We start from the raw sequence: 220,509 nt of genomic DNA on the forward strand, positions 1-220,509 counted from the left end.
TATAGTTTAACTTACCTTTCTTGACTCTGTAAAACCAAAAAGATAATATTTAAGCAAACAATAACAGATGAGCTGATGTAAAAAGTTTACTCTTTTCTTTAAAACTAATTCCCTTAGCTAATTTTAAAAGCATTTTGCTCAATATGTTAACAAACTAAGAATCTCATAAAAACGTCATAAAACCGAAGTCCTCCCAAAACACTTCATTATCCGTGACAATCGACTATCAATCACTCGATGCCTGCAAAACAATAATCACATTATCATTCTCCCATAATAACAAATGTAGTCCCGAAATGCATAAAGAACCGCTTTCTGGCATTTTTTATCAAAATAAATAATTTTTGAGGTATATCGTCGCAGAATCGAACAATGTAAACTTATGAGCGAACGTATTATTTATTGAAAACAAGAAAAAAAGCGAATGCGAAACGGCTTGACATATTGTTAAGGGCTCTTATAAAATTATTTGCTATCACGCCATCCGACCTGTTCAAAGAACCAATCTTTCACATGAGTATGACTCGTGCAGCATTTAAAAAGTTATTTTAGTACTTTGATACAGCATTGGATTTATTTCAATTATTTCCGATGAATTCTGAACAGAATTTGTGCGGTGCGCATATGTAGGTAATATTTTTTTATAATATCTAACTTATTTGTATATTATGTGAAATGGCCAGGGATATGTAAGTGAATCAAAATGATTTTGAGTTACTTAAATTAGTTAATTTTACTAGTTGCTAACTAATTTAAGTAATAACTGCCAACAAGTTACAAGTAAAATAAAAAAATTCAGTTTAAAGGCAAAAATGGATTTTTAAAACAAATTAAGGAATGAATATGTTTGTGCCTCACACGTACGATCACAATTCTGTCTTAGGGCAATAATAATTGTAGTTACAGCCTTCTCCTGATAATAATTTAAAGCCTGTTTCACGCGCGCTATTAATAATGCTTTGAATGAATTTTTTGAATTCCCAAATGTCATCCAGCTTATTAACCGTCCTCATTTTTTGTTTTAGTTTTATTTGTTTTGGACTCAGCGTTTTGGTTTTGGCGCGGTCATTCCGACCTTTCGTTTTTTGTCTCGCATCATGCAATCTCAAAGATGAAATATTGTTTAGAGTTAATTAGTTATCCACTGATAAAGACTTTTCTATGAATCTTGTCAATTTAAACGACTGTTCTTTAATGTAAACTTTATTGCTTTGGTCCAAAAGCATGGTAAATTTATAGAGTTTTTAGACATTTAATCCAGAGAGTTATTATTATTATGTGATACTCAGATAATTATAATCACAAAATGAAAATAATAAGCTTAAGGGTTATTACCAGAAAATCTGCAACATTGTTATTATCTTAAATTTCTTGACAATTTAAAAATATAATATACTTAGCTACTTAAGTATAAAGTGGAGTGAAGCCCAAGGCAACAGCTTACTTTAAATTATACGACGAAAATACTGGAATTATAAAAGTTTCTAATCGTATTATACTAAATACCTACTATGTTAATTTTGCTATAATAACAATAAACAAAATAAAATAAATATATACGAGACAAATTACACTGATTGAGTTAGCCTCGAAGTAAGTTCGAGACTTGTGTTACGAGATACTAACTCAACGATACTATATTTTATAATAATACTTATATAGGTAAACATTTAAGACTCAGGCCAATCAGAAAAAGTTATTTTCTCATCATGCCCTGGCCGGGATTCGAACCCGGGACCTTCGATGTCACAAACAAGCGTACTACCATTGCGCCACAGAGGCCGTATAACAATCACCTTAATAACGTGGTTAACGCATTATACATATGTAATATCTTAGGCATTTACATAAAATAAGCGTCGGTAACTAATTAATATCTCATTGCCGTACGTAAGTGGTAATAAAATTAAGCGACTGCCGCGACGTATTAACCTATCTAGATTTCTAATTAAATATGCTGATTGAAACTATAATTTAAATGCCTGAGTATAAACGATTCATCACAACCTTTGTACGTCAAATATCATCTGCAAAAAGATGCTACTAAATGAATAAATTTAGATTCCATTGCCCGTGATCGATAGACTCGTAGATCGGATCTATAGATCATATCGACTTCGAAAATGGAATGCGTGAGTAAGACAAAATATAATTAATGATCGTCCTTCGAAATTCGAATCGGTCCCGTGCAGACACGTTGGCGTCGTCGCAATAAACAAAAGCGAAATGTTTTGTTTCGGTTTTAATTTTTTTTTTTACATGTAAAACGTTAGGATGCGTACGATTAATCATTCGTGGGTGTATTGTTGCATCTGTCGCGGTGTAGCTCTCGACTGCAATCCATTGTAGATGCTCTATTTGTGCTGCAAAAAAAATCCTATTCAACACCTGTGAATTCATATAACGGTTGTATAGAACTCAACTAAATATAAAATAGATTAGGACTATTTTATTCGAAAGTTAATAATTCCACACAAAGCGTGTTTGACAACAACAAAAAATATTTTGTGTCATTTTCATCACGTTTTTCGAAAGTTTTAAATGGAAACTAATTTGGGTAAGTATGTTTATAAACACTGACTTGTTTATTACCCACCTACATGACTTCCTAAAATTATAACTGTAAATTTTTGTTAACTTTTAAAATCTGAGTACGATCCATATTCTTCCAGTATTGAGATACCTAAGGCTAAAGATTTTCTACCTAATGCTTCTTTTTTCTTGAAAAATACAATTTAAAATGTATTTCTTACCATGGGAAGTAAGCAAAATGAATGAACAAGTGTCTTCCTGCATTAGTAATTTATGACATGTATTTTCCAATAAAACGACGTATCAAGATTGTTTACCTTTATTTTAGAAGATACCACAACATGTCCCTTTCTATAATGCCAATAAAAATTTAATAAGTACATACAAATAACACATTTACATTCCTTCCTTGTCACAGCCTACAGTCTCGAAAATAATAAAGGCTACGCTCAGCTAATGATAGAATTTGGAAAGAAAAATTAAAGTTTATTAGCCTTTCCCTTGATTGACTTGACAACAAAGGCGTGAGGCACGTGAGGCGAAACAACTATAGTATAGCATACGTTATGTTTTTTCTTCATTACCAGACCAGAATGGATGCTTGGCTATTCCTTTAATCGCCTTCCGTGTGAAAGAGATTCAGTGATCCTATTCTAAAGTACTGGGAACCACACGGCACAAAATAATGAAACGTTCAAATCTTACAATTAAATTAAGTATGTATGTTCTTGTTTTTGTACAGACTCGCCATTCAATGTCCAAAATTGCAAATGATCGTTTAACTTTTGACAAAATGATTCTTTATTGGCGATCATGTTAGGTGAGTAATGTCTGGAGTAGGGTTGCAACGATATATCGAATATCCGATATTATTATCGCAACTATCGACAACTACATCAAAATTTCAATAATCTCGATTTAGTAGAAACTATAAATATCATTTGGAGAAAATATTGTATATAAGCATATTAAATGGGTGACCCTCGCGCGAGCAGCTTTCTCGCTTATTACTATTGCAAAACAACCGTACTTGCGGTAGGTAGGTACATTAGGTACTTACCTAGTGCGAACTAAAAACAAATTTTCGCAAGGAGTCAAAACTAAAATTTAAATTTTGACTCCTTGCGCTTGCCAAGGGGTCTAAATTTAAATAATATTTTTTTAGTTTGTAGTTTAGGTATTTTACTTTAATTTCTTATAAGCATATAAATATCTGTAAGTATTTAAAATAGGGAATCTTAGCACCGATCGCTTACCTACTGATATTTTATCAATTCCATAAAATTATCGATATTACAACCACCGTGCATCCTTAGTCTGGAGTACCTGGCATCTTGGAGAACAATCAATCGATAGCTGACAAATGACTGATGGGTCGCCCTGTCTTGGCGCGCATCCGTCATCACAGGGCTGTCGTGAGAAACCTGAAAAATTATGATAAATGATGATTTTATTCCGATTCCGAATTGTAGTCATTTATGCGATGAAAATTCTATAAATCTGTTTGTGTGAAAAAGGCTTAGATTGCGATAATCATATCGTAATCTAAACCGCAAGCTTTTAAGAACCCTTTCTCGGTTGCCGCTTAGAACTGTATTTGTTGATTGTCCTCCTCTTTATAACCTGTCTTCTGACCATAGATTTTTTTGCTTCAAAAGTTAATTTGGTAGGTATACCTAAATTTTGATATGGGCATTAGACAAGAGAAAATAAGCATATTAAAAAAGAACTAGGTATATTAAAATAATATGATTTAACGTAACACTCCGTATTTTTTACTTAGGCACCGTACCTCTACGGATTTTTAAACTATAGCCGATTTATATAAAACTAAAAACAATTTCGAGCAACCCTATTATGAAGGCTTCGTCAAAAGCGCGTATTCGAGGCGCCGAGCTTTGTTGCTCGTGGGAATAAGTTACATTACATGGCAAAAAAAAAAAAATGTTAATAGATATTCGATAAAGTATTTTCACAAGACTGTTTGGCTCTTTAAAGTTAATTACATTAATTGGTTTTGGAGTTATTCATTAATTCAATGATATCAGGTTGCTAGACAATCTTTTATTTACGATTGGTTGGTACATGTCCGACAGGGAATAAAGCTTATGAATGATCAGCGAACGTGGATAAAAGGCACACCTACCTATTCCTAAAAAAAAACTTTCATACCAACGTGACATGACAATTTTAAATAAATATAAAAATCAAATGATGTTTTGAATCTATCAGAAATACCTAACTAAGACCCAATTTTGGGAAGTTAATGGTAAAGTAGGTTAATATTTTGTACCCATGTAAATCATCAATATTTTATTTAACAGACATAGTTAATAGTCGAAATATGTTGAACGCTTCTTGGAAAAACAATCCTCATTTTTCTATTCCGATCCATTAAACTATAACTCGGGTTAACATTATAAAAAAAGAAACACACAAACGTGCGACTGGTTTTTTTCATCTGACAACACCCGACGTTAGTTTTTATGCACCATTTTGAAAATTAAATTATAGGTTATAATTTTAATATGATAGCTGTATAATATATTTCCTTGGATATGGTTCAAAAAGATTTTTATCTGCTAGATTTTAAAATGTACTTATTTTGACTTCGTTAAACTAGTAATAAATAAAAAAAATTATGGCAAGTAGGTATGATGCGTGATGGTGATTTGATTAGGTATGCTTAAATGCATAAAAAATATTTATCCAAATCGTAATAAAAGAACTTTCTTTCGACGCTATTTTTATTAATTAGAATAGGTAATAAATCGTATTAAAAATATATTTCCCGTTTATTTTTTATTAAAATGTTTCTTAACCTACCAGGTTAATGTTTCTTTTTAATGTAAGTTACGGCAAAAGAGAAATGTAAAATTACAACACGTAATTTTTTTTGCCAAAATTAATGTTACGTTCAGGCAATCTTATTAAGTAAAAAAAATACATATCCATTTTTTGTAAACATAAAACCTTCGACACTGATCTACAGATAGTATTTCAGTGTGAAAGATGCCGCAAGTTGTACAAGCAATAAAGATGAAATCTCCAAGGAATCCGCACAGATTGCGAGCTAAACGGCCATTGCAATCAGAGCGGTCCTATTTTAACGACATTGTTTTTTGGGAGAAAAACGAAAAAAATACCGCCACGACAAAAGACGATCGCCGAAGATCCTTCGACCCTGATACGAGGACAATAAATAACACGTAGTTTTTTAGGCATCGGTGTATTAAAGTGCAAACGGCCCTATCGCTTCGGTCGTTTATCAATTTATGTGTAGGCAATAAAAAATATTTAGTTTTTTATATTATAAAAATAATGTTAATATAGTTTTTCTCTTAAAAGTAAACATTAATGTTTACTTTTTCCTAAAATACAAACTTTTGTTATGACGTAGGTATACCTACTAAACAAAAACACTAATACTACAAATAAAACTAACAATCAATAGACAGCACGAATCACGTAGGTTCTACCTACTCATATATTATTTCGCTTTCATCAGAATTATTATTATTGGAAAAAATGGATTATTTGAGTCTAGTATTGTTACATGCAAACGGTGTCCGGGAAAATTATCAATTTCGAGACCAATAAAAACCATTCATATACTGATGCCATGCCGTAATATGGCCATCTCAATAAATCCTAATTATAGATTCCTACTTAGTAATAAATTTAATATGAAAGTATAATAAAAATAATTATTGCTATGGTTAAGGGTTGAATGAGGGAGCGATTTCGCAGCTTTATTAAATCTTTCTCAGAATTTATTAAACGCCCTTTCTAAATTAAGTTTTACCCTCTGTGCTTCACTTTAGACTTTGTTCAACAAACTTCGTGTGCGTTTAAAGATTTTTTACTAACTATACCTACTTAAATGAACAGACTGACTGAAGAATTCTTGTGTATGCTGAAGACCGGGCTTCTTTTGTGCCTTGTGGTTCTTCTCCGTCTCTCCCCACGGATGTCGTAAAAGGCGACTAAACTTGACTTACGGGATCGTTATCAAAGGGTGAACCCCGCGGGATTCTCAAAAAAGGTGAGTGTGTAACCGGGATTAACGCCAGGAGGAAAAAGAAGCTGAAGTCCGGGTCAAGTTTAAATATTCGGTAAGATGATGAGAGAGGTACACCACCTGATGGAAAGCTGCACCTTTTATAGCTATGGCAAGCATGAAGGTATTCCAGCAGTATTATATCCAGAGTGGTTCTAAATTATGTGGCCTGTCTAGATAAACTGAAAGGATGCAACCTTGGATACAGCATATTGGGACGGTTTGGGTGCCGTGCCGGATCATGTTGTGGTTGCGGAATATGACAATGATGAGGAGTTGGCTTGGGAAGAATAAGAAGAATATCAATTAAAAAATGTTAGAAACAGAAAATATTGCGAATGGAAGATAATGAGTGGACTCGGTAAGATATTGACTCCAGGGGGTATAAAAGGATCTCTAAGTATAACAGAAATCAGACAAAGTCCTTATCGGGAGCCTTGTGCTCTGAGAACAAGAACCAAAGATTTTCATTTAAGATCTTCAGGTACCTACCTACCTGCTAATTTGTGACGTGATTTTACTAAATAAATATTCTTTTAATTTATTTGTCGATGGTCGATAATAAGTTATCAAAACTATGTTTACCATAAAGCAGGACATACCTAAGGTCAAAACCCAAAGATGATACACACTCAGAAGATATTTTCCTCCCAGGGCGGTAGGGCGGCGCGTGGTGGTTGCTAGGCGACGCGCCGCGGGAGGGCGTGGCAATCGATACCACCCTCACCCGGTCACCTCGTCCTCACGTCATAGCCCTTTTCCTTTCGATTGTGAGGCCGGAGATGTTGAGAAGAAAGAGTTTACAAAGACGAGTTTACATTAGCTGCTATACGGTGTTTTTCATTTCATGTAAGTACTTATCGTAATAAATAAATATGTGTAGTTATGAACCCATCAGAGATGCGTCTAGATGTTGAAAAGTAAGTGGTTACTAAGAAGAGTTTACATTAGCTGTCACAGGGGTTCATAATTTCACATATATACGCTTATCAAACACGTCTCTGCAAAGAAGTTAACATTACCTGATATACTTACTTAGCTGTTCAAGAAGATATGTGAGATAAGTGTGTGTAATTACACACTTATTCACATCTCTTACCGGTAAAGACACAATAGTCACAAGACTTGAAAGTCTCGTTTAGCTGGATTTTTAATAATTGAAGAGATAGGACAGGTGGCAATGGCAAGTCCATCATCTAAAAGAAGAATCCCATTTTATAAGCCTCTCCCTAATAAACTCGTACAATCAACGCGAGAAGGGAAGCAGCAAGTAAGTACACATAGCTTAATTTTACTTTATCATCAGAACATCATGAAAAGCGTGGTATTCACAGTATATCACCATTCAAAAGGGTTGTATACTTAGTGTCTTGAACTTTTCTGGACGTGAATCTTGAAGAGGTTGAATATATTTCAGCCGCTTTGTTGGATCCGACAAATGATAGGACTACATTCAAGCATTGAACGCCAGAATTACTTACGTAAAATCAAATTAATCCACAGGTTATTCATTAACTAGAAATAATGAAATCTTGAAAGCACATGCTTAAATAAGCAAAACAAACGACACAATTTACTTGAATCACAAACAGGATGTAAAGAGGAAACAAATAAAACTTAATGAGGTCCGAAGGGGCTCCACAAAACAGATCAATATTCCTAATTTGTGTCTTTAATGTTGCTGTCAGAAAGAAATTGCATTTCCTCATTTTTGCGGGGGGAGTGTGGGAGTGTGGCGGACAGATTCTATCGGCAGTGTACCTACTATTAGTGTACAAAGGTGGCTGTCGGGTGCACGAGGGAGGGTGAGAATTATGAGCTGTCACGGCCAGGTCTAGACGTGTATGTACACCTGAGACTGAGACTAATTTAGATGTTTCGCTGGGTCGGCGCCGTGATAGACTTTGATGAGAAACTCCTTGTGCTTTTGAATATCATTTTCGAAATTAAATTTTGTTGTTAATGTCATGCGATATGTTTGTGTTGTTATTTTTTTACATAATAGTGATTTTGAAAAAAAGATTTGAAACAGAATGCAACATTGATGATTTTTTGGTAAATTAAGTCAAGTTCCAGACGAACCCAGAATTAGGCGATACTACCGTGAAAACTTAGAAAGGCGAAGGCGAAACGCCGGCGCCACATATCTATTAATAGTATTCCAAAATTAAATTAATTAGATTAATATTAAAATGAGCAACATCAGCCGACTAACTACCATAAAGTAATGGTTTCCGTAAACAAATAAAAATTTTTCAGGCTGTTTATTTAAAGTTTGGATTAGAGCGTCTCATCCCGTCTACGTATAATTAATACAAATGGTTGTGAGAGGCATGCACTAGTCCGTCTCGAAGGGTCCGGTTCCGAGACTGCGATCTGTCCATCCAAATATATGAACCATAAAACCACGATTACGTTTTATAAACACTACATTTATAACTATTTTATGATTGTATTATTTATTTTACGTAATATATTATGTTGTGGTGGAGGATTTGATTTTTTCTAAACTGTGCTTTCAAATATTTAAAATTCTCTGGCACAGTACACTCCATTAATTTATTGGGCTGGACGCGGCTCATTTAATATGGAGAGGGCTTTTAAGACGTTTGGCGAAATATATTCCATATTTTCGAGAAGCGAATATTCTACAACCTGAAAGTGCGCTTTTTAAAGTGTTATTAAAAAGAAAGACCAAACATTGTGTTGTTCGAACTGTGAGGTTGGATAATTAAGCCATCTTATAGTTAAGTTTCCAAATAAAACTTTTTGAGCAAAACAGGGCAGAGAACCCCCCCCCCCCCCCCCCCCCCCCCTAGTAATACCTCTCGTATTTGCCGGTTTTCTTTAAATTAGTTTTGGCGACATTTTTTATTGCCCAACGCCTATGAGAAATTCTATAAGGATTACGATATATAGTTACTGAGAGTAAAAAGTTATAAGCTGACCGCCGACATTAGTATTATTTTGAAGAGATTATAAATGAGTATCCATATAATGTAGCCCGCTTAGTCCGAGTACGGAGCGTTCGCCAGCCGGGCGCGAGCGGGACTCGCCCGCACTAAATTTAAATATTTTAATCCTTAATTTAAATTTTTGACATTTTTATTTTATGTTGGTATTCGTGTAGTTTCATTTTTAATGTTATTTGTCATATTCAGGAGACGGTGTTGCCTTCGTCTGGCGCCTCGGAACCACATTTGGAGGCCCTTGCGCTGTATCGCGTTAAAATATTGTCAATGGGACATTCCATTATCACTATGAATGTATAAGGTCTTTGCTTAGGGTCTGATGGAATGTGTGAAAAAGAAATTCGACATTAAACATACATACATATATAGATATGGTCACATCTATATCCCTTGCGGGGTAGACTGGGCCAACAGACTTGAAAAGACTGAATGGCCACGTTCAGCTATTTGGCTTAATGATAGAATTGAGATTCAAATAGTGACAGGTTGCTAACCTAACGCCTAAAAAAGAATCCCATGTTTGCAAGCCTATCCCTTAGTCGCCTTTTACGACATCCATGGGAAAGAGACGGAGTGGTCCTATTCTTTTTGTATTGGTGCCGGGAACCACACGGCAAACCGACATTAAACCCTGCTTTGAAAAATATATCTACCTGATGATAATTAATATTAGGTTCGAATTATTACGTTATTTTAAATTTTGTCGCTAAGGTGGCCCTGTCAGCAAGCTTCTCTAATACGTACACATTTATTTGCTACCTTAAATTTATAAAGTAGGTATATTATTACTGTATGTATGATGATACTCGTATAATGATGTCTGTTTGATATTTATCTACTTCAAAAAGTTACTATTTGCTATTTTCATTGTATTAAAAGTATGAATAATTATGTTTGTAAAAGACAAAAAAAAAGTATTGTAATTGTAAAGAAAAAACTCAATGACCAATTTTGATGATGGCACAGCCACATACAAACTTTCAGGAGTTAGGTAAGTACCTAGGCTCTGGAAATTCCCACGGGAACGAAGCCTCGCGTAAAAGCTAGTGGCATACAAAATATGTACAGAAGATTTATTTTTGCCTCTCAACTGTGACATCATCGCCTGACGGAAGACAGTACGCAACTTTACTCGGCTGTCATCACTATAAGGTTTATATTAAGTACTTAAATAAGGCTACGTATAAGCAGCAAGTACTGCAAATAATTTCTTAATATACAAATATTAAAATAAATGTACAATATATGTGGTGTTTTAAGATAGGTAAGGCTTTACTTAGTACACTCCAACGAAATTGTTCCTATATAAAAGAAAACGTAAGTAAAGTACGTAAGTAGTATTATTTAACTTGTATAATTATATGTAGATCTCATTATGGCTTATTCAGCATACTCGTCGATGCCTCAAATCTCAGGGTCATCCAACTTCGATTCTTCTAAAGACACCACGTAATACGAGACAATTAAAATCGAAACATACGAATACAAAATATAATTAAATATGTAATGTATTAAACACTAATCTCACATAAATTATAAGCCGGTGTTTCATGGTGGGGACGATAAATGAGACGGGTGTATCATTATAAATGTATTGTCTATCATTAGTCATAGTCATACTAGGACGTCGAGGGCTGTCGAGTACATCTTTTTATTTCCTAGTTACATATTGAAATGTTTGTCTAGCGTAGTCTTTATGTACGAGTAGGTTGAGAAGTTTTATGTACTATTAATTCCAATTTAGTTAGGTATCTATTACATTATAAATTGTATGTACTCTTTGTTCTAACCTTTAAAGCCTACAATATCCCCAAAGATGAAATTAAATACTATCTATAATCATTGACATAAAAATGGATTCAATATATATCTTTACTTTTTAGATTATTCGAACAAGGTATAATTTTAGACATAATGTGGGCCGTTGATTTTGATTTCAACAAATGGATGGTAAAGTAAGTTTGTAACGCAACCATTTAATAACAACCTTGTTGACCTTAATTTTGATGACTAGACTATAAAGTCATGTGAGTCTAATAACCATTACTACTTAATTTGTTGTAAAAAACTAAAAACAATAATGAAGTAAGTTACGGATAATCCCTAGACCACCCGTTACAAAATTTCGTCACTTGCCGACATGACGAGGTGGCCGAGTGGTTAAGGCGTTGGACTGCTAATCCAATGTGCTCTGCACGCGTGGGTTCGAATCCCATCCTCGTCGATGCGTTTTTGCCTGGCCATTTCTTATATAAATTTCCTATTTTTCATTTTTAATAGTCAAAATAACTTTTTTTTTGGTTGGAAATGTTACTTAATAGCATTTAAAAAAAAAAAAAATTTGGTAAAATGGTAATAGGGTATTGTACAGGATAAGTGTAGATGTGTCTTAAAAATGAGAATATTTTTTAAAGAGGCTCATTTTCTGAGGTTATTCTACTGCAAAACAGCCACAGCCACACAGTATATATATATTTGAATTCTGGTTTATTCATGGTTTTTTTTATCACTATAATATAGTTTTAATGAGGTTTTTACAGAATGCCATAATGCCAAGCCCGCAAGGGGACGTGATTACATTATGTATGACCATTTTAAATGGTAGATAATGTATAATGTACCTAGATAATGTTTTTAGCATTTAGTTAAATGGTCTGTTTATTTAGTTCAGCTGTTGTACCTAGTTGTAGCTATAAGGCACAATAAAAAACAAAGGTTATGAAAAGTTATTTACCGTATTGTGCAATTGCTAATGAAATTGCGTAGGCACATTTACTCGTACAGCACTTATGAGTAACTAAGGCATTTTGTCGTTTACCGTGTCAACTGCTTCTTGATATACATACCTCATGTATATCAAGAAGCAGTTGACTCGGTAAACTGCAAATAATTAGATGTGGCGTGGCATCCCCGCGACACGTGGCGAAGTCGCGGTGCACGTGCCCGCAACGTTATGATTATAACGCAAATAATGCGTTATTTATGTGAATATCTCGTTATTGTCTCGTCGCAAGCCGGCACGCGTCGCATCATTTCGTCAACGACATGCACTTATGAACATTTGTGTCATAAAATAAAGAATCGAAGAAAAAAATTCTTCAGTATAAATGCAGTGCATCCTTCTTTTACGCATTTTTGTGAATCTTGTGAGTGTTTCTTTGGTTATACCTCTACAATTACCTAGGTATATTAGGTAGGTAATTTATTGTTACATTCCTTTCAGTGACAAGGTGAAAAATTTTGGCCTGATATTTGACAAAACTTTGTCTTGGACACATCATATTAATGACGGAGTAGGAGAGTTTTTGTTGCTTTCGGTTCACTCAGAAAGCTCCGTAATTTTCTGCCTTCTGACACTTAAATTGCGCTGTCACAATCCCTTCTTCTCCCTCTTCTTGATTACGCTGATGTTTGTTATCCGGATGTCACTGAAGAACAATTAAACAAATAAGAGCGTCTTCAAAATCTATTTATTCGATTCATATTTGGGCTTCGCAAATACGATCATGTTTCTTCTTTTCGATCGCAACTGAAGTGGCTCCCGATCGGACTTCGTCGCAACTTGCACATTGTGACTATGCTTTATATTATTTAACTCATGTTTTCCACTTAACTTAATGGAGCATTTCAGTGTTTACAGCGATGCTCAAGACACCACACGTGGATTGCGTAGCTCGGTTTCTCTCCGACTAAGATTGCCTGTTGGTATTCATTTCTCACGCCTTTACTGTGCAGGCTATCCGCCTGTGGAATGCTTTTCCGGTTTACATACGAAAAGACCAGACTATAGGCAGTTTCAAAGATCTGGTTAAGTCTCACTATCTTTTTTCACTTTCCTTATTTATATTATATCATTAACATATTTGTACATAGGATGTCATACTTACCTATGTATTTAATTTTTAGAGACATATTTTGTATGTTATTTATTTATGTAGGTATATTTCAATGTAGTATGTATTTTTATTGTGTTTTTATTAGGTTTAGGTATTTTATACGTACTGCGCCAACCGTCTCTCTATTTTAATTTTCTCCTACCCTAAGGTTGACTGGAAGAGATTACTTTAACGATAAGGTCTTTGTGCGTGCTTGCCATTACCTGTGTTTTTTCTTTTTTTTCCTTATGGTGCATGGTTGGTTTGTTGGATAGGAAAGTTACCTAGCATTTAGCGATAACATTTCTCTGGCGTCTGAACGAGTAATGTAATATGGTTTAATGAGCATTAATATGTAAACAAAATCTGGTTCTCAGGTTCAATGCATAATTAAAAAAAAAAATTATATCTGTATTTATTTACATGCTCTATATTCTTTTTCATTGAAACCAATCTGAAATCGCTAATAAATTGAAGGCGGGCTTTTCTGTCTACTTATTATTTTGTGCTCAAATCATAACTTTGTGCATGGTTGGAGTCTGTTTAATGGAGGTCGAAGTTTGTCTTCCGCCTGAGCTACTGAACTGAATTTATGTAAATAGGGTGGTTGAGATAGATTATTATCAACTATCAGTATTATTTTATTTAAAATATTTTGAATAGGTTACTGATCATATTTCATGATCAATAGTATGATAATCAAAGGCCAAATATTTTTAAATAGGTTTTAATATGTGAGTGTTATACACAACAACATCTGCAAAAAATTCTTCAGCATTAAAAACTATTAGGAGTTTTATGTCAATTTTCTTAAATTAAAATGAGTCTTATTGGATTTTTTTATATTACTTATCGAAGTGATAGGAGAGGATTTGCCCTAGGATCATTACATTCTACTTATATAAAAAACGTTAACCGTTCTTATCTATTATTTTCTCGCCACAACTTTATGTTCGAGTGGGTGGTGAGTGGATATCGAGAATTATATTGGAATGGGATCAACTCCAAAATAATTAACAGTTGGTTCTTAAACATATTATGTAAGTAGTTATCACAAATTATAAAATTTCGAACTACTATTCCTACATAAATCAGTATCCTTAGGTAGGTACTGTATCGTTCGTCCAAAAAATGTGAACAGCCATTACGAGCCCACAGCAAATCATCTGCTGACACATTCTTTGTTGCTCCAAGGAGAGAAATTGTCAATAAATTATGAAATACAGCGGTGATGTTAAGCAAAGCCCTTGTAAGCCCAGCGATTGGTATCGGAAGCGGGATGACGGCGAGGAGGGGTGACTTCCGGATCCGGCGAGGGCACTAACTCATCATCAGCCCGCTACGGGGTGCCACCCTCGCATGAACACAAAGAAAAATAAAGATTTGTGTGAATTATATCCTCTGTGTTGGCAAAGGGGGAAATGAACGTCAAATTTTGCAGTTTAATTTTTTTACTTAAATTTTTGGTATTTTTTTTTATCCCGGACTTATGCTTAGATGCTCAACCAATTGAAAAAAATAGTATTTTATTCAAAACAATATTTAGTCAACTTTTAGTAGGTACATACATAGAGTATAGAGATATACATAGTTCATACTTACATGAAATCATGACTTTATCCCAACATTCATAACTCCCTCCCCCAGGACGTAGAGTACCCTAACAAATACCTTATAAAATCCAATAAGAATTTAGTAACTGTTCATTAGTAAGTAGTAACTAAAGCTGACTATTTTTATTAATAATTCAGAAGCTGTATAATCAAATATTTCGACACAATGATACTCGAACACGTATGAGTAAGCTGTCTAAGACTTTTCTGAAATATAATTAAGCAGATACTTACTCGTAAGCCTGAACTAGAAACGTGTTAACGATACGCAGAAGGGAAAAGAGGTCGCATATAATTTGTCACCCCACTATTTGTCGAAAAGTTCAAATTAATTGAATTCTTTTGTTTTTCGTTTGTCACCACTGTTATCGTTCGCAATGCCCGAGCATGCCATATCAGTTCTTAATGGACCCCACCGAAAGTAACGGTGTAAATGCTAATTTTAATGCTAAAACTGTGTTTTGGTAGTTTCTATATCCTTTTCTTTTTACGAGGACAATTATCGTTAAAAAACGAGTATGAAGAGACTTATGAATGTGAATGAAGCAATAAAAGTATGCAGGGATCGTGGCTAGTGGAAAGATGTAGTCTCTGCCTACCCGGGATATAAGCGTGATTGTGAATGTAGTATCTACGTAGTAGGTAAGATTATCGTATCTAAAAAAACGTTAAGGTTAAATAATTATTTTCTATTAAATTAAAAAAGTATTTGAAGTCAGATGTTTTAAAACAGTAATTAAGTTTTTGTATCCCATTATAACGAAGGTTAATAAATAAAGATTTATATAATAAACACAAAATTATGTCGGTCCTGAAAAAACGCCCGCCCGCGCTGTTCGCCTTACAATAATCTATTGTATTTTGGGCAACATTCTTTTTTGCACCTGTCTTGAATACATTTGCAGAATCGCATGTACTGCAGTGGAACAGGAAAAATTATAAAGGCTTTTTATTTCTAAAAATAAGAGGGTAAGGCGGCAAAGTTTTCATATCTAGATTTTCTTTATCTATTACCTCCTTAAAATATAACTTCGATTGATTATATTAAAAAAGAAAATTTACCTGTAAAAAGCTTAATACAATACTTACATAGTTTTTAACATAATTTTATGTTTACGACATCCGTGGGAAACACATAGGTTGGTCCTATTATAAAGTGCCGGGAACCACACGTTACTGCTTGGTTTCGGATACATCAAGGATAGATACTTAGACAAAAGTTTTGTCACAAAACATATTTAGATTACATTGAAACAATCAATGACAAAAAAAGACATAAAATACGTGCAGAGCCGCATATGTGCAATGTCTCAAATCCATCATGAAGGTCATGCACGTAGAGTGCATGACCTTCATGATGGAATTGAGATTCTTAGTCCCCATATCGATCTTTTGCCAATATCTTTCAAGTACAGTCTTCGGTCAGTTACCATTTTATTATATGGTGGCCTCTGTGGCGCAGCGGTAGTACGCTTGCCTGTGACACCGGAGGTCCCGGGTTCGAATCCCGGCCAGGGCATGATGAGAAAAGAACCTTTTTCTGATTGGCCTGAGTCTTGGATGTTTATCTATATAAGTATTTATTATAAAATATAGTATCGTTGAGTTAGTATCTCGTAACACAAGTCTCGAACTTACTTCGAGGCTAACTCAATCTGTGTAATTTGTCCCGTATATATTTATTTATATTTATATGTATAGACATAAGTATTAACTACTAGATAAAGTCTGTAATGGTAGATGTAAGAAAGAAAATAAATACATAAATAAAGTAGATAGGTACCTATAGATTTCGATAGCCACGTAGCAAGAAAGTAACATGCAAGTTAACATCGCTTCGATAAAAGAGTGCCCGAATAATGAAATGTATAAGTTTGTTGCACGGGGTTTATGCACAAACAAAAAGGGGACACGGGTGCAGCGAGGGTTGCAGTGGGCGGGGCCAGGTGTCAGGAGCAGGCTGATCTTATCTCGCAGGGGTACAGAGTACAGAGTACGCCCGGCGACATTGCTAGCTGTTTACAATGTAAGCGTTTTGGATATTAATTAATTCTGGATATTCTAGCATATTATTTCATTAATATGAAATATATTTAAAAAAAAAATCCATTCCCGTAGTAAGTAATTTCCAAAGACACTTGGAAAGTAAGTTATTCCCATGTGACCTTTTGCAAGGTCTAAAATACTTATTTATTTAGGTACACGCTCTTTCTCATCTTCTCGAATTTCTTAATTTCACCTTTCGCCACTATGTCTTGGGGCCCGGGGTCTTCTTTCTGAAATAAGTATACCATACCTATATACCTTGCCAGAGCCAATAGTCTGTAAAATACTGTAAGTCCACGTTCAGTTTTATGGTTTAATGATTTGATTTAAATTCAGGTCGCTAGCCCATCGCCTAAAAGAAGAATATTAAGTTTATTAGGCTTTCCCTTGATTGACTTTTACAATTTGCACGGAGAGAGAAGTAGCTAGCTCATACTTTGTTTTCTCTTTGCTACCAGCATGGAAGCATCCATTACTATGAAAAACCACAGCGTAAACATTCTGAAATCAGTTTAAAAAGTTTGACATAAATAATAGTGTTGGGACATTTCCAACGTAAATAAATCTAGCCAAACCCACTACTACTGAACTCATCTAGATTCTAAATGTTTTATATTAAACTACAAAAATTTGTGATTGTTTGTGTGTTTAAACTAGGAATTTTTATATGACAATGGTTTTGTTATCGGCATCATTTTTTTGCTTAAGCAAAACTGATAATTATCAGGTAAAAATGATAGTTCGTTCGTTTGTCAGTAGAAAATACAATGAAGAAATCTTATACGTAGATCTCACATTGAACTTACATAGGTAAATAAAACATCTTGTTGGGTATGTAAGTAAGTACTTGCCCGTCGTAATCAATTAATCGTAGAGGATGTACGGTGCAGGCGCAGGCGCAGTCGGCCATGATCCTCATGTTGAGCATTAACTTGCGAGCCAATTACCTCCAATGTTCTGCCTCGCCCAACCTCGTACCTCAACCTCCAATATGTTAACATATTTTTAATTTCTCCTCTGGACAGTTAAAGAGGCAATCGCGAGTGCATGCGCAGGAGTGAGATTTATAATAAGAAAACGCTCCTACCGCGCGTACACCATAAGGATCTATAAATCTTTTAAGTACTGCAACGGCCAATCCCTGTTGAGAAACGATAAATCATCCCTGCGGACAGTAAAGTCGAATCGAATACGATCGCTGTCTCCCTCGCACTCGCCTCCTCTTATGTCTTTCAGATCATTTATCACTGGTGCCTCTCGCTTCTTCCCAATGATAAATTCAATTCTCCTTTGGAATATGATTGTTCCTCGTTTTGTTATTGTGCTGTTTTATTGTGGATACCCGTCACGGAGTAGGTTTTTTGATCGAAATCGATCGAAATGATCGCGTGAATTGGTTTTCATTTAAAAAATCTTAAATATCAGGCGATCAATCTTGTGTTCTTGCATTTGAAACCATTTTTATTAAAATTTAATTATTAATTAATTGGAATTTAACAAATGTAAGATGCTTTATGAAAAATAGGGCCTTAAAACAGTATTTAATATACTATTGAATAAAGTTTAATTTAGCCATGTTAACCCGGCTGGAGACTAGGATTGAGCATCAGGAATCACTTCCCCTTCTGACGTTGGTCTTAGCTTCTTTAAATTCACATATCTACGAGTATCACCATCTTCTCCATTATTAGTCAGCGTCGCATCTCCTTTTTTAGGACAGGCCCGGGATCCACCTATTACGAGGCCCTGAAATTTGTAATATGACCTCCTCAACCTTGCCCGGGAAAACTAATCTAGTTTAGATTATAGTAGCGAATCTAGTAGTCTGAATCTGCATATTTCCTTACGATTTTCCTCAGCATTCAAACTTATGTAAATCAGAAAATACTCACTTCTACGCTTCTAGCAGGATTAGAACCTGTGCAGACTTGGACTTGGACCGGAAATTAAAAAAAAAAATTGAATATCATAAATAGTTACCTTTTAACTACTCGACCACCTCTTCTATGAATCTACGTTAATATAAACGTATAGGTAAAGGTATATTTTTTATATAAAACAAGACCTCAATCAATATAAAACACAGGCAGAGTTTCAAATAATTATGTTTTTCATTTATTTCTTTGCTTATTTACAGGGCTGTAGAAAAGACAACAAATTCTTCTTAAAATAACTTACAATAAATCGTGCTCTCAGTCAATTTATGTATAGTAATATAGTATATAGTCTCAACTTTAATTTTCTATCTAAAATGTCGGTCCGTGAAAAAATAGGTATTAGTATGAACATCCAATACATATAGCATTTTTATAGTTATACGTTTCAAGATAGGTAGCACAGTTAAATAGCATTACATTAGCAATTTACAATAATATCAATCCCTTATCCTACTATCACTGGGCGTTTCATTTAATTTATTTATACATGAAGTAAACTATCTTAAAGTTACTTTACAGATTTTTACAACCTATAAATCGTACTTTTATAAGACTTGGGTGCTTTGGCCATGCTGATAATAATTAGAATTTTTATGTTAAATACAAGGCTTGTTGTTTATTGACATTAACAATGTAACCGACATTAGCGAATGAAATATACCTAAGTGTTCTTACCGTAATATAAAAGCAAACAAATTTGACGTAACATTATAGTTGTTAATTTAAAAAAAAAATATTACGGAAAGAATGCTTAAGTTCGAAGCTCGGAAATATAATAGTGACAATTTTAAACGTATAAAAACAGTAATACATCAACGTCAACAATACAGTTGACAAAAATCTTTGCAGCATTGAATATAGTTAACGTCACCAAAGATATCACAAAAGCATACGATGAACAATGATCTTCAGAATCTACGTTCTCTCAATACATTTTGTTTAATGATAAAATACAAGATGCTGTAAATAGTTCACCAGTGGTCATTGTTTATAAATGAATTGCCTTTTTTAAATGACTGTACTTATAAGTATGTAGCGTGAAAATCTTTTGTCTACATTTTCATTTTTAATATAAATAAATATCTGAATATGCAGTCGCTGTGCATAAATCGGACGGCTGAATAACATTAGGATTGTGGTCGGAATATTTAGATTTACCTATTAAGCGTAATGTACTTTTTCAAAAGCACTAAGCTTGGTGCGCTTTGGTGAGCTATTCATTCCACGTTCATAGCTAAAAAATGATGCAAATATTAATTCCACAAATTGTAAAATAATCTAAGTAATCTCATTTTCGTTTTCTATCCTAAGGTTCTGATCGTCGAATGAAGAGTTCCCTAAGCGCGGTGAGGTCAATAGGCGGCGGCCGCGCCTGAGTGGTGCATTAGATGGTGATGGTGGTACGACTCCTGCGTGGGGCACCACCAATCGGGCACGCCGTGCGGCATCGCCGGCGCCGGCTGCTGGAACTGCGTCCAGTGACCTCCGAAGCCGATTTTATTGTCCATAACACCGTTTCCACCGATATTCGTTATGTGAGGCTGATTATGATGAGGAGGCGCGGCCGGGGGGCGTTCGTAAGGTTTTTGCTCATGAGGGTTAAGATATTTGTCGTTGAGGCTTTCTAGTTTGTCTGTAATTGTGGGATGGTGGTGTAAGTGGTGCGGCGGGGCAGGTGCGGGGGGCGGCGGGAGGGGTGCGGCAGGACTGGCCGCGCCGGCAGTGACGCTGACACTGCCTGCTGAGGAAGAGTCGTCACCGTCGCTGTCGTAGCGTGGTGACGCGTCCCCAGCTGCGCCGTGCACCTTCATGTGTTTCCGGAGTGAGGATGGGTGCGTGTAAGACTTGTCGCAGCCGTGCACGCGACAATTGTACGGCTTGTCTGACGTGTGGACGTGGGAGTGCTTCTTCCTGTCTGAAGAGTTGGCAAACCGTCTGTCGCAGCCGGCGTACTCGCATTTGAATGGCTTTTCACCTGTGAAAGAAGTTATTTTAAGTTTAGTTAATTGATTTTTTTTTTTAATATATAGGATTATCGTCCATTAGATATCGTTTGGAGCTTCGACAATGTGGGCAAAACAGCTTTATGGGCTATTACAGTTGAGCGAAAAGTTGTGTGTCCTTTCCGGGTTTTTTACTACTTACCTAAACTTCATAGAAATAGAAATGCTCAAAGAAGAACATTTTAGCAATCGTTGTGGTTTAGCCGTGAAATGCATATAAAAAGAATATGTTGCGAATTTTTTGAAAGTGGTATTTAATAATGAAGCTTTATTTCATTTTCTTGTATTTAGATGAAATTAATAAATATCAGATATTGACACAGTTTAATTTACATATAATTCCGTTTAAAATATACTTATAAATATGTATAGTTCAGTTGAGCAAACGATAACATTCTTCCTTCGTTCGAAGAATAAAACGTTTTGTCTGTATGATACGCAAATGTCCAATCACGCCATAAATAACCAGATTTGCTCGTTGTCCATAGTTTACGAGCACAAATAAATATTCTCAACAATTGCACGGGATACTTAACACGGACATAAATCATATTTATAAGACGACTTTGTCACATTGCCGTAACAAAACCTTGGCCAAAAATAAAGAGATCACAGAATTAATATCACACGACGCGATTAAAAGTTTCTTTCTAATGAATACCTACTACATTACCAAGAGCAGTATTACCAAAAATATGTTTGTATTGAAGATATGAAAGTAGACATGGAGCTCTGTTATCGTGTAATTATTATCTTTATTCTGTCAAACTATTTTAGGAATCATATAGATAACTAATTTTAATTAATCATAGCTACAAGTCACGAACACAATTTTGTTTTCTATGAATACTTATACGTAAATAAATGTATCGCAGAACTTATGACTTAGTTTGCAAAGCTTTAATGGCTAGCAAAAAATAGAAAAAGGAGATACGAGATTTTACGTTAAGTAGGTACTTTAAAATACTATAGAGCATTTATAAACCCCTGCTAATGGGGAAGTTCCATATCTTTTCTCGTTTCATTTTGAGGTTAGTTCAAATAGCAAGGTATATTAGACTTAAAGTTGTAGATACTAAAGACATATTCAGACTTAAACAAAATTTTGACGCAATTTGATAAAAGGAAATTCGATAGGTCCTACTCGATTGGTGTCGCTTCTGTTATTTAAATCATAATCAGGCAGTCAGCAATAAGTTTTCAACTCAATTTCTAAATGGATTTTTTAGTCCAATATGCTTTGATTGAATTTATACAGTTCATTTATTTTTGCTCACATAGGAACTTAATTGTTGAGCGCATTTAGGATTTTAATATAAATCAAAACATTTATTGCTTCTGCAATGTATATGTAATGACAAGGTTATTATAATTAAAGTCAGGAATATAGGTATAAGGTATTTATGAATAGTAATAAAAATTTTTTGAATACAGTAAAAATTATGTTATTGCTTCGTTAAATTATATTGACAGTAATAGGTTAGCAAGTATTTTTTTCAAGCTTCGTATAAAGAAAAATATGCAATATTCGAAAAAGGGGTGAATGGTTAACGTAACTTTCGAAGTAAATTATAACCAATATTATATTTTATTATAAATTATTCTTCATCTATTATTATCCATGTTAGGTTTCACCCCAGTTTTTTGTCCATCCATATTTTTTTGTGATATCGACAGCTTTCGCGGCCGCGCATTGATAAATTCCTCACGAGTTCACCGAAACGTATGCGATGAGAATAACATTCAATAAAATACATTACAAGTAGGCAGGCTTGGCTAGTGTGACCGCGTACAATACCATTTTCTTTGTGATGTTTACAAATAAACCTCTTCGGTTGTAATCCTGGCCATTGTGTTTGAAACTCGAAGACCGTCAGAACGCACAGATGCTAATCTCAAGTGTCTGTTAACGCGACAATAATAGGGCTTTTTAGGCGTTCCCTTACCGCAATTTTTGTGTACTCAATGATCGACATTCGACGGCTTATTCTCAATGATACTTCCTTTTTTCCATTCTTCGCATATACAACAAATATTTGCACATTATGCTATCACACGGCTTACTGTCATTTTTTGTTCATTTTTGTATCGAATAAAGCCAACCGCGGCTTATCCTGTCTTCGTTCAGGTCAAAACAATAAAAACGTCTCGGACCTTAAACGCTAATGAACACACGAGATAAAAGACTCGAAAACATGTGTCGCCCGTCTAATTAGTAATCGACCGTCTCATCTCAGGAGACATCACAAAAAAGGGCCAACGACAAATTCTATTAGAACGTGTTGTGTTTTGATGGAGCACGCGACACAGATGAGATCAGCCGAACAAACAAACAAGATAATAAGATTTTCGACGTTATAAGATTATGCGTGAGTAATTTGTTACTGATACGAGTATTTGGTATCCAAGTTTTGCTTCCAAAGAGAGTAAGTATGGAAATTGAGTTCTAGGACAGACATTCTTGGTCACATCGGTTTTGTACTAATTTAATTGTGATCTTGAGTGTTTTTACAGCAAATCAAGATAAAATATATTTGCCTCATATGTCTCATACATATGTAGATATTCATAAAAGAATATAATTTTAGAAAAATTATAACTATAAGACAGAACTTCCTTGCGGGAAACACACAACACAAATTAAATAGTGTACAAATAATTAAATATGCCTATTCATAAAATCAGGCAAGCACGTAGTGCTGCCTGTGCTTATATAGTTTTTTGCCTTGTGTGTAATCCGTCCGAAGATTATTATTTTATTACAGTACAAAGACTTTATTTTCTTACGATTACGAGTGTATGTAAGTAGAGTTTTGCGTTGTAATGAAAATATTTTTTTATGATTTTAATCTCTTCAAGTCCAAAAAGGTTAATTAAGTAGGTATATGTATTTTATAAGCCGTGTGATCTTCTATAGTTAGAGGAAATGAACGGTTCCTGAAAGCAGGTTGGTGGCAAGTGTGACGTTAAAAGGCAAATATAATTGTAGAATACCTTTTGCGCGGGGCTTCGCTCCAGTGGGAATTTCCAGAAAAAAGCCTATGTGACTCCCGAATGACTATACTATCAAATTTCGTGCAGTTACTCCAGTAGGTATAGTTTTTGAGTTTATTCGTTACAAAAATACAAATCTTTTCTCTTTATTAATATAGTGTACGTGGATTTACGAGATGACAATTATTTTATCTCGGTTTATTATTTTATTGGGATTTCTAAAGATTTGACCTCGACCTATGAAGCCAATACCTGTGAATGCAATCAGGAACAAGGCTTCAGAGTCATCATTTGCATTAATTGTAAGAACAGAAAGTGTTTTGGTGAGAAAAGTTTGAAGAAGACAAAATGAAGAATTGGTGAAATGAAAAAAAAAAACAGCCTAAACGTGGAGATACTTTTGTAATGTTGGTTTTTGTGATTCTGGATGTGTGTTATTCTTCGCGTTCGCCTGCAGGGCAAGCCGGGTCAGATCTTATCTTAAACGGCTGTATCGCCTACAGGAGACAATTTTTTTATCAATGAAAAATATCATTCTCTTTAAGGTTTACACGCTGGAAATTGAGATAACAAAATGAGACCACATGTCTCATGTTTTGGAATATCACACCGAAATTGCGAATATATGAAACTAAAATATAAACAAGAGCAGTATTACGTAAGTTGTTTTCATTAAAAAAAATTGTGCAATCTAGTCATACATACATACATAAAATCACGCCTCTTTCCCGGAGGGGTAGGCAGACTACCTCTTTCCACTTGCCACGATGTCTGCATACTTCCTTCGCTTAATCCACATTCGGAATTTTCGGGTACTTTTGACCTGACCCTTTACCAGGACGTCCTTAATTTGATCAAGATACGTTCGTTTAGGTCTTCCCACTCTGACCAATCTAGTCATCAGTTACTAATATTTAAAAAAATCCTTATCGGGCCATATTTACTTACAAAATACGCAAAGGCGAATAGCAATATCCTACATCATTATAATTTAACTGTATAATATCATCCACATTCAATCAAATAGTAATAAAACTGGCAGCTATAGACAGTTGGCACATCGCCTAGCCAGAATTACTGCGCGATATTGGGTTACAAAACGCTACTTAAGTGCGCTCCGCTGAGAAAACAAGCTTTTTAGAAATAGCACGGAACACGAAACATTCGGCCTTTGCACCCAAATTGTGGTAAATGGCTTTAGGTTAGTTTATAGAACAAACAAACATCGGTCTACCACGGATCGAGTTGCGTCGGAGCCACCCAAATTGCTATTTATTGCGCTTTTATAAAAGTCCAGTCTCCAGAAAAACAAAATGAAGTTCTATTTTGTTAAATTCGACATGCTTACAGTTACGAAGCACTAGCGACCCGCCCCAGCTTCAAAGGGTAGCATTTATACATATCAATCTTCCTCTGGAATCAGTCTATCTAAAAAAAAACAAACCTGCATCAAAATCCGTGGTGTAGTTTTAAGGATATAAGCGTAGGTACTTACTTACATACATAAGGTATGAGACAGACGCGGGAAGCGACTTTGCTTTATACTATGTAGTGATTTACAAAAACCTATGGACTAATAATAGTAATGATCAACTCTGCTAGAAACCAAAAATTAAATTTGGAAGTATGATTAGTAGCTAAGTACATTCAGAAGCGTAACAAAATGACGACTACCGTCCTAGTTCTAAGTAAACCTTATATACAGACATAACAATCATGCCCCCATCCTTTAGTTGTCTGGGTAGTCTTTCGGGGTAGGTAGTGCTGTAAAGTAGACAAAGCCAACATTAAATTGTACGGTCAAATGATGTAATTGAGATTCAAATAGTGATAGCTTGATAGCCCATCGCCTAAAAGGAGAATCCTCAATTTATTAGCTTTTCCCTTAATTGACTTTTATAATCTTTTACTTTAAAAACCCACTAATCAGTGATAATTTATAACATCCTTCATAATAGCCGCTAGAAACTATTTAGGCTTTATGTGGGCGTTGGCGCACCTACTTCCGTGTCATCACTTTGAATTTTAATGCGTGATATTGAATATCAGCACACTTGTTGGTAGGCAGCCTAATTATAACATTCCACTTTAGCTCGACATTGGACATGTTTTTTTGCAGTTAGTTAAAATATAAATATTTTTTTGAGAATGTCCTCCTTATCCCTATTCTGATTTGTTATATAAATGTAAAAATACCTCTGTCTGTCTATTACGCTTGTACACCTTAAGCAATCAACCGATGAAATTTGGTCCAGAGTTAGAGTTCACCCTGAGAAAGAACATACGCTATATTTATTGCGAAAAAGAATGATGCGGACGAAGTCCAAGAAAAAAGGCTAGATTTAATATAAGCAGCCATTAAGCCCGCCTATGTCCATGGGGTATCTTATACAATTTGTATTTTTTTCATTCGGTATGTGTGCCGTGTGGTTCCTGGCACCAATAAAAAAAATAAAAGGACCACTCCATCTCTTTCTCATGGATATCGTAGAAGGCAACTAAAAGCTAGGTAAACTTGGGATTCTTCTTTCAAGCGATGGCTTGCAACCTGTCACTATTTAAATCTATTCTATCATTAAGCTTTTAATTTTATTTTATTATTTTTTCAAGACTGTTGGCTTTGTATAACCCGCAAGGGATTGAGGCGTGATTGTATGTAAAAATGTATGTTCATATGGTATTCCAGAGACTACAATTTTTTTTACTAATAAGTGATGGCTTTAACAGGCAAACACAGGCACAGCTATAACATGAATCATTCCCTGCAATTGTTATTGTTCTAATCGATTATTAAACGATACATAAAGTGTATATCGGAGTTAATTTAATCTTCAATGGACAGGCGGCTAATGAGAGGCCGATGACTGGTCGTTTCTTGACTCTATGGAGAGATACGGGCCTCATAGGCCCGGTGTTTTACTCACTAAATTTACGACCACACTCGATGACTAATACTAAAACCACATCAGTAAGGCCGATGGTAAACCTAAACGTGAACTGCTTATTAGTATCAATTTTTATCAAATTGTCATCAATTAAAATTCTGACCCGCAATTCCCTTCAATTTAATGTAGTTTGGAACTTTTGACCCAGGACCATTGACCGAAAATACAGACAATGCTTCTTTTATCCATACAGTGTCAGTTTAACAATATTCCGCAAACTAGAAATCCTAAGAGCCTCTTCAGAAATGTCACAATAACGGTTGATTGACGATACTTCCTCGAATATCGATTTACTCTCGCGCATTTAAAAGGAATTTCGTACGGCGTGTTTAATGATTTATGATGCCCCTTTATCCGAAACGTATTTCGAATTAGAAAGATATATTAATATCTTCATTTTTTCCACTTCTCAGAGAATACGGCCCTTGTCCGTGGAGCACAAAAAGAATATGCGGGGTCGGGCAGCGCATTCGGCGCCCAACGACCGTGTGACAAGGTGCTTTATGCAGACGATTATGACCAGACCGAATAATGTTCCGATACCCGATAAATATCTGCCAACTCATACAAAAGCATCCCAATAAAAATATAATAGTAAATGTAGCAACAACACAGGCCTCAAACTGCACAGTCATATCTTGCTGATAAATATAAATTAAATGAAAACGCGGAGCGTGAGAGGGACGGTTGTGCGGGACGAAAACAAATTAAACTGATATAACATTTAAATGCGCACGCGCATGTTGGCTGTGGCTGGTGGAAATCGAACATGTTACGAGGACCGCGACGAAGTCTTTTTGGTCTCGCTGCGTAGCCGCGCCTGATTCACAGCCGGTCTAACCCAGACGATTTGTGCGTGGGACCGGTCGCCTCCATTGCATTACATATTACTATAATTCACTCATTCATTGCATGTTTTATTTGTCATTTTTATACAATAAAAAGAAGGGATAATTATTTCATGAATGATTTATGACTGTTTTTAAATATTATAGCCTCATTTGTACGTTCTAACAATTTCATCTTGTCGTGTTCTCCTGCTGACAAATATCAGAGCAAGACATTGTTTCTTTATTATTAAAAGAATAAATCAGAAAGTCTAGACCTGGCAAAATTATTATATCCGCTTTTGGAGCAAAATTACATACACTTCCCGCCTGGAACTAGGTATTCTTAAATTGCGAACCTACTTACATTCATTTGCTATCGAGCTTTTGACATAATGAAATATAATTTGGCGCTTTCGACGAACAGTCTGAAAGTAACCTACACATTGCCAATTGTGGCACAAAGATAATTATGATAATGTACAAAGCCATTAGAGAAGTTTTTTGAAACCTTAGGCAACACCTAATTTAACTTAAATGACGACTTTTTGTAATTGTTTTCGGTACCAACAATAATCGCTTGGGGACATTATTTTTGTATCAATAAAGTTTCAGCTCTTCACAAGTACCCATATAAACTGCGAGACATGCAGACAAGACAGAAAGTACTGGCAGTAGATGTAAAGGGGAGATAAGCTATCATACATCTCTCCACACGACGCAGCACCTCGGCGGCGCCTATAGGACCTTTCGGTTTGGGAATGGCACGAAATAAATACTTATATTTATATACTAAGTAAACTCAAAGTGTACGTACAAGAGGGTATGTTGTGACAGCAATCTGGCGTGAGGGTGTGAAAAACATAATGACAATAATGAACAAACATAGGTTCTTAACATACTTAATTATAAATCGCACAGATTAACTGGGGATCAAAGTACAAAATATACTTAATAATTTTGAATTCATTATTATTTTGTTTTAATTTTTTAACAGAAATGTTTTATAATTATTGAATAATCACAAATCTAGACACAATTTTTAAATATAAAATATCTACTGACAAAACACAAAACAATGTCCTCATATTTTTGACGTGAACAATTTGTAGGCCAGACATTTGTATACCTGGCTTAGAAGTTGTTTATGATATTTTTCAGAAATCAAGCTTGTATTTTTAGTTATTTTTCGGCCTGGGCGATGATGCCGGTTAAGGCTGTCAAAACGCCTGACGTAAGGATTGACGAGCGTGGCACGTTAGGAGTCGTTTTGTACTTATTTTCGTCAGACAGGTGCTTTAATCTCATTGTTTATCTACAGAACACTATGGGAACGAATTTTACAAGATGGAGTCAAGGAAACAATTTTTACGACGGCATTTAGCCGTTACAAATTATTCGCTAGTGGAAGGAGAATGATGGGACGACATATAACATTAGTTAGGATTTTATACAGCAATATATGCACATCTATGGTACAATCGTTGATAACCAACTTACGCAACTACCTTTGAAATTTAAGATGGACAATTAAAACGTGTTAATTACGTTATTCCAAAATCTTTATTCCAATTATTAACTCTACAATAGGTATCTGAAACCAAAGCTTGATCCTATTTCCATAAAATGTACATACCTAGACACATTTATAAAATCATTCCTTTAGCCCTATCGGGGTAGACACAACCTAGTCTCGAAAATACTGAAAACACCCATGACAAATCTTGGCACTTTTTGGATAAATAATACAAACCGCATAGAAAACGGTAAAACAGCTAAGATGGCATAGAAAAATGAAGGAAATCAGTCAATGAGATACGACATATAACACCCCGCTTTCTGGGTAGGGGTTAATGAAGATATTCGATGAACCCGTACAAGTATTGTACAATATCGTTTTATTAATTGTCAGTGCTGCCAGCTCGTTCTCGGTATTGGGGTTCAAGCTTAGAGACGCCGTGATATACGGATATCTGATGAGCATTGTATGGATACGTTCCGTTTCATTTTCTGATTATTTTTAATTAATTAAGAATTTTAATTAGATCTACTTAGAAAAGTACCTACTACTTCTAATAGGTACTATAAAAGAATGACCACGTCTTGAGCCGGTTTAACTAAGTTATAAGGTTAGAATATGTATTACTCAAAAACTGTTTATTTTAGTATAATTTTTTTTATGCTTATAAAAAACTCAAATAAATCAATAATATTCAAATATATCACAATTTAAAAATACATCGTATTAAGTTAGACGGGCGCGTCCACTCGACTCCTACGCAGGATCGTGTTTCAGCCCCCGGGCACATTTTTGGGACAAACCAATATTTCTAACGAATATTAATAGCCGTTTTTGTTTTTATTTGATGTGTTTAATTTTTGTTGTTCCCTCCGCGATGAGCCCGCATTCTACGAGTGCCAAGGATTCCTTACTCGGCACGAGTTTGTCACACAAGAACTATTGCTCTGACTATTTAACTTAGATTGTATTGTAATTTTATAAAACGCACTAGCTGTTACTTGCAATTTAAAAAGTAAAAGTTTACTGATAATCTCAGTACATAAGCCTACCCCCTGTAATTATTACCCCTTAGAGGGATTGGGGATGGATGGGAGAGACGTTTTTGTTTACAAGTTTCTAAGTTGAACCAAGCCTAACATATCTGAGAAAACCGTATTCAAAACGGAGCAACAGCTTTGGTCTACTAAAAGCACTAAACACAACAAACATCTTAGTCATCAGTCTTAATGCCTTATGATAGAATTGAGATTAAAATGGAGACAGGTTAGCTAGCCCATCACCTAAAAGAAGAATCCCAAGCTTATAAGCCTACCTATACCTTAGTCGCTATTTACGACATGCCTGGGAAAAAAATGGAGTGGGCCTATTGTTTTTTTCTACCTGTGCCGGGAACCCCAAGACATCCAATAATTCAAAATGACATCCAATAATATAATGTCTATTAGGTACTTCAGAAAAATCCTTTTGATTTTGACCATTGATTCAACTATCAATAATGAAAATTTGGCGACTTTTTAACAGCTTTTAGTTTTTTACTTAAACAAAGAAAGAAGAAGGTTTATCGAAAAACTTTCGTACAAAAAGAAACTTGGTATTCTCAAAATAAACCTACAACAACCTGAAACAGCTAAAAGGACTTAAATTTGATAAAACGTGTCCGTAGGTCTAAGGAAACTTTTTCTTTTATTGTCATGTAAACATTCGATTGTTATCCCGCAGCCGATCGCGCATCGACTGTTTTCGGAGACTTTAACACTGAATTTTGATACAATGATTCACAATACCCTAATATAAAGAAGTCGTGTGTTAAACTTAAAGGCAGTTTGCGGTAGGTTTCTCATTTATACTCCGTAAGTAACTTTTAAGTAGGTTTCCTTCATAAAAATATTTTCTTAAAACGGCTCCTAATAATTTTTATGCGATAATTATGATAACATTGAGGTTAAATGCACTATAATTTCAAATAAATAATTTCTCAATACCAAGCATTATGACAGTGCCTGTAATAAGGCACTCTTAATTAATTATTAATTCGACTAAGTACTTAGTGGAATTACAGTTTGGAACGGAGCTATATTCAATTATCTTGGATTTATTCACTGTTTAATGGATACGGATCGAACTTATTAGAGGTGTAAGGCTTATAATGAGTGGTTGGTGAGCAAGGTTGGTGCCGCCGGCGATATCACACACAGCCATACATATTGATAGCGACAAGGTGTCGGCGAAAAAACTCATGAAACATGCAGTGACGGTCGCCAGAACCGCCCTACAAGACGAAAGAATTCGCACAGTTAGGAACCTCAAAGGGTAATATTTTTTATTTGATCATCGGAAATGGCTGATAGCTCATTTAATTTAATGAGAAATCTAGCCGTGTTACAAAAAGGTGTAAAGTTAAAATCACTCACGCCTATTAGTCCTTAATACGTTTGACTTATACGTTCATGCCCATAATATTGTTGTAATTCACTTCACGCAACTACAGTATATTAAGTAGGTCCTTAGGTGTGGCAATTCTTGCTCTAATGAAATAGTGTATTACGAGTACATAGAATTTAATTCATTAGTGATATCATTATCTTTGCGGAATATTGATTTTAACATATGTCTGAACACACCCTAATAAAATTATTGTTCTCTTTGTATGAAAGTATTATTCGATTGATTCTCCATAGATATCGGTAGAATACTTCGAATTCTATGATTTAAGATTGAACAATATGTTCAAAATTAATATTTGACACATTATTTGAAAACGGTGAAAAGGTTTTGAGCACGTAGACTTTTAACCAAACAATATAATTATCATTTATTTTTATATTAAAAAAAGAAACGGGCTATCTAATCACGAGATCCTATAAATAACACACCTTGCAGCAAACAAAACTATGGTGTCATTGTAAAATACTTGCGCAGATAGTAAAGTGTCAAAAGAAATGATGGTAATAAGATAGGCGAGGCTAAGCGTAGGTTGTCCGGGCATACTGCGGTTACCAAACTATTGTTACTTTGCAACCGGGCACAATTTATGTGGCCTTATGTTGCCCTGGAAGACTTGTACTGGACACATGACTTGTGATTTGCTCCTATAGATATCGTATGTTGAAAAACATAATAGGTGAATTTTACATTTTCAATACCTGTACATAACAGCTACTTAATCGTGCTAATAAGTTAAGATGCAATGGAATTGAACCTTGACAGTTACGCAACTTGTATACTATTTTGGCATCGGTCTAATATTTTTAGAAAATGATGACTACGCGAATACTAGAAACTTACAATACTTCATTCGCTAAAGTTGCCCCATTGCAACCTCCAAAGCTACGTTAAAACAACAGATTAGGTATAGAGACCCTAAATGATCCCTCAATATTATTTTTGTTCCATATTTTGATTTCATAATTAATTTATCCCGTAAGTTACAATTTACTCCTTGTGTGTGATATGATTTCAAGACTGTTGGCTCTGTCTACCCCGCAAGGAATATAGACGTGACCATATGTATGTATGTATGTATGTATGTAGGTATGTGAACACATTACGTTTCATTATGATTGTTATTTCAAACCGACTTCAAGACTGTAAAAGGCAGCGAAACCTTTTTTGTCTTTATTATAATATAAGAACATTGTAATGTACTTCATCTATTATAAATTACTTAATTGCTGTTTGTTTCTTAAATAAAATAAAATAAAATAACAAATAAAATAAAAAATAGATTCATCCATCATGTCAAAATAACAATATTTAAAATGCTCTAGTTATCAGATCAGAATTTTATTTGAGATCTAATCCAGTATAGGTATATTGTCTTTTAAGGGCTTCAAACACGGCAGCTAATGTGTCTTACATTCCGGGATCCAAATTATTTTAAAGTATCATACACACATCAGGTAATGTAATTTATCATTCCCAACTTCTTTACAATTATAGCGGCCGTGTGCGAAAATATCTTTATGATATCACTCCATCCTTATTACGACGATACTCATTCAAGTAGGTTAAATAAAAGAGAAAAAGAAATTGCTGATTATGAAGTGAGTATTGTAATTGAATACACTTTGAATTAATTAAAACATTACGATAGTGCTGAGCGTCAATCGGCAAGGCTCTCCTAAATAAGCACGCTGGGCGTGTCAGCCGGATATTGGTAATAGCTCGGGTGGATTCCCGATTACTTGCTCGATTAAACTATACAAGAAACGATTGATTGATTGTACGATGCTTATCTCGTATGAAACAATTTTAGATTTTGATTAATAATTCTTCTAATAAATGACCTCCACCAATATGGGATAGGATGGCAAATTGTAATAATGTAAAATAGCTACAAGTTATCATTGTGCATTCTAAATTTACATTGGATTGTTTCCAACATTTAACTGTACATTTATTTTAAAGTACCTTAATTTTAAAGTATCCTGATGTAATTTTAAAGTATCCTGATGTACATCAGGATACTTAAATACTCGTGCAAAAAACTAACAAGAAATGGAAGTACCTATTAAATTTAGCATGGCGCTGGCAGCGTCTTCCTCTGAATGCGATGTAAGGGATATAAATTATTCAATTTTTTATCGATACGACTTTACAATTAACTAATTGCTGATATCACATTAGCGATGCGAGATGCGTATCTGCGCATTGGCATGCGATGTAGAGTGCAAGACAAGGGATCGCTGCTCGCAGCCGCCGCGTGTGGACTGCCATCATGGCGGACAGTTTTTGCCCGCACTCTTGAACCCTGTTCGCACCATCTCACTGACATTTCGTAAATTCCGACAAGATAAAAACAATTGTCACGTTTGCCCGCAAAAGAATGTTCAGATCTTCGCGAGCGAAACCTCCTCGGAGCATATTTTTTCTAGGAACCTCGAGGTCGGTGGTGGCAATTTATTCGAGAAGCGCTCACTTTGTTATTCAAATTCAGTTCAACAAATTCAAGTATACGACATATGTGTCTGGCCATCGTCACCTCGATGATGTTTTGTCAATGTGGCGTAGAGGGGTGGTGAAAAAGAAGGCAAAAAATAAACCGCTTAGCGCTTTTGTCTCGGAATATCGTACAGTTGCGTGGTGTGCGTTTGTTTGGGGTAGCAAGTGATAGAAACTTGTATGGAAGTTCGTTTGGGTGAGTGAGGGTACAAGTATACTTATAGGATGTATGTAGAGGGTTGTAATGTTGCTACCGACGGGTGATGGGTCGGCCACGCCCTTCAAATTATCATTTGTTTTTACATGGATGTTTACCGTGGAATAACTGTCAATTGATGAACGAAGGCGGAAAGCGTTAATATTTGAAGATTTATGGTATTTAATTTTATTGGGCTATTTAGTAGGCCTGTAGGAATGTTGAATTTTAATTTAAGTTATTCTTGACATTTTTTTTAATGGATATAACCTTATTATCGGAGACTAAGGCACATTTTGGGTCGCTGCATCACTTTATTTGTTTTTTATTTAGTATAAAATAAAATACTTTTTTAAGTCAGATTTGATGCAGTAGATACTTAATTCCGAATAGGATCAAAATTTCAAAAAGGAGTGATGACAACACCGATTTTCTAACTAAATCCCCCTCACAAACACACACACAAACTCAGCATTGTGTTGTAGATAACGTTTTTTATACAATTTATTAATCCGGGCAGATGGCTGGCTCACATAAACACCTTTTTAAATGCACCCAGCTATTATAGGGTTACAACATTATCATATACGAATAAAATGGCCGAACAAACAATACATTCCTTATAATGGCTCGAATATTAAATGGCGTAATTAAAAAAATCTGGTTTATACCTAGGAATAAATTTTTGATAAATCATCTCATGAAAATAAACATAATTAAGGGTAGTAAATATTTGTTAAAACTATCTAAATATTTAGGTATTTAGTTAAAAAAAAGTTTTTATTTCGGTTTTCAGTCACAATGAGTAGAAAACGACCGTCTCCTCATGTATTTAGTTTAGAAAAGGATCTAAATAAATACAGCTATAAAAATAAGAAGAGAAATCTAAAGTTATTAATATTTATGTCCGACTTAGGTATCTGTTTTCGCGCTGGCTATAGTAAGTACCTATTTCGATCATATTGTTTAAAATTTTATGAACACGTCGCAGCAACTTTAGCAACTTCAGTATTAAACTTATTCAGACATATTCTTCACCCATCCAAATATTAGCATTGAGTGTGCATCGTGTTGAACGCACTGTACCAGACGTTGCACAATGCGGCCACAGAGAGGGTTCCGTATTGTTTGCAAAATATTATGAAAGCGTCATTTTATACGCCATATTAGCCTGCGTTTGATAGCCGGGGTCGGGGGACGTCTTCACGCGGTCATACACTATGGAGGATACAGAAAGTACGCCCGTTTCAAGGAAAACAGTTTTGAATTTTACCGCGGCCAATAACATGAATGATTCTTTTCTGAGTTAGGATTAGTTTGACGACTGTGATGCCTAACCCAGGAAAAGGAGCAGCTTGGTCTTATTTTCACAGAAGTAAGGATGAATCGGGATTATACTTATATTATGATAAAAAACGCGTAAGAAAATAAAACAAGAAAAATGAAAGCTTATTCTATGTTATTGCATAGTTTATTCTGCTCTATAATTTTATCTCTGTATGAAATCGATTGGTATGTTTATGCTGCATCATAAAAACACAGCATGTTTAGATATAATTTATATAACATTTTAAAGGTTCTTACTAAATGTACTGTTATAGACCAAAATATATATTTTTTCTTTATATTTCATGTCACTCCATATAAAATCTGTCCCCTGGCGTATCCAGCTAGACTGGGTCAAGATTTGCTAATCTGAGTGCGGTAGAGATGGTTTGTTCAATTACAATTTTTTTTCACAATAAGTAACATACATATAATTTACCAAAAAACTGGTTGTAAAAATGCATAATGACAAAAAATATTATTAGTAAATGTTCCCAACATGTGCCGCAGTTATATGGGTACTATAAAACTTGAGATTTAACTATTTCTGTACTGCCGTTGTTGTGTGGCCGGGTCGTGATCACATCGTCATTACTATTGTAGTTCACCCTGGCGGAACCACCCTATCACTGAAGTGTACGTTAACATTTTATACACATTCGATTGGTTGATTTAAAAGACTAGTAAGTTTCGATTCGTATTTTTTGTGCGCGAACTTCATAGATAGAGTAATGTGTAACAATGTGTCATTATTATTAAAAATTAGAAAGGTCTGACTGGTCAATTCTTTTAAAATTGTAAGTTAACATTGTTTGAACTTTTAATGACAAAAAAATTAGGAGCTAGTAAAATACCGACTATAAGTACCTTAATAAAGTTTAAGCTATTTCATTATTCAAATTTTTTATATGATTTAAATGGTTAACTTAATATGATATACCTGTGTTTCAAATTGTAAAGTGTGATAATTGTAATAGGTGTAGGTAAACCGTTTTTGTCACAATAAATAAATAAATAAATAATCTGCTTGAAATTTTATTCCTAAATATACTCGTATTATCTTGTATTAACTTTAGGCAAAATTACCTACTTATACTTAAAGTTTTTTTGTTTCAGTTAAATAAAGTACAATATGGGTTATGCGATTAACAAACTATATTACGTTTCTATCAGTACACAAATCATTAAAAAAGCTCGATGTTCAGCTGGATGGATTATTGATAGAAAATTGAGATTCAGTGTTATTTTACGGTTTATATTAATTTTATTACCCTTTGTAAGTTATATTTATTTTAAAACTTAAAATACTTATATTAAAAAAGGGGCATAATTTTGTTTTTATAATGGTTTTTACGATCAAGGTAAGTGATACCTACCGCTACCGATGACCCTGGTTGTACTGGGACTACTGGGTATCATTTTTCATTCTCCAATAAAAATATCAATTTCACCGGTAGAAGAGCAAGGTAGAGCTACTGAATATGGCGATTCAGTAGCTCCAATTCTTATTTTAAGTTCGCAAAACAGCTAAAAAGACAAAATTCGAAAAGTAAAGACAAAACGGTAGAAATTTTTCAAACAATTTTAACAAAATGTAATGCGCGACTTTAATAGATCCATTTTTTATATAAAAGTTATTCCTTGTAAATAAACCACACTGAAAAGTTTTGTGAATAATGTATTTTGATTTTATTATGACAATTATTATTGATTGGTAACTCAGTATGTGATACGTAATTATAATGAATGGAACTTACTAGATATGTATGTAGTAACTTGTAAGCAAGTTATGTTAATGATGTATGTTAGCACCATATTGAAGTCAATCGACGGCAAGCTTCTTCCATTTTGATTGTTCAGTTGCGCTCATGTTGTAAAATGGGTGACAGCGGGTATGATAGGAATTGTATGAATTTGTTAGGCATCCTAAGCCGTGCTTATTGTTTTAAAACGGACATTTTATCATGAAAACAGATGGTTACTTATTTTTGCAATTAAAAACATAACTAAAACCCAATGCACAAATAGATAAAAAGCTGTCATCACTATTTCTGCGTTCTTTAATTTGCCAACAGCACCGATGTGTGTGGCGTGAATTTTGTTCATTCTACTGTTATAATATACGAAGCTAGTCTCGAAGGATAGTCTCTACTGTGTAAATGAGATGATGTCCAATTTATATTCTTCTAAGTTAATTTATAGGATACCATAAAACAATTCTTCAAACTGCCCACAAAAAGCTGCACTCTATTCAGACGTGATTCAAACGACCATATGAGATAATGGCGACCGGGAGCCATGACAAAAGTCTAACGCAATACTAAACAGTGATGGTCGTTAAAAAAAGTGTAAAACCATCTGTCCATACAAATTCCTGGACTCTGCCCAAAAATCGATATTTAAAATTAAGTACCAATACTTTACCCCGTAACAATGGTGTAGCGTGTGAGTGAGACGAGCGAAGGAACCAAGGCGACGGAACTGGACGTTTTAATTTATGATATTTTTTTTCCGTCCCATATTACACAGTTCAGATGAATCTTTGGACTTTTGTAATGGATTGAAAAATAGAGATTTGACTGAATGGGTTTTTATCTTTACTGAGAAACGGACTTCACAAGTCGACGGAAGGCATTTTAGTTGCCGTTAGCCGTTGTTTGTGCTCAGATCGCATTACAAGGATATTTTATCAGGACAGTTGGACAACAGTTTGTTGTATCATTGTGTCTTGTCAGTGATTGTCGAGGCGTGCTCGTGATGTGTGCGGTTGCGACGGGGGGCGGCTCATTATGCATTAATGAGAATGGAAATGTTTGGCCACATCAACACTCGTCCGCTTCAATGACCGCGACAACTCTATGCCGCCGGACGCTGAATTGCCGATATCATCTGAATGGTTTAAGATGTTCTCCTTGAATATAAAACGTAAGGATTTAATCCCGCTTCCGTTATTTTTAATATTTGGAAACTTTTCTCATATTTGTTTATATTGGAAGATGGATTGTATGCTTAACTTCCTATTTACTTACCACTTTTGCATAATAATAAGAATTTGAGGAAGGACATGGTCATATTATATCGCGAAAGAAGAGTTGAAGAGTGCTGAAGTAAATGTTTAACCACACACCGACGAAGGCAGAGATAAATGATAAAATTAAGAAAAGATATGTAATATTTTATTTCTCACCTGTATGTGTTCTTTTGTGAATTTTGAGGTTTTCAGATCTCGCGAACACTTTGCCACAGCCAGGGAAGGGGCAGGGGAAGGGTTTCTCTCCGGTATGCACGCGAATATGGTTCACTAGTTTGTATTTCGCCTTGAACGGCCGCCCGTTCCGCGAGCAACCCTGCCAGAAGCAGGCGTGCGTCGTGCACTCCGGGCCACCGACGTGTTCCACAGTCAGATGCGTCACAATTTCATGCATACTTGAAAACAGTTTGTTACACATTTTGCGCGGTGGCGGTTGCTCGGGATCGAGCCATTGACAGCGCATGTCTCGTCGAGGAGGAGCGCGCACATAGCGTAGAAACGCGTGAGGGGCATGCGCATGAGCGTGAGGAACCAGCGGTGGCGCACTGCCCTGATAATGCACGTCACCGCGCCAATCCCAGCTCTGCTCCAGAGATTGTTGGGGGAATAACTCTCCGCAGCCGCCGTATTCGCGGAGATAGCCCGGCTGGTAGGAGTGGAGGGGATAGGGCTGATAGTGTGGCGGATGATGTGGTGGTGGAGGATGCGGCGCGGCGGCGCGGTGCTGGGCGCCGACACCGCAGCCCGGCTGGGGCGACATCTTCAGGCCGTAGGAGGCCAGATGTGCGTGGTTGGTTTCGAGGAAAGCATTCATGGCAGGGGTGGCCGCCGCCGGCGCATAGCCCCATTCGCCCGCCACCATCCACGCAGCGGGATATCCCCGCTGTCTCCTCTGCTTCCAGCCGACTCCAACGGTCAACTTTTAGGTGATGTCTTCACGGAGTTGTTTCTGCAGTTGATGCATACACCATCACCTTTCAGCAGGAGAGGAACCTGTTAAAAATAAATATTCATTTAAAATTTTGATATAACTTAAAGTCAACTTAAGCGCTGTCTACAGTGCATAAAACACGACCGAAGCAAAAGCAATCACAACGGCCAGATTCAAAACCATTTTTCAAAATAATCACACACATTCGTGCACCCATAACCACCGACGAATATTTTATTTACAAAAAAAATGTGAAGCAGGTACTTTTGGACATTAAATTAAACTGTGGGTAAATTTATAGGACATTTTTATACGCCTGAGACAAAAATTTCGATTGTAGTCGTGTATATTTAATTTTAGTTTATTTGTTAGGCTGGCTCCAATCTCTTTTATGGCCAGGTTTAGCATCGATAGTTTATTAAAATAGTTTTATGAATGATAAAACGTGCAGCAGCGTGGCTAACTCGAGCCGGGACCACTTTATGGGCGTGCATCCCTTTAAAATTAATAGATACTCCACTGGCAAAACATGTATTTTTTTTGTATTCCTTTTTATTGCAATACAGAATATAATTATGTTCACTCTGTATGAGCTGGCTTCTTTGCATGGTATACTTTATAGAAGTTTTTTAAAGTACCTAAGTAGATATTTAAGGGATATCTTCTTAATTGTAGTTTTGAGCCTGCTTTGACTGTTGTAAGTAGGTAGGTACTTATTTTTCATTTACAGAAATATGATAAATAATGCCCATTATTGCACAAAGAACAAAAAAAGTAGAGTTAAAAGAAACGTTTCTTAGCTAAAACACTAAAGCTAAATATCAAATACTTGATTTTTATGGAAAGAGAATACCAGAAAAAATACCAACTATGCAGTATATTTCTGCAAAGTAGTTAGTATCCGCCCACAGCTGAGCTTTAATGCTGTAAAATTTTATCCAAGTCCGCTCTTTAGATTTTTTCGTGAAGGATAGATAAAATACATACATACTCAAACACTGTCAAATACAGGTATAATACTCGTATAAGTAGATGCGATGTGCATTGCTTAGTACGTATAAATTGCAATTGCAAGCATTGCAATTCTGGTTTTTGTACACCGTCAGGTTCAAGACGCGTTGTTACATAATGAGTTTTTGAAAATTTGTTTTTTTTTTATTACTTAACAAGCAATATTATACTTTATCAATGAAAGGTAAACATTAGTCAGTAGCTGAATTTAATTGTTTACTATATAAATTAACTTCGTGCGTGATATCATAATATTATTAAGGGCGAAATTAATTACTATATATTGAAATAAAAATAAACGGTATGAACAATAGCAGATCAACTATTTCATTTAATAAACCTGGTTATTTTAGTAACTAAATGGTAATTTGTAAGTATCTAAAATTAAGTAGGTCATTTCATATAACGTAACGTTTACTTATGTTTATCGTTTATCTATGTAGAACAGTTATTTACTTAGGTTAATAACTGTTCTACATAAAAAGGAGTGTTAATATGAACTTATTTAAATAATAGAAAAAAAATCCCTTTCCATTGAAAATACTAAGTTTCTTCTATAGTGACGAGCATCACATACTTAAAGACAAATAGACAATGCAAAGTGTAAGTTCTTAATGTAAATTCATTTCAGTTAATTAATCGTTAATCAGCATATCCCGTCAAAACGATGTATGCACGTCACTAGCTTTTTTAGACTACGTTAATAATATATAAATAAATATTTAATCCCTACATTGTCAATAGCTAATATATGTTATATTGAAAAGCTTCCTACTTTATAAAGTTACAATACCTACTTAGTTATGAACATTCGTCAGAATGACGTTAAACATATCATACATACATAAAACATACATACACATTGTCACGCCTATATCCCTTGCGGGCTAGAATCAGCCAACAGTCTTGCAAAGATTGAAAGGCCACGTTCAGCGTTATATATGGTATATTGATGGAATCAAGAATGATCCATTTCAATTATTATTACACCTTATAGGTTCAATCAACACAGTTATTAAAATCTTCCTAAAAGTGTACTTTATCATTTAGTATTATACTAAGTTATACGTATTGTAATATCTAACTGGATACTCTAATTAAGAGTAACATGGGAAAATTAAAGTCTTCTGACAATAGGCAGAAATTAATTATGAAGGCAAGATTTATGACACTGCAATGTCATAAATTCATAATGCGTATGATATATGAAGACACTGTGATATAGTAGCTTAGTCATAATTACATGATAGAGAGAATCCAAAGTAGGTATCTTATAATATGACTGATTTATAACAATGTAAATACCTGTGTAAGTACCTATAAAAGAAGTATATAATTTAAATCTATAAACATATTAATAGTTACCCAACGATACCGAGGAGATTTGAGTTTTATACTTATCCAAGTAATACAACTCTATGGTGATAAGTATAATATTTTACAACAGTACTTACTATTTTTTAACCTACCTAATAATGCTACCTGAATAAAATGTTTGAATATTGAAATCGAAATGATTGCTTAATAAAATGGTCTTAATGATGGTTGACTGATTACTTAAGTACCTATAAGGTCTTAGTGAAAAGCAAACTATGTTTGATAAAAATCGATAGGACCTGTATGAAAAGATATATGTATAATAATAGGTTAGACATAAGTAATGTAAAAAAGGAACAACTCGAGTTAAACAGTCTTCAACAAGTCACTCCCATCAGCTGTCAATCAGATACATTTTGCGAGTTAATCGCATTAGCTGAAAATAATGTTGTTTACCCATTGTTTGGGCCAATCCAGCCTCCATGCCCGTTCTACCTCTACCTGGCTGCATTAAACAATGTCCCCGGGAGATTTCCATCTAATCTCTACATTATCTATGCGACTCCCCGTCGCGTGGTCGCTTCATCACAAAACTAACGGGTTGACATCTACAGACACGCAGCGATAGGATTAAAAATCAAACAGTTACACTACTCACATTTAAACAATTTTTAACTTTATGTAGTGAGAGTTATAACTGTTAACTAATTTACTAAATGAAAAAGTAACTTGGCCAATATTTTGCAGCTGCCATTCAATTTCCACAGTTTTAAGGAATTAGTCATAATCTTTTTAGTTAACTATTGAGTGTGCAATGTTTAAAGAAGAAAGCTTCTTAGAGCAGAAACACCGTTAACTTTTATAGTATTTTCAATTAATCCAGTTACAAAGAAAGTTTTAAGTAACAGTTTTTTTTGTTCAGTCTGACGGGGGGTGAGGTCGGTCATTTGGTCAGCGAGAAAACCGTTTTAAACTTATTGTAATCTGCTGACATTCATACATATTACGTGTACTTACATCCCTTACGGGGTAGACAGAGCCAACTGTCTTGAAAAGACCGAAAATTTATTGACATTCAAATCGGCTTATTAGTTAAAAATATAGAGCTATTTATTCATAATGTTATATTAAGTATTAATTATTATGATCCTTATACTAGGTACTTAAATATTTGTTTTAAAAATACGGCTTTTCAAATACTGCGGCCCGCCACGGTTTTGCCCTTGGAGCACCTACATAGCATCGGCAAATAATGTACTTTTTTAACGGTAAAAGAATTTTCTCATGATCAGTTCAGTATTTAGAATTAGTCCTTTCAAAGAAACAAACAATTATGGTTACTTATATTTTAACAAGGTAACGTGAAGGTAAGACGAAGTAGTTTAGTAAGTACCTTACTTAATATCACAATAAACTAGGTGATGAATTTGTGTTATATATATAATATATTATTATATATGCCTAAGTTTGTATACTTATGATATTTTTTTTAAATGTGAGTATTACCTGTAACAGGTATTTACAATTACTATGGAAGAGTTGGCTGAATGAAATTAAAAATATATACATTCACATTCAGTTGAAGTTATTAAAATTTTATGCAATAAACATTTATTAGGTAGGTATACTGGATATTTCATTACTTGGCAAAATCATGCAAGTAGAATCCCGTAAGTACATATGTTAAGATTCAATAGTGACAGGTCATTACAATTACAATATCTAATAATTGTAAACTATTGATGGTAAGCTAAATCTTAAAGTGAAATGAAACTGTTGTCTAGGAGTATGAATTGAAGAGGCTCTATAGCCAATATTATTAACAAAACTATGAATGTGACAATAGTTATGTAAGTACCTACTTAGTGAGTAAATATTTTATACCACTGTAGGAAATGTAGCCAAAGCGCCTATCTCGTGAGCAACCAAATAGCTATGCAGACAACAAAAAAATCCGTTAAAATAATGGGTCTATAATATAAAAAAAAATTGAGGACCGATCTTAAAATACCAACAGAAACTCTTCTACCAACTTTAATTTTGTTTTGTATAATCGGACTACAACTAGTTGGTAAAGCCTTTAACCCTGAGCCCCTAATAGGCTAAATATTAATAGGCGTTATTGTAGTTATCCTATATACCTCAAGTGTGTGCCATGAAACCCAAGCGGACGAAGTCGCGAGCTTCAGCTATTCTCCTTAATAATGTTTGCTTCCGTCGGATCCGGCCGGCGGTGTAAGTCTTTTTATTAGTATGGTATGACACTAAACAAAATGTAGGCTTATCCATTATTAAAATAAATGTTTTATTATAGTGTGTTGATTAATCAATTTATAACCAATTTAAATTAGAAAGAATTTCCCACATAGGGAAATTACCTACATATTTTTTTTATTTCCAAATTCAAAATTTTCACTAGAAATATGTAGAATTTTAAAAATAAAAATATAATTTAAAACAAATAAATATAAACTCAACTCAGAATTAATTATCATTTTTTAAAGATGAAATTGTTATAATTGTTATCTTAGATTGCTTTTTATTATGTTGACATGCAAGACGTTAGGTAGCTTAATACCTACTAGGAAAAATTTTTACGAGTACTTATTGGTAAGTACAGCATTACCTAAGTAATATTATTCGATTTATACGATTTTAGACAACAGAAAAAAATATTTATAGGTAGGTATTTCGTGTGTTATTAAATGCTACTTTCACCTTGAGGTTATGTACTTTTTTAAATAATAATATAGAATTAATTTAGACGCAATCTTATCGCCAATCTAAAATAATATGGGAACCTAATTTTTCCTTATAATTTGACAGGATTTGGTAGTTAGCTTCTAATGCTTTTATTAAAATTCTTATTAATAAGCGACATTCTAATAATTTGATTAACCGTCCAATAGGAATAACATTCTCACGATTTTATCTTTAAATTGGGATGTGTGTAGAACAATGTTAGTAGGTAGTCGTAGACCTATTGTTGATGCTTACAGGTATAAATTAAATCAATTCCTGTCATTTTAAAAATGCATCTTATAAGAATTTTCAAAAAGTACTTAAAAAAATGTATTTATTTTGTTTTGCTTTCATCAATTTTGTAGCAAGATACCCTATCTTGCTACAAAATTGATTGACGCCACGCGTAGCGTCGCGTCGTAGAGAACTACGCATATAGTTTTGTGAATTTGACAAAGTGACAATGTTTGCCCTTTTTGTTATAAGTAGGTACTTAACTAAACAAACTAAAATAACAACGTTTATCTTACTTGCCAGTAAATGTTAATCCAGTCTTTAGTTACGAGACGAAAAAATCACTAGGTACTAGTTTTGTAACACAAAAAAAAAATCAAGCACTTCACTCAACGTAAAAAATATCAAAAATAAACTTCAGTATCCTCATACAACTAGTGCAATTGCTATCACAGAGATTGGCGCGTCGTTATAACAATCTCGGATCGTTTTCACAGCCTAATTCAGCGTTACGCGGCGACATGCGTTTTTTGGGCGAATTGTCACGCAACAATTTTTTCTCGGAGCGATGAAAAGCTTCGCGACGTGTGTCCGCTGACTCCGCGGAGGCTCTCAGCATGACTGCGGGCTCCCGCGTCGCCGCCCCTCGGTTCCACCGACATACTGCTCCTTACAAAATATTCCGCGGCCGAAGGCGCGAACGCAGCCCTGCACCCAAAGAGAAGGGCGGGCCGCCGGCTACTTTTTCATCCAATGATGCCGGTCTCGACGCGAAAGCTACACCATGCTTCTGTCTCGCTCTTACTTATTGCTAACTTAACTGAAAATGGGAAATAGCGACATTATTTGCTAAGTAAGAGTGTAAAGAAGAAAATTTCTTCGCGTTGTATCATAATATATTTGCCTTATCAGATTTACGCTGAAAGCTTGCCGTTAGCTTTAGAGGGCGCCATCTTCGGCGTATCCTTTCAGACGTATAGGGTGTTATGTAAGTGCGAATAGGATGCAGTAAGTTCGGGAAATGTTCCAGCTAATGTATTTTCCTGTGGGAAGGAAAACACATGTCGTCGCTTTTAATTTAATACGCGTCACGCTGCGATTTCTTGTAGCGCTTACGCGAGCTTATTTTTGCTGAAATGTTTCGGGGACCACAATTATTTTGTTAGTTAGGAAAGCTTTTATTGTATACCATAAATCATATCGGGATGTTCATTAGCCTTGCCATGATATACCTACGAGAATGTCAAAGTTTTGGCTGATTTTCTTACAAGAGTACCTAAGTATTATTTTTCTAACTTTAGTTAGTTTTATAGCTAAGTTGTTAGTAAATCAATGTATTTTGAATAAATTTTTTAAGTAGGGTAAGTCCGGGGTAGATGGCCATAGGGGAGAGATGGCCTATGGAAATATTTCAGGGACTCGTTGACTAGATATCACTGTTAATCGTTTAGTTCGCCGCGCGTCGTCCGTGAGAGCAACGGTACGGCAAAAGATTTGGCGAAAAAAAAAGAAAAAGTAAGTAAATCCTTTGTTTTTTCTTTCGACTACTGTGAATATTATTTTGATGTCAATTGTTTTATACAACTGTGGTGTCAGTTTCTGAAAATAATGGTGATATTTGTATTTGTTGCAAAGTATACAAACAATGCTAAGTTATCACCTCAAAATTATTTGTTTCGTGTCATGAATTGTTTTAGTTTTAGTTGTGGCCATCTTGCACGGAAAAGAAGGAGAGATGGCCAATTGTAATCGGTGTATGATAGCCATATGGCCATCGTATACCGACTGCAATTAGCACTATTGCCATGGTACAGAAATGATGTTTATCAACTGGAGTGTAACCTCTCAACCCAGAAGCGGTGCCAGAGCATTTATTCAAGAATCTAGTGACTCAACGAATACTTCCGCTACACAAGAGCTTTCCCAATGTGCATCTGCTGTGGACAATGAAAAGGAACCTGCACCAGGGTGTTCTCATGAATCAAGAAGTGAAACATACCATAGCCGCAGGGCTAATAAGTTCTAAAAGATCAAAAATCTCCATAAGAACTGCCAAGACGTCTAATCTTTCACATCCGAGCACTCCGAAAGAGGTTTCATCCAGTAAAGATCCAGATTACACCATTACCACACCATTACCACATATTCCACAAATATTGATTGAAGTGCGTAAACAAGCAAAGCAAGTTGGAACACTATTGACATCGGAAGAACACATCAAAACTAGAAAAAATGCTGCAGAAAAAAGTCAAAAAAAGGAAAAGGAAGAGACAAGAAAAGTTACTGTTCAATGTGTAAAAAGAAAAGCCATTCGAATATTATCTGATAATAGTGACGATATTCCATTAAAAATGTTGTCAGATAAGAATAAAAACAGAAAGTTAGACAAAAAAGGCAACTGCCGTGGATGTGGTGAGAACTACTACGAAACACTTCTCGTCGAAGACTGGCTTCAATGTACGGTGTACCAGTTTTGGGTTCACGAACACTGTACTGCATTCGAAACCGCCACAACTGAAGTGCTCCAGATGTAACGAAGAGAAAAGAACTTAAAAGTAAAAATGAGACCAAAAAGTAATTATAAGCCTAGAGTTAAGTTATGGCCATCATACCTCTAATGCCTTGGCCATCACACCCGGACACCTCGGGAGAGATGGCCACTTGTGATTTTAAAAAAACTTTAATTAGTAAGGTGTTCTCATTAGAAGTTGTTACTTTTATGTTTGTAATATCAAAGTTGATTGTTTAAAGTTTAATAAAAAATAAATATAATTCTAAAAATATAAGTATTTGATTTCTAGTAGAGCTAAGAAAAAACTATGGCCAACTACCCCGGACTTACCCTATTCGTCAATAAATAGGTATTCTGATTCATAAAAAGTTAAAGAAATAGTTTTATTCTAATCACATCATCTACACAGCTTCATTTTTTATTATTCTTTTTACTTTTACACAGATTTGTTGATACTCGTGACCAGAGGGCTGATCTTTAGGTATCTCGCTCAAAAGATAAGCATTGCCATTTCAATGTGGCCTCCAGTCTTCTGGTCACTTAACCTCAAGACTTCGATCTGCCGGGACTTGCATTTTTGTAAATAAGTGTTAGTTTTATATTTAGGTGTATTCGTAGATTTATCTTTCAGTTTTCGAATTACTTTTATTAAGATTTATTTTTATTTTATTAAGGTGGTTTGAATATTTTAATATTTATTCTTAAGTTATTGGAATAATAGGAAAATTAAACTAACTTTTTATACCTACACACATAATTAATATAATCTGGTATTGATTTCTTAAGGGGTAGAGAGAGCCAACCGTTTTTTTAACGAATATTTTTATAAATATTTTTGGACTTTCTATTCATAAAGGAAGTCTACTGATGTTATGATAGATTTAAATAAGTATACTGATCTACACTTAAAATATTTCATAATCTTAAATTTATTAAGTATCTATTAAAATATGGTTCAATGTGGGGCAAGTTTATCTTAACAAACATACTAGTAGTACCTACATAATAAACATATAGATAGATACTCAAAAAGTTTAGTTTTTGTAATATAAGTCAGGAAGAAGATAATATAAATTGACGTTCATATTTTTAAGATAGAAGATTATGTTGCATTTTATGTTTTTGTTCATTAGGAAAAAACGCCTCAATAAGTATTACTTAAAAGAGCGTATTAACTATCGCGTTGCATTATACTATTTATAAATAAGTCGCTCGGTGACCACGGATCATTGTGACATAGTTCGAAACATCCGACATTAAATAAAGGTAGGTTAGTACTTAACTACGCATTATTCTGCAATCATCATGCATCTCAATTCCATCAGCTTAATGAGTCTCTTAAATATACTCACTGTAAAAGAAATGTATGTTCATGTTTACTGACTGTTTTAAATGCATCACTCTCATTCATTTTACAATACACACTTTTTCGTCTAATATCCCATTGCTAATTAACATTCTAAACGTAGCGTGGCCAAGTGAACCTAACATAATGGAAATAATTAATTTGACATTCCGCTCCAGTACAGTAATTATTTTATAAAAGTCGGACTCGCGCACGCAGGGTTCCGTATCATCATCCGTCATCGTAACTTAAATATTATCTATACATATACCTAATAAAACAGTAAAAATATTTTGTCTGTACATTTAGTATTTTTGACTGAAATGGATAGAGGGACACTTAAAATGAATAATAGAAAGCAAAAATATATTTTTTAAATTTCTTGTCTGTATGTATGATCACGATTATCTCCGAAAGTACTGAAACAATTTTGTTTTACCTATAATATGAAGAAATTCTGAATGCCATACAATTGGGTTAGTTCTTGGGTTTTTATAACAATGCCATCTCGTGTAACCCGGTAGAACTACAACGTGGTCAATACATACCACGTTGCATGTCCGCACTCCTAATTGGTTCAGATAATTTAAGCATCTACCTGTAACCGTTATTAATATTTAGGAAAAAATACAAACAAAAATATGTTGTATGGGAATTTTATATTAAAATTTTAGTAAACACTAGCTGTTGCCCGCGACTTCGTCCGCGTAAATTTCGAGTTGAATCTTAATCATACAGTCAGATACAGACAGACAAATAAAAAATGTATAATGATAAATGAATTTTAAATTTCATAACTTGGCAAACTCATGCCTTGAATTCATTCAAATGTCGATAACTTTTTTTTAGTGAACCGATTTTGATGAAACAAACATTAAATGTTTTTCTGAGTTAAAACAAAGCAACTGGTGAAAGTTTTAAGTAAATCGGTTCAGTACTTTCGGACCTAATCGTGATCATACATACAGACAGACAGACAGACAAGAAATTAAAAAAATATATTTTTGCTTTCTATTATTCATTCTAAGTGTCCCTCTATCCATTTCAGTCAAAAATACTGTACAGTCAAAAATAGTGTAAAAAATAATGTACAGTCAAAATATTTTTACTGTTTTATTATATTTATAGATTTGTTGTTATAGTGGCAACGGGAATATTGATTTCAATTTTTTTACCATTCTAGTTATCACAGATGGACAGACGGACAGCAAAGGTTTAGTTATTTAGGTTTCATTTTAACCTTTTAGGAAGGGAACCCTAAAAACCAACGAAATTATGTTTGTTATGAATCACTGACCTCTTTAGACGCTGGACTTGGAAATGACGGTATAAAAATGACCTCTAATTGATTTTCGCCATTTTGCGCTGATTGCGCTTTTAATGGCGTTAGTGTACTAGGAACTACCTACTTGTGGAATACTTTTTATCCCGCTTCCTCCTCTCAAACCGAATTTTAGATCATATACTCACTAAATTGATAAATCACTATACAAATAGAAAAAGCACAAAATTATGTATCCATTATCACAATCACAGTGGCCGTTTGCACAAGCAGTAGGTACTTACATTCACTTGTCTGACAAAGCTTCGAAATGGGACCAATATTAGGTGTAATTTTGGTTTGTACAGAATATTTAGTCCAGGGCACTTGTATTATTCACGTCGGTGGTTATAATGTGCAGTGGCACGCCCCCGCTTGCCGCGCTGTGATTGGCTGGCGCGTAGACTTTGTGAGGTTAGGGCGGAGGCAGGCCGCTCAGGCGCAGGTTTAATTCTTTATCACAATATATTCATCCACCACACGAAAGCTTCTGATTAATTTAATATAGTTACGTTCACAAAATGAAACTCTCACGCACTAGAGTAATGTATTGTATATTATAAGGCTACTGACTGCATAAAATCTCTCTGAACCGGGAAAAGATCCCCAATGGAAGATATAGAATAATATAATGAAATATTAGTGTCTACTTGAAGTTAACAACTTTTGGCTAAAAATATTTTAAAATGAAAGAATTAATAAAAATGATTTTGCCTTATTTTTAGCGGTGGGAGATGTAGGCATTTGTCAGTTTGTTAAATTAAATAGATTAAATATACCTACCTACAAGAAAGACATAATCCTCCCTTTTTCGCAGTTGGATAAAATAACAGCAATAACAACGGTACCCAGTGGGAGGTCACAAAGGACTAGGTACAATAGCGCCCTCACCTTCGTTGTTGCGGGTTTCATAGGTATTTTATAATAAATAACGTTATTATTTATTTGGTTGTTTGGGAGTGATGCATAGAAGAATTATAGAAAGACTCCAGCTTCAATGAGAGTGCGTATTTCCATAATGGCTCATGGTTTTACCAAGAGCAGATATCCCATATAAAAAATGAACGATGGACTAATATATCTCTTATGTATGTAAAAAAAAATTAAATTAATTCTTACGCCAATTCAACAGTAACTACCATTTTCACATTAAATATACGTATTGTTTACCTTTAAATATCTTTCTTTTGTGATCTTGTTTTTGTTGTTGTGAGAGACCACTTCACATCACGTAAAAACCATGATTTTGCGCGCTCTACTAATGTCTCAGTAATAGTGACTCGAAGGAGTGTTGCCAGCTACAAATTACCATGGACAATGGCTCTACGGGAAGCCGCTCTTATTAAACCTACCCACCAGATGGCGAGTTGTGCACCCCATTACTTAAAAACAATATAAAAAATCTTTATCATTGTAATAAATAATTGATCTATTTTTAGGACACTATAAAAAATACACGACTTATAGCCAAAAACAAAACGCATGTCGTAAGTAATTGGTAATATGATGAAATAACCACCTAACAAGTAAGTATATGGTAAATAGACCTCTGCGCTACAACTTCGCAAAAAATAGTACCTAATGGGAGCGCTTTAGTCGAAACTGTTAATAGGGGGAAGCAGTTGTAACTACGATCTTAACTACACACAAATCTATGTATCTATGCAGATTTTCTCACGATGTTTTCACCCACAGTAAATGAGATTTATAAATTCTCCATTTTTTAGGAAAAGTTAGAATTTGCATAGTTTTGCGTCCATGATAGGCAAGTAGAATAGAAATGGATAGGCAAAATGTAAGTGGAAATTATAACCAGTACGAGTATAACCGTTTTGTTAATAGGTACGAGTAGATAAGTATTGAGTGTTAGGATAAAAGTCAATAATACGAATTTAATTAGATAAAAAATAATGGACAAAACATACTTGGTGTGTGCCAGCTGTTTTTTTCCGCGCAGATCGTTATTGTCAATCAAGAGAAAAGCCCATAAGCTTTGGATCCTTTTTTAAAGTAATGGGCTAGCTACCTGTCACTATCTCTGACAATTCTATTATTATAAGTCATTCAGCTACACGTGGCCCTCATTGCTTGTGATTATTATCTAAGTAAGTACTAACCTATGTCTACCCTGCAAGCGATAAAACCGATATTTATACTTTTATAGGAATACCTATCCTAAGTAGGAACTTATGTGTATTCAGTCTCTGTGCTTAATTCAATCACCAAATCAATCGCCAAAATATAAAAAAAATTATCGCCACCTGAGCCCTTTGCTCTAACTGTAACCAAATTAATTCTAAAGTTCAAAGCTTATTAGGTATCTCGCCGACTCAGCATTGATAGAACTTTTTTCTGGCTGCCTAGAAATTAGATTCGGCCCGTGAGCGTGAGGATATCATTGTATGAATCGAATTGTACAAATTTCTGCGTATAAAAAATTATATTGAATGAGTTTTTGACCTGTGTTTTTGATATTAACTGTTCGTTCTTAACTTAAATTGAAATTTTTGTATTGAATTTTTAATAAATGTAATATTATTTGACTGGGCAAATAGTGATTTGATTAAAAGTAAAGTTCGCGTTTATCACTGCCATGCAACAATTAAATTAATGACAGAGTTAGGTAAATTAAATTCCGTTATAAATTCACTAGACAAAAAGGGCATTAAGTACGTAGACGACAAATTCTTAGAGTCAAAGAGACCCAGCGGCTTTTGGGCTGTGCCTTGATAGGTAGGATGTCAGTCAGTCATTCACTATCTTCTTTTATGTATTTAGATTATTAAAGCGCGCTTTCATCATTATAATTATTTTGGTGTAATCATTGAGTTCCAATCTAATAAGTATAACTATTTTTATGCATACCTGTACATTTTACTTCTTTGTAGATTCTTTCCTCCTTTTTAAGAAAACAACACGTTAAATATTTCAATCTTAGACAATGTGCAATTTACGGAAGATATATTTTTCCTAATTTCTTACACTGACACTTATAAAGTAGCCACTACTAATCATATTACAGGATGAGTGCCCACTGGTGACTTCCAAAGTTTTGCCTACACATATATACCTACTAACTAACAGCACACTACCTACCTATGTGTAGGTATATATAATAGTTATCGTAAATCGTTTTTAAGATAATATCTAACAAAAATAAAACTATATATGCTGAAGTAAGTAGGTATACTTACAAAATATTTAGTAATGAGATATATAATGATGATGTATTGTATATTTTTCTCAGTGTAATTGAGTTGTTGAAATTCAGACGGCAGTCTTCAGCAATTGAAGCAGTTAAATAGCCGTGAAGTATTTAGAAAAATTCACATACAATTATTCAATAACAACCTCCCTCATTAGTGCTAATGAGGAAATGGGAAGTTACTAGGAATAATTAAGAAAATTTATGTTAATTTACTTAGGTAAGTAGTTTTTACCTACGGAAAAAAGTAAAGTAAGTAGGTATGTACTTTAAGTAAATAACTTCTACAAATTATTGTAGGGTTTGTGATATGACTTTCACATACGATTTTTATTTTATATTTATACACATTAGGTATTTGATTAGTAAATCTTTAAATAATATACCTACATCAGAAATAATCATACATCTTTAATTTAAAGTAAATTATACTTAGAACAAGAACCGAATACCTATAAATGCCTTCGATTCGTGTACTTACTTCCTTAGTAAAATATCAGTTTAAATGCTAAGACCATTGAGTTATACGGTAGGTTTCATTTTATTAACTTTATATATATCATCATCCTATTTATTAGTCTTATTTATATTACCACAATTTACTGAATGTCTTCAAGACTTCAAAGAAAACAGTTGTTTGTTACCTGCTCCGATTACTAATATGCTCATGCGCATGGCTGCCTCCCGCGGCGCCGCCCGCGTACCGAGGAAGCGAACCGTACATATGCGTTCTCAATATCCAATAATAATTTAATAGGTATGCCACTCTCTGTTCTTCGGCCAAATTGAGCAATTTATACTCGTCTCGATTTTTGGACCTCTACTCCCAGGGCTCTTGCGAATCCGGAATGGTTTTCGTTGATTCTCTAAGTGTAAACTAATAATACTTTTATTTTTAACAAATAAAAGTCGTCTAAAATTTATTCTATCAGAAAGATACCTTTAGGAGTAAGTCTCTTTATTTCTGCAAATTTTTACGGGAGCGAGGTCCCGACAAAAGTCAAAAGTAACTTAGAATATACAATAATCATATAGATTTCGGAGTACGACCCTGGATTACGCATGGCGAAGGCTTGCGTGATCTTTAATAAATGCTGATTGTATGGGCTTTGTAATTAACGTTATTAAACCAGCCGTGTTATTAGCTGATCGATTTTATTCGATTGCAAATCTAAAAATTATGCAGTAGTGAGACAGAAATAAATGTGAATGAATACGTTTTTTTTTTGAGGTGTCATAGCTTTTTGCAATGTAGATATATATTTTTTTATATCTTACTACAATATAAAAACTTCTTTAAAAATAGCCGTACGTCTACTGTTTAGGTTGCAAATTTTCGTAACTTTCGTAGTTTTTCAATGGAAAAGTTTACTTAAAATATTTAATGTGTAATGTAGGTAGTAGTAGTATAATGCACCCCATAAGGGTACGGTATTAAAATATAGGTCAAAATAAATGGTAATATAGCTCCATATAAATCTAAACTGGGTCCAGGATACTTCAGTTTAATTACCATTATTTATTATCTGCATAACTCGATGTTTAATTGACGCTGACTCGTTCATTTTCCCCGAGATCGTAGTCTATTATTTAGATATTTTAATCAAGGCGATCAATTGTACTATACGGTATAAAGGAAGGTAATTAATAATAACAGATTGAGAACGCGTTGCCACATGCCGCAGCAAAAACCGATTGGAAATGGCCCGATTCGAAACGGACTCGATATAAAACGATGACGATTGTGCGTCCCAGCCCTTTTTGCTGCGAGACCAACTGATGCCAAAGGAATATCATGTGGTCAGAAGGTAACGTTGCTTCAACCTGCTGGATTAATCTTAGTTTGACTTTTCATTCCGTCGTCAGTACAATTTGATGTGGGAATATCCATTAAAAACTCTTTTTTTCTCATACATCAATCACTTAGTTAAAAGCTTACTTACTACCTGAAAATAAAACTTTACTTTGATTTGAAAATATTTTTTTTATTTAATAGGTGTAATAAAATATAACATACGTTACATCTTTCAGAATTTTACGTGAAAATTAGGTGGGTAACTAACATAGGTAATTTGAGAGAGCGGTTATTGTGAGAAAACGTAACCATTAAGAAAATGAAATGATAATTGATGTTAATAATTGATAAAATATATTTTTTACTTAGTTGTTACGAAATGTAAACCTTTATAAATGTTGTAAAATGTTACCCTTTTAGAGTAAGAACTTTACCTTCAGAAACGGCGCGTATTGATGAAGATAACATTCTGATCGTCACAATTTACACTTGTGCTGTGCTGTATTTAGATGATTTGCGGTATCCGAGACGACAACAGACAAAAGACCGTAAGATACAACTCATCGAATCTAAAAATAAAATTGGAATTAAGCGGTGGTCTAACCCGCGTATTGTAATATGGTGACTGTCTCGCCATTAATAAATTGTAATCAAATCGGCACGGGACCCTTCAATGAAGTTCTTTCAATGATTCCATAATTTCGGGTTATTAAAGCAGACAGACGTAAATGATGTAAATATTATTTAAAAATACAATTCAATGAAAATGGACTTATAATTAGATAATTCTAAAATTCTACTTCATCGAATAAAAAGTAAGAATGCGATCGAATATCCTTAAATATCAATACACCCAAGAAAGGATCTCGTGTTGTGTCAGTTTATTCTGACTGGACGATCCAACATTCTAGTAAATGCAATACGAAACAGAACTACCTATAGGTAGGCAGCTAATTAAGAACGAATAATGTGAAATACGGAAACAATAACGAGCTAAAATGTAAAATTTCCTTATAGTCCATTGTAAATCTTGTAAAATTTGTAATATTGAAGTGAACAGTAACAAGTCAGCCAAGTCAAAGCACTGAGCAGGCAAGTACGGGTCGACGGAACCGGCACAGTGCTTAGTAATTCAACTAGCGATTGAACCACGGCCAATCGCGCGGTCGGCTCGCCGACCACAAAAACCGATCAAAGGCACCGCTCCGCCATCGCCACGATCGAACGCGACAAATTACTTTATTTTCAAAATAGACCAATCGGTTGAAAAACGAATGCCAAAGAGTGCGGCCTCACGAGAAAGCCGAGCACATCTAATTGAACGTTTTGGAGTAGGTACCCGTTAACTGAATAGCTGGGAAAACGCTTTTGGAAGTATTGAATAAGGAAATCATTAACATTTTATACATATTGTCACGTGGTTTTCACTGTTATAAGCTAGACAGAGCCACACTTTGTGAAAGTTAAGTTTAGTTTCATTTTGTAAGCTTGAAGATAGTGGACTTTTCGAAATACGTTTCCTGAAACGTATTTCGTGAGCCCTGGCTGACTAACTATCACCAAAGAGTGTTTGGGGGACCAGGATTAAATCTGTTAAGGTTGCACATCTTTGCAAAGTTGGGAAGATCAACTCTAAGTTTTTCTCCTTACTCCATACTATCTACATATATATGTATCTAAAGGATGTGTTTACACAAAAAACAAACGGGGTAAGACTTCAAATTAGTTCTAGGTTTTATCGTAAAAGACAGAGAAAAAAACACAGTTTCACAATTATTATATTATATAGTACTAGTAACAGATATTAAACGTGCACGTAACGTAAATTTGTTTTATCTCTGACGTTTTGAATCATGTTACAATGATCCGTGGACACCGTGGTCGCTAGGTAGGCAGTGGCTGATAAAATAGAGGTACGTTACATGCGCGTTTAATACCTGTATTATTTATAAATAGTATAATGCAACACAAGAGTTTAAAATCAGGTATTACGATCTATCGTGATCTCAGGCGGATCCCGGATTCCTCTCTTCGGAACACACCCTAAAAGATGACGATCATATCCTATGGCAAATGAAATTAATGCCATTTCTATTATTTATTTTTCTGTCAACAGTAATCAAGACAGGCAATCAAATAAACCGAAATTGATACGAATATTGCAAACGAAGTAATTGTTGCAAGGGCGGCATCGTTATCAAGATTGCGCCAATCAGCGCTATTCACCAATTTAAATAATAGCAATTGATTGTACTACATGTTTTTATCATAATATCTCCCTACAAAAGCTCGTCTAATGTCATTATAGATTTGTGATAAAATTATCCATGATTTACCTCTTATTTGTGAATTGGTCCCTCGTATATTTTTACTGAAAAACAGAAAATATACTTTTTATTTTAAGAATGAAATGACATTTTATGTCCAAGAATTTTTATGTGAAAGCGTATTTGTTTGTCCGTCTTATGAACAGTTTCGAGTACTGAGAAGGACAAAGGGTACTTTACACGCAGGTGGAGGCGCGGGCGTTCTCAAGTTACTGATTGTTTTATTTATTATTAACTAGAGGCCGCCCGCGACTTCGTCCGCATGGAAACCCTATCAATCCCGCGGGAACTCCGGGTTTTAAAGTCTATATGTTATTCTGGGTCTTCAGCTACCAACATAATTCAAAGAGTAGGTATGTAAAGAAAGTAGTTTGTGAGAAGGCTTATTATAGGACTGATGATTACCTTAATGATAAAAACATCTGGCTTGAGCTTGGCACAGGAACCTCGTAATTAATTGTAGTTTGATTTGAACTTAAATCAAAATTTAGTCCACTCTGTACATACCTAAATCTTTTTAAAATTGGCAATCCATAAAATATATATATATATATAGATATATATTTTGTATATTTTTCAATAATAAATCTCATAAATATATAAATCTGAACAATGTATTCTCTCGTCCACATTCTATTCTAAGTTTAATTAATATTGTGAAGTTGACGTTGTTGTAGAAAATGCTGCAGTGCAGTTTGTTACCGCTTCTTCTGCACTGACGCCTTGGAAGCGGCAGTAAGCTTAGTTTTTAAGTAATTTATTTGACGTCAACCAATGTTGTTAAACCATACGTTTTGACAATTATTAAGCGATATATAGTATCCTATAGTACTTACTTAATTAATAAAAATGTTGAATTTGAATTTGAAGTTACCAAATTTTATCGTAATCGGTTCAGTAGGTTTTGCGTGAAAGAGTAACAAACATCCATACTGCCATACTCACAAACTTTCACATTTATAATATTAGTCGGATTTTTTAACTTTGTCACTCTGATGTTTACTCGTATAGGTAGTCTTCTTCATGTTTATTTGCCTTTCCCTTGATTGACTATAACAATCTGCACGGGAAGAGAAGCAGCTGGCACACACAGCTCCACTGATGAATATGCTCCTGTTCACTTAGTCGCCTTTACATTCTCAATTTAATATGTAATCTAAACCATCTCCCGGCCGATCTAATAAAGTAAAACAGCCCACAAATGATCCTGTTATAATTTGGTTAACCAATTTATGAAGAAAAATGTGTTCTTGATAACCATGGAGTGCTAACATGGTGGCAGCTACCACGCCCTCCGCCGCCCCTTCGCCCACGGCACTTCGAACATGATACACGTTGTTTAGTACACGCAACCGCATATCAAGTAACCCAGCTCGGAACTCTATGACGCGGTAACAGGGGCGAATCTGCAGTAAATTGAGATTGGTTGATGTGCTGTTGACTGCACCACGTTTCTGCATGTTATTAATACAAATATACATTAATTGACTCGTCTCGAGATCGTTTTGTGAATGTTATGAGCTATAGATATCATCGGTTGTTATGTTGATAGAAATTTCTTTGTATAAAAATATATTTTATTTTTTACTATAGAATAGAACCACTACATATGTTTCCCATGGATGTCGACAAAGGCAACTAAGGCATAGGCTTATAAACTTGGGATTCCTCTTGTAGTAGGCATTTCCATCCAATTCTATAGTAAAGCCATATAGCTGACCGGGGTAAGGAATGTTGGCTCTGTAGACCCCGCAAATGATGTGGATGTGACTATTGTATGTATGTAGTTCTCTTTACACACTGAATGTTATCAATTTCGTTTTCTTATTGGGAAAAATGTTCATTGAACTAGGTAATAATAATAAATCAATGATTTCTATCGCGTAACTATAATAATTTTAATAGGTGGCTAGTCTATCGGTCATCTAAGCTTTGTAGATATGTGGATAAACTTCGTTAGATTTTCAATATGATTCGGTCATACATTTTGAGAAATTCTTCAGCTTCATAAGTAGATATGTACTAGCTATAAGTAAGTATTGCCTCGCTCAACCCATTGTATCCCGCGCTAAAACAACTTATATTGGTTAGCAGAAGGACACATAGTACAAAATCACTGATTATATAAGGCAATAGAAAAATTACAGTGTTCACCTAACGAATAAAAATGCCTTACCTTGGCTTTTACAGAGTCACGTCTTGGAATGCCTAATGGTGTGCACATAGGTATCTATTTAATAAATATCCATATTGAGATACATACATACATATATTTAGTCACGTATATCCGTTGCGGAGTAGACAGAGTCAATAGCCTTAAAAACGTTCAAAAACGCCACGTTCAGTTGTATGGCTAAAGGATGGATTTCAAGATTCAAATAGTGACAAGTTGCTAGCCTTTGCTAGAATACAAAGTTTATTATTCTTTCCCTTAGTCGTCTTTTGCGACATCAATGGAAAAGATATGGAGTAGTCCTATCCTAAAGTGCCGGGATCCTCACGGCACATATTGAGATAAGTAACATGTAAAAATCATTAATAGAGTACTTACCTAACCGCATTCCTAATGTAAAAAATCTCAAGACAAATGAGTTTTACAACGCAAGAAATGAAATCAGTTAAACATTTTTTTTAACAAATGCTTAATTCGATTACCTTTACAAAAGAGGGAGTTCTATTGTTGTTTTATTAGAATTGTATATGAAATCTATTGGGGCTAAATGATCTGTGCACATCTTAGTGTTGTTGTAGAAAGGCACTTATAGGTCGGGCGCGTTTTTCCCGCGTTATGGGCGCCCCCGCGGAGCCCTGCGGGGCTCCGGCCGCCCCCACTTAACGCAATTTATTGTGGGCCCTTTAATAAATAAATAAATAACCGAGGAAAATTCGATGAAATACAACCAGCACTCGTGCGCCGTTCACGAACGATAAAGAGCAAGTTTTGAGAAATTGCTTTAATTTCGGAAAAGATCGCGTGTTATTATTGGATTTATGTTTACCTATTTCTTTATTGATTAGATTAGATATTGAAATAGATGTTGTGGTATTTGCACGTAGGTAATTATTATATCGAACGTTCGTGAAAATAGGTACTTTTCATAGGTACTTGAAATAAGGGCTCTTATCTACCTACGCTGTGGGAAACATCATGAGGAAATTTAATTTTTTTTGGATATGCAACCATGATCCAATATGGGGGTCTCAACCGAAGTTTCCCTGAAACGCTTGTGGAGGTCAGACGGAAGTCACTTCATCTATAAATCTGACACCTATTCCTGGATCGTGATTACAGGCAGACACTGTACTTCATTCCAGAGAAGACCACAAGTCGAGACTACACCAGGTGAATGATGAGTATAAATACCCATTATTACCCATGTATGCAACTTTAATGCAATACTATAATTTAAGCTTGTCCTATCTATCATTCATATCCCAGAAAAACTAATCTAGTAGGTAAGTGAAGTCGTCAAGTAACAATTGTAGTTTAATTAAACAAACTACTTACCTATAATGAAAAAGTGAATAGTGATCAAAAGTCCCTGAGACTAAATAAAAAGCTGATTTTCCACCCGACCATCCACATAGCGCACTAATTAGTAAACATACCATTCTTATTATGCCTTTTGAACACGAGACGCATGTATTTGACCAATTAGTACTATGTCTGTATATAATACTTAATTAAATCCAGCTATATATGCATATGAAAACAATTTTTCCATTGGGAAAAAGAAACACTTTTATAGCAATTATTACTACGGAGCAAATAAGCAAGTAAAAAAATTATTGATTAATTTTTAATTTATGTATAAGATGGAATTTATCACAAATATCATACAACAGTACTATATCAAGCTTCATTCAACCAAAATGTTTTGTCAGCAATTGCAATTACAATTACAATACATCCAAAGTGAATTCTGAATACCACCTCTATTTTTGCTTTCCGTATACCATTTGTTCAATAGGTATATTCCCAATTTCAACCTTACGAAATCACTGCACTACAGATTAAAATGTAAGTTAGTTCCACGTTTTGCGGATCTTCTTATAAATGAGACCGTTAGACCCGAACAGGGTACAAAAAGTACAAACTCATTAGTTGGTAGCTCGGGAATTAATGAAGGTGAACAATAATTTAGGGTTTAATTAAAAGTGCAGCCCCCCGCGGCGGCGCCTCCGAGTCCCCGTTTTATTATTTCTACATAATTTGTGAAAGCGGTAATTTAATAAAACTCGCCTCCGCTAGATTTATATGATGCACCAAACAAGGATATATGCTTTATTAGCTAAGCTTGTAGACGATGTAGTTTTGAATATAACAATTATTTTTAGTGAGGACTACAAATTTCATCTAGAATACAAAGTTGTAAGTACATACATAATATATGATCACATCTATATCTCTTGCGGGGTAGAGTGAGTCAACAGTCTCCAAAAGACTTTATAATGGAATTAAGATTCAAATAATGACAGCCCATCGGCTACAAAAAGAATCCAAAATTTATTTGCCTTTCCCTTAGTAGTCTTTCAGGACATCAAAAATTAAAAAGAAACAAGCTAGGACGAGGGTCAAACTGAAAGTTTTTAGAAAATCAAAAACTGAGCATTCTACTATAATATTAGTTTTATTATATCTTTTCAAAATAGTATCCCTTTACGTCAATACATCGCTGCATCCGATGGAACCATTGGGAGAAGCACCTTGCCCACTCTTCCTTAGGTGTCTCTTCGACGGCCCTTTCAAACGCAGCGACTGCTTCCTCAGCGTTCAAAAAGCGTTTACCGCTATATACCTGTGGCGACATCTCTACGCCACTCGTCACAACATCAAATCAAACAACGAATGTCAATCATCGCGAAGAAATTGACGCGCTCAACCAATAGCAGCGAAGAACCCAAATCGCGATTTCAGAGATTTCACGGATTGGAGCTATATATACAACCTCCGACACAACATCGTTGGAGCCGCGGTTCCCCAGGCATAACACCTAGCCTGGCGGAAGATCTTCCCTTTGGTGGCGGTCGAGCCGAATCATTGCTCCCGCTACATTGGTGACCCCGACGTGATTGGAAGCAACCTCCTTCATCATCAACTCCAATCCTCAGCATCACTCCTCACTCTGCAAGCAGTCTCACAGCAAGCCAGCAACTGGGTATCGCAGCAGGTCCATCGCAGCCGACTCACCGAGCTTCCTGGTCCTGTCTCCACCCGCACTCACTCTCATCGACTTCAGCGACCGACGCATCTACCGCAGTCCACGCCTGGATATCTTCGACGGCCGCTCTTCTCTCCAGCGTGGCAGCTCTGCACGACTCCTACGGGCGCCAACAAGTCGACTTCGCTCTCTACTGTCTCGACTCACCGCAGACTACGAGCAACGCAACGGCTCACTCCTGACTCACTAGGACTTCGAGCAACTTCCGACTCACTGGAAGACAACTGGCACTTGCAAGCTACTGAAGCACAGATTGCACAGCAAGATCAAGACTTCAGACCTCCGGTCTTGGGGGGGAGTACTGTGGCGACATCTCTACGCCACTCGTCACAACATCAAATCAAACAACGAATGTCAATCATCGCGAAGAAATTGACGCGCTCAACCAATAGCAGCGAAGAACCCAAATCGCGATTTCAGAGATTTCACGGATTGGAGCTATATATACAACCTCCGACACAACATCGTTGGAGCCGCGGTTCCCCAGGCATAACACCTAGCCTGGCGGAAGATCTTCCCTTTGGTGGCGGTCGAGCCGAATCATCGCTCCCGCTACATACCTATTTCCTTTTTATATACCTATATCTAAGCTCAAGCTAAAATAATTCAGACTTGTGCCCATTTTTTCCAGAATCCATCTACCATTCAAATTGCGCGACATTCAATTGATCACAATATGCCAAAAATATGGCATTAAAATAAACACTTGTGTTCGCTAACGTCTTTTCTCACAGGTATCGTGTTAAACAATGCTCTTTAGAAGCTGCGACCCTCTCTCTAAAATAATGGAGCTCCCCAAATGACTGTTATTACGGCACAATACCGCTGATGATCAAGGACCCTTACTAGGTGATTACATTCATTCTTAGAAAATTTATCAAATCTGACACGAATTTGGTATATTTTCTAAGTTACGTTTTTTGTGTTTATTTCTTTGGCTTATGATTTTAATTGATGATAAGTATTACTTGTTTTAGTTTGACATCTGCGATAGCTTGTCACAACATATTGGTTGAATATTCTTGGTTAAAAATATTTTTTCACGATAATGATAATTAGTCACTAATACCATATCTAATAGTGATAATTTCTAGAAACTAGTTTTTATAATTTTCATATGTTTATTTAAAAAAATTTAAAAGTATACATATTTATTATCGTCATTCTCAGGATCGCAGTCAAAGGGATCCTCTCCTTATGGAAGTAACCGGGACTAATGAAGGATAAAGAAAAAGGTAGTTTATTAAAAAAAAAAATATTAGTTTAAAATAAGTATATATTAAACTCATTATATTAAAAATTCTTACCGCCATAAATTCAGAAAACCGTTTCCATTTCCATTATTGTGATGGCAACCACGTCTCGGACAGGATGTCAAAACGTCTGAAATGTTCAGAGCAAAAAGTGGCGCGAGCGCAGTTAAATAAAGCAATGCAATGCGCACCACCCCTGGCGCAGCACAAAGCCGGAATCCTACACCGAACGGAAGTGCGGACCCCCTCGACGATACCATTTTCTTACACTCTCCGACTTTTCAATAAAACACTAAAGAGGGCTAATGCTGCATTTTTGAAATCGGCGCGAGACATTGAAGTCAAGTCGCGACGCCATTGTTCAAGAGTATAATTATCGATGGTTTTATTGTTGCGCACGATTGCAAAGAATATGTTGTTCTGTTCCCCTGACTTTTGACTCGGAGCGTATTGCGCAAACTCAATGGAGGACGGTTAAAAATTCTCACGAGGCGACGCGTCAATGCGACTGCGAAATTACGATTGTGACGATAAAAGAAATTAATAAGGACAAAAGTTAAGTACTTACCACTAGACTACTGGCTTAAGGTAGCCAAGAATAATATTGCAAGCTTGACTGAAGGCGGCATATAGCAGTTTTCAACATCTAGGAATAGACAAAATCGCCACAGTTGATAACTTGTTCTTAACTTATTTATTAGAACTATTCAATGACTTTGTACTTCTATACTACGAGCAGAAATAAATTTAAGAAAATATTCAAATTAAGTCAACATTGCATTTTGACCAGTAAGTAAGATCACTAATCTAAATAATTTCAATAGTTGACTCACTGCTACGTAATGATCAATTTGGTACCTAATAAAATTGAACCATCCAAATAACATATACATGGAAGCAAAGCTTTAAGTGCAGTGACAAGAAATAATCAAGCAGCGATACTTGGGAGTCAAGAGGGCAATTCCATATGTTCATTTGTTCTGTATCCCCTAACTTTTGTCGCGTCACGTGCTACAAGGAATCCAATACCTCCCTCCGATTATGAACTTCATCACAGCACTTAAATTCTCAATGATCCTCGATTACACTACATACTTCAGTTTGGCTTGTGCTATTTTTTATTGCTAAATGATTTATGATAGACGAGTTATGAAGGTGATATTGGAACATACATATATAAGCTTCGTACTCAAACATTTTGGTTATATTTTTATTTTTTGATAAGTATAGTAGGAATTTATAAAAACTCAAGGCTAAAGTATTAAAAATTAAAAAAAATGTTCCATTTGTTTCTCATTGATAAAAATGTAAAAAAAATAATTAGACTTCAATAAGCTAACAAACAATTTATTTAAATATAAGTACCTAACTAGGCACATAAGTGCGCATTATTTATATTGTAGAACTTGTTTAAACTTCTGGGTAATATCTTTTTTTGTGCATGCATGTTTTCGTGGTCGAACTTCGACTTTACCAGTAAACGAATCATTGATCGTATTCTGATTGTAGTTAAATCATAACGTGGCGGCTGCAAAAAAATACCACCAACCATGTTAGCTGAATGAATTTATAAGTCTTTTTTCAACAAGTATAATTTGTTTGATTTGTAAAGAGTGAATGGTTTGTACGTCTGTATTAGTCTGGGCTTGTAGCTCGCGACCCATTGTCTGGGGCTCGCGGGTGTCCTCGGTTCCCTGCTATTTTCTCCGCAGGGTTCTGCTAAAGACCCGCCATGTTCGTTCTGGAGTCACCGAATGTGTCGTTAAAACTGTCAGCCCTCAATGGACTCTTGCCCTTTGACGTTCAATGCTGTTGTTAAATAATATATCATTCATCGCTAGTCAACGTCGAACCATCGTGAATCAGATGTAAATTTTATTATTACAATTACAGGGTGTTTTACTTACCAACAGCTGGAGGCAGGTCGGTCTTTGTGTCGTTAAAATAAGAAAGATCGATTTACCTCATCAATGCCATTAAATAAAAGAAATGTAATTATTGAAAATCTAGTGTTTTTACACACTAGATTTTCAATAATTACATACATACATAAAATCACGCCTCTTTCCCGGAGGGGTAGGCAGAGACTGCATTATTAATAGATAATTACATTTCATTTCAAGACAATAAAGAATTTATTATTTATTATTATTATTATTTATTTATCATAATAGCAGAAAAAATCGTTAATTGTACATTTTTCTACTACTACATAGTCCACGAAATAAGCTTAAAACGTATCACCGAAGTTTTTTATTTCTTTTCGATGTAAAAGTAAGCTAGCTTTGAAGATAACATTGAATAACTCGTCTAAAATCCAATAGATTCTCACAGTTTCTTTGATTGTGTCTCGGTACATTGAACTTTGTTCTTTGGCGGAAAATTCTCTGAGTGAGCACGGACAATGACAATCACCTGGTGTTTTCGTCCTGTCCACGACTAATTGGTGCGGACGTGGCGCGGCGGGGATCGATTTCCAAGAAATTAGGGTACGCTAGGTAAGTTTCCACTGAATGTTACATGCTATAAACGTTAGATGTCTCCATCCAAGAGATACCTTGCTCTGAATTTGGAACGTTATCAGTGATTAGGTTAAGAGCACCCTCAATCGACCGACCACCTTTCATAAGAGTGGTGAATGTGGATGCAGCGAAAGAAGTCTGTCTGTCTGAATACCCATTTGGGAGAAAAGCGTGATTGACCTTTGTATAGGTAAGATGTGGAATTATGGGATGTTTACTTTGCTATATATTGGGATGTTTACTTTGCTATTTCACTTTCTAATCAAATTTTATGTAAACTGTGCTAAACTTTATGCAGACTCGTAGAGGTCTTACTTATACAGGGATAATCTCACCGTATAATTCATTGATCAATAAATAATTCTTGATGGAAGTATAATATACGGAACCTCAAATACAGCAAAACTTCTTTACTTAGGCATATTTTTAAATGGAGCGTGGTGTCTTTCATCACGTCTGCATCGAAACGTTGCAAAGATCCCGAAAACTTTTTTTAATTACAATTTTACAAATTTTAGTGAATTTTTATTTTATATTTATTACAGTAACGCAACTTATAAACGTTAGAAGACGCGATATCAATGAGATCTACACTAAAAAACTTAATAACTATTATAAACCGAAAAATGCCGATCAATATTCACTAATAAACCCAAACCTGCTTTTTAATATTTCTTAGACAATCACTTACATCAGCAGATGTAAGTTTCCAACAATTTTTGAGAAACTACTTTTCTGGTTTGAATAAACACGTTTATTAATTCCATACATTACAGGTTTGTCATTTATATACAGAATTTAAATATTAAATTACGTTTGTCTCATACTGGGTTAGGGTTGTAAATAACTTTAGTTTTTTCGTCCATACGAAATGTGGCCGACAAAAGCCCGGGACGATTTGTCAGCGGGAAGCCTCCCGTCCCGGACCATTGCATAAATAAATACCTACTACAAACATAAAAGCATACATTTGAATACGAAACGAATGTGTTATATCCAAAATTAATTTATTTCCGAACGACGAACGTTGACACTTATAAAATTGTTTCTCGAAAACAGGTGAATGTAAAAATTTATTGATTTTATTACATTTTCTTTAGATGACGATGGAGCATTTTTATAGAATAAAATTATATATTAAAAAGAGAACTGATATTGATGGTAAGTTATATGAATATGAAAATAGGAATTATTTATAATATTTGTCCAGCAAATTACAAGATTTTTTCTTATTCTCTTATAGAAGCAGAAAAACCGTACGAACTTACATGGCTGTGTCTAATAGATTTACTAATAGCTGCTTAGTGACACTTGCTAATATGAACCGTATTAACCTACCATTAGTATTCCTTTACTTAATTAATTATAATTTATTACATTAGAAGTATCAAGTGTGTAGGTATGGTCCGTCCATCTGGTGATAAAAATTTGCACATTTATCCGTAGATGGCACAAGGACGGTAGTTTCTAGTTTTTTTTTTATCTTGAAGCATATTGATTTATCCTAAAAAAAAATTATAACCTTTTAATAGGCATAAAAATAAAGACAAACATACAAAAATATTTGAAAATGAATTGCCATGCGAAACATATTGCAGGAATTAATTAAATTTATGAAACGTCACACACAATCACAAATCACAGATAATTTCATTTATTCGGCGATGATCCTGAATTATTAGGCTGGTTTACATCCATATGAAATCAGATTAATTCATCTTGTATAGTTCCGATATTCTAGGTTAAATTTTAGTTTCACTAAAACTATAAAACTTATCCAAGGATTTGTTGCTAATCAATTAACTAGTGAATTGACAGTGAAAAAGACATCAACGCATTGAATTTAAATATAATTTAACCAATAAATTTTACATTTAACAAAACCTATTTTTATCTGAAGCAATATTAAATGAAAGATCAGATTATTTTCTCGGACGACGAATATAACAGTAGGTACTTAATAAAAAGGTATAAATTTATAGAGCAGACTAGGATCTATTAAGGCGCGACAAATTGTACGATTAATCTTATAGCTTATTGTCTTAACTATCGCTTTATTGTCGACAGCAACATAAATAAAACGTAATGGCTACTTGAAAACTACCATGTTTTCTAGAAAAATACACGATACCTACTGGTATTATTAATTGAATTGCCCGGAAACGGAAAATTCCGTTAAATTTACGTAACGTTAAATATTCTTACCTATATACCTATATCTGAATTTCGGAAAAGCAATCTGGGGAAGGAACATGCAAATTTCAACTCTAGACATAGCAGTCTGGTCTGTGCGTTATTCATATGTCAGTCAATCAATTCGTCAGTGTCTCCTTTTATCTATTTTAGAAGAGTTTCGCGTGGCAGAATTTTGATCCATCGTTTGAGTTAATACTCCTCTTGACTAATATAATTCAGTTCACATCTAAAATATGTTTATCCAATCTTCGGATGATAGTTTGCGAGGGGCGATAATTGCTTCAATAAATAGTAGTTCCTCGCAATTTATTACAGCCTGGCCATATTTTACCGTCGGGAGGTCTTTATGTAAGAGCATGCTTTTACATAGATAGGTATTATAACTGCAATAAACGTTTTATGTGAGAATGAAGTGCTTACACTGCTGAAGTAAATTAAATCGCCACGATTGCTACCTTTTATATCGTAAGTATATCTCTATAAGTATAGGTGAATTCCGTGTGGTTCTTGGGCATTTTAGAATAGTACCACTCTATCTTTTTCCCAGGGGTGTGCGACTAAGAGCTAGGCTTATAAGCTTGGGATTCTACTTGTAGGCGATGGGCAAGCAACCTGTCACTATTGATTTGCATCTCCTTTCAGTCTTATAAAGACTGTCTCTGTTGGCTCTGTAAGGGATATACCTAGAAGTAATTATATGTATGCATGTAAGTATGTATTACTTTCTGGAGGACGAGAGCTGCGCGAGTCTTTTAGTGTACAATACATACATACATATGGTCACGTCTATATCCCTTGCGGGGTAGACAGACCCAACAGTCTTGAAAAGACTGAATGGCCACGTTCAGCTATTTGGCTTAATGATAGAATTGAGATTCAAATAGTGACAGGTTGCTAGCCTATCGCCTAAAAAAGAATCCCAAGTTTGTAAGCCTATCCCTTAGTCTTGTTAATTGTTCAATATTTTCCGATAATAACTAAGTACAAATTACTAAGCATAGATTTAGCTTTTCATGGGATAAATTAAGCCGATTAAGTTAGCTTCAAAATAAGTAAGTGTCTCTATACGAAAATCAAGACCAATGATAATTTTATATTTCAAAGAAAAGATCATTGTTAGGTATGCGTCTTCTTTTCCTAGAAAAATTTGATATAAAACTTTATACATAAAAATTCTTGTAGCTAATTAAATTATTGTTGAAGTGAATTACTGAGCACATAACATATATACTTAAGTATGTAGCCCTGTATATATATAGCGATGGGCGGAGGGGCGTGGCGCGGCGCCCCTCCCAAGTATTGCGAGCGAGACTGGTTACACATTAAATTATGGTTTTGTATGTTGCCATAGTAAAGTTTAATGTAGGTATCTAAAGAGTAAAATGGCTGTTACAACAATTTTGTTATATCTTGGTATCTATATTAAAAGTTAACTAACTTGAAATTACATAATGCTACTAAGTTGTCAATAAATACCTAATGCATTACAACGAAAGAGGCTTAATCAGAAACGGAAAGTTAATATGTTTTGCTATAAGATTACCTGTAGGATAGGGAAGTAGGTACTAAGTAAAATCAATAGATATAAGTATTATTTCTAATGTACTACGCAAAAATATAATTAACTCACACTTAATATGTAACTTAATAAATAGATTGATAGGAATTAAAAAACTTAAGTACCTAAACCTACAAACTTACTTACTGTATTGCACTCACACATAAGTACCTATAAACTTTAACTGCACCTTTTAAAGTCTTACCTACCTTACATTCAAAACCACCTTACAATAAAAATTATGTGGGATCAAATTAAACGATTGACACTATAATGTGAGTCTAATCGCACATCTCAACTGTAATGATCTTTGTGGTCGGCTCCCCCATTCATCTGGAGTGGCGGCGCGTGCTGCCCCGGGCGCAGGGCGCTAGTGACGTCCCACCACGGCGCAAGAACCATGTAAATAATCACGCCTTTATCCCTTGCGTGGTTGACGGAGCCAACAGTCTTGTAAAAAATTAAAATCCACGTTCAACTGTACGGCTCAATGGTGAAATCGAGATTCAAATAGTGACAGGTAAGTACCTAAGTATCTAGCAAATTGTTTACAAGAATCCCATGTTTTAGAGCCTTAGTTTACTTTACTACATCCATGGAAAAGATATAGTGATCCTATTCCAAAGTGCAGGGAACCACGAGGCAAAAAAAACATCAATGGTAACATACCTAGTTACTTACATTAAATCTAAAACTAAGATTACCTACCTATGCATGGTGTTGCCAGTTGCTGCTATGCTGTAAACAACCAGCTCTGAGGTCTTCAATTGGTGTCCTTGTGAACGTCCTTCTTATTTGCCGCAATGCTCTTGGCAGAGCGGTCGTGGCCACAAACTTTCCTCACAATCTCTCTTTGTCAGGCTGTCTGTATCTACATATCTAAACTATCACATTAATGGTATTATAAGTAAACTGTTGACACAGCATTTTAATCTAATGTCAACTGTAATGATCCTTGTGGCCGCTGCCCCCATCAGCTGAAGTGACGGCGCGTGGCGTGTGCTACCCTGGGTGCGGGCGCTAGTGAGGCCCACCGCGGCGCGGGGACCGCATTGACCCTGCAAACTGCACTCCCAACAGTGGCGCGACGAATTATTATTTTCCGATATCGAACTCGATGAGTTGTCTAGTTTCATTCATTCACTAGAATAACTCTGAATTTAATTTCGTTAAAAATTAATGGTTTTTCAATTTATTGCGCCAGTTTCGCATAGGTTACTTGACATATTTCTAAAATAGTGCTCCTGGTTTATTCAAATAGGCTACAGTATAAGTCCGTCTCGTGCATTGGCATTAAAATGTTATAAAATTATAGCCAGAAAAAAATTATTAGATAAGTACTTATATTCTTATTGAAATAAAAATCTTTTTGAAAAAAGGTTTTTATTTTATCAAAACCAGAAGTTATTTTTGAAATGTAAGTACATATTATACTATTTTTTTATATTCTATTTCGTGAATGCAAAATAAACATGGTAAATTTATAACCATCTCAAATTACTACAGGTGCCACTTTTTACAAAAATTATGACACAAATAGCAATTAACGCTTATTACATAAACCACTATAAATCATTGAGAACTTCCTTACAGCGTGGAACAAAAACGAACCCTAGAAAGTTTACTGTGTCCATAAATCAGCCGAAAAAAAAGAAATCCAAAACAAACAACCAGATTTTAGAGCCCAGTGAAATAAAAAACTGAAGACAATGTCTGTGAAATATTCATTGCATTGCTGGAATTTTACAATGTGTCAGTTTAACATTCGTCACGCATAAATAGAATGTAACGTCGAATGTAAGATGTGAGTATTTACAATACTAACCTAACGTGAACAATGTCTGCGCCCAACAATTTGTTTAAAAAACATCACTTTATCAGGAATAATGGACGAAATCGCAAGGCCACCGTGACTGGACAACTAGGGCAGCGTCTTCATCAATAAATCACTTTTAAATGGCAAACAGACAACAAAGACGCTTCCATAAAAACAGACATATACTAACCAAAGACTGGCTGAAATCTTTATTTGTATAATAGCTTGATACCATCATCATTTTGACATATTTCCCCTGATGCGCGATTCCCCGGGGAAAGCCCGGGGTTCTTTTAAATTTTTATAGTTACTAGGTATATTCCTTCTAACAGTGGTGAAGGCGTGGCAGATTTAGGTAGTGGTGATTTCTGTTATCCGATAAGAGCGAATACAGACCAAATTGAATCTTTACCTACACATTCTGGGTTTTTAATATCTTAGTGGTAGACGACAATTGTAGACATACGAGCACCTTGGACCTTTATGTCAATTAGGTACAACGTGTATCTTTATATAGATATTTATATAATATTTAATATACCTAAGTGATTTATTCATAATTTTATTCAGATTAAAAGATTTCTGTAGGTGCCACACACAGAAACATTACGATGAACCAGGATTAGGTAGGCCTGAGAATGGATTGATTATTTATTTTTTTGATCTGTGAGCGGAGTGAAGCAGACAGTTCATTATACGCGGACAGACGATTGATGCTATCTCAATCATTTGGACCACGATCTGTAGATAATTATGACGATTTTCTTTTTTGTCTAATAAATTTTAGTTGAATCAACTAACCTTAACTGAATAGCGGACTTATATTTTTTCTTGAGAAAGAAAATAATTGCAATGAAAGTTTTCAACAAAAGTAGTTAGTAAACAGTACTTATATGGTTGTAAGTACTGATTTTGTCTTGGTACGATTTTTTGGCGACATTACATCACAAATCAGTACAACCAATCACGCGACTCTATCAGTTAAAAATAGCGAATAGTCTAAATTGCGCAAACAAAGATTTCATGGATTGGAGCATATATACAACCTCCGACACAACATCGTCGGAGCCGCGGTTCCCCAGGCATAACACCTGGCCTGGCGGAAGATTTTGGTGGCGGTGAAGCTGTAAACATCGCTCCCGCTACAAAATCATTAACAGGTAATTAGTACACACAGACTTACAAATTTTATCTCAATAATGTAAGTACTTAACTATCGATGCATGTCTAGTTTTTTTTTTTTGTTTGCGTAGGTACTTACCACCTAATAGTAGATACCTTCCTGAAGAGAGATGGTCTATTATTCTTTGTAACAAATAAACTGACTGTTGGCTCTGTCTACCCCGCAAGGGACATAGACGTAATGATATGTATGTATGTAAATAAACTTCATAACTTCAACCAATTCTGATTAATCATCTGGTTTTCATTTTTAAATCGGAATATTATATTTAGATTTCTTTGGATTGAAAGATAGATTAAATATATTTTTGATATTCACTAATTATAGGTAATTAGTGTAAGAAAAAATATATTTAGGGAATAAATTTTACCTATAATTATACATATATTATAAATTTATTCCCTACCGGCAATATCCCTTACAATGTTAACATTATAACCGCATTGACCGATCCCGCATGAAACATAATAAGTTAACGATCTGCTCATCTACTCTATCAACGAGCAATTAATAAAAATTACCTCGTACATAAAAGTATTAACTTCCAACGGCGCGCGCCGATCGGATCAACTTCCTCGGTGATAATAAATTAATTGTTTTATTATGTCACAAACGAGTCGCGATAAAAAACCGACAAATTATTTCGGAATTGAGACATCCCGCTATCTCTTTTATTAGACACGGGAACTTAACAAATATTAGCCGTCATAAGATAAAACCTATCCAGAAATCAAAATGGCTGCGTAGCCGTTCTTTCTTGATCACAGCGTGAGCTTTATGCTAATGAGATCCAAAAACAAACATTGTTACAAGTCAAATGTGTAACATACAATAAAAATAAATTAAATAATAAAGGGAATCGTTAAAATGGAAGAAATGTCCGTAATTTATCCACGAGTCACCTTTTAGGCATTCCGCGGATGCCAGCGCGGCGGGGCCCCGGCCGCTCTAGACGCGATCTCCAAATAAAAAGGCGCCACAAAAAGACGCATTCAATAAGCCGTTGGCCATTACTGGCCGTAATCGATGAGATAAATTAATAATAATGAAATCTGAAAGACATGAGATGAACATAGGCGCCCATTGGTATTTGACAAGAGCAAGCGAGCGACGAGCGCACTAGGGACCGAGATGAACATTGAAGAATCGAGATAGTAATCATGTTCTTTATCATTAGGTACATGTCTGTATGATCTGTTTTATCTATCTATTAAAACCTCATCTACGAGGTGTTAGCACTGTCTGCTAAGTCACAGTTATAAATAATCTTAGTTCATTTATTCAGATTGATTTATATGGGAGTTATATTTTGATTTACGATGAAAATCTGTTAATCTGATAAACTGGCTAATTAGCCTTCGTTACGCAAATACTGAACGTGAAATTGAAACAAATTGGTTTCATAGAGACTCAAAAATATATGGGCCACGTTTTTCTGAAAACCCTAAGGGAACGGGAATTTCTGTTTAACGCAGGCAGACAGTTATGCAATAAATAGTTTCGAGTTTGAGTCAGAGCTGCTGGCAAAAGTATCTAAGAATAAATGCAAGTAGATAATTTGATGATAACAACACTTTTCGTAGATTACTTATATTTGTGATAATGATATACTTCAGTCCACTGGGGTGCTCCCAAATTATGGCATCAGCTTATTTATTTTCAAAAGTCATCATCACTTGAAAAACTAAGAGATAGGTACATAGATGGAACAGAAGACGCAGACACAAGTGAGCTGTATCTGTCGTAAAGGTTATAAGTCCAATAGATAAAGTAAAAAATTGCAACTTCATATACCACGCAGTGAACCGATTTGGACTAGAAGTCCATTTCTTTAGGTACTGAAAAAAACGTTAACAATATTGATAAATATTTTTTTGAACAATCATCGAAAATGGATTCAATTTTGCAGCAGGAGCGATGATTCGACTCGAAGATCTTCCGCCAGGCTAGGTGTCATGCCTGGGGAATTGCGGCTCCGAAGATGCTGTATCGAAGGTTGTATATTTGCTCCATTCCGAGAAATCTTTACTTGCGCGATGTAGCATATGCGCTGTGATTGGTTGAGCACATCGTGTGATTGGCTGATGTGACTTATGACGAAGAGTAAGCGCCACAATATACCTATAACATTTAAAGTTAGTATAGTATCATCACTACATAGCATAAAGCAAAGTCGCTTCCCGCGTCTCTATGTATGTATGCTTATATCTTTAAAACTACACAACGGATTTCGATGCGGTTTTTATAAGATTTCTAATATGAAGTCGCAAATAAACACATTTTTGCGCTTACATTGCAAATGCTAGCTGAACTCTACAGATTCTTCTCTCTGAATAAATTTTTATCCTTTACTTCTTACGAGAAAGAACTTGTTTACGAAGCGATTTTAAAAATAACCTTAAATAATTTTGTGTTTAATATGGAATAATACAGCATGTAATTTTAATGAATATTTTTGAAGATATGGCAGATTTACAAAGTAGACATGGCGGTTGCTGCGGCACCGACTGGACGGCGGCGTGGCGCCCCACGCGCCACGGGCGGGGCGTCCCTATAAATCTGTGTCAATTGTAAAATTAAAATAAATAAGTAAAAATGTAAAAAATAAATGCTGTTAACGAGTATACAAAGACAATCTGTAATATATTTTATTTGTATCAGGTTTGCACCCGTGCGAAGCCGGGGCGAGTCGTTAGTGGTATATAATCATAACAAGACTAGCGAAAGAAACAAATTGTTTTTTACGGTGAAAGAAACGTTATTTCGATTTTTACCGTTTTATTGGTTTGTTACATTGAAATATATCAGAATAAAACCTTGGGGAAAAAACAGTTTTTTGAGATTTTCGTCGTTTTTTTCGAAAAATAAAAAAACACGGTTGGAAAAAAACAAGTTTAGTTACAAATTAAGAAAAAAAAATTAAAACAATGATGCATATTGTAAGGAAATCAATACTTTTCCTATCGTATTTTTCCGATTCTTTCATATTTTCCCGTTTTATTAATAAAAAACATGAAATAATTCATTCTTATTTTTCTTGAAACTTTCGTAAAAAACTTGTATAAATACGAGAGAATTTGAAAAAAACAGGCAAATTTCCCGCTTTTTTCAACCCTAAATAAGACGTAGTTTTTAGGGTTCCTTATCTAAAAGGCAAAAACGAGCTCTCTATCTCCTGTCTGCCTCTACTATCTGTCTGTCCGTATCTGTCACCTGGTTGTATAATATAAAAAGTGACAGCTAGAAAGCTTTTTTTTAATTATGTATCTCCGTTGCCGCTATAACAAAAACGTGTTTGTTTTTTTTTTGTTTTGCTCAAACGGTAACAGGTAGACGCTTAACATTTTCACAGATAATTTACAATATTATACTATCTTTCAGTACATTAATTTTCAGTAGGTATTTTTAGTATACTATCTTTCAAATAAATAATTAAATAACTATAAAATAATTATTAAAAGGCTCATGAAACAAACGTCCTTCTCTATTGACAGCGCCATCTAATTACCTTTTCTATGTATGGCCTTGTATTTCTACCGATTTGCGCTAGATGACGATTGTTATAAAAACCCAAGAAATTGCATTTCATATTTTAAGCATTTTTTTTGGTTCATTCCAATTAACTGGTAGAAATGTGTATATATAAAATAAATATTTAGGTAAGTAACAAACATGATGATGGTACGGAACGCTGAGTCGACTCGCACTTGGCCGGCTTTTTGTTTAGATTTTGCTGTGTGAATCGCAAAATTTTTTGGTTTTAGTACATACCTACATCACTACATAGTATAAAACAAAGTCGCTATTTTTTTTGTTTGTTTGTATGCTTAAATCTTTAAAATTACGCAACGGATTTTGATGCGGTTTTTTGTAACAGGTAGAGTGATTCAAGAGGAAGGTTTTTATGTACAATAACATTTATAATTTTGCACCCGTGCGAAGCCGGGGCGGGTCGTTAGTACATAATAAAAGATAGATTGTAATAGTGACAGGTTGCTAGCCCATCGTTTATAAGCCTTTTCATGATTATTTTAGGACTAGCCATTCGGTAGATATTAGGTACTGAAATAAAGGTAAACAATATCGATAGGTACCTACGTATTTTTTGTTGAAATACATTTTTTTTTATTATTAGCCGTAAGAAAAAGATTGAATTGAGATTCAAATAATGACAGGTTTCTAGCCCATCACTAGGGAATCAGAAGTTTATTAGGCTTTGCCTCGATTATTACAATCTGCAAGGTAAAAGAAAAGCAACTGACACAGACTTTTGTTCGCCACTAGACAAACATGGAGGAAAATATTTACTTTTGCTCACTTTTGATATTAACTTGAAGCCAGCTACGAATAAAGAACAATGGTTAAGGGTAAGGCCGTAAATTTTGCCACTATTTGAAAAAAAAATATGTCCCACATTTTGACTGCATATATAAAAGACTAATGCTAGTAATTTGTTACTAAGGTACTCATAATATATTTTGTAGCTCTTATCTCTACATAATTTAATTTCAAAAGTTCAAACACTTCAATACTTTAACTTCTAGAGTGTGTTCAACTTGGCCAGTCCTCCAAATTTTGCAAAAATCGCGTTGTCTTTTTTATCATCCAAATACTAGAGAACTACAAAACTCGTAGTATATTTATTGAATGTCAAGTTTACAAGAACTTAACCTACAGAACGCAAAACTAAGCAGCCAATTAATAATATGAGATTATTTAAAATAAGTAGATTTAATTTTTTTATCGCAATTTAAATGTTTGTCCCCGTATTTTTGCTTATATGTTACAATTTTGTATGTTACCACAATTTCACCTCTAATTAAGGTAAAACATTTTGGTAATATTTTGTATCGATACTGGCAACACTTAAGTGTCCATGGACAAAAAGAAAAAAAAAAACCATTTTGTTTACTGTGGTGGGTTTGACAAAAAGTGAGTGCAGGTGTGTGTCGTCATTCGGGATTTATTCGATTTCAAAGGTAAAGAATTGGTTTATTACTCCTATTTTCATGTGAAAGTATTATTTAGTGAATAAGTTATGCAGGAGCCGTGTTTTGTTTTAAATTTAGCTCGAATGATCGAGTTATGGTAAATTATAACCAAAAAAATCTTGCTTCTGCGTTACTTCTAGGTTACTGCTATGTTATCGGTAACATTGATTGTATGTTACGTAACGTTTAAGTGTTGTAAGGATTCGTACATAGACTCGTGCAATAGGCTACGACTCATTTAATTTCATATATTAAATAAGTATTTCCTGTAGTTAATGGCTTAGGAAAACAAAATATTATTATTATTTTAATCATTAAAAGTGCAAGATGAATTTTGAAATCCAATTTATAAAATGTGTTTTTTATAGAAGGAAGCGAGCAGAACGATGAAGAACTTGGCAGCACGGTTAGAGAGAATAATGAAAATGAAGGGAATTATTTAAGTTTCAACATAAAAGATTCGTTATGGTTAGATAATTTGAATGAAAAACGTGGAAGTATTATATTGGATTTGTTGAGATCATAGAATTTAAAAATGACGAAACATATTACAAAATAATTTTTTTTTTAAATGTTAAGATTTCAAATAATTCTGTAAAATTCTTAGTGCAAAGAAAGTTAGATCTTGATTCTGTGACCACAATTTCTATAGTAAAAAAGATAAATTTGATTCAGTTAGAGACAGATTCAAAAGAATATTATCTGCAAAATGATGAAGATACTGTATTTTTTATTTAAATATTTTAAATCATTTGTTAGTTGACATAAGTAAAAGTGGTTACCTAGTTCCTTTTTTTGTGATTTTATTGATTAATTAGTACACATTGTGTTTTAAGTACCTATTTAATGAATAGACATTTTAGAAGATTTCATTGTTTTTTATTTGCTTCTTCTTTTTCTAAGTCGTATTCCTCATGGCTGAGAAGTCGTGATCATTATATGGATTTCAATGAAACACACACAACGACTTTCTTGGCAATATTAATAGAGTGGTTTGCCATTGCCTTCTCCATTTCACACACTAACTGATAAATAATCGACTAATGTGACTTCCTCACGATGTTTTCCTTCACCGGAAGCAAGTGGTGGTCATGAAAAGTACTAAACGTAAGTCAGATTAGCATACAAACTCATGTGGCTCGAGTAGGATTCGAACCCGGGACATTTCGATCACCAGGCGGACGTCTTAACCACTAGACCACCACCGCTTCATTTCATTTATATGCTTAGTTCTTACATAAGGTTAATAGATACCCTGGCCCGTACGCCCGTACATACATTTTGTTTTGGAACATTGCATTAACTTCGTTTGTGTTTCTCAGAATACATTTGCTTCTCCAATTCCTATGGAATTGTGCTTGCCATTACAATCGTACGTTAGTATAATTTTCAGTACTTTACGAAAATATTATGAAATTTGAAAAAAAAAATTAATAAAAAAAAGAGGCAGTACTTCTGAACTCGACCTTACACTCTTTACTCGTTACTTTCGTGTTACTTATACGTTACCATAACATAGAAGTATCTATGTTACTCTATGTTACTAAGTGGCAAAATCTACGGCCTTACCCTTAACTGACTGTTTCGTTACGAACGTGGCTGAAGAGATTTATTTTACAAATTTATATATCAACAAACGAAGTCAATATAAATTTACAGTTATCCATCGTTGCAATGGGATTATTTCTAGATTTCAATCCGCTTGACGGAGTCCTCTATAGTTATATGTTTGATGATTTCATATTTTGATTTTCATAATGTACAGGAAGTAAACTATTTCAGGAACAAGTAAATAAAACAAATGATTTTGTTTCTTGAATTTTTTTTATTGGTAATTCACATTCAAATTATAGACCACGTCGATGACAGATGTTATAATATTGGATTTCTACAGATAGAATTTAGTAATTATTTATTACTATGATACTGTATCGGTACTTTTCAATTTCTAAATCTACTTCATCAATAGCTACATCATTGAGTGCATAAATGCTTCAAAATTCCAGTGTCAGGAGCGAGTCAGCAATGAGACCAGAAAATAGAAAATCGAAAATACATTATACATCGTTCATTTATGTTATCACGATACAGATCGAACATCAAAAATATTACTATATTAATCGACTACCTCAAATAATCGTTACTAAAATGATAAAACTGGTGCGAGTCACTGCTCGTGACGCGAACGAAACGGGTGTTTTGTCATAATCATAATTTACTCTAACGTTAACTCCACTAATGGTCGCGAGCTGCCTCGCGTATATGCACAGACATTTGTTAAGCATGCCCGTGGTGAACTATGCAAACGTAAGAACCTTAACTGCGGGACCGGCGCGCGCGTGAGATTCAACGCCGAGCCCGCTCCACGCATCTCTCAGTCGCACCGCTCTCCATCAATTAACATTATCATATTAAATAATCACGGGGCAATTTCAGTCCGATTATATCAGTTCGCGAATTAAAAATTAAACTAGGACCCTTCGCCGATTGCGCCGCGATTCGACGAGTCACCTAACGTATGCTATGGCTACTTAAGACTAACGTTCGCGCGGAACATCGCTACCATTCATTGAATGGGCCAAATAAAGAGGCAACAACTTATACCTGATAGGAAGTATCGCCGTCGCCAATTGCTGGTGGGGCACAGCAATTTTTTGAAGCTTCTCTCTGTTCATTAAGGCTTAGACCAGTGGTCGCTATCAAGGGATACACTAGCCTCATTTTATCGCGCAATATACGCAATCAAGCTTTCGACTGTCCTAGGCAAAATAATAATTTAACACATACTATATTAGTAAATTAGTTCAGGGGTCGTCTAACTAAAGAAATAAATTCCAGGATAAATATGCACATATATCATTTTAAAATACGCCTCTATGTCATGTACGTGTCATTTCATTTATGTACAATAAAGGATTTACAAAACAAACACACTAACGTCAAGATAAAATTTATAACCAGATTAGCCCATTCTCACAGGGAGCTACTAAAGATCAGTGCTCAAAACGCAAAGACATTCAATTGTTTGCGGGCAACTCATATGAGCGATCGTCCTGCCTTCTAATCGTGATCGTTACAAAATTATGAAAACGGCTTATATTTAACAGGCAGTTGTTTGATAGCTTTATTCGGGAATAGTATAGCAAAATACGCTTGAAACAATCGGTCGTACGGATGGTTTGCTGGCAGTTTGGGTATGCTGTGACAGGGCCGGCGTCCAGTGGTGTTAGCGTGCGGTGGTTGGTGGAGAGGAGTGGTGCGAGGAGCGCGCTTACGAGTCCCACCAGTCGGGGCCGCCGCTGCTCTGGCCGCCGCCGTACGAGCCGCCGTAGTTGCCGCCGTACGAGCCGCCGCCGCCGCCGTAGCTGCTGTAGCCTGCAACGAGATTATATTCTTATTGCCTCTTCCTCGTGACGTTAGTCCCGGTAACATCCTCAACACTCTTGAAGTAGAGCCTGGGGTTAGTCTTTGACCATGGATCCTGGATTGGGCGAGTCAGGTTATTACACAAAGCTACTCCCATCTGTCTTTCACAATCATTGCAGGGGTTACACATATTGGATTATGGTTAAACATTCAGTTGCATGAATGTGCAGTGTCACGATGTATTCCCTCGCCATAAGAGCATCGGCTAGTATTCAAACGTGTATGTACATAACTGCGAAAAGAATCACCTTGGTCAGTATGTTGAAATAAGACTTCGAATGTTGATGTCAACATCTAATTTTCCCCTCCCTCGAAATTCCCTCGCTTCCATACTTGCCGCCCAATCGCGACCAAATATCCAACGATAACCATAGGATCATTTCGTTTGTTATGCTATATGAACTGCTATACACACCCGATCCCATAGAGCCAGGTCCAGCAGAGCGCGGCGCCTGCCGGGGCTGAGTACGGAAGTCGCGGGCTCCGAAGGCGCTTCCTCCTCCGAACCTCGCGCCGCCGCCGGAGCGCGAGCCGGCGCGGCGACCGCCGCCGCCGAGACGACCGTCCGCGGCCGTGCTCGTCAGCCAACTGTACATAAATACAAATTATTGTATAAGTCAGACTGTCAGATAAGGCGTTTAGCTTTTACTTTGATTTAATATGACTTAGGTTCCCCGGCGAAGTTGCGGGAGTCGCTTCGTTTAAAAAACTGATTTATCCAATACAGAACCCTGCTCAAACGATGCCTAGTGGTCAGAGGTGAGGATATAACCGGGACCTAGGCCAGGAAGTATAAGAAGCCATGTATGTACGCCAAATAATGTTTTCAAGTACTCATCGTTTAGTCCTACGAAACCAAAATGCGTGCTGCTGCTTATGCTATAATTCCACCTATCACATTTTCTTCCAAATCTCTAACAATGTGCTTCTTCTATGAAAAACCATCTTACAACTTTCTGGCACTCTCTTCTTCAAAGGAACAATACCAAAAGTCGTCGATATAAATACTCACTTGGGAACATCTTGTTTAGCTTCAACCAGCAATTCCACGAGGTCCCGCGCCAGGCCGCGATTAGTGTCGTTGAAGAACGAAGTGGCGACCCCAAGATTGCCCATACGGCCGGTACGTCCAATCCGATGCACGTACTCCTCAACGTCGGAGGGCAGGTCGAAGTTGATCACGTGACGCACGTGCGGTATGTCCAGGCCTGATACAAATACATATAAATTTATAGTGCCTTTGGTTATATTTTTTTATGTAGCATGTTGATGTAAAATAGAAAACGAATTATCATTGATTGACTGTTTCCGAGAACTGAAATGGTTCGGCATTTCTGAAAATGGTCATCGCTCGAAAAACGTTACTTTCACGTCATTTTCAAATCAAAGTGACATTTAAACATTAAAACACAAGTTGTAGATGCAATTGAATGAACAGGAATTATTGCACAAAAAAAACTGACTACCGTTTGCGCAAATAACAAAATGCGTCATAATAGGGTACCGGACAGTAACCTAAAAAAAATCTAAGTTGTGTTGTAAAATAAAGTTTGTTATACAATGTGTAACGGAAAGGGGGTTATCATATTGAGTACACCAAACGAGTTACCGGTAACAAACAGCCTGGTGCCACGCAAAACCCTAAAAGTAAATTTTTTATTTTGAAATTTTTATTTTTTACAGCCGATTTTATTTTATTTTATGTTATTTTATTAAAACTTGCACAACACTACAGCAGTAAACAGCTGTGAGGTCAATAGCATCTTAACGATCACACCCATTGGCCCACTGGCCTAATGTCGACGCCACCCGTCTGTACTCCTGGTACTTTAAAATAGTATTTTAGAGCCAGGGTTCCGGATATCTTTTTTTTTTGTTTTTCTTAACTAAGTGTTCCTGCTTTTTTCTTTACTTTTTACTATTTAGCTGACGAGTCCCACCTGCGAGACTTGATTTTTTACTTTATCTCATTAAAATTACAACTTTACACTGAAGGCTGTTTGAATATCAGTGTTTCATATGACTCTTCAATCTCATGGCAAAAAAGAAAACTGACTAACAGTTTCTCATCAATTATTTTAGCAGATTAATTGTAGCAACTAAAATACCGGACTAGCGTTTTTACAGTAATAAAGTAAAAGTAAAACAACGAACTAAGCGTACTGAATAATATCAATGTAGTAAGAGAGTTACCAGAGAACGTGTTTGTAACATTATGAAAAACTTAAATATGAAAGAAATATTTTTTAAAGAAATAATAATTAAAAAGAGAAATAATCAAACTATTATTGAATCACAAAATCCGAGCAAACTATTGTTGTTGGTTTTAACTAAAATTTTCCAAATGAACCCTGAAATAGGCGTGACTTTTCTTTGCAAGGAGCAAAGAGCAAGGTCGATTAATAATGTATTAAAATGGTTCCGGATATTTTAAGAAATTTTCTATTACGATCGAAATTCTTTTTCATATTTTAAGAAGCCGATTAACGAATATCGTCATAAATTAATAAAACTATTACTAATGATCTAGTACTTAAATGACGTTTACATAGGTTGTTAAAAGTCCGGGAAGAAAGAAATGTTCGTGAAGGGAAACATGTTTTCTTTTAAGTCTCTGATCCTTGCGGACGTCAGACGGCAGTCTCTCTGCGTCATCTGCATCAACAACACTGCTCTTTTTTGCATCATGGGTAAAAACATCTCCGAATAAAATAAAGGAATTAATCATTTAGCTACCAGGATTTCATGGATACGCAAGAGGTTTAATTTATCTACTTAAAAATAAATGAAAACGGGCCCCTAATTTACCAAAACGAGAAGGCAAGACTAGATAGAGTACTTGTCTCTCGTTCTTAAATTCGACTAATTCAAGGTCAATATTCAAATTTGAGAGTGTGTGTGTGCGCAGTCAATGGGTTCACTGTCTAGTACACTAAGCGCCGACCAATGGCGCTACGCCGCGAGACAGGTGATGTACACGTATCCTTTCTTCCGCTTTAGGGTAAGTGAGGGTAAAATGATGATCCCACCTGATTATTTACGTTTGTGATTAGTAAACTTTTACTTTGTTTAATTTTATCGCCACATTCATAAAAAAGTTGTCAACATTTAGTCAACCTAGGAAACACGTTTTGTACATGCCACTTTTTCCTATTGGTAAGAGTGGTAGTAAGTATGGTAAAATTTTGAAATCAAATAATACTGTTTTTAACCCGTTTATTATGGTAAAATTAATAAGATATTGAATCAAAGGGACAAAACATATTTGTACTAAAATAATTTTATTTCACCTTTGTTTACAAAAATAGCCGGTTAACGTGACCGTGGTCGACTTTGCCCGTGTCTCCCCTGTACTAGGATGCCAGAATCGGGAAGCGGAAATGTACAATTATTTGAGAAGTCAATCAGTCGTTCGCTATCCATTTGCGTGACAACCAGTGCTGCCATTTTAACGCTTTGGGCGCTAGATCTAGCGCTTTTTTATGTGTTTGGTGCGCTTTACAGAATTATGGCACCTAGCGGATAATCTGGTGTATTTTTTAATTTACATCATGACATATTAAAAAACTCTATGGCTCTATCAGCATCAGTTATTTTAAAGCCTAATAGAGTGTTTTTTTGTTTGTTTGCTTTATTTCATTCAAGAAAAATTGTTCTTTTAGCGCGATATCTAGCGCTTTTTTAAAGCACAATTTCCAAGAAATCGAGCGCTTTTTTACATCTTACAGCGCTCAATCGGATTTTTGGTCTGGCAGCACTGATGACAACATTGTTTGTGTTTGTGTTTTGACTTTTTCGTACACGTGTTCTCTTTCGTGATTTCTTTGAGTAATTCAGAATATTATTACGACTACAATGAACATTATTGGTCGCATACCTAGCTACCAATCCACATGTTTTTACGGAGTCATCTTTCCAGTACCAGTGGCGGATAAATGTGTTGGCTGGATGCTGGAATAGTCGGAGATGTTGTCGTTGAACCATATTTTTTGCCTAACAGCCTAAATTTCCTAGAAAATTACTTAAATGAGGAACAGTAATGCCAGTGAGAAGTTACGTGGATATCGTGATGGAAAACAACCTAATATTCCAACATGGTGGCGCTCCAGCTCACTTCGCTCGTGATGAGCGCAGCCACCTCAATGCCCGGTTCCCGGAATGGATTGGACGAGGAGGACGTATCGCATTGCCTCCGCGGTCTCCAGAACTCACACCACTTGACTTTTTTTCTGGGGATACATTAAAAATAAAGTGTATGCGTCGGATTCCCCTTCGAGCGAAGAAATGGTTGCCCGCATCAAACCGCATGCGATACTGTAACGCCAGGAATGCTTCGCAATGTCTGGGTTTCCATTTACCGGAGAGCTGACTTGTGCATCCAAGGAGGTCGACGTTTTGAACCCTTTCTTTGAAAGGTATGTAGGTTTTCAATCTTTCTTTGACTTAGTTACCAATTTATTTTGTAATGTAGGTAATTATTTATTAGCTTGCATGAAGAGTTATGAATGTGGATGAAGCGAAGGAAGTATGCAGAGATCGTGGAAAGATGTAGTCTCTGTCTATCCCTCCGGGAAAAAGTCGTGGTTTTATGTATGTAGGTAATTATTATTTCTTTTGCATTTCATGCGAGTATTTTCAAATCGATTGAATGTCTTAAACGACGTACCTCTGTCAAAGCAAAATGATTCTTATTGATTAAGTAAACGAGTCTTATTTGTTTGTTTTAGAATCTTCGTCAAACGTTCGCCGCCTTGCCGCGATCTCTTTGACGGCGCCGACAAAGCGGCTACCTACGACTTAGGTCGCCGACGGTACCAGGAGAAAATGACGAGTGAGGAGTTAGTGTTTTAGTGTACATCGATAGTGTCTTAGTGTGTGTGTTGTTTTGAATTGGGGATGTTGACCTGATAGTGATTTGCCACGTTTGTTTACATTTAAATAAATACATTTTATTGCGAAATTTTATTGACATGCATTTATGAACATGGTGATAAGGACCAGCAGTAGCAGTAGGAAGAATCTATTTAAGGTATAGTATCCACCCACTTTTTATGATAACCCCCTTTCCGTTACACCTTGTACAAGAACATCAATATAGATCTTTAAGAAATAACAATGATTTATAATTTTAAATCAATAAATAAAGTTGCATAAATCCAATATTTTTTATCTGTGCAGCGTAAGAACCCAAACACCAATCACAGTGGGTGACGTCATACGTAATGAGTGATAAGTAAACAACACTGCTTTGTATGTTATTTCGAGTTATTCTACGAAATATTTGCATTTTTCTAAAAATATTTAATTGTAATTAGTTACGAATTGAAGGACTATAGTCATAACAGAAGTTGTCGCTAGTACTTGAAGCCGCCTATCAAGCTTTTATCCTGGTTACAAGCCGACAATAGAAATCTCCCAAAAGTTGATATTTTCATGGTCGGCAGTTTCTTTTCCACTTATTCCAACTTTTGTTCTGCTGAATTTAGAAATGTGGAAACATTTGTGTAGATATTTCAACCTCTTTTTGTTTATCTTAACAACAGAAATGATTGAAGAAATAACAAAAGAAAACATAACCTAAAACTATAGTAGAACCGCCTAAATGAGTCCTCGCCCGCGGAGTACAGGGGCGCGGGGGTATGACGACGAAGGGGAACGAAAGAGGTGCGGGCGGCGGTCGAGCGTAGCGTGTAATACAAGGGGCGAAATGTTACTGGACATTTCTTGAGATATGTGACGTCATAGTGGTTAGCGGCAAACAGGTGAAGATTTTTATTAAAAAAATAATAATGGCTATACAAAATTTGAATGAAACAACTGTAAACTATACAACGTGTTCCTTTTGTTATCCCATAACTCCATGGTATCAACGAGACCACGTACATGAATTAAATAGCATAAGCATTTTTCGATTATTGTTATTTTCAAATTTTTATTTTTCATACAAAACAATTCGATAAAAATGTGATTTTATGATATATAGGTATGATATGTAGGTAAAAAAAAGGTAATAAAGTTATGTATGTAATATTTATTTATGCAAAATTTATCAAAATTATAAATCAATCACTTATGTCCATAATATCACTATCACTGGAACTTGATTCTTCACTTTCACAACAGCCATCATCAGAATCATCAGAATCGTCTTGCACATTAATAATAAAATCAACAACTTCATCTAGGACTCCATCATGTTTGCAATATTCGTCTTCGATTTTAATCACGTGTTTAACACAATTCTCCCATTTCTCTTTGGGATATTCAGCAAATAATCTCTCTAATATTTCTTTTTTCTGGTCCAAATTAGAGTCGATACTTTTTTGTGCTAATTGTCCTTTGATATCACCCCAGACCAACTCAATTGGGTTCAGGTCTGGGTGATATGGAGGCAAACGCAATACTTCGTGTCCGTTTCTTTTCAATACCTCGTCAATTTTGTAAATATCTTCTGTGAAATTACTTTTAATTAATTTATATAAGTCATCCTTTCTAAGTTTTTCATCAAAAGGCACGTTATGTCGTCGTAGCCATTCTTGCATAGTTGGCTTGGTAGAAGCCATAGTTGGCTTTTTCTCTTCTCGAACCGAATGATAAGCTGCGTTGTCCATTACTATGACAGAATTTTGCGGTATATTAGGCATGAGCTTTTCATTTATCCATTTACTGAAATTTGCGAAATTCATAGAATCGTGATAATCACCTGTTTTACATTTGGATTTGAATATCACAAGGGCTCCGTCTACAAATCCAATTTGACCTCCACAATGTACGATGATCAAACGGTCCCCTTTACCAATATGAGATAGAACGCCAAGTTCATCCTTTGATTGCCAACATTTTGAAACGTTATGAGACGCGTTTACATAAGTTTCGTCAAGGTATAAAATATGTCTTCCTTCTCTACGATATTTTTTAATAGTATTTAGGTATTTCCACCTCCACGATGTGATATTTGGCTGTTCGATAAGGAGTTTCCTTTTAGATCCGCATTTCTTAAATTTAAAACCTAGATCATGTAATAATAGCCTTAAATATTCCCTGCCGCAGTGTAATATATTCTCTTCTCTAAGTACAGCGTTCAAAGTTTTCAGAGTAGGTATTTTTTTGAAAATTGTGTAAAACTGAGTGACTTTTCTTCTTACCACTCCTTTTGTGAAATCGTCTATTTCCACTCTTTTTCTACGAACCTGTTTTGGTTTTCTCGGTGATTTAAATCTCTCGTTGTCATTTAATGCTTTCCCTTGTTGTACAATTCTAGATACAGTCTTTTCTGATAGTCCAGTAACTTCTGCTACAGTTTTATTTAAAGGTATATCTTGTTTATATTCATCAGAATTTGGGTCGAGTTTCTTTTTTCTAAAATATTCATATACGTTAAACGCCATTTGTTTGCACTGACTATTAATTCTATGTCCGAAAATATTTCGACTCATCTTGAGAATGTAATCTCATGTATAATTTTCACAAGGCGTCCGCAACTGTCAACACGTGTGATCGCTAACCGCGTAGCGAGCGAACTGAGTTTTTACAAGAATGCGCCCGCCGCCCGCACCTCTCTCGGTCCCCTTCGTCGTCATACCCCCGCGCCCCTGTACTCCGCGGGCGAGGACTCATTTAGGCGGTTCTACTATAGTTGCATTGTTTACCAAGTTATTTTCACACATGTATTTTCTATGATTTTCAAGGTTAGATATTTATGGGTTTTGCATGTTTCTAGATCTGCGAGAAAATACTTAAATTATCCAAGCACTGATCACTTGTAATAGGGCTTGTAGTTTGTTTTCCAAACATATGACGTCACGCGATCCGAATTGACGTAAAGTGCTGTTTTCGCGGCAAATTTAAATTAACTACGTTTTTGACGTTTTTAGATTTATTTAATTAAAATATTATTTTTTATGGATATATAAATAAATAAAGATTATTTTTAAACACAATCTGAAACGTTGTCCGGTTCCCTATTACAGGCAAAAAAGACATTTTATTTAAATTGTACTTAAAAATTTAGTTCGTTTCAAATGAGCAATTTTACATAACATGTTTTTTTTGGTAAATCTACATTACGAAATTATTGTGTGACACCCAACAAACTCCTGAGAGGTTCCACCGAGCATACATCGCTGCGCTCACACAAACCCTGGAAATATATTGCACACCAAATTTATATTTCACATGGATGAATGGATGCAAGAACGATAAATATCTATGAAAAAGAAAAGTGTTTAAGAACAAATAATTAAGTACTTTCTATATTGCGTATAATGTTAACAGGTAAGGTAACAACTTTGCAAGCAGAAATAATCTACAAATCGATGATATTGAGTGTGATAACGAAATATGAAAGAAATGCTTATTCTTAACAGTAGTTATTACATGGTAAAAAGTATATTAAAAAATAATATCTAAGAGTGTAGTAAGAATCTAAACAAGCGAAGCGTTCGATAAACGTATACATAAAGCGGACACTCGAGTATATTAATATACACCGGTGCCTATATTGGTATACTCGAGTGTCTGCTTTATGTTAATCCGCTCTAACGCCGTGTTTTCGATGAGTACACGTTAATTAAACGCCTACGGTAGTAATAAGCTTTTATATGGAAGAAATTCGAAACTTGGAAATGTAATGTAAGTTAAGCGGTGTACATATGCGTGCAATCGTCGCGTTAGCGCGGTCGGTGCGAGTGCGTGCTGTATACCTCTGGCGGCCACGGCGGTGGCGACGAGGATGGGCGTGGTGCCGGAGCGGAAGCGGCGCAGCGCCTCCTCGCGCTCGCGCTGCGTGCGGTCGCCGTGTATGGACGTCACCGGGTAGCCCTGCATGTCCAGGTACTCCTCCAGTTGGTCCGCACCTGAACACATACATGTAAAAAGCATTTTACAACTTTTTCTAATTGGCCTGGGTCTTGGATGTTTATCTGAGTGAGTTGGTGTCTTGTTACTTAAATATATATAGCGCCTATGGCATTGAAACAAAATATAACACTTTTTTTTCAATGACAAACTGTAGTCAAAAGAAGATGGTATGCAGATCATAATACTCCTGGGGTTGGAGAGGAACCCCACGGTACTTTCCCCGCACCGAAAGTAATGAAATTAAGTATCTAGAGGAATGTAAGAAATAAATAAAAGCAAATGAGTAAACTTATGAACAAAATGTAAATGGGAATTATTCTAATTATTTCTTCCTCTCTAATCAAGGCCTATCTTCCGCCATTTCTCTCTCCATATAAACATTTAAATTCATGCATGTATTTGACAGTTTAGGTTTTTTTTACCGAACTGCACAAAACTATTGGCAGCCAGTTTTAACAAAAAGTCACCTTTTTTAGTTTCTACGAACACAAGAATGAGTTGGTCCTCCTCAGGACGCGCAGTTTGCATCAAGTTCGACGCGTTCAGCAAGTCAAGCAGGAAGGAACGCTTGTCACTCTCTTCCACCCACACTACCTGTTAAACATAATATTTAATTAGCAATATTATAGAAAACATATCAGGATGTTGTTTTGATAGACCTCCCCGAGGAAGAAATCAGGTGTGACTTTAACCGAAATTCAAGATATAAAAATTCAAGTCATTACAAGGAGCAACTAAAGTTCCTATTGCCAAGTTTTTGATCCACTTAAAACAGCATGTTTGTGATACTTTATATGCTGTAAGATTAAATGGCTTAGCTGAGTTTTTAACATTTAAAATGTGAAAAAGATCCAGTAGAAATTTTGATACACTATTAATGCTTTTTCTATTTAGTCACTCCTTGTAACAATCATATTCTGTGCAGGAATTTAGGTTTACTTCAAAGGAATTGCAGGAATTTGCAGGAATTTAGGTTTTCTTCTTTACCTTCTGAGTAATATTCTCAGACGTGGATCCAACGCGTCCCACGGCGAGGAAAACGTAGTTGTGCAAGAAGTCCTGTGCAAGCACTTGTATCTGTTTGGGGAACGTCGCGGAGAACATGAGTGTCTGCCGGTCCCCGGTCTTCGGCATCGTGTGGCTCTCCACTATCTTGCGGATCTGAGGCTCGAAACCTGCGATAGACGAAATGATTCCATGAGAAAAATATTAAATGCCTAACATGTAATTATGTATATAATTATTGCTCTGCCGGACAGTATTGGTGGATTTGTGAAACGGCCGTGTTGTCGTCTTTTCTTTTTCCGAGCGCTCTATAGTTTTTAGAAAAAGCTTCAAGCCCACCAGGCGGCCGGGAGTCGCAGCTCTCACTACTCACCCATGTCCAGCATCCTGTCGGCCTCGTCGAGCACCAGGTGGCGGCAGTGGTCCAGCGCCACGCGGCCGCGCGCCAGCATGTCCACCAGGCGGCCGGGAGTCGCCACTAGCAGGTGGCAGCCGCGCTCCAGTTCGCGGATCTGCTCGTGTATCGGGGACCCGCCGTACCTGGACAATGGCGACACTCACATTAGGCAAGCTTCAAACACCTTGAAACTTTTCTGTATCCATCTTTCAAGGAAAAGGAGAACAAGTTACGAAAAAATTCTGGTTCTTTTTTAATACGCAACATTTTAAAGAGAATTATTTCCAAGAACACTTTGTTTATTAGTAACTAGCTGTTGTCCGCGACTACGTCCGCGTACATTTCGAGTTGAATCTACAACAATCATGTATGTGCGGCAAAACCAGGATATTATCAAACTGAGTTTCACTTATATTTATATGTTGTAGGTATAATGCTATCGTACAATGATAAATGACTTTGAATTTTAAATTTCGTAACTTGTTTGCATGAGTTTCATGCCTTGAGTTCATTCAAATGTGGAAATTTTTTTTAGTGAACCAATTTTGTTGAAACAATCTTTAAATGTTTTTCTGAGTTAAAACAAAGCAATTGGTGAAAGTTTGAAGTAAATCGGTCCAGTACTTTGGGAGATAATCGTGATCATATATACAGACAGACAGACAAGAAATAAAAAATAAAATCTTTCTATTATTCATTTTAAGTGTCCCTCTATCCATTTCAGTCAAAAATACTAAATGTGCAGACAAAATATTTCTACTGTTTTATTATTATGTATAGATGTGATGTGACGACGTTAAAATTCGCCTCAAATTTCAGTTCAATTTCTATGGATATTGTCTTACTACTTCCCTTAATAACATACATATCATATGTCACTTATGACGCTTTGCATTTCAGTGGATGATTAAAGTTTGGAAAGAGAATATAACAGTTTTGCCACCAACGGATCATACTCACACGACACAGGGGCGCACTCGCGAGCGGTAGGCGAACTTGCGCGCCTCGTCGTAAATCTGAGTGGCCAGCTCGCGCGTCGGCGCCAGCACTAAACCCAGCGGGTATTGCTTACGCCTCTGATACGGTCTGTGAAAAAAACATGTTCTTTAGATATTTTGTCAGTATGATGCCTAAATGTGCACTACGACATGTCCTGAACCGAGCTTGCACGAAAAGAAAAAGAAAATATAGATGACGCAAAAGAAGTATGCAGGGACGTGACGATTTGAAAGATGAAGTCTGCATACTCCTCCTTCAACGAAGCGTAACAATGTTTGTAATTCTTACTCATTGTTAGTTTCTACTTACACTAACCACCACCATGGTGGACCATTTAAGATAATTACATTTTAAAAAGTTATATGACTCTATTAGATGAAGAAATTTTCTGAGATTATATCAATCATTGACCAAATTCATACTTATAGTTATCTCTATCTAGACACTTAATTAAAGGCAAAGGAGCTCCTTGTATGTTACAAAATTAACTTCATGAAATTAAGCTCATCGAACACTCACCCCACATGTTTCACAGGCCCCGCCTCGTAGATCTGGTTGAGTATGGGCACGAGGAAGGCGGCCGTCTTCCCGGAGCCGGTTTGCGCGCAGGCCATCACGTCGCGGTGGCCGAGCACTATCGGAATCGCGTACTTCTGCACTGGAGTCGGCTTGTCATAACGCGCGAGAGCTATGTTCGAACGCATTATTTCCGTCAAGTTAACATCCTCGAACTGCAACAAATGATGTTGGCCGTTACAGATTTACTTAAATGTATGAGACTAACCACTATGCCAAGCATAAGACATAGTAATTTCTAAATATCAATAGACAACAATACAGCATGGAGTTAACAACAATGACAACTTAAGGTACCAATTATGGTATGGTATTGTTACAGATTGGTCAGAGAAGGTATATAATAAATAATATATAGTGAATTTTTTATAAAAGTCTGTTTCTTTAATATATTAAAAACCACTTTTACTGTTTAAAGCTATGCTATCATGCTCCCATTAAGATACTGTTATCTAAGGACTACTCTTACCAGATTTACTGGGAAACCTTGACTTACCCAATCCAGGATTATGGTCAAAGGAGCACCATGGGATCCTCTCCAGAATGGTGAGGATGTAACTGGGACTAAAGCCATGAGAATAAAAGAGACAATTTAAGATTTATTAAGTTGTAATGATGGGGCCACTCACGGTTGTAATGAAGTCTGGCACACGGTCTCCGCTGGCCTCAACCGGTATATCCTCATATTTGGAGAAGTTAATTCCCGTATTGCCAGTGCCAAACAGCTCCAACTCCTGCCGCTCGTCACGAGATAGCGGGATTGTCCAGTCGTTCTGAAACATAAATATGATTTTAATACTATTTACTTGTAGTGGTTGTAATTTCGAGGATACTGAGGAAGCCTTTGCAAATAGGCACACACGAAAAAAAAAAAAAATTTAAAATTAGTTTGATATTGTGTTCAAGTTTGTATTTTTTATCGAAAATAAAGGTACATTATTATTACAATGGTAATAAGTAGACAATGATTCGGAATAGACACCCATATTGACCTGAGCTTATTTAGATACACTCTATCTTGTTATGTTATTACTTAATTCCTTTGTAAATATAGAGCTTATTATTTTTATTATTACAACAGACATAAGTACAAAGAGTGAGATACATCATTCTCAAAGCAAAACATGAAACCGTATCTATATCTATTTTCGATATTGAATTGCAATTAAAATAACTTTGTAACCCTCACAGTTCACGTTCGTGTTAATTTGATAGATACACACATCGCCCAGTATCACCACGTTATCTGTTTCGCAGTCACTGACCTCATCACAGTAGGAGCTATGGTTAGCTGTTCTAATGTTGTTTCCGATTTGCCAATGCTGTCACAGTGAACAATAAAAATGAGGATACATATACATCCAAGCAATGATGTGTTTAAAGCTCAGTTACCTATCCCTGCAAAGTCTGTCTCGGAAGTTGTTTCTTGTAAGAACCTGACTTGGTCACAGATGTACCCAGAGTTCTCCTTCAGAGAGGTGAAGATATAACCGGTGATCTTCGCTTTGGTCATGATCATGAAATGGTGATTTTAACCCAAGATAGTATAATCTCCCTGTCATCTTATGCTATTTCGCAATAACTGACCTCGTCGCGGCGAGAGCTGGTGCGGCGAACATCGTCCGATGCCCACCGAGAGTTGCGCTCCTCGGCGCGTGGCTCCGGCTCCTTCCAGCGGTCGTTGCGCGGCGGCGGGGGCTCCAGTGCGTCTTCTTCACGTCGCGGGGGCTCGCGCTCCCTCTCTCGGCCGCCCGAAGACCCCTTACGGTCTGTCCATCCGGGCTCGGCCCAGCGGTCTGAATCTCCATTTTGGTACCCAGCATCACGACCTTCGAATTTGATTTCAACATTTATATGAGTGGTAGATATGTGCTTCTTTATTTGACATATCAAAGAAATATTTACACATATAAATAAGTAAACAATAATTTTACATCCAACCCTGAGATAAAGCCTCAATTTTCTGCTTCCAGAAAAAAGAATATAAACATAAAATAATAAAAAAATAAATGTCTTGATTATCAAGAAGTCATGAATTTTTTGTTAATCATAAAAATTGCATAAAGTAAACCTCTTCTGAACATATAAAACTATTTTTTTACTTGATGCAACCGGGTTAATGCCAAGACGATGATGAGGATTTAAAAATGTTACAGTGATTGTCAGACAAACATAAATCGCTTCATATAAACCAAAGCCGAAGATGGCTAGGTTTCGTGAGCGCGATCGTCGCGTCGGTCCAGCGACAAAACCTACCACCTCCTTCTCGAGTTGTTCCTTCACAAGACCTTATAATGAAAATGTCCAGCAATGGTACATACCGCGGTCTCTGCGCGGGTATCGCGAATCGTAGCCGCGATCGTTGTCACGGTCGCGGTCCCGGTCGCGATCGTCGCGCCGACCACCACGGTCGAGCCCTCTAGAGTTGCTTCCGAATGTTGAACGGTTGTCCCGTGTATCGTTAGGACGAGCGTCTAAGCTTGAACGCTTAGACTCCTCTCCTGTGAAATAATGATACTTTAAAAAACCATTTTTTGGCTAAGCTGATTCTTGGCATTTTGTAACCTTATCATTTTTGTATTCCATGAATGCCCCTCTAGTATATAATATATTGTTAGAGACAGTACAGATTTTGTAGATTTTTACCAAAGATGAGAATAGAAAGCATGTTAGTCTTGTTGCCATTAGTGGTCTAGACAATAGTAGTATTTTATGACTTGCTGTTTCACAAAAAAAATGTATGTGTGTATGAAAAAAGAACCTATTGATATAAGCAGAGAAATTACAAATTGACAATACATTCTGACAAACATCAGGACAGGTGAAACTAAATAAAAGCTTATAAAAAGTACCCGTTTTCTGAGCAATATGTTTCTTACCTTTTTTTACTTTTCTCAAAAATATGGCACAAAGCTATCTTAATGGTTTTCAATATTGCATAGACAGAACAATATTTGCGTTTTTACTAGCCATTGCTAACTTCATTGGCTGTAATAGTTTACTGAAAATACTGACCCCCTGTATTGCAACTTATGAGGGGTGGGGGAAGATATGTTTGTCTAGTTACCAGTTTTTACATTGGGCCAAGCTTAACACATCTGAGAACACCACATAAAAATTGGAGCAATTGTTTTTGGATGATATGGGTACAAACATGCAGACAGACAGACAGACTAAAATAACATGTTAGACTTCTGCTGGTCTTATATAGATCCCATATATCAATTATTTTGCCTTTTACTATATGTTTCAATTACCTTGGGAGTTGTTGGCCTGCAACTGCCTACGCTGATGCGGGGGAATGTAGCGGCCAGCACTCTTAGGAGCCTGGGGCTGCAAGTCCAGACCAGCAAACTACAAGAAAACATTTTTGCGTTGAATAACACTTTTTTTACTTAAATTGTTTAGTTTTATATTTCTACTTGTAATGCATTTACTAAAAAAAAATATTGTACCAATTTTAATGAAATTTGGTACAAAAATAAAACTAAGAATTAGTAAAAATATGGTTGCTTGCAAATGTCTAGCAATATGACCTATAATAAATATCATCTATTTTATTAAATAGTGTTAAAACTTCAACAAATCTTATGTATCACTGTCATGCTAACTAAAGTAAACCCTAAATGCTTTTTTGAAATCTTCAACTGAAAATGCAATTTTTAATACATCAGCAAGTCTGTTTCATGCAATTTAAAGTGATTGGTCATTTCAAAACCATTCCATTACATCTCAGATCAGATAAATTCCATTCCTCAAAATGAAATAAAGATTGCCCATTTGTAATGGTATTTATGTTCTTTATTGTTCAAATAATGAAAACCAAAGAATCTAATCAAGAAGTTTTTATTAAATACATGTTTTTAAGTAATTAAATAAATGCGGAGTTTTAATTTAACATCATCACTTTATATCGCAGTGCATCGAAATAAACAGCTATAATATAGCCTATGACCATGGAACCATGACCAAATATGTACGTAAATAGTTTGAAGATAGAAAGGTACAGAAATATATGGAATCATAGATTGCTAAAAAAACATACTGACCGATAGTTTTATGGGTTTGCTTTTTAATTTAATACGTTATTACCCTAAAGATTGTGAAATAGGAGTTTCCTCCCGCCATGACACGCATTTGAAGCGTGACAATGACCTCACCACTAAGGATTCGGAAAACTACTGTGGCAAGTTTTGTTTAGCTAACGTGGCTTTTACTGAAAAAATCATTTATGAAGCCATGCCATCAATTCGATAACATAAAAGTGGAGTGGAAGAACAAAGTCGCCATGTTGGTTATGTGGTCCAAGACACGTAAAGCTATTCTTCGTAGTTATTAGACAATATCATGACCTTCTGAATTAATTAGACCACTTCTAATCTCATAACGACTTTTATAATTTAATAGTGCAGAAAGGTATTTATCTATTCATTGCATTAAAAATCAATAAAAAGTGCATGTACATGAGGTACCGACCTGCTGCTCTAGACCTGTTCCATTTTGGTTGGTAACATTACTCATATTACTACCAAGCGGTACGTTTTTTTGGGAACTTTTCTCCAAAAATACTATACAAACACAGTCTACAATGAATTTTGCACAAACACAAATTCACAAAATCACATGAAAAGGCTTCAATTTTTCTCACCGAAATCACTTTTCATTCGTAGTTTTTGTTCTCACAATTTTTTTTTATTTCTTCATTTGTCTATGGTTTATTTCCTGAATGGATGAATGCATTTCGGCTCCACAGCCACCAAGTGCAAACTACGTTGCTTAAGGCCCTATTACACCATTCGTTGTTCAGCACGCGATAATAAAACTATCTGAGGTTCTAACTAGACCGCACGTTATTACACTAGTCTGAAAAACAGGCGCTTGCTCAGTCGCACGTAATCTGTCTATGTTTCTAGGTATGTATGGCCCATATACTTTGGAAGCCATAAAAAATTGTCGTAGCACCCGTAGAACTGGTTGCAAAGAGATTAACTAATAATAATAGTGTTTGACTATAACCATCCGACTTAAGAAACTTAAATTGAGTCAATATTCAAAAGTAACCTGTATTTAGAAAACTGTTCACCCCTCATTTGTAAATTTCTATGCGTGGTTCTTGGCAGTTGGCACGTTAGAATAGAGCCACTCATCTCTTTCAAGGGATATGCCAATGAACGTAGGATTCTTATTTAAGCGATGGGCTCGTCTATATTTGAATCTCAATTCTATCATTTAAAGACGTGATTATGTGAATGTATGTATGTGTTAATGATTTTTTTGCACTTATTACACTATTCGCTTTAAGACTAAGATAGCCTTAATATTTATAGCGGCCACAATTAAATTGGGGAACTCCTGGTGAAAAGTCAAAAGTACATGAAACTGACGAGCTTACAAGAAAAGAGTAATGAATGTGAATGATTGTGGCGAGTGGAAAGATGTAATTTCTGCCTACCTTGGAGTGATATAAATATTTATATGTACTTTCCTTATAAAGTGATAATAGAAAATAAAACACCATAAACATCTGTTGTGGGCGAGGTTGGCGTGCCAAAGTTAAGTCTTAGCTGGACGTAGTACCTAAGGCAAGGAAGTTAGTGAGTAGAAATCTATAATCTCCTAACCTAATATGGACCCATCATATTTTTCTCCTTTTAGTATTGACGTATCTTGATCAAATTAAGGACGTCCTGGTAAAGGGTCAGGTCAAAAGTACCCGAAACCGCCGAGCTTGTATGAAGAGAGTTATGAATGTGGACGAAGCGAAAGAAGTATGCAGAGATCGTGGCAAGTGGAAAGAGGTAGTCTCTGCCTACCCCTCCGGGAAAGAGGCGTGATTTTATGTATGTATGTATGTATGTATGTATGTAGTATTGAGTAAATAGAAAGAAATGAATGTAAAGAAAGAAAGAAAGAAAAATCTTTATGTAGTGATCATAATCACCACTATATCTATTGTAATATTTTTTCTGAGGCTTAGTACAAATTGCAAATCATTAATCAGGCACATCTCTCATTAAAAAATAAAATCTGTGTCAATGATTGACATCATTCATCTGTTTGATTCTCTGAAGAACTATCTTATGGAAGTGCCCTATTCATGCACTATTCCTGCTTACCTAAAAAAACAAACCGGGATATCAACATGGCGGACTAGAGATGTTGACTTGTTCGTTTATTCGATAATATTTTATCGATGGATGAGTGAGTTAAAATTGTTTATTTACGATCATAGTTGTAACTATGAATTTTAATACGTCTGTGATTTGTTTCTACATCGGAAATAATAACTATCTTGGCTACAATCTAAGGTCCAATAATATTTTATCTAACACCTATGTCATTCTGATAAAAAGTGTTTGGAAATCAAATATAATTAATACCCTATGAGTCAGATTATAGCTAAACCGCTGGACCGTTTGTAATGAAATTTGATGTGAATGTAGTTAAATACCCGAGTTCAAATTAAGGTTGCTTTTAGTGTAAATAAATCAATTCCCCAAAGGGCTGTAATCAGTGATGTACCGTGCCCGGAAACATTGCCAGGGACTGGAAATTTTGCTGGAATCGCTGCCGGCAACGTTCCCAAAATAGAATTTAAATGAGAATATTGATTATTTATTCTACTAATTTAAATATATTGTATTAACATAATGTTTATATGTGAAATTATTCATTATATATAATAAATCCAAAAAAAATTCTGATATGCACAAAATGTTTGTCGGATGACTCCGACATTCACGTTTGAAGGGTGAAGAGATAAATGATATCAATAACTAAGAGATAAATAATAGCAATTGTTCGTATCTTCTTTCAAGTATTTATGTTCTTTTGAATCCTCGAGATTTCGTTTTGACTTAATTATATAAACTTTGTGATAAGCGAGTGACAAAAGGTTGTTGTAAAGTCGCTTGCTCTTTCGTAGCCCTGTAGCGAGTGCAATGATTCGGGCTGGACCAACCACACCAAAGGAAAGATCTTCCGTCAGGTAAGATATTATGCCTGGAGAACCGCGGCACACATGGATATGATTTGTTCCTGGCCGGATATTTTCTATGCCAATCATTTATCTTCGCCGAGATTCGGTCCTTGGTAAACTAAAACGAGAAAAAAATACTATTACATAACTTAGACCCTAATTTATCGATAAGATTTTATATTCGATGATGTTCGACACTAGCATCCGTGTTTAGGTTTTCGATGTGAATGAAATATTGAGAATATTACAAGTTTCTTAAGCTCACAACTAAGAAGATTAAAAGTAATAGGTTTTAAGACACATTTTATTAAATACATTTTATGATAGACAATAATTTAACGAAATATTAACCACTTACCGAAAGAAAGGTTAGATTCGGCCTATTTATGTTCTGGCATAGGCCACAATATGCTATAGAACATTTCATCTTATAGTTTATTTACGATTAATACTAGCACAGCTCCGTACAAAGTCGAAAAACACGCGAAAACGCAAAAACACCACGATGACAATTTCCCACATTTAAACAAAGCGGTAAAGTTACATCGAAGCCAATGAAGAGAGCGCTGATAAAAGAGTGTAAATGTTTTTTCTCCCGTAAAACCACTGTTGTGAGAAAGAGACAAATATATCATTGTTTTTTGTGAGTCAAGTAGAATAATTACGGCATTTCCATATGATAGTTCTTCAGAGGTTTGATTGTACATCTGTGGATTGATCATCCCAAAAAAATTGTACTAGAGCTTGCAAAAAATATATTTTATCAACAAAGCTTTTGTGTACAAGTAAATTATAAGTAGGTAAGTAAAACATAAAATAAAATTACCTACTATTGTCTATTGGGTTCCCTAACCCTTATATTTTACAAATTTAATAGCAATCTTATTCTATTATTAATTTCTATTAGGTGGTGTAAAATCTTTCTAAACAATGTAAATTCTTTTGTAAATTGATCACAAATTTAAATATTCTAGTAGGTACCTACCTTAGCAGTTTAGCATTTCACTACATCGCGCGTTTTGTTAAAAACGTTTGTTAGGAACTGGAACTGAACCTAATGTAACAAGCCTTATCGTAAATTATAATTTGCGATATATCCTAATTTTTATGAAATAACACTTAAAAGATTATTAAGTTGTATCTAAGCTTAGAAAACTGCATTGTTATTATAATTTTTTGGTTCATAGTGTATATATTAATAAATTGTGTTTTACAATAGAATGGACTCAAAAAACAGATTGTGCACTAATTCGCCGCCACTTCCTCGTGTTCGGCAACCCCCTCCGGAGCCCAGAGCACGGCAGACGCCGCCGCAGCCTCGTCGTGCGTCTGCTCAATGTCCACCGCAGCCGAGAGAGCGGCAACCACCACCACAGCCAAGAGAGAGGCAAATACCTCCCCAACCCAGACATTCATAGTATAACTAAGTTGATGTAAAGGTGGCATAAACTCTGACAATATGTTAAATACTTGAAAATTTTATTATTTTAAGATTTAAAGTTTACCTGTAAATCTAAAAAGTACAGTAGACACTTCTATGGATAGTTGATGTGATGTTGATTGCATCAATATGTGTCATTAAATCCCAACTATGACCTTCTCCAATCAGGGCTTTGCCCATTATTATGGGCATGGTTTTGTTATTTAACTGATTCCCTGTTCTTAAAATAAAACAATTGATTTGTTTATATGTAATTTATCAGACAGGGAACCTATTAGACTAAAATTTAGAAGACGGACGGACTTTAAGTTTACTAAAATGTAAAATTATACTATCTTTTTAAATGTTTGAAATAAATTACTGTTTTATTTGTCAAAAAAAAAAGTGTGAAAAAGTTACCAAAAATTTTGAAGCCAGTGCTTGATCTAATGTCCGCCTATTTGACAATTTTATAACTATATGCTGCTGTTATAGTAATATATATGTAAGTATAAAATTAAATATGTAATAGATTTATTTTGTGGAAACCTTTTTTTTAATCATAAGAATATGAAAGGTTGTTCTATTTAAAATTAATCTTTTCTTGTGGTAAGGATATTTTAAATAAAGTCAAAAATTAATCTTATTATTTCCACATAGGTGCTGTGGTAAATATATACTTATTCCTCAGTAGCATTCTTTTTCAATGTTGTTACAAAATAATACTACTAAATCACAGTTCAGATGACGTAATGATAAAAAATAAGCCAAATGTTATGCTTTTTTATTTGTTGTTTGATTACAATTTATTGATCTTGCTAGAATATGAAAATTAATAAATATCCTTATAAATTCAATTATACATTGGAACTGATCTGTGATTAGTAACTGCCTCTTGAGACTGTAATTACAGTCATAAAAATTACAATACCCACTAGTTTAATGAAAATTTGATTAATAGCTTTGTGCATATTTAACTCTTTGTATTCTCAAAACAAGTGTTAGTTACAAACTACTATTATATTTTTGAGTCACTGTTGACGTTTTTACTCTTTGCATTATTTTTTGTTTTGTTAAAAATAAATTAAGTTAATTTTAAATATAAAATTTAACCACATTGGTAACAAAATTATTTTTCTTATTGGTTTGGCTCTGTCCCGTAAGAGCTAAAATCGTTATATTTGTATGCCCTTTGCTAGTGGGATGTAAATGCTGAAACCTCGCCAAGGGGCCCAACACCATTGTAGTTCAATGCAGTAAGAGACGGTTTCCCGAAATTTCTGCGGGAACGACATACAACGGGATTTTACGTTCTACGCGGGTAGAACACTTGGGCGTATCCTAGTAAATAAATTATAAGTTTCGGTTTAGGTATTCAGTTGAGATAAATCTCAATCTGCGTTGTATACCGTTGATATCCACTTCCACTGCGTGGGCTGTGGAAGTCGACATGTGGAAATTAAATGTTATTCAATGTTATAAGTAGGTTTTTTTTATTATTTATCATCTATCGCAGCTTACCATGGGTCGTCTCTTTATAATCTTTATATTAATGCTCCTTCTATGTGAGGTATTATCACATCCGAAAAGAGTTAAACGTGTTGAAATGTCCGAGGAGGTGAAGGACCGCCCTATCTTAAGGTCTGGTTGGCTAGATTCCCCATTCAACTTTCAAAATGGTTGTCCTAATGGTTACCATATGGACGCTTCTGGACAGTGCAGAGAAGTTTGGGAAGACGATGGAAGTGACAACGGGAATGAAGAGTATTATGGTGACTTTTACTCTTGAATTTTAGTGATTTTCTTTTTGAATCTTTTGTACGAAATATAAGTGAGTGAAAAATAAATTATATTTAATTGAATTTCCAATCAATGAATAGTGATGAAATCCTGGTGTGTTTGGTGAATTTCAATTTCAATTCATGTATTGCATATCATTTTGTACATTTTAGTACTACTATAATACTTAGTCACTATTTGGTCATGTGGAGAGGATGAATGAAAGCAGGTTGACTAAGCAGATGCACAAGGAGAGTGTGGAGGGAAAGGTAGAGGTGGGAAGGCCTAGACGAACGTATCTAGATCAAATTAAAAACGTCTTGACAAAGTTTCAGTCAAGAGTACCCGAAACCGCCGAGCTTGCATGAAGAGAGTTAATGTGGATGAAGTGAAAGGTGAAAGTATGCAGAGATCGTGGCAAAAGGCGTGATTTTATTTATCCGGAAAAAAGGCGTGATTTTATATATGTATCTATGTCACTGTTATAATAATGGGCACAACAGTGACTATTGTACCTATAAGGTATGCACCTTGCAGCTTCTTCCTCATGATTTGTGAGGTTCAGTCGATCAGACGGGGAGGTGAGGTAGGTAGAGCGATCATAGCAGTAGCATAACTTTCTACTAGATGAACAGCGGGGTACAGAGTTATAGTAGTTAGAATGGTTATTGCTTCACTACATAGGTAGTATAAAACAAAGTCGCTATTTTAGTCTGTTTGTCTGTATGCTTAAATCTTTAAAATTACGCAACGGATTTTGATGCGGTTTTTTGTAACAGGTAGAGTGAATCAAGAGGAAGGTTTTTATGTATAATAACATTTATAATTTTGCACCCGTGCGAAGCCGGGGCGGGTCGCTAGTTTGGTATAAAGTAAGAAATTTTTAGGATGGTCACGAAGTAGGTAGGTGTGGGTAGGAAGAAATACTTTTCCGCTTACAAAACGTTAGGTACGTAAGTTAATTTGCGAATCTGTCATAATAACGTGGTTGTACGCTGCTCAATACAAATGAATACAAAAAAAACAACAAAACTGTTTCACTCTATTTGTGGGTAGGTATATACAGATCCAATAACATTTAATTTCCAGATTTTAAAAATTTGTCTTCGAAATGTCTTCTACATCAGTCTAATTGCGAGGCACAAAGGGAGCGATGTATTTCCAGGTTTCCAATTGTTCTAAGAATGGGTTTCCAAATTCTACAATTAAGATGGACGTGACGAAAGAGATAGCACCTTGGAACCGGTTGACGTAGCCGATAAGAATCTCTTCAGTAAAGGCGTTCGCGATAGCATCGAAGTCCCCTCCCCCGATGACACCAACCATTTCAGACTGAAAATTATTAGTAAACACTTTTAGTCACTTATTGCAATGCAAATATCTTTAGAATACTTATAAGTATAATACACTTATTGACGTCACATAACTTAAATCTAATTATAACTACTACCGCTTCCAAAGGTACCTACAAAGTTAGGTGTCTATTGTTACTCTCACGATAAATAACTCATTACCAGAGATCGGATATTCGGATGCATATTTACCTAAAGTTGGGGTGTTGGGTAAGTATGGAACGTACTTTTGTACCTCAAAAATTCCGGGATTCGGCATTGATACACTTAATGTTCTAATTATGTATTCGAATGCAAATTTACCTAAAGTTGAGGTGGAAAAAATCACGCGGTATAATTCTGGAATCCCGGTACGGTAGGTAGGTAATTTTTTAATAAATATGATCATCCATCACTTATGTTTATAAAGGTGTTTATCATACCTAATATACGATAAGTTTCAATTTCTTGTTTAATAAAATTTCCGGGATTCAAAATAATTCGAATCCCGAAAGCAAGAAGCCTCCTCCATACTTTCTTAGCCAAAATATGAGTTTAGGTAAATATGCATCCGATTATCCGATCTCTACCCATTACTTATAATACGAAAGTCATTTAATTCAACGAACTTGTTGATTTTTAATTGATTTTTAAGACCGGGTAACGTTAAGGCAGTTAACATGGGGAGATTGCACCTTACTCTTATCGTAGATCTTTTAATCGAGATACAGCAAGGACTATATGAGGAGGAGTATACGAGTCTTGAACCTTATTGGAGTAGGTATTGGATCTTGGTTTCACAAGTTGTTGTTGCTTGAATGAGCAGGTTTCCGATGCTTTTCCCTCACCGTGGAGCATCGGAATTAATAACAACATAACTCGGAAAATGAGCCATTGGTAGGTCTATTGGCCGAGGTGGGATTTGAACCTGTACCTTATCGAGCGGCAGGGATGTTTCGGCTCGACCGCCACAACGCTACGTCACATAAGAGTATTGCATCTTGCATCAATAAAAGCTACCTACGTAGGTAATTTACCAGTCTATTTAATAAACCAACCTTGAAACTCGGAATTTCGAAGGAAGCTCCTTCAACTCTGTCGATAAGGACTGACTTTTCATCCTCTGACTGTTTCAAATGAAGGACGCAGCGTATCGTATAGTTTTCGATAACAAACCTGCAAGAAAAATGAGAATTCAAAAACATTAATGCTTGATATGATGTCCTAATAATCTTATTTTAGGTCAAATAATAATCAACAAGATAACTTGGGATTCTTCTTGTAGGCGATGGCTAGCAACTTGTCATTTTCAATCATCACTAAGCTGGACTTGGCCTTCCTTTTCAAGACAGTTTGTTCTGTCAACCCCGCAAAGGATAAAGACGTGATTATATGTATGTCTGTAAGATATTTTTTGGAACGCTATTAACCAAAATGAGACTGCTATACTTAAAAGTTCCAGTGACAAACTGAAACTTTTAACTATAGCAGGCTTTAGATTTTCATTTAAGTATGTATTCCACTGTAACCTAGACGTCACCTTTAGCATTAAAGGATTTTCGGTGCTCTGAAATTTTGGTTTATTTCGTTCAATTTTGAGGTGCAAATTGTTACAGGTCTTTCATGTCACTTAGATAAAACGAAATTTTTTAAAATTACAAAAGTTGTCAATAAGAACTAGTTAGGTTACCTAAGTACCTAGCTTAGGGGAGACCTGGGTGAGTTGTGACAGAGGAGAGTTGTGACAGCGATGATTTCTGAAAATTCGTGACCGTTAGCCGGACAGCAACAGCGCACAATAGTCTCTCTTGTGACGCGCTATTTGTCGCAGTAAGCACGGGGGCCCATGGCAAGTGGTTGCAAGAGCACGACGACGGCACGAAAAAATATCCAAAAAGTAAGTTTTTTTATAAATATTTTGATTGTGTTTATATCACAACCTATAACACTAACACGGGTTTTCATTATTTTTTTATGGAGCATGTCTATTTAAGTTTCTAAGCATGGTAATATTTTATTGTGTATGCATCTTGTTTCGAAATTACAAAATAATATTCCGACGGTGTCATGATTTTTGCCACCTAGGAGAGTTGTGACAGCGTGTCACAACTCTCCTAGGTGGCAAAAATACGTGTCTAGAGCTTGTACTCCTCTTGCTACTGTCTCTAATGTGTTCTCTTCAGAATCAGTAGGCAGTTACCAAAAGCTGCACCAAGAAAAAAGAACCAGCCTAATAGACGCAAGATCAAGTCAGCGGTGCTAACCAACACACCTATCAAGAATGAAATTGCTGCTATAGAAGAAAAAAGGAAGTTAAAAAGTATGAAAAAGCGTGTTTTGACCGAAAAAGAGAAGAAACCTAAGAAAGCCAAGAAAATCAACAAGAAGGGTGAAGGCGATATAGATGAAGATGCGGAAAATGATTGCTTTTGCTTATGCTGCCTTGAACCTTATGAAAATAGCAGATCAAATGAGAAGTGGGTTCAGTGCCTGAATGCAAAGGCTGGTTTCACGAAGACTGCACTGGAGGCGAGCTGCAATATGTCTGTCATAATTGTTTGTCCGATTAGATTGATAATTTTACCTCCTTATAAAACTATTTATCTCTTATCAATAACATCAAATAATTAATGTTTTTTTTAAGTTTAATGTCATTCTAGTTCCTATATTCATGACAAAAATGATAATTATATTACTTTTATGCAAAATTATGTGTTTTTTGTTTATATTCCCATAATATTATTTTTATTTATCTAGAAATAAAATTGTCACAACTTACCTCGGTGTTAGGAGAGTTGTGACAAAAGGAGTACCTCTAGTTTTTTCAAAAATGCTCAGAAACCTTCCACTTTTTATTGACTTATGTGATAGTTTTTGAAAGAGTAAGGGTTACGCTATAATATGATATAGAATTTATAATTGTGCTGTGATTCTCCGACGAGATATACTCCTTAAAGCAAAAATTGTCACAACCTTCCTAGGTCTCCCCTACTATTTGAGATAGACTTGAAAAACTTTACAAATGTGGAAGTACCTTGTTGGGCCCTTTCCATATAGGGGAATAGCGTTGTAGAGGTCACCAACTAGGTCATATTCACCTGAAACAAAAAACTCAGGTTAATAACACACTAAAAAAAAGAAATATTGGAGTCGGATCATACCTATTCTGGCTAATAACTTTTGTAAAAGGGAACCGCCTCCAATTTATATCCTCCTCTTTTAAAATCGGTTAAAAATCCAAAAGGCAGCTAAAAAGAAGGTGTATATTAAAGTGCTTACCTGCATCTATATCAATACGTGGAAACACGATTTCCAGGTCAAATGTCATAGCCCTTAGGTCGAGATTGCTCTTAGGCACTTCGAAACCGCCCAAACCAGTCACCAAAACATCTCTCAGTTTTAGTTGAAGGCTGAAATATATACATTCATATAATTACACCTATATCGCTTGTTAGGTAGACAGAGCCAACAGTTTTGAAAAGACTAATAAGCCACGTTCAGCTGTTTGGCTTAATGATAGAATTGAGATTCAAATAGTGACAGGTTGCAAGCCCATCGCCTAAAAGGAGAATCCCAAGCCCACAAGCCTATCCCTCAGTCGCCCCTTATTCATTCTATTGGTGTTATTGGTTTCTATTGGTGACGGGAACTCCATGGAGCCGAAAAAAATACGACGGAAACAGTATTTTTATTGTTAGTAGGTACCTACACCTTAGGTTTGTACCTTTTGTAATGAAGTATAGCAATTTACAAAAGAAATAGGTGCGTACCACGTAGGTACGTATAAGTACATTTATATATATAACTATAAATACCTACATCAAATGTAAGTAGATAGGTACGTGTTCATTGTACTACATTTACAATTTGTGCTGAAGTACAAAGTGATTATACTGATTATCCTATGAAAATCACACCACACAAACCGTATTTAGATCACAATCACACTCGGTTGATTAACACATCTGAACTGATAACAGAATATTAAGTAAGCATCTTTGTTAAATTTAATTTATACCTAAATAAAATCACGTCTATATCCATTGCGGGGTAGACCGAGCCAAAGCAGTTTTGAAAAGATTTTGGCTGGGGTTCAGATTCAAATAGCGACAGGTTGCTAGCCCATCGCCTACAACAAAAATCCCAGGTTTATTAGCCTTTCCCTCAGTGGCCTTTTACGATGTCCATGGGAAATATGGACTGGTCCTATTGTGTATAGTGCCGGAAAGCACACATATAATAAAGCTTAAAAATCGGAATAATCTGATTTCTATAGTATAGATGTATATTTTTTTTGATAAGCACATCAGACAAATTACAGCCAGCGATTCAAATATTACAATACAATAGGTTAATCCCAATAGGTTCCTTTCTAAGAACTTACTTACTTGATAAGGCCAGCAGGAATGTTCAAATCGAGGTGATCCAAGACTAGGGGGTCGAGGGGTGGGAAACCAAAGATGACTGAGCCATTGTTGATGACTCTTCTGACGTAGGCGATCAGCTGACGGATTAACGCGTTCAACAGGATATTACGCTCTTGTGGGTCATTGCTGATTTCTGCGGACGAAAGAATATAATTTGATAGTGAATAGGTAGAATGTAATTTTATAGTGAGTTTGTCTTCATTAGGTAGCTATCTGTTTTAACACTCCGATCGTTTCTATAGCTGCAGATCGTTTCTTTTTTTCACAGGAAAAGCACAAACGGTTACAGGATGTTGACGTTCTCTATATAATGTGAATTTAAAAGATACCTTTTATTCACCCGGGAGAGTGTGGGACTCCTGGCATCTAATGTGTCAGCCTACCCACTAAAACCCCTCCGGTGCGCCCTTTTCGCCATTTTGAGGACATCATGGGATCGCATGGCATTTCACCACAATGCCCTCCAGCTCCCCTGTGCGACTTGCCAGAGACTCTTACCGTTTAGGCGACCAGTAAGTTGCTGGCCGCCCTTCTTACTTCAGGGTCAAAATTTGCCCCTAATGAGGCAGTAAGCGCGCGCGATATCGCGCACGCCTTCTGCCCCCCCGTCCCCGACGATGTAGGGGCGCGAGATACCTAGTAGTTATTTAAAGCGCTTCATAACGCGCACTCTTTCTCTGCAGATTATGGATTCCATAAGTAGCATCTCATCCTAAACTCTCGGTCCCAGTTTCAATTTCAAACAAAATATACTACCTTTGAGAGTAAGTAAATATTATTTATGCCCACGATTACCATACGACTTATTTATACCTGACGTCATTGGCTGCAAGATATCTTGCTTCTCAACTCTGGGCGCGGCCGCAGCCAACGCGCACAGCATCAACACCAAAACTAATTTCATTCTGAAAATTAATTTTCGTATATTAGAATTCGGGATAGTATAAGACTATAGAAGTACCGAGTTATTTATTACTTATGACACTTATTAATTAAAAAATCGTTGCAACCTTGGAATAACCACTACGAGTCGTTTGCATGTTGCATCCTTCGCGTCTCAATTCGGAGTTTTATTTGCGCAAAAATCTGCGTGCGTTGCAAGACGACGACAAATCAGTTTCAAAATCGATATCTTTATTTTGTTCTTCATTCGATTTATATGATTTTAATCGACTCAACGGAGTTTTGAAAACAAACTAATGGTCATGAATAACTATGTATCATACCCCAACTAAACCCTCATGTTTCATCCATTAGGTTTCAGTTAGTTGTTTTCCGGTACATAATTGTAAGTAGGTTCTGATATTTTCTTTCCATCTTGCTGAGAAAATGGCTCACAGATAGGACTTGATGACATTTTTAACACAAATATTCAAATCAACAGACGTACATATCGATAAAAAATTAAAAAGTAAAATCTCACCTGAAAGTGTCACGATTAGCAAGCTACTGTGGCGAACCTTGACAATAACACTTATTAAATCAATGCTAATCTATCTACGTAGGGAGCTGATGATCTGAGATTTGCGAATTATGATAAATTAATCAAAAACACGCTGTTATCGAACAATCACTGCCGTGTACCTTTATCTTTAGAGTAGTATGTAATTATATGATATCTTTATGAAAAAAAAAATATTTCAAACCAGAAATAGCCATTAAACCAGTAGATACAATTCTGTAATTAACCAATTAAGTATATGTACCTTTAATAAAACGAACAGAATTATCTTTTAATTTTTTATGGGTTTATTAGTAAAATTTTGATTGAGTTTCTAAAGAATCGTGGCCAAAATTTGCCATGTGTCGAACTTGTCTAATACAGGGTTGAGAAGGTCCATGCTAGGTTGGGTGTAGATAGATGCGAAGTAGCCGTTGAACCGGTTGATGTAGCCAGCCAGAAGATCCCCAATCATGGCGTTAAATATGTCATCGAAATTGTCGTCCAGCTGGGTAGTTGACTGTAAGATTTAGGAGATTATTTCAAACAGCCATAAATTAAAAAGGCAAGTAAAATATCAGTCCAGATACAATGTTAGTTTGAATCTTAATTCCATCATGAAACCATACAGCTGGGCACGGCCTTTCAGTCTTTTCGTAGCTGTTGGCTCTGTCTAATGTATGTATGCTATGTATAATGTTAGACCGATGCCGGTGCACGAGGACCAAACAAAGATTAGGTAGAGGGAGAGAGAGTGAGTGAGAGAGAGAGAATTATCCTTACCGCAATTTTTTCGATGAAGAATTTGGGATTTTCGACTCTGTCAACTAGTATTGACTTGCCATCTTCAGACGGTTTCAAAAAAATCTTTCCCAGGACTGTTAAATGATGCACTTGAAGGCTGAGGGCATAATGAAGTAAATTAATAAGTGCCTAGATACGTATGATCAATATATTCTTTTATTAAGCCATTCAGCTATTGTTTTTTTTTAATTAAGCATATAACTTCTACTATTATACTTGGCCTAAGTACCTATCATTGCCAAAATCAAACTTGTTAACTTGGTCAGGTAATGTCAAAATTAGATGCTTACTCAAATTTTCCTCGGCCCTCCAATGGTATTGCTGTCCAAATATCACCCTCCATCTTATAGTTACCTTAAAAAATAAGGCAATAAATTTATAAAAAAAAGCCATGTAATAAGTTTTAATGAATATAATTGAAACCATAAAATAGGCTGAAATGTTTATGATTTTATGTAGGTAAGTAGGTATTTTGAATAATACAAACCTGAAACAATTCGAAGCAGTGGAAATATGATCTTTGTATCGATAGATACCTCTGTTTCATCAAAATCTGACTTTATCACGTAAAAGTCAGATAAACCTGTGAGTCTGGAATCTGTCATGTTTATGTGGAGCCTGAAATTATATAAGTTTGTTATGTTCCTGAACAGATACGATAATAAGTAGGTAATTTGTGGTACTTATAGGTAAAAATTACTGTCAAACCCGGGTAGTTACTGCCTATAAATAATAGCGCTTTATTTTCCCGGTACACAGCTTGTCTCCCAAGTAAGAAAAAATCTAAATGTGTGATTTTTCTCAGATTTCTCTTCCGCGCAGATGTATAACATCTGCGATCAGATCACCTTGGGGTTTGTTCTTCTTTTAGGAGGTGTTGTGGCCTCCTCCCCCTTATGAGATACAAATCATGTAGGTATGACTGCTTCTTTAGCATGTGGTTCTATTTCTCTCTTATCTTTGCGTGTACAACCTTCCAATCGCTGTGCACATTCGTTTCATAACATTCTCTCTCTACTTTTTTCAGTAAGTATCATATTAAATATTGTAGTACCTGAAATGTTTTTCTTCGATAGTGGCCTTTATATCGTTTTCGTATGGATCCAAAACCGGCACGCCCTTTTCATCGCTGCCATTTCTGATCAAATTCCTCATCATCTCAAACAATTGGTGGATTACTGCATACTTAGAAAATCTTACAGGGCCTGAAAGATCTGCAACAGATCATTAAGGTCTTCTTATCGAAGTCATGTTATATGGATATGATAAAATTGACTCCACAAAAAGGTATGTTAGATATTGAGGCATTTTGCAGACGCGGAGTTTTCACATAGGTTTTTTTTAAAGACTGCATGATAAAGATACGCTACATGCTGAGTAGAGATTTAGGATCGGCTGGTCCTCGTACACAAACTTACTTAGTCTTCAATAGAAGAATATTACCTAAGTAAGAACTGGAGTTGGTTTATTGCTATTTCATTCGTTTTAGAATGCCAACACTTGATTGGGATCTGAAGTACGCCATATATTTATTTTATCATCAAAGCTACATTATTACACCAGGTACTACATACATACATAAAATCACGCCTCTTTCCCGGAGGGGTAGGCAGAGACTAGATACCTTTTTCTTTCGCTTCATCCACATTCATAACTCTCTTCATGCAAGCTCGGCGGTTTCAGGTACTTATCTATGAAATACTTAATAAAGCTACTATAGGAACCTATAGAAAATCTCAATTAAGTTATTCACATTTGTGTGGAGATACCTACTTAAATATGTACATATGTACAGATAGAATATGTATATAAATAAAATTGTAAAATTTTTAATTACATACTCGCACTTGCCAGATTTTCCACATTGATGACTGCGAAGAGAACGCTCAGCAAAACAAACTTCATGGCTGAGTTAAAAAGAGTATTGGTTACACCTGTAGCCTCGTCGAATAGTTAACTTCTTATGTTGAAGTAATTACGCCCAAAATGTACCTACGTAGTAGTTAATAGAAATAATCAAAGGTTAACTATTATCTAATTTCGAAATATTTTGACCGTCACGTGGTAGCTTATCCTCCATAGATTAACAATCATAGTTTCATAAGATTAATTACAAAGTACCTCCTTTGTTAAATATGTAGTTTTATCAGTATTGTAAACGAAATCCATGGAAAGTGATAAAATAATCTAATAAGACAATCAAGATAAACAGATTGGTTTAGGATTAGTAATTTTTGCATACCTTTTATAATTACCTTTTGTAAACAGTTAATTAGATTATCCCTAAATATTTAGTTTTAATTCTCCAACAGACACGTCGCAATTTCAAAATTTAACGAACCTAGTAATTTTTGAGACTGAAAATTAATAAGGCAATTACTTAAGAGCTTATGGGCTACGATCCTGTTAAGAGTACCTAGCTAAAACTGCTAAGTACTTTTTGTGGACATGAATCTTATTTCTTTAATAGTAACCGAAAATACCAATTGACGAATTAAACCTCCCCTTATTGGGGACCAGCAATGTGTTGTAGTGGTCATTGTTACAACCTTCTACTTTGTTACATAGTATAATTAAAACTGATTTTTATTTGATTTCTATAGTGATAAGAGTATATAGTCATCACAAGATATCTATCTTAAATATATCTAAGAAGTGCGCCATTCGCTTACTTTGCTCTGTGATTTATTCAGTTACAGGAAGCAACGTGTCAGAAGTTTACAGATGGCAAATCGCTGAAATTTATTAATGTCAGCGATGTATAACGTATTTTAATTGAATTAATTTTCCCATCCTGACAAAAGGAAGCTCACACAATGTCGCCGTGTGTGAGCCGTATGGTCTTCAGGACCTTGACATAATTCAACGAATGAATGGACGAAAACGAAACGGTATCTGAGTTCAAATCACCACACCTTATGTTTATCTTGGGAAGGTTTACTATGATATACTTACAAAATTCTTCAAAACATTGGATGGTTGTGCCTTTAGGGTAACCACAAAATGTAAGTAAAAGTAAACCAAAACATATAAACAGTCCTTTTAACATAGGAATCCCTTAAAGGATTTATGTTAAAAGGCAATACTTAGGTACTTTATTGCGTTTATATTAAAACAATATGGGTTTGATTTTACCTGATGATGACGGGTCAAATAATAATAGATGCATAAACATACAGTGTTCAATGTTTTACGTACCTATCGTGTGCACATTGCTTCATATATAGGTTAGTGTTGGTTGACGACATTCGTCAAAACGTCGTATTGCTTCATCGACAGTAGTTAAGCGAAGATTTACTACGGCCCATCATGTACAATTCAGGTTATTCTACCGGATGCCTGTCTTGTTGTATGTGTTCCATAACTCTTATGGAATGGAAGACAAAAAAGTAGCTGGTCGTCGGCGGTTGAGTGGGTAACACAAAATAATTGGAACTGCAATATATACATAGTAAAAATTTATGTCTAGACACCTTCCTGCAATAAGTAGACATCGAAGGAGATTTTGGTAAAACAAATTCTACTGTATCACGGAAACCGCGACCAAACACGTTGTTCCTAACAGCACCGTCACGGGATAGATGAAACATCAAGATGGATTTATGTGAACTAACCAAAGGAATTCAGAGTCTGCCCTCAGAAAAGATTGCTCTCCACCTTCCTATAAGGAATCTGGTTGTGGATGACTTATTATACTTATTTTATGAGATAATCTACCATACCAAGCTACGCAGACTTTTCGGACTATTCGGCCATTCTCGTCGTCGTCTTCCTAACTTGCCGACTCTATGATAGAGATACACGTGAACTCCAAGCTCCTCTCCAGAGAGGTGAAGAAACCGGTTAGATACCACGATATCTATCTAAATAGTTCCATGAGATTTAAGTCAACTTGTTTTAGATAGATAGCTACCTACTTACTGCAATCCTGATATTGGTACCTATGCAATAAATCTTTATTTGGATTTAAATACCTACCATTTTTAATAATTTGCTCCTGACATATTTTCATCGTAATACCTAGTTGTCCTAAATAAATAATAAAAGGTAATTAGTCACTCAGTGATTCATTATCAAAAAGCTGTTTAAATAGATCAAATAAGACTGGGGAGTGAATCAGACTTTACAAAATAATTTAACTTTTAGGCGACACGTTAAATTTTATTTGATACGCCTTTTGTATTCGTTATACTAAAGTGGACCACCTAACCGACCTGCAGGCTGGAGTAACTTATAAGGTCATCGCAGTTGCAAGGGCAAAAATTTTAAATTTTTCTTTGAGTTGCACTATAGTCTTGAATTTATATAGATTAGAATAGAATAGGTTTATTTTCAAAATTGGATTAGATTTTTATCTAATTATATCTATGTAGTACCGGTTCCAAAGAGCATGGGCAGAAGGAGCGGCGGAACAAACTACAAATATTATTTTTGTGGACACCGATTTCGCCCATTTTTACTAAATGGGCGAAATCGGTCTGCAAGAGACCATTATTTCAATGTTACTGGGGGCCCCGTGACCCAGTTCGTTTTAAATATGATCGCGGTTTCTCAGTTCTACGTGTTCCTATAAGTGGTTGGGTATTGTTTTCTTTTATTTAATTTTTGTCCGTAGTAGACTTGTAGGTAGTAGAGAAAGATCCACGATACTCATAAAGCTTGCGGTAGGCCGATGTCAGTCAGTCATTCTACAAGAAGTTTCCATAGTAAATAAGTATAAATAGCTCGTAAACTCTGTTTTCTGTTGCTAGCAGCTTATGAAGGAATGTTTGACCATGAACTTGTGATTATTTCGGCATGTGTTGAAATGTTGATTGTAACTCTGAAACTGTAGTCGACGTTGTTTGGTGAGATTTATATAATAGAGCGAAAACGTAATAAAAAAAAAACTACATCAATTTAACTTGCGCCTTTTAAAAAATTATGTAATGGTTACGTTGATTGTTTAAGATATTTCGATGTGGTAGGTATCCACTTTTGAGTAATATAATAAACTACCTAGCTATTGCGCGCGGTTTCGCTCCTATCGGATTTTCAGAAAAAAAATATGAAGGTAGGTAATCTATGTTGGACGATCGAAATCGTCCAACGGCTACGGCAGACATGAAAGCGTAAAAGATACAGAGTTTCGCATTTTTATTTACCTTATGATAATTTCCTTTTACAAGTGATTTTTTTTAAACATAGTAAATCTTTACGATGTTCCTATTCCTAGACGATAGGTACTTCGACATTTGCCTGCCGAACTATATACCTACATCGATATTACGGGCAAATCCGATTCAATGTCTGTATGTCTGTGATGCTATTTATTCTTCGTATACAGAGTTCACGTATCTCAGTGCTCTCGATCTCCCATGACACCATAGCCGCCTGGTGCTCCGAATTGGCGGTTTTAAACAAAATGTTAGTTTAGTACAAGAAACCGTCAAAAATTTTCTGTAAATTTACAATAAATGTTGGCTTATGAAATAAATGGATAATTAGACGTATTTCATGAACGCATTAATTCACAATGTGGAGAAAGGTAGCGATTTGCGTTGTGTTAATTTTTGTAGTTGTAACGTGTGTATTCACAGCTCCTGCCTATCATCATTGTAAGTATTTTTTTTTAATTATTCATTATTCTACTTTACGGCTGTAACTAGGCTGTCTACATTTCCCAAAATTTAAGAACAGTAGAATTTTTATTTTATTTTTTTTATATTTTACATAGAAAGTCGCTTGGTACAGGTGTAAAATTTCATCTAAATAGATACAGCACTTTTTGTAATGATTCATTGCAAACGCATATATAAATATGTTTTTAACCAGGGAAATTTATTCCGTAAGGAATAAAGTGATATTTGTTTGAATGTTATGTAGCAGGTAGGTCCTGAAGGGGTCCTTATACCTACTCAATATCAATAGGGATTACTTATATGAAATACACCTAGCGAAGAAACGCCAGTAGGTAAACCCTGTCCAAATCCACGATTCTAAAGTTGATAAATTCCCATGGTCTTTTCTCTTAGCAGGAGAATTAGCAATTGCTTGTTTATTAATACCTTGTGCAGTGTTTGTTGTGAAATGCTTCTTGTGTCTGTAAGTGTTGCCGCCGGCGCCAGTAGACCCGAAATTGATGAATCATTTCAAAAGTGAAAACTTATTCAGCGCAAGATACCATAAAATTTTAGATTGAGATATGAACGGCTATTCGTTAGGTAAGACTTACACAGAATATTAAGATCACTTTGAAATCTATTGTACTATAATTTGAGATATTAAGCTTAGTGAGTTGCCCATGAAGGGCTAGGCAGTAGGCGGTAATCTCTTGATTCGATGCGCCCAATTGACCGGCTTTTCGCTTATTATCTTTCAGTACGGGGACCTCATTTCACAATAAGTACAACTCCAGAACAGAAGACGCCGTTCATAGAAGTTCGGAATTCCACTTACCACGGTTTCGGCCCACGGGAGGAGGCCCGGGCGATGTGCGCCGTGAGTACCCACGAGGTCAACGCCACGGCCAATGCCACCATCACAAGGAGATTGCATGGAGTAGTCACGTCTAGTGAGTATAATTGATCTTATTAGAAATGATGGATTTCTGGTGATGTCATCTGTTTCAGGCGACTATGACCCTATAATTAAGTGTTGAAAGAGAACAAGTCAAATGGACTGTTCCAAAAGTAGAATTGACTTTCTGTTGCTAATTGCGTATTGTATCCAAAAAGAGTAAGGCATTGTTACCATATTCATTGTTACATCGTAAAAGTCAGTTCTTATAAGGTTACATAGGCAAAGGCTATCAAGTTACAAATAGACCTTTATTTCACAACGGTTTTACATATTTTTTTCTTGCCCTTTCCGGGTAGTTACCAAACTCTTGCGTACTCTATCTTTATTCATTACACTTTTCACGCCAGCGCCGACAGCTTAGTATCCCTTATTCCACGTTCGTAGCTTGTCTATGGTAACCAGATACGAACATACCTTCCCTTGATCATACCGATTACCAGAACTTCTTCTGTCTATACAGAAATATGTTCAAAGAAGCGTTCGTCTTGAGCCTCTTTATAGATGTAAATTGTCATATTTTTAACGTGTTGGTTGTATGGTACAAAACCAAATAAACAATTTTTCTTACTTTCTTTCTCTTTCAAAGTAGCTTTTTACACTTTTGTTAGTTAATAACATTAAATACAAATCAATTTTCCAGGAGAACTACACAACGCAATCCAGCGACTAGAAGTAATAATCTTTGGCCAGATGCAACAGCTGTGGCAGAGTTTGGACGCCCTGCGAACACATTTGACGAACGACAATATGCGAGCGCCCTTCCCCGATAGGAGGACTGTCTCATTTCGATACAAGCCCAGCACGAAATAGAATTTATATTTGACCGTAGCCACGAGAAGTAGGTTTTGAAAATGAGTTGGGTGGCTAAGTATATTGGAAGGTAACAAAAAAGACACTCCGCAAAAGTTTAATTCATGTTACGAAATAAAATATAATTGACATTTAAAATAGTATGCAACGCCCTTATTTTTCCAGGGTTTTAGCACAAATAATCGGATTATGCCTTGTGTCATTTCTTATTTCCATAGGATTTTAATTTTGATGAGTGACAGTATCGTTTTGGTAGATTATCTTGTTACGTGGATTTTACGTTATTATATTACGTTATTATTATACTCTTTGGGTCAAAATAAAACAAGTGACGTAATAAAGTTCAATTTATTAACAATTAGTAACCGGAATCAGCGGGTTGCCGACGAAGTTCTGACGCATGTTTGACTGTTCAAACTTTGTCGGGTAATAACAATAAAAATACGTTAGTTTTTAAGTTAAAAGTATTACGTCTAAATGCCAGTATTAATAAATATTAACAAAATAATAAACAATTTAAGTATTATGCCTTTTATGACCTGCTTCGCATATCAGTTTATTAGAAGTTAAAAACTGCTTTTCAATATATGCACAAACTTATTTAAAATTGGACGGATATAATTTCATGTCTTTCTTCAATATAAAAATTGAAATCACCACCACTCAAGCAAATCAATTATTATAATTGATTTCACAATTAGATTTTAATACTTTTTATAACATTCTATCTTCATTTTTATCTTACAAACATACATAATCTTTGTCCTGATTATAAATTGATACAAATTTTAGAATATTTAATAAAACACTAGAAACCCTTTGACGCGAAAAGTGATATCAAAGAAAATCATCCTAGATTTTTGATCAACGATCAAAATCAGTCGCATGGGATTTTAATTAAGTACATTTTTATCTCATTAAAAAAAGAGTAAGGTTTTAAATATCCAGCTTAAATGAAGTATCAAAATATTACCTGCCTGCTCTAATGATATTTGAATTTCGAAGATATAATGTAGGTACTATTTTGTTTCTTAATTACGGTAAAGAAATCTAACAGCTTTTAACTGCAAAAAATGTAAATTACTTGACTACTCACGAATATTTTATTTTCACTTTAATAAAGATTTAATAAAGTGTGGTACTGAATTATGTGTAATTTCGTTAGCAGTAAGTTTTTTGAAAGGGCGCTTATACACTAGGCGTTATAAAACCAGGAAACTATAAATATATACGAGTAGTATTGAGAATCAACTGAACAAAAGAAATAAACGCATGATTAACTTAGTGGAAAGATGAACAAAGAAGAAGGCTTGCGAAGTTGTTGAAATTTGTTTATGCAAAGTTATTGTTTGTTGATCGCCCAATGTACCAGCTACCTTACGGTCGAATACTCAAACTTATTTAAGCAGCATGATGATTGTCTTTTTTGTAATTGGACATATCGCGGTTAAAATAAATTGGATCAATCGAGCTATTGGGTTAAAAAAAATCCGTTTCAATATTCAATCAACAGATATCAAAATCTAATTAGGGTACTTGTTGTCAAGCGGCGGAGGCTTGGAGATATCTTCGCAATTCCTCTTGTGTGTCGAAGATCATGACCGGGAACGGCGAGCCGGGCACGTGGCGGCCTGCCCATCGGACCTCCACGCGGTAGTCGCCGGGTTCGGTGGGCGAAAACTGGTGACAACAGATGCAATTGAGTTACAGTTACTTTATTATTTATTTTAAAACGTCGTATGCAATTACGAGTGTGGTAGGTAACGGCGGATAGCGGCAATCGTGTCGGCGGTCGAAGGGTTACCGCAGAATAAAAGGTGTGATGCGCCAGTTGATGATGACTTACAAAAAGTATACTTCTTTCAGCATTCAGTATTCAGTCCACTTAATGAAGCAATCATGCCCGCCTACTTAGGTAAAACTTGATGCGGGTCTGGTCAAAATCTGGCCTTAAAGCGTTTGATTTGAGTGCAACACGCAAGGATGAGAGATAATGACCTAAAAGGGCAGTATTTTTAATTGTTCTTATTACGTAGCAATTTATATTATAAAAATAAAATTTATCATCAAATGGAATTATATCAGACACCTGTATCATAGAATTAAACTACCACCCAAATCGATAGGAGCATATTAATTTTATTGTTTCGTACAATTAGATAACAATCATGATGAATGGGGAACAATTGGGGAGATATCGTAAATTATTTTCATATCTGATTTCAAGCATTGAAGTTGTTTTCAATATTTATTTGATAAGAATAATCTTTTAATCAGGTGCGATGGTGACTGGTACGTACTAATTTGAGTGTTCATAAGGTATTTAAATATAATTTTATTAATATTACCAGACTACTCTTTGGTTGGATGACTGTTGTTAATTTGGTGAAAAAAAAATTTTACAAAATGTCCACATAATTTTCGATAGTAAAAAAATAATATTTATATTCATTTTGTACTTTAATAGTAAAGTATTTACATATAGTCCGTCTTTATCCTTTGCGGGGTTGACAGAGCCAACTGTCTCGAAAAGACTAAAAGCCACGTTCAACTGCATGACAAAAATTAAATTAAATAGTGACAGGTTGCTAACCTACAAAAGGAATCTTAAGCTTGGAAGCTTATCCCTTAGTAGCCTTATACGAGATCCATGGGAACGATATGAAGTGGTTCTTTTCGCTGTAAACTCAACACAAACGGTGCGGCAACGGTTTTGTTTGCCCTATCTTCAGTGGGAGGCTTGCGCCGGATATACCCCTGTGCATTATCAATTGAGGGCGTTCCGACCTTTACGTAATGACGTCATCATTTCCTTCCATAGTATGGTCCTTGAACTACTGGTTCTCCCTCTGGATTACAACTCGGCACCCTTTGGTCCTCGCACTCGCACTGTAAACTGACCTGCCTCAGCGCCTCTAGTGTTGCGTAGGAATCGTGACTAAAATTTTTCTTTGAAAGACTCCTATACAATGTGATGTTAGCATTTACCTTGCAAAGTATAGTCCTGTCCTTCTGGTTTTCCCTTTGCATCTCAACGCGGAAGGCGCCCTTCGGTCCGCGCACTCGCACTGTCAACTGTCCTGCGCCGGCGCCCTTCGTGTCGCATAAGAACCGTGACTGGAATGTCGCCAACACGCCTGGCTCCACACCCGGTCCGTACACACGAACCTGAGATACGATATATATTAATGTTATTAACTACACATATAATCACATTTCGATGCTCGGTGACTTCTGGCATACAAAATAGGAAGGAGAGGAAGAGTTCTTGAAAGTGGCCACGTCAAAGCACTTACAGTTAGTTTACCATAAGTACAAAATGACATTGAATAAGCTTTTGTCTTCCCTATCTCACACTAGAATCAACTAGAAAACGAAAAGAAAGAGATAGAGGGTACAAATCTAGGTCATCTCACTCTTTAGTAACTGGCTCATTAAAAGTAAATTAAAAAAAATCGTAACAGCTTTCAAAAATCGAACTTACCTTAGAAGGGTCAGGCGCGCCGGCCACTTTGAGTATGAACGGCGATCCTGGCACATGTTCTCCAGCAAACTGTATGCTGAGCACGTGTCGGCCCGCCTCCGCAGGCTTTACGTTGAGTGTGAATGTGCCGTCACCGTGCTCGTATAGTTCGCAGTACGCGACCTGTAGGTGATTAAGTGTTGTAAGTATAATTACCTACACAATTATGTGACTAGTTGTAAGGAAGTCTGCTTTGAAGTTAAATATTGGCAGTCAATGCCACTTTCTCGTATTTTAGCGCATATCCAATTTCATTCTCAGTTATAAATAAAAAGCATATTTGCTGCTGTTTAAATTGATTTTTAGTTGTTTGTACTTTCCCAACATGCGTTACGTAGAAAGTGTGCAACACCATTTGAAAAAACGTTATAGGTAATATCAACCAATCAACGACTTACATCATTGTTTTCTTGTTATTTTTTTCCTTAACTATGTTGATTACCTGATACGGATTCAACTACGTCTAAAAAAAATACAACTACGTTACCTTGTTAGGTCCGGTGCAGTGCGCCGTAAGCTCGCCGGGTCCGGCGCGTCGGGTGTCGATCCACGAACGGATCTCATGCCCGACGATGCCGGACACGAGCCCGGTGCCGGAGCAGACCACGCGGGAAGCGTCGCCGCTCTCGCCGCCCGGCGACACGTTCACTGTTAGAGGGCAGCCTGAGGAGAAGAAAGTCAAATTAGTGATTGATTGATCATTTTGTCTTTCATATAACTAAAAATTATTTGAGTGACTTGCCTCCTTATTCGCGGACGTTGCACAGATATATTTCTTATCAACTCTTACATTGTGATAAGTGTAGGTACTATGGTAACGTTTAAACAGTGTTAGACAAATAGTCAAGAATGCAGATACTTAAGTCGTTGCAAATTATTCTCACAAATCCTATGCAATAATTTAAATGACTGACAGACATTGGACATTATTGATTCGGCTCGAAGGACCCATAGACAAGAGTATATAGAGCCAAGGCAGCTTGAATGAAACTCAGACTCCCGGAACGAAGACATTTACTCAAATCTCAATCTCAATTATATGCTTGTACAGAAATCAAAACCATATCGCGTTTCAATATGGGATAACGTCATCTATGATTATAAAAGTAAACTAAACATATGTTTAAACCAAAATTAGACAAGGAATGGTAGCTTAAAACTGTTTAAGCATAAAATGTTTTAATGGAAATAGTACGTAAAAAATCCAAATCAGGGTGATAATAATTGAAACGTAAAATATTAATGTGCGAAACTCACCCTTGACGAGTCGACCAGCCCACATGACCCTAAGCTGGTGGTCGCCAGGTCTTCGCGGGGTATACGTTGCCCGCCACAGCCCCGGCCCGGCGGCCGCTAACGCCACCGGGACCGTCTCCCCGTCCGGGGTAGACAGCGACGCTTCGGGAGCGCCGGGACCTGCTGCGCTTCCGTCTGGAAATTTAATTTATAATTAACACTAAAGTTTAACTTTTACGTGTTTCAGGAGATCTAAGTGGGTGAAGTAAGTTGATTTGAATAAAAACAAAACAAAAATCAAACAGATGAAATGTTACACAGTTAAGCAAGGAAGGATGGTGTGTAACAATACAAATAAGATAGGTGTGATCAATAGCTAAATACAAACGGAGAAGACAGCCGGTATATGAGCACAGACGAGGGCCAATCCACGTCTAGCTAAAGCCACGCTGGTCCGCTGATTCTAGCGCAGCCAATACCGCTTTGCAAGGAGCTCCCCACTCTTAGTTACTATTTCTAGCATAGAAAGACTGTTTGTGTAAGAGGCACAGTGTGAGCTGATCCGCGTTCAGCTAATATCAGCAGTTCCTGGCGCGGCTAGTAACGCTCTACGGGGAGCTCCCCCTACCTGACGCCATTGTATATCCTCCACATAGTCACAAGTGAGGGCTTAAATAACACTACAGATGGCTTACCGATGGTGAAGACAGCCGGTGTATGAGGTGCTGCATGAGCCAATCCACGTCCAGCCAATGCCACTCGGTCAGCAGTTCCTGGTGCAGCTAGTAACGCTCTGCGAGGAGCTCCCCCCACCAGGGCGCCGTTATACGTTAGTTCTAGTTCATGCTCGCCAGCGCCGGCGCCCTCGCCAGATAGGGTAACTACTGCGCGGCCGGATACAGTTTCCACACCTGGAAAAATATAATTAATAATGGCATGTTAATACGGTCTACTGGAAGCATTTTCTTTTAAGTCTAATTATCCTGTACTAGGTTCAGTTTTCTTCAGTGGCCGTAGAATGGACGACAAAAACATAAATTGGTAATTTCGCTAGCAACACTTTACGAGTCGTAAAGGACACTTACGTTGATGGCGTCCAGCCAACAGACACTCCAGCGATCCTGGTCCGGCGTTGCTGGTGTCCAGTACTAATTTGGAGGGAGCTCGTACACGCCCCGCGTTGTCTGCGCCCCAACCGCCCACTGGCATTATAGCTGAGGTATCTATAACCTGCCAAATTAAAAAAAGATATATATATTAAGAAAGAATAGCTAGCCAGCTACTGCGTGAGTACGTGTACATTGCGGAGTGTTTTTGTTGTAATTACATAAATAGCAAATACCTACGTTTGACAGAATTTTTATCTCGTAAGTCAGTACCCGTTTTTTCCCACCCACTGTCTTTAACTTTTATGACTAACACCCTGTGTCCACTTAGAACCAACTTGTCCATGGTCCACCAAGATCTAAATCTTGGTTATAAGTAGACACAGGGTGTTAGATAAGAATGAAAGCGCTAAAAGAGCAAAGAGAATGATGATGGAGAATAAATACAGAGGGAACAAAAACCAACATAATACAGGGACAGGGGAAAGTTAAGCACGCTTTATACCTACGTATTTTGTAAACTTACCTTCACGGAGAATGGACTTCCAGGAAGAGGTCCGCTGCTGGTGAATATCCTGACTTCATACAAGCCCACGACTAAAGGAATATAGGCGCATAGCCACTCCCGAGGCGCACCTGCGACTACTCTACATTCTAATAGACCGGAATCTGTTGAGTCTTCTTTGCCGTCGGTTAGCCTTTCAACCTGGGGAAAAATATTGAAACTAAAATTTTATCAAATGTAGAATGAAGCTTTAAGCTTTTTTATATTAAGTTTAGTATGTATTGTTTACATGGTGATGACTGTACTAATGGTGGATCTGAATATGTCTGTTTTTATAATCACAATGAATTAACAGTTGCATTTTAAGCAGAAGCCGTTTTAGTATATTCGTTTCATAAATAAAATTAGGAAAAGATGTTCAGCTCGTCTTCTTTCTCTAGCGTTAATCCCGGCTACATTCTCACCTTTCTGAAGAAGACCCGTGGTACGTCTTTTGACTATAATCCTCGATTGGGTTATTCAGGTTTTTACACAAAGACATTCAGCTCGTCTGCGGGGTATATACCTGGACAGTGGGCGTGGCATCTTCATCGCAATGTATGGTGAAAGCGGCCTCTTTACCCACGTGCGCATGGACCAAACCCGTGCCAGCACATCGCGCCACGCTACTACTGCGAGTGTTCAGAACGCCTAGCGAAACTGGACTGCCTGCTACTGGGGCACCTGAGAAGAAAATACTAAATTGAAGGGATTCCTTGTGGTATATAAATTTTTCTTCGGTTTTCTTTGCGTATATAACTTCGAAATGTATAACTCAATCAAAAGAAAGGCTAACAAACTTGGGATTTTTTATTTAAGGTGATGAACCTATCGCCTAGAATAAAATTGATAGCCAGCACCATGTCACTCTTTGAATCTCAAATCCATATCAAGCCCACAGCTGACGGTTACCTATCAATCTTTTCGAGACTGTTGGCTCTGTATGTCCACCGTAAGGTAAGTGTCGGGACGAGCAGCGAGGAAGACGAGGGGTTGCATCAGTGCCTAGCCAGGCACTTGGAAAATCGATCCTTTAGGAGCCGCGCGGGTCCATAAAATATTTTACCTACTTATATTTTCGTTTCGAACCAACACATTTTATAGATAACAGTCCACTTTTAATTAGAGAATCTTCCGGATACCTGGATAGGAAAAGTAGGCTGAGTCAAGACATAAGTGGTTTCTTGGCAAGGTAATATTTATAAAGTGGTACGCTATCTCTAACTACCCACATTATTTAAAATACCGTTTTACAAGCGGTACAACGGTAACTTCGCGTTTGAATTTGATTAGGAGCAACAAAGATTCATATTATTTCACTCACCTCCGTAAGTAATATAAATGCGGTAATGCGCAGGCAAGGCAGGCCGCATGCGCACGCGATAAGAGCGGCCATCTTCTCTGATATCGACGGGTACTCGAACTCTCCTCTCTCCACCTCCCCCTCCATCGCCCATAGCCTCACAAACCACTTCTAATTCTCCCACACCAGCGTCTTTTGTTTCCACTGAAAGATAAAATTGGTCTAAACACTACTAAAAACTATAGGTACCAATTTCATAATAGGTTATATACTAATATAAAATAGCGATTGTTACTAAAAATATTAGTAAAAAAAACTTTTTAAAGTCAATAGGAAGTGCACAAAAGATATTTAAGTTTAACTAAAGAGTTTTTGCAAGGATTGAAGTAACCTTATTTACGTACTGTATGTTGGATCCAAAAAGATTTATTTGTAAGGCACGTTACTAACCAACTCACATAACACATGTTATTTGTGAACCTTACTTGATTTCCAGGTTATTACTTCTTTCTTTATATATTTGAAACAAAATCTTACCATTAAAGTTAATCGGCGTATTGGTGATGATATTGCCAGTGGGTAACCCTGACAGAATCACTCTATTAGGGTCGAATGACTCGCATGTGAACGGACTTCCTGATACTGGTTTGGAGAGGTGTAGTACTTCTGTTGAGTAAAAAAAAAAATATTTGTAAATAAGAATGGCAACTTTAAAAGCAAGATGATAAGAAATTTTTCTAATTAGATACGAGCGTTGGTAGTCGAATCGGTAAGGTGCCTGGTTAAAATGCGTGATGCGCAGAAGGGCACAGGTTCAAATGCCACCTCGGCCATATACCGATGACTATTTTCAAAGTTATGTATTATACATTAGTTTGAATACTAATCGATGCGCTTATGGTGAAGAAAAACATAGTGAGTAAACCTGCACATGGATCAAATACGGATAAGGTTCCCCTCTAAGGGTTGCGTGGTTCAGATGGGAGTCGCTTCGTGTAAAAAACTGATTCACCTAATCGAGGATCCATGGTCCAAGCCATACCCCAGGCTCCTCTTTAGAAAGGTGAGGATGCAACTGGGAATAAAGCCAGGAGTAAAAAGGAATTCTTGTTCATCTCTTTTTCTTCTCTTTTTTATTTAAATTTATTTTAGAAATATCGTTGAAGCGGTATAAACTTATTTGCACATATTTTCATTAACTAAGCTGTGGACGACTGTTTTCTCTATAGGAACATGTGAGAACAAATGATTTACCTATAGTGCTTTGGCCCACTTCAGTAATGGTATACTCCGCTTGTAACAGGCCAGATTTGGTTTGATAGCAACGCACGGGCAATGCCCTGGAACCAGGACCGGAGACCACTACGTCGAATTCTCTCGCGGGCCGCCCAAGTGTGTCGATACTGAACGAGGCTACACGACCGACTTGAGCCTGGTAGAGGCCGAGGCCTGATGCCGAGACCTGTAGGAAAAGATCACAAATAAGTTTGCCTGCTCACAAGTGTTGTTGTAGAATTAACAACCTGATCACTACGAGCAATTGTTGATTAAATTCAACTTGGAAAAAATATTTTCACCACTAAGCTTCAAAAGGGGAACATGACTTAACTTTTCCGTGCCCGCCTTTTTATACTAATTGGCCCAATTCGATAGAGATGATGATTTTACATAGAGTACTTTCAAGTATATAAGTGCTATAGTAAAGGAAAAACGGTCATTCGCTTCAGTCGTCTCCTGTGGTGAGCTAGCAGTTCGTCGACAAGGCGAGGCGGCGTGCCACACCAGCTCCTGGCGCCCTGCCTCACAGAGTGAGACACCCTAGCATCGCACTGTAGACACTCGCCTCTTGTCCATGGTGAGCTGGCAGCACGTCCACCAGCAGCGGCTGCCTGTGCAGCGGCGTGGCGCTCCACAGCAAGGCGAGGCGGTGCGGCGCGGCGCGGGCGGGGTGCCACACCAGCTCCTGGCGCCCCCCGCCGCGTCTGCGCACGGAGTGGGGCACGCTAGCGCCGCCGCACCACACGCGGGCGGATAACCGCCCAGCTCCGGCACCGGTCGTGCTCACTAAAAAGAAAAAAAAACATTCGAATGCAGTTGTTCTTAATTTAAAGGTATAACTCGGTTCAGAAGTAATTGCAGTAAGTAAAAAAAATATAGTTTCTATGTAAATATACGCAGAGTCAAATCTTGTCAAATGAGTAATAGTGACATGTACACTTAGTCTGTAAAACGTTATTTGAAATAAAGAAATAAAAATTTTTGCTCAAGTTCGCTTTACAATACATACCTGTCTCCCATTGGAGTAGGCGTATACATACATACATAAAGTCACGTCCATATCAGACAAAGCCAACAGTCTCGAAAGCAGATAAGAGACTGAAAGGCCACGTTTAGGTGTATGGCTTCATGATTGAATTGAGATTCAAATTTTATATATATATACGGGACAAATTGAGTGGTTCTAATCTAAAGTGCCGGAAACGACTAATACTTTGCCTGCAAAATCCTCAATAATGTTGTCCTTACCTGTCAAAACCGCAGGTTTATGTGCCACTGCCTCTCCAATAGACAGAACTTTCACGGCTGAAGCGTCCAGGGCCTCTACTTCAGCGACTGGTCCTCTGGAACTGCGCACCAAATATCTGCCCACTCTAGTAGCCGGGAAGGTCAATAGACCGGTGTCCTCTAAATGTGCTTCGGGTATGCGTACTCCAGTTGGTGATATGACTTCTACGTCGGATAGTGTCTCGTCCAACTCCACTGTGGCGACGCCCCCTGGAAAAGTAAAACGATATTTCGAAATTAAAGATGAAAGTAACTCTATTTTCACATGGACATTATCGATAACGATCTCTTTAAATATTAATAAATATTATGTCAATATTATTTACCTATTTGTACATAAGTGTGAGGCTCGCTGACTCTGCAGACGAAGGGGCTTCCTGGCACCGCTTGCTCGTTGAACGTGACAGACACTCGGTGTGGCTCGCGTGATACCGGCACAAATGTCACGTCGTATAGACCACGGGCTACGGCTACCACCTGAGAACATAGATTTAGTTACTTCATCTAATGTTAATGCTCTGACGGTGGCAAATGCTCGAATCCAATGCATAATAGGAAAACTTCTTAGGAAGAACGCAACCAGCATAAATGACAAGAGAATGATATGAATGCGTACTCAATTTCAGTAGCGTCCGCACAAGGAGAAAGTGTGGACGCTGTTCTTAACAACAACGCTGTACTTTTTGTCTACCCTATTGTACTACAGTTATTAAAAGAACCATTATAAGCTCACCTCCGCTTTAACCGTGGTAGACGGAGTGGACACTACTAGTTCCAGGGTGCCTTCACCGGCACCAGCAGCATCTACGCTGAACGTCACTGGCTTTCCAACTTCGACACCACGCTCTTCGTCCACACCATCGTCCAAACTGAGGCCTTCTAGTGTGCCTTCTAATTCTGAAATGGAAATATTTGATGTTAGAACCCTGAGTATAAGGATAAAACTTATTCCAACATAACAGAGGCCTCTTCCGCCACGTTTGTTAGTCGTCTTTAAATTTCCAAATAATCAACTTTTGAGAATGTGCAGATTGATGAAGAAAATACGTTGACTGTGGTGGCCGCCAATTCAAGAGTTTACATAAAAATATGTTTCATACCTCTCGGCCCAAGTATGGTGACTCTCACTCATACCATATCATACACGTTGCAAGTGAACGGCGAGCCGGGCACATGGCGACCGGCACAAGTCACTCGTATGTCGTGACGGCTGACCATTTCCATATTATATGGGAAGAAATTTGTGTAATATACCTCCAGGCCCAAGTCCAGTAACTCTGACTCGTCGCACATCATACACGTTGCAAGTGAACGGAGAGCCTGGCACGTGGCGACCGGCACAAATCACTTGCACGCTGTGACGTCCGACTGCTTCGGGGGTGTAAGTGGCTGTATATCTTCCTTCCCCAGTGGACGTCACACGAGTACGAACGTTGCTGCCGCCAGGTCCAGAGACGTATACTGTAGGTTCGCCAGCTAGAAGAAAAAGGCACTTTGATAAATACTAATATATAACAGATAATCTTTAATAAAACACTTGAGAACAAATTAGACCTGTAAAGAGCACTTTAAACAAATTCTACCGTTATTTGCGCTCAGGAAACGCTAATAAATGTAATGTTTCATGTCCACAAGTGACACCTTGTATTCAATATTGAGAAACAACAAAACATACATTTATTAACGAGATTAAAACCGTTACAAATTGAAATAGATAAACACCTAATGTATTCTTAATATTTAATTTTATAACAAATGGCATTGAGATCACAATGTTCGAAATAGGGTAATAGAGACAAAAAGTGTAAGAATTTATTTTTAAATTCCAAGTAGCAAATAAACTAGCTATACTTTTGATCAGAAGCAATAAAACGTACAAATAGAAACAATGCGTCGACGCCGCGAACACTTGATGCAATGCATGCACATCGGCAGACTATACATCGAACTACTATTCTTAGATGTCAACAAAATACTAATAGCAAGAGATTTATAAACACACGTCTCTGTTATTATATACACTAATGATCGTTTATAAACAATTATGATTATAGGAGCGTTAGATAGGTAGGATAAAATTTTATGAATCCAGCATGTTGAGTTTACAGATACATTTAATTATCAAGGTTAGTAAATTAAATTACTTTAAATGTCGTAGACCAGAACACTGTTTTACTCCTTGTGAAAAGATTTATCAGACTTAGTGGTGACCGCTAACCAGAAATAAGTTAGTTTATACACATATAAACCTTTATTTAATATTCTAATCTTAAAAATATCCAAGAATAACTTGATTGATTTTAAAATCTGCGCGGGAATAGAAAACGCAAGTCGTTCGATCGACAAAATTACAAATGTCATGTTATGTGGCAGGCACACTCACTATGAAATCCAGTGAGGTGTATCTCGGCGGGTTCAGCCCTAGACGCCGAGCTCAGCCCCGGGCCGTGAGCACGGGCGTCGCCCGAGTGCGGGGGCGCCGATACCGGGCACACGAACGGCGACCCGGGGACCGTGTGCCCGTTGAAGCGAACTGACAGCATGTGTGGGGCCGGCTCCACTGGCTTGAAGTTTACCTGCAACGATTTTGATTGAAGAACGATGGCTATTAAAAAAAAATTTAGGTACCTACGTAGATCGAAAATATATACTTTTTGTTTATGGCCAGTTTCCACTTTGAAGTTTGTTCTCTCAGTCTATTAGAAAATTGTGAGCAGACTCAAATAAACATCTTATTTATCATAGGGAGATAGAACAAACCTTGAATCTTGCATTTCCTTCACTTTGTACGTAGTTTGGCACGTTTCTCCCATTGACTGCGACTATAATTTCTAGATTGCCAGCACCTAAAAATAAAATCAAATTATAAATAAATGTTCTTCATGTATGACACGGCATTTGATATAAACTAGTTACGTTTTTCACCTGTCATGGCAAAGAGAACGGATATGCGCTACTGCATACTATTAGCCAATTACAATTCTGTTCAAGTTATTTCTTTTTACCTTAGATAACTTTTTTATTAACAAACTGTAATTATTTCCTTTGCACTGCGGGCAAACCCGAATGTGTCAGCTAGATTAATAAATTTAACTACGTACCCGCATGAGAAGCATTGATAGTGAAGGACACTGGCCGCCCCACCACACCGGGAGATATGTCGGTGACGGCCACGCGACCAGCACTGTACGCTTTCACCAGGAACGGGCTGCCTTCCACATGCCCGCCCATGGCGCCGGCTCGAACCTGTTACATGCAAACATGACGAGATTTAAAAAAGAAGGGATAAGGATTTTTTTCGGTAATTCTTATAAGCTTGTAATACAGTCGCACTGAGTTTGTATTTTAATAGTTCACAAAAAAATTGTTTTTTTAAACTATAACACCATTGTTTACTTTGGTGCCTAGCCTACCTACACTTGCCGCAACTTGAAAGACGATGCAGCCTGTGACAAAGTCGTAAAACCATTAAAGTGACAAGTCACGTCTAAAGTAGTAACGATTTGTCAAACTAACCTCTATGCTATGATCTCCGACATCGACCGGCACGAAAGAGATGGTATATCGCTTGCTAGCTTCATTTTCTCCCACTGTTTCTTCAGCTGATACCTGCAAAAATATAACAGAAACATTGAATTGATCTTTAACACTCTTGCGAGTATAACTTCATGTCAATGCTATTGCGTTTTCCCCTGCCTGGGGAAAAACCCGGTGTTTGCCTGTGACCACCAACCTGGATTTGGTTAATCGGGTTTTTGCTGAACAGTAGCACTCCTACCCCCATAACAGGTGGATTGTAACTAACTCATGTTTAATCATGGTCAACTTTGCAAAGTATTTTACATCTACAACTAAATTGGCCCTAGAAACTCTACGTGTGTGGACGAGGACCAGAAGTAAGTTAAAAGTGTAAAGGTCCTTTTAACTCATGAGAACTTTGTCGAGGGACTAGCTTAATACTGGGCTGGGACCAACACATGGCAAACAAATTTACGTACTAAACATACCTGTACAGGTACTGGTCTTCGAGCTGGACCTAGCACTTCCACGTGAGGGGACGTGGGCGAGTCTACGCTGAAGGTGTAAGGATCACCCACGGACACTTTGTCTGGAGACTCGCTTGATCCTGCGCCGATTACCCGCGCTGGGGCCGACACATGGCAAACGAAGGGGCTGCCTGTAATATTGTTTATCCTATTTATGGAATATGTTAATATATGTATATTAACATAGTTTATCCCAAGCAGGTAGGCGTTACCTGTTAGACTTTTTGTAAATCAGTGTAATATCCAAGTTTCTTACCTGGCACATGGTCTCCATTGAACCGTAGCTCTACCGTGTGCGGTCGCGGGTCTCTGGGAGTGAAGCTGATGGCGTATGTGTGAGCTCCTTGCGCAGCCGCTGCTGTGGGCACTCGCCCACCATTCACGGTCACCTCTAGATTACCAGGCCCCGCGGCCATCGTCTCAACTGGGTGAAAAATAAGTTTTTAAATTAATATATTATACGCACGATAATTTGTATAAGTATTTTAAATAGGTGGTTGAAGAATAAGAAGGAAATAATTGCTTTAAGCACTCATTTTTCTTTTTCTCAAAAAAAACATTATGGTATATTTGCCGTGTGGTTCCCGGCACCAATACAAAAAAGAATAGGACCACTCCATTTCTTTCCCATGGATGTCGTAAAAGGCGACTAAGGGATAGGCTTACAAACTTGGGATTCTTCTTTTAGGGGGTGTGCTAGCAACCTTTCACTATTTGAATCTCAATTCTAATATTAAGCCATATAGCTGAACGTGGCCTTTCAGTCTTTTCAAGACTGTTGGCTCTGTCTACCCCGTAAGGGATATAGACGTGATGATATGTATGTATATTTACCTAGAAAAGTTACGGGCTTGCCAACTGTTCCATGTGCCACGTCTTTGACTCTGATGGCGGTTACATCATAAACCTATGAAACAAAAAATTATTTCATTTTCACAATAAGACAAAATACTTTAGTGCCACTTTCATAACCTTATTTTAAAACAATATTGAAATACCTTCAGATGGAACGGGCTAGCTGGAATGGGGACTGAGTCGACAAGCACGTTGAGGCGATGCTCGCCGACTGCCCGCGGCACAAACTCTGCGCGGAAGACTCCCGCGCCCGCCGACGACACCGCCGCCGGCACGGACGCGCCGTTGGGACCTGCCACCGCGCAACGCTCAGCTCAACGCTACGCCCTAACCCCCACTATCTAACTAGCCTCCTGACCTCCTAATGTGATTGACCAATTCTATTTTTTAATTTTTCTCCCATTTTTTTTTTGTCTTTTCTGGCAGTAATATAATTACTGAACTTTAAAAATGATGTTAGAAGTTAAGGCGAAGCGGATGAGCGAGCTTATTGATACATGAATGTTATATGGAGTCATGTTATTTTTAAAACCCATAGTAGATTTATCCATACGCATTGAATTTATCATCTCGAATCTGAACCTTAAAATTAAATCTTATGGCTAAAAGGTAAATACAGTATCTAAAAGCAAAGTTAGGAGATTAGTGATATCAAATTGTAAGCACGTTAAGAGGTGGATTGTTAGTACCGCTAAGCAGATAGATGGTTAAAAACGATTATTTGGATGCTTATATCTCTAAATTTATCTTGTGACACTTTCTGTTCTACATTTACTACTGGCACATTCATAAGTGCTTTTTCATTTCAATTTGTGATCAAATCAAATATTTTCTAATATCTATGCCCTCGCATATCACCCTGGAAAGAGACAAATACAGTTGTTGTACTAAGAAACACTGCTAGCTTGCTACTAAAAGCACAGTTACATATCCACCTCCTAAAGATTCATATATACTAAACAAATTATATTTAGGTAGGCGCCTATTGAATAATATAGGTATTATTAATTAATACAGGGTGTATCGCGCATATCCTTTATCCATACATTTGCTATTTGGTGCTCTATTTTATCTGTATCTCTGTAATCGAAAATCATACATTTGAGCAGGAGCTTGTCCACATAGTTAAAGATGAGTTCCGCCCATGGCTCCTGTGTATATACATACACATATAGGGAAGGCTAAGACTATTTCTTTCCACTTGCCCCCATTCCTGCAAAATTATTTTACTTCACACACATTAATTACTTTAAGTTCGTCGGTTTCGGGCGGGTATTCTTGTTCTGACCTTTCGCCAGAACGTCTCAGATTTGATAAAGATACCTTTGTTTCTCATGTATATTTTTAGAATTTTTTGGTCTTTCTTGGATAGTTTCTTTCTTTACAAAATAGAGCTATGGTTATTCAAATTGAGACCCCCTCGATGACGACAGGCCATGGATATTTCCTGAATTTCTTTTTAATTTTTTTAATATATTGCAAGCACTTACCCTCAACATTGACTTCGATCTGGTCCAGCGTGGCTGTGGGGTGGTGTAGCGTGAGTGCGGCAGGTTGGTGTAGCGGCGCGGGGCCCGGCACTGTGACGCGGGCGCCGCTGCCGGTCCCTTCGGATACCTCGATGACGAGGGGGCAGCCTGGGACGCGCATCTGTTATATATATATATTACATCAAGTTATGTATTTATTCATAATATAGTACATACATTAAGTACCAACACACTTTTATATTTATGAAAAAACATGAATGACTGTAAGATATTTATATACTTAGTAAATTCAATGCATTATTCCTTACAAATTTAGCAACTCACACTAACAAGACAAAACAGGACAGGCAGAATGAATTCACAAGAATAAGTCTGCACTAAACAGATCACATTGAGTCAGTTGTTTACACAGCTGATACCTAGTGTACTAATAATCCAGTTTGCTCTGATAACAGATGAAAATAGTGACCATAATTTTTATTCATTTTTAAATAAAAGAAGATAATTCAATTTGCACATATGCAGAGGTCATTCTCTCACCTCTTAAAAGTTTTTGAATGTCTTTTGGTGCAATGGTCGTATTTTCTATTTATTCTTGCTTTTTATATTTCAATCAACCAATTATTATTAATTTCTTTAATAAAATGAAAATAATAATTTTTTGTAATGTAGGAGTCTTTTTAAAATAAACCTAAAAAAGTAAATTATACACAAACTTTCATTACCTTATTGAATGATACATTGACAACATGATCACAAGCATCTGTTGGGGTGAAAGATACTGTGAAACGGGCATTTCCCTGTAAAAAAAGAACAACTGTAATAATTCTGCTGTCCTTTGTGAAATCCAATTATGATACTATGATAATTGGAATTTATACTATTTGGAATTAAAAATAAAAGCTACACGATTATCTTTACCTGTGGATGAACTTGGGTAGGTATATTGAGCCCTCTTGCGGCAACTGTGATCTCCAGGTTCCCTTCTCCAGCCTGAGCTGCATCAACAGCCAACTGCACAGGCACACCAACCCGGGCTGACGATCCTCCAGTCACACTGACTAGCTTCCCATCATAGGCTTTACAAATGAATGGGGTTTCCTAGGGACATTGTAAGAGATTATTTCTGGAGCAGCAGAAAAATGCATGAAAGTTGAATCAAGTTGTGAATGAAGTATAATTGGGGTAGGCCTACATAAATGTAACTTGATCAAATTGGAGATGTTTTGGCAAAAGGTCAGGTCAACCACCCAAAACCAAAAACCTATCATGAAGAGAGTTAAGATTATGGATGAAGTGAAAGAAGTATGCAGGGATTGTGGCAAGTGGAAAGATGTAGTCTCTGTCTATGCCTCGGGCAGAGGCATGTTTTTATGTAAGTATATTTTTAAAAATGAAAGAATCTTTTGAGAATATGGAATAAACTTAAAGAGGAGAAAACTATGACAATGATGTTGGATAAACTTTCCCGTTACTTAACACATTGCTTGTAGTTTGCATGACCGTACTTTGCTTTAGCTCCATATAATACATAAACTGAATTTGTAATCTACTTACCGGTACCGGCTGGTTGTTGTAATGGGCCGTGAGTGTATGAGGCCCAACGTGTCTTGGGACAAAGCTGGCTACTAGTCCCGTTATGATATCACCAGTTAATCTCACTGGAACTTCTCCCCGCGGTCCTCGGACTGTCACTGTAAGCTCACCGCCGCCAGAGCCTTCCACACGCACTGAACACGACGCAGTCTCATCCACCGGTATTAATTCTGAAGAAGAATATGAATACCTACGTTAAGTTTATTGCATTGTTTCAAACTGTTTCTAGTTTAGTTTTACTCTTTGTTTGTAAATAAGAAAAGTGTTGGCCACTGTCTCAGATAAAATGCGCTAAATAGGCATAATGTAATATACATTACATAAAATCATGCCGCTTTCCCGGAGGGGTAGGCGGAGACTACACTTTTCCACTTGCCGCAATCTCTGCATACTTCTGTTGTATCATTCACATTCATAAATGTTTACCTTTTGTAAACCTAAAGACAATGTCTTTTTTTTAAATGGGTATCATTTAAACTATCGCCAAGTTAATTAGTTTTGCATTTCTAAAATAATAAAGTTAAATGGTAAATTTGTCACCAAAATACAAAAATTCATCTTAAATCATCAAGTATCAAATATATCTTTTAAGTAGGTCTATTCTGAAAAATCTATTGCTGTTTCGCTTTTTATTATGACGTGATTCAGGTTAGTGATAGAAGAAAATACGCGATATGCTCGACATAATGCCGGAAAACGCTAAGTTGGCAACACTAAATAAAAACTGAAACAGTCAGAGTCAATGTCAAAGTCAAGTGTCAAGTAGAGCAAATAGTAATACCGAACTATCGACAGTTTGAATGTCGATAGCAGACCCAAGAAATCACCCTATGATATCGATAAGCCTATCGACAGTAATGCTGTCAAACCAGAACTCAAAAGCAGTAGATTTATTAACCTTTTAACCGCGCGAGTCGCATATATGCGACAAATATTGCCGTGCCCCTACCGCCCGTGTCGTATTTCTGCGACAGAGAATATCCATGATTTTTTCGTTCTATTATCGTCCTATTAACTTCGTGGTATAACTAAAACTATTATTGAATAGAGCTATTTATTACAACAATTACTTAAAATTATGTTTCATAGCTCTAAGCATTGAAAAAACTTAAACAAAAATAAGTAATTGGCAGCTCGGACTTTTCTTCGGTGTCTATCGCGCGTGTCGCATAAATATGACCATAGGGATGGGATACAATGCAATGCGCATTTTAAAAACAAAATAACAAACAGTTAAATAATCAGGTATAATGCATCATTTAGCATGAAATAAACAGTGTCATACGAAATAAAGTTAAATTAACAAGTATAACTTTAAACATAAGAATTATTAAAACGGTCGCTCCATTCGCTCTCACAAAGAATTAGTCAAAATAAGTTAGATTTCGGAAATTTTACTAATTTTCACTTAGAGATAAGCTTTCACCTTAAAGATGAATGATTGTGATACAAGAAGGCTGATTTTAAATAAAAACATAAAAAACTTTTTGACTTTTTTTTATCGATACAACGATTACTCCTCCTTATTTATTGTAGGTATTATTTTATCGATTTGTAGCGGCGCGCTAGGGGCACGACAATTGATATTTAGCCAAGCGCTTAAAAGGTTAATGTATTTATTTAATAAGTTTAGGTAAAAAGTTAGTCCAATTAAAAATTAAGTTTTATAGCTAGACTAAATTAAGTACATTTTACACACATGGTCAAAACCGTAAGGTACATAATAAGTATACTATGCAAAAAAAATATAATAATAAAAAAACACGTGCATTTACCGATTTGCGAAGTGTCAATAGTAACGCGTTGAGCAGGCGTTACGTGGAATACAAAAGGCGACGATGGTACTGGTTCTCCATTGAATTTAATGTCTACTCTATGCGGAGTGGCTGTTTCAGGCCTCCAAAACACTAAGCATCGTCCACCACCGACGACCTGTATTAAGATAGATAAAAGTAACTAGGTACCTAGTAATAGAATAGGAAAAGATTAAATGTTGAGGGTGAGGATGAATTTGTTTTTTTATCATCATCTTATATTTTTTATTAACATTATTACATAAATTTCGGCTGGGTGTTGATAGATAATAAGTCACCTAAAACTTTTTATGATAATTCAATACCTAGATTAAACCTTTGCAAATAATAAATCTAAATTAATTAAAATTTCTAGCTAGAAGAAAATAAAATATACCTGAACATGGTTGGGTACTTCTCCTTCATTGATAGAGATTTCCAACTGTCCTTCGCCAGCTGCACTTGCGTCCACTGAAATATTTTATTTTTTAGAAAATATCACCGTAAAATTTTAATAAACAACTAAAACTAAGTATATGGTCCAAAACAGATAAAATCTCCATTCCATATTAGGTAACCCCAAGTTAGTAGGTAGCAGTTTTATCTAGTTAACTCTAGTAAGCCATTTGTAATATTACAATGCGATGTGTATTTGGATAAGGTGAGTAGGTATAACCGCTTACATGTAAAGCTTAATCACTTACATAAGATTTCTTTAAAAATCAACAAAATTTAATTATTACTAATGAAATTTTACGCTGTCTGTATGTATACATGGCAAAAGTTAGCTCTTACTTTTCTATTCTTATATATACTATTCTTATAAAAAGAGGTATAAAGATAAGCTTTTTAAAATACCTCTGAATTGGCATTGCTGTCCCACGACGGCGTTGCCAACATCCGTGACTTTGATGAGGCTGGCGTCGTAAACCTTCGCGACCAACGGACCAGCAGCAAGCTTGTCATCGGCAATCGATACCTGTAGTAGAAAAAAGGATACAGACGTCAACATAATCCACCTACTACCGCTTTCAAAGCGCAAGTAGAAGAAGCGGCGGAACAATATAGAATGTATTATTTTGATAAAGAAGACAGGGAATAGTGATTAATGAGTGTGAAAAGCGTGATTCGCTGGTGGGTTACCAATGATTAATGTATGAGTATGAGTTTAGTACATTATATTGAATTTCCAAAGACATATTACGTTGAGGGCATCATGAGGAAACCTGCTTATTTGGGCATCTTGATATATTACCATGAGGGGTTTTTTTTTTTTTTTTTTATTAATTTTGTTTGTTTAAACTTTATGTTGTTGTATCACATCTGTTTTTTTTTTAAGTCCTTAAAAGGCTTTCTAGTTTGTTTGCGATTTGATACAAATCAAACTAGTCGGCCCTTGTTTAACTTATTCAGAAGACGCTAATGGTTTATTATGTATTCATAAATATTTATCATATTATTTAAATTATAGTAAATTTAGTTGAACTATCTTTATTGGAATTATTGAGGTAGCCTTCTGGTTTGATTGCCATTTGATGCATTTCAAACCAGTTGGCCACTGCTTTATTTGTTTAGGTGTGACAAATGACTTATGATGTATTCCTACATATATTTATATTATAATGATATATAATGAATTATATTAAGTTTTATGAAACACATACGATTAAATTATTGAGGTAGCCTTCTGGTTTGGTTGCCATTTGATACAAACCAAATCAGTTGGCCAACGCTTTTCTCATTTGTTTCGAAGTCACGGCTGTTTTGTTATATATATACTTTTATTTACTTATTTATTACACATATTTATATTATTATATTATACTTATATTTGATATTCACACCATGAGGGGTTAGGTTCCCCTGTAAAGTAGCAAAGGTAACGAAGTAGCTTCGTTTAATGTTAAGTACCTAACGGTCAAGGGGATAAAGATGAGGAGAAAAATGTTTATGTATTGTATGTATACATAGTGTTTTGGTTTTGCAGATTGCGCCGAAAGTTTATCATTCGATGCTTTGTAGTCGTAGCTGCAGTAACTACGTAGTAAGCGTAGCAGTTCGTAGTAGCTGTAGCGTTTTATTGTAGCAGTCGTCGTAGAATTTGTAAGTCTCGTAGCAGTTGCCGTAGCGCTTGGAAGCTTTGCATTGTGATTATGTTTTTAAAACGATACCTACCCTAATTTTGCGTACCATAATAGTTAAAGTAAAAAAAGAAGTGCTTGCTTATATGTATATTTTTTTGTTAATGCGTCCTCTATAAGTCCATTGGGATAGCATAACATTTCTCGCGACGTGCAGGCAGCCCTAAACATAACCATCAATCAATCCGCTTAATTATCTATCTGCGCGTTATCAATGTATTACGAGTTCGTGCTTACTGCTCGTCTACTCAGGGGTTAATCCCTAGCAGATTATGTTGATGCACTAGATTATAATGTTTGACATGAAACATCGAATTGCTTACAGATAATGCTCTAGCTAGTTTGCCATGTTTGTTAGAGATGGGGGCGCAGAATCTATGATTTACTTGGATTACTAATATCTACATAAGTAGGTACTTAGACTGAGTGGTCCTTTAACCACTCAGTCTTTTTCCCGTTGTGGATTAAGAAATAAACAAATATCTAGTACAGGCTGCCTTTCTGGTCGAAGGTATAGTGTGTGTTAGCTGCTTCTGTTCTCGCTTAGATTGTGAAAGTCAAAGAAAAGTTATTTAATTTTACCTTGAAATTCTTCTTATAGTCGACGGACTAGGAACCGTACTACTATTTTAATCTCGATTTCATCATCATCAGTTTAGTAAAATTAACAATATCAGTATTAATACAGTGAAATAAAGTGGGTTAGCAGGCAAGTACAGAAAACTAATTTCAGGCCGGCTAAAAGTTATCATAAGCCGGAGTTTTCGCCGTTCCTATTCCAACTAAGCGAATACACACGTTTCATGAATTTTAAGCTAAAACTCAGAATTAAATAGGCATTTACGAGAACTCTTCGCTCTCCAATTACTTTTTTTATTCACTCATTTACTATGCTAATTGTTCATTTTTTCCCTCTTCAATTTTTAATGCAATTTACCTAATTTTGGTTTTTACAGCTTTTAAGTGTTTAGGTTTAATTTCTTGAAGTGTCTTATTTTTAGAGCTATATATTTCGTCTTTTACCGTCCTCGACTGTCCTCAACCGCACCCAGAAAGTATACAAAAGAGTTGTACATACCTAGGATCATTGCGTAAAACTAACCCGCATTGGAAATATTGCCACCAAAATTTTTACTTGTACTTTTAAAGTCCAATAGAAATGTAAAATTTTCGCTTAATAAACGAACTTCAATGCCTTACATCAATAAGATGTGTTCCGACTTCCTCTGGTGTGAATTCGATGCGGTAGACCCCTGGTCTTTCAGCTACATCCAGCACTCTCGCGGTCACGGGCCGTCTTGACGGGGCAGTCACAGTCACGCCGACCTGGTTACAACAATACAATATTATTTTTATTACACCGTATAATCACAGACTAAGGCAGTAGGTGAAAAGGTATTGACAAATACTTGCTTAATTACCGATTGTGCACAATTTTCACATTGTTTCGGACAATAACTAAGTAAATATTTGGAAGATTTGGCCCAAATTAGACGATCTTTGTCTTTAGTAGATACTGATGTTAGCAGTAATAATTAAAGTGAACGAAACTTGCTATGTATGTACCTAACGATGTAGAAGTTGCACACCTACATTCCAAGCATTGACGAGTTCAAGGTTACATGAATGTATTTTGATAAATGAATGAGATTATCATTTGATGACCTTGGCCATTTAGAGTTACCAGCTAATGATCCTTTATATGTGCATGGTACTCACAATAGGTTCTTGTTCCAGGTCTTAATGGAGAGTTAAGCAATCGGTTTTTCAATAGACTCATGTGGTTTAAAATTGGTTTATAAGCACTTAGTAGGGGATTTTAATTTGATTGGCAAATTATATTTGTTACTCTTTACGAAATATGCCAAAAGATGAGGTTGTCAAAATAATCATTTAAACTCTTAAAAATTATACAGACCTCACTCTTAGTGAAGGTAGTTGTTCCTGGGGCCGTAGTGATCTCGAAGACAGCCGGCACCCGCGCGGGGATTAGCCTGGCGGGCTCGCCGCCGCCGCCCGCCGGCCCAGCCATCACCTCTACCTTCCACGGGGATCCTGGAAACAAAGGATTTGTTGTTGTTATGTTTCATATGGAAATAGTTTTTGTAAAACTTGTTTAAATTTAGGAGTTTTTTCTGTTGAGGTATAAAAAGAGGATATCAATCAAAATCGACATTCTCATAAAATCCACGAGTTCGGAGTTGCTGGCAACAACTAGTTACTTAGTTTAGTAGGACAACTCTGGAACCAATTATTTATTGTAGTAATGTGCTTGCCTGTGATACTTAAGTTCCCGGGATCGAATAATGGGTACGATAAAAAGACACCAAATGCCTTGGGAATTTATTTACGAGTAGAAAAAATCATAATATTGGTACCAATGGCGACAATAATATCATCAAACCTTTGCATAAATAAATCGGTTTGAGCAACACAAACCGCAGTATGCGAACGACGGTCTATCACTTCACTTCAAATTAACTACACCTAATGGCCGACAATTGTCATTCATGTGAATGTGTGTCTGTGTATCCAATGATTACGAATAAACGCAATTTGAATATTCACGTAACTTTTTACAAAATTATGTCGATTAGAGTTAAATTTTGAGTTTGAATTCACTAATTTTATTTGTTGAATAAAACTTGTGTTTGTTGTACACAATTAAGGATGCGATAATTTTTGAACTTTTTGTCTTATTTTGATAAAAGTTAAAAGGTAGGTAGCCATATAGTGTCTGCCGAAAGAATTTTCAATATAGTGGGACAACAAAATTGATTAAGTGGTTTTTGAGATATTCATAATTATGTAAAAAAATGTGTTCGTGAGGTCTATGTTTACGGCGAACGATTTGTATCTATTTTTCCCGTGAATACCCTACTAATACGATAAAAAGTATGTATTTTAATACTGGTTATCAGTTTATACCTACCTTTCTGGTAAAGGTTTTCATGTTACGATACCTTTTTAAATTTGAAAACGTACTCGGTGAAGTCATTTCTACTTTGGGTTAACCAAAGTAATAAAAATGATAATTCTATGCGTTGGAATTTAAGCTTATTTTGATTTCTAAAATAGGACGAAGATATGTACTTCAATTAGCATAAAAAACCGATTGGGTGACTACCTATAGCAGGTTTCTTAAAATAGTAATTCAGGTTTATGAAGTAAACATAACGGTTTTTTATTTCCTACAGTGAACTTCTACTCAAGTTAAATGATAGCCTCATCAATTGATCTGCAAAGATATTTTAACATATTTCAGTATCAATTTCATACAATCTTTATAACAGACATACATACATATTTTTCCCTTCCGAGTCTTATTTGACTATACGACTATTGGCTCTGTCTACTCCGTAAGGGAAGTTTAGTTCCCTGTGAGATTCGGTACAGCGCATTGTTTTCAACTTGCTACGATCCTGCAGATTGCTTTATTTATTCTTTTCCTCTAGGCTCATAGCAATCTATAAATAGACTAGTATGGGAATATACTATGAATTTTGCATTTTATTCTATACAAAGTTTCATAAGACACTAATAATAGACCTAACAATGTTGAATGCGAGTTCAAACAGAAGCGACATGCGGTAATTACTTTCTGCGACCTTCCGTTGAAGCTGTCAGCGGCACAGCATCAGCCCCGGACACCACTTGTAATAGAGATGCAATTAATAGGGCATTGTTACACCGTCTAGATGACAATCTAAACAAACATCGTTGAAATAGTGCGGTGTAACTAGGATAAAACCAGACTTAGTTACCTATTTCTTAAATGGTTTAGATTTAAAAATAAGCAGTGTTGGAACATGAGCGTCCCATCTCTTGGTTATATTGCTAATTATGGAAATTTATGGAAAAATACGCTAAGTATGGATTATGATTATAGGTTAAATGGTAACCGGGAGAAATATGAGAAAGGAAAGAAGATATTACTTAAATAACTTAATTATCTACTGCAACTAAGTACCTAATCGCGTAATTTCGGTAGAACAGCGGGGCTAGTATGGCACGATATTTAGCGCGCGATAAACGAAGAGTGAGAATGTAATTGTCGAAGGAGTTCTACAAATGAACCCAGCGATCCCCGTATGTGATGTGATAGAAAGATAGACATTAAGATATAACAGACAGCTTAGTTTCATAGCAGATATGGGAACCACTAGATATGTCAGCAAGCTTACTCACAAGTCGAAAGATAAAAGCAAAGTGTTACTCAAGATATGTACCTAACTCTTTTCATGGAATTTAAACTGATTTATATAACACTGTAAATATAATAATAATAAATCAGAACGTAAATGTGTTTTGGAAGACTTGACTCGTTAATTTTACAAACCTGTTGTTAATGCCATGTTCAACCATATTTCAAAATGCATCAGATAGGTTTAAAGCGATGTGAACGAAATATAAATTATTTAAGAAGAATAATGGCCTCCAGGTTTTTAATGAATTTTTATTTAAGTAACTGTCAGTGGGTGTAATTAAATATTGATCTTTGACCTTTGGATTCGATGAAAATGGCTGGAACCACCAACTAGGCATAAAATGTCACTATATTATTTTAAAATAAATGTCCTAAGCTGTAGTTAGAAAAAAAATATATCTTCATAATGTAATAATTATGTCTGCCTTAAATTTTATATTAGTGCCCATGAACTTCATGAATATTCTAAACAACACTTTTTCTATAGGTATAAATAAGTGTTAAGTAACTGGTACTTACTTAATTTTAATTGCAAAACTATAAGCCCACAACGACTTTCACGTAGGTAATTACATTAGCGTATTTAGCTATCAGCATTACGTTGTAATTATTCCAGATTTTTCGTGAATCTAAAGGCGGGTTCACACATCTGTGTCCCGCACGAAACGAATCGTTCGCGAGTTCCTAAGTATAGCCACTAGCCTGTTGGTTTACGTTGTATTCAATAACAAAATAAAACCAAGAGGCTAGAGAAAAGTTAAAATCAATTGCGAATAAAATCTTTTGCCAAAACTAATAAAATTGAAAAAATTCTGTTCTAGAATCCCTTTACTAATTCGTACTACGGTTGGATATGCGTATCCCAGTTACTATCTACATATGAATAATCGCGTGCTGTAGCTTTCGTGTAATCTTTGTAAGCGAACAGTATGTTTCACGCACGCGAGTTTTGGCTTATACACGTACAATATGGCGCGGGCCATATCTATGAAGTGTATGAACATACGTTCGTCTGGTCCCACCTTAGCATTACACAAGACATGTGTAAAAAGAAGAAAGTCGAGATTCTTTAAGATAAACTGGGTCCATTTAGCGCTTCGTGGCGTGTGGAGAATATCTTTCATGGTGGTGTAAGTAGGTGCTTATTCATCACCTACAGTTGTTCTGAGCAGTCGACCGTGCGTCACCTAACGGCGGTGCAGTTGCAGTGAACAAATGCATAATTAATGGAACTTATTAATGCTACCTTAAGAGTTCACCTACACATTGTCATAATAGAGTGTGAGCGAGTACAGAATTGACTCTCGCAACCTACTGGCAGATTATAATCGTCTTCTTCATTCTTCCGGCGTTAGTCCCGACTTTTTAATAGTAGATATGTCTCATAGATATCTAAATACTTCGGATTCAGATTTCTGTGATACGTTCGTTCATGACTTTTGCAATGAGATTTGCAAGCTGTTATATTCGTTTTAGACAAGGATAAAAATGGTTTGAATTTAGTTAATCAATTTGATTTAATTTCAAGGCTCTTTATAAAATTTGTTTGCGAATATTTAGCGATCGTTTTTAATAGCATTATTTTTGGTCTAGACATGATGTAGCGTAATTAGGAGTTGGCCTAAATTGACTCATTAAGTTTTCAGTTTCATTACCATTCACACCTTCACTTATCTTGTCTGAAATATTTAAATTTTGCTTATACAAAAATATAATTAAGTTTGTTTTTAAAAAACACTTCTACTCTCAAGATTTTACTCCCAAAAAGTAAAGTAAGATCTTCGCGTATTGAGTACGTTGGGTATAGTAACTGGATGCTTAGTTTCATTTCTATGATTTGAAAATAAAATTAAGTAAGTCCGCAATGCTTATACCAATTTGATGTGTGGAAGTGAAAATAATTTTAAAAAGTGGTGCATCTAAGATAAAATGTTGCTTCGAAAGTTTCAGGATATCTTCCATTTGAAACTTGTCGGCATTGCAATATATTAAATGTACCAACCCGTGAGTATCTATTGTTCCTGATTCTGAACGTTAGTAAAATTAGATAAATTAAACTTTTAAAACTAGTCCAGTTTTAAATAACTTGCGCAATAAGCAAAACATTTGTTATCAATTTGCTTAGAAAGTAAACAAGTCCGACACTTAGAGAAACAGCAAAGTTGTATACACAATTTCCATAAGCCGTTAAAAATATTTCACCGTACACGTAATCGTTTACTTTGTCTGTAATTACTTTGTAGATTGGAAGACAATGTTAACTTTCGCTGTGACGCGGGACGCCCATCAAAATTGCTCAAGTTTAATTTGCGGTCGCACCGACCAGTGGCGTAGAACACAGGCATAAAATACCAATAGAGAAAACGTACAACCTGAACATTAATTTTCAGACTTTTAGAGAGAATAAAGCGCTTATTTTCCTTTAGTATTCGCAAGCCTTCATGCTTCGAAACTTGAGATCCGCTTACAGATGTTTTGTCTTCTCAATTCGATCAGCTGATTTTACATTTGTATCGGTTATGAAGAGTCAGCTTTAGGATATCAAACTTGAAACAGACATGTCCCTTAGGCTCACCATATTATCTATCCTCTTTTCTGTCATGCTTACATAACTCTCTCCACTCTCAAGAGGGGAAGGCAATATGTAATTATATTTTTCCACTTTTTCACACCATGTTCACACGTTCTCATATTCTTCGGTGAACTTATGCATAAATTGCTGAAATTATCTTACTTATTCTTAGCGAAGTTCACTAGTATAATCTGCAAGCTTTGTTTTCACAGCACATTTGTGATCCTTAGAGGCCTGTCATCTCCACCACGTGCGCCGTCTCGGATTTAGATAAACTAATGTTGAGCTATACGTTTCCCTGAATGGCGCAGACAACAGAGTACTGCCACTTGTACTGTTAATTCTGTCATACTAGTGCTGTTGTGTTTTTTTGTCCATATTATCATAAGTATATATTGAATAAAAAAATATTCATATTATATTTAATAGTAGACTATTTATAAGCCAATAGATAATTGTGTTTTCAATCCTAAACATATCCCAAATAATATTTACCTACTAACGAAAAAACATCTGTGCATTCCGCGAGATTCGAACATAGGTACCTACCTACTGGAACTGATCAAGAAACAGACAGTGGCGGAGAGCAATTTTGTGTTTGTATTATGTATTGATAAATGTTATCGTTTATATATGTATTTATATCGTATAATGTTTATTATTTTGTGTTTCATACTGTAAAGATTTTTCCGACAATCTTATTTAAACGTTTGAATTAATCACAGGAAACGATGACGTTTTTCACTGGTGTGAACATCTTTTTATTACAATAATTGTTTGTCTGCAAATTATTTCTTAGAAACTGACTAACCTTGGAAACTTGTACCGAATGTAGAATGAATATTATTATTTTTACCTACTAATTAAGTTGACTATACTAAGTACTTCAATGGTTTATCTATTTATTTTATTTTTCTATTCTTAAATTTCACGTGTCTATACACCCCGGATTTTTGTGCATGATGTGATTGTGTGAGGTGGAGCTATTACAAAAAAAGGAAAAGGATGATGGGTTATGGAGTTGACGTATGGATGGATTTAAACTGGGCTATTGCTGGAGAAGTTTGGACACCTGCCATAATCATGAACACGTGACTATTATGTGGTAGGTGGTGACTTGCCACTCACTAAATGGGTCCCTCAAATCAGTCACCATGATTGGCAACAAAGGAGCAACATCGGCGTGGGTGGCTAAGGATGTTGAGAGGTGAGACGACGGGGAGTGAAATCGTGATGGACCTTGGCGAAGGAAGATCGGAGGCGACGTACAGGGGCCTCCCCTGGGAGCACTCAGGTCCGTGGGGTCGCTACTCCCTAACAGCTCGCCACAAGCTGCCCTGCGGAGACTGATAGCACTGGGAAGGTGACCCAGGGGAAAAGATTAGTAGTATACTCATATGTAAAAGATCCAAGTCTCTTTAATAAGAGAAGTCGTGATAAATAAGGATCAATCTTATCTATTCGTAGACAAGAATAACTGAGAAAGTTAATAACACTAACAAATATAATAACATGAAGACGATCTATCCTTTAGCAGTGATCGATCACGTCATGTGGTATTGTTGTTGTATCTAAAGTTAGGTAGGTAGGTACAGAACAATCAGAGCCAGGTAACTGGACCGTACAGCGATAACATCTGCAATATTGGCTCTGACGTAATGCTGTGTATATTTCCTGTCTACAATATTTTCTATACGATCTTTAGTCCAAAAGATTGTACGATTATATTTACTACATACATTTAACACGGGAAAGACAAGAACCACCAATCTCGTAACGGAACAATGTAAATATACGAGGAGAGTGAGAATGGAAATGGATGGAACGATCGAAATTACCCTAAACCTATAAGCATGCACAAAGTAATAAAACGAAAGAAGTAGGTATGCAGGCATCGTGGCAAGTGGAAAGAAGTATTCTATGTCTACTCCCATGGGAAATTGGCTTTACTAAAAAAACTTTTAATTACGATTTAACAGGATCTCACATGTCATATTTCTCTAGATACATGAAGTAATTTTAAGTATAAAGCAAAATAAAAAAAAATGCTCCTTATCCTAGACCTATCACCATTAATTAACTTGTTCTGATCTAATTAACTTAGCCGAATGCCAATCAATTCAAACTGAATGTAGTGTGGGAATCATTTGAAAATGCTTGCTAATAATTGAATATGGTAATACTAATTACAAATGTAGGTCAGCGCGATCAGTAAGTACCAATACAAAAAATACTGGAAAGTTAATAAAAATACAAAAGTTCCTGCCTATAAATACCTTGCTCTATAAAACATCGGGTGAAGTTACGATAAGGTTTCGTAACAGAAATAGAGTGCTATTTTTATTTCAAAAGGTTGTTCACAATGGGCCGTGCTGGTCACCTGGTAGGAAGCGACGTGTTGGACAATGGCGTGACATCCGCTTTTCTATGCGGTACTACTGCACGACATTTGGAAACAAGTCGTACTATGTTATTGGAAGGTTTTCAACTATATGTATTGTACTATATGTACCTATTTAATATTATAACGACACAGAACCTTTAAAATTGAAGATACGGTCCATTCGACATTACATCGAAACTGAATTAACATTCAAATAAATGACGAGACTGTAATTTATTCTGATAAAGGTACGTCTGACTGTTTTTTGTTATAAATATGCAGATGGATTTTTGAGTCAAGCTTGGAAACATGAAAATTGTAACTTACATAATTTATCAATAAACCTTTGTAACCGTCGTCAATAGTCGAGAAAATGAAGATAACATCTACTGAGCCAGAAAAATATAAATTTTATTTGAGTGTCGATGTCAAATCAATTTAAGGTTTTAACAAAACAATATGCAGCTTTTTCCTGTTAAACAAATAGTAAAATAAAAATTGATTTTCGTTGGTGCCGAAATCGGAACGTGAAATAATTGCTATTTTCCAGCGAAACTAAGCGCACGTATTGTCATTCCAATTAACCAGTTGATCTGTTTGTCAAACAGATGTCCGCTGTCCGTCTAGGCGGATTGAACCTGCATACCTCGCGTCCGCTATTGACCTCCTTTATCAACAACCGTTCCGCACACCTTTTCAACTTGCTCTGTACTTAATAGTGCTAACTATAAAATCGTCTCGAAATAGCTGAAGTGATTGGGAATGTTTTATCGTAGTGAACAATATGACTCAACGACTCGGCTTCGATTACGGATTGGGCCAATAAACAAACTTTTTCTGATATACCTTAGTCTTGGATTTTGTTTTTCTCACAAAATAGCTTGAACCGGACTTCGCTCCATTGGAAAATTATACTTACCTATATTTCTTATAGGTCTAGTCTATGTCTAATTTCATCAGAATCGATTCGGTATTTGGTGCCTACTCTTTATTTAAAACTATTTTTATTTCACAATTGTAACTGCAATATTTAAATTACAAGATAACTATAATATAACTATAAATGCTAGGTTATACTTGAATGACGTGTTGAAATGCATAAATTTTGAGAAAATAATGCTGACTTGCTAATGATTACGAATCTTATTTTGATGGCGATAAAATAACTGTAAAGAGCTTACGGTATTTTCGGTTTATACATAATTATAATTACTCGTAATCATAGTCGCTGTTAATCATACGGGTTTCGGTAGAGTAGAATAGTAAGGTTATCCATTATATCCATCCAAAAGGAGGACAAAAACACTAAGAACACATCGGAAAAATTATCGTGCGCTTTTGAACATGCCTGCTTAATACTCGTATAATTTATTATTTCTTACTTTTGTTAGATAAGTTGTTTGTTGCACATGGTTCAGGAGATACCTGGGCCACCTCCCATACACATCAGGCGATACGGCAGAGCTATCTCCTAAGCTTTTCGAACGTGTCATTCAACGTTCTCATATTCTTCGGTGAACTTATGCATAAATTGCTGAAATTATCTTACTTATTCTTAGCGAAGTTCACTAGTATAATCTGCAAGCTTTGTTTTCACAGCACATTTGTGATCCTTAGAGGCCTGTCATCTCCACCACGTGCGCCGTCTCGGATTTAGATAAACTAATGTTGAGCTATACGTTTCCCTGAATGGCGCAGACAACAGAGTACTGCCACTTGTACTGTTAATTCTGTCATACTAGTGCTGTTGTGTTTTTTTGTCCATATTATCATAAGTATATATTGAATAAAAAAATATTCATATTATATTTAATAGTAGACTATTTATAAGCCAATAGATAATTGTGTTTTCAATCCTAAACATATCCCAAATAATATTTACCTACTAACGAAAAAACATCTGTGCATTCCGCGAGATTCGAACATAGGTACCTACCTACTGGAACTGATCAAGAAACAGACAGTGGCGGAGAGCAATTTTGTGTTTGTATTATGTATTGATAAATGTTATCGTTTATATATGTATAATGTTTATTATTTTGTGTTTCATACTGTAAAGATTTTTCCGACAATCTTATTTAAACGTTTGAATTAATCACAGGAAACGATGACGTTTTTCACTGGTGTGAACATCTTTTTATTACAATAATTGTTTGTCTGCAAATTATTTCTTAGAAACTGACTAACCTTGGAAACTTGTACCGAATGTAGAATGAATATTATTATTTTTACCTACTAATTAAGTTGACTATACTAAGTACTTCAATGGTTTATCTATTTATTTTATTTTTCTATTCTTAAATTTCACGTGTCTATACACCCCGGATTTTTGTGCATGATGTGATTGTGTGAGGTGGAGCTATTACAAAAAAAGGAAAAGGATGATGGGTTATGGAGTTGACGTATGGATGGATTTAAACTGGGCTATTGCTGGAGAAGTTTGGACACCTGCCATAATCATGAACACGTGACTATTATGTGGTAGGTGGTGACTTGCCACTCACTAAATGGGTCCCTCAAATCAGTCACCATGATTGGCAACAAAGGAGCAACATCGGCGTGGGTGGCTAAGGATGTTGAGAGGTGAGACGACGGGGAGTGAAATCGTGATGGACCTTGGCGAAGGAAGATCGGAGGCGACGTACAGGGGCCTCCCCTGGGAGCACTCAGGTCCGTGGGGTCGCTACTCCCTAACAGCTCGCCACAAGCTGCCCTGCGGAGACTGATAGCACTGGGAAGGTGACCCAGGGGAAAAGATTAGTAGTATACTCATATGTAAAAGATCCAAGTCTCTTTAATAAGAGAAGTCGTGATAAATAAGGATCAATCTTATCTATTCGTAGACAAGAATAACTGAGAAAGTTAATAACACTAACAAATATAATAACATGAAGACGATCTATCCTTTAGCAGTGATCGATCACGTCATGTGGTATTGTTGTTGTATCTAAAGTTAGGTAGGTAGGTACAGAACAATCAGAGCCAGGTAACTGGACCGTACAGCGATAACATCTGCAATATTGGCTCTGACGTAATGCTGTGTATATTTCCTGTCTACAATATTTTCTATACGATCTTTAGTCCAAAAGATTGTACGATTATATTTACTACATACATTTAACACGGGAAAGACAAGAACCACCAATCTCGTAACGGAACAATGTAAATATACGAGGAGAGTGAGAATGGAAATGGATGGAACGATCGAAATTACCCTAAACCTATAAGCATGCACAAAGTAATAAAACGAAAGAAGTAGGTATGCAGGCATCGTGGCAAGTGGAAAGAAGTATTCTATGTCTACTCCCATGGGAAATTGGCTTTACTAAAAAAACTTTTAATTACGATTTAACAGGATCTCACATGTCATATTTCTCTAGATACATGAAGTAATTTTAAGTATAAAGCAAAATAAAAAAAAATGCTCCTTATCCTAGACCTATCACCATTAATTAACTTGTTCTGATCTAATTAACTTAGCCGAATGCCAATCAATTCAAACTGAATGTAGTGTGGGAATCATTTGAAAATGCTTGCTAATAATTGAATATGGTAATACTAATTACAAATGTAGGTCAGCGCGATCAGTAAGTACCAATACAAAAAATACTGGAAAGTTAATAAAAATACAAAAGTTCCTGCCTATAAATACCTTGCTCTATAAAACATCGGGTGAAGTTACGATAAGGTTTCGTAACAGAAATAGAGTGCTATTTTTATTTCAAAAGGTTGTTCACAATGGGCCGTGCTGGTCACCTGGTAGGAAGCGACGTGTTGGACAATGGCGTGACATCCGCTTTTCTATGCGGTACTACTGCACGACATTTGGAAACAAGTCGTACTATGTTATTGGAAGGTTTTCAACTATATGTATTGTACTATATGTACCTATTTAATATTATAACGACACAGAACCTTTAAAATTGAAGATACGGTCCATTCGACATTACATCGAAACTGAATTAACATTCAAATAAATGACGAGACTGTAATTTATTCTGATAAAGGTACGTCTGACTGTTTTTTGTTATAAATATGCAGATGGATTTTTGAGTCAAGCTTGGAAACATGAAAATTGTAACTTACATAATTTATCAATAAACCTTTGTAACCGTCGTCAATAGTCGAGAAAATGAAGATAACATCTACTGAGCCAGAAAAATATAAATTTTATTTGAGTGTCGATGTCAAATCAATTTAAGGTTTTAACAAAACAATATGCAGCTTTTTCCTGTTAAACAAATAGTAAAATAAAAATTGATTTTCGTTGGTGCCGAAATCGGAACGTGAAATAATTGCTATTTTCCAGCGAAACTAAGCGCACGTATTGTCATTCCAATTAACCAGTTGATCTGTTTGTCAAACAGATGTCCGCTGTCCGTCTAGGCGGATTGAACCTGCATACCTCGCGTCCGCTATTGACCTCCTTTATCAACAACCGTTCCGCACACCTTTTCAACTTGCTCTGTACTTAATAGTGCTAACTATAAAATCGTCTCGAAATAGCTGAAGTGATTGGGAATGTTTTATCGTAGTGAACAATATGACTCAACGACTCGGCTTCGATTACGGATTGGGCCAATAAACAAACTTTTTCTGATATACCTTAGTCTTGGATTTTGTTTTTCTCACAAAATAGCTTGAACCGGACTTCGCTCCATTGGAAAATTATACTTACCTATATTTCTTATAGGTCTAGTCTATGTCTAATTTCATCAGAATCGATTCGGTATTTGGTGCCTACTCTTTATTTAAAACTATTTTTATTTCACAATTGTAACTGCAATATTTAAATTACAAGATAACTATAATATAACTATAAATGCTAGGTTATACTTGAATGACGTGTTGAAATGCATAAATTTTGAGAAAATAATGCTGACTTGCTAATGATTACGAATCTTATTTTGATGGCGATAAAATAACTGTAAAGAGCTTACGGTATTTTCGGTTTATACATAATTATAATTACTCGTAATCATAGTCGCTGTTAATCATACGGGTTTCGGTAGAGTAGAATAGTAAGGTTATCCATTATATCCATCCAAAAGGAGGACAAAAACACTAAGAACACATCGGAAAAATTATCGTGCGCTTTTGAACATGCCTGCTTAATACTCGTATAATTTATTATTTCTTACTTTTGTTAGATAAGTTGTTTGTTGCACATGGTTCAGGAGATACCTGGGCCACCTCCCATACACATCAGGCGATACGGCAGAGCTATCTCCTAAGCTTTTCGAACGTGCTTACGTTTTCCTATGATTTGCTTTTGATCTTCTCCTCAGATATATAATTAAAAATACTACTCCCGTATACCTTTAAAGTAGTAACAATTGTAGACAAAAAGGCAAAGTAAAACAAATCTTAGTCCTTTTTTAAGTAAGAAATATCTTTGACAATATATACTTGAAGGTAAAGTTCAAATAGGAGTCTTTGTAATTATTTTATAATAGCAGCCATAGACGCCAGGATGTCATTTATAAGACAACATTCCAAGGTGTATTATAATGAGTTAACATAAATTGCAGTTTACTATAAAACAGCAAATAACTTTATAAACATACGCACCTAAATAATTTGATTATTTAAGTTTGTTGATGTTAATCATCTGGACTTCTTTTTTATCAATTTCTCGATTTATATTTTTTTAAATAAAAAGTACGCGGATTAGAAAAAGGTAAACTTAGCCAATTATCTCGAATGCGTGATGAAATTACTGGCGCGGGAAATATGCTATTTCAAAAACTTGTTTTTCACTGCTCTTTCGAAAGCCAGAGTGCAGTTTTTAACCTGTTTCTAGCATGTGTCTATTTTGTATTTTAAACTTAAAAATATGATTCTTTTTATAAAGGGCCGACCAGAAAAAAATCACGTTTTAACTATTAGGTAAATTTAAAGAAAGAGGGTTATAAATTTGAATGAGCCAGATGAATAATTGATATGATCCTGTAAACAATTATTGAGCCACACATATGAACGTGGCTCTTCAATCTTATCAAGAATGTTGGTTCTGTCTACCCCGGAAGGGATAACGACGTGATAATGTTTGTATTATTATGCTTGTTCGTTACGTTATCGTTTGTAAGTAAAATATTGTCAATTTTTTTGTAAAACTACAATAAACCCAAGACTGATTCTGGTTGGCAAGATTGTATTAAAGCAGAATAATTATAGAATTAGCATTATGAAAAAAGAAAGTAAAAATTTTCAATAATCTACATAACTAGCTATTTATATGTTAATTTGAATCAACTCATTGATATTTTGAAACGTACGAATTTTTAACTTCGTTGATAGATAGTTAATTATGTAGTTTTCAAACCTATAAGTAATTTATGAATGATTTTAATTTGTTAATCAAATCCTCGATACATTTTCGGTGTGAGTTATATTTTTAAATGCCTAGTTTTTTGTCCAAACAGGTTTTATTAACGGCGTTTTGGAACTTGTGCCACATGGTTTCTAAAATCGTTTAATTAACCACATTCCAGTATACATACATAAATAACGCCGTTAACCCTTGCTCCATAGGCACAAATGTATACAAGAGACTCCAGACGACGCGACGGTGAGATTCAGGAAGTGGCTAGCCCACTGTCTTAAATAAATAATCCTAAGAATCACGAAACGAGTGAGGTCTTCCGATCAACTTGGGGCGAAAATACTTTTTTTTATGTTTGTTTGTAACGCGATAAGTTTGGAAGTGTTGGTATGATTTTAATGAAATTTTAAATGTGTATTGGATCTGTTAATAACTATATTCTTATGGTATTGTGATATGATAAACAAACCTCTAACATTTCTCTTTTCGTCGGGGGGTCAAAAAGCCAACAAAGATAATCCTTGCGAGGTGGGAACCTCTCCAGAGTGTCGGATTGCGTGCTACCTGCGGATATCTGATCGCGACCGCATCCGTCCGTTATAACATCGGATTACATGCTGGGAATCCAAATTGTATTCATTTTAACTGAATTTCGGACATACGGAGACGGTGATGGGAACACAAATGTATCATGACGTGTTCTTGTGTTGTTATATTTTTTAAATCAGGTGTTCTTCGATAATTATTTGTCACCATTTTGGGAAGTGGATTGAAGAATATCTGTGTTAGAACACTCTGAACTCAGTGACTTAAAGCGAAAAAACAAAAGACAGGTGATGAATAGTCGGTCACCTTATTATGGAGGTACTTTTGGCGACAAGTATAGTTGTAATAAAACTGTTACCCCCTTTTTTTTTTTCTAAACTCCGTAGTAAAGTCAAATTGTTAAAATCTACTTTTAAATTGCTCATGCACTGGGCTAAACTATCATTTCCTAGTTCGATTACGGAACCCGGAAAGCAAAATTCTCGCAATCGTTTCGTAGAAACTATTAATTCCTAGACAATAAAAACCATTCTTGTTGGACTTAATGTCTTTACATCCGCGTTACATACCTACTCTCGGAATCGTGATCGACTGAATTGTAACAGACAAATAAATAATTAGGAATAACGATTAGATTAGCCTCAAAGTAATTTCAGGTCTTGTTTTATGAGATGATAACTTAGCAAATACTATTGTAAAGGTGTGTATGGTGTGGTGTAAAATATGGAAGAACAACTAAGACTTAATGATTATTACAAAAAACTTATTTTTGACCCGGTCGGGGATCAAACCAAAAGATTTTGATACGATTGCATTTCATTATTTGATGAAATATTCGTATTGAAATAATTAGTTTTACATTCATTCATGTTTTTTTAATGTAGACAATGTGCATTCGTCTACGATTTAGATTTAAGGGATCTATATTTGTAAATTGACGTCCGGTAAAATGCTGCAGTGTAGTTTTTTCCGCGGCTTCTTCTACACATGTGCTTTGGAAGTGGTAGTAGTTATAATTAGTTTTAAGTGATGTGACGTTAATAAGTGATACCTTGTATCCAATTTTGAAAATAAATCTATTCTATTCTATTCATTTCATCGCAATAAATACCTTAATTATATCATTAATACTCGTATCATCTTTCTCATCTTGGCGAGTTCCCAGTTACACCCTCTGGCACTAAGGTTCGGGGCCTAGGGTTCGTTGGTATCCATTATCCTCCCCAAATTTTTCTCCGTTTCGTTATTCCTAGGAGGTAAAGTCGAAGATGGACTCGCGTAACCTAAGCAACCTTGAATCATGGGAAGGAGATGGAGTGGTCCAATCAAACAATAGGACCACTCCATCTCTTTCACATGGATGTCGTAAAAGGCGGCTAACATAGGATTATATATTTGAGATTGTAATTTAAGCGTTAAACAAACAGCTGAACGTGGACTTTTAGTCTTTCGAATACTGTTGGCTCTGTCTTCCCCGCAACGGAGATATGATTATACGTATGTATGAACATAACTGACGCTTGCTAATATGTAAGTACATACATTTTATATTCACTCATGCACCTATTTGCACATACCGTCTCCAACTTTACGTAATAAGAAAGTGGTACATAATTATTTGTTCGAATATTTAGGTTATGCAAGTAAAGAACTATCGGAGTAATTTAAATTTAGCATTCGTAGAGTGCTTTCACTGTCTGTTCGTAAAATTTCATGTATTCATTTTTCCTTTTATATGTCGCGTCGTCAATGCGAGTAATATCCAAATCGTAGTGAATCTTAGTTATGTTTATTGATATGGCATTGTTTTTATTTTAAGTTCTTTTTACTTTCCCTTTTGTCTTTTTCAGCTGATAGTTTACATTAAGTAAAAGCAACTTTTACGTTATCCCTTACTGAGATGTGAAAAAACAAGCTGCAGTACAGCAAGCAACTGCCTGCAAGCACAAGGCCAAGGTCAGTTGCCTTGGGAACTTTTGGTTCTCTAGTTCTTATTGTTTTAACTTTTATATCCGTAGCAAGAGTAATAAATGTTATTCTGCTGTAAAACTTCTAAAATAACAAGTGTGAGTGAAGGAAGGAATCGACAATAATTACAACTGGTGGAGTTCGGCTGAACTATGTTTTTCTAGATTCCAATACAGTTTCACCATCGAACGAAAGGTACTAACTAGGCACACATTCCACTTTATACCCACGTCCTCTCATTTGCAATACATGTGCGTGTTACTTAAGTCGGAATAACATTTATCCACTAGCACGATTACGGACATTAGTGCGTGCTTTTTGCTGATCGGCTAAACAACTCCTGCGCGTCACGCAACTTCGACTACGATTCCGCGACTACCTAAAAAACCGTACATCCGTTATCGATTGACTGCATCCAGATGACTGGTCAATAGTAAACATTAACCTATTTGTTTTAAAGTAGTTTTTGCATCGTGTGGTGTGGACTAATGAAGGAGGGTGCGCGTGAGAAGCGGCCCTTATAAAAGAGTTCAACGCACGTTGGCGTTTTGTTGCGACCCAGTCGTGCGCAGCTAGCCTTGATCAGGATGACTGGTTCAGCTGTTTCTGAGTCGCTAAATATTATTTTTATGTTATAAGAATTTTGGACAGAAAATTAAGTCGACTTTTTGACATATCGTGACTACAACCTCTTCACAATACGCGGCGAGCGGTGCTTATCAGTAATATATCATTGTTTGATTGAATAAATTTACTCCTACATGCAGGACTTATATACCTGATGGTATGGTTTCTTCTAGAATATGATGTAAGAACCTCAAAACTCAAAAAGGTCGGGCATAGATAATGACGTGTCGCGCCCACACTAAGCATTTTACAATATTGAATAAGAAACGGATGTGGGCATCCAGTGTATGCAAATAAGACTCACTTATTGAGGGCAAGAGTCCTCCTGAGACACGCACACTCCCCCAGTAATGGCTATTTGGGACACTGTATGATGTCAAAAAGAAATCACAACAAACACTTTCAAAGAATTCACAAACACTAACCGTCAACTCAACTGTTCTTTACGATGACAAAAGAACAGAGAGGCACTAGGTGAAACTTAGTTTGTTTAAGCACATATACGTAAGAATACACGACGAAATTGCATTTTGATATTTAGGAGGCATAGCCTCATTCGTATACAGGCGCGACTCAAATGTCAGCCAGCGCAGGCGCAGAGCCACCCGCGCCCAACCTCGTGACGTCACGTCGGTATTCAAAATGGCGACGATGGAATTCGAGAGACTACATGTACTGGCAGCAAAGCCATCTGGTTAGCCGCTTTGGGTTGTTTAAGTAATTTTTATAGTACTATTAACTTTTTAATGATTCAATCTTTGATATAGCCTATAAGCTGCCAGTCATTAATTTATATATGGCTGTTTTATTATTAACATTTTGGAGAAGGTGTGATAAACTTTTTATTATGGTAGTAGACAAAACATTCCTTGGCAATCCAATTTGTTTCTCTGTTCTATATTATATTTCAAACATAGTTATTTATACTTTAAAAATTATGATTAAATGTTTATCTTGGCAAGAGAACACAAGTTTGTAATTCGGGCTACTATATTAACCTTTGGATTTGTATTCTGACTGTACTAAGCCCCTTTCACTAGAGGAGCAAGACAACTACATCTCGTTATTCATTCATCCAGCATATGTAAGAAAGAGACTGCATTACGAACCTTTATTTAGTAAGTAGTCGACTGTAGCCTTTCATTCATATAATAACCTTCACAATAATTTTGACAATTGGTAATCACTGATAATACTCGTACTTACATATTTAAAAATATTATTACTTATTATTAAATATTATTACGTATATTTAATAATAAGTAATAATATTTTCAGGGTCGTAAAAGGCGACTAAGGGATAGGCTTACAAACATGGGATTCTTTTTTTAGGCGATGGGCTAGCAACCTGTCACTATTTGAATCTCAATTCCATCATAAAGCCATAGATACAGCTGAACGTGGCCATTCAGTCTTTTCAAGACTGTTGGCTCTGTCTACCCCGCAAGGGATATAGACGTGGCCATATGTATGTATGTATTATTACGTATAAAATTAAACAAAGTATTTTTATTAAAAAAATACTGATGTCATCATTTATCACAGTTTATGAATCGTAAGCATAATTATTATAATGACTATGAAAAAGTAATACTCGTATTTACGTAACTGAATTATAATAAATTTCGGTGTCTTATTTCATGTGTAAAAAACCTGATGCAGTGGCTACAAAAGATGTAAATTTTGTGAAAGGTAAAATACTTTACGAATGAAAAGATTTCGTTTAGACCTAGTGTGTAGGGCTTAAACAGCATTATATGGCAAAACTAATTTAAAAAAAAGTCGGTGCCGCGTACATGTTTGTGTTATCCATACCCATTCGTTTTGTGAATATTTGAAGCTTGTATCTGTTGTCGTTATTAATATCGAACAAAAATAAGCAAAGAAATCACGAAATAAAACGTAAACTTGGATGCTCCCTTTTAAATATAAAATTCTAGTTTAGAATTTGTTGTTGTAAAAATTCAGTGCCGTGTGGTTCCCGGCACCAATAAAAAAAAGTATAGGACCACTCCATCTCGTTCCCATGGATGTCGTAAAAGGCGACTAAGGGATAGGCTTATTGGGATAACTTGGGATCCATCATAAAGCCAAACAGCTGAACGTGGCCTATCAGTCTTTTCAAGACTATTGACTCTGTCTTCCCCGCAAGGGATATATATATATATATATATATACGTGATTATATGTATGTAAAAATCCAACTGTCTAATCATCATGGGTCTAGATATATATGTCTGGTGACATACAGATGAACAGCGAAGTCCCAGCAATAGATTTTTACCCTTTGAGTTTGAAACTCTAAAAATGGTGATGTGGGTATTTAAAATGAGACTCGGAACGCAATAGTTTAATAAGGTGTTAAAGTTGTGGTTCGATAAGTATAATGGCCTCTGTGGCGCAGCGGCAGCAGTGCGCTTGTCTGGGACGGAGGTCCCGGGTTCCCGGCTAGAGCATGATGAGAAACGAACTTTTTCTGATTATCCTAGATCTTGGAGGTTTATCTATATAAGAATTTATTATTTATTATCGTATCGTTAAGTTAGTATTTCGTAACACAAGTTTCGAATTTAATTCGAATTAATTAACTCAATCAGTGTGATCTGTTCCGTAAATATTATTTATTTATGTCTTGTGAAATTTACTCCCATCGAAAAAAAATAGCACAAAACTTTGTTGAAAAAATACACAAAGATTCTGTCCTTTTATAATACTTTGGGAGTCCATAATGCAGATATTCTATACCTTACGGAAATTCAAACAGCATTAATCAATAAAAAAAAATTTTGGAACCTACTTTTTTCTATGTAAGCTTTCAATGAAAAGTTTGAAAGATTCTTGAATGTCTTACTTTTTACCATCCCTGCAATATGTAATGTTTTCACATACTGTGTCTAGAAAGTGTGCAATGTTAGACGCACGGCGCGTATAATTTGTACGATTACGTTCAGAGTAGAAACCCTAACCGCTTACTGCCGCGGCAGGTCAGACGTATTCGCCAAAGTGTCAACATGGTTACAAAATAACGAAACTACAGAATAGTTCTAAAGGGCAACAGATCTTTTTGAAGACAGTTTTACAATTATGATTAAAGATTGCTATGAATGGGTTAGCACTTATTTTGATACAGTATTTATGACGCAGTTTCATTATTTGTTTTCCCGTGGTATTAGCTAAATCCTGACGATACGATTAAAATATAGGTCCCAACAGCATTAGCGAAACTGAACCCGATCAAACTGAATAAAATCACTATAAAAAACGAGGTTTATGATCGATGTTTTTTATGCGACTTTTTACTTGCAAGTATAGTTTTTCTGTGTATTATCTGTTACCTTTTTAATTTACGATTATAGCCCAGACTGCACGCCCATCATTTTCTAATTACGTACTTTCGTCAATTGCTCAGTGAAACTTTTAATTGCATTTTACTTACACTAACCGGCACTATTAGAGTTGGCGAAATTATTTCCGTCAGTGTAATTGAGACATGTTATTTTTATCTTGTGGTAAGTAATTGTTCACATTTTGTATTTATATGTTTAAATAATTTCATTCGAAAGACCATGTCTTATCGCATTTGAATTTTAGATATTCATAATCATTTCTTGGTTCTTGATTCAATTGTGTTTCTCTGGCCCAAGAGAGAGCTATTCACTAACATTTACCAAAGCATAGGTATGTCTTATCTCCCCTATCTTTCAAACTTTTTGGTTAACCTCAGAGTGATATAATAATTTCAATCTCAAGCCAAGTATTTCTTGTCCAGAATCGTGAATAACCAGCTGAGTGTGTTATGACCAAGAGTTAGATTGATCAAGAGTGTGTTAATCAAGTTACACAGAGCTATTTTCATCTGCTCTCCGTTTATCCATCCTATTCTACCTAGCCAGAAACCACAAGTCGTAATTATAAATAATTATAGATCGTCACTTAAAAGGCAAATTTCCAAGAGGGGATTTAGATCAAGTAATCAGACCGAATTGTACACGCGTACAGTTGTAGACACACTTTCTAGACAGACTAGACGCTGTATTATCCTAAGAATGATCTCCTTTGCTGTGAAATCCCCTATCAACAAGATCGATGAATTTATGAACGCATCGTATTATTGTGTCGTCAGTATCTTGAGCAAACTGCGTATTTTAAAAATTGTATTGTGACTGTAGGCTTTGTCTACCCCGTAAGAGATTCAAACGTGATGATTGTTTGTAGGTATGTAACGGAAGATAGGGAAAACAAAGTCACCGGCATTAGTAGTTAAAGAATTTCACAAACAAATTTTATATAGAAAGTGTCATGGACAAAGACTTTTAGGTACATACATATAATTACATCTTTCTCGCCTGCGGGGTAGATAGAGGAACAGTCTCGCAAAGGCTAAATGCCACGTTGAGCTGTATGGCTTAAGATTGAAATAGTGGTTGCTAGCCCCTAATTAACTATAGGAAAATGTTATAAATCTAATACTATGCCGAACGTTGTTGTGATGCCCGTGTAGCAGCAAGTTAGCGAATAACTTTATTGTTTGTATTGTTACCTCGGTGAAAGGATTAAATCATGAGTGTTTATTAATCTCGACGCATCTCCTCGGTTTTAGTGAGGGCGAATAGAATTAGAAGGTGAATCTGGCAGTAACTCAGATATAAGAACATAATTATTAATTTAAGTATCAGAAGTTCTAATCAATGTGGAAAGTATAGAAAGTATGGAAAAAAGATACGGTACTGAGTCTAGATTGTATTGTTCCCTACAGTACTTTATTAATGATACTTGATTGCATTTTCCTCGATAAATTTATAATTTACTTGAAAACTGCAGGCAGCAAAGCAGCTTATTTTATAAACGAATAAAGGAGGAAACTCAATAGACTAGTTAATGCTTTTAAAAGCTTTTTCATTTCATTATAAAATGATTTTACTAAAATATTGAGGCATTCGTTATTTTCAAGATGCTTTAATTAAAGTAAGTGCTTTATAGAAATAAAAATAATTGATATTGGTACTGCAGTACAGCTGAACGTGGCCTTTAGTATATTCAAAGCTGTTCTGTCTGGCTCTGTCTAACCTACAAGAAATGTAGACGTGACTATCGGTACTGGGGGCTACATAGAAAATTTTCTGGAGAACATACCGAGATTCGCCTCTGACTATGATCCTGGATATGAAAGTCTGGTAGAAGAATAAAAAATAAAAAAAAATATGTTCAGATATTTTATCTAACAGGACATATAAACTTCGCAATAAAAATCATATTCCTCATAATGCAGTGCATCGTTTGTGCAGAACCAAATTATTAATACAATTACTGAGCGGAGAGTTACGTCGAGTGCACTGCATATAAATGCGGAACATGCCGCAATATCAGGCCGGATCGCGGTTAAATCGGTGCTTAGAGCGTGTTCCCGAAACAAGACAGGTGCTATAGCCTATGTAATGAACTCATTTCATTGCAACGTGATTTGAAATTACTTTGACGTGCGCAATTTTTGGTGTAATGTACATACAATACCTATACCGCGTAGGCGGAGCTAGCAGTCTCGAAAGTAATCGGAGTTATACTTGAGATCTTCTTAAAAGGAGCTTTGAACTAGCAATCCATCACTTTATGAATCTCTTAAACCATCCAGCTGAACAATGAACGTTTTAACAATTAGATCGATATCAAATCACAAACAGCAAATAACTGCAAAAGTTATTATTTACTTCCTTTTTATGATTTACTGATGATCGCTAAGGTTTGTTGTCAATTATCGATACTGTAAATCCTGGTGTTTGAGTTTCTGTTATAAGCCAGTTTAAAGCCCTTGATGTAGACAACATGACCAATTTCCTTATTCACAAATGTTGACAAGGTATATGTTTTAACTTTCCTCTCACTCTACTTTGAGATTAATTCCTGAGTAAGGGACAGAAGGAAGATAAGACATTTGTCCTATCAACGTTCGTGAATTTACCTCGAGATTGCTTTAATTAACGGTGATAAAAGTCTTACAATTTTTTTATATTCTTTATAACTTAAAATCAAACCAAATGAACCTAGGTAATTGTCATTTGTGCAATCAGATGTCTATCAAGCTCGACAAAACGTGTATTGCCTTTCTGATTCCATGCACTCTGAGGCAGGCACGCGAAGCATGCGAACTGATTGGTTATTCAGGATCAGTACAAATTAAAGGGATGTGATTGACATTTCTATCGTCGCAAAGCTAAACCTCTCGAACGAATTTTGCTATTTGGCACAGGTAGTCATTGTTGACCTGGATGAACGCAAAGGGATTCTCTAAAATAGTACTCATGATTTTTATGATTTAGTTTAAAAAGAGAGGGGTTCTGAAATATTTGTAATTCCAACATGTTAACAAACTAGCAGTTATAAAGTCTAATATCATTTAAACAGGGCATCGGTAAGACTCATATGCGGACTCCTCCTACCCGTAGTATATCTATGTACCTATATCTAGCCATAAAATCGTGAAAGCAAAAGAAGCTTAATATTTATAATAGATATTGATAACAGCTACTCTTTTCTTTTCCCCCCTCTTTACTAACCTTCTCTTATACCAGCCGAATCACGGGTGGAGATGCGCTACACTCGCTTTTACTTTCTAAAAACACACCTTGCTTGCTTTCCTACAAGTTCTCTTTACCATCCCTATTGTTCTATATATATATATATATATATCATCCATTCTATAAATAAGGTACATAAGGAATAAGAAGAAGTACCACTCTATAGTTGCACTCACCTGGCACATGTTCCTCGTTGAACATAACGCGGACAGTATGCGCCCGCGCAAGTCTCGGCGTGAAGGCCGCTGCGTATCGGTTGCTGCCTAATGGACGCACTGAGCTGGCCACCAGCGCTCCGTTACCACCAGATACTTCGAGTTCTAAGTTACCTGCGCCGGCGGTGCTGCAGTCAACTGTTAGAGAAATTAAATTCTTAAAAAACATTCATTTTTTGTTTGTAAGATCAAGAAGTTATACTCGTGCGGGTTTGTAGGCGTATCTTTATTTAAAGTTCAAGTTTTGTATAAAAGATGTATATGACAGCTCATTGCTAAATATTATGAAAGTCATAGTCTTATTTTGCTAAGTGCAACGGGTGAGTTAGCCGTGATGCCGATAGTGCAAAAAGTTTAAGAATGTTGAACACTACCATGTAATCTGTGCCAGGTATCAATTGCTGCAGCGCAGAATAACCATATTATTTTTTTAATTTCCGTTGGAAGTATTTATGCAAAAATTTATGAACCTCACCTATAAACTCGACAGGTTGCCCGACCACTCCTCTGTAGGTCGGTGTAACTACTACTCCTTTGGCACCTCTATGGTTATCCCTTTGAATTGGTCTGCAGTAAAGAAAAAAAATAAAAAAATATTGACTAGTTTTTAACCAATCGCTGGGACGAAGAAGCACTTTTTTGTAATAAAAGTCATGACAATTGTTTTAATGACAAAGTACCTGCTACTCTACTAGTGTACAATACCCACAGATATTTTTAATGGTGAAAGATCATGATCGATTCAGTATTTCCGAAGATAAGCCTTTACAAACATACAATCAAAGTTAAACACTAACTCCTTATAATATAAGAATAGAGCAATATAATAAAAAAGTTAAAATAAACTTTAACGGACTAATTGTATCTGGTTAATAAAAAAATTAACATTGTAAAAAATAAATGAAATTATTAATTTAATTTGCAATTTACATACAAAATATTGGCAAGATTTTATACAACATTGCTTGCACTGTGGACGAGGAAATATTCATGTAATAATGGTTAAATCCTGTAGGAAAATAATTGAAATAACAAATGAATGATATACCTAAGTACCTTTTATAACTAATGAGGAAGGATAATAAATGATATTTAACGTTAGTCTTATTAATATTTATTTATTATATTTGATCAAATCAGGTACGTCCTGGCAAAAGGTCAGGTCAACAGTAACCTAAACCGACAAGCTGAAGCATGAAGAGAGATAAGAAAGTGGATGAATCGAAAGAAATAGGTATGCAGGGACCGTGGCAAGTACGAAAAGATGTAGTTTCTGCATACTCCTCCGGGAAAGAGGCGTGATTATCTGTATGTATATATTTACATACGAGTATGTCCACGTCTTAACTGTAGTGGAGTCGTCAGGACTTTTATTATACTGTACTATATGTATTAGGTTTTGTCTAGCAAAGAGCTGGCCGTTAATATATACATGTATCAATATAATAAAATCATAATAAAAGGCAAAAGAAGTATGTTAAATGATCCGTAAGATCACTTTATTTATTTTATGTTCATCGAATGAAATGTACATTCTTATTCCAAAAGATCGGAATATTTCACACTATATTTACACATTTGTACACAAACTAAATTCTGATATCTGAATTAAACTTTGCTTCAACATTACATTTATTTCAGGCAGTATTTTATTTACTCAAATAAAAATAGTCGAAATAGTGTGCCTGGAGGGTCGGGTGTTAAATTTACAGCGCCGTGAAAATATCTGTTCCGTTCGACAGATTCATATTTTCAAAGAACATTGGAGATATTGCATTGTATAGTGCTGGTTTATATCAAGTTTGTGCGCCGTGTGGTTCCTGGCACTAATATAAAAAATAATTGGACCACTCCATCTCATTCTCATGGATGTCGTAAAAAGCGACTAAGGGATATGCTTATAAACTTGGGATACTTCTTGTTTGTGTGTTATATCTTTATTGCATAGAAATTTACACAGTAACAAGAAAATAGTAAGTAAATAGTTATAAAAGAGTCAAATCACTTGCGATGGCGGACTTCTTTTAGGCGATGGGCTAGCAACCTGTCATTATTTGAATCTCAATTCTATCGTTAAGCCAAACAGTTGAACGTAGCATATCAGTCTTTTCAAGACTGTTGGCTCTGTCTACCCCGCAAGGGATATAGACGTGGTTATATGAATGTATGTATATGTCTTCTTCTTAAGACTAATAATTTAGTTTAACAGCATTGGGTCCTGTCTATCTCGTGATTAATAAGACGTGACGTGTTAATTGAAATTAACTGTAATAGGAATTTAAATTAACATTTGGATCAAAAGCATTAGTAAACATAGCTCGCAAACCGTGTTCTAAATAGATTGACTAATGGATAAATACAAATCAATATGTGTACAGGTGGTGAATAGGGATGTGACTAGCTGTTTCAAACTACCTTTAATGTCGGAATGAAATTGTATTACTGCAAATAATATAAACAGCGTAGCTTAGATTACCGTGTTAGTTATTTTATAATTCATTTCCAACTGTTAAACAAATATCCTACTTTATTGTTACGGAATTTCAAATTAAGATTTTTTTTTTATCAATCATTCCCGTTTTTCCTCACCGTAGCGATTTGCTGATTGCATTGCTGATAGCTCTTAAACAGAGGGGGAGAGGTTACTGTGTTTAACGTGTGACGAGTCTGTCTTAAATGTTGCTATACGAAAGGTCGCGTTGCACATAAGTACTCTAGGGCCATATTTGGAGTATTTAGCGGGATATAGGATCTTTTTTGCCGAAAAAATAATGTTCCTGCGATATTTGCGATACGACGACTATAAACTCGTATTTTGCCATAGGCCCAAAAGACACCTAACTGCTGGTGCTGTTCATGCTCCTCCATGTCCCATAGGTTCTTGGAACAGAATCTTAAGTATGGTATTTCAGATTAAATATCTGAAATATAATTGCTGGCATTTACCTGAAACGTCCGTGTGCTGCGTCCGTCTCAGAGCGGGCCCCCCCGGTAGGGTCGCGGGGGGGCCTATTGGATAAAAAAGGCTGCTGATGTTGCTGACGCTCCTCAACGCTGCTATACGAGGAGTCGCGAACTACGTACGAGCTCTCCCGCACTTCGCGCTTGAACTCTTGCTGTGGGAGGAAGAGTTTTACTATTTATTATAATTTTACAAGGGAAGAACACAGTTATACTTCACACCATTTTTGAGAGTCTAATGAAAAATTGTAGTGACTAATATCCTACAAGTATGTATGTAATTTCCATTGAACATAAAATGACTAGTGCGCCATCGCATCCTATTCAATAACCTCCTGATTACCCCCTCGGGTTCAAAACATTCCATTTTAAAACACAAATTGTATTTGCAACTCACTCGACTGGTGTAGGTGTCGGAGTCGCGATCGTCGGCCAACCGATCCAGATGTTTGTTGAAGGAGTCTCTCGAGAAGTCGCTAAACTTGTTCAGCTGCGTGTTGCGTTTGGTCTCGCGGTCTAGAGTACTCTGCCCGAAGCGGTCAGGGCTGATGGTTTGCTCCAAGCTACGACAAGTTTAATTTAACATGTTATGTAATGACCACGCAAATGTTGGTAACAGTTTTAACGCTAAATTTTAGTGTTTATGATGTTGTTTTCACTGTTAGATATACATATAGTATATTTATGTGACATCTACTGATTTTTGTTTTAACTTAATTCTTAACATCTGCCAAGTACTGCTCGGTTGCCCAGGTACTTTACTATTAAACGAATAAAGACGAACAATAGTTTATTTGACATCTATCTCTCAACTTTGTGTTTTTCTAGTTGCACCCTCAATCTGATTTGGGCCTTGCGTCCACTTAATACATTTTACTTTCCCGTCTCTTCACATACTAAGTCCGATCTGCGGTGTCTTCAGTGATATCCCGATTTTTAGGCCAAGGGCAAGTAAATCATCTTGTGTGACATCAAGTTAGTCATGGCAGCACATCAAAAATATTTTTGACATGGTTTTTAAAATAATAACAGCTTAACCTAACACACGCTTACTCTAAAAGTTATTTTATAAGTAATCACAATAGTTAACTTTACTTACATTAATAGAATGATTTAGCTCTGTTTTCTTAACACGCTATTTGGATATCAGAAAATGTTAAAATAAATATTACCTGTTCGAACTGAGCATTTGCCTCGTTTTCTCAACTGTGTCCCATGAATCTTTTCTGAACGGTTTACTTCCAGGGTCACCAGAACCTGCGATGAAAGAAGACACTGTCGATCTCAATAGAATCGATAGTTGTTGACGACACCCAAACATCTTTATGTGTAAAAATAATCTAACCTGGAGTATCCACATCAAATTGGATTTTGGTTTCGATCCTAAATGGTTCATTGAAAACCGCGAACCACTTTGGCCATAGGGTAGAAAAGATACCTCTGTATTTAACAACAAGTGAAATGTGAAGAGATAGTGTAAAGTCTGGGATTGCATTATTTAATAGTAGGTATTTTATTTTATTTATAAAAAAATCTCATGAGCACTTATTAGAATACTGAAGAGAGAGCAAACGTTTAGTTAAGAGACGTGATAAAAAATCAGATTACGTACTAGGGCTGCCAAGTCTTTTGATACGGTCTGCCTCAAGGGAGGAATAGGGGCTCGTCTGGTCCAGGTTATCCTGAGACCCGCTGAAGGAGCTGTACTTGTAGTTAGACCTCTTCTCCACGACTCGTTTCGTCGTCGTCACGGGGCTGTATCGCTGGTCGCTGCCGGTTGGTGTGTTTACCCTATAGGGTAATAATATATTAAAGACAAATTAAAATCGGATTTTTTTAAATTGTATTTTTTTTTGGTGTAATAAAGCATCCACCCAAGAACGAAATGGGCCCGATTAAATGAGCCTACTGTGAGAAGTAGTATGGAAGGACTAAGGAGCGCATTCCCTCAGTGAGGCCTACCCTGTGGGTATTTTATATGAAATTAAGAAGTACGAGTATCTATTATAGTATCTATATATAGGGGAAAATATAGAAGTATTGCAAAGTAAACCTGACATTTGATTCATAACAACAACCACTACGCTAGGAGTGTACGACTGAGAAAATCTACTCATTCATTTATTCATAAAATCTATTGCGAGGTAGACAGAGTCTAGTAGTCTTGAAAGACTAACAGGCCACCGTTAGCTGTAAGGCTTAATGATAGAATTGTGATTCATATAGTGACAGGTTGCTATCATCTAAAAAAAATATCCTAAGTTTACAAGCCTATCTCTTAGTTGCCTTTTACGACATCCATTGGTAAGAGATGGAGTGGTCCTATTGTTTTTTTATATTGGTGCAGGGAATCACACGGGCACACACGAGAAGATCTACTACTTGAATTTATTAAGCTTAAAGTACGTGTACCTACTTACTAATATACATATATAAACGGACAGAGAAAAAGTAATAACAAAAATGCAAATACAAACTTAATATCAAATCGATTTTAGTAAAAGAGGATGATTTATACACTTCCACTGAGTGCTGATGGAAATTGATTTACAGAGTCTGAATGGGAAAAGGCAATTTATGTGTTGTAAGGTTTTAATGGTTTAATATACAGATATAAATTATAGAGATTACTTATCGAGGTCGTGTGAAGAAAAATTAATTGTTTAATGAAATTATAAGAAGAAGTTTTGAAATCAAAGCAGAAAATTGGTGAGACTTACTTTCCGATTGGGATATTTTAAGTATTAAGATTGATACAGTTATTTTAAGTTAAAAATAAAAAAAGTAATTTAGACGAGGACGAAAAGTGAAATATCCAGTATAAATGTGCCAGATATTTTGATGTGTTTTAAATGAAACGGAAACTATAAGAAGAATCCCTAGTTTATTAGCCTTTGCAATCTGCACTAAATGAATATTGTGAAATTCCTACGCAGTTGTAGTACTTCTACCTATACATACCGATTTATAGGGCTGGAAGTTCTATTCAAAGGGCTATCCTTCCTCGTTAGCGGGCTGGCAGTCCTGCCAATTGGGCTAGCCGCTCTATAGGGACTGCTGGCACGAAAGGGACTCGTCGGTCTATTGAGGTCGAGCCTAGCCCCGTTTCCCAGATGCTTCGTTGTAATCGGACTAGCAGTCCTATTCCTAGGGCTCTCCGATCCATATCTGTATTCCATCTTATTGACTCTGGAGCTCGAATATGCGGAATCCGTGACGTCATAGCTCTTGTCTTTGACGTCGGAGTATTTGTAATAATCGGTGGAGTCACGTCGCTCTTCCCGTCGATCTATCGAGCTGGTATTGTGCTTTGACTCGTACAAGTTATTTCGGTTCATCGGGCTTTCGGAGCGGAAACGTGTTACTGAAAATTAATTTATTAATCACAATCAAATAATAACCAGTTTCTTACCGTTTGGTGCGGTTTTGGGGTGATTATGTGCTAATTCAGCACAGGAATTTTGCAATGCAATTCGACTAAGATGGTACACTATTACTGAACTAGTTACTCGACGTCTCTGATTGACGACCGCTTGGTCAAGAGTGAATCGATTTAGAAGAAAATGACGGATCGAATTAAAACAATATTTTTTATATTACCTGGACTAGAAATCCTCGCATAAGCTGGCGATGGACTAGAACTTTCGCGAGGTTTCTTCGACTTGGAACCCACACGGAACATGTGCGGGGAGCCGTGCACATCATATCCATTGAAGTAGATGTATAGCTGTAAAAAAATATTATATCTTATACATACCTACATAAAATCACATTCTTTTCCCGGAGATGTAAGATCTTTGTATTTCTCCCGCTTCACCTTATTTCATAACTCTCTCGACCTGGCTTTTGGATTGGATGACCCCGATTTGATCATTCCCATTCACTCTCAAACATTTATCTATTGTTATCATAGAAACAATCAAAATTAAATTTACATACTTAACTCAAATTTAGAAAATACGAAAAGAGCAATCAGTTTTAATCATGTTTAAATCAAATCATACTATGTATTTCTAATTGGCAATAATTCCAAATTGAACGATGATTATGCACCAATCTTGATTACTGAACTGTAAGTGGCCGAATTGACGCCAACCTGCGTATTAAATTAGTTCGACGTTCATCATGACAATGTACCGTACAGCTATATATGTGTATTATGTGTATCTATCGGCAGACACACAAATCAATTCCTTGTTCTCACTGAAAACTCATTAAGATAGTATGATCGAATGTTTCAATGTAAAGAATTGTACATTTGGTCCTTGGTATTCGCCTGATTATATTAAACTTAGACATCATCATAGAAATCGTCACAGATTCAACAATAGTTTTACAAACGAGAAATTTGCAATGGTCGTAGAATCCACAAATCAACTCTTTATTGCATCACAATAAATTACAGCAAATTTACAATCATGTATTAAACATAGCAGCAATAGGCGACCTTATCACTAAAAGCGATCTCTTCAAGGTAATCTAACCAGGTAAGACATAAAATTTTCTACATAAAATATATCACATTTTTGTACTTACCCTATGTTTACCAGGCGCTTTGGGCATGAAGGTGGCTCGATATTTGGTAGCAGATAGTTTCTCCAGCGCGCACATGACGCTCCTCTTATCGTGGACGATGTCGAGTTGGAGGTCGCCCTTCACCCCGCACCCGCTGGTGTCAAGCTCGAAGGAGTGGGGTTTTAGAGGCTCGGCCCCTTCAAGAGCGCCAGGGCTGAGACGTACACCAGATGGATCAAAGACTTCACAGGTGAATGGGCCTCCCTGTTGGGTTAATAAATTGAGCTGAGGTTGGAGCTAAATGGTATATTGCAATTACTCCGAATGTTATAATAACAGCATATATATATCACGTCTTTATCCTTTACTGGGAGGACAGAGCCAACAATGTCAAAATGACTGAAAGGCCATTTTCAGCTGAATGGAATATTCTAATAATAAATAATTTCATCACAAACAAAAAAATTGGATTAAAATATGACTTATATTCATAAAGTTTATGGAAAGAATCTCAAGTACACAAAAATATTATGACTTTTAAATTACAATCAAATGATGTGTCATCACCGAATTACTCGTAACGATACAAGTCAGAGTGAGATAAATATTTTGAACGAAGTAAAGCAGTTCATTTACCCAGACAAATAACTAAATTAACCTTTTCTAAGATGTTAAAAAAAACTTTAATTTCATTTTCAGACGTGCAAGCAAGCGTGTATAAATTTACGTAATGAATAAATTTATTTATATTCATAGACTAATGTACTCCCCTTGTTGTAACATTCTGCAGGTTTACATCGCTGGCAGGTTGATTAAATTTGTTATTTGTTATGAAGTTCACTGGCTGCTGAACTTCATATCTGACTCCTTAGTTTTCATTGTTTATCTTTCTAAACCTAATTACTATTTCAGAATAGGTATGCTAAAGCAAAATTTAAGGTGCTATGTAGTTTTTCAGTGTTTTGCCATCAACGTGGCTGCAGCTGTGATATTATTTGGGAAGATTTATCGTACAGATCAGACTCGTTTGCAATTTTTTGATATATTTGTTGTAGGTGTTTACCACCGCAACGTTAACTACTTTACCTACTATTTATTTTTATGATATGACATCTTATGCTATAGTTCTATGAAGGTCTACAAAATAGAAGACTTTTTAATTTTACTTGTATATGTTCTCCTTTGTATGTGATAGCAATAGTCCAAGTGCCAGCTTCATCAGGCTGGAAGGTGGCGCTGGAGGCGGTGGTGCCAGGAGCTGAAGGCGGCGGATGCCGAGCTTGGAGAGGGACTGCTCGGCCGCTTGGGGAGTGAGCGGTGACATCGATGTCTTCTCTTCTGGGTGCACCTGGGCACAAACTTGATATTTACAACAAAACCAGAAAATGAATCTTACTTTCTTTGATTTGTGGTAAATATATAAGAAAATGCGCCTGATGCTAATGTGATACAACAAAGCGTTTTCTAGCTATCTAATTGTCGGTCAAAGTAGTAAATGCCATCAGCCCCATACCACCACAACGGGTTATTTTAGCTGTTGGCCTTTGAAATTTCCTTTCTGTTTTTATGTGCTGTATGTAATTATTGTACAACTTTAAGGTACTTTTGTGAGCACAAAAGTACCTTAAAGTTGTGCAATAATTAGGGATGAATACGAAGAGTTATTCAAGGATTGTAATTACCTGTAGCGCTAACTAGTACTTCAACAATACTGCCGGCGGCGCATGGCGCCATACCAGGCGGTGGCACCATTACCAACCTTGGAAGTACTCTAAAGAAGTATTTGCCGTCCACCCTGGAAAATAATTTAAGATCAGTATTCTTTCACTTTCTAATCAGAGTATGAAGTCACTCCTTTTGCTACACGCATCATAGTTGTCCTAGAATTTGTTCTTGTCACGCCTTCTAAAAACGACCCTGGAAGCTTTATTACTACGATCGGGTAGAAAAGAATTATATTTAGTGAAGTGATTACTGCCTGATCTCTGAGGACCATGTAAACAGGGGAAACTGAGCACCTTGGTGAATTAGTCTCTCATCTTTGCGTATTCCCAGTTGTACCCTCCGCCAATGCTTTGAGGCTTGGGGTTTGCTCTCTGACGTTTCTTTATTGCTGTGCTTTATTGTTTTTATTTTTAATTTTGAGTAAATTGCCTTGTAAATCTTCTGAAGCGATGATAAGCATGAAGTTCTTTTATCTATCTGGTTGCAAAAAGGTTACATTTGGTGTGTCGTCATTATTATTATTGCTTGTTTCTAGTGGCAGCAATTATGTAAAAACTTGACTTACCCAATCTATAATCATGGTTTAAGACGCACCACCCCAAGCTCCTTTCCACAGACGTGGAAGGATAAACGCCAGGAGGAAATAAAACTAGTTATAGCATTAGTTACCTTATATCATCCACAGTAAGAACGATTTCGTGCATGCCAGCATGTTGGGGAATAAACTCGCCGACGCCGCGGGAGTCTAGTTTCAGTCTGGACTCTTGTTCCAAGGGATTTACTATTGACACCTTCACATCTGATATTGAGAGCTCATTTGATAGTATCTCTACTGGAATGTATGTCTGTAAATGGAACATTTATATAATGTTTGTTATTATTTACATACATACATACATATGGTCACGTCTATATCCCTTGCGGGGTAGACAGAGCCAACAGTCTTGAAAAGACTGAATGGCCACGTTCAGCTATTTGGCTTAATGATAGAACCGAGATTCAAATAGTGACAGGTTGCTAGCCCATCGCCTAAAAGAGGAATCCTAAGTTTATAAGCCTATTCCTTAGCCTATCCCTTAGTCGCCTTTTACGACATCCATGGGAAAGAGATGGAGTGGTCCTATTCTTTTTTGTAATAGTGCCGGGAACCACACGGCACTTATTATTAACTGTTATTATTTTATGATAGTAAATGTAGTCTTAGATTAATGATACAGTATCTAGGAGACCAAGCTCCATCCAGTGTTTTCTTAATGTTTCAAATGACATCAGAAAAAACCACAAAAAAGTAGGCATTTTATTTTTCCATACAATGCATACAAACAAAATACTTTTTTTCCATGCAAAAAACTGTATATATTTGGGAATCGGGCATAGAACAAAAACGTGACAGGAAAATTCTACTAGATCAACAGTTTCGTGCGGGCGGCGCTGAAATCACCGTACCCACTTGGGAACGTGGGACGTTGGGATATGATTTTGGATGTTATCATGAAAAAAAAACTAATTTTAAATTTTTTTGTTAGGCATATCAATATTTTTTTATACTAATACCTCTTCCCCAACTCTTCCAGAAGTAGAGTCAAGCGGCACCCTCAACATGTCGTGGATTGGGGGTCTCGGTGGGATGTTCCTAAACTGCGTGGCCCACGCCATAACCCCCAGGTGCTCGGAGTCATTCTGACTCATGTCGCGAGCTGATAGCACGGGCTGAACACCTGGAAATTTAATAGATATGAATTATCTTTTTTCATCATCAGTGGGAATGAAATACTTTGTAGAACATATATAATGCGTCCCATTACCTACGTATATCTTTGCGGGGTAGACAAAGCCAGCAGTCTTGAAGACTGATATGCCACGTTCAGCTGTTTGGTCTTAATGATTCAAATAGTGACATGTTGCTCGCCCATAGTCTAAAAGAGTAATTCCAAGATTATAAGCATATCCCTTAGTCGCCTTTTACGACATCCATAGGAACGAGAGGCATTGGTCCTATTCTTTGTAGTATTTTTGAATTAGGTTATTTTTTTTAGTAAAAGACTCAAAGAAATTCAAACGGATTTCATCAAAAAACATGAAGAATGTTCGATTCTGATAAAAAGTTTAATAATTAAATTATATGTATGCTAGCACGCGTGTAGCTAAAAGACCACGTATTTTCTGTATTTTAGCAATCCAACGATCTTTATTGCAAAAGTAGTATGTGTACGTATACTACTTGAAACATCAATCAGAAAAACCATCTGGATAACTCAAAAGGCTCAAATTAACTATGCTGTCAGTCCATTCGGTTACTTTTCCGTGATCAATTGTTTTATGTCAGATTATACCGATTTTCTTTGCAGCATCGATGGCCTGCTGGTTGTTCTCCTCCCACCGGGCTGGGTCTCGTCGCAGACGGCTCGGGGGCGGGGCTGGGCCACCCATGGACCGCACCAGCTCATTCGCCACTCGACCATCGTTCCAGTCAGTCTGAAAATGTAAGAATTTTGTCAACCTTAAGTTAGTTTAATTGTTAAAAAATCTGCCTTGTCACCATCCAGTTAACTTGCTTAGGCTATGATCGACAGAAATGAAGAAGCATCGTTGAGAGACAATAACAACAACAATTAAACGTCTTTCAGTATAGATACTCTTATAGCCTTAATACGACCACTTTGACAAGAATGTCTGATAATTCAAATTTTCCATAACCAGATCATTAGAAATAATATTGCTTACTTGCTTACTTTACAAAATTGGTTTTAAATAACATTATTGTAATAATTTTGTTCATGTACCTTCCTTTTAAAATAATGGTACAAATAATGCGGTCTATGTATCTGGTATAAAGGCAAAATTAACAACTATTATAAATTACAAAGCAATGTTGATGTAAAGCAGCGAACCGAGCTTTGCAAAATATATGGCACCGAAAGTAGTAACCCGAGATTTTAAGTTCTCTGTTCTCGCAGATCGTGAATCCGCTGAGAATAAGTAAGATACGCTCTATCGACAAAAAGATATTTTGCAAGTAGAAAATAGCACAAAAAGGGTTGTACGTGATAATTTCAAAACTCTACGGATATTTGTTGAAGCGCACATCAAAATTGTGGTCAGTGTAAATTCTGGATGCTCTCCGATATTACATTCTAGGTAGCGGGACGAATTCAGCGTAGTAGAAAATAGGTTGTGCGAATATGTTCCTAACGTTGTTTCAATACTAAAAATGTTTTTATTTTTACGAATTTGATTAAAATTTATTACTTGATTTAGCATCAAACATTTCCAAATCAATTAATTGAACAACAAGATAAGGATAAACTTTTTGCAATACTACTTATACGATGTGAGTGATTCCAAGAAACTATTAGCTTCTTTGATAGCAGATTGCAGATGTATGTAAATTAGCTACGAGACATGAATGTCAATAATCACAGATATTTATATCGCACCTACTTATACGATTCATACTTAAGTTAACTTATTTCTTAAGAAGACTTTAATGGATATTTTAAGAAACCTGAGAAAGCAAATTAAGTCTGCACTACAACGTGGTTTCAATGAAACTAAACTTGAAATCTAGATACCTTAAATCTTTTGAAATTTAATATAATATGAATTCATTTGTCAATTAAAAATATTGTAAATCTCAAGATTATACACAAAAAATCTACTTACCGTAAAATTTGTTATCCCTCTTTCCAAACGCGAGTTGACCCAGTCTAGCGTGGCTTTATACCCCGCAGACCCTGGTTTCATGAAGTAGGAGAGGTATGTCATGCCGGATAACTCATCTAGCCAAGGTGAAGCTAGGTATTCTGGCTCCAGCACCATGGGCACGTCAAGCTCACGGTGTGCCAGTTTCATAGCACGGCTGCAGTTTTCTATAGCTTCATGACGATCTTTAAAAAAATAGAAATTGTGTCAATCCAATAGTAACTCCATTGTAAGTATTTATAATGTGGTATGGCAGTTTTCATCCAGACAGAAGTACATAGAGTAAGATATAAAATTTTGGGGCTTTGCTTGTTCAAAGTTTGTGTCGTAAATCTGATGAATATGAATACAAGTTATTAAATATATGTGAAAATAGAGCAATTTTTAGTTAAATATCTTTCAGTATCTTCCTTCAAAATAATATGAGGCAACTAGAAGTAATAAAAAAAAACTAGGTAGGTGCCATGAAGTTGACTGTAAAATTTTTGTCGTATCATTTATAACTTTTAAAATAATAAAATTGCATATCCGACCCGACCCTCAGCGAACTCCGGACATTTGCATAAATACTGATACTCAAAACGTACCGCAAAAACAAATTTCTAGAGTTAAATACTATGGCCAACAGATCATGATGACATAGTTAACACCTTATCAAAGATAATAGCGGTAGGTTTCCTTATATGTTTTAGTTGTGAAATCGCTGCAGGCTCCGTCGTACTTACTTTGCTGTAAATGGTATATCTACACGAATAATTTAAATGCCTTGAGCAAATGTTAGTATGTAATTAATAACTTGATATGACAAGGTGTGTCATAGTTCTATATACCAGCAATCAACTTGGGGCGCTAATACATACATATTTCGGATGTATGTTCGTTTGTAACTTTCGAACCGTTGGTCTGATTTTGTAGGATTAATCAATAGAATTTTTGAGATATTCTCAGTTTTGTACAAAAATTTTGTTCGCTAGTTCTAAATTTGCGGTGAACGACTACTTAATAATAATTATCTTTAATATAAGTCTAGATAAAAATATTTCGAAATAACTCGTGTAATGGGAACCTAAAATTTTTAAGCGGTTTTAGATAGGGCGACCGACCTGTGTTATGACATGTCTAAGTACATATTTGCAGGGGCTCGTAACCGAATTTTTAACGAACATATTTTTCTTTTTTATGTCAGCGATTATGAAAAGTACATTTGAACAGTACCTGAGCTCACAAATAACGCATTGGTTTGCTTTGCAATGATTTTGTGAGGGCATTTCATTGAACTCGCGGACCTTAAAAACAGGCGAAATTAATACATACGTAAGTATGTAATAATCTCGCCTGTTTTTCGACGAGTCTTTTAGGAACTCTTTACAAATTTGTCTTCCGTTACGTCTTAATAGGACGTTAGGACGTTTTGTTTTGATCTTCTCGTTCCACGACCCCGTCGTCAATTTGTGGACAAATAATCTGCAAAAATGTTACCAGTCTATGTATAGTATGCAAAAAATAAGCACATACTGAGTTCTCGCCACCGCGGGAACACTCCTGGCTTGCAATAGTCGAGTAGAGCTGATAGCAGTACTCCACTGTTCCAATCCGTGGTCAGGTTGTTGACCCGGCAGTCGGGTAGGGCCGATTGGAGCCATGATAACATTAATTTTCTGAAAACAATTTGTTTATTAATTGCAAAGAAAGTATGAAAATATAAAAACTAATATGTGTGATATTGTGTCGTTTTTTCATTAAAAACATTGAGTGCCTTTGACCTCAGTCTGCCTGATGTCAAGAAAAATGCCTTGAAATACCTAAATTCAAAGTTTTGTAACAAAAGTGAATAATGAATTTAAAATACTCGTAAACAGAGATTTAGTTTTGTTTAAGTCGAACCCCGCAGAGTATAATTTCTATCAGTGGTTCAGTTATTCTTCGTTCTCTGTTGATGCTTGTTAAAAGATAATATATCTTTATAATAATTGGACATGTGCACTATTAAATTAACAGGAAAATTTGTACAGGTATAGAGGCTATTTCTTAACTGTTTTTGTATTTAATTTGACCCGAAAAATCCAAGTCAATGAAGAACACCAAAGAAGCGAATGCAAGGGTATGATGACATTTGGTTTAAGATTACATAGATTAAAACTTAATAATTAGGTAAAATACTAATGGTCATTACAGTAATCCCTTTATTATAATAACAAGACAAGGTTTTTCTTTGTAAAAGCTGAGTTGATAGTTGTCAGAATCTTCGTTAGTGTCACATACAGTGTAACTTAGAACGAAGTGAAATACGATCTTTCTTATCTCTTCAATCAACTGATAGCTCAGTTTTATATTCTATTTTTTCCAGAGCTTATAGCAAGTGTTTCTAAACTATAAAAAGTTCAGTTGATAATGGTATGCATATGTTTTGATTTTAATTGTTCCAATTCACATTCAACTATTGTGGCCATAAGTACCTACCTTCATTTTTTAATTTATTTTTTGAACTTATCACAAAACATTAAATTTGTTAACTAAGCGGGTGATATCCTCTGTCGAACTAAAACAGATAAAGATTGAACAATATTAATGTGGTCATAACATTAATATTGTTCAATCTTTATCTGTTTTAGTTCGACAGAGGATGTCCATCTTTAGTTTCAATCTCAATCTTGACTTTCCCAATTAATTATGGATTGTTAGTTAAGCTATCCGAATAATAAATTTAAATCAAATCAATTCAATTCCCTAACAAAGGTCTAAAACAACCATATACTATTTTACCACTGAGTCCATTTTAGGCGTGTTGATATCTGATACAGTAATAATTGTCCTGGAAACCATAAATGTCCTTGTTATAGCCACTTTAGGACTAGAAACTGCGAATAATACGTTCAGAGCTAGAGTATATTATGAGGTTCTTTCTTAATGTATTGGTAAATATATGCGATAGATAAAATGCTTGATTATATTGGCTCACTCAATAATAGAATTTGTTTGTAAGTAGTCCTAGTAGAAACTGCTTGCGTGAAAAATCAGTTGCCACTTTAAGGTTGGCTTAAAGGTTTCAGATTGAAATCATTGACAGGTAAAATTTTCTTCATTTCCATTCGCCTTCTTTATTTCCAGGTGTAATGTAGAAAAGTTTTCAAGGAATTTCCAATTCGTGATCCGGTAAGAGCGTAAGTGTTTAACTTGTTAAATGTGTACCACATTTTAACTCATATTTGGATGTGTTATTTATCATCAAAATTAAAATTGTAAGATAACATAAATAGTTGACTGGTAGAGAATGCTCCCCCTAGTTCCCCTATTGTAATTGTAAGTTAAATAATAAATAAGATTTAACCTGCTTTTAGTCACTTCTAATACCTACCGATTCGTGACAGTAGCCTGCATTTGTTCATCGTGTTGTGTTAATTACCAAGAATGAACGTTTTTTAGCACTTAGTACATAGTATTAAATTTATAAATATGGATGTTAGGTAATTTTTTCTGTAGGATCACATACGTCATATTGCGTCGCTTGCAATATGCTGGAGGATGATGGATGAATGTTATTATTAAAGTGTCTTAATGTACAATAGGAATATAAATCATAGTAGATGTGCTTTTTTCTGCGATATCTGTATTTTGTGAAAAGTTTCTACTTCAATTAAAAGTACAGTGAGTAAGCAGTAATTAAGGATTAGGTATCTTATTTCTGTAGGTGTGAATGTGTGGGTGACTAATTAATAATAGTAAAATAGTTTACCTCGGAGGGAATTTGCTTCTACCAATTTGGTATCTAACTATAAGTGACCAGATTAACCCTAAAATTAATTTTAGGTTTCCATTTACGATGTCCACGTTTCCTGTAACAAAGAAAATAGGCACATAAGTGTGATCAGTACTTATAATTAACAATATTATGATTTAAATCGGGTTTATTCCAGGCACAACTTCTCTTGCAAAATGGTAATAAAAATTTAATTTATAAAATATTTTATCTTATTAAAAATCATGTTTTCTGAAAATAAAAAGCGGCGGTTTCGGTAAAGCCCATTTTAATACTTTGTTCATTTTCCAATGAATGGTCATTTTTCGTTAGGGGAGTTTAATGAGGCAGAGCCGTATTATATTATAATTTGCATCAGTGTTGCACAAAATAAAGATGCAGTATTGTGCAGTCAGGTCACGACACCGGCAATAAAATGTTCGCAATTAAACACGAACGATTAAAATGTAGCTAAGCTTGTCCGCTCAGCTGGAAATCCGTTCCACTACAAAATAATGTAAGTACAGAATCGGTATAAGGGATTACTCAGGTGGTTTGTTCATGTGGAGAGGAAGTTTGAAAGCAGATTTACGAAGCAAACATACAAGGAGAGTGTCTGAACGTTGGAGGGTGACAGACGTATCTTGATCGAATTGGGGACAAACTCGCGAATGGTAATGTCCACTGTACTGTACCCTAAAAAGACGAACGTGCAAGAAGAGAATGTTGATAATGCGAAAAAAGTAAGATCTTATCATAATGTGGGTATGGAATGTCTCTGACATAACGAGTAAGGAGTAAGTACTTAATTTAGCTAAATACTGACTTTGTATGGTAAGGTGAGTCGTCTCAATTAGTAAAGATCGTTAGAAATTATTTTAGTAGACAGGCTGTAGTGGAATTGAAAATTAAAATATAACAAGATTTTACAAATTATTACCCGTATAGAAAACAAATAAAGATGTTTCTATTTTCGTCTAAGCTTTTTGAGAGTTCAACATGACCACAACAATCTTAATATAATTTTACCATGTTTCTCTGATGTGTTTGTGGAGTGACTACTTTGTTTTATTTTATTTTATGTCCATCGTCTGCTTGCTGATGTTCAAGGAAACATGGCCGCCGACAATTTCCGCAAACTATGCGATATATAGGTAATTATTTTTGTTTTTTCCTTCCGGATGAAGTTTTACTTTAGGAACATTTTGCGTCACAGATTCTTCATTAACGATTGGAATAAAACAAGCATATTTCGAGATTTTATGAAGAAACATAGCTGGAAAGTCTAAATTATTTAAAATTTAACTGTTTGATATAAAGAAGTATTAATCGTATAGACTGCAACTGCATCTAAGATTCTGACATTGCAGCGTTAAGTTATAAAAATGAAGAATATAGTAGCATACATAAAATCAAGCCATTTGCCCGGATGGGTAGGCAGAGACTATTTTTCCACTTGCGACGATCCTTCCACTACTTTTTTATTGCTCCCGGGAGCAATAATTATAGCGAATATCACTTACCAATATTCACGAGTTTCACGCCATCGTCTTCAATGGCTTGCAAGGCACAGCTCACGTTGTCCAGTTTCTGATGCTGGTTGCTAGGGTTTGAACTCCATGCTTTCAGCCTGCGACCTTGCAACGCCTCCACCAGCGAACATAGCACGGTGCCGTCTCGGAGGTCTTCAACGAGATCTACAACCTTTGAAAAGAATTATAAATTATTGGTTCGTTCGGTTCAAGTTCTTTTTCCTCCTGGCTATAGTCCCGTTTGGATCCTCATCATTTTAAAGAGGAACCTGGGGTATACCTTAGACCATGAATCCTAGATTGGATGAGTTAAGTTTTAACAAAGGCAACTTCTATCTGACTAATCGCCTAACTCGCCAAACACATGCTAACTAGTATTGGATCAGTCATGGTTTCACATCCTTTTGCAGGTTTCGTTAGTAACAAGTTGATAGCCTATCGGTTACAAGAAGAATTCCAAGTTTATTAGCCTTTCCCTATAGTCGTCTTTTGGGAGATCCATGAAAAAAAAGATTTCTAATAGTCCTATTCTTAAGTACGAAGGCCACGTTTAAAGCTAGCACTCATATTATCTTGCTCAAAAATAGCACCATGTCAAGTTCCTATGATCAATTGACTATATCATAGGAAGTTGTTGCTTATCTGCTAAGAAGTTACCTTAATCAATGTAGAAGTAAAAGGTCCATCCTTTTGAAATATCGTTTATAATTAGAAAAACCAACCGCCTTTCTAATATTATACAATTTATTTATATAGTGTGTGCGATAGGTTAGTCTTTGGGCTAGTTAGGGCTCGTCTCTTTAGAAAAATTCTCATTAGAGCTCTATAAGTCCACAGATTACTTTGATCTTCTTGTTACAAATTTAAAAAACTGCTACGATCGAGAAAGCAATTCATAATTTATTATCAGCGCTACCTCTGACTAATTATATATTTTTTATAACTATGAAACAAACAAATATATAGTCACTTCTATATCCCTTGCGGGGTAAACAGAGCCAACAAACACTCTTGAAAAGATTTGAGATTAAAATAAACATACCTTTATATTCGCAGGTTTCAAGGTTTCATTCACCCAATTCCTAAACGTGTTCGCCTGAATCTCCACCCAAAGGTCTTCGTGGCCTTTTATAGCCATGCCTTTGGCGGCTGTGCCCTCAGGGCTTCGGGCTGCCAGACCGGCCTGGGTGATACGCCCTGCGGACCCTTCTGCGGAATGGGCCCGCAGTCCTTGATGAGTCACCCGAACGCCGTCCATCTCGGAAGACGACGTCACTTTCTAACGTAAAAATATTTGGCTTGTCTATTTCGTTTGCTGTCTTTGGCACTGCGTATCGTTGTCATCTATAACAAGTTGAATAATTTTTGTATTAAACATTTCTATTTCCGACTCTATAAATCGTAGAAATAAAGTAATATTGCATAAATATTGATATACATATGATATACATAAAATAATTCAAGTGTTGCATTATTTTATGTAAATCATAAGCGGAGAGAATAGCATTTTTCATGGTATTCATTACTTGTTATATTTAATGGTATATACACCTATATCTGTTTATATCCGCGAGGATATCAGAGTAAATATTTTTACCTTTGTACATTGGTAGAGTAAGATGCAGTGTTATTTTAGTAAAATCACTAATATAATAATACGGAACAGGGAATTTATAACCTTTTCATTTTTAAAATTTGGGCATCCAACTCTTTATATTAAAGTTTATATTTATGATGGGCTGTCTGACCTTGATTCGATTCAGTATTTTAAAGCAGTGTAAGCGCTTTTCTAATTACTATTGAAATAGATATCAGTGCTTCTATTGTACAATACTGGAATGACACTAGACGTTTGGCTGATTGAAGCATAACCACAACATTAAATAAACGAAAACTAATGAACGGATAAGTAAAACATATTGAGCTATTATGTGGTACCAACTCAATTCTACTTTTTTGTTTTATTAAAAACTAGCAATCCACCAGGATTCGCACATTAGGTTATTATCGCACAGTGTGCTGTTTACTCGACCATCGTACTCTCGCTCCGTCGCTATAAGAGTTTAGAGCAGATTGATGACGTATTGTCACTCGGCTTGATTGATGAGCCTTTCCGAGTTTATTTGATGGCGCATTCAAGTCTCGGTGCGCGACTAACTTGTCTAATTTTAACGGGGCTAAATGCTTTAAAATCTATATTAAATGACAGATTAAGAGCTTTGTGTAGAGGGATTCTTTAGTAGTTTGAAGCTTATATATTTATATATTATAATGTACTATATATTGAAATTCGTCTTAAGTACATAAAAATTTCCGTTTGAAAAGCGCCTTTTTTGTTTACCAATCAACTTGGGATGAAAATACTTTTTATATGTATGTAACGTGATAATCGGAAAAAAATTGTTTGTCCTACATACCTTTTAATTTTTATCGAAATTTGGAATCAATAAGAAAAGAATATTTAAGTTCGTAGTACAGCTGTTTTTGGGATTTTCACAAAGAACGAGGAAATAATTTTTTCAAACTAATTTGGGCACTAATAAATAATATACATATATAAGATATTATGTTATAGGATATATAACAATATAATTGATATATTTTTTCTCGTATAAAGTTTAGAACCATTTACCAAAATATCATTTTCATTTGCAGAGCACAAAAAGCAAAACAATCCAAATCACTTTAATACTATTCTCAGCTATATATAACAATACATATTTCAAAATAGACGTCGCCGTTCATATCTTGACAAAGCGTGTAAATACCGCTCGTATATTTGTGGAATTCTAGACGTAGGAAATGCTTCCTCAGTAATGTCTTGGCTGCACCTCTGTCTCAGGCATTTTAATGATCATTGTGGCGACGGAGCAGGCGCACAAAATGTTTGCTGCAACATACAAATGTCTTGCCATGACAACCACTAATTAGTACTTTATCCGAGCAATTTCATTTTTTGCTGACATTGCAAGGAGCAAACCGTAATTGCGGGTGTTATGTGTAATTTTGCAGAATAACGTTTGGTAATTACGTAAACACCAGATTCACTTCAACATGTAAGAATAATATTTAATTTAATAGAGTGCGCAAGAAATATTTAAACACGCATTTGAGTTTTTAATGCCTGTCGCCTAATTACCATATTTACTTAAGTTTTTTACATACTTCGGAGAGATTATAATGATAGTTTTTTTAAATGTTTCATTTTATCCCATTTGTTACAGAAGCATTTTAGCACTTTCATTGAACGAAAGCTGTATATCACAAGTACAATAAATGAGAGAATGTGGTCCATAAATAAATTGAGAGAGGGGCCTATAAATCCCTTATGTAATCTCGTGAGCAAGCAGGCGACATTCGGATGCTTTTTTGCTAATTACGACCAAATTGATTTCTCTTATTTTCTGCGCCATGCTGACTTGTCTTATTTGGATGTTGTTGATGGAAATAATGGATTAATTCTAGATATAACTCTATAAAAATCGTAGAAATTCTCAAAAAAAAAGTATCTTTGTCCGTTTTCAATATTTCATCAGAATTGAATTAAGCACCATAAACTTTGCATGTAGACTGTGGATGATGCGACAGAAGTATGCGGGAACCATGGCAAGTAGAAAGATATGTCGAACCACTTGATTTCATTTAATTGAAGCGATATTTACCATGTGCTATTATTTTCTCTTAATTTTTATAACGATTGCATTATTTTTGAATTTTCGGCTACCTTATAATGGTCCCTCCAACCATGTTTTGAAAAAATGTGGATCTAATAATAAGCGACAGGTCATACAACATATAGTCGAGAGTAAAATAAAGCTTCGTAAAAAAGTTAGATACGAAGTCAAAGCTAATTTGAACGGTTGTGTGAACACATGGCTAGCCTCTCTGACAAACATGAGCTTAAATAAAAACATTTTTCTAAACAGTTCTCAATAACAACTCAGGCTTGAAATTAGGTCAAGGTATAACAGGCTGTATATATAAGTACAGTGGGCAATATAGAAAAGTATGCTACCGATAATACGACAATACGAAGGTAGCATCCTAGCAAAATATTGTCCTTTTTTGTGTAGCCATTATTACAAATAAGGTTTATTCGAAAACAGAAAAGATAAAATAACGCTATCGCCAAGAATATAAAACTGTTTACGAGTCGTTAAAAATTCGGCATTATTTTTACCAATCAATAGATTTAAAAAAAATAGATTAGATAAAAAAAAAATTTCGCTCGACTCTTATTTAACAAACCTTCTTAGGGAGTAGTAGCATTAGGTTTTTTTTACAGTATTATTCAAGATGCAAAGGTCAGGTGATAAAAGCTTTTAATCATTTTCCTAACGTAAACCTCTTTCTCAACGTGTCCTCACTTCTTTGGACCACCTCCCACCGTAAGAGTATCGGTTTAAGAATAAAAGGAAACAACTCAGAAAAGAGACACTGGTACAGCGGGCTCAGGAGATAGCTGTGACACCTCGCGTTGGTTGATGTGGGAGGTGGCCCAGGTATCTCCTAAGACATATGTACTGTACATTGCGGCGGTAGGGTGCTGATGCATACCTAGAATGGTGTTACGGGATACATAACATACATACATACATAAAATCACGCCTCTTTCCCGGAGGGGTAGGCAGAGACTACCTCTTTCCACTTGCCACGATCTCTGCATACTTCTTTCGCTTCGTCCACATTCATAACTCTCTTCATACAAGCTCGGCGGTTTCGGGTACTTTTGACCTGACCCTTTACCAGGACGTCCTTAATTTGATCAAGATACGTTCGTCTAGGTCTTCCCACTCCGACCTTTCCCTCCACACTCTCCTTGTATATCTGCTTAGTCAACCTGCTTTCATTCATCCTCTCCACATGACCGAACCATCTTAACATACCCTTTTCTATTCCTGTAACTACATCTTCTTTCACATCACAACATTCCCTTATCACGCTGTTCCTTATCCTGTCACTCAATTTCACACCCATCATACTCCTTAACGCTCTCATTTCCACTGCATTTATTCTGCTTTCATGCTTCTTTTGCCATACCCAACTTTCACTCCCATACATTAATGTCGGGACCAACACGCCCCTGTGCACAGCCAGTCGAGCCTTTTTGGATAGTTTCTGACTGCTCATAAAGGCATGCAAAGCTCCATTCACCATGTTCCCCGCGTTCACTCTCCTTTCAATATCACTATCATACTTGCCATCTGATGTAAACTTTGATCCTAGATATACAAACTCTTTCACTTGCTCCACTTTTTCTCCTCCAATCAAAATATTACATGCTGTCATTTCTTTCTCCATTTCAAAAACCAGTGTTTTAGTTTTACTTACGTTCACTTTCATTCCTTTCTCTTTTAAAGCTTCATGCATACAGTTTACCATCTCCTGTAACTCCTCCGCTGATGACGCCAGTATAACCTGATCGTCGGCATAGAGCAGACATTTGACGAGTAACTCATTCATCCTTAATCCACTTTTAGACTCTTTCAAATCTGTCAAGCAGCTATCCATAAATAGGTTGAACAGCCACGGTGACGCAACACATCCTTGCCTAACGCCTTTCTCAATCTTAAACCACTCAGTGTGCGCTCCGTTTATCCTGACACAAGCACTCGAATCCTCATATAAGGATTTCAGTGCTCGTATTAAGAGACTGCTCACTCCATGCATAGAAAGTGCTGACCACAATTCATTCCTCTCAACTCTGTCATAGGCCTTTTCCAGATCTACGAATGTGCAATAGACTTTTTGACTCTTGGCCAAAAACTTTTCGGCTATGCACCGCAAGGAAAAGACCTGATCAGTACATCCCATTCCCTTTCGAAATCCCGCTTGAGCATCCCATATTTTGTCATCAGTTTCATTCCTGACTCTATTAATCAATACCTTAGCATACAATTTGCCGACGACGCTAAGCAGGCTTATACCACGATAATTTTTGCAGTCCAGCTGTGACCCTTTTCCTTTGTAAAGTGGCACGATAACAGCCTTACACCAATCTTTTGGTACTCGGCCGCTTCTCCTAAATAAATTTCTATATTTATCTTGAGACATCGGCTTATGGAATGTAAAATGATAGTTGTTAGATACAAATTGAAAATAGAACAAAAGAGAACAATGATTCTATTGGATGCTTTATTACGAGAGCACGGCGTGTGGGCTGACGTCGATTCATATGTTTTTGTTAATTTAAATTAATCTTAAATTTCATATGAAATATCTACCTTGTTGATTTATTTTATTTTTTCCGATATGAAAGTTAGAAAGGCAGGCTCAGTACCTTAAAAGCGTAAAAAAGAAAATGACCTATGATTACTATAACGTGACATAAACATTATGTAACGTACATGTTGTGTATAGTCTAAAGGTTTTGCTTTTATTGAATGAAATAAAAACTGAGCCATAAGCGTGGGTTGGTAATGGTGACTGCATACTCACTTATTACAGTTCGTCATGTCTATTTTAAATATCACATCATTATTGCTTCTGCCAATGACAAAGTGTGATAGCATGATGACTCCTATATCTTGATAATGATGGAAATTTTGCCTTTTATGGTCACATAAAACTTGATTTATGTACTTTGTTGGTTTTCAACACACCACAGCAAGCCGTACATGAAAACAGAAAATCTGATTTCAGGATTTTGGTTAATAATTCCTAGGGGAGGTAAGTCCCAGGCATACAGTAGTCATCTACATATTATAACCTGAGGCCTGATTGAACAACTGAATCAACCTGGCCCGCACAGATAGTGATGAAACAATGATAAGATCCATCAATATGGAAACCGCAAGACACTATCAAATTGGTGTGCCGACATAGAACAACGGTATACCAATATTACTGTAGTAGATACTAGTTCAACTATAAGTTTACCAAGAAATCGGTTTGTGATCTTTAACGAATAATAATAATGTTCATTCAGATAGTATGAATATTAAAAAACTTATTAATTTATAATTTTTTTTTTACTTAAAAAAGATTAAATCATGAATCTTCAATTCTATACATGATACCTAACTCAAGGAAAAAGTTAAGTTTGTATGAAACTTGGAATATTTTTAATAGTAATACAAAAAAGTTGGTCAACCACAGTACCAATCACATCAACTAATACCTAACTATAAGCAGACGTAATGAGCGGACTTGGATGTCATTTTTACAATGAAAAAACATCAGAATAACATAAGTGTATAATTTATAATTGAGCGAAGTCACGGCCGGAAACTAATACAATATATTTGCACGTATAAAAAATTCAACTTTAAATCGATGTTATTGTCTATAGGTTCACTCTATCTAAAGCCAGATGCCCTCAATCCTGACCTGTTTGTGTTTATTTTTCATCAAAAATGGATAAAAACTTCCAATGTCATAAAACACGGCAATTTTTTTTTATTCAAAGTGTTTTATCTGCTATGGAGGTTTCATGTAATACATATACATATGATCACGTCTATATAGACGGCAGACGGTAGACGGAGCCACCAGTCTTGAAAAGACTGATAGGCCACGCTCAGCTGTTTGGCTTAGTGATAGAATTAAGATTAAAATAGTGACAGATTTCTAGCCCATCGCCTGTCGCCTTTTATGACATCCGTGGGAAAGAGATGAAGTGGTCCTATTTTCTTTGTTCTAATGGTGCCGGGAACCACACGGCACCTTATAATCGCTATTAATAATAAATGACTTGTGATCTACATTGCAATCAATAAGACAGCCTTATGCACATATTATGTTGATGTCCTTGAATATAACCGGCTCTCCTTCAAACGGTCTTCGCCAAAGGCATTCAGGTAGTAGGTAATTTTTTGTAGTTTTTATTGAGCAAAAAAGCATCCGATACAACACCTATGTACATATATATGTATGTATATATATTATATACATATACATATAAGTGCATAAAATCACGCCTCTTTCCCGGAGGGGTAGGCCGAGACTACATCTTTCCACCTGCCACAATCCCTTCATACTATTTCTACACTTGTATAATATAAATTTAATAATGTTCATGAGGACACTAGGTGTACGGATGTGAAACTTGGCGTACCTATAGGTTACTCGTATTCATGTGGGTTTGCGGTGCACTAAAGGAGGATTTTTCAAAATTCCCACGGGATATAAAGTAAGGAGGTTATTCGCTTTACGCGGGTGGTTGATGATCCATGGTTGATGGTTATGTTTAGCAATACAAAATAATGAACTATTTTGTTTGTTCGTTTGTAAGCAATAAAATCTAAAATTTCTTAAAAATACACTGATAATTTCATATTCTCGTTTTTTATAACGTTCATGACCTTATTTGACTTTTCTTTAATTTCACAGCTCGGCAAGTTTCGCTAACATAATGTCTTTTGTAGAACTAAAGCTTCAAAGAAAATTCTAAGGTTGCATTGAAAATATGCTCATCCTATAAGATAATTAATATTAGAAAGGAAGCTGTTACAAACCTATCAAACCTTTAATGCTGAGTACCTTAATATATATGAATATTACAATTTAAGCATTGAAAATAATTAGGTTTCATTCCATCATTGTTTTTACACCCACTTCGACAGATCATTCGCTAATTAGACTTTAAAGTGACGATTGAAATGCCAGCGCCTACATCTCATTAATGGTGCCTTTATACCTGCAGATTTTATTACCAATACTAAAATGTTCATAATTTTTTTTTATAACAAGGATTTGAAACACTTCTTATTTTGGGGCAATCTTAAAACCATTAATTGCCAAAAAAAAATGTATTTGAACAATATCGAACAAGTGTTTATGTGCGCGGTATGGTATGGAATCCTTCATGAGCGAAGTCGACTCGTACTTGGCCGGTTTTTTATGACAAGTAAGTATTATATTACATTATGTAGGCATCCGTGTCGACGTAGCCACCCACAATGACGATTTGAATCGATTTATGGAATGGACAGCCACGGAACGTTACTCGATCTAGAGACCGAGATTTGATATGGAATTTACATCATCATCATTAGTTCAGTTGTATTATTGCGAGTTTAACTCAATCAAATGAGGCTAGCAAGTAAACGCGAGAAATATGTGATTTAATCAGCGCAAACTAGTGGTAACGCGATGCCATTAATGTTATTCCATACAAAACCACGTTAACATATACGACCCATTCGATCGAGTAAAACTTGCACTAACTCCACAGCTGATAGCAATCTTTAAAATACATACGGTTAAAATTAACGTTTTTTAAAGTAGCGCCTGTACCTACTTGGTGTCTGGTAAAGGAATCTGTCAGAATAGGTACACAGGGATTATATAACATAGTTTTTTAAAAGCTTTTTATTTAAATTGACAACTTTTTAAAGTCATTAATTTGCCTTACGGGTATTTAGGGGAGATAATACAGATGAGGTGCAATCTCGTTTATCCTTCATACAGCCATCAATTAATCAATCAATTTTTGAATACCTAAATAAGGGGCGTGCGTTATAAATATGGAAGTACAGGCCGGAGCATGATAATCGTGCTTTTATTTAAAAGAACCATAGGGTATCTATCAGATTCACTTGGTGCTGACTGTTCATTAATTTGAAAACAATCAAAATTTGCGATTTGAATCGGAAAAGTCAAATAGGTACGGGTCACGAGTCTCCAACGTGTATTTTACGAATATTTGAATAGGAAGTTAATTAACTTGGAATATGAAGCGTGGGCACATCCGGCAGACCTTTGACCTTTCCACTGAGGGTTTCCATCTGAAACACGGCTCCAGTTAAAGTAAAACGTGATTGAGTCCCCCACTTCCCGTTGAAAATAAAAAAAGTTTCTCCACGACTTTTACTTGTTATAACTGGATACAGAGGAAACGCTAGAAAAATACCTGCCATATATAGGTTCTTTAAAATACTGTAATCACTGCTCACACATAACAGACCAAATCATCGAATACTTAGAATTTAGATATACTCGTGATAATCGAAGTAATGCTTTGTAATTTACGTTCCAAAAAAGAAAAGTTGTGAAAATATATCATCTATTTTACCTATCTTAGAGGTCTCCTGAATAAAAAAGTCATATAAAGTTCTCAGTGTTGGGCTCATTACGAGTACATAATATTCACAGGTGTTAAAAGAGTTTTCCGCGCTTATCTTCCGGATCCGGTTCACACGCAACATCGCCAATAAATTTATATCGCATCAGAATGTTATGATGTCAACTTACATGAGAATGAAGGGAACTTTCTACCGTCAAAAACACGGTTGAAAATATGATACAACGTAATGAATAAATAATTAAAAATTTAATAACATTTTGTAAGTTACTCTAAGATTGAACGTAGGTACCTAGAATATTTGGTGATGACGTACCCAAGCTGAATGTAGGTAGGATATTTTAATGTTGGTTTTAATCAAATGAAACAGTGGCATTCCCAAGGAGCCGGGTCGCTTGCCTGACATCTACTCGTATGCACCTTAAAAATATAAATATATCTTAAAAATGGCCCAAGAGACGAGAAAGATATTATAATCTCTTTTTTTTTTTCACATCAGACAATGAAAACTGATTTGAATAAATTCTCCAATTTTCTAATTTTCATCGACGAGGTAATTATAATAGATAATTTTCACAAACGGAGGTCAAGCGATCTTGAGATTTTATTTGTAGCTACGCATCTTGAGATTTTATTTGTACTGTGCAAACGATTACTAAAGATAAATAAAAACAATATCCCATGACTATGACAAGTATAGATAGATGTTTCTAAACGGGTGCACCAAATAAAAATACTACAGAACTGATGCTCTTCGTAATATACACATATTTATTGACTATTAAGTTGTAATGAATACTCATACAAACTCAGTCTACGGTATCTACTTTCTACTACGGAAATATCTTGCAACTTAGGTAATGTGCAATGCTTAAATCTATATCGGTAGGTAGTTACATACTAGTGATTTAACTTAAGTGCTAACTACAAATTTATTTGTAGCCAGCTGCAGTAAAGCAGACAATAAGACGCAGACATTGAAAACGAACTGAAGTTAAGCTCTCACATAACTGGTTGTTTTTACTATGTAAGGTGGAGTTATCCCGCTGTATTATACATATTTTGTGACGTTGGCTCGTACATTATTGGACGCAGCGGAGCACGAAGCACGTCGTTAGGCAGTCGCTTGTTAAAAATAAAATTATACAATTTTAGCACCCCCAGGCTTCCTTTTGTGAGCGCCACCTTCTATTTAGAAGTTATTTCAAAAATGTATCACAGGGTAGTGGTCTGGATGCGAGTAATATTGTGGTTCATTTTGGATTATTTGTTGGTTGAATTGTTTCAAAATGGAGGCCATTATCTTCCAAATAATATGGTGACATTTGGTCGGGATTTCGCTAACGTGAGGATTTTGGAAAACGACCTATCTCGCGTAGTGCCTATGTCACTGTGTTTTGATATTTATCCATATAAAACTATTCCGTTTCTGAGTGAGCGACAAACAATGCACTATCCGAACCGCTGGGTCTAAAGATTTGAAACTTTACGTGTAGGTTCCTTATGTGGATTCCCGGAATACTTATACGGCAAATAACAACCTTATTCTAAATATCGCAGGCGTCCCTTAGTCTAAATATAAAAGAATAAAGTACTTATGTTCTCATGAACTCAGAGCAGAACACGTAATGCTTGTTTTACTTTGCTTTAAGACAGCACATAGACTATAATACTAGTGCACTTTGTCACGCTTCACGGTTATGGTCATGACATTAACTAGGTTTATAATTATTTCAACTGCATTTAATCTTTCTTATTTCGATCATGCACAGTGGGCTACAGAGAAAGATATACGACGATACGTCTTCGCTATAGTGTTCAAACCCGCGTGTCCGATAATCGGTGTCAGCACTTTCGTTGTAATTATAATTCTGTAGTTTCGAACTGATAAGAGAAAAGATTGAAGTTGTTTTTTACTGCACCGAGCTTTCTTGCATCCCGTCTCTAAAAATGTGGATTCCTCTTTTTTAATAGCCTTTTTTAGGCTGAGTTAATCTTTGGTATTTGATTATTGGGTCTGTCTACCCCATTACGAATCCCGTGATATCTGTTTGTAATATTACTCGTATAAACAGTTAAACCATATATCTCATCTGCTATGAATTGTTGTTCACGAAAATATTACATCGAGCCTCGTAACCCAATATAAGTACAAATGATTGATGTAAACAAGGCTAATGCATGTTTATACGAATCATTTAGGTAAAGGACACGAATATTTACGATAGGAAAGGATGCTTAGTAATCGGATACGGACGTGAGTAGTTTGAGGATAAAGATAGGTGGATAGATAGAATATTATTTATGGCATGAAATTGTAACAATAAATTTATCCTTAACTTATTTTAAAGTAATGTACAAAAGTGGCCTTATCGCATTATGCAATCTCTTCTAGGCAACTATGAGACCATTTCGTGAGGGAATTTGGTGCGGGGTAGAAAAAGTATAGATATAGATATAAAATAAATGTACTTTTTGAAGTTTAGAAAATTAAACAGTACCTACCTACTTTATTTAAATTTTTTCTTATTGTCAAGTTATAATCATATGACACTAACCTCCTTTAAATACTTACTTAACATTCTTTAGAGTCACGTCGTGGTCAAGGTCGGTCTCCTAACGCCTATCTTTGTTTATAGCTTTTTTTTCTATCTTTTCGTATTAGGTACTCGTATTAGCAACTCGTAATAAACGCAACTCATCTTTTCGCATCTTGTAGTTTACCAACTCGTCACCACGATTCATAATATTAGTGAGACTAGCGTGACAAAAAGAAAAAGTATCGAGAGTACCTAGTGACGAGTTGTGAGAATGACGAGTGGAAAAGTTGCTTCTTACCAACTATTTCCTATCAAATCAGATCATAAGACCAGCGATGAAGTCTGCAGGAGACCCAGTTTTGACCTGTAGAGGAACATGAATAGCTAAGTAAAGATATACTTATCAGCTGTTACTTAGATAATAAGAATTTTATTCAAAGACTTCAAATACTTACCTTAGAGCCGGAAGACTATTGTTACAACAAAGATGTGGGAGGCTGTGATTACTAAAGGCATTCATTGTCGTCCTCTATGTAGCTTTATGTTTACCTGCTAATGCGCAGATATCAGATCCTCATTACGGTAAATTATAAAAATGTCTCCAACAACGAAAAATAATTTAGGATATTTTAATGAGACTTTTATCAATAAACTGTTTTTATCATAGTTATCTACTTGGTTAAAAACTACTAAAACGATTTTGCTGAAAGTTGTCATTGAGAGAGGTCTGATATTTGGGAGTAATATAGGTTACTATTACGAGTACCTCCTATTCATGGAACGGGGAGCAAAGTCCTGGCCATAATTTCCTCGTTAGACCAAGTAGCACAGCACAGTGTTCATGTTGGTCACATCACTATTCATTGGTTATTATATGAACAATAAAACACATAAACTTCACAAATGTAGATGTTTTCCCGGTATCATCCTATAATTTGCCATTCATTTAGAAACAAAATAACAATAAAGTGATAATTAACATGCAAATTTGAATTGATCCAAGCGGACAGTAGCAGAATCGTTTGAAAACACTGATATTTATTCATGCAAGTGAATAAGTCCTTTATTATATTTATGATGGCGTTATTATTCTCGATAAACCGACGAGCTTAAATAAAGGGAGTGATGAATGTGGATGAAGCGCAATAAGCATGCACTAATCGTGGCAAGTGAAAACAAGTACCTTCTGCCTGCCCCCATGGGCAAGTGAAATAGTTTCATATATCCCGCAATACTTAATAGTTTTATATTAAGTATTGCGGGAATTTACAAGATAATTTTATTATAATTTTTTTATGTTTATAAATATATTTTTTTTTTTACTTCATTTATTGGATTTGAGTTATTTGGAGATGGATTTGATACAAATATCTTATTTTAAATTATTATTTGTTGAATAAAGTTGAGCTGCTAAACTATAAAGTTTATCTTTTATCCGAAATTGTTAATAATTACCTATTAACGGTTTCCATGTGAAACATAAAAGATTAGCTGAAATTCGACTGCCATATATAAATCATAGAATTTATTTTAATAGTGGACATTGGTCCTTCGAGCAGGATCAAAGCAATTATTATCATTAGAGATTTAATATGACAGGATTTATAATATATGTAGTTGGTAGTATACATTTATGAACTTTGATGAAGCATTGAACTAGAGATAAAAATGAATTAATGCGTGCAATGTGCATGGGATTTTTTATAACATTGTAGGTATCTGACCCCAAACAGTTTTGCTTCACTGCACTTTATGTTGTATGTTCGGAAATACCGTTTTTACCGATATTTTTATATTGGCCACATTAAAGTTGCTATAGTTATCTAATAAAATATACTTTGCTTCTCAAGGTAATGGATATATATACGTATGGCGAAAAGGGATTTAAATAAATTTACATTTTAATAATTATTTGTATCTTATTAGTTTTATGTTTTATATATTAATAATTATATGTTAATTTTTCCTCGTAATTATTTCGGTTCTTGTTTTGGCGACTTAAACATACAAATTATTTTAGTAATCCATTGCCGTAGGTAAAATAGGTTAATATTTCACACTATAACCTTAAGGCACGTGTGTAGTGGGTGGAGTGCGAACAACTGTCGATGATGTCATAGGTACTACTTTACTTCGTAATCTTTGTCACATTCTGTACTTGGGAAATGAACTCAAAATCCCCAATGACACAGTAACTTAACTCTACCAAAGTTATGCAAGCGAACCGGTCCCTCGCACTATCACACTCATTCACAAAATTCCATGCACCTGTTCGAAATTACGATAACGTACAACACGTACATACGAATAAATTTACAAAGGTGTCATTTAAATAATGTAAAATAATCACTACATTTGTATAAATAAAACGCCCTTGATGCATAAACCAATGCAAGATGCAGTTCAACTGCATGTTTACCTTGAATATACTTCTAAGAGCACATCACTGTAATTATCACAATCACATTAGTTCATCACTCGTTCGTCGTTTTCGTAATGTTTTGTATACAAATTTTCGTGCAAGTATGTGTTACGAACGGCGCGTATGGGCGCTGCGCACGCGCGGTCTACTAACCGGAGGAGTGAATTGACGGAGGCACAGGTTGCGCGGGAGTGCCCCTCCTCCCCTCTCAGGCCCCCTCACGGCAAGGCTGCCCCGCCGACGGCACTCAGGCATTCCGACTGTGACGACAACTTGCCCATTTAAGTCTTTGGACATGGTTTGATGGCCACAGCGGCCATATGGTGTCTTGCACTTGGCGTGATTAAGGTTTTTCAATGGAATTCCGTAATAGTCACAAAATTGCCTCTAAGTGTGGGAACTGTAAGGCGCGCAGATATTGCAATTTCCTGATGAGCGCTGCAGAACGCTACCTAAGGCTTTTCAAATGCAATCTAATTTTGTTGCTCAGGATATTGACAGTTTCTCGTGTTATTTAAATCGTAAACTAAAAGGGGAATAACAAGTTTGTAAAAGAACGACGTTTTCATCCTGTTGAGACAAATTTACTTTAACTCAAAATGTAGATCTATAAAAACGTTCAAAAACAAAACATTTTTTTGTAAGTACGATGTTGTTTGTTATTGTGTTGTTATTAAAGTACTTTTTTACATATTAAGTATGTTATCATCATATTAATCATTATTTACATCATGAGTTTGATACAGTTATCACAAATGGTCATAATTAATTATGAGGTTCCGACTCATACCTTGCACTCAAGCGCACACGTAGGTGTTTTGCTAGTAGGAATAGATAATATGTCAACTTTACTCATAACAGTAAATATCTAGCTTACATAAACACAATATATTTATTCATTCGCAATCATTTAATTAACTTAAATGAGATGTAAAATCATAAATTGGAATCCATTCATCTGTCCCTCACAAATTGGCGCCTTCATAACTAATTAATAATTACCGGTACTTATCATGCAAAAGGCTATGGCTGAATGAAGTTTTCAGTTAGTTTATTTCGGTATTTTATTAACGAGCTACATTATTGGAGCGATATAAGAGAAAAGCTGCCAAGCGCGTGTTTGGTAGATTCGATTAGTTAATAACTGCTTTATTTATCTACTAAGTAGGATGTCGTAGCAAGGTATAAAGCAAAAAGAATCACTTTCTAGAAAAATTTAATCCTGTCGATCCATAATATGTGAGGTACGCAGTTATTCGTAGAACCCTTTAGGTACCTATTATTTAGTGTGTAATAAAAAAGAGAAAGACTTATTTAACTTGCAATGGGAATCAACGAGTCAATCCCGACTAATATTATAAATGCAAAAGTAAGTTTATATGTTTGTTGTCTCTTCACACATTATCTACTGCACCAAACATTTGAAAAAAAAACAGAATTTTAAATTTTATAAACAAAATAATCAGTGCCCACCACAGATTTCTGAATTAAGGACAAGGTAAGATTTTGTTACTACGCCCATGGCAATGAGGAAAAGCTGATTTGATAATCTGAATACGGAAATCAAATCTGTTATTTGCCAAGACCTAATAGAATTCGCAAAAACAGTGTATGTATTAACGTAGCTTTCATTCGCTAGTTAACCGCCTAGTCATTTTAACACAAAATGAATTTAATGTTTGTTGTGTACTAAGTAAAGTAAAATGTTTTCGTAATTTATGTGGGCATAAATTATTAATAAACAGCCTCCGCGTGCAGCTATCTGTGGAAGAGTTAAATTGGATTCAAGGGTCGTGGAAGGTTTAATTTGATGCGGGTTCGGTCGACCGAGTCCCTTTATGCTAAAAGGAATTTGTCGATTTTGAATACTTCACAATTCTCGCCTCTTAAATACCTGCATTAATTTCGCGGAGTTGGGCGAGTTGAACAGTACTGTGCCATATATCTGAATGATACTTGATTATCCAATACAAAACGTAAATTTCATGTTTATTGCACAACTTATTGATGAAATTGAAGAGTTCCAAAAATTATAGATTGCCCATCAGCTAAAATGGAAATCCTAAGTTTCAAAGCAGTTGTCAAAGAAGTTAATAATTTTGTTGGAGACGAGTGTGACGTCGATAGCGCAGATTGTCAGCGGCAGGTGGCGGCCGGCGTCCTAAACTCGTGAATAAATTTGAATGGTTGAGTAGAGGACGCGACTTTTGGCCTAACAGGTCACAGGTGCCGGGATCTCTGAATCCATAAAAATCCTGCCTTCGTCGATAAAGGAAAAATGGTTCTTTTCAAATTTGAAACCTCGATTAATAAAAAATAAACAAAAGAGAAAAAAAATAACAATCAAATCGAGAGGAGTCAGTGTAGTGTCGAAAAGTACTAAGTTCCATAAATATGTAGAAAATACTCGATAAAACATCATAAAAGACATGTGCCATATGATTCCCCTGAACTTTTGAATATGGCCACTTCATTTCTTTATCCCAAATATTTCGTAAAAGGCGACTTACGACTGATAAACTTAGAATTCTTTTTTTAAACGATGGGCTAGCAACCTGTCACTATTCGAATCTTAAAGCTAAACGTGGCCTTTAAGTCTTTGTGAAACTGTTGACTCTGTCTAGCCTGTTAAGGGATAAAGACGTGAATTAAAGTATGTATGTAAGTAGGTACTTTGATTAACTTGGGTGACATAAAACACAAAAATCTCAATTAAGGCCAACCCTTCCTTAACTTGCAATTGACAATCTTTGTTTCACTTTACAATTCCTTCTAAAGCTCGCTACTGTTTAATCCAATGGAGATATTTTGCCGTTTAAAGTTTAGTCCGCTTAAATTGCCTTTTGATATTTTCCAGCGCAGTCTGTCTCGGCTAAAAGGAATCTTTTAAAATCCTCCTTGTTGAATAAACTGTTTTTGTTATTTTCGCGACGAGGGTTTAAATCGTTGGATTGCTTGCATTTTTTGTTTACTATCATTTGGTTATTCTTTCACAGTTATTTTAGAACTTTCAGTTGGTAATGAAAAATTTGTTATACTTTTATTTATTTTATCATCATTTATAGGACATCATTTATAGGAAAAATTGTGTATGTAATTGGCTTACCTTTTTAACGCATCGCATTTGTAGGTAGTTACGGACATTCCTAAACATGCTTTTAGGTACAATCCTTTCAATCAAAATTTTAATACAAAATGTAACCGAAAGGGATAAATACGTGCCAAGGTGTGTGGTTGAAGTAAAATTAATTTCCTCTTTTATCATCGTTTCAAAACCTGTCCCGTAGTCGTAATGTATTCATTTGTCAAAGAATTCAAGAACGTAGTAATGTGAAATATAAGACCACGTTTCCTGTCGAAAACCAATTCCATTTTTCAGTTATTGAAAAATTTTTCTTGAAATGTTTCACCTGCGCCCACTAAACACGAAAATCCAATTTGAGTTTGCGATTCCCAAGTTACTTAGATTGTGAAATGTGTCTGTGTTTAACTCAGCTAAAATATAACACACATAAGTATACACATACTAGTATATCTTGTTCTTTTCCCCGAAAGCTTCAAAGGAGATACCGTGAGAAAATCTGTTTATACTGAATCGATTAAGAAAATTCTTTCATTTCATTCAGAAAAAGATTCATCATCTGCGGCTGTTATAGGCTGCTGCTAAAAATACTAAAAAACTTAGCAGCTATAGAGACTATGGGGTCGTGTAGAGAGTGTTGCTTGTTACAGCGCCCGCGTCGGGTAACAGAATTGCAATTTATTGCTTTCTCCTTGTTTTTCATAATTTATAAGATCATGGAGCGTCGGCCGTCGCGAGCCCTTTATAAATTTCAAATAAGCTTGATTTATGGCTCAGTAAAAACTAATGTTTTCATTACGGTGGAGTTGTTTTTGTTGCTAATTGATACCAATGTTCCAGACATAATTTAATTATCTACTTCGAATGTTAACGGGTTTAATAACATTTTATCGTTCTAAGAAAATAGCGATTGTTGAAAAGAATTGTATTCAGTGTTTTTCATACAAAAAGTATAAATAAGGTAAAAGTTAACCCAATACAGGATCATCTTTGTCGCAAGCGAATTCAGGGCTCCTTTACAGAGAGGTGACGACGCACCCTCGAGGGGGCCTCACTGTGGATCATGGGAAGGGATATATAGACGTGACTAAATATATAAAATAACTTTGATAAAATATGTTTCAAGCCTCTACAATTGTTAATTTTACGATGGGGATTTTAATTTAAAAGTGTGAAGTATTTAAACGAACATGACGTGCCAAAGGAAAATGATTGCCGTACTTAATTTAAATTCGAGCAGTGCGCGTTATTTGAAAAAGCAATTTATTACTATGTCGGTATTAATTTTTAAAATGTTTAATTGGAGAATTTTGAAATGGATTTTAAAGATGTTTTTTAGAAAAGGTTTTGTTGTACTACTCGTAGGTACTATGATGTTATAATTATGATCTTAAACAAATTTAACTAACAACGTAACTTTGCACCACCCTACTTCTGCGGAAGGCAAGACGTTATTGGTCTTGCTCATCCACTTATTTTATTGGTATACGTAAAATTAATTTATGACATAGAACAGGATAATGTACTTTAATTTTTTATTTCTTCTTTTTTTTTTAGTAACTAATTATATATTATGTAAGTCTTTAATTCATACTTCATAGGTTTTCCTTTTCATTCGCTTCTTTCTGTTTTTATTTTTCTGTTTTTTAAACAATGGTTATAACCGTTATTGGAATCAAACTGAAAAACAATTCTCATTCTGTTGTAAATATAGATAAAATTTGTGTACTATTCGCCGCCGTCTTATTCTGCACGAGGTCTACATCACTAATGCTACAAATAATCTTGTAAATACATTTTTAGAGTTAAAACCCTTCATTGTACTTTTTCGAATACTTCTCACGTGGCACGTCCTCCTTTCTGCGACTTCTTAGACATTCCGAGTACACCTTGTCCGTCCTGGAGGGACGTGTCTGGGTTTGAAAATCTTTCAACAAACTCTTTCTTTCCCGAGACAAACCCGAAGAACAGACTCTGATTTATTTTTCTTTTCCAGCCCCCGTAGCATGGCACGCGCGACGCAGATTTTATCACGCGAAAACCTATCGCTGTTTCACCTTTTATTCTGACAGTTAAAAAATGAACAGTTTTAGTTTTTTGCGCGATCAAAACAGCGTCGCGCGTGCGGTAATGGTACGGGGGCAGCGATTGTATTTTAATAATCTTCAGTTAAAATAAAAGTAGCTTATCTGACATTTCTGTCAAAGTACAGCCAACTAAAACATGCATTGCAGGAATTTTGATAAAAATTTAAATCACACATACCTCCTTCGATCGATAAATGATAAGGATTAAAGAATATCATAGTAACGAAAATAAAAAAAAAATAACATTTTGATTCGCTTGCGCTTAGTTTTTTCTAAGCAGAATGTATAATAATATAAGCTTTATTAAAAGTAGAAACCTATTAACTGAATACAAATGCGAATTTAGATGTCATTGTGTTTATACAAGTCAGTCCAAAGACGAAGGATAACGTTTGTATTTACGAGGTTCTCTCCCTGACATTGTGGAATTAACATTTTTATGGTTCGGCAGCAAATGACGCAGAGCCGGCGGTCATTAGAGCCGGAACTTTACGCCCTGACACGCCGTTGGAATATCAGCCCTTTTCAGCGTCAACATTTTATAAAAAATGTCCATATGATGTCTTAAGCGTGTTCAATTGTGGTGTATAGTAATAAAGGTATTTTAGTTTTTAATAATAAATCTATACATATAATAAAATAGTAAAAACATTTTGTCTGTACATTTAGTACTTTTTACTGAAATGGATAGAGGGACACTTAGAATAAATAACAGAAAGCAAAAATATTTTTTTTGAATTTCTTGTCTGTCTGTCTGTATGTATGATCACGATTATCTCCGAAATTACCTACTGAACCGATTTACTTCAAACTTTCAGCAATTGTTGTTTCATCAAAATCGGTTCACAAAAAAAAAGTTATCGACATTTAAATGAACTCAAGGCATGAGTTTGCCTGCAAATAAGTTACGAAATTTAAAATTCAAAATCATTTATCATTATACGACAGCATTATACCTATAACATATAAATATAAGTGAAAGGCGACTTAGGGATAGGCTTACAAACTTGGGATTCTTTTTTAGGCGATGGGCGAGCAACCTATCACTATTTTAATCTAAATTCTATCATTAAGCCAAATAGCTGAACGTGGCCATTCAGTCTTTTCAAGCCTGTTGGTTGTCTACCCCGCAAGGGATATAGACGTGACCATATGTATGTAGTCTACTTTAATTTCGACACCACCGCAACGGCTTCGATGGTCCAGTGGTTAGCGCGTGAAACTGTTAAGTTGGCGGTCCAAGTTCCGAGTCCCAACAAAAACAAGAGATGTGTTATTTATTAAAATAATTTCTTCTTTGTGTTGTTTGAGTATTTTATTTAAAAAAACTGAAAATCAAAATACTACATATAATAAAACGATAAAAATATTTTGTCTGTACATTTAATATTTTAACTGAAACGGATAGATAATTTTTTGTCTGTCTTTTTTACATTTTTTGTCTGTCTGTCTGTATCTGACTGTATGATCAAGATTCAACTCGAAATTTACGCGGACGAAGTCGCAGGCAACAGCTAGTTTAGTAATAAAGGTATTTAGGTAGTTGCATCGCGAACTTGAACCTCGCAAACACTTAATTTTTACAAAATTATGAATATCTCAAAAACGACTCAACCGATTTTATAACCCCAAGAACTTAAAAATTATATTGACAGATCCAACATGCCTTTTTAATTTTATTATAATCAGACCAACGATTCAAAAATTACCGTGATATGTATGTTTGTAACATATATTACATTAATTTTCGCTCCAAAATGATTTGCAGACATCCCTGTTTTCGCTATCTCATTAAAAATAGAATGAACAATTAATTATAATTATAATTTTATATTTCTGTTCTTTCCACTTGCCGTCTTTTATCTTTATTTATCAAAAAATCTTGCTAACCTTAGTACCTTTATCGTGTAGTTTTGTAGTGAATTTACAAGGTATCTTAAAAAAGACCAAAATTGTTGAAATTTAAACGATTAGGATTATTTTTAAGTAAACTCAGATTCAAAAGCTTTCTGAACTGCGAGAAAAATCACGTAAAAAGAAATATAATTTCAACGTGTGCTAGCACCTAACTAGTAAAGTTTTGCTGATAATATAAGGACTGACAAAAGATAAAGTTGTAAAATATTACTGGCTTAAATTGGCATTCGGGTTCCAAATATTATCTCAACTTTTCTTATCTTTATAATGGTTGGACTTACCCTGATTTATTCTTTCGACACAATGGTTATATAAAAATAATATCTACTACTTTCAAAATCGATATTAGATTAAATCGTCAAGTTTGAAAGCATTGTTTGCTTGTTACGCATGTACTTTATGCATAACCCAAGTTTATAGGGTCTAGTCTTCTAGTTAAGAAACCTTCATGCCAAATTTCATGTTTCTAGAACCAGCGGTTCGGACTGTGCGTTGTGTCCGAGTCAAACAGTAACGGAAGAGTTAAATAGATAGTTAAAACAACAAAAAAAGTCATTACTTCAATTGATATTCTATTGAAGAATCTTTATAGAAGTTGCGATTTTCTTTTTATACTAATAGGCAGGTATGACGGTACTATTATTACAACGTCTTAAGCTAGATGGAAGTGCAGTTCCAATTTTATTTTCCCATTTATCTCCACTTTACAACCTTCAAGCAGTTCATTTTACAGTTGACATTTTTGCTTTTATCCAAAGCTTCTTTGTACGTCTTTTTTCAAGGAAATACAATTTAGCGAATCTAAATTTACCTTGTATATTTAGATATGTAATCCCCGGAAATATAACTGTACATTAATCCTGAAAGTTTATTTTTGTGGCATTTTTTTGTTGATGATGTTGCTTTCTTTCAATTGATTGATGTTAAAAATGTATCACTCCCTTCTGATGAGCAGCGTGAGTGATTGATGACTATAAAATTGGGATAAAATGGTGGAAATAAATTTTCCTAAACTCTAAAAACAAATATTGACAGGTTACTAGCCTATCGCCTTAAAGAAGAATACCAAGTTTATTAGCTTTTCCATTGATTATTTCAAAACTTTTATTAAAAACATTATGTCCATTTAAAAGCCGATAACCTAGAATTCTTATTCACAGTTAGGGACTAGTTGTCGCATTCTATATTTTCTAACTAACATGTGCTAATTGGATTACTGTATTCGTGGAGTCAGACTGATAATCCCACACTGGCAGTGGACCACTCGACCTAATGCCGCTTGTGAGATAGGCGGAATGGACACTCACGCAATCCTGTTTGTTGCTTTGAACTTAGCAAACGTGGATTCACCTGCCTCTTCCTGTATTCACTCAGTGCGGATACAATTCGATTCGGTTTCAATTAAGTTTTGATTGCATAGCAGGTCTCTGGCATTCTTCTAGCTAACCAAACAGAAAAACTTTATTGATAAAGTGCACACACATACTGCAAAATTCATACATTACAAACAAAATACATACAAGATACATACATACATGAACTTGCGGGGTACACCTTGTCAGTCATGAAAATACTGATAGGCCACGTTCAGCTGTTTGGCTTACTGATAGAATTGAGATTCATATAAAGTGACAGGTTGATAGCCCGTCGCCTTAAAGAAGCATCCCAAGTTTATGAGCCTATACCTTAGTCCATGGGAAAGAGACGGAGTTATCCTATTTTTTTTTCTATAGGTGCCTTATTTGTAGCTCCGTGTGGTTTCCGGCACTTAATAATAGAACCACTCCATATCTTTTCCATCGATGTCGTAATAGGAGACTAAGTAAAAGGCATATAATCTTGATATTCCTCTCGTAGGCGATGGGCTACCTTTCAATATTTGAATCTCAATTCCATCATAAAGCCATACAGCTGAACGTGGTCTTACAGTCTTTTTAAGACTGTTGTTTCTGTCTAACCCGCAAGGGATATAGACGTGATTTTATGTATGTAACTCCCAGTAGTTTCAATACTTTATTGTGCTTGATTCTAAAATGCAAGTTTACTAAATTTTTGCGGAATTCGTTTTATTTAGCGAGCTCACATAGCTTGCTAATGTCACAAACGCCTGGCAGTATAGTTTCGCTGTTGTTTGCAATGTTTTCTGCGAGAATAAATTACACAGGCTTTTGGAGTCTAACATCCATTTCTCCATATGTTTTGCAAAAGATAAAATTAATTTTGTCTGTACATGAGTTATATTGCTCATCTTTACAATAATCTGCTTATCATACTTTTTCAACAAAAAAAATATTCATTTATTTTAAAAATATTGTTACCTATTTCACGCAATCGGTTTTCTATTTTTCATAAACATTTTATATATTATAATATACTTACATTAATAGCATCACGCCTCTATTCTGAAGGGGTAGGCAGAGACTTCATCCTTCCACTTGCTTACTTATCTCGCTTTGTCCATTACCACATCTGTCGGGATGTAAGCTCGTCGATTTTATGATATTATATTTTCAATCTAGCCAGGCTATCAATAAAACTACAAAAAATAATTTAGTCAAAAATAAAACATGTTGTTTTAAATTTTTCACAGTAATAAAAAGGGAAATCATTTCAAATTCATTATTAGAATCACTGTTAAATTTGAGATATAAGTACACAGTTTTAATAAAAAAATAAATAGAAATACACACACTATTCAAATATCTGTAGGGTAGTATTTGTATCGCAAAACAAAACAGTTGCAAGTTGCGACGCGCTGTTCGTTATTGTTCCCAGAGGGAAGAACTATCATCCCTTTGTTTCGAATATTCCCAATAGGCTACAGTTTTGACTGCAGATATCAATACGAGTAGTGTATCATATGACTACCCAGCCATTTTCTCCCACCAAGAATCACAGACAATCTTATTGTATCACACGTAAGAATTTCTAAAATAAAACTATTGAATGGTCCAATTTGTACATTGTGTATTTTGGAAATTCTCGTTGTAATTAAGATGAACTTTGCTTGTTTTCTATAGTACTGGCTGTAGTTAAAAGATGGCGCTACGAGTTTAGTTTGCGCTCCGGGGAAGAGCAATTTTGGATTTAAAGGGAAACCAGCTTTTACCCGATGCTTCGCCTGCCCGAAATGAACACCACCTAAACGCGCGAATTGAGCACCACTAAAAACACAGGTTTTTCGCAAGTTCCAGGGGAACTATAATTTTAACCGGGATGAAAAGTAAATAGCCTTTTCGAAATGCCCTGTCTACCTCAAGGATTATATGTAAATACAAGTAATTTATATAAATCGAAATAATTTACTATTTGCATGAAAAGGCGCAAATCTTTTCCTGTAACAACATTGTTGATAACAGGAGTTGGCGAAAGTTGCTGTTTGTTCAAGCGTGAGGCGTAGATAATAAAATAGATATTGAGGATAGTAGAACTTTGAATGCAGATAGAAAGACAATATTTTTATTATAATAGACACATGGTCATAAGTTTAAAGGTAAAAGGAACCCCAGGCTCCGCTTCAGAGAGGTGAGGATGTCATAAAATTAAGTTACTTTCAGATTGAGATTTTCGTTATTAGATAGATTATTGTAGCAAGCGTATAATTATATGAACATACATAAAATCAAAGCTCTTTCCAGGATTGTTAGGTAGATTATCTTTCCAATTACCACGATCCCTACATACCTACTTCTTTTGTTTTAACCACATTCAAAACTATCATCGTGCAAGTTTGTTCGGGTACTCTTGTCCTGAAATTTCGCCCGGACGTTCCCGTTCCTATAGATAAAGATACATACTCGTAATTATAGACCTGCCCCAGCCCAGCAGCATGGCGCGCGCGACGCCGTTGTTATCGCTCGAAAAACTATTGCTGGTTTGTTTTTTATAATGACGTGGGACAGAGTGAGAGATGCCGTGCTATGGGGGCTGCTAGAACCTGTTAGATGTAAACACAGGGAAATGTTGATCAAATTGTAAAGGTAACTAATATCATCATCATCCCCCTGGCATTCGTTCTGACTACGTTCTTTCATGGGTAAGTATGGTGTAAGTTAAGTCACACGGAGCGACTCTTACTTTCAGTCGCATTTTACGACAACCACATATTAAAAATACCGGAAACTAGAAAAATAAATCATCTGCCCACCCACCATAATAATAATTAACCGAATGAAGTCCATAATAGATAAATAACACACATTAGAAAAAGTAAAACGGTATTGTCATTAGCCACTATAGAAATAGTCCAAAGAAAGACTCATTTGTTCAAGTCAGCATCGGTGAATTTGCACAACGCGCCACTATGAGCGATGTTCGAAGCGACTACCGTCAACTCTTCCGGCCTTCCTTAACGCGCTTCCGCCTTTTACCCTGTTAATGACGGTTCGACCTTTATTTTGGTTTCTGTGTGAAAATTCTGATCGTTACGCTGTTTATTATGGGAGCCGGTCGCCGGACTCGGCAAATATCCGATTTGTTTGCCGGCGAGCCGATAACACTGCGGCGCGCCGCTTTGTAGGCAATTACTCGTATTTTTCCCTGATCCCACCCGAGACAATTTGGCTTTTTTTTCGAGATTATAACAGATCGTTTGCGATTTAACGTTCGTATTTATTAGCGGCTGAATTTAAGTCGTATCCTATATAATTGTCTGAGATTTAGTTCATGAACACTGACATTAACAATTGTATCAAAATCGCATTGTGACATTCAAATTCATATGATGTAATTAATTCTTATCATTGAAAAAGGGTAAGGCTATAAATGCGAACTGATACTTAATTTTAAAAAACAACAAAAGTTAAAAATAAATTCCTCACAATAAGCCTTAGTGTAAAGCAACATAATTAAATACATTAGAAAAATAATTAAGAAAGCAAATTCTCGTTTGATGGAGCTCATGATATTTCAGCGGTACAGAACTTTTCCAAAATATATTATAACTCCGCAAAATTATGTGCAAATTCCCTTCACGATGAGTGTTATTTGAATAACGTTGGTGCCAAATAAGCCTAAGAAAAGTCATACTTGATTTGAAGTACTTATTCTGAGAGGCACAGGCCGTTAGCAATGTGGTGATATAAATAATTACTGTTGTTTTGTGTTGGCCAAATGTTTGCGCAAAGTTTAATCAAACTTTACGTGAGACTTCGGTGACGGTGGGCAAACTTTGAATATCGTTTTTATCGATTCTGAAATCAAATGTTCTTCAATTTCCTGTTCAATAAAGCTTTGGTCGCATTGATCGACACTACACGAAGTGAAAAAAAAAGTTCAGGCTAATCTTTCTATTTTTGCCTAATATCATTACGAGTATCTAAATGATGTGATGTACCGTGTGGTTCCCGGCACCAATAGCCGAGCAGCTGAACGTGGCCATTCAGTCTTTTCGGGACTATCGGCTCTGTCTACCCCGTAAGTGATATAGACGTGACTATATGTATATATGTATGTAAGTTTGTATCTAAATGATTATACGAACATTGTTTACGGCTTTCCTTAGAAATGAAGGGTTTGTTAAAAACATACATGCATACATACCTACATAAAATCACGCCTTTTTCCCGGAGGAGTAGGCAGAGATTAAATCTTTTCACTTGCCACAATCTCTGCATACTACATGTTAAAAAACATAATCGAGGATTGACATGTTAAGTTATTCGTATTATGATTAAAGGGATTCTTTTGTCAATTAGAAATTTATTTATAAATAAAACATCAACTGTAGAACCTATTAAAATATTTAGTTGCAGGTAGGTAGTATTTTTCATACACGCAATATGTGGAACAGATCCTACTGATATTATAAATGCGAAAGTTTGCTTCTGGCCTATGTTTATATCCAGAATGTGGTAAGCCAGGTAGGTAACGACACAATTATGAACAAGTACCCATATTACTTTGAAATGAGTCAAGCAATCTTAAAATTAATATTATAATAAATATTTCACACATTAAAATAAGGTTTACATACTTTTTAATGTGATTCTTCATCGCGCCCAGTGCTGGAATTTTGTCTGGATTAATGAAAAAAAAACTAGTTTTCTAGCACAAATTGTAAAGTCCTTTAATTTATACACACGCTCATTCAACTTAATCTGTTTGTCGTTTACATCTATCTATTTAAACCTTTTGAAATTTTGGGTATATCTTTCTACATACATACATATAATTACGTCTATATCCCTTGCGGGGCCTAGACAGAGCCTACAGTCTTGTATATTTTTCTTTATAATATTATCCTATTGTACAGAAAAAAAATCAATGCAAAATTTGCACAAACAGTACAACGGCCTATTGTGGTGTAGCAAGTTTATGATTTATAGGTATTTCTTGCTGTAGTCTTCTGTCTCCCCATGGAGTATCTTACTATGTTTTGAATGTTTAGAAAAGCTATAAGTCTCTTTTTAAATTAAATAAATAATATAAAGATATTATCCATTTAATAGGAGTAACCACTTATAAACCAGTTATAATATATATGTATTACTGTCAAAATAAAGCAGAAATAATTTTGATGTAATTTCTTAGTCAGGAGTATCCTAGACATTTTAATACCGAGATCTATTTTCGATAACACTACTATTCAAGCTTTGCAGCAAACAAAGAAAGTACAAAAGACATATTTCGTATACTCCACACTACGCCACACCACGTCATGCTCCGCCACGCTACGCCACGCCGCACCGTCAGCAAAACAAGCGACAGCCAGTGTGCAATCCGTCAACGCTCGCCGCACCGTATCTACAGTCTCACTACCACTGCTTTTTGTTCAAAGGCAAAATAGAGCAAAATGCAAAACAAGCGGCGATACGATACGTAACGAACGTTATTGATAGTGCCTGAAATATGCCCCGTCATTTTGTCTGCAGCTGAAACTGGCTACGTTGTTAGGAGAAGATGTATTGTACGTATAAATTCGCATGAGTTATCCCTCGAGTGTTCATTTGTTTTGTAAATAGAGTGAGCCCCGCTGCCCAACTCGTACGTACAAGCGACTCGCAAATAACGAGGGCGTATGTAAGAGTATATGTTTATAACTAAGTTGCCATTTTTGCAGATAAAATGAGACTTTAGGAGCACATGGTAGTGTTGGCTTGTTGCCACGAGGCAGGCTTAAAGAAATTTACTGCCCACAAAATTTTAGGCGGTCTACCCTTGGGAATCACAAGTTAGATTAAAGTTTTGTTAATATAGAAAGGTTACTGCGGCACAATTTCCCCAGAGATCAAAATAAACGTATATCACATACTCAAATGGAACCTGCTTTGGCGAGATACGTCGGAATGGACAGCTGAGATAACAATATTTAACGTGATCAACGTGAAAATACATGCCGCGCAGGTAAAACATTCCACAAATTAACTCTCATTTAACTCGGGACTTTCAAAATAGCCTCCCTTTAATGCACATTATGAGTCCAATTAGGTATACGCTAACTTGCCATTTAAGTAATAGCCTTTTTGGGTACGAAAATCGTTCCACCTACCTTAACACAATATCGATATAACGATCGCCTCGTAATCATAACGGGACTCTTCCTGGTAGAGTCTAATTGCACATTTTAGCTGAAACTTGAAAGAAATAGTTACGCCAACAACGTTTGATGTGGTCTATCGACAAAAGTGTTGTTTTCTTTCTTTTAAATTGGGAAATCTATCGAGCATTGGAAGCTCAATCAGTGCAGTTAGCGGATCTAAGGATAAGGCAGACAATCTCGGCAAATGGGTGCCATTAGGAGAATGCGTACGGCCACGCGTAACGACCCTTGCCGAGCGCGGGCCGCGATCATCGACCGATTTGAATAATACATGAAACTCTCACCTTGTATCGAGAAAGTAAGGAATTCCGCTGCTTAGTGTTCTTGTCTGTAACCATTATTATAATGGGATCGATTTACAGATTATTATCCGGTGTAGCGCAGAGCAATATTCGATTAAACGAAATATTTATACGGAACTGAATCTGATTATACCATCAGAACATAAAATGTTTTGTTGAATAAGTAATGGCGCCGTGTGGTTCCCGGCACCAATAGAAAAAGAATAGGACCACTCCATCTCTCTCCCATGGATGTCGCAAAAGGCGACTAAGGGCTGTAGTATAAGCCTACTAACTTGGGATTCTTCTTTTAGGCGATAGGCTAGCAACCTGTCACTATTTGAATCTCAATTCTATGTTAAAGCCAAATGGCTGAACGTGGCCTATAAGTCTTTTCAAGACTGTTGGCTCTGTCTACCCCGCAAGGTATATAGACGTGATTATATATACCTATGTTTGAATAAGTAATACTGCGTTCATGTGTTATGAATATTTACTATTTGTTCGTCGCGAACTTAGCGAAAAGTTATTTTTTACAAAATAGAAATTTATCTTAAAATCTCCCTAACTAAAATAAAATTCTCTTAGAAGATCCTATATGCCTTTTAAATTTTACCAAACTCACACCAGCTGATCGAAAGTTATCGCATTACAAGCATACATAAAATATACACTTACAAAAAAAAATCGGTAGACATAACTCGCTTCGCTCACTCGGTCAATAACAAAATGTTTTATGATAGTATTGATTAGTTCTACTTTATCAAAAAAAGGAAGTTTTTTTAATCCACATTCACACCACACTCGTGGAAGAAAAACAAAACAAAAATATTTGGCAAGTTTGTCAATTACGGCGATTTACGAGTATTTCTCTGGTCCGATAAGCTCTGTACAAACGGAGTGGCAGGGACAGGGCGATAGTTTTCTCACGAACTAAGTAATTAATCAAGCGCAGGAGTAGGTGGTGCCGACTATAAATCATCCAGCTAGACTGTGTGCTCCTTTTTGTACTTATAATCACTAAAATGATGGAAAATTTAATATTATCTTATTAGACATAAAGTTTACAACTAGATCAAATTGGAAAGGCATAACAGAGGCATATGGCCAGTAGTCGACTCTGATATGCTGAAAAGAAGAAGAAGAAAATACTAAGTTTTTAATTCTTTTTTTTTTGTACTTTGCTGCTGCTCATGTGGCAGTGAAGCACAAAAAAGAGTTGTCAACCTTGTTATTTTTCGTCAATTTTAAACAACTGGACCGATTGAGGAAAATTCACTGCACTTATTATAAACATCAGCCAAAGCTACGCACAAAGCGAAAATAAATTATAAATAAGGGACAGAACTGAAAAAAATAATTGAAAATAATGAGGTTCTGTAATGTTTATTTTGTTTTTTGTCATGTATATTTAATAGGTTTCGTAAATTTTTCTTAAAGATTAAATTTAAAGTAAACTAAAGAATAACGCGAGTTCTTCCCTAGTGAGCTACCGAGACAAGGAGAATGAAAGTGAAACGAGCAGGATTCAAAGGGAGCATAACAACTAGAGTCTAACGAGCAGCCCTCGAACTGCAGCGGATTTACCTAGGGCGTCTAAGTGTTTTCAACTGGGACACCGCCACTACTTGAAAAATGAAGCTATCGTATTGGAAATTCATACATCAATCTTTAACGATGAATGAAAGAATCTGAATTAAGTTGTTATATAAACGTGCGTTAAAGGTAAATTTTGGATTGGATTATAAAATATAAACAGTATGTACAAAAGGCGGCCTCATTTGTACATACTGTTAATATTCTTATGTTTGTGTTATAAGTGTTCTTCTTTTTGGAACAATAAATTGTTATCAGTTGCTTTTTTTTTAAATAAGATCTTTATGCAACTACAATAACCAAGCAATTTAGTTGAACTTTTACTACTACTCGATCCGAGAGTAGCTAAGTGAGCTACTCTCGGATCGAGTGGTAGATCGGCATCGATCGATACCTAGAACAATCTTCAGGAGGAAGACGGACGATTTTGCTTTTAAGTTGTCACGCATGTTTATTATCCAGATAATAAAAAATGTTGTAAAAATTAATATAAAAATACGCAGGAATGACCTAATAGAGATTAATGATAATATTCATAACAAATAGAAAAAGAGATAAATGATATATTCATAGCTATTTTTGAAGCAAAATCATTGGATTCTCTGACTTTGATCAGTAGAAAATAATAAATCAAATATTATATTTAAAAAATATAAGGGACAATACAAATTAGACATAATTAGTTAACCTTAAAGTAAATGCGAGATTTGAGTAGTATTAGATACTAACTCTACGATACTATATTTTATATATGAATACATGATATCTTCAATCTCTTTCTTCCAACTTAAGATTCATCGTTCAGCTTCGTAATTTTACTCTTACAAAATTTTACTTTCTTGTAATAATTCAATGATGATGTCCGACACTCCCAAAACCAATTAAAATTTCTGATAGCTTTCGATAAATTACTCAAAGGATGATTAATTATTCGTATATATCTTTATATTTCTGAATGGAGTTTTCAATTTTGTATCGCGGGTGTAATATCTTTAATTGCTCGTTAAAAATAGCTAATTACGTTGAGTGAAATAGGAGTCAGCCTGCAGTAAACAAAGAAGTGTAAGTAACTGATGAAGGCACGTGTAACGAGAGTTACCCCTTTCGAGTTCTTTTACGAGATTATTTTAAACTTGGTTAAGCTTTATCCCGCTTCTGAAAGCCTAGTATATCTCTGAGCCAAATTTTGTCGAACTGCGTGCAATATTTTTAATTTAAGTTTATTTTAACTATTTGTAGTTCTTAATAAATTCCTTAAAAAATTAGAAATAAGAAAATTATGCGTCCAAGAAGGTTTATCATAAGAATGTACCTACTTGCAGTCTTCCTTATCAAATTTTTATTACCTTGTAACCGATAGATATTTCCATGTAGGTACTATAAGATATTCAATTCTTTTTTCTTTACACGTACATTTTTCTGTCGGAATTCTGTAAATCTACCGGAATTCCGGAAACACGTGTACAATAATGGCCATCAATGGTGGGCGGGTTGGCTATAGCCGCACTGCGGTGTGCCTCGATCCCTACTAACACGGGTATTGTACGATATTCATAAGGCTTAGATGTTTTAGTATATGTGTGATGTTTAAAACACCGAGCTACGCGGAAAGAGAAATGTTGGAGAACGTGATATTGTGCAGGGCGCAAATGGGAATACGTTAATGTAGTAAAAGTAAAACTAAAGGAACATGTGGATTTGGGAGTGGATTTGTTCGTAGATGTCAGTTCACGAAAAAATAAACCTCTTAGTCTCCATAATAACAAACCTTTTTAACCCATACTCTGAATACAATGAGACACATAGTTGAAATGACGATAACTTATATGTAACCTGAATAGTATATAAGTAGGTACAGATGGTTATAATATAAGTAACTTGCAAACTATTCTAAGAATTTAATCTAACTGGACTTAAACTTGCATAGCTTTCCAGCCACCGCTTTATTGGGAAAAGTGCAGAGTGCACCTTGGATTGGATTCTCTGGGCGATTGCTACGTCAGCGCAGCGTCAAACAATCGTCTTTCCTGTCCAATCACTTCAAAAAATGCAGTGTGCATCTTCACGGTAGATAAGATTTATACCTTCCCGATTGCCGGAATGGCAATTTTTCATTAAAACATATGGCTCAACTCGCAGTCTACAAAATAAGTTATATATGTCAACAAGCCTATTTCCCGCTGAAGTTAGCAGAGACTAAAGGATTACTAACTACTGCGATCCTTACATATTTCACTTGATTCCTTTACACCCTTTTCTCTAATTTAGTAGCCAAAATAAGAAAAAAACTTGTCATATGAACTGACTCTGTTCCAAAATTTATATAACAGCAAAAGAGCACCGCAGTACATATGTTATAAAAATGCAAGGCGATTCTCTTACATATTTAAATTCAAACTAACAATACATTCCAAAAACGTCGGTGAAAGCATTGTTGCAGGCTCTCATTTTAAAAATAGGTCGATATTCTCACGTAGACAGGTGGCCTGGAAATAGTTAGGTAAAAATAGCAATGACGTTAACCGAAGGTGCCCGGGGCGGAGGCAGGTGTTGCCAGCGCGCGAACAAATAAAGTAACAGTCAGGATTTTATTCGCAGCCATTAGCTCGGGATCTGCACGTGTGTGCTTGAAATATTTACTGTTTGCGTGCTGTTTTTTGCTTACAAAATATACCAATTTAAACAGATGTTATGGTAGTTTACAAATGGAAATTTGCAGTTTTTGTTGCCGAGCTTAATATAAAACTGCCTGAAACTAAAAAGAGCTTTCTTCAGCTTATTAAACTTGAGGTGTTGCAAGAGGTTTTATCTCAAATACGTTATGAAAGCGGAAAAATACAAACTGTTTACTAGAATATTGTGTCAAGATACGAAGAGTACCTATGTACTTCATTGCACTAATACCTTGCCAAATCATCTCAATACCAGTTAGGAGACTTATTTCTAAAAATAAATCGGCCACAAAATTGTGTGTCACAAAAGGTTTCAAAGCCCTGGCATAAACCTATCGGAAGTACGATTTGGTTAGGAATGTCATTCTCAGCCTCATTAGTGGCAGAGAGAACCGCGGGCACAACAAATGGTCGCCATTTGTAACGGCTACACCACAATCCACCATGTTTATTACCTCGTGCCGTTCCCAGGGAATTATTATTCGAGTATGACATTTTTAAACGGGATTCCTTTGTTTTTCATTGACCTACTTCAAACAAATGAAGTGTTTGTCAGGAGAGATTACTTGGGTGAAATTTATAAGGAAGCTTTGGATAGCATTACGTCTAATTTGTTTAGTAATTTTTTTAGCTACCTAGTTAAGTAAAGTTAGGAAATTTGTGGTAAATAATATCGTAACAATAACTTTAAACCATAGAAAGCTAGATAGTTGGAGAAAATCAAAGGATATTGTTTAATAAGAACACGCATTTCTTCTTATAGAAATCCACAAAATAGTATGTTCTTGTCACTTGTTCTCATGTCCGATGTTTATTAACTAAGAATATTCACTATTCATTATTAAACAATTACTTAGTGCAAATGACAACTGCATATCGGTTCTTATTTTTTTTTGTCAATAAGTTTAAAATAGGGAGTAATTGCATTTTGTTATTATTTTACAAATTTAAACGTGGTCTCAAATATCAAGCCTACAGATAGGTACGGCTTAATACTCTTCATAATTTCAAATCAATTGAGGGCTAAATGAGCCGATGAGTCTAAATTACAGCGCTGTAACGCGCAATGATAAATAATTTACCCGCCGCTGCTCAAGCGCCCCAAAATACTTTAAGCTGTATTCCACATTTATCTTGCAAATCGCGGAATAACTAAACGCCTCTAGCACTTCCCACCGATTACAATTTAATGTCATTTTAAATGGGTGTTTGTTTGTAAAATGAAACAAAGGTATCATTATAGAATGCAACTATTAATTCAGTTATTTTGCCTTGAATTTTGGGAATACGCCTGTAATTTCATCATAGTTCTATTCTTTTTGGATGCCCCTCTTCCCGATGGTCGGTCTTTGGAACAACCGGAAATGGGTTAGCCACAAAAAGCATACAGTGGCATTGTTAAAAGTGCGCTAAAAATGTGGATCATTATTGTATGAGATCAAAAGGTTT

The 220,509-nt window shown here is 35.7% G+C and overlaps 6 protein-coding genes, 3 long non-coding RNA genes and 1 other non-coding gene across 10 annotated transcripts; 4 read left to right on the forward strand and 6 right to left on the reverse strand.

Annotated features, from left to right (window-relative positions):
• The first annotated feature begins 11,706 nt into the window (after window positions 1–11,706).
• On the forward strand, window positions 11,707–11,788 carry Trnas-gcu (transfer RNA serine (anticodon GCU)). Its single transcript has one exon. It is a non-coding gene; the product is annotated as a tRNA-Ser (tRNA).
• Window positions 11,789–20,328: 8,540 nt separating this feature from the next.
• On the reverse strand, window positions 20,329–39,682 carry LOC106136930 (zinc finger protein ZIC 4). The gene is made up of 2 exons (XM_060954582.1): window positions 38,977–39,682; window positions 20,329–21,010 (listed from the first exon to the last, which is right to left on the reverse strand). The coding sequence occupies exons 1-2, from the start codon at window positions 39,680–39,682 to the stop codon at window positions 20,388–20,390; spliced, it is 1,329 nt and encodes a 442-aa protein (XP_060810565.1). The 3' UTR covers window positions 20,329–20,387.
• A 37,998-nt stretch (window positions 39,683–77,680) lies between these two features.
• On the forward strand, window positions 77,681–79,694 carry LOC132904374 (uncharacterized). The gene is made up of 2 exons (XR_009657566.1): window positions 77,681–78,289; window positions 78,670–79,694. It is a non-coding gene; the product is annotated as an uncharacterized LOC132904374 (long non-coding RNA).
• Window positions 79,695–80,106: 412 nt separating this feature from the next.
• LOC106136988 (putative ATP-dependent RNA helicase Pl10) lies at window positions 80,107–98,275 on the reverse strand. Its single transcript, XM_013337709.2, has 14 exons — window positions 98,040–98,275; window positions 96,821–96,917; window positions 95,885–96,064; window positions 95,151–95,392; window positions 94,193–94,336; window positions 93,507–93,718; window positions 92,949–93,074; window positions 91,965–92,131; window positions 91,574–91,761; window positions 91,054–91,180; window positions 90,430–90,582; window positions 82,740–82,935; window positions 82,143–82,315; window positions 80,107–81,676 (listed from the first exon to the last, which is right to left on the reverse strand). The coding sequence occupies exons 1-14, from the start codon at window positions 98,082–98,084 to the stop codon at window positions 81,573–81,575; spliced, it is 2,154 nt and encodes a 717-aa protein (XP_013193163.1). The 5' UTR covers window positions 98,085–98,275; the 3' UTR covers window positions 80,107–81,572.
• A 2,879-nt stretch (window positions 98,276–101,154) lies between these two features.
• On the forward strand, window positions 101,155–103,625 carry LOC106136910 (uncharacterized). The gene is made up of 2 exons (XR_001228673.2): window positions 101,155–101,342; window positions 101,762–103,625. It is a non-coding gene; the product is annotated as an uncharacterized LOC106136910 (long non-coding RNA).
• Window positions 103,626–104,763: 1,138 nt separating this feature from the next.
• LOC106137009 (uncharacterized) lies at window positions 104,764–111,058 on the reverse strand. The gene is made up of 7 exons (XM_013337738.2): window positions 110,923–111,058; window positions 110,313–110,404; window positions 109,461–109,632; window positions 108,352–108,482; window positions 108,107–108,170; window positions 106,131–106,248; window positions 104,764–105,073 (listed from the first exon to the last, which is right to left on the reverse strand). Exons 2-7 carry the CDS (start codon window positions 110,401–110,403, stop codon window positions 104,870–104,872), a joined length of 780 nt encoding a protein of 259 aa, XP_013193192.1. The 5' UTR covers window position 110,404; window positions 110,923–111,058; the 3' UTR covers window positions 104,764–104,869.
• Window positions 111,059–111,193: 135 nt separating this feature from the next.
• On the reverse strand, window positions 111,194–112,108 carry LOC106137010 (uncharacterized). Its single transcript, XM_013337741.2, has 3 exons — window positions 112,035–112,108; window positions 111,724–111,841; window positions 111,194–111,460 (listed from the first exon to the last, which is right to left on the reverse strand). Exons 1-3 carry the CDS (start codon window positions 112,085–112,087, stop codon window positions 111,275–111,277), a joined length of 357 nt encoding a protein of 118 aa, XP_013193195.2. The 5' UTR covers window positions 112,088–112,108; the 3' UTR covers window positions 111,194–111,274.
• A 146-nt stretch (window positions 112,109–112,254) lies between these two features.
• LOC132904353 (uncharacterized) lies at window positions 112,255–118,292 on the reverse strand. Its single transcript, XR_009657561.1, has 3 exons — window positions 118,183–118,292; window positions 112,799–112,958; window positions 112,255–112,362 (listed from the first exon to the last, which is right to left on the reverse strand). It is a non-coding gene; the product is annotated as an uncharacterized LOC132904353 (long non-coding RNA).
• Window positions 116,810–119,711, forward strand: LOC106136966 (uncharacterized). The gene is made up of 3 exons (XM_013337673.2): window positions 116,810–117,341; window positions 118,106–118,297; window positions 118,946–119,711. The coding sequence occupies exons 1-3, from the start codon at window positions 117,260–117,262 to the stop codon at window positions 119,113–119,115; spliced, it is 444 nt and encodes a 147-aa protein (XP_013193127.2). The 5' UTR covers window positions 116,810–117,259; the 3' UTR covers window positions 119,116–119,711.
• Window positions 119,712–120,514: 803 nt separating this feature from the next.
• On the reverse strand, window positions 120,515–200,026 carry LOC106136967 (filamin-A). The gene is made up of 54 exons (XM_013337674.2): window positions 199,883–200,026; window positions 185,942–186,243; window positions 184,891–185,071; window positions 183,365–183,464; window positions 181,147–181,289; window positions 179,593–179,816; window positions 178,263–178,404; window positions 177,484–177,647; window positions 176,599–176,774; window positions 175,887–175,999; window positions 175,371–175,552; window positions 174,226–174,468; window positions 173,290–173,416; window positions 172,651–173,053; window positions 171,302–171,480; window positions 170,862–170,946; window positions 170,087–170,252; window positions 169,675–169,844; window positions 167,204–167,295; window positions 166,690–166,866; window positions 143,232–143,368; window positions 142,514–142,639; window positions 140,031–140,151; window positions 139,570–139,643; window positions 139,155–139,311; window positions 137,341–137,549; window positions 136,705–136,884; window positions 136,509–136,583; window positions 135,784–135,943; window positions 134,437–134,585; window positions 134,273–134,345; window positions 133,695–133,862; window positions 133,400–133,569; window positions 132,909–133,001; window positions 132,494–132,638; window positions 132,153–132,238; window positions 131,776–131,968; window positions 130,647–130,868; window positions 130,126–130,289; window positions 129,719–129,869; window positions 129,354–129,602; window positions 128,671–128,891; window positions 128,082–128,289; window positions 127,365–127,493; window positions 126,849–127,031; window positions 126,051–126,208; window positions 125,507–125,686; window positions 124,960–125,104; window positions 124,570–124,785; window positions 123,896–124,069; window positions 123,126–123,301; window positions 122,600–122,761; window positions 122,104–122,283; window positions 120,515–120,795 (listed from the first exon to the last, which is right to left on the reverse strand). The coding sequence occupies exons 2-54, from the start codon at window positions 186,155–186,157 to the stop codon at window positions 120,658–120,660; spliced, it is 8,655 nt and encodes a 2,884-aa protein (XP_013193128.2). The 5' UTR covers window positions 186,158–186,243; window positions 199,883–200,026; the 3' UTR covers window positions 120,515–120,657.
• Window positions 200,027–220,509: the final 20,483 nt, after the last annotated feature.

Source organism: Amyelois transitella, chromosome 4 (assembly GCF_032362555.1).
Source record: "Amyelois transitella isolate CPQ chromosome 4, ilAmyTran1.1, whole genome shotgun sequence".
In the NCBI taxonomy this organism is placed as follows: domain Eukaryota; kingdom Metazoa; phylum Arthropoda; class Insecta; order Lepidoptera; family Pyralidae; genus Amyelois; species Amyelois transitella.

Bases quoted from the DNA above. Each gene is read 5' to 3' on its own strand.
- LOC106136930 (XM_060954582.1), bottom strand. From the start codon at position 39,682: ATGGTGGCGGGCGAATGGGGCTATGCGCCGGCGGCGGCCACCCCTGCC. The intron at 21,011-38,976 runs GTGAGAAATAAA...CTTCTTTCACAG, and splicing joins TCACAAAAGAACACATACAG to GTGAAAAGCCATTCAAATGC.
- LOC106136988 (XM_013337709.2), bottom strand. From the start codon at position 98,084: ATGAGTAATGTTACCAACCAAAATGGAACAGGTCTAGAGCAGCAG. The intron at 91,181-91,573 runs GTAAAGAAGAAA...TATGTTTAACAG, and splicing joins CTGAGAATATTACTCAGAAG to GTAGTGTGGGTGGAAGAGAG. The intron at 90,583-91,053 runs GTGACTTTTTGT...GTATGTGTTCAG, and splicing joins GTTCGTAGAAACTAAAAAAG to GTGCGGACCAACTGGAGGAG.
- LOC106137009 (XM_013337738.2), bottom strand. From the start codon at position 110,403: ATGAAATTAGTTTTGGTGTTGATGCTGTGCGCGTTGGCTGCGGCCGCG. The intron at 109,633-110,312 runs GTATAAATAAGT...TTTCGTCCGCAG, and splicing joins CTTGCAGCCAATGACGTCAG to AAATCAGCAATGACCCACAA. The intron at 108,483-109,460 runs GTAAGTAAGTTC...TATATATTTCAG, and splicing joins ATTCCTGCTGGCCTTATCAA to CCTTCAACTAAAACTGAGAG.
- LOC106137010 (XM_013337741.2), bottom strand. From the start codon at position 112,087: ATGGAGGGTGATATTTGGACAGCAATACCATTGGAGGGCCGAGGAAAA. The intron at 111,842-112,034 runs GTAAGCATCTAA...TTATGCCCTCAG, and splicing joins GAGGGCCGAGGAAAATTTGA to CCTTCAAGTGCATCATTTAA. The intron at 111,461-111,723 runs GTAAGGATAATT...TAAATCTTACAG, and splicing joins TCTTCATCGAAAAAATTGCG to TCAACTACCCAGCTGGACGA.
- LOC106136966 (XM_013337673.2), top strand. From the start codon at position 117,260: ATGTGGAGAAAGGTAGCGATTTGCGTTGTGTTAATTTTTGTAGTTGTA. The intron at 117,342-118,105 runs GTAAGTATTTTT...ATTATCTTTCAG, and splicing joins AGCTCCTGCCTATCATCATT to TACGGGGACCTCATTTCACA. The intron at 118,298-118,945 runs GTGAGTATAATT...TCAATTTTCCAG, and splicing joins GCATGGAGTAGTCACGTCTA to GAGAACTACACAACGCAATC.
- LOC106136967 (XM_013337674.2), bottom strand. From the start codon at position 186,157: ATGGACGGCGTTCGGGTGACTCATCAAGGACTGCGGGCCCATTCCGCA. The intron at 139,312-139,569 runs GTATATTTTATT...ATCTTAATACAG, and splicing joins AAGTACCCAACCATGTTCAG to GTCGTCGGTGGTGGACGATG. The intron at 133,002-133,399 runs GTATGTTTAGTA...ATATTTTTGCAG, and splicing joins GAAGACCAGTACCTGTACAG to GTATCAGCTGAAGAAACAGT.